The 214,171-nt window shown below is 30.7% G+C and overlaps 2 protein-coding genes across 10 annotated transcripts; one reads left to right on the plus strand and one right to left on the minus strand.

Moving 5' to 3' along the window:
• Nucleotides 1–34,564: 34,564 nt before the first annotated feature.
• On the minus strand, nt 34,565–165,542 carry Usp20-33 (Ubiquitin specific protease 20/33). Of its 9 annotated transcripts, none has more exons than XM_075371851.1 (20): nt 165,405–165,531; nt 156,513–156,783; nt 132,527–132,691; nt 125,241–125,342; nt 114,636–114,755; nt 110,139–110,352; nt 101,555–101,820; nt 97,155–97,278; nt 94,784–95,003; nt 92,719–92,801; nt 92,236–92,351; nt 88,536–88,789; nt 88,150–88,328; nt 82,237–82,432; nt 71,308–71,562; nt 60,959–61,091; nt 49,412–49,571; nt 47,077–47,239; nt 44,023–44,171; nt 34,570–35,728 (listed from the first exon to the last, which is right to left on the minus strand). In XM_075371851.1, exons 4-20 carry the CDS (start codon nt 125,331–125,333, stop codon nt 35,571–35,573), a joined length of 2,883 nt encoding a protein of 960 aa, XP_075227966.1. In that variant the 5' UTR covers nt 125,334–125,342; nt 132,527–132,691; nt 156,513–156,783; nt 165,405–165,531; the 3' UTR covers nt 34,570–35,570. The 9 variants fall into 9 exon arrangements, with proteins under 9 accessions (XP_075228008.1, XP_075227999.1, XP_075228015.1 ...); XM_075371869.1 differs by lacking the exon at nt 156,513–156,783 and adding an exon at nt 139,248–139,371 and having other exon boundaries at nt 165,405–165,527; XM_075371884.1 differs by lacking the exon at nt 156,513–156,783 and having other exon boundaries at nt 34,568–35,725; nt 165,405–165,542.
• Nucleotides 165,543–165,918: 376 nt separating this feature from the next.
• On the plus strand, nt 165,919–200,544 carry LOC142328255 (death-associated protein 1). Its single transcript, XM_075371922.1, has 3 exons — nt 165,919–166,078; nt 180,802–180,910; nt 194,321–200,544. The coding sequence occupies exons 1-3, from the start codon at nt 166,027–166,029 to the stop codon at nt 194,481–194,483; spliced, it is 324 nt and encodes a 107-aa protein (XP_075228037.1). The 5' UTR covers nt 165,919–166,026; the 3' UTR covers nt 194,484–200,544.
• Nucleotides 200,545–214,171: the final 13,627 nt, after the last annotated feature.

Here is a 214,171-nt window from a genome sequence, read left to right on the forward strand (position 1 = left end):
CCCTAACCAAGACATTTAATTCACCTTGTGATATAAGATGTGGCTTATCGGAAGATAATTCAAAATCATTGTCTTCTTCAGTATTGTCTGATTCTTCATCGCTGCTTTCGAAACATACATTCACAAGTGGCTCAGGAACTGGAATAATTTCACTATGGTAAGCCTGATTGCGGATTGGAGTGGAGGATATTTTACTGTATGTTTACATTTTTTGGAAATTCCAGACACGCTTGTTAAACAAGAGTAACAATCGGTTACATGATCCTTTGTTTCCCGCCAAACCATAGGTACACCAAATGGCAAAGCCTTCCGTGTGCCTTTCAGCCATCCTCTTAAATATACAGAACAATTAGTGCATACTATACGAGGAGCCCACGTCTTATCCTGATCTCCAATTTTACACTGAAAGTACAAACGGTATGCTTTTTTAATTAAAAGTGTAGTGTTTCTTCTATTTGATTTTACGGTATACTCACCACATACATAACAAAAGGCACCCAGATCATTTACACACTTTCAAGGAATTATGACACTGCACTGTTAAGAAACTGAAGATAGTAATAAGACTGAACAAAATTAATTCATTCCTAAATCCAGCGCTTAATGCAAACAACATAGCTGTGTTTTCAGCTACATGTTTTGACCTGTAAAGGTCAATATATTTACATGATTAATCTTGGTCAAGAAGGCTCACTCTTCAGTATTAGATGTGATGTCATAATATATGACTATGATATGATTTAATTCTTTGTCTAGTATTGTTTATTTGTAGCTTACAAATTATGTTAACAAAGTTAAGCAATAAAAAGTGAGCTAACAAAATACAATATAGGAACTTAAAATGCTCCATACGTTGAAAAATGAAAAAAATCCTTTAATTAAAATTTAAACATTTTTCAAAAACAGTGGGTGATAGAAAGATTCTGAATTCATATTCGATTTCAGCATCAAAAAAAAAAGATTAAAATCATGTATCGCATCTTAGGAAACAAAAATTATGTTTATCAGTGTTATCAGAATGTCATATTATTAAGATAGACCATAAATCCGAATGAGAATTTCATTAACGTAATTTGGACTCCAACACCTAAAGTAGAGTTTATCGATGTTAATAAATTGAAACCAGGTTTACACATCGCTACGGTAATTATTTGGACTGAAAAAGATACTGAACGCGTAGGAAGGCTCAAATCACGCGTTGAGGTACGGTTCAAATCATATCAGAGTGTCGAATACAAAAGAGATTCTCAAAAGGAAAGATAGAAGAATATAACCCTAAATATTCACAATATGGTTTCTAAAAGCAGCTAAAGGTATTCGTTTCGACCGTAATTCTTATTTACAGTAAAGCACAATTTTTGAAATCCAGTTATATCTTTGTCACTTTCTAAATGAGGTAGAAGTGAGAGGTTATCACGGTATAAGTAACTTTATAAAACCCACCTGGTTGGTCTAGTGGTGAACGCGTATTCGCAAATCAGCTGATTTCGAAGTCGAGAGTTCCAACGTTCAAGTCCTAGTAAAGTCAGTTACTTTTATATGAATTTGAATATTAGATCGTGGATACCGGTGTTCTTTGGTGGTCGGGTTTCAATTAACCACATATCACAGAAATGGTCGACCTGAGACTGTACAAGACTACACTTCACTTACACTCGTACATATCATCCTCATTCATCCTCTGAAGTAATACCTGACAGCGTTTCCCGGAGGCTAAACAAGAAAAGAGAAAAAATTAACTTTATGATCCGGAGGTCCCGGGTTCGAATCCCGGTCAGGCATAGCATTTTTATTCGCTATAAAAATTGTCATTCATCTCATCCTCTGAAGCAATACCTAACGGTGATCTCGGAGGTTAAAAAAAAAGTAACTTTATGATGTTTTTAATCCGGAAGAATAGTGGACATAAAATTGACTATTTTTTGTAATAAAAATTTGAAATTCATCGGAAGGAATAAAAGCGCTAGAATTGATTTTGCCATTTAAAAAGCATCAAAACTAGATGTCCTTGAACTGAGGTAAAAATTTAATCCAGAAAATATTCATAAATATAGTAAAAAAGTGTAAAGTAAATATAATACTTAATCGCATGGAAGTAGCTTTCATGCGGTCATCTCAATTTTCTATTTTATTTTAGTCAATGATCATTTACTGTTAAATTTCAATTTGTTACGGTGGACCCCTGTGTTTAATTGTCAATTTCGTCATTGCTATAGATTTTAGCTCGTTCATAATTTTTATTTCTACATATAGTACATAAAGAATAACTCTCGAGAGGATTTGTTAAAACTAAGCTAGATAAATTAATTAAACTGTTTCGTTCGTAAAACTAGGCGTAGTTTAGAATAGCACCGATTATTACGATGTTTTATTTCTTGAATCGGACTAGCTTTGTTAAAAAAAAAAAACTTAACGGAACTCTGAATGATGAAGCACGAAGATAACTCGGTATAAAATGAAAAATGAGTACGTAACCGAACCATATAAGTTGGCAACAACACGAAGTACGACGGTGCTCGGTAATAATAATAGTAAAATGTAAGAGTTGTTCGCCGTTGGTTAGAAGGAGAGGGGTGAGGAGAACGGTAAGAGAAAAGTTCACCGCTGGCAAGTACGGATGGGCGAGAGGTGAGGTGAATCGGCGATGAAATAGGAGATGACGGTCTGCTTGCCGTTTGTAGAGGGGCTTACAACGATGGATGAATACAGACGGTTTTGAACATTGCATGACGCTCATTTAGTAGTAGTACTGTATCGCATTCGATGGGAATTTTCATTCGGTGTGTTGGCAATGATCTGCCATCCCGCCCAACCACACCTCCAACATCAACCAAAATCCGACCGAATATCAACCACGTTCCTGGTACCCTTATCTATTATAACTGCGCTGTTAGAGTTATTAATTCAGATTAGATTACTGCGATGACGAAAAAAAATACTCAAACATTTTATTGCTATTCGTCTCGGATAACGTAATCATATCTCTTTTCCCTTAGATAATTATTAAATTAATAACTCCATAACTTTTATCGAATGAAAATAAATACAGTTTTCAGTCGTAAGATAATTAAACTTCTACTATTATTTATTAACTCGCATTGACGAGTAATAAATTATAACTGAATAATTAAACATTTATATCGATATAATTTTAATAAAATGTTCCACCTTTTAACAAAATTACGTAACTGAAACCTATTTCATTACTTTTATAAAATATTAATAGATCGATGTAAAAAAATTTAGATTTTCTCGTGCAAAACTGTCCAAATAGAAACTAACCAAAATTGTAAAGTTAACTGACCGGGAAAAATTTTTCAAAACTAAAATTTTAAAGTTAACATCGACTTATTTTTTCTAACAGGAAGAAAACTGTAGCCAAAGTATAAATTCAGATTACTAATATGTAAGGATTCAGTCTTTCCTATACTTTTTCTCAGTATTATATGTCACCAGTAATTTTACGATGTAACTGGTAAAGTAAGTACGCATTACCGGTTGGCGACTTTGCACTAAAACCACCAATTTTGTTTACTCAAATCGCCCGCTGTAACAATAATAAATGGTATTTCAAAACAAACGATTATTTCTATTGTCATTTGAAATGATGAAGAAATTGCACCTTCCGAGTTTCAAATTAAGTTTACAGCGCTCGACTAAAATTACTTTTTTAATATTTTATAAACTGATCGATATACACCACAACGAATAATAAACTTCATTTGTTGGACTTCTTTGTAGTACTATCTGTAGGTTAGATACCATGATGGTATCAATGAAGGCGCCTACATGATATCGATTCCTCACTAGAAAAATTGAGGAATGAAGTGGTTTCCTATTGCCTTTTTTTACGCAGATAAACGCACTTTTACTTTTCAGCTAACCAAATCTATTGAAATCCAATCTATTTCAATTTGACCCAAAAATTTGCATTTCAATTTGTTTACCGAGTTTGTATTATTATAATCATTATGCTCAGAGAAAGCAACTTCGACCGAAGCCTCTTGTAGCTCAGATGTTTCAAATGTGCCATAGTAAAAAGAAAGACTGGGGCATATTGTGTAAAGCAACAGATTTATGTACCTCATAAGCAATCAATAAACAATGAGTTATTTATATTACCTCCAATCAATAGAGGGTTTTATTTTTATCTTGATGATCCGCGATGCTGGAAAACAATACAAAACCGTCTTGTTAATAATAGTCAGCGATTCAGACTGATCATTTTCTTTGTATTGAACTAATTTCCAAGTGATCAGTAGGAGATTATTATCAAACTTGAAATTAATTTTCTTGTTTTTTTTAATTAATGTAATCAAAAATACGAGTTCAAAGTTTAAATTTCGCTGTAATTTTATTCCTTTTTTATTTTATTTTTTTAATGATTTATTCTAAATCAAATATGCGATCATTATTTATTTATTTTAGCCGATGAGGTCAGGTATGTTTAAAAAATAATAAATGTTTATCAGGTCTGCAAGTTGAACGACTACGTTAAATCAAATCAATTTTACGGTCGTAACTAAACACGAAAGAAAAAACTTCAGTAATAAATATTGAATTTAATAATAACTTCGAAAGAAAAAACAAATTAATTCGCTTCCCTACTGTAGTCGGAATGTAATTTAAATGACCTCAGTGGGAGTCTAGTGTTGGATGGAGAACATCGTGGAACAAGGAGAACAAGGAACAAAAAGGAACAACGGAATGTGGAACCAGAGGGACAATTACAAATGATAACATGAATCAGTCAGGCGATGCGGTTGTTCAGTTGCCAGAACTGCGTGAGTCGTTCGATAACTGGATACGGCGGATCCGTTGATGATGATAGAGCACATGCGTAACTCCCAAACATTTCCCCCTCCATTATCTAACCTAGATAAAGATTTTTCTGTCCTCAGAATTGTGCAAACGCGAACAAGCGATAAACATCGGAAGAGAAGGAAACAGGTTATACAACCGCAAACAAACAAAGAATTGCGCTCCACAACTGGAACTAGACCGAATGCATTAATTAGCGATATAAATTGAACCGGACTTTCTAGATCTGGTACATCGTTGAATTTGCCTCTTGAATCGTTTCTATTTCATTGCTACACCAGTCTTTCTTTCAGACAAAATTTCCCACTCTAAACAGAATTTCCCTCTGTTCTCGCAATGTTTCTCTGTTACATCGACGGTATACTATATTAATTTTTCCGCCTTCTTGCACGTGATCAATTGATTTAATTACCCAATTAAAGGCGTTAGGAAACCGATGATGTTAGATATCAGCCAATAAATTTTTATATAATACAAATAGTATCGTATTTAGTGTTAAATAACAAAAAACTAAAAAAATTTCATTCTTATCTGTTATCAAACAAATATTTTACAATTTACATTAGAAAAAATATCTGGAAGTAATTGAGATCGAACAGAAACCATACTAAACCTTTCAAAAAACTAAAAATCAGATGCAATGTTAATAAAACATATGCTAATGTAGATACTATCTTACCACATTAAAAAAAAGAAAGAAACTGTGTCAACGACCGATGACAGACGTGATTATTTTCTATATCGGATGGGCCACTCACGCGTAACTAGCCTATCCACTTCAGTAAACAGTACTCGAGTACCTTGTATCGCTGGAAGGCCATCGACTCGCAATTCTCTTATGCTGATTCAGTTCATTCAGAGAATTTTTATCTAATCATCCATTAGACAAACAGACAAAACCTTTTTACGAATCTAGTATTTATAAAATTAGAAAATGCTATAATCTGGTGTAACGATTAACTGCCTAGATGTTTATTATTATATCATAATAAATTATTATATTATATTATTAATACCCATTCCTGGGAGGAAAACATTAAAAATAAGGAATAAAAGGTCAGAAATAACTGCTTAATTTTTCGTTTGATACGGTTCGAACAAAAAATTGAATAGTGACTAAACTCTGAAAAAATATATATATTCATACCTGAGAAAAAATGCAATTCTTGTTTATTACCAATCAAAATAGACTGTCAGTCCATTTATAGTTTCACATTTAGTTTTGTGTAGCATCAGGACAACCACTAAAAGTTCTGTCATCTTAACACCCAAGGTCAAATTATACTATAACATCATCAAAAAAATAAATAAATAAATAAAATTAGAAATAATCGTTAATTGAGCCTTGAATTCAATCCATTCATCCAGATAACATTTATTCAACTAGGTCGAATGATTTAGCAACCAATTCAGAATTTTCTCGTGTTTTCCGGATCGTAACAGATTTACTTCATGGTTTTTGTTATTGCTAGACGTAGGATTTTAATCATAATTTGAAGTTAGGTAAACTAATTGCTACATTAACGAGACGTGAGATTAATTTGAGGTAAACTGTATCTGTTCAACCCACCGGGTTGGTCTAGTGGTGAACGCGTCTTCCCAAATCAGCTGATTTGGAAGTCGAGAGTTCCAGCGTTCAATCCTAGTAAAGCCAGCTATTTTTACACGGACTTGAATACTAGATCGTGGATACCGGTGTTCTTTGGTGGTTGGGTTTAAATTAACCATACATCTCAGGTGTGGTCGAACTGAGAATGTACAAGACTACACTTCATTCACACTCATACATATCATCCTCATTCATCCTCTGAAGTATTATCTAAACGGTAGTTACCAGAGGCTAAACAGAAAAAAGAAACTGTATCTGTTCAATTCGGTGACACTGTCTAAAGATGTGATTGTACCCAAAATCATCAAGGTTTTTCATACAAAATAATAATCATAATTAATAAAAGGAATTGTTTAAAAATGAATTCGTAAATTAAAAATGTTGAATTCCGATTAAATCACGAGTATGAAGATCAACGTATCTATACGCGTCATTATACGTTTCATTTCTGTGGAATAAAACTGCAGATAAAAATAATATAATAATTTATAACTAATATCGGTACTCTCATGTAAAAATTATGATAATTATTTTTAATAAATATAATAACTTATTTCACTCATCATTCTTACACGCTATAATTAACTAATTCCCCGTAATTTTTTTTTTCTAAATACAGTACCAGTTTGTAGTCGAACATTTAATAATTGAACTCCTTATCGGTTACATAATATTTCATAAAATATAAAAAGACCAATAAATAATATATTTATAAAACAAAGCTCCTTTCTTGGGCAAAAACGATTGGAAGTTATAACATTCCTTACAAGGCTTCATTTAATCAAAACTATAAATCTCTTCTAATTGTACAACGTAATAATAAAATAAAATTACTTTAAGGAAACAAGAAATGCAGGCAGAAAGAAACCAGAAGCAGAGCAGAAGTAAAGAACTTGAAAACCGTTAACATAAATAAGTTAAAACAAAAGCTATTAAAATACAAGATGCAAGTTAAAAAAAGCTTTGAACCTAAGTAAAGGGATAAAAATTACACGGTATTAAGAGCTGAGGTAACGATATAATTTACTGACTGACCGCCACTAAAAAGTTAAGGGACAGTAAAAATCTAATGTTGTGTTTGTCTCAATCATGTATGTTTTCTTAATCTTTACCGCACGATAATTTTTTGTTTGATTTCAAAAAGAAACAAAAAATCGTAAAATCTTCCCCATTAAGGTTTGTAGCGTTATTTATAATGCTACAATAATTCTGCAATTAATTTGCAGTGATATGAACACCAGTGAACAAAAAGAAAGTGTTACAATTTTTACAGAAAATTTAGTAAAATAAGATACTAACTTTCGGCGCTACAATCAGTCGACGTTTGATACAGAGTAGTATAGACAAATGTAGACAGAGATGTATATACATCTATTGTTTTACCTTTGATATAGGCCTTCTTAACGCGAAGAGAAAATGTTTAACATTTTATTAAACATAACGTATGATATTACATTACTTGATAAGTAATAGATATGACGCTAACGCGAATAGAAAGTCTGCCTCTGATATTCGATAGACTAAGAAAAATAAGCTAAAAATTTTAAAAGGTCATTCTTTTCTGATAAAATAGATAAAGTGAACTTTTTTAAAATAAATAACTTGTCTTTTTTTCCTCTTCTCATCGATCAATTTATTCGGTTAGTTAGTTATTTTTAGATATACAGATGTAGCGGGCCTCTGTGGCGCGAGTGGTAGCGTCTCGGCCTTTCACCCAGAGGTCCCGGGTTCGAATCCCGGTTAGGCATGGCATTTTCACACACGCTACAAATCATTCATCTCATCCTCTGAAGTAATGCTTAACTGTGGACTCGGAGGTTAAACGAAATAAAAAAAAAAAGAAGATATACAGATGTAAATAAAAAAGTAAAAAATCGTCCGCTATTTAAATGCGTTTCCTTAGGATTAATTGAAAAATTTGCAGAAAGACTGTCGGCCATTTTCCGAACTTTTATAATAACTTATGTTTTATTCGATATTTTTATAGCTGAAATAAGTTGTTAGCTCCCGTTAATATAATTTACAGGAAAGACTCGACTTATCTGGAAATAATAATAATGAATCTTCTGTCGTTTTGTAGCAGGTGCGATCCAGTTTTAACCGACTTTAAAAATAAGCGATTTTCAATTCGACCCTTATTTTTTTTTTTTTTTTGTGTATGTTCAAGCCTTGTTCTTCACCGAAAAGATCGATTTGAAAATTTTTTTTTGAAAGAAGAATTCCTCTGGTGGTTTCGTAGAAAGTTTCTTCGTACAACACTTATAGAAGATTTTTAAAAAAATTACACGGTCGCGCAGACTATTTGAATTTTTTTGTCATTATTTAGTATTAAATTGTTGTAATTGCGTAATTAAACATAACTGAAATTATTCTGATAAGAATATATTCACGTCTAACTTCAGCGGAAAACTTAATTTTAACTAGGTAAAAAACAAATATTCCCAAACTCTAGAGAGCGTTAGCAGACGCTCGACAGCATTTACTTAACGTTGTTTCTGTGTATTCTTTTTCCTACTTTTATGGAGACAGGTTTCTCGTTTTTTGCGTTAACCTACTATTGCGTTCAGTGTTTTTCATACGGTAGCGGTTTTTCTTGGGCTATTCATATTTTAATAAAAATAAAAAGAAACATATTAAAATATATTTAAAATAGAATAGACTTAAAAAATTATAGTAATGCCGTTCAACTTTTTGTTAGATTTCGAATTTTTAAGTCGGTTTAAAATTTATAAGTAGTAAACTAAGTTGCTGGTCATTCTTGTTTTTTATCTGGCATCAATTTTCGATGAAATTTAAAGAAGTTATATTATTTTGATGTTATATTATTATCAATATTATTTTAATATTATTATTATGTTACATTATTTTAATAATTTCCTAAAATCAGTTTTATTTATTTATTTTTATTTCCAATTTTAAAGAAGATCTAACTTTAATAATTACGAGTTTAACAAAATCAGTTCTTTAAGCTTCTGAAAACCAATTTAAAAATAAACAACAGAATTTATTAAAAAAAAAACTTTTTTCTATAAAATTTCTATAAATCCATTCTCACCAGCGAAATACTTTTGCCGAAAAAAGTATGTTTTTCTTTCAAGTCAGACGTTTATTGCATCGATCTGTTAAGTTGGTCCACAGAAACCTTTTTCAGAATAAAAGTAACACTGATATTTATTTTATTACAGAAATTCTTTTTCTAATGGTAAATTAGTTTATTTTTAAAATCTATAAATTAAACAGTATCAAACTGCAAAACAGGAAACAATGGCTGGTTGCATTGCATCTCACTATATGGTATCTATTTATATCCTATAAAATCATCACGTTTATAAAACCACAACACTTATAAAAGTCAAACTGGTACGCTTTCAATAAATACGTATAACGAGAATCGCAGTCTGAGGGAATTTTATGATTCAATACAGTTTACAACATATCTGAAGAGGCAAACGTTGATAAGCAGGCCAAATTCATCAAATTCAGAAAAATTAGTTTTTCAAAACCTACAGCTAAGCTACAAACAAAGCGATAAAAAATTGAACGATCATAGATACTGCTATTACCTATTTGTTTGTAGTAAAATTAAATGCAATTTTCCCCGCAAATCCTTTATCAGTTAACGGGCACATATAACCTACGTGACGTAATTCCCCCATCGACGATTGAATTTAAGTAACACATGTATCAATGAGAAAACGAATAGTGCGTTACCACCCCCACCTTTTAATAATAATAATTAATAATCTCTGAGAACGGATGGAATAAGGCGACGCGTAATCGACCAACAATAGCAGTGCTTTTTCCAACAACAGCAGTGGTTTTTTCTACCGTGCTTCCATCATTTTTGTCCTTTAGCCCTAGCAATGACTGTACTACACCTATCCTTTCCTTTTTCTTCCTTGATGGCTAGGATACAATAACCTCTTACCAGTAGTTTATAATTTTCTCTGCAACACGTTTTTTTTTTTTTTTAATTGTAATAACGTAGATATTATCGCCGATGTTTAAAACGTATAAATCATTTCTAGAGTAAAGAACGATTCTTTAACCTTTAAATCATTTAGAACGATTTAAAGGTTAAAGGTTTAGACAAATTTTTAATTTATTTAAAGGTTACCGCCGTTAAAAAATTACCAAAAAAATAATGTTTCCAAATACTTCTTGAATTTTTCTGACTTCTCTTTAAAAATGGGTAAGTCATTAACAGATTGTAACGATGAAAAATGTTTTAATGAAAAATATGACGTTTAGTTCTGGGTTCCTGTTTAGTTTTTGGCAGAACTATTTAATTTAATTAAAACATCACATTCATTGTGGCCTAAGCACTCCGAGACCACCGTTAGGTATTGCATCAGAGGATGAGATGAAATTATTTTTATCGTGTGAAAATGCCATGCCTGACCGGGATTCGAACCAGAGATGGAAGGCCGGATGAAAGGATGGCTGGATTCCGGATGAAAGGCCGAGATGCTACCACTAGCGCCACGGAGGCCGGCAGCCTAAATACTCTGTAATTATTTACTGTTGTTTTCTGTTATAAGTATTATTTTTATCTTATATGTTACTACTTTCCGTTTTACATAAATCTAATTTTAATCTCTCAACAAACAGATTGTCTAATAGAATTAATTTTGCACATCCAATTGCTGTAGCCGCGATCTCATAGAACGAGGTACTAACAAGAGGAAAACAAACGGATAAACTATTTCCTTGAAGCGACCGCTAGAGAAAGTTATGGTGAAAATGTGGTGATAATTTTGTTGATTTTCCTATACGACTGGATTCTACCGTGAAAAAGAAGATCGGTCCGATCAAGGAAAATACGTAAGTTACAGATTCAGAAGGATGAAAAAGGAAAACTAGAAACAAATTTTTGTCGACAAAGATGCGGACGAGCGATGACAGTTGAAAATTTTCCTTTGAAATTTTATTCGAGAAGGTTCCCCTCTGTAAATATTTTATTACAGTTGGTTATATTTAATAAAGTAAAATAATAAAATTGTTGCACGATAAATATTTATAATTCTGATAAAATATAAAAATCTTTTAGCAACGTTAAGAATAAATGTAAATTATTATGCCGTTTGATTGAACAGATAAACGTGCTAAAACAAACAAAATTTTATAAAATTTTCGTATTTAAAAAAAAAAAGAAGAAGATATTTTCCATTAGTAATGTAATGATGATTAAATAGCTGTAGTCTGTAGTTTACTGAGGGAATACAAAGCCGAAGTGAAAAGCTCAGAAAAAATTGACGTTTTCAAAAGACAGATTAGTTTCGTATACACGATTAAACCAAACTTTAATGCAATGTTTTTATTTTTTACTTGCACAGATTTATTACACTTCTTCTTACATTTACGTACACCAGACTGAATTTTTGGTAATACCGGATTACAAAATAATAATTTAATAATGTAATTTCGCTTATCCGAAAATTAATCAACCCTATTATTTCATGTATCATAGTTTAACTATACATTAAATGACGGCAAGTGTAAACATCACAAACTGAAGACTATTGTTAGGAAAACGCGGCACTTTACTTGCTGTCCCTGCCAAAACGTGGGATAAATTATATTTTCTGTAAGAGAAGATATTTTTAGCAAAGTTTTAGCTTTTAACACAACAAAATAATTCTCCAACAAAATGCTTGCTGATTTACAATCAAGTTAGGGTAAGAGGATCAGAAGTTTACTTGAATAACAATTACGGGCACATGACAGATGAATTTCAGTACCACACTTTTCAAACCGTTCAAAATTTATTTCCTTTAATTAATCTTAAAACTGTACTGCGTCACATTAACCGAAACCCTGGAAAATAATATTTTTTTAAACCGATTACATTATTGGAAAAAATAATTAAATCTAAAGATAAATTAATCATGAAGGAAAACCCTACGACAAAATAATAATAATTTTTAGCTAGAAAATTCACTTTCAAGGTCGTCAGCGAAACAAGTTTTAGTTAGATCAGTTCCATGCAAAAGCAACATAAGAACTTTCAACCGCCGTTAATTTTTCTCTAAAAGGGAAAATTTCCCTGACGTTTGTAACACTGTTGTAAAAAAAAAAACTGTCGAACGGGAACTGAGGAGAAGGGATTTTAACCCGGGTTGCAGGCTTGGCCGTTTTCTATCGTCATTCCTTCTCGATCATCACTTTTATACATCCGATCGGTTCGCTTGTTAGTCATCCTCTCTTTCACTCTCTTCTCTTCTTACTGTCTCCCCTTCTCCCCGCTTATTTTCTCTTCTCGAAACATCTCTATCATTTTCTATCCCTTCGCTCTCTATGCTATTTCACGTACATTCCACCTCTCCGAACTAGGTTTTTGTCACGATCTCTTTAACTCTGCGCGTTCGTAAAAACATAGCACGTTAACTTTTACTTTATAATAAGTAAAAATTTCCTTCTAATTTTAGATTTTATTTGTTGCGAAAACTTCTGTATGACTTCAATTAAAAGCTGTCCGAGCTCTTTTTAAATAGATTAATAAATAAATATTCTGGAACTATGTACCGAATGACAAACTTTTTCTGCTTTAGCAATTGAATTTCTGAGAAAAGACCTTATCCACACAAAGTTGTATCCGATCTAGTAATCTATTCATACGAGTAACTTTATAGAATGACAACAAATATTCACTTTTCAGGAAAAAGGAATCCGTATAAAACTATCGACTAAGGAAGTGAGCACGCCTATTTTAGGGAAAAGAGGTGATCACCCTTGGCGACCACATCATTGGATTTGGTGCTGCCATGATTAGCAAAAAAGCCAATTTTTACATACTAAAAGCAAATTCGTAAACAAATTACCTGTTATACCTATAAGTAAGCCATAAATATTTCTTGATGTAGCGCATCGTCCCCTTTTGACACCCAACTTTCTGGTTAATTATTATCCTTTATTCTATCGCTTTTATTCCTTCCTAAATATTAACGTTAAAAGTAAAAAATTAAAACCTAAATTGAGGTAAAATAGTAAAACCAAGGTAGCAAATTTTAGCGTTACGGAAAAATAATTAAAATTTCAGTTTCTAGTTAATGTAACATTTCATATGACAAGTACTTCAGATTACTCTATAAACACTGGGAGTATTAACAATTCCGAATCCGTCGCACGCGACTGCATCCACATGCTACTTTCTGCGATGTGTGATGTAATTATCATTAACCATTCACACTGTCCGTCACTTATTCGAAAATAACATTCATTCTAGTAACGTTTTTAGTCTATAAAAAAATTAACCTTTTTGTAAAATCTCTACTTTTGCAACAGTTTACAGTTGTAAAAACTGTAACAGCCACCGTCAACTAAATTTATAAGGTTTTGACCTAAGTTTCAGTTTATTTTAACTGCCACGTTATAATGCCGTATCCAGTATAATGCCACGTTAATAATTTTCTACAGATTCAAATTAAAAAAAATTTCTACAAAAACATTTTAATTTCTCTCCAAAATCTATAGGTTATTTCAATTTTGTTAAATTATTGTGCTTGTTTTCAATAGAAATCAGAATTCTCGAGGTTGTACTTGAGCTTTCATTATTTATAAAAAGCAGACTTAATCGGATACCATGCTTGGATCAGAATGAATAATTAACATTTTAATAAATCAAAATACGTACAATAAAAGGTGCGCGCGCGCGCGCGCGCGCGTGTGTGTAGTTTATAGTGACATCTGATATAGTGACAAAAAATGTCTCTCTTGGTTAGTTTGGTTTACTGTTATACATAAATAAATACATTATGTATATAGTTTATAATTATATCGGTTTTAGTAACATATAGGATATTATGACTTATTTTTTTTACTGCAATGCAACATTTTATCGCTTATAATGACGGACAGAAGTGACTCGTCAGTAACGAAGTATATCTACATTGTAGCTATAGAAATATTTTGACGGTTAAAATGAGTCACACCTTTTCCTTTTTACCTGGATATGTACTAGAATATCTACTCGCAAAAAACATTCACGATAGAGGAAAAGGCGCGCATTATCTGACGGTTAGAGAAACTAATAAGGATATTGTCCAAGAATTAGGCGTAGTTCATTCGATAATATCGGTGATATGGAAGAACCGTTAAAAAATGTTGAAACAAATTCTATTAAATCAAAAAACTACGGCCTAGTCAACGTAATGATTTAGATCAAGCGCCGTTAAACTGGTTTAAATACCAGAGGGATAGTGATATACCTATCAGCGGCTCTATATTGCAAACTAAGGCGAACGATTTTTCTGAAAAATTCGGTAAACCACGTGAAAAAACTTCAGGTTGTATATAACGGTTCCGTCAGCGTCACAATATTGAGTCGGGGAGAACAAGCGGCCAGGCCGCAGCAGCTCAAACTGGTGAGTCAGAAAAATGGCTAGAAATAATTTGGCCAAAATTAAAAGAACTATTCGGACGAAAAAATCTATAATGCTGATGAATCCGGTCTTTTTTTTAAACTGACACCAGAAGGAACCCTTCAGTTTAAAGACGAAACGTGTTCGGGGGAAAAATTATCAAAAGAAAGACTAACAGTACTAATTGCTATAAATATGACTGGAACTGGCAAAAAAAAACTTCTGGTTATAGGGAAAAGTGCTAATCCCCGATGTTTTAAAATTTTAAATCGCTTCCTGTTATACGAAAGTAACAAGAAACCTTGGATGACAAGTGATATCTTTACGTCTTGATATCTTTACGAAAATGGGATCGTGAATTAAAGATTGAAAATAACAAAATACTGCTGCTCATTGACTACAAGCTGAAAATATTTCGTGTATAAAGTTAATGTTCTTACCACCGAAAACAACAGCAGTCTTACAGCCCTTAGATTAAGGCGTGATCAAGTCGGTAAAAGTTCACTACAAAAATCGCCTAATTTTACAAATGATACAGGATTTAAATCAAAAAATGGAAACACAAATAACTATTCTGGATGCTATAATTACGTTACAAAGATCATGGAATGAGGTTTTCCGCGGTCTGTAAAAAATTGCTTTCGACATGCATGATTTTCACTACAGTCGGGCGAAGTTACTGATGTCGCATCCGAAGTAGAATCTTTAGCGGAATGGGTCAATAGTCTACAAAACCAACCGTTGTCAAATGCATTGTTTGAATATTATCAAGAGGTTGACAAAGATTTAGAAACGGATGAAATTGTAACAGATGGATGATGATGTACAGTGGCTTCAGTACTAGCAGAAATAGACGGGGACGTAGGTAATTAGTAGCTTGGCGTTTCTCCCGCCACCACCCCATTCGGTCGCCCTAAAACATACAACCAAATGTCTGTGCTACAAACGGCTACTGAGCCTCGAAAAGTTTACCAGTATCCTAAATAGCTCCTACAGCTTACCTAATAGTGTGAACGGACTAAGCGCGGTGCCATACACCACCGGCTTACGTGTCCCAACCGCTCACTTGTCATATATTTGTTAAAATGGGTAGGCACACCCCGCCAACTACTAAAAGCATATATGACATCCATAAATAAAAATTTATTTCGTTTAGACAGCAGTTCGCTACCACGCCTAGGTCGCTGAATGCCAGCAAGTACCTTCCACCACATTAAAGCATTTGGAGCCTTAATTGGCTGGTGGCCAGCCATATAACTCTAGATTAGCTTCCCACAGCAGTGCGGTAGGACTCTTTTCCCTTAGGTAAACTACTGATGTCGATTGAACAAAGCAACCGCATCAAGGAACTATCACACTATCCGTCAATAGCTCATCAGCTGCCAGGCGGAAACGAAACAGACATTGATTTAAATTAACATGGTTGATGAGCACCTGGGCACCCGTTGTCCTTAAAACCGAGCTCGAGGCATACTATCCCCTTAGATCCTGTATAAATTTATACAAGGGTCTTCCGTTAGTCGTGGTGCGCCATTCCAGCTGCCATCCGTCGCGAGGCTCTGCAGTCTCTTCCGCAGGCGGGAGATCGGCAACTAAACGAAATTTGGATCCGGTTAATTGTGATCACCGTTCCGTTCCGGTGATCACCGGGCACCACTACATCGATTGGAAGAGCTTTTCCCATTACAATGGTAGCCTCGTAGGAGGTTGTTTTAAAAACACCAGTGCGTACATTTAGGGCTCTGCGCTGGGCACTCCTTAAATTTTAAAGAAGTGTTCTATTCATATCCAACCTATGCACCCAAACGTGCGCCGTGTAACAGGCCATGCTTTCAAAAACATCTCAGTACACCATGCATATTTGACGACCCGACAACCCATAGTCTCTCCGAGCAATCCGCCTAAGTTTGTGCATCACAGAGACGGCGTCTGTTGCTACTTGCTTTATGTGGTTTCTAAACAGCAACGTCTTAACAAACAAAAAAACTAGGTACTTATGAACTCTCACTCGGCTGATTACACAGCCTTTATACTTAATGTCGGGGTTCCGACTCTACGGTAATTTGTCTGTACCCTTCAGAAGCATATACTTCGTCTTGGACACATAGTTCTTTAAATTTTGCACCAGTCCTCTGCGGTTGACAAAGCCGCCTGCGCTCGATCTTCTAGCTGCCGTCATGAGTTACCACGAACTAATAGAAGACAGTCCTCGGCGAAAGCCTGGGCCGTAATCCCTTCTGGGAATATTAATCCCAGAAATCCGTCAAAGACCAGGTTCCACAGCAAGGGACCGAGAAGGAATCCTGAGAGCTTCACCTGGTGACGGATTTTTCCACAACTAGATGTGCATCTTTAAACAGATCCGTGCGGTTAGACAAGTAGTCACGTACTACGGCCTGTAGGGCTGCGGGAACATTGCGGCGTTCCAACTCATAGTGGAGGGGGGTGGAAAGTCGGCGCTTTCCACCTCGGCAAAAGCATTTAAGATGCAACCCTCGGTGCCAACATCTTTCATGAAGCCATACTAGCCTCGATGTAGAAAACAGTTCATATCGATGTTTTCCCAGAGCCGTTCCACAATCAGCTTTCCAGCAACTTACCGGCAAGAGGCTGATGGGTCGATAACTACTGACCTCACTAGGATCCTTTCCTGATTTTAAGAGCACCCTCACCAAAGCCACCTTCCAACAAGCCGCGAGATGATAGAAAATATCCAGGTCAGATTGGTTAATCTACGGTGCGTTTCTTAGTGCCATTCGAGAAACTACTCGATCTATACCTACCGGATCCACACCCCGCACCCCAGGGAATGATGTTTCACCCGCCGTGACGCCGACTTCTTCTTCGCCCTCCGGAGGATCTGGAAACAGAGTATCCAGTAACGCCTGGTAAGTCGCCAGAGATGTTAAAGTATGATCTTGACCACCAAACCCGCATAGAACACTGGACAGCACGTGCAATGGCTTTGGCCGATAACATGACTTCGCTAGCTGCCTGGGGTTGCGCTGCAACTCGCGCATGATGTCTTGCCAATACTTGAGTTTGGCTTCCTTGATGACATGAACATACTCGTTACGTAGATCCGCAGGCCCTCAGCGTGCACGTCGTCGACGATGATCCCCGTTAGGGGACGACACTGGTATCTATTCCTAGCGGACCTAACTCTTGCGCGCAACACACTAAGGTCAGAGGACCACCACTTTCCCCCGGGTTTCCGCCTTCGTCTAACAGACGGCTCCCCAGAAGCGGCGGTCGTGACGGCTCCAGGCACTCTCTGATCAGCGGACTGGCCACCGGTTAAGGATCCGTCCATTGGCCGAGGCCACCGTAGGACCCTATCGCAGCGAGTCTTGATGGCCCGGCCGAATTGCTCAGCCATCAATTCCACCTCCTCCCTGTGCTCCATGCGCCATTCCAACCCCTGCAAGGCAGCTCCGCACTCGCGCCGTACGGGACGTAGATAATGACAGTGAAGGTAACTATAGCGACAACGATGAAAACATCAACCCGCCAAATCTTCCAGAGGTTTTAGCGGCAATGAAAACCGTTTACCGGTTTCTCAGTTTTACAGAAATTCCTAATTAAGAAACAAATGGTACTATATTAAATTAGTTCCATTAAGCTACCTAAACATCGATTATGATCTAAAATCGTCGGTCCTTGCAGATCACTATAAACGATATTTATATATATATATATATAAAAGCACTTTTTAGTTGTATAGTGTGTGCGTGTGTAGTCACGCACGGTATTTGGGTGGGTGTGTATCTGTGTGTCTCTCGCTCCCTCAACCTCTCTCACTCCCTCGCCCTCTCTCTATCTGTGTGTATGTTTACACACTAACGTACATTGGGCACAAATTGTCTTAAAAAGCCCTGAGGTCTGGTGTGAACCAGCATTTCAATCATTTCTTTTTTCATTATAAGTATGTACATATGCCACAAATTTTCATAAAAGTTTGCATTAGTATTATGTGATTCTTAGCAAAAAGGGTATGTGTATACTTCATTTGAGTGATATTTACATGACAGGGAGCATTTAAGATAAATTATTATCAAGCGTTTTGAATAAACTATCAATATTTAATGAAAAAATAAATCTAATTTACATTAAAATACATTTTTTAAACTTACTTCATAACCTATTCAACCATTTTCAGTGATTAATGTTGCTGTTTTGTTGCCCTGAGTAAAGTTACTGCTAGCAGATTTTTTAATACATATTACTTGAAAATTTTTATCTGATCCACTGATGACAGTAACGTAAGAGATCCATTATTACAGATATTTGATTTAAGTAGGTTTGTTACAAGAGTATGATTTGGGGCTTAGGGCTAAGTCAAACGTTTGTCCATAGCTGAGAAAAGTTAAAGACAACTTCTATAACATAATTTTAGAACAAGCCATATTGAAGCAGTAAAATCAACAAATAAATTCTCTAAAAAATAATAAATGTAAAAGAGTATTATTCATTTTTTTAACTTTAACAAACAATCATTTTATAATTTATTGGGAAGTAAATCGGTTAAAAATTCATCTACTCTCATTTCCATTCAATAAGTATTGTTTTAATTGTATGTAAAAAAGTTGGACTGCAATATTTTATTTTCTTGAATATATTAATGAAATACTCATAGAATATACTTAATAAATAGGTTGATACTTAATCTATAACACAGTTTTCTCAAGTTACACGCCTAGTTAATTGACAATTTGGGTTTCGCCATGTTGTACTCATAAATTGATTTCTATAAAATAACTAACCTCAGTTATGACAAATTCCTGTTCCTTTGCTTCATACACTACTACTATTTTAATAAGTTTGTACTGGTAAATGAAATTGGCTATAAAATTCCAAATAAAACATAGGAAAATCTGCATAAACAAATAAAATACTCTGTTAAAAACATATATTTTCCTGATCTATACAACAGGTTAATCAATATTAACATTTCTTAATTTGAAGAGCAACTGTAAGGAACCTTTTATATAATAGTTCAGTATACTGGCTTCTCATTCAACTGGTCCTAAGTTTAATTACGGTTAGGGTTTGACATACTTTTCATAATATCATTACAAAAAAAAAACCCTGTAATCGAGGGTTACTGCAGAAAATTGCAGGTAACAAACACAGTTTTTCCATTCACAAAAGATAGTAACTAAATCATTAACTTGCACAGGCAGCAACCTGCACTGAAACAATGTACTATATGTTAAGATTACTATTTTAGTATTTTAGTATTTTTAGTATTTTTAGTACCTTACCTTGCATTACGAATTAAGAATATCATCTCATAATTAACTGTTTTAGGTTTTTTACAAAAAAAAAGTTTCATAAGCTGTTTCATTGAAATAAGTTTTATTATAAAAGTGGTACTGATAGTTGTGATAAGAATTTTTTCTGCTTGACTTAGATAAAGGAATATAATTTCTATAAATTCCTTTGCTAGTTAAATTATAAGCATAGAAAAAATATTTTGCTGTAATTTGAAGCTTTGTTCACAATGCTGAAAGACAACTACCAGAGACATATTTTGATAAGATAAATAAAATTCTTGTATAAGGAATGCTTTACATGTTGGATTAGAATGCTACAGATGCAGTGACTAAAATGATAGCAGGTGAACTGGTACAAGACACAGATAAATCCCAAAAATGATATAGTCAGTTTGAAGAACATCCTGCATCAAGCCTACAAAGTAAAGTGAGGAATAAAATAGTTTCTCACCACTTTCTTCATCAATTTAAATATACTGTTGCATATCTGCACAGTAAGGCCATTCAATTGAGTAAATATTTAATATTAATATAAATAAAATCGATTGCTCATCCACTTGATTAAATATTCTTGGCACGAATATCTTTACTCTCAGAGAAAGTAACTTTTTCTTTTGGTACTAGTACCAAAGATACTTACGTGCATATTAGCCACAAATTATACTGGGATAGGTGTTAATAATAGAGCAATAAATAAGCATTTTCAACCTTTCTTGTTGAAAATAATATACTGTTTAGAGAAATACATAGATCTCTATGTATCTTATCTCTGTTAAGTAGTGCAAAACTGAAAAATATTGTAAAAGGGTTTACTTAAACCCTTTGGTTTTAAAGGGTTTGTTAAAGGGTTTACTTAAACCCTTTGGTTTTAAAGGGTTTGTTAAAGGGTTTATTTTGTATTTCTCTTGAAACATTATTATAATTTTTTCCATGAGACACATGATTGGCTTGATTCATGTGAACATTTTCTCTGAACGAGATACATATTGTTGCGTGTTCACGGCTCGATCAGGATACTGAGAGATTGGCAATTGAAAATATTTATATAATTACAATTCATTAGTTTAAGAACATAATAAAATAAAACAAATCAATAATGACAATAAGAATAATAAACAACTTACAATAATAATCAGGATAATGACAATGACAGTGGCAAATACTAATAATAAATGTCAGTAATAGACAAATAATATTCATAGTAATCACAACCACAATAATAATAATAAATGCCAATTATAAGAAAATAATAATCATAACCACAATAATAATAATATAACAATAAACAGTGATTACAAACAAAACAGAATTTAAAGTAATCAGCAGGATTTATTTACAAGAGTTAAATATTGAAAAGCAGAATTCAGTCCCATTGGACAAAAGACATAAGCATGACTGCTAGTATTAACACTTTTAACCTCTAGTCTTGTATTAACAACAATAGTACAATAGATAAGACAAGTATTAAGTCCTTTCTAACTACCCTATCAATTTATGAATGAATTTTAGTACATTATCTCTTTCACTTACAGTCTAACAGTAACTCACCAAATTACTTTGTACACACTAGAAATTCGCTTCTTCATTGTCCTTCTTGCAGACTCACATCTCACAGACTAATTGTCAACTGGTCTTCCCTGGAGTATTTATACTCTTATCTTCTTTACTTGCAGGACCATACCCCCAGTTGAGCGTGAGAACAATCAACCAAGCCCTTCCATTTCCATGCATTCCTAACCTGGATACAGTAACTCTTCTCACAGAACAACATCTGTTGAGGTGTTACCATCCTTTGGATTACTGTCAGTGGGCAGTATTACAAAGATTTATTGTTAAATGAACCTGTTACCTTACTAAAAGGGTTTTTTAGCCCCTTGCTGGATTCCTCCCATTATTATATTTTCTACTACTTTCTTCTTAATTGGTAGGAACACTCAGTTCTGTTATACCAGTCTTGTTACAATATGCTTTATATGCAGTATATTCCAAACGCTCAATAACAAAGTGAAATGTGTATAACCATAAAGAAATAAATTAGAACTCTTAGAGTTCATCATCTAAATTGTTTTTTTAAATTTAAATAATTCCAAATTACATTCAGTACTTTCTGTTAGGGAAAGTGTACATGATCACATTCACTGTATATAAAAAATAATCTATATCAGCAATTGGGGTTAATAAAACTATAAACCAATGAAAATATTAAATAATAAAACTCAAAATAATGAAAAACAAATCCAGGAAAATTCTAATGTAGAATGAATCATTAACGTAAAATTAAATTGATGTAAGCAAAAATATTTGAATCTAAATACAAATCTATGAATAAATGATTGCATCATACTTCATCTCTTTACTTAACACAGGTAAAAATTTGATTTGTTAATAAATAAAAATAAAATAATTTATTTGTGAAAATGACAACCAAAAACACTCATTTGAAAATTATGATAAATTTAATAAACAGCATTTATTACAACTTTATGGAGCAATCCATAAGATATGAGAGCAACATTCTAAAAACTGAATGGTGCAAAGTGCAATTAAAGTGTCAGTCACATTTAATAAACAATGACGGCCACCAAATTGAAAGTATGTGGGTTGTAGTTTCTATAGTTGTTGACATTAAAGCTTGTCAAAGAAAGGTATTTATTCAGATGAGAGTTGATCATTAATTTGTTTATATTGTGGTTTTGAGAGAATCATATAAATGGTGGTTTCCATTTTTCATCAAGTACATAATTACATTATGTCTTAGTCATTATTGTATACAAAAGATAATAATTAATTAATTAATATAATTAAAAATTACAATTTTTACTTCTTATGTAAAATCAATTTATATTCTACATTTTAATTTGTCATTTAGTTGGGTTGATTATTAGAAAACTGTAATCTGTTATTTCATAATAACAACAGTACACATTATATACATATATATATATATAGATAAATATTTTTAATATGTTTCACCTCAATTGGAGCACTTAAGTCATTCCATGTCAATTAAGTTTTCAAAGAACGAGTTACGGAGTTAGTTTGGTGCTGTCGCTTCCGTCCCACATCAATTTCATTTTTTTCAATCTGGCAACCATCATTTTTTCCTGTTGTGATTAAGTTCAGTTGTTTTCTTTTATTGAAGGTGAGTTGTGTTATTTTCTTTTAAGATCTTCTTTTCTTCTCATTTTTTGATCATTTCTTTAATTATAGTTAGCTCTTCATATCAGACTTAATTTTCTGGATCCATTTATTTTAGGTCTTGTTCTTGAGTTGATAGTTTAGGAGCTGTTTAGTAATTCTTGTGTCAGATAGTCTGTAGAGATGGCTGAAAAAGGCGACTCTTTTTCGCATTGTGTGTATTATTGACTTGTTTTCCTTGTAGACTATAGGTTATATACAGAGTGAGCAATATAAAACCAAACCCATAATGTAGCCGCTGCAGAACCAGTAGGTTATGTTGGAATGAAACATAATAATTTAAATGTTGCGTTTATTTACCTTATTGTTACATAATATATTCAAAATGATCATCCTGGTCATCGATGCACTTTTGTGCTCGACTGATCATATTGAGAGTCATCTGACACTGAACATTGTTGTCACCTGCGTAGGTTTCTCATTGAATGTTCACCTTCAGATCATCATCAATGTTATGGGGATTAAATGCATAAACTATCTCCTTTAAGTAGCCCCAAAGAAAAAAATTGCAAGTAGATAACTGTGGCATCCTCTGCTGAGAGCTCGTTCATTTGTATGAACACGATTCAGTGAAATTTTTGATGTGTGGCACATTGTTCTGTATTGTTGGAAGAAGCTGTATTTCTTTTTCATTATCAGTTAATTGCACATAGAATTCTTCGAGAATTGTGAGATAAACTTGTGTACTGACAATCCGGTCAAAAATATTAGTTACACGTTATAAAATTACTGGAAATAGCATACCAAAACCAATTTTCTCATCGTGAAGTGGATACTTGAATGTCTTGTGAGGATTCCTCATCATCCAATACCTGGTGTTCTGCGAATTAACATGGCCGGATAAATGAAAACGTGCCTTGTCTGACATAAAATGTGACATCAGGTCTATCTATCCACCAACAATGTTTTCGAGAAGACAGTTGCAATAATAAAGTTATTTAAGTTTGTCTGTCTCCTTCAGTTGTTGCACAGGTGTAATGTGGTATGGTTTCAAATTTAACTCATGAAGAATTTTTATAAGATGTGTATTTAACAGGAGATTGTTGGGATAACTTGCGTAGTGATATTTTGGACTGGCAGTAATTTTCGTTTTAATATCAGCAATGGTCTGTGGAGTCCTAATGGAAGGTTGCCTATTTCATTTTGCATTTGAAACCGAACATGTTGTACCCCACTTTTTAACTAAATAATCATGTATGCTACTCTTCGCTGTGAAACAGGCATTCGGAAATTTTTCTATGAATACTTGATGTGATTCTTCAAACGATCCAAAACGAATATAGGCCTCAACTATAGCTATCCTCTCCTGGATTGAATAAGGTATTACACAAACATAAGTGCACTCACAATACTGCACTGCAAAAAAACATATACTGCACCGACAAGTAACCAGCTGACAAACGACAAACAATCAGTAGTAACATGGACATCCACTAGTCGTGCATGTTTTTTATCACCAATTTTTTAACCCTGTAGACAAAATTTAATGTATAATGATTGCAAAAAATGTTGTCATTATGTTCAAAAAATTGACAATGAAATATCAGCAGATCCCTTGATCTGCTGATATTTCATTGTCAATTTCATTGTCACCCATGAAGGACCAAGTTGAATGTTTTATTAATCATTTGACTTCAATAGTTTCATTCAACCATACACAAAAATAAAGACTGAAGTAATGTTATAATTTTGTGTGTCATACTGCTTTTTATTATAATCATTAGTATAAAATAAATGAAATTGAAATAAGGCAAGAACATATATTTACATTGTGATAAATATCTGCAGAGGAATTTTTTTATTAAAGAAAAGAAAGAACACAATTTAAGAAGTGGAAAAATGCAAACATAAACAGATAATAAATATTTTTAATTGTTGTTATACTGAATTTACTTTCGCTACAATATTTCTTTTAGAATGTTTAAATATTTTAATGTACAATATGTGCTGTACAAGTCTGAAGTTTATTTTATTCAATCATATAAATTTTTACTTATTGTTAAAATACAGTAAATAATTTTTTATGATGTTAAACTAAATGTAATGCTATGTTAGGATTGCAGACCAGCTCTGTTCAGACAAATTGTAAAAACTTAAAATATATCACAATAAATATCTTAATTTATTGTTATTTAAATGTTTCTTGTATGAATGGTTTTGTGAGCAGTAAGTAATGCTGTGTTTATTCTTATAACATGAGCAGTGGTAGAATTTTCACATCTGAATACAGGCTACTCCTGACTTATTTTGCTAAATTAATGATAAAAATGCAAGTTCTAAATGACTATAAAATTTTTGTTCTAAATACAGCAGATACCCTTCCTATCTCAAGTTCTGGCATATATAAATAAAATAATAAATAATGGGTGACCAATCAACTTTCAGACAGTTTTAAATTGTTTAAATATATTTTTCATGTTGTAGAAATAGCAGGCATTTAGGTTGTCTAATGATTAAGTTCTCACTAAGTCTTACATATCGATAAGAAAGTTTTGTCCCTCAACAAAAATGTTTAAATGCTGTCGAGGGACTTTTTAATATAGGATTATTATTCAGAGCCCCTGCCTGCATTTAAATATTTTTGTTGAAGGAAAAAATTTTCTTATCAATGTAAGACATAGTGAAAACTTAATCATTAGACAACCTTAAATGCCTGCTAGATTTGACATATAAAATATATTTAAACAAATTAAAACTATCTGAGAGTTGACTGGTCGCCCATTATTTTATTTAATTAAATACTGCACAACAATGTTTAGTTCTTTATTTCCATACATTGTTTTCTTTTTTTAGTTTAATTTATTTATTTTTTGGCAGTTGTTTTTTAATTTTTATAATTATTTTTGTTATTTGACATTTTTTAGTGATCATCTAGAAAAAATTCATGAATCAAAAACTAATAGATACAATGTATATAACGTACTAGGCCAAATGAAGGAACTGTAGACTTTTTCAATTTATTTTATTTATTTATTTAATAACCAACTAAACTTAGATTTCTCAAGCAGTTGAGATCCTCAAGAGATTTTTATCATGCAAATCATAGAGCAATTTTTTTTTGGAAAAACAACTAATGGCTAACTCTGCAATTGTCTCATGCGACTCAGTGCTACGTACAGCTGGCCCTTTGCAAAGATATTAGTGCTCAGATCTGCTCTACCTAGTAGAGTAGTTCCTTGTAGTTTATGCACAATCACAGCCCAGCACAATATTATTGGCAACATACACTGTTCTCCTTTGTCCTGTCCCCCGCTAAACCATCAAATTCAACAATACTGAGCTCGATCCTCATTCCAATGCTGACAGCATTACTTCTAATCGTGCTATACTCTACAAAGACCATTTGTGGGAGCTCACTAGGCTCAGGCTTAGGTCTAGTGCAAGCCACTCGATTTTTCTGAGCATATCAGTTAAATTTTGTTCTGGTTTGGTTTCATCATGATTTTGTATTATACTAGCAAATACCCCATTTGAATTTTGAAAAAATCAGAAGATTGTTGCAGAGATATAAGAGCACCCCATTGTACTTCCCAAACAGCGTCCCAGAGGCACCCTGTTTGTTACCAGTTGATGGTGATGACTGGTCTAGCCTTGCATGAGGTGCTTGCATACCCCACCACTCTAGCCTCACAAACAGTTCATACAGGAAGCCCAAAAACAGAAATTTTTTAAATTTATTTAATATTATTACATTTAATTCTATTATTTTTGTAATTTTATTCATTTGATTGATTTGAATCATTCACTTCAAACCCACCTAACACAGTGATAGAAGCTCGCAGTTCACAGTTCATTCAAGTTTGTGCTTCAACCAGCAAATCACTATTGTATACATCTTTTATATATATATACAAATATATATTATTATTATTTTAAAAGCAATTCTTTTAATAACCATACCCTTCATACCAATATAAATAAATTTATTTTAATATAACAACCTTAAGTACAAAATAATTGAAAGAGGATGACTTACCTTGTTTGATCACATAAAAGAAGCACTCTTGTGAATTTGATTTGCATCATCAGCTGTATACATTTATATATATATATATATATATATATACTGCAGACTGGTCTCCATGGTAGCATCTTGGCTTTTCATCCAGAGGTCCCGGGTTCAAATCCCGGACAGGCATGGGATTTTCACATGCTACAAAAAATTGTCATTTAACTCATCGTCTGAAGTAATACCTAACATTGGTCCTGGAGGTAACATCATAAACTTGTAATCCATGATAACATAACACTTATTCGCTTATAATTTTATGTTAAAAATATTTTAAACCAATTAAATTTTATTAAAGATCTTTAAATTAAATTTAACTTATCATACTTTAAAATCTCATTTTTAAAAACTTTTATTCAAATTAATTAAAAAAAAAAATTATAATGAAAACAAGAGATAAAAAACATAGAAAATAAAGTATAAAAAATTGTTTAAAATTATAAAGATTAATCAATTAAGTTAAAATTTAAATATAATTAAAACAAAGATAAAAATTAAAATTAAATCTTTTAAAATAAAAACAAAAACTTAAGTAAAGCAAAATTATATGCCAGCCATTTCACTAAATTTACTAACCATATTAATAGATCAATTACTCACCACTATCATCAAAACAGATAGTGGTACCATCTACTGTAGCCTTTATAATACCATCATCCTCTTATAATGTATGAAGTTTTTATCTCTTGTTTTCATTATAATTTAAACAAATTTTTAATTTAAATACAGGTTTTTAAAAAATTTGTATATAAGATTTTAAAGTACGATAAGTTAAATTTAATTAAAAAATTTTTAATAAAATTTAATTGATTTAAAAATATTTTCAACATAAAATTAGTGAATAAGTGGTATGTTATCATAGATTACAACTTTATGTTTTTTCTAGTATATATGTATGCAGCTAATGATTCAAGTTTGTGAAAGCGCTTTTGTTTGTGTAATGAAATAAGGTAAGTCATCTTATTTCAATTATTCTGTACTTAAGGTTGATCTATTAAATATAAATTAATATATATATATTTACACATACATATATAAATATTTATATATCCTGACACTCATGGAAACATTAAGGATTTCAACACGGGGTCATATATTTAAATCGGTTCAACATAATCACAAAGGCAGAGGTACATTCAGTAATTTGCAGTTCTGGTAAGAATAAGTCCCTGATTTCAATGAAATCACAGATAAGTGCCTTGTCCATTCACTCATAATTTTTTTTGGTAGCTTGACTAGAAATTAGGATGTTCTTTCCTGGCTATTTTCCTATTTGTCAGAAAAACTATGTTCTTAAATTGTTTTTGGAAGATGGTGGAAGTAAGGACCCCACTGTGAGCTCCTCTTACAGGCATGAGAGTGTCGATTCTTCTAGAGTCTGAGTATATCTTAGCTATCTATTTGTAAATATCAGGAGCTTTTAATAATGTGGTCACCATCTGCCCTGTTTCATCTCCAAAAGTGTGATTGTATGCATTATGTGAAATATAGTTATTTCAGAAATTGAGACATGATTTCAAAAGTCGAAAAAACACCAACTAAAGGTTGTCTCAAGACCCCTGTTCTGGCTTGTTAAATTTAATTCTTTTATGTGGTTTAGGCTACCCATCGCTTATGTGAATTATGGGATTTTGCTAGTTAAAGGAAATCTAGTTCAGAGCAGCCCAGGCTTACAAGATACTTCAGTTGTGAAGTTTGCAACATAAGATTGTGTTTAGCCCAGAAAAAAACAATTATGTTGCTCAAAGGCAGACTGATTGTAACAAGACGACCTTGTGTATCAATGACAGGTCTCAAATTAGGTATGTCACACTACATTAGTATCTAGATGTTATCCTTGATTCAAGGAGCACCTTCAATATGTTGCCAAAAAGACTTGTATATTTTCTTCGGTGTTTGGAGAGCAGTTAACCCCGATTGGGACTTAATTTTAGAACCATGCATACTCTATACAAGAATGTATGCAAAGCTACAATGCTGAATGCTGTATCTGTCTGGGCTTATTGAATGGGGTAAATGTTATAGGAATATTTCGTAGAGAACCCAGCATCTCCTATTGTTATCTGTAATGATGCCTATAGGACTATCTTGGAAGAGGTGGTCCTTATTATTTCTGGTATTGAAGCACATTGATATTCTTGTGACTGAGCATCAATTATATTATGATGCCAAGAAGGTACAACAACTTACCACTAGACAAATAAAAGAAATGGATATATATGGCCATATATATATATGGATATAATGGCCATAAAGGTATCTATTTATGGCAGGTCAGGTGGACTGAATTGTCCAATGGCTATTACATGTATAGTATTTTTCCTGATGTGAGAAGTATGCAAGTTATTAGGATTTCCTCCAAATGGCATATTACACCGTTTCTTTCTGGACATGGTGCATTTCAAGATAGATTGGCCAGATCTGGTTTTCAGGCTTGTGTCCAGAGTGTAGGGCCATTGATGATGTGCGGCATGTCTTATGTCTGCTTCAGTACAAAGTTAAACATACCTAAGTAGTTAAGAGAGCTTGCGCAAGGATCAATTCTGGTTTTAATCTGCAAATATTTTGGAAAACTGAAAGAGAATGGATCATAGTTGCTGGCTTCCTGAGATTCTTAGCCCTGCGAAGGATGGTTGAGGGAGTCTGATGTTATGGATGTACAGAGTATAGCAACCTGGGTGCTTACTTCGCCTAAGTATTTGGCATCAAGCCTGGTTAGCTGAGATAATCACTGTTAGGATGAGTGTAGAACTCTGTGATAGGAGCTACAGTGGAAGGGTATAGGCACTGACCTTGCTCCTGAAAGTGGACCAGAGCAGAAGGGTAGGGTGTGTTTTCATTTCTCGATTTTTAAGTAAATCAAGACTGAGTAAATTGAATTGTAGGACAAAATTGCTGTTATGATCAACACTTGTTTTGTTGGTATAAGAATAGTATTTTTGGTGTTAAAGACTAAATTAAGTAATCTAATTAAAATTAGATATGGTAAGAGTCTTTGTGTGAAAACTTCAGTATTAGAAGAAGGCGCAGGATCACATTTCCACGAACCAGTTAATTTGATTGTTGTAAGTTATGGTAGGTGGTCGAGGTTAGAAGAAGCCATACAAAGGTGATAGTAAGTTGTGTAAATACAACTTATACTTATTACTGATGGAAATATCTGCTGAGGTAATTGCATCGGTGGCATTCTAACAAAGACCAAACTAATGACTGTGATGTGTTATCACGTTTTAAGGGTCTAAAAGATGACTTCTGGTAACTATTGTGGCTAGGAAAGGAGGGGGAGGTATGGCAACTAGGATTTTCACAACCTGGGTGTCTTCCCCTTTTAGGAATCAGGATGGTAAGGAAGTCTAGATAAATAACATCCTTTGAATCTAAATGTAGTACACACAATCTTGTTTACTGAAGAAATTAGTTTTCCTTGTCTTAGAACGACTATGTTCTACTTGCTCTTTTCAATCAAAGTAAAATTATTGGCTTATATCTATCTCATCATGTCACATTAGAGAAAAAACAAAAGTGCCTTCTTGCCATTCAAAAACACAAGCTAAATGATGACTACCAAATATCATCTCTTGTGTTCAGTATAATGGAGGTGAAGAATTCATTTTGCTTTCACTCCTTTGTACTGTAATAATTTAAAAACACTATTTTGAAAATTTTGATAGACTATACCCAAATCATGCTTAAAGTTTAATAAAAATTACAGGTTTGATATATATTTTTTTTTAATTTTTTGAATTGATTGAAAAACACTAATTGGCTGGTCTTGTTCACATAGCATAAAAGTGACCAATTGATAAAGTGGGAAAGGCGACATCAAACAAATCTGGTGACCAGACCTTCCACTTCATCAATTTACAAGTTTTTAAATCAGCCTGGATCTCAGATTTGTTACTGCAAGGAAGAGACACAAATTCTTGTTTATATTACTAAATCACCCTCACAGCAAGTAATAAAAATTAATTTCCTACAGTTGCATTTGATTTTCTTTCACAAAACCTTAGAAATATTAAGCAATAAACAAAATGCACATTTCTAGAGACTTTCATGTAGTAGCAAATAATGGAAGCGATAATAAATAGTATCGATTCAGCCAGTCAAGAGATTTTCTGTAGATGGCAAAAACTACAAACTATTACAGCAGAACAAAAAATATTACTTTGTACATTAAACTTAGCTTGAGGAACCAGTGTGGTTACACAAGCTGCGTGTAATGCTACTATTAGGATTGCCAATTATTCACAGCACTTATCATGTTAAGTACTTTAAACCTGAAAAGTATGCACCCCTTTCTAGTGGCCAAAACTCCATTACTCATCAATAAGAATTAGGTTTAGCTGTTGATAAGTATTCCAACTATAAATGGTTTTTGATTCCACTAAATGCAAAGAACTACAATCTCTAAACAATGCAGCCTAATAGTTCACTGGGATTCTGGAATTTTTAGTATAAACTAATTCATCAAGTATTATCACTTTATTAGTACAGTTAATTCTTTCATAACGTACTAAGTACATTTATTCATTTCACATATTTTTTAATTATCTGTAGATAATTTTTGTTGCTATAATGCATGCTTTAAATGTATTTCACGATCTTAAGACAATTTTTCGGTCTGTGGATGTGACAAGTTGTTGCATTCACATACTTCCAAATGCTGAGCATTCCAATTTTTTCATTAAAGTGGACTATGGTAAAATTACTTTTCTGCCGGTCATATGTTACCAATGAAATTCTTTTAATTTTCACATAATTGATACACCACTTATTCTTAATTTTCAATCAAGTATTAGTTAACTGTCTCATTAGTTTTTTAAAATCAAAAAACCATCCTTTTCACACCTTAAAAACTTCTGCATATTTTTTCAAGAAAGATTTCTATATATTAATGCATGATCACAAATCTTACTTTTATAATCTTTGATATTTGTACAGGCTGAAAAGAAAATGCAATAAATAATGCAGTTTTTATCCAAAACAATTAAAAATGAAAACCACTAATTTTTATTAACAAACCAAACTATGTGAATTTTTAGAACTTAAATTGTAATACCTCATGAATCTTCATGACTGGTTACTGAAAAGGCCACAAGAGCGACTGAGAAAATCATAACAAAAACTTAAAATAAATCCGGTTCAGTTTGTTTAAAAATGAATAGTTTTAAGTAATAATTAAATTGTAATTAAACATGTAAATTCAGAAAGTCCATTTCTGTTAAAAAGAAAGGCAATATAATAATTTTAAAAAAACTAGTACGAGTGCCAAGAATTGTTTTTTATAATGACTCATTCGACCAGTTTTCATTTCACTATTCACCATTTCATTTCAGTATGTGATAAAATTTTATCTTAAACATTATTAGATTTTACACCTTGAACTGCCTTCATGCATTTTAATGCGTTTGTCTTCCCATAAAGTTTATATCTTCTATAAATAAATAAACCAGCATGTCTTAATATACAACCTATTGATCTAATTCTTAAAAAGAACAATATCTATCAGAAGCTTCTTTCTTCTCTAATTACTATTAAAACCTCTTTTTTTACTTCACTGACCCACCAAACTTTCAAGATTCCCAGGAGCAATTATTTCAAAAGTCTCATTCTCTTTTCTGGTTTTAAACTGTCATATTTCAAAAAGGAGTGTAGCGCTACCACAGAGTGCACACTTTGTTCTTTTTGGTTTCATCAAAAGAACAATGTCATCATGAAACTTTTTCTTACCTCCATTTCTTTACCTAGCATTGTAACTCTGCTATAAGTTGAAAAATCTGAAGAAATCTTTATCTTACCCCTTTTGGATATGAGTCATTGTATTCTTTCTTTTTTGCCTACTCTTAACCGATCTTGAACAGATTAATTAACTCATTAGTCTGTATATTTCAACCCAATTTTTGATACGTTAGAAGTTTGGTACATTCTACACTTACCATTGAAAATTTAAAGCTGCTACTTCTTTTTCTTCAGTCTGCAATAATTTGAGGTCTTAAATTATATAGTTCCTCTTGAACTTAAAATTTTACTCTGTCAGTAATCTGAAATTTGTCAGGTAAAAAAACACAATTTAACAGGAAATGAAAATGAATGATAAACTAATAATTAGATTACAAATGTTGTTGTCGATTTGCCATAAAGATTAAGGTTTACTATGAAGAAAATTAGTTAGGACTGTCATCCGTCTTATCTATCAACAGGACTACCTACTTCTAAGAGATCATCTCTTAATTATATATGTTTGAAGGAAAAGTATTAGCAAAATTTAATGTGCAGAGGTGTAAAATATTCATATATTATAAAACTATTATAAAACTGTATTTATCTACTTTAGTAAGAAAATATCAAATCAAATCAAATGTTTGGTTACTATTTTTTAATAATACTCTTGAATGAAATTTTGTGTAAAGTGTGATGGAGCTTCAACATGGTGGAGATGGGTCTTAAAACATAATTATGTGCTTAGTAAAGAATTATTGGATGATCTATAGTCTAACGATGAATAGGTGAAACAAAAGCCTCCAAATACTTGTTTGAAATGTAAGTGATACTAAAAATAACAACAACAATAGTTGTTCATCATATGATAAAATACAGGTAGACCACTGATATGTCTAATACCATTTCATCTTTAAAGGTACAGTATCAAGACTAATGTAGCAGTCATTAGAAATAAGGAACTGAACTGGCTTGGGCTTGTTCAGCCAATTAGGGAATCTGATAGTTGCAGTAGGACACAATTCAAGCCTGTAATAATCAGTAAAGGGACTAAGAAATAATTTACTGAAGACAAATAAAAAAAAGGGAAGTTTTTAATGATAGTTATACACATAAAAACTTATATGATCGAGCTACTGCTTCGGGGTAAGGAACTGGTTGTTTTAGCCTGTTTAATACTAAATCTAGTTTTCCTTGTCAATGCTACATAAGCTTTGTAAAACAGCAGTAGCATAACTGTCGGTCAACATACTCTATAACCTAATAACTTGGATATAAAGAAAATACTAATCTGCCGGAAAAGTTAATAAGTTTTTAAATATCATGTAATAAATATGTTTGTTTGATTCAAAATCAATTTACTCTGTAAAAAAAGAATGAAATCTAAGCGTCTGTTATAAAAGAGAAGTTGCTTGTATTTCACCACTCAGAAATTAATAACACTTAAATTATTTCCTTTGCAAATAATAGAACAGTGTAAAAAATTCAAGGATAGGCTCCTAAAACCAGGGCAAAACTCAATAATTATACTCAATCAAAATTTCATTTAATGTATATATCAGTATATATATATATATATATATATATACTTATTTCAAAGGATTATGCTCACTTGCAAGATGATTGACAATATCAGAATACAAAATATACAATCAAATTAACAGACTATTTATGAATATTAAACTAAATACAATATTTATATAAATATATATGATACACAGCAGATACTAAAAGTAATATTTGGTAAGTTTATAACAATATACACACGCACATGACTAACCAACCAAAACAATATATAACAATTTTCAAAAATCTGTATATGCATATATAAAATATAAACATATAATACTTAAAAAATTTTACAAATAATCACAATATCTTATAATGTTACAAGTATATTAATAGTGTACTTATTACATCGAATCATAAACTGCATTCATCTCATTATGATATTCCACTTAACAGAAAAAAATAAAATAAATAAATACATAATAAAACGGAATGGGCTGCATTTAATCTCAAATAATACAATTATAAAAACTATAAATAAAACAATTAAATTTCAAAAACATATATTTTCAAAAAATTAAAGGGAAAACAATCATACAAGGACAATAACACCAGATAAAACTTTAATATTTTATAAGTAATGAAATACACATTTATTAAACAAAATGACTGAATTACAAGAAAAGATTAAAACAATCCATAAAAACTGGATAATAGATGTGGTTCATAAATTAATACAGTATGTAAAAATTTATGAAATGTAAAATACTAATTAATAATTAATTTAATACTAATAACAACACTAATAATAAGGAAAAGGCTAGGAATGAAATGAATCACCATCATCAAGATAATAATACAGTAGTTCAATAATGTTGGTAATAACCATACTTGCAATAACATTAAATGAATCATTACAGTAACAATTTTAACAATAGGAAGTGGGATGAAAGGGTGGTGTTAATGGTACTTTAAGGGTATGCGAGTAATTAAAATATGAAAAGTCATAGTAAGATATGTCCATAAGGTTGTTGAGATGGAACTAAATGGAATATCTGCTGTAACATCTGTCAACAGATCTCTGTAGTACTATGGTTAACATCTGATGATGTTTCTATTCTGACATCGAGCAATGATAATAAATAATCAGAATCAGATTTACACTCAGGTAGAGGAGTGGAATGATCGCCAGCGGACATGAGTGTATGATGGTGAACTTCCATAGCTTCTGAAACAAATAAAAAATTGAAAATCATCAATAATAAATAAATTAGAAAACCAAGCCTAAAAACCTTTCTTCTGTTAAACACTTCCATGGTTAAAATGAATAAAAAAAGAGGAGAAATTAAGAACATAACATTTTCAGCTTTATTTAAACATCAGTAGCAAGTTTTCTGCCAAAACTGATACCAGAATTATCATTTGTTATCAGTTGAAGATGATACATATGTAGTTAAGGAGAAATTTCTCCTTAATCCCATTTTTAATAAAAGTACAACATTCTACGATCATACTAAAGTATCTAAATACTTCTAGACGTGTCAATCTGTAACTGCGTTATTACATAATATTTTACAAATAATGCATAATCATCTTAAAAACTTGTAAAGAAACTATAAGATTTCTTTCAATTTAAGTGATATGATACGCAATCGGTAATCAGTGAAAAGAAGAAAAATTCAAAGCGTAGGCTGTAATAAGGCATCGCAAGATCAATTTAATAGAATAATCAAAAGAAAAGAAGACTTTAAAGATAATAATGATAAATAATGGATATGCCTATTTGAAGTTGTGTTATATAGGTAAAAGAATGTGGAAAAACAAATAAAAATTTTGTTATTAAAAAAATAATAAGTGATCATAAATGGATAAAATCTACTGCATCACATTCAAATTTAAAAACATTTAGCAATGTTTTATAACTTCACAATATTTAGATCGCACAAACCTGGAAACAGCTCACTTTGAAGTAAGGTATATTATAAAATATTATTTTGTGTTATATCATAATTGTGTATTTGTACATGTCATAATAATAGTGAAATGAAAAATTTTCGTTTGGCTTTTTTTCTACAGCCAAACACTCCCAAATAATAACTTAATCCTTTCACTGCTAAATGTCTGGTTTTCCAGACATTTGTGTTTTATTCTTAAAATACTGATATATGGTTTTCAGGATGGTCTGATGTTTATGCACAAAGTGCTAACATCTGGTTTTCAGGACGCCGAGAATATAGATTTTTATGCAACATACGATGCATTTTTCATAACTAGTACCAGAATGTACTTGTCCACTGACCTACGTACATTGTTATACTAATATTTTCTATTAATTTTATGAAATATCAATGACCAAGTGAGTTTGCTGAGGTTCTTGAAATTTGTTTTTTTGCTGATTTCTGTTGTTTATTCATTGTTTTACATTGTAAAATAGACAATGAAGAGAAAGTCACCTATAAGTGAAAATACTGTTAGAAGAGAACTGGAAGAGGATATGTTAGCAATGATTTTTTGTCAGGTGTTGATAGTAGTAGTGACAATTCAAGTGATTATATAGATGACACTGACAACAATCCAAATTATAATCCTGAAGCAGAAATCAATTAACTATCAACATCAGGTAATTTCATAATTTATAAGTAAGTTTTCTTTACTGAAATTACCTGATGTTGATAGTTAATTGATTTCTGCTTCAGGATTATAATTTGGATTGTTGTCAGTGTCATCTATATAATCACTTGAATTGTCACTACTACTATCAACACCTGACAAAAAATCATTGCTAACTTATGATTCTGACTCTGATGATAATATTTCATTAACTCTTCCAGAACCACCTAGACCCAACGGTTGGCCACGTAAACAGCAGCTGATCGGGAACAATTCATCCAGTTAATCAGCAGATGAAACTGGATAGACAGAAGTTAATGAAGATAATGATCCAAGTTACAAACATAATCTTCAATTTAACAAACTCCCAGAGGTTAGACATTGCCATTACCCCAACTCAAAACCTGTTGAATACGTCTGATTATTTTTTACTGCTACCCTATTGGAAACCTTTGTCAAATATACAAATATTTATGCTGAAAATTTTATTAATGAAAATGTGCATCTTTTAATACACAGTAATAGGTCCAAAAGATGGAAACCAGTTACCCTACTTGAAATTGAAGCATTATTTTAGTTTTGATAAACTTGGGGATCAGCTGAAAGCCTGCAATACACCGTTACTAGTGGAAATATGACATTCAGTACATACCTTGGTTTGGATGGATGTTTAGTCATGACAGATTCCAAACTATTTCAAAATTTGCTCATATTGTAGATAAAAAAACTTGCCTAAACCACAAGAAATCAATTATGGTGCTTGAGCGTGGTTTCAACTATTGTCTGATCATACGAATCGAATGGGTAGATTTCATTATACACCAAACAGTAACCTGTCTGTTAATGAGAGCATGGTAAGCACAAAGGCACTTAGTCATTGCAATACTTACAAAAAGAACCATCACAGATGGGACGTAAAACTGTGGATGTTTTTTGATGCTGTCACACATTATTGTTTGAATTTTTTTGTGCACAGAAGTGCTAAAGGAGGAGAAAAAAGAAGTAAAAGAAAATGGATTGTGTTTTACCCTTGTAAATAAATTATTACAAACAGGAGGCTACTTATATAAGAGATATCATATATTCATTAATAATTTTTTTTATTTCAATCAAGTTAGTGAAGTATTTATATTCAAAATGCACATTTGTTACTGCAACTTTACATATGCAATGAAAAGGCATTCCACAAGATATGAAGTCAAGATTTCATGAAGGTAAAACTTTGTATAAAAGAAAAGGCAGCAGTATGCTAATGGTAGGGTTTAGACAAAAAAATCACAGAAAAAATAAGTTTTATATCAACTAGTTTTACAGCTGCAAATAAGAAAAGGGAAATTAGGGGTAGTAGAGTGGTTATCACAGACAAACCAAAAATGATAAGAGACTAAAAAAATTATATGGGGAGAGTGGATGTATCTGACCAGATGCTGTATGCATATTTATGTCAGGAAAACAATCATATTCTGGAAAAAAGTTATATTTAGTTTTTTTTGGCTGAATGATGTTTGACTCTTATATGTTGTATAAATACAACAATAAAAAAACCAATGGTGCCAAATTACTTTCATATCTAGATTTTACTATATTGTCATAGATGATGTATCAAAAGAATGGCTACAGCACAGGGAGGTGGGCCAAATTTGGTCATTTCTGCTTGTGCCAACCTACAGCAACAGCCTGGGCAAGTGGTGATGCGAATACAAGAATTATATTTGAAAAATTCTTGAAGAAAGACTGAAAAATTGCTGCTGTGTTTGCAGTGCATACAGCTGGTAAAAAAGGGGGAAAAATCAACGTACATGTCTATAAGGTGTTGTTCTACTCATCTTGGTTAGATCATGCAACAATAAATTTTCAAGTTTTTTATTTTATTTCAGTATTTTGTTTGACTTAAATATAATTTTGTGATTAAGTGGAAACAGTGAGAATGACTTGTTAAAAAAAAATCTTTGGGAAATTTTTTGTTTTAATCTACTGACTTTTAAAAACTTATATAAATGTATAAAACTATCGTGACTTTCACATAATATGTATTATAAGCTATATATTTTTCTAACTTATTTAAAATGACTTCAAACTGTAAAATTTCTGAAAGAAAATTTAGGTAATGAAACATTTTATTTGTAGTATAATATTTTTTGTTGTTCAATAAAAGAACATTTAGTATCAAAGAAAAAAAATCATTAAATTCAGTTAAAAAAATAAAGATTTATAAATTTTTTTCTTAAGTACAGAATAAAAAATATTTTTTAATATTTTTTATTAAAAAAAAAAATAAAAAATTTATCAAATAAAAAATATTTTTCAACATTTTTTATTTGCAAAGTAAATGTTATATTTAACTATTCTCCTTATTTTCTTCATTCAAGTATTCCTATTTTTCATTCATGTATTAGACCTATAATTAGAATTGTAATTGTAATTGTTGAAGAAATTAATCATTCATCTATATTTATTATTTTTGTAGAAAATATAGGTATAATTATTGAGATTTTGATGTCGAAGATTAGAAGATGGTTGCAATTAAGAAGTGTGTAGAGAAAGATTTTCGTGTTGATATTTTAGAGAATCCACATTCAAATGGTGAGTTTTTATCTCGTCTTATTTTATTTCTTTTTTAAATTACTATTGTGATTATTATTATTGTAATAATAATTGAACTTAGGGATATTATTGTTAGAGTAATTTTGATTATCTTTTTAATTTTTTTAATCTATTAGTTGGAGGCTAATTATACTTTTTGTACTAAAAAGATTTAAGTTTTATTTTCCTCATCAGTAAATTGATAGATAAAGGAATAATCAGATTACATCTATGAAATGTCAGTATCAAATTGCTGCTTCTAATCCAAGATGATGAGTAGCTGAAAAGTGTATTTTTATACATCGTATTACTGAGATTGCGAGGAATGTTGTTCCTACAATTACGTGTGGAATTCTGTTGTTAAAAAGAATGATGATCCATAAACTGAATCTGCTATTGTAAAGGTTGACTGATGATATTCTCATTTTTGTAAAATTATTAAGTATAGTCCTAGCGAGATTGTCAATATTAGTGATTTGTTTGATGTTGATAGTTTGTTTGATAAGATTCTGTGGTGTGCTCATGTTACTGTAATTCTTGATGAGATTAGGATAATTGTGTTTAAAAGTGGGATTTCTATCGGATTAAATGATTTGATAGATTTTGGTGGTCAATTTATTCCAATTTCAATTGATGGGGCTAATCTTGAGTGGAAAAATATACAAAAGAATGATAGGAAGAATATTATTTCTGAAATAATGAATATGATTATTCCTATTTTTATTAATGATTTTACTTTATTTGTATGATTTCCTTGGAATGTTGCTTCTCGAGTAACATCTCGTCACCATAATATTATGGACATTGTTGATAAAGTTATATCTATTATTATTATTATTATGTCATATTCCATATTTGGGTTCATTTAACAGTTCCTGTTAATATTGTTATTACATTTATTGATAAAATAATTGGTCATGGTCTTCTTGAAACTATGTGAAATGAGTGATTTTTTTTCATATGGTACTTCTCTAGAATAAAGTGTTACAAGTGTTGCAAATACATATGCTTGAATTATTGAGATTGCTGTTTCAAATGCTGTTAAGATTATTTGGATTGGCATAGTAATTACTAACATTTTTACTGACGATGTATTTCCTAATAGTGTTATTAGTAAGTGTCCTGCAATTATATTTGCGGTTAGTCGAACAACCAGTGAAATTGGTCGGATAATATTTCCTGTAGTTTCGATTAAAATTATTATTGGTGAAATAGCGGAAGGTGTTCCTTTTGGTAATATGTGTTTAAATATTTCATTTGTGAAGTTTTTTCATCTATATGTTGTAATTATAATTCATCTTGGTAATGCAATTAATATTGATACTACTAAGTGTCTTGTTGATGTAAATACATATGGGATTAATCCCATTACGTTTCTAGTTATAATAAATATAAAAATTGATATTACTATGATTAGGATTTCTTTTTGGTGAGTTATTGATTTAAATTCGTTTATTAGTTTTTTTCTATTATTTTTATGAGTATAGTTATTTGAGATTTTTTTGTTCAATATCATTTTGGTAAAATTATTGTTGTTATTAAAATAATTATTCAGTTTCTTTGTAATAATTTAGATGTTGGATCAAATGTTGAGAAAAGTCTAGTTATCATTTTCAGTTAATATTATTTGTTTTGCTTTTTTTTTATTTGATTTAAAAAATTTTTTTTTTATGTTTGTTATGAAGAATAGTTTTGTTATATTTATTATGATTGTAATTGTTGTTAATAAAATTAGGTTTCATACTATTGGAGACATTTGTGGAATCAAAATGCACATTTTATGCATTTTTTATTTGACAATTAAATGTTTTTTTTTTTAAACTAGCGTCTTTCATTAAGAGTATTCGATGTTTACTATATTTTGGTTTAAGAGACCATTACTTTCTTTCAGTCACTTAATGTTTAATTTTTTTTATGGTTTTATTCATTTAATAAATGATTTTGTCAATTCTTTCTATAGCGATTGGTATAAATCTGTGGTTTATTCCACAGATCTCTGAACATTGTCCAAAAAATACTCCAGGTGTTTTTGTCATTAATCTAATTTGATTTAGTCATCCTGGAATTGCATCTATTTTTACTCCTATTGATGGGATTGTTCAAGAGTGGATTACGTCGGATGATGTTACAATTATTCGAATTTGTGTTAAAAATGCTCGTGTGCCAATGTCTATTCCTACAGTAAATATGTGATGTGCTCATACAATAAATCCTAAAATTCCGATTGCTAGTATGGCATAGATTATTCCCAGGTGTCCAAATGTTATTATTTTTCCTCTTTCATTTGTAATAATATGTGAAATTAATCCAAATCCTGGAAGAATTAAAATATATACTTCTGGGTGTCCAAAGAATCAAAATAAATGTTGATATAGAATGGGGTCTTCCTCCAGTAGGATCAAAGAATGAAGTATTAAAGTTTCGGTCTGTTAATAGTATTGTAATTGCTCCTGCTAGTACGGGAAGAGAAATAAGTAACAGGATTGCTGTGATTAGGACTGATCAACAGAATAGCGGTATTTTTTCTATAGTTATTCCTTTAGGTCGTATATTCATTGTTGTAGAGATAAAGTTAATGCTCCTATAATAGATCTTAGTCCTGTAATGTGAAGAGAAAAAATGGTTAGATCTGCTGATGGTCCTGAGTGTGCGATTTGGGCTGAAAGGGGCGGGTAAATTGTTCATCCTGTTCCTGATCCTGATCCTACAACTGAGCTTGAAATTAGTAATGTAATTTATGGGGGTAATAGTCAGAATCTTATATTATTTATTCGTGGGAATGCTATCTCTGGTGCTCCGATTATTATTGGTACTAATCAGTTTCCAAATCCTCCAATTATGATTGATATAACTATAAAAAAAATTATAATAAATGCGTGTGATGTTACGATGGTGTTGTAAATTTGATCATTTTTAATTATTGATTGCGGTTGTATTAATTCTATTCGGATAATTGTTCTTCTTATTGTACCTAGTATTCTGGCTCAAAGTCCGAAGATGAAGTATAGGGTTCCAAATGTCTTTGTGGTTTGTTGAAAATATTCATTTATTTATTAAAAATGGGATGGCCGAGTTAGGTGATAAATTGTAAATTTATTTAAGGTTAATAACCTCTCAATATTTATTTGGTTTATATTCAATTATGACTCTATATTGCAAACATAGTGGTGCATTTATTTGCTAAGGCTTATTTATAATGATAATTTTAACTTTGAAGGTTAATAGTTTTTTTAACTTAATTTTTTTAAAAATTAAACTAAACATAAGAAGGATTTAATTTAAAAATTATTATAATTGGAATTCCTATAAGGTTTAGTACAATTGAAATAACTGACTCTTTTTTTACTATTTTTTTTACTTTTTATTTATTTTATTTAGTTATTGTTGGAATTATTATGTTTAGATACATATATGTTGCCATAATTGATGATATCAATATTATTATTGGCATTAGTGGGGCTGTTCAAATTGTTGATTTTATGATTATTCATTTTATTAAAAATCCTGTAGTTGGAGGTATACCTCTTATTGATAATGATGAAATTATTAAAGATGTTTTAGTTATATTTGTTTGTGTATTAATTTGGTTTATAAAGTTAATGTTATTTTCTTAAGTGTGTTTATCATGGTGATGTTGATTATTGAGTATATAATGAATAGTAAAATAAATTGTTGCTTAGAAATTGTTAACGAAAAAATTATTACTGGTGAGTTCTACTGTCTGTTCTACTGGCTACTGCAAATGACTATCAGTTAAAAGATTTATATTATTAAATGGTTAAAACCTATTTAAATGAAACTTATTGCTTAAAAAATAAAAATAATGGTAGTATTATGAAGATTTAATTTTACACTACATCTGAAAATATTTAGTTTCATTTACATCCAAAGCTTCAAACATGATGAGTGATTTAATGCAATAAAAATATTAACAAGAGTGGTAAATGTTCCAACAAAAATTTTGAAATAAGATTTTTTGTGAACTATTTAAAAGTATTTTTATATGAAGAATACAACAAAAGTTTTAAAATAATGATATGCAGCAATCATTTGTATATCACGACTGTATCTGTAATCAGAATCATGTTTGTGGAAGTAAGTGGAAGTAAAAGAATGAACCTGCAGCAACCAACTGATAAACATCATTCAATTAAAATACATTATTTTGATATTATATATAAACAATTCCTGTTTACAACTATTAAAAATGTTACAACGCTACTAAGAATAATAGTAATAATAATAATAATAATAATAATAATAATAATAATAATAATACTGCCATTTTGCTATTTATTGATTAAGAGTAAAGAAAATAGTACCAGTTACCTGGTGTACAATTAGAACAATCACCAATCTGAGCTGATTTAGCTTTCATCGTAGGAGAACCATTATTACTCCAGTGTCCACTAGACAAAGAATCACCAGCCTGTTCACTATTTGATCCTGACTGCTGATCACAACACGACTCTGCTGACCTATATAAGATTATCATAACTGATTTCATCGAAGTAGTTTATAAGAAAGTATTAAACTAAAAAATTTAAATATGCTGATAAACACACACGCATACAACACACATCAGCATATTTAAAAAATAATAAGAAAAAATAAATATAGCTCTTTCCATGTTGACTAATTTCTATGAATTGAAGAAAATTAAATAATTAGTTAAGTTAAATTAAAAGTAAAGAAAAATATCAAATAAGAGAGAGTTTGAAGATTCAACGACCATGGGTACTGACCATCTACATAGAAAAACTGCAAGAGAATTTTATTTGCAAGTAATGTAGTATTTGTGGGAGGCAGTAAAAACAGGCTTGAAGTGTGCACAAACAAAACATGGACTCCTTGCTCTGTTTTACATTACATTGCATTTTGTTTTTTTACATTTGGTACTTCTTATGTGATATGATTCACCAAACTTCTCCAGTCTACCTGATTTCACACCTGCAGATTTCTTTCTGTTTCCAAGAAATGACTACCTTAAAATGATGTTGTTTCAATATTATAAAAGATATTAAAGAAAATTCACTCTGGTACCTGTAGGCTCTATTCAGGAAAAATGCTAGGAATGTTATATACAGTAGCTGACACTATTCAAAGTGAATCTATCTAATTTATTTATATAACCTGTTAAATTAAATAATTTTAAAGAGGCTTGGTTTCTTTTTGGTTAGACTTTAAACTTCATTAGCTCAAAACTTTCTTAGTTGCTTATTAACTGTTTTAAATGTAATAAGCAGAAGAATCAGAATCAGTTTGGTAAAGTAAATTCCTGTTTAATGATGAACGAATGACTTTTAATGGATATTTGAAGCAAAATAAACTTCAAACTTAAATTGAAGCTTATTTTGAAGATCAATTAATCTTAATTGAATTAATTAAGATGAAATTAATTCATATTAATTAATTCAATTAAGATGAATTAATTTTGTTATAAGAAACATATATAAAGCCTGATTCACTATTGAATATTTTTCTGTGACTAATATCAATATAAACCAGAACTTGAGTTGAAGCTTTAGCTTTTTCAAAGGCATACTACATATTCTTGTTACTTACTACTGTTAAAATAAACTTCAGTAAAAGATAAAAAATAAATTAAAAATGAAATAAATTCATTACTTACCCAAATTAATAGATGGTCGACTGCTTAATTGAATTAAAAAAAAAATCATCCACAGGAAGCTACTTTAGCACATATGTTAATCGAAACATACTGTAATATTAACTAAACTACTACTTTCACATAATTAGACAATTAAATGATTTGATTATTAGAGTAGATTAGTTCATAGACATTAATAGAGTAGTTGAATATACCTGTTACCTGAGTTTAGTTCTCTTCACAAGTCACAGTGATTACTTTTCAAACAATGTCATAACATATTCTCTGATTATAATTCTCTCTTTTATAATTTCAGTGTGCTTCTTAAAAATAATGTTACATTATTGATAGAATTTTATGTGATGTTATATAATGTGATAGAATTTTTATGTTATAAAATTCTTAAATTTACAAACACAGTAATTCTTAAATTTATAAAAACAAAGTATTAAATTCTTCAAAAATTGTATGGTTCACTTCTGTATTGACTGTCCAGTCAAAAAATACTGGTCCCACTATATGATTACCCAAAACAGTACATCACACACTGATATAAACATCATATATTGTTTTCTCATCGGGAAATGGATGCTCAATCATCTGATGAGGGTGTTCAGTCATCCAGTACCTGGTGTTGCCCAAATTAATTTGTACAGAAATGACTTGTCTGTCACAAAATAAATCATTGGGTCTATCTGCCCACTGACAATGTTTTGAGAAGCCATTCATAAATATTAAAAAGTCTCAGTTTACCTGTTCCCTTAAATTGTTACATATTTATTGTACACTGTGGTTTCAAATTAAATCATGAATAATCTTATAGCAAGATGTGTATTTTTCCCCACTTTGGTGTGATAACTTGCATAATAAATTTTTTGGAATGGCAGAAATTTGTCTTTGAATATCAGCAATGGTCTAACCAGGATATTGGATAAATTCCTAACAAAAAGTAGCTTATTTTCATTTGCATTTTGAACAGACTCTGCTGTAAGCCATTTTTAACCAATCACTTATGCTACTCTCTGTTGGGAAACTAGCGTTCAAAGATTTTTCCTTAAATGTTTGACATGTTTCTTGAAAGGATCCAGACTCCACATAAGCTTCCATTGTAGCAACCTTTTCTTCAATTGAATAAGACATTTTGGAAAACACAACTGCAAAAGAATATAACTATACTGCACTGAAGCATAAACAGTTTACAGCAGACAACAACTGTCAAGCGTAAAACACAATCAATGGCACTAGCAGTGACAAGATGACATTCAAATAACTGCAGTTCCAGCCCGCTCAGTTCTGTTTTAATTTACTCGTCCAGTATAACATGATGAAATTTAACCAATTTTTATGATAAACAATCCTGATTTCTTTTGTTTAACTTTGAGTTCAGTAATTATTTGTACTTCCTGTCTTTGGTATGTGATCTTCTGCTTCAATGAAAGATTGTTCTTTATATTGATGTACGTCCATATGGGAAATATTCATAATGAATGACATTATTCCAGTAGTGTAACTCATTAGGATGCTTAATTGAAAATGATACCAATTATAACATGCACATGAATCATACTTTTTTCCTGTCAGATTCTTACAATATGTCTCTATTTCTTTAAATGTATTGCCTGTAAAAAAAATTCTATTTTCTTTATATCAACAATCGCAAAAAGCATAAAACATAAACTCACACTCTTGTAACTTGAAATGAAAGAATGACTAACAAAACATTATTTGTAAGACCTACAATAGTTAAAAAATAAATAAATAAAATAACTCACCTGTTTGTATATGTGGTTTTATTGTTGGGAATAGGCTGTGAAGGAGTAGAAACAATAAGTAATGGCTGACCATTTAGCAGACGAAACTGAACTTCAGGTCCACCACCGTAAATCCTATGAAAGAATTCCCATTGATCCTTTGATACCTGCCTGTAATCTTTAACTGCAATAACAACACAGAAATATTTTATGAGTTACAGAAAAAAAAAATATTAAGACAAAATATATTATGGCTTCATTGTCTTTATACAAAATTCTAGGTTGTTGTAGTAAGTCAACTAATTTATAAAACAAGAAAACAAAAAATCTTCTACATCTTTTTACTCTTTCAAATGAATTTGTAGCATTTTCAAAAATAAACGTCTTAATTTTTTTTTTTCATTAAAAATATTCTAGTCCTAATTTCTTAAATTATATTTTAATAAAGTTATATTTGTCCAAGAAGTCAAAACTCTTGATATCTTACTTCAGCACTATTTATTTATCTGACTAAGAGTCAGTAACAACATCAAACAAGAATCACATTGAATCGTTAAATAGATTTCATTAACACAAATTCAAGGAAATGTTATAATTTTTAATTTACCAAATGTCAGTCCAAGAGAATTGTAGTTACTGATACCAAAGATCCAAGAACTCTTTTTTTGCATCCTGAAAACTTGTCCTGACCTAATGAAGTAGCTGCTGGTAGATACAATTTACTCTAGATTATAGTAAAACAGGGATAATAAAGGTTTAATTATGAAAAGCTTAACGATTAAGATATCTCACAATGAAAGTGTACGGTTTGAGGTTGTAATTAATTAAATCAATATGATCATTCAATGAAAATTTATCACTTGGAATAAATAAAGTATCGAATCACATTAAAGATGAACTATTTAATGCAATGAGGGTCAGTGTATTGTTTTACTGTTAGAAATATCAGTAAAGAATTTATTAGATTGTTTTGTTTCAAAAATATAAGCATGCAGGAGGGTCTTTCTGAAATTTTCCTGAGGTTTACTGGTTTTACTGGGAATTCTGCTTTACCTCTAATAAATCACCGATTTAAGATAAATGATCAATTATGACTCTATCTGCATTATGAACAAACAACTATTTGAATAAGTTCTTTATTATATTTCAAAAACAGTCTCATAATCGGTGGATTGATGAGACATACATCTCTTGTCATCATGAAGTCCAAATCTCAACATGATATTTTTTTCTGCGGCTATAGAAAGAAAATTACATATCCTGTGAAAGTTTGTGATTTAGACTATTTGTGTGAAAGGAAATAGAAACTATTGGTTTCATCATGCCAAAATTGATCCCCAAATGTAGATGGGGGTTACAAAAACATTTTTGTGTCTGCCATCCTACAAATGGTTCCTCTATAGAAATTCATTAAAACAGATAACGTTACTTATGTTTCTTAGTTCAAGAGTAAAAATTACTAAAGCACTAAACTTTTTTCTTTCCTAGAAACCTTATATTACCAGAAATTGAAATGATAGTATAAAGTGCCAACTTGGAATCAAGGCCTACTTATTCTCATTTTTAACTTTAACTCTTGAACAATTTATACTAAATGACATGTTTAGTTGAAACTGTTGTTAAAATGGAGACTACTAAGTATATTATTCTTTTAAAAAAAATTGCAATTAAAGTCAGCCATGGGAAAAGAAAATGAAATGTTTACATATGATATTGCATATTGTTTAACATAATCACGTATTACATCATTCTTTTTAATACATACATATTTATAAATCAGTTGATGGATGTTGACAATTAATTGTGATCAATCGACTGATTGTAATGTTCTGATTTATACAGAAATCTGTTCTTTTAATTTAAACCTTCTTAACTGATATTTTTATACTAGTTATTATTATTTCTTTGTGTGCTAATGCAATATAAATGTGTGAAAAAATATTCAGTATCTTGAATTAATATAGCCACCCAGGTTTTTTTTTTTGAAACTTAATTAAATCTAAATGAAAAAAGAATCAGATAAGTCTGCACTTAGTGAAACCTTATGTTGCTATTACTCATGTTTGTAAAAATTATTTGGCAATATTTTGACAAAACTGAAATTTTTTAACCTGATTATTGCCATTTTTTATGCGTTACAAAAAATATGTTGAAATTATATCAATATCTTAGGCGGTGGCGTTATGAACTGCCAATAACAGAATGGAATGTTTTTATTTATAAACTCCCGTAAGAAAGTCACGGGTGTATGCTACTCAGCAGTCTCCATTATACATGTCAAGTATAAAAATGTACAGTAGGGTTTTTTTAAATAAAATACATTATTGTAATCGAGTAATTATATTGGTCAACATACCTTGCATTACACTTCCATCACTACTGCATGTTGCTAGATGTGAGTTGTCTATTGGACCAGGAGGATCGTTTGACCAGCCTTTAACATAACTGTTCCAAGATATGAACCACTGCAATGAAACAGCATTCATTTGCACCTGCTGACCATTACTGGACATTATCTGAAATATTTTTTTATTTTTGCTACTGAGTAACATGTCTACAGAAATTTTAAACTGCAACTGTAAGATTTTTCTTAAAATTTTAAAATTATTTATAATGATGTAATAATTAAAGTGAAATACGGGTTATGCAGCAAATTCTTTATTTCAGCAGCACAATATTTTAGAGTTACATTCTCTAAATTGTAATAAAAAACCACACAATTACCCTCAAAATATTTACATTTTTATCAAAATAAATAAATAAAATCTACAAAAAGATTACAAAGTAACAAATATATTAAAACAAATTTTTTACTTAAGTTTGAGCTGTTATAATTTTACTTTGATGATGGTCATGGTGGTAGTGATGATGATAATAGTAATATACATGTGTGTGTTCAGTTTCTGATTATTTTATTTAAAGACTTGTTTAAACTTGTACTTGAAAAACATTTATATTCAAAGAAAATTGAGGGAAAACAGTTTTCTCACCCTGTTATTTGGGAAAAGCAATTGCTTAAAATTTGAACAATTCTGTAAAATATGCAGTTAAAATATTTATTTGTAGTCAAAATCTTTGATAAGGATAAAGCCCTTTTAAATACATTTCACACTGCTTCAATAATTATATCATTGACAGTGATAGTTAAAAAACTGTTAACTCCAGCTACAGCAATCGATTGAAATCACTTTTTTATCAGTAGTAAAGAGATCTAAAAATAAATTAAAAAATATAAGTATAAATAGGGGTGGTTAAAAAGAAAATGAAATTATAAATGAATTTTAATACATTCATATAGTTTAATACAACTACAGCTAATGAGCATAGCCTATTCACAGAGAAAGTAGACATCACTTCTCAGAGATAAAAATATTAGTAACTGATTATTATGCTCACTGGTCTATTACATAAATGAATTCCTTTGAAATTAATAATTTTTTCTATTAAATTTTATTTTTTTGTAGAATATGCAGTTGAGTGAGCGAGTGTGTGAGGTATGCATATACAGAAGAACATTTTAATAACATTGAGACTGATCATATCTCACAAAATTTGGACATGCCTTTTTTATCAATTAAAACTGCATTTGAAAGTAAAAATATTTTAAAAGTTACTAATACACTGATTCTATGGTTAGTACATCCATAAATCAAAAAGTGTCATTCCAGATTCTACAATGAGGGCATCCACTGTTGTTATCAGTCACCTGACTTTTGTGATATCATTTGATTTCATCATTTTACTTCAAAATGCTTATCTTTTATAACTATTCTAAAGTGACAAAGTTAAGGTAAAAAAACTGCCAGATCCTTAAATTTGTTTCCTTACAAAAACATCCTGATGTTTGAAAAATAATTCAAATTATTTGGTACATTATAGGATTGTAGATAAAACAACATGTAAAATTACAAAATAATATTTTTGTACTAGCTAGGATCAATTTATACTTGTTTAAATCTGATTTTTCAAGAAATGTGGTTGACAACTGTTATTTCCTTTATAAGCTAATAAAAATCTACAAGGACACACAAATGTGATTTTAATTTTAATCAGAACATGCTGATTATTTTACTATCAATATATTTTTATAATCCAGTAATATGGTTAGTAGAACTGATGTTGGAAGTGTGATCAATGGTTAAATTGTGCTCTGAATTTTGTAAACATTTTTTAAGATCAAATTTATTTTGCTATACTGAAATAAAAAACTGAATCATTATGTCAAGAAATACAGGTTAAAATAAATTTTTATGAGCAATTCACACTAAAAACACATCCAATTGTAAACCAGAGGTTGAAGTAGTGGATAATTGTGAATTCTGCACAATAAAGATAACATCAATTTATATTTAGACTTTAACTGTTGCCAACAATTTAACCTAACTGCATTGTTTTTATTTTTCTTATGACTAAATAGATTGTAGATAATTAATTGTGTAATCTAAAAAGAAATAATTTATCAGTTTTTATTAGCTCTTAATGATGTGTTAGGTTTACCAATTAAATATTATTACATTCATAATATTTAATCTTGTATATTCTTCTTAAGTCCTTTCTATTATTTTTATTAATGTTATTCCTTAAATATTTTGTAATTTGGCTTATATACTTTTGCTACATTTATTTTTATCATATACATTAGTAATTTTTCCTATTATTCTACTGTGCAATTGTGTTTAAGGTAAGAACTATTACTAATATCTGTGTTATTTTTCTGCAATTGTATTTTTGTAGAATAATCATGGTACTTTTTATTCTGTGTTTTTTTATAGATTTTTTCTACAATTTTATCATCAAAACCATTAAATACCATTATATTCGTTTTATGTCATCTATTTCTTTAATTTATTTTTACTGCTTTTTGTATAATGAATAGCTCTAAAGAATTCCAGAAAATTGGAAAAATTCTTTTTTAATATATCCCCTTCACAAAAAGGTAATAAAACAAACATCATCCACTACAAAGGAATTTCACTGTTGTCAGTCCCATACAAAGTTTTATCTACCTAGAACACCACCAACAAAAAATACAATCATCTCATGAAGAACACACATATATATATATATATATAAAAGGAGTTGGTTTCCTTGAAATGCAAGATTAAGGACCCCATAGGTAAACAAAGACATCTAATTCAGCAAAAAGTTCCTATTTATTGCAAGGGTGGTTTTTATGTTTATCTTTTTTTTATGTGTGACTGCTCTTGTGGCAGTATGAAGAAACCACACATTTCTATTGCACAAATCCAGCTATACAACTTCTTTTCTGAAATAGCCAAAAGATTTGTTTTTTAATAATTTATCGACATCATGGCAAATAAAAAACATATGTTGTCAATCATTATTTAAAGTTATTGGTTATCAAAGATTTAAAAATTTCTGTTTTTTTAAATAACTTTTAAATCTACACCCAATATTAAGGCTGTTAATTGTGAAAATTTACTGTGCAAGTGCTACTGAATACAGATTTAAAAAAAAAATTGAAGAATGTTCTCATTGAAAATGTCTATTGAGATGCGCTTTTGGTTCCATTAGTTGTATATCGATACTAAAATAAGTAGCAAAGCATACATTGTGGAGCTGTAGATAAAAAATCATTACAGTAAGTTCATTGCAGTGAAATGCTAATAAAATATTAAAACATTTTATCAAAGAATATTTTGTGATCATTTATAATAAAAAAAAAAAATAATATCAGATAACAATATCAGTAAAATGTATTAATAACACTTTTTTTTATAAATACATTGAAAATTGTGATGGCTGGCTGTGAAACCGAGCTGAGCAGCTTCATGGAGCGATAAATACAGAGCCTAAGTTCGATAAATGAAGCTGAAATAAAAAATCACAATAATAAGTTCATCGCAGTTAAATGCTAATATTTATTTTCTTAAAATCGCTCAGTATAATACTTAATATTCTCACAAACATGAAGATATGAACATGTCGAGGGTCTAGGAGGCAGAGCCCCCTGGCTAGACAGTCTAGTTTACAATAAAAAAATCACTGTCATATAACTCTGAACTGGGTACTATAAAACTGTAATCCTACCAGAAGCACTATATGGGGCAGAATGCCAGCACTTTTTTCAGAACAAGAAATAGCAAAAGTAGAAAAAATAATTTTAACAAAAATTTTCGGACCAAAATGTGAAGATAGAATTTAAAAATCTAAAAGTGAAAAGAAATTTACAAATACACAAAAAAAATAGGGGAACATAATCTTTCTTTCTTTTTCCTGTGTAGCCTCCGGTAACTACCGTTTAGATAATACTTCAGAAGATGAATGAGGATGATATGTATGAGTGTGAATGAAGTGTAGTCTTGTACATTCTCAGTTCGACCATACCTGAGATGTGTGGTTAATTGAAACCCAACCACCAAAGAACACCGGTATCCACGATCTAGTATTCAAGTCCGTGTAAAAATAGCTGGCTTTACTAGGACTTGAACGCTGTAACTCTCGACTTCCAAATCAGCTGATTTGGGAAGACGAGTTAACCACTAGACCAACCCGGTGGGTTAGGAGAACATAATCTGAAAAGGATTAAGGTTTTATAGACCAGTATACAGAAAGAACAACCAAAGAGTGATAAAATAAATATTTAATTTCTACATAAATAGAGCCACAAAGACCAATTGGTTTAAAGAAATAGAAGCAGATCTAAAAACATTAAACTTTTCTAAGGATCTGTGTAAAGACGAAGATGAATTTAGAAAAGTGATTTGATTTGAGAATCTAATCGCTTATCTGGGGGTTGCGGTGATATGAAAAGGGTCACAAAATTAGCCTACAACTTTACACATAAAAAATGAAATTATTTAATGAGAAAAAATAATTTATTATGAACATTTTACTTACAATTATACACATGTAAAGAAAATAAATTAAAGAGATGGTTGTGTTTGTTTTTCATTTAAAAATTTCTCCATATGTGGATCTATCAAGGACATTCAATAATTAATGAGACAAATTGATGTAGAGAAAAAACAGTTCATTCAATGACAATGAAACGTTTTTAGGGTCAAGTTGGTAACCTCGTGAACACATTTAATCAGCTGCTTGATCATAATTAATATTATATATCATTTTATGAACATTTTACCAAATTCCAATTTGATTTCCTTGAGTGCTTTTGGATATTCTGCCATCTTCAGGAGGGGTATAATTATGATTAAATTAAAACTTACATAATTAAATTATATATATAAAACAATTGATCGTCATTTTGTTAGATAACAATTCTTTGACTATTACAATATGAGTCATTTTAGTCATTTTACAATAGGAGTCAATTTGGCTTAAAACTTTAACTTTTGATGAACTTTAACAAAATGACAATCAATTGTTATATGTGTAATTTAATCATGTAAGTTTTATAATTTTAAATATTTCAATCATAATTACACTCCTCCTGAAGATGGCAGAATAGCTGAACGTGCTCAAGGAGATCAAATTGGAATTTGGTAAGCTGTTCTTTAAGTTATATATAATAGTTATTATACCAAACAGTGTGTTAAAAAAAAACTGAAAAAAAAGAAAAAAGAAATTAATATAAGCATAACCTCTTTTGTTGACTTCAGAATGTCAGCACCATTTGAGATGTGTACATCAGAAGAGCAACATTCAGTGATAAGATTTTTGTTATCAGATGTGGAACCAGTGGAAATTTACTCAAGAATGTTGAAACAGTATGGTGAAAAATTTATAAACCGCAGTAATGTGTATAAGTGGGTGGAAACAGTTTAATTTGGGTATAACAAGTGTGACTGATCTCCATCACTCTGGAAGATCAGTTGAAGTTTTGACTACCATGATGCAAAATTACATAAATATAAATGTTCTTATTCGTGAAGACAGGTGAGTCAAAATTTCCCAAATTGCTAGTTTGTGTAATATTACTGTTGGAACTGCACATTCAATCATTCAGGACAGGTTGAATTATCGCAAAATGTGTTCAAGATGGGTTCCAAGACAGTTAAATCAAGTCTGTAAAGACACCTGCATTCACATTTGTTCTGATCTCAAAGAATGGTTTGAAGCTAGAATTTTCTACATCATATAATAACCTGTGATGAAACATGGATACACCATTTTCAGCCCAAATCCAAACAGCAAAGTCCTGAGTGGAAAATCTGGATTCGTCCACCAAAAAAAAAGTTTAAAACTCATACATCAGCTAGTAAAGTGATATTGACAACCTTCTGGGACTTGTAAAGTCCAATTTTTAGTGACTATTTAGAACAATGTACCGTGAACTGTGAGCACTATTCTAACATGTTCCAACAGAAAGTGAGCCAGTGACAAGGCAAAAACATCAGGGTGCTCTCTCAAAAGGTGTGATTTTCTTGCATGACAATGTGCACCTCCACAGTGCTCACAGAACAGGAAAAAAGGCTCAAGAAGTTGGGTTGGGAAGTATTGCCATATCTTCCTTACAGTCCAGATCTCATCCTATCCAATTTTCATTAGTTCGGCCTGCTCAAAGACTTTTTAAGAGACAAGAAGTTCGACAACAAAGCGTTCAAGCAGTACACAAATGGTTAAGCAAGATAAAAACTTCTATGCTGTGGGATTCAGAAAGCTCATGGAATGGTGGGAAAAGTGTCAATTGTTGTAGGAGACTATATTGAAAAGTAGTGTAAGTTTCATTGTCATTGAATAAATCAGTTTTTCTCTAAGTCAATTTGTCTTGTTAATTATTGAATGCCCCATATATATTAGAAACACACAAAAGCTAACTGTTTTCAAGTGATAAAAGATGATTCCTATATTTAGTTTTTAGCGTAGCCATAGATGAAAACAGCTTTTTACATAGGTAAGACATGGTGAACGGAATTAATATTTTCAATGCTTCTTTGATTAAATTTCTCTATTTATTCCTATGAGCAAGTCAAAACGTATCTAAATCTTCAGATGTGAATTGTAATTGCACAGTTTTATTAACTGTCATTTCGATGAGCTGGTTGTGGACCTCAACTGGTAACTTAGTAACTACATTTTCACTAAATGGATTTAGTACTACCAATCTCCTTGGGAAATCATTTTTATCTTCTGGGAAATACTTTGTCAGCTAAATTTTTAGCTCGTGCAAATGTGTCTTCATGCTATCCACACTGTGGTGAATAATAGTATTTTCTTCATCCAAATTTTTCTCAGTATAATCGGAGGTGAGTGAAAACAAACCAAAATTTTTGCTTTGAAGGCGAATAATCCAGATAAGAAGTTTCTTAATGAAAGTATGAACTTTGTCATTGATAAAATGTTTTTATTACGTCCTTGTAAATTCACAATCAAGTTGTATAAATGTGAAAAACCATCAGCTGAGTAAGCCAACAGCAACATATATTCATTATTCTGTAAAGACATTAAGAATAGCGTTTGTTTATCCTGGACAAATATTATTATTAATTCATCTCACAATCCCAATAACTATTTTAACACTTTCCCCTGTGATAACCATCTGATTTTTGTATGGAAAAGATGAGGTTTTTATTTTTTTTCATTTCATCACATAGTTAGAAAACAGCCTATTCTGTAATGGTAGACTTTTATTAAAATTAAACATTTTTACAACTTCACAAAGAATTTTTTTGAGATGTTCCAGCATATTTTTGGTGGCAAGAGTGTGTCTGTGAAGGAAGCCATGCATCCATTCCACCCTTGGTATAAGACAATTGTTTTTCGTTCTTTCTTGTTATTGCCTTTGCACCATCAGTGTATAATGCAGTACAATATGTTCAATCTATGTTATAGCTTTTAGTAGCCTCATAGAATAACTTCAAAAAGACATTGTCCTGTTGCATAACAAAGTATTGATTTGAAAAACAACATATTATGTCCCTATCGCATTCACATCTCACAAAACATAAGAAGTGAGTAAAATGTATGCCTCATCTGTTGATTCATCAAACTAAGTACTAAAAAATTCACTTGAACTCGTTGCTGAATTATCTGATCGCGAACATTGACAGCCATGTCATAGATCTGCTGCCTTGATACTGTGCTGTTAGAGCAGAATTTTTAAAAATATTTTTGTTTTTCTATGCCTATTAAACACTTGACATTCAATTGCAGTAGGATATGAGGTTTTCTGCTATTATATGGGGTTTAGACATCTTGGTTACTCTTAATGCTATGAGATAAGATGCTTCAAGTGTACCTTTATCAGTACGGCTTGATTTACAAATAGACCCTAGCTGATTTCTCAAAGTACGTAATTTTCTTCTGAAAATTCCAAGGGTTTGCTTTTATGATCCAGATGTTTAATTTTCAGGTGTTGATTTCATGATTTCATCTGAGAGAACTTGAAAGTAAACAACGTACTGTGGCTTTCCAGCCAATCAGGTAAAACCATAATTTAAATAACTGTCATTGTACAATAAAAATATGCATGGTATTTTTGCTGATGTGAGAAGTATGCAGGTAGTTAAGTGAATTTCATCCAATTGCCATATTACATAGTTTCTTTCTGGATTTAGGTATGTTGGCCAGATTTGGTTTAATTAAGGCTTGTATCCGGAGTAAAGGGCCATTGATGATGTGCACCACGTCTTGTATGTCTGGCCCAAGTACGAAGCTGAATGCACGAAAGTAGTTACAAACCTTGCGAAGATCAATTCTGGTTTTGATCTGCAAGTTAATTGGAAAACCAAAAGGGAATGGAACATAGTTGCTGGTTTCCTTAGATTCCTAGCCCTGCAGAGGATGGCTGAGGAGGTCTGATGCTGTTACAGATAGAATAGCAACCCGGGTGGCTAGGAACCCTCTGGGTGCTTACTTCACCAAGGTAGGCATTTGACAGTGAGCTCAGATTAGCCGAGATGTTTGCAGTTAGGATGAGAATGCATTGGTGAAAAACTCTGTTATGGAACTGTGGTATAGGAGGGGGTATAGGCATTGACCTCACTCCCAAAAGCAGATCAGAGCAGAGAGAAGTAGGGTAATATTTTCATTAGAGGCTTATTAAATTTGTGAATCTAGTTATTGATTTTTAAGTATATTAAGAGGACTTTGAGTAAATTAAATTGTTAAGACAAAATTGTCATTGTGATCAAAACTTTGTTTTGTTGGTATGAAGATAGTATTTTTGGTGTTTAAAGATTCAATCAAGTAATGATGATATAAGTGCATAGTCTAATTGAAGTTAGATATAGGAAGAGTTTTTGTGTGAAACTTATGATGTTAGAGGAAGGCGTGGGGATCTTGCTGCTGCAAATTGGTTAATTTGATAGTTGAGGGTTTAAGTTATGGTAGGTGGTCATGGTTGGAAGAGGCCATATGAAGGCGATAGTAGGTTGTGTAAATACACTGATGGAAACATCTGCCAAGACATTTGTGATCGGTGGTATTTTGACAGAAGCCAAACTGATGACTGTGTTACAAAGTTTAGAGGGTCTAAAAGATGACCTCTGGTAAAGCCCAACAGGTCTAGGAACGGAGGGGGTGATGTGGTGACTGGGATCATCACAAGGTGGGTGTGTCTTCCCCTACGGGTGTCAGTATGTTATTGTACAATCTTTTCTTTATACCAATCAGTTAACTGAATGTAGATTGTTCACTTCGTTTTTTCACAAATTTATCCATTTTTCATAAGAATCTAATTGAAAAAGAAAAAAAAAAAAATGTTACACCATTTAACCACACACTAAAAAACTGAAACCTCAATTATTATTATTTTCAATGAAACTATGTTTTTAAATATTTAAATACAAAGCTGCAAATTGCTCTTCTTTGTACACTTCATACATACATGTTTATACCTATTGCTATTAACACAGCTAATAGTTTTAACTAGGTTTCATTGGGTTACGGTACAGGGTGGTTGGGAAATATTCATTTATTATTATTTTTTATTTTTTACTTTTTGGGGAGTCTTGGAACTAAAATGATTGAGAATCACTGGTCTACATTGTTGAAGTTCAAACTAAATGTGAGGCTCAGCTGATAAATTTTGCACATGTATATATGGCATGGGAATGAAATAAGAAATGAATAAAAATACAATACCTTACCTATAAAATGCACTACTTATTTTTCAATATAATCCCTGTTTACACTGATATACTTTTCCCAACAAGTGACAAGTTTTTGCATTCCATCACCGAAACATTCTTCTGGCGGTCTTTCTCAAATCCAAGTGGCCACAGCTTCCTTCACCTCATCGTCGGTGGTGTAATGATTACCTTCGACATCCCTCTTGAGATGAGGGAAAAAGTTAAGTTGCACAACAAATCCAGTGAGTATGGTGGATGCAGAATAGTCTCAAACTTCAGTTTGCGAAGTACCCATAGTGCACAGATTTTTCAGTAATCCAACTGCTCGATAATCTGGCCTACTCGTTCTTTAGATATGCCTAACTGAATAGCGATGCATTGCTGGGCGATTCACCAGTCACTTTGAAGCAAACTGTCCCCCTCCTTTTGCTGTTTCTCATCAGTCACAGAAACTGGTCATTCACTGCGGGGTGCATCCTCAATTATTGCTTTTACCAACTTCACATTCGTGAAATTTCAACACCCACCTATTCATAGTACTTCTGTCAACAGTTTAACTACCATACACCGCTTTTAAATGATGAAAATTATCGTAGGATTCACATTTTCTGCTGTTAAAAATCTGATCACTGCGCGTTGTTTTAACCATGTTGAAAAATTGGCCGTACTCACTCCATTTTAACTGCTATTAAAAACAAAACCGGTAAATGGATTTCAATGCATTATCGCAGGTTTGTAGAGGGGGATTTTAGCTATCATGTGCTGCCATGTCCAACTCAATAGTACTTTTTGTCTCCGTGTAGCACGCTAATGTGCAAAATTTATCAGCCGAGTCTTGTAGTATACTGCACTTTATGCAGTTTTTTTCTTGTTTAACCTCCAGGAACACCATTAGGTATTGCTTCAGAGGATGAGAAGAATGACAATTTTTGTAGCATATGAAAATGCCATGCCTGACCTAGATTCAAACCCAGGGCTTCCGGATGAAAGGCTGAGACGCTACCACTCATGCCACAGAGGCCGGCAACTGCACTTTGTGTAGTTGAGTGTACTTAACTTCACTAGTTTATAAAAAGAATCCAAATAAAAATTTCAAAGCTACTTTTTAGAATTTCACTATAAATATAATTCTAATTCTATACAAAACCATGTTTTCAAATTTCTGTAACAAAATTGTTTATACTATTAAGAAGTAATTTAAATTAAAAATAATTATAGGAGCTGGAGATATTTTATCCACTGAAATAATTAAAAAAATTACTTGAAAGAAAGGTAAAAATAAAATCCATACTTTAAAGTTTAGATGTGAAACATTTTTTTGTTGAAATGATTGATTCAAGAGAAGGAAAGAAAGTTGTGTTTTTCACAATCTTCATTATATTTCTTGTTTTTAAGTTTTAGAAACTTATAACAGCTCAAACTGACACACAGCTTGATCAGACTACATAAGATCATTGGATTAAACAAATTAAAAAGAAAAAATATAATTTCTCTCAAAAAATAGTACTGAGATAAATGAATAAATTAAAAATACTTTTTTATTTTTCTTATTTTTTGTAATTATTACAGAAAATTGAATTAAACTGAATAATTAACTTTTATAATTGGTATTTTAAAATATGTATTTGTTATAAGATTATTTATACCTCACATTAATCTGTATGTAAATATTCTTTTTATTTCAAATACATTCTCAAACTATTGGGTTGAGATCTTTATCCATCAAGGTTTGAAATTTTCAGTTTTCAATATTACAACTAAAGTATGTATTTGAACAACTAAACATGATTTTGTTACGCTTCATTTAACATACATTTTATTACTGATTTTATCAAATAAGTAATACAATGAAATCTATTTATGTGTTATGATAGAAATAGAAAATAAACAAGTAAATTAATACTAACCTCTTGTTCCAACCTTGAGAACTCTCTCATTTCAGATTCTTGCCTTGATATTGGATTTGATTCGGTCATATTATTACTACACAAGTCACACAATTGCAATTTATCTAATGAACAAACCGGCCCTCCTCCAAACCTGGAAACAGAAGGAATACAGAGTTAATGAAATGCATTTTTTAATTCATTTCTTTAATTTTAATTAAGATTACAGTAAAAAAGTGAATTTCAAGAATAATATTAGCCATAAGAACCAACATATCCAGGAACAGAATTCTTTTTCAAGAGATGTGAAAGATATTGAGAACAGCAATTAACAGTAGCAGGAAGCACACAAAAGTAGAAATTAACAAAAAATCCATGAAGAAAAATAGCATTCAAATTTTTATATCCCACTTAAACTAAATTCTAAAATTATGACATTTTACAACTAATCTTTAATTTGTGAATTAAAATTCACTTAACATAATAAATAAATATCCTTACATTGAAATATCAGTAAACTTATACTTATTTAAAAACTTACAACATTTTGCCACTTAAGATTAAACAGAAATTAATAATAACAAAGATTTGTTAATAAAAATTGATAACATCTAAACTAAAGCACAAATGACAAACCAAAAGAAAAACTAAAGATCTAAAAATATTGAACTATAAAATTAATTTGATTTTATTAACATTTTATTAAGTGACTACACATTTGTAAAGCTAATATTTGTTGTTTTGAGTTATTTGTTCATGTCATAACTAATTCATGAATAAAGAAAATTATGTAAATGAAGAGTATTTATTTAATTTTGCTTATAATTAAATAAATTATTCATTAATATTTAAAAACAAGCTTTGTATTACAAGCTTGGTACAAATTGACTTAACTGACTCTTATATAGTCAACAAATCCTATAAGCTATATAGTTACACCACAAATCCCAACAATGCAATAACTATTTATTAAATTCATATACCCTCCCACACATTTGGATCCAAAAAAAATCCAAATAAAAATTTCAAAGCTACTTTTTAGAATTTCACTATAAATATAATTCTAATTCTATAGAAAACCATGTTTTCAAATTTCTTTAACAAAATTGTTTATACTGTTAAGAAGTAATTTAAATTAAAAGTAATTACAGGAGCTGGAGATACTCTGGTTTCATGCTTCATTTACTAACATTATATGCGATTAAAAAGTATTCAGTACCATCAAACAAAAAAAAGAAGCATCATGTGATTTAAAAACAAATGTAACAATATCACCAAAAACTTGTGTAGGAAACTACTAATCAGAGTAAAACAATTTTAATAAAAACTAAAAATTCTTTTACAAAAACGTAGTCACTACTATCAAAGCTGTTTTCTTGAAATCCATGCCAGCTAATCTTGTATGGCATTCCTAGTTTTATAATAATCGTTAGTTTTTATTTAGCATAAAGTTTTACAGGTAGTACAATTGTCAGTTACTTGCATTATACAGTAGAACAATTGCACCATCCAATAGCAAGGTTAACAACTATTAGTTTTGAATAAAATGAAAAAACTAATTTAAATTTATTATTTAATTTACTGTACTTCGTAAACAATTCCTAAGGAACCATACCCTTGGATAATTAAAATAATACTAGAATCAATAAAATATTGAATAAAATCAGAATATTATTGATTTAAACTTTCCTAACTCATCCATTTTCTTAGTATACTGAAAAAGAATTCTACAAAATCAGTCCGATTAGAGAATAACCATCTGATTGTCATCAAGTTTAGGGTACAGCAGTTAATAATCACTGATCTTTAATTGATTAATAAAAATGAACAAAATTTTATCAAAATTCACTACTGAAATTAAAATGAATGCACACATAAATTTGTTCACTGGGATTAATTTTAAAGATTTTTAATCTTACCTGTTGATAGGATGGTTGTTTACATGGACTCTAGGTTGCTGGTTCAATACCACTGCGAGTGGGTTATTTTATGCAAAAGATTGTTCACAAATTTCCCACAGAAAATGAAACATTATTTTTTAAGTACTATAAACTTACAGAAATCTTTAACTTATTAATTTGATGTCCATATTTTCTTTTGAATTACAATTAATGAGCAATGTAATACTTCCTATATTAAGTTTATAAATTACAATCGTTACTAGTCTGAATTGGAACCAATTATGTTAGTAAAGAAAGTCTGAAGTATAAAAATATGTTCTTTGTCATAGATTTTTTTCTACTTTACTAAACTTCCAAATTTCAGGCGACTAAATAAAATGTTATAAAATTCTTTTTTAATGAGACATATAACCTAAAAATGCCCTTATCTGTAGATGAAGGCAATGAATTTCATTTCATATTTATTTTGAATAAAACTAAAAATAAACTGGATAATGTACTTATCATTACAGTTTGATTGCTGTGGACATACAATAACTGCATAAAAAATCTCTTTATGTCATTTAAATGCATCAATAAAACTGATAAACACAGTATTTGGTACACAGTTTATGAGTTTCTAATGTAACATTTTATCCTGAATTCAAAAATGCTCTCAACATTTTTCTATCATACACAGTTTTTGACAATTAACAGTTTTTATTTATTGATTTTTAACAATTTCAGGTGTTTCTTTTTTGATAGTTTATGTATGTAAAACAATAAATACAATAAATACATAAATACATAAATACAATAAATAAGTAAAACAATAAATTTAAATGATCTCAAACAGAATGTGGAGCACAAATTTATTCTACAATAACTTCTATATATATAGAAGTCATATATATATATAGAAGTCATATAGAAGTCTGCTTAGTCATACAGTGTCACTTCATAAACATACCAGTATCACTCAAACATTCTTTATGTATGCACCTGGTATGATTTAATTTTGCTTTTTCTAGCAATTTACAGCTATTATATAAAGTGAATTGTATTGAGAGAAATTAAATATACCTGAAAATATACAAATCAGGTAACTTCTGTTATGTGTGGGGATTTAACATTTGAAGAACAGTAACAAACCTTGATTCCACTATTTAATAAAGCTGGTAAAATATTGTATGAGTTTGTCAGTTAAACTGGTTAAGTAATGATTACCAAAATAAGATTTACGCATCAAAATACCTACAATTAGAGTAAATTCTTTTTTTATTTTAGAGGCTTCCCAACTCTGAGAAAGATTTAGGAAAAATTTCTTTATAAAAAATGTGATCCCTAACATAAAAATAAATTAAAAAATTTTTTTTTAAATATTGAAAAATTAGAGTAAAACTTTTAAGTAATGAAAAAAATTGTTTCTCATTTTGGGTTTGAAATATAATATAGTGCCAAACCTACTTTAATTTTTATAGCCCTCTAGGTAATGAAGAAAAATACAAAAATATATTTTTTGGAGGTGGAAAATAGATTTTAAGAAAAACTTTCATTTTTAGATTAAACTTAACAAATTTGCTTTAGTAAAGTTTTCTCTAAATCTAACACCCCTCATAATACCCCTAAAAGTGTAAAAAAGAAAAAGGAAATTTTCAAAAAACCTTTCTGCATTTTAGACCCAGAGTGTATAATTAAAAAAAAAAAAAAAAATTAAAAATCCTGTTTGAAAATATATCCTGTCCTGAAAATATTCAGTATGGAAAATATATTATACGTAGCAATTTAAAAATCACTACATTAATGTTTTTAGATTAACTGAATTAAATTTTATAGTTTTTTTGAGTGAGTAGAGCTTCAGGAAGAAGAAAAATCAAATCATCAAGAAAAAATTATAAAATCGTGAACCACTTACATCTGAGAGAAAAATGTTGTACATCCCTCACTAGCTGACTGACATAATTCTTCAACCTACACTTCATATAAAATTAGGACTTTTCAAAAACTCGTTAAAGCAATGATAAAAATATTAATGTACTGGTCCTGCAGGTAAAGAGAACAGGAGTATAAATACTCCAAGCAAGAAGAGTTGAAATCAGTTCTGCGAGATGTGAGTCAGACTCTCTCGTTTTACAGGTAGTACAATTATCAGTTACTTGCATTATACAGTATAACAATTGCACCATCCAATAGCAAGGTTAACAACTATTACAGTTTTGAATAAAATGAAAAAACTAATTTCAATTTATTATTTAATTTATTGTACTTCGTAAACATTTCCTAAGGAACCATAACCTTGCATAATTAAAAAAATACTAGAATCAATAAATATTGAATAAAATCAGAATATTATTGATTTAAACTTTCCTTCTTAGTATACTGAAGACAGACAGAAGAGTCTGAGAGTACACTGTGAGGTCAGCAACGGAGCGAAATTCTACTGTGAACATGTTCAATGCGATTAAAGTGACATCACAAATAATTCCAGTGTGGACAGTACATGAAAATAAGAAGTGGTTCAGTGAGTTACTGTTAGACTATAAGTGAAAGAGATAATGTATTAAATTTCATTCATAAATTGTTAGAGTAGTTTTATTTGTAATCAGTAAAGGTATTTGCAGTAAAAGAACTTTATACTTGTCTTCTCTATTGTACTATTGTTATTAATACAAGGCTAGTGGTTAAAAGTGTTAAGATTAGCAGTCGTGTTAATTTCCATTTTGTATGTAATCAGTTTATTATTTTTATTTTGTAGTTGTGATTACTATTGTTATTATACATTAAATTTTGTCCACAGGGTTAAAAAATTGGTGCTGTCATAATGACACATTATCAGCTGCATTTCAGTTAATAATGTTAAAACTTTATTGCCATATTATTTTTACATCACGATAATATATATAAAATGCAGAGTCTACAAGCAAAACGAGTCGATAATAGACACAATGCGAAAAAGGAGTTGCCTTTTTCAGCCACCTTTTATAGACTATCTGACACAAGACTTAATAAACAGCTCCTAAACTATCAACTCAAGAACAAGACTCAAAATAAATGGATCCAGGAAATTAAATCTGATATGAAGAGCTTAACTGTAACTGAAGAAAAAAAATAAAAAACCAAGAAGAAAAGAACATCTTAAAAGAAAATAGCACAACTCACCCTCAATAAAAGAAAACAACTGAACATAATCACAACAAAAAAAATGAGAGTTGCCAGATCGAAAAATATGAAACTGATGTGATAATGGAAGGGACAACAGGAAGTTAACTCCATAACTTGTTCTTTGAAGACTTAATGGACATGGAATGACTTAAGTGCTCCAATTGGGGTGAAAAATATTAAAAAAAATATATATATACATATACTTTTTAAAGTACACATTATATATATATTATTTCATAATAACTGTTATTATGAAATAACAGATATTACAGTTTTCTAATTATCAACCCAACTAAATGAAAAAATAAAATGTTATAGTATATAAATTGATTTTACATAAGAAGTAAAAATTTTTATTTTGAGTTATGTTAATTAATTATTATAATTATTATCATTTGTATAGAATAATGACTAAGACGTAATATAATCATGAACTTGATATAAAATGGGTACCACCATTTATACGATTCTCTGAAAACAAATTAATGATCAACTCTCATCTGAATAAATACCTTTCTTTGACAAGCTTTAATGTCAACAACTACAGAAACTACAACCCACATACTTTCAATTTGGCGCCGTCATTGTTTATTAAATGTGACTGACACTTTAATTGCACTTTGCACCATTCAGTTTTTAGAATGTTGCTCTCATATCTTATGGATTGCTCCATAAAGTTGTAATAAATGCTGTTTATTAAATTTATCATAATTTTCAAATGAGTGTTTTTGGTTGTCATTTTCACAAATAAATTATTTTATTTTTATTTATTAACAAATCAAATTTTTACCTGTGTTAAGTAAAGAGATGAAGTATGATGCAATCATTTATTCATAGATTTGTATTTAGATTCAAATATTTTTGCTTACATCAATTTAATTTTACGTTAATGATTCATTCTACATTAGAATTTTCCTGGATTTGTTTTTCATTATTTTGAGTTTTATTATTTAATATTTTCATTGGTTTATAGTTTTATTAACCCCAATTGCTGAAATAGATTTTTTTTTATATACAGTGAATGTGATCTTGTACACTTTCCCTAACAGAAAGTACTGAATGTAATTTGGAATTATTTAAATTAATAAAAACAATTTAGAAGATGAACTCTAAGAGTTCTAATTTATTTCTTTATGGTTATACACATTTCACTTTGTTATTGAGCGTTTGGAATATACTGCATACAAAGAATATTGTAACAAGACTGGTATAACAGAACTGAGTGTTCCTACCAATTAAGAAGAAAGTAGTAGAAAATATAATAATGGAAGGAATCCAGCAAGGGGCTAAAAAAAAACCTTTTAGTAAGATAACAGGTTCATTTAACAATAAATCTTTGTAATACTGCCCACTGACAGTAATCTAAAGGATGGTAACACCTCAACAGATGTTGTTCTGTGAGAAGAGTTACTGTATCCAGGTTAGGAATGCATGGAAACGGAAGGGCTTGGTTGATTGTTCTCACGCTCAACTGGGGGTATGGTCCTGCAAGTAAAGAAGATCTGGTCTGCGAGAAGGACAATGAAGAAGCGAATTTCTAGTGTGTACAAAGTGATTTGGTGAGTTACTGTTAAGTGAACAAGATAATGTACTAAATTTCATTCATAAATTGTCAGGGTAGTTAGAAAGAACTTTATACTTGTCTTATCTTTTGTACTATTGTTGTTAATACAAGACTAGTGATTAAAAGTGTTAAGACTGGTGGTCATATTAATGTCTTTTGTCCAATGGGACTGAATTCTGCTTTTCAATATTTAACTACCTGTAAATAAATCCTGATAATTACATTAAAATCTGTTTTGTATGTAATCACTGTTTATTATAATTATTGTTGTGGTTGTGATTAATATGATTAATATCTGTTTATTGTTATTATTATTACTATTGTCATTATTGTTATTATTGTGAGTTGATTATTATTGTCATTTATCATTCTTACTGTCATCGTTATTATTCATTTTTCCTATTTTATTTATGTTTTTAAACTATTAAACTGTAATAATATAATTTTAAATTGTTCAACTCTCAATATCCTGATCGAGCCGAGAACACATGACAATATCATTAGGTTGGCAGCAGAAAATGTACAGAAATGAATTGAAATGTGCATTGATATCAATGGTGGAATTTTTGAACATTTATTTTAAATTAATGTAGTATAAAGTAGTGTATTTTTTTTTTTTAGAGACTTGCATTGGTTTTTCCAGAATTAAGGGTGTAGGAAACCTTTAAAATGATAATATTTACATTTTTTATTATTTTTATTTTCTACGTAGATTCTATTTTTCCATTTAAAATTTAATGTCACATGTCAGAGTGGTGAGGTATTTTGCTGATTGCAAGTAATAATTTATTCATATTGCATAAAGAGGACAACAAAATGGTGGACAGTTAATGTCAACTAAGCTCACCTTCCAATCTTTGTAAATGAAACTATGAAGATATTGTTAGTGAAAGAAGTATAATTATGTTAGCTGCAGTCTGTGAACTAAGATCTTGTATTTTAATTTTGTGTGTAACTAGTATAATTTCGGCGTTGCTGAGTTACAAACAATTATCTTTTAGTTTTATTATTAATTTACAAAGCCAAGAATCAGAAATGTTGGACAGAATTTTTGATGGCAACAAAAAGAAACAAAATGCTGATGCCAGTGTTTCTAATGTGCCTGTGGATGAAGTTTTTGCCTAGTACATCTGGTACTAGTACAAGAAAAAAAATTAGTTGCTGTAGGTAATAGTATCATAAATTTAGAACTATTACAGGAAGCTTTTGCCAGTATATTCATTTGTAACTATTGCCTGAAAGGAAAACTGTGTCCCCTCCATGAGAACTGTTGTGATGGACTTGCAGTTTCTTATTCTGTATATTATGTGATTACTGCATCAAAAAAAGTCAATTTGAAACAGTAGTAGGGTGGTGTCTGTATCAAACTGTTTTGAAATAAATGTTAAATTACTGTATGGTCTACGACTGATTGGCCGTGGGCCTGCTGCTAGTTGTATGCAGTCTTTTGCACTTTATCTACCTGCACCACCCAAAATATTTGAAAGATATGGTATAATTTTATTTCCAGTTGAATTTGTGGCTGACTTTTCAATGAAACAAGCAGTTATTGAAGCCATAAATGAATACAACAACAATAATGGAAAATAAGTGACCTTTGACAGAATTGGCAAAAGTGAGGGCACACTTTGCTTCACAGTGTTATGTCAGCCACTAGTACTGACAATGGAATAGAATATAAATACGTCTCATGTTTGTCAGGTTAATTACAAAGGAACTAGTACAAAGGAATTGGCTGGTACTGTAAATATAATCAGACATTCTGAATAAAAGAGAGGTGTAAAGTACACTAAATATCTTGGAGATGGGGATCAAAGGCTTTTAAAACTGTAGTAAAAATAGGCCATATGGTGAGACTGAGGTAGTTAAGACTTGATTGTGTTGGAACACACCCAGAAGCGAATGGGTTCCCATCTTGGACGATTGTGCAAAAACTTGAAAGGTAAAGTACTTGAAGATGAAAAATGATTGGAGATAAGGGTTGTCTTACTGATACTAGCATTGATAAAATCCAAAATTACTATGGCATGGAAGTGAAGAGAAATTTAGATGGTGTTGAAAATATGTTTAAAGACAAGGAATATTTTTTTCCCATGAACTGGCAACAGATGATAAACTAATACATGGCCTTTGTCAGAAGGAGTATCCAGTTGGTGTAAGTAAAATTGCAGTCTTATTACTGGCAAACAATATATACATGTAAATTCTATAAGAGTGGCAGTACTGAGAGAAATAAAGCCCATATTTAGAGACTTAGCTGATAAAGAACTATTGAAAAAATGTATGCACAGTCGAACCCAGAATCCAAATGAAAGTTTGAACAGCTGCATTTGGGGATGCCTACAAAAAAAAGTTCATAGGGTGCAGTACACTGAAGATGGGAGTTTAAATGCAGTTAATGATGGGAATCTACCTAAATCTAAAGTACTAGCAAAACTGGGATGAAAAAATACAGCTACTACTGCATTGACTATATTAGAGTTTACAAAGCAGGCAGTATTATAAAAAAAATAACTGAAGAAGCCAACATTAAGAAAAAACAACTAAACAGGAAGACTTTTGACGAAAACACTTCAGAAGATTCTGATGATCCAGAGTATTGAGCTGGTTTTCATTAAAGGTGAATGTAAGTCAATTCTATATAAAAGCAGTTGTTTTATTAGTTTATTTTTCACAAAAACATTTTTTCAGTTATGGACCATTTACTCGTACGTATTCAAGATATCAGTCTCAAATTTCCAGGATATTATAATTAAAATATGCCCTACAAAGAAGAGCAACTAGTCTTGGTAAAAGTTAATAGCAATAAAAGACAGTGATAAAAAACAACAAAATTGAAATTATTTTATAATTTTTTAAAAAAAAGTATTTTTTTTAAAAAAGAAATTAATTTCACCAAAAAAACTTCAGGTAAAAAATGTCTCCCTTATAAAGGAAAATCTGACAAAAATGTAGATTTTGTTTATGTTTGTATAAATTTTTTTCCTTATTACAAGCTCTAGAATCAGTTCCCAAAACTTACTTTTTCCCCTGAATTACCTCTATATAAGGAAAAAAATACCTGGTGTTATTAATGCTGAAATCAAGGAAAACCTTTTATGGCCTATAAATAAGAACTTTGATTAAGAAGTAAGATTTGAATATATGTTAAGCCAGGTTGAAAAATCAGCATAGGGATCAGTCAAAATGTTGCAAAAAAGTTTTAAGGAAATTGTAAAACACTGAAATACTGTGAAATTGTGGATGAATTATTACAGTTATACAAGGTGTAAAAGTATAATGTCACTCAACATTCATTTTTTTAACTCCCATGTGGACTTTTTCCCAGAAAATCATAATGCCTACCAGTAACAAATCACCACCAATGAAGGAATGCTTCCACCAAGATATCATTACCACAGAAAAAAGGTATCAGTTACAAAGGAGTGCAAAAATGCTTGTTTATTACTACTGGATGCGAAGAGGGATGTTTCAAATATCGAATAAAGAAGGAAAACAACTATCACATTTTAGGTAAGGCAAGGATTGTTATATATGTATTTAAATACAACATTCTTTCATGTTTAACCAAATGATACAAAAAAAATACCAGATGGTAGAGAAAAAAATACTAACATATTTGAATTCAAGATGAAAATTTCTATTACGATCAGATATTTTCATTTTGTGATAAAAAAAAGTTTTAATTTTATTCCTAGTACAATTTTAAAAATGATTAATTACAATTAAAAATAACCAATCTTTATAATTTTTAATAAACTTACTTTTCATACAAATAATCCCATACTGGAGCTGGTAGTGTTGTAGTTAAATGGTGTAAAGTTGATTCTCTACCAGGTAGTATTTGATTATGATGACAGAGGAAATCAGTATTGTTTATAGGTCCTGGCTCAGCAAATGTGTTGAATCTATTTACCCACTGTTTAGAAACAATATAGCGTGGGCCTGGAACATCACCAGTTAGTTCCACTAAGTGCAATGCCCGGTGCCTTAGTTGGTTAACTGCTGAACCATTTTTCCTTTAAAGTAAAAAAATTATGAAAATTTACTCATTGCAAACACAAACACATCACACTCTATGTGTATAAAATGCAACAGGGAGATAAAAAGCAACTTTAAACAGAAAAAATAAAAACACTATTAACTTTCAATGTTGATGTATGCCTAGATTCCCAAAAAAAAAAAATAATAAAAATAAATTCCTACTTACTCGCTGTACAGAATACAGAGCTGTTAATATATTATGTGTTGTCAGCAAGATATCGATAATTTACTTTTCAAAGCAAATTAATTATCATGTAAGTTGCTACAACATGCTATAAAAATTTCAGTCTAGTTACAGGTTTCAGAACTACCTAACTAAAGTTCTTGATGGTAAAAAAATAACCACAAACAGTTAATTTTAAGTGCCATTTGATTTAGGTTTACATGATTTGATTTTGAAGGTAGTGTAATCTTATAATTTCTCTAAATAAGTTTGTGAATGATATAGCTCAATTTTATGTGGAGAGAAAACAATGTGTCAAAGCTTCTTTGGGTAAAATTATGTCTTGGACATATGCTTGCAAATGAACACTACAAAGCACCCTCGATTCTTTTGTTTTCATCATTAACTGACTACTGGAAACATAATTATAAATGCTATGTAAATGTCACTGCTATGAATTAATTGATTACATAAGAATTTTGAATGATAAACTTCATTCAAATTTTTGAATAGTGTACTAATATGAATAATTGCTTGAATAATAATAAATCCTAATCTGATAAGTGACACACTTTTAAACATAACAAAGATTGGTATTAAGACCACATTTGGGTTTTATATAACTTTTACATCGGAACAAGTAATACATGTGAGAAACACAAAAGTATTCTCTAGCCTTGATGTTCAATTTAAGAAAAATTAATAAAATGAGTTATTATTTTATTTCATTGATAATACTTTAGGATCATGTATAAAAACAACTTGTCATACATCAACTGTTATATACAGAGTGAGTAAAAAAAACTTGAGGGCCATGAGTGGCCCTCAACAACTTTAAAACAATTCCAGATAGAATACTGTAACTTTCAGGATAAGGTTAACTACTTTACAACTACTACTAATTTACCTTTATCAACTATTTTACTTTTGATGAGAAACAGAATTTCAGACCTTTGTTGGGGATGGCCCACAGGTTGTAATTCAAATATTTTAAATGGAAACACCTTTTGTGGAATACATCATTTTAATAAGTTAAGAAAAATGGAATAAATAAAGAGTTGGTTTGATGATATCTATACCCAAAACAGCAACAACATAGTTTGGATTTTGAAAAAAAAAAACGTTGATAATTTAAGGACAAAATAAATAAATTTGTATTTATTAATCAAATAATAAATTTTTGATTAAATGTATATTATTGAATTTATTAAAAAAAAAAAAAATTATTAGCGTAACATTTGTTTAATTACTTGCACTTCCTTTTTATTTTAATAAATGTTTGAAATTTCCTCCCCTTCTGTTTGACAGCATACCACTCAGTTGTAAAAGGATAATACTGCGTTATTCAATGACTCCCTAGTGACATTTTGTGCTGATTCTTGAATTCTATTTTGTAAATCATTGATATCTTGGGGCTTATTATGATAAACTATACTTTTAAAGTGGCCCCTATGAAGTAATCCAATGGTGACAAGTCGGGTGATCTTAGTGGTCATTCTAACTGACCCATTCAGCCAATCCATTTTCCAGGAAAAAATGCATTTAAAATTTCACGACCTGAAGACTGAAATGAGGTGGGGCACTATCTTGTTGAAACCAAATGTTATGGAAGTAGGAGCCAATAATGTTTTGAATGGTTGGAATGATATGGTTGAGAAACAAAGCCTCATATTCCACTGCGTTTAAATTTCCATCAATAAATGAAAATCCTATCAATCGTCCACCAAAAATACCTGCCCATACATTTACTTGATGGATACTGTGTATGTGGCTAACAATAACAAAGTGAATTAATATCAGTCTAGTATCGACAATTACAGCAATTTACATTGCCATTAAAAAATAATGTGACCTCATTACTAAAAACTATGTTGTTGATTAATTAGGATCTACACAAATATTATTCTTCATAATTTTGCAGAACTCAAGTCTTCAATCATATCGTCTTCATTCAGTTGTTGCACCAGACAAATTTTGAAGAGTTTGAAATTTTCACTTTTTATTGTTCGAATTACTAAACTTTGGCTAATGTTGTATTCTCATACTGCTAGTTAAATCGAGGAATGAGGATTCTCAATAAATTCTTGCATCATCTCTAACGCTTTGTTATTATTTTCTGCCGATTTAGGTCTCGCTAGTTTTTTCCTATTATTAATGCTCCCTGTTTCTTCAAATCATTTGTTGGTTTTTGACACTGTATCTTTTAAAATAAGGTTATGATTATTAAATGTTGCATTGAATAATACACAAAGTTCAATGCACAACCTAACTCTATAATCAAAGCCTCTCATTATTAAAAGTGTGACCCTCTCCTGTTCACTACTGATCTATTGATAGCAATGTTAGCAGGTAGCACAGAAAAAAATTATTTCATCCTGATCCCCTAGGGGAAGACACCCTCCAACCACCCCCTCCGTACCTAGGCCTGTACTGGAGGTCATCTTTAAACCTTGGCATACGAGGTGCGACAATAAAGTAATGAGACTGATTTTTCTTTGCAAGATGTGGCAACCCTGCAGCTTGCGTAGGCACACCATAAGCTACTTCTAGTCCAGGCGGCACATTGATGCAACTGCTCAGTCGTGAGCTGTGCTGTAATAAGTGAACACGTGTTTGTGTCCCTCGTCACAGCTTTTGAAAATGGTGTCCCTTGACCACCATTTTGACTCTTGGAAATAGAAAAAAGTCGCACGGAGCATTATCTGGTGAATAAGGTGACTGTGGTAGTACTGAAATTTGTTTTGAGGTTAAAAATCGCTGTACTGACAGAGCAGTATGGGATGGCAGATTATCGTGATGCAGAATGCAATTATCAGCAATGTTGGCACGGACACGAAGAACTCGTTTACGAAGTCTTTCTAAAATTTCTTTGTAGAAATATTGGTTAACTGTTTGTCCAGGAGGCACCCACTCATTATGAACAATTCCCTTGGAATCGAAGAAGCACACAAGCATGCATTTCACTTTTGACTTTGACATGCAAGCTTTTTTGGTCTGGGTGATCCCTTTAAGCACCATTGCGAACTTTGGCGTTTTGTTTCTGGATCGTATTGAAAAAACCAACCTCCTTCATCACCACTGATAACACGGCTCAACAAATCTGGATTGATTTCCGTTTGCTCTAACAGATCGGCTGCTACATTTTTCTGTGTTTCTCGCTGTTGTTGTATGAGATTTTTGGGGACCATTTTTGCACAAATCTTTCTCATACCAAGATCTTCAGTTAATATTAGACGAACCGTTTCTCGATTGATGTTAAGTTCTTCTGCAATCATTTTCACGGATAATCTTTAATCAGATCATATGATTTCACGCACCCTGGTCAAGTTGACATCTGTCCGTGAGGTTGATGGTCGTCCACTGCGGTCTTCATTTTCAACATTCGTTCTGCCTCCACTAAAAATTTTATGCCACCGAAAAACTTGAGCTCTTGACATAACCTCCTCTCCAAAAGCCTTCTGAGGCTTACTATAAGTTGTCGTCGCGTTTTCACCCGATTTAACACAAAAAGAAATGGCATACCGTTGTGCAATATTTTGCGGTTTCATTTCTGTGACGAGAGACACAAACACGTGATCACTTATTACAGCACAACTCACGACTGAGCAGTTGCATCAATGTGCTGCTTGGACTAGAAGTAGCTTATAGACCAAGGTCAAAGATGGTGTACCTACACATGCTGCAGGGTTGCCACATCTTGCAAAGAAAAATCAGTCTCATTACTTTATTGTAGCACCTCGTATGATATCTGTCAGTTGCCTGGGCCCAGGACGCCACCAATAGCCACAAGCTATATTCCGATCAGTGTAACTATTACTAAAAATAATAAAACACATCTCTAAAGCAAGCCAAAACCTACAGTTGTCGAAGGAACTGAATCACCCATCCAGCTGAAAGGTAAAGTGAGTTTTTTCACATGTATAGATTCCCTCTGCAATCTGTTCCCTAGTCAAATAGTGCAGAATTTCTGAAACCACAACCATTCAGCCTCATCCTTCCAGTATTGAGTGATGTCAAATGTTACTGTGACGGTATCCAATTGACAAATTATTGAGGTGCTCTCCAGATCGTATTTGGCCTACTCATACAACATATGGAAGGCACTGTCCTGCATCCCACACTACGGACACAGACCTGAATCCACCAGGCCAAACCCAGCCAGTCTACCCCTGAAGGCCCCATGACTGTAAGAAACTGAGTTACATACGTGTTAGGGGACCATGAGGCGCCCGACAAGCTTCTAATGTCTAAGATTCTTCCCAGACATCGTGCATATATCACCCATCAATAGTTTCATCCCATCTAGCCTGCCATGTATCATAACTATGTAGCTCAATTTCCTGAAACATTTTGGAAGTCAACGGTTTACAACTACCTCTGGTAACTACCTTAGACCCTTAGACAGGGTCTTCCCTACTTCATGGCTGCCCTCACGGAGCAACACATCCTAATGATTAAAATAACTTTTCAACACCTGCAGTGCATTTTTAGTGCCTCTTCACCTCTGTAATTGGAAAATGGCAGAGGGCCACCACAGATTGTTAAACGCTCTGGAAATATCTAGGAAGATCCCAAAATCATATACCACCTCACTGGTCAACACCACACTCTTCATAAGAAGTATGGCATCCTCGGTCCCTGTTCTAGGGCAAAACCTGTGGGTTCTCCATCAGCAACCCACGTGAGGCCACCTCTCATTTATATGCAGATACATCAACTTCTCAAAGACCTTGCCGATAAGTGGTAGCAACATCAGGGACCAATATGATGAACTAACAGCCAGATCCTTGTCGCCTCTCTTAAACAACAATGTTACAATCCCTTTCTTCCAGCACACTGGGAAGAACCAGCCAAACAATAATTTATTAAATATGCATGTGATAATTCTCACATTAACTTTAACCGAGCGAACAAGGAGCTCAGCCATCAGTCCATCAAAGCCAGGTGCCTTACCTCAACCAAGACTACAGATGGCCCAATGCACCTCAGCCTCAGTAATCTCCACAGATAATGCATCCCCACAAAACAGAGCAACCTTACACTGTACCTGAAGATGATATGTGACTCTCCAGCTTTACTATCACCAGGGAGAAAATCATTCAGTAGCCTCTGTAATATTCCAGAAATATCAGAAACCACGACCTGCTGGGTCGAGAGAGCGGACAGAAGAATGTCCTTTCTAAGTTTATGTCCGAGAAGCCTATACACGATGCCCCAGGATCCTTGTTTCCCTGGTCTTCCACAAAGGAACATCACGAGTCCCTCTTGGCCGTTTGGTCTTTATGAAAGTAGTTGGATCTTCGCTCCCTGTATTCATCAATAAGAATTGCACACCACTCATGATCACCCTCATGTTGAGAGGCCCTCCGTAAATGACAGACAGCTTTTTCTTCATATTAGATAAATTCATTCTCTACCAAGGAGTCAATCTCTCTGGACCAGAACTACAGGGAATTGAGTATTTAGTGGCATCCATAAAAGCCACTGTTAACCGCTCCACCATGTCCTCTAGGCCATCCCAACCCCGTAGGGGAAGACACCCCCTTGCAATGATTCTGATCGCCACACTCCCCCTTTTCCTAGCCCTGATAGGCTTTAACAGGTCCTCTAGGCCAATTGTATCCAGGCCCTGATCTAAAACGCAAAGTCCGACTAACAAAAAATCGACAAACCTTTCAATCCGCATGCAGAAGCCGACCCTGCTCAACCGAAACAGACCATAAATGATCAGCTGATTAGCATGATCAGGTGACAATATTTTTATTTATTTATTCATTAAACTGGAACAAAAACAATTTTTTGTGTTAAAAAATAATTTTTTTAAAGTTTTTAAAATAAGTTTTGATTAAATTTTAATTGAATTAACTTTAATTTCTTTTTATGTTATTTTATTATTTTAACTTACTAAATCTAGTAATTTTCAAGATCCAAACTTTATCCCACCACCATTTTGGGTACAGACTTCATATCAATTTATAGTTTTACAATTTTTCTTGTCTTAAAAAGACCTTTAAAATGATAACACAAATGTTGATACCATTTAAAATATTTACTTACAACCCCTAGGTCACCCTGTAAGAAGAGGTTGAAATTCTATTTCTCATCAAAAGATAAAGTACGAGGTGTGATAAAAAAATACGGTGAATGAATTTTTATAGCGGCAACTGCCGACGCTACATCCATATGCTGTAATTTGTCCAATAGTGTGATCAACTGAGACAGGCAGGGACAAGTTGTAACACGTTCAAGTTTGCCAGTCAGCTGCCAGAGTGAGGCAGCTAGACTCACTCGCTAGAGTGAGGTTGTGTTTATCGTGTCTGTCGCGCAACATGGATTTTGAATAACGCATTAACATTAAGGTTTGTTTTAAGTTGCAAAAGAGTGCCAAAGAAGCTCACAAAATGTTAGAATCGGTGTACGGTGATAATGTGGTAACTTTGAAAACTGTGTACAAGTGGTATGACCGATTTAAAAACGGAAATGAGTCTGTTGAAGACGAGCAGCGTGCGGGACGTCCAGTAACCTCAAAAACAGTTGAAAATGTGCAAAAAGTGGAAATCATGGTTCATTCAAACAGGCGAATGACTATTCGAGAGCTATCGGAAGACCTTAACATCTCTTACGGATCCGTTTAAAGCATTTTAACTAATGAATTGCAAATGAGACGAGCGAGTGCAACATTTAGGTTCCCAGACTTTTGAGTGATGAACAGAAGGAAAATCGTGTGTCAATTTGCACGGAGTTGAAGGGTTGTCTTCATGCAGATCCAGACTTCATGGCCAGAATTGTAACTGGAGATGAAATTTGGGTCTATGGCTATGACCCTGAGACCAAAATGCAGAGTTCCCAATGGAAAACCAGTTCATCTCCTCACCCTAAAAAGGCACATCAGTCAAAATCCAACATCAAGGTCATACTCATTGTTTTTTCGATGGTGAGGGCATAGTGCGATCAGAGTTCGTTCCAAGGGGAACAACTGTAAATTCTGAATTTTATAAGGGTGTACTGCAACGTTTGCGAAACGACGTACGAATAAAGCGACCAGAAAAATGGACCAATGGCTTCCTTCTTCACCACGACAATGCGCGTGTCACACCTCGCTTCTCATTTGCGAGTTTTTGGCCGAAAAAAGTGTTCCTGTCTGCCCACATCCGCCATACTCACCGGATTTAGCACCATGCGACTTCTGGCTCTTCCCAAAAATTAAAACTGTGCTTAAAGGAAAACGTTTTGACACCATTGCTGACATTGAGAGGGCCACGACCGAGTAGCTGAAAGCCCTTCCGAAAGACGCCTTCCAGAACTGCCTCCAGTCATGGAGTCAACGCTAGGATAAGTGCATTGCTGGCCAAAGACAGTACTTTGAAGGAGATTAAATCGAATTCTATGTAACCTTATTACTTTTTTTAATAAAAAATTATTCACCATATTTTTTTATCACACCTCGTAGTTGACTAAATTCTGAAAGTCACAGTATTCTATTTGGAATGGTTTTAAACCATTCCAAATGTTGAGGGTTTCCACACTTTTGACTCACTAGGTATGTAGTGAAAAAGGTAAAGAAAGCTTGCATCAGTTCACTTATAATTTACCAATTGATTAAAATATCTACAAATATAATTGATTAAATATAAATATAGTAAATTATAATTAAATATTATATAAATATAACTGAATAAAAATCCACATATTTTCTTAATATTCTGGAAATATTATTTTTAAACTATCTCTTAAAAACAACTAGGTCTATTTTTTTTACAAGGTTGGATATTTTTTCCTGTTTTTCCATTTCTTGATTAAACCTCAATAATTCAATATAAATAGAAAATTGACACAAATATAAATGCACCTTATACTTACATTTTTATATTTATTACTTTTATTAATTTGATAATTTTATATTTTTGTAAATAAATACCTTTTCAAAGACAAGTAGATAATCTTCAGTTTCATTTTTAAGATTGGAATTTTCTTTAATTTTTTTTCTAAAATAACATATCTAAAATGTTTATTGATTTATTTACTTTTATGTATACTTTTGTTATCTTAATATAAATACACATACACATATATACAGAGTGATTCAAGAGGAAAGGAAAATAATTTTAGAACTGATTCTAGAGCTTGAAATAAGGAAACGTTCACAAAAACGTATGTCTGAAAATGCTTTGTTGTCAAGTTGTGGCTACTGAAAAATTTCACCCGGATTTCAGTTCCCCTGATAAAATGAAGCCATACTGTAATTTTTAAGGTTATGTAAGGAATAAACCTATGATTTCTTTTGTTCTTTCACCAAAAAAATTGAATAAAACAGGTCCGGAACTGTATCTGCCATGTAATTTTCATGATATTCAACATTAACATAAAAATTTGGTGTCAGAAAATACAGTGTTTTTGGGTTTGAAGTACTGTAAAGTAATTTTGGTAAAAATGACTAATAAATGAGAAAATTTTATTATAAAACTCGTAGGAAATTTAATTGAGAAAACTGATGTAATAGTCTATAAAGAAAAAAAAGTTTTATTATTAAAAACAAGAGAATAAAACTTAATAGAAATATGTTATGAATTTGTAAAAATTAAAAACAGCTGTTATTAGTACAATAAATTTAAACCTACAAAAAATTAAAACACTTTTTTAAATTTCCTTTTTAAAATAACACTTGCTGTGGTTTATACTGTAAAAATTAATATTGATATTGATGCACTTTTCAACTTGTTTTCTTACATTTTTTATCATCAATCTAATGATATCTTCGTATTCCTTGATGAGGGGCAGCAGCATTAAGAATGTAAGCGATCAGTTCATCACGTGTGCTTAATTTATGCTTGCTTACCTTGCTTTTTCATCAATCCACATAAAAGTAATCTAAGGAGTAAGATTGGGTGATGTAGGTGGTCAATTGACTCTCTAAATCCAATCCATTTGCCAGTAAATTTTTCATGATATAAGACAATTTGTTAATGGAACACCAACACATGAAATGTGTTGGTGTTCCATTAAATTGGTAGTACATTTCAATTCGCCAGTGAAACATTTTCAAGCACTGTAAGAAATTCATTGTTTTAAGATTCCAGATAATTTCTCCTCGTGACACATTGTTCTAGCAGAAAAGGACCTATTAATTGGTTGTCGATCATGCATTTACCCTAAATCGTTGCTGGAAATTTGATTAAACTACAGCATGTGGGTTTTCCTTTTGTTTATGCCACTGCAGGTAAAAGTAGCTTTGTACAAAAATAGTATAAACAGAACTAAGTGGTGATTATTGCTAACCCATTGACAAAACTGCAGTCTGTGAGTATGTAATGTCCTCCTGCATACAATATTTAGTGAAATGTTGAGTAGTATAGAAATTCTTTGTGTGCTCGTCGGATTGAGCTGTGACAACTGAAGAATGTTTTCCTTTTCATTATCATGCAACGGGTGATGTTCAGATGAAACATGAATGCTGGGAGGTGCACCTTTCTCACAAAAATTATTAAAAATTCAAGCTAATTTTTCAACAGTCTAAATTTACTGTACTAAAAACAGCTGTTTTTAATTTTTTAAATTCATAACATTACTCTGTTAATTTTTTTTTTTAATAATAAAAGTTGATTGTTTTTTGTTTTTCATACACTTTATTACATCAATTTTTTCAAAATTAAATTCTCTAGCAGTTTTGATAATAAAATGTATAATTAGTTTATTAAAAAAATTACTGTACTTCAAACCAAAACAACTGTTTTTTTTTTTTTCACCGAATTTTTCTGTTTTACATTGGATATCATACAAAATTCAGGAGATACAGTTCTGGGTCTTGTTTTATTTGATTTTTCAGTATTGTAGTTCAGTGGTATGTTTTTTTTAAAAACACAAGACACCATCAAGTTTAGCTGCTATATAATTCCCTAAAAATTTCAGTATGACCTCATTTAACGAGTGAACTGAAATTCAGGCAAAACTTTCTACTAACTGTAACTTGATAATAAAGAATTTTCAAATATGTGTTTGTATGAACTTTTTTCTGTATTTCAAGCTTTAAAATCAGTTCCCAAATTATTTTCCATTCCTCCTGAATCATTCTGTATATAAAACTTATTTTTGTCAGTTACTTGGAAAACAATCAATTTCCTTTCTCTTTTCAAACAATTATAAACAAGAAACAATCATAAGTTTTTGAAATATTCAAAAGAGTTTTTAAACTAATTATTGCAAATATTCAGTTTTATTTTAATTAATTTATATCCTTTTCTTACATGCTTATTCTAATTAACCCATGAATGAATTTAAAATTGTAATAATAAAACTAGAATTCTACAAGCAGTTCTGTAGGAAACAAACAGTTATTTGTTTGAAAATTATACTAATAATTAAAAATGTTAGATTTACTTTTATTTGTGATTATAAAACTATATACTCTAAAAAATGAATATATATATATATATATATATATGTGTGTGTGTGTGTGTGTGTGCGCATACAGAAAGGAGAAATACATTACCGGTAGAAAAGCACGTATGCTTCACAAGTACGTACAATATCAGGACTAACTCTGGTAACACACTGATCATCAAATTCATACCACTGCTCTGACTGTGCATTTAATGAATAACATGTATAATGACCTCCACTGCCTGCTGCACCATGGTGACAAATAACAGACACCAAATCATAACTGGTCACTTGTGATACACAATCTGACAGACAAATCCATTAAATCATAACTATTAATACAAGAATTCAAAAAATCCATTTTAAAGAAAATAATAACAGTAAAACCCACAACCTTCATATACAAATCTGAATATTTAGATATGTTTATAAGTCCCAATGTTCACTTAAACCTTAAGAATCAATGCACTGGTCTGGATGATTCTATTACTACTTTTTAGTTCAAAATACGGTTTTCTTTTGCAATACAAAAAATTATTTGTAATAAATAAATTTAAAGCTTGTGCATTTGCTGTGCTTATGTATTTTAACTGGTAAATGATTTCATCATTTATTATTTTAATTTTTAACAACTGTTAAGTAATTTTAATGATGAATTTATCTATATACATAAATTTCCATGAAAAATCTAAATTATTCCTGAGTAAGAATTGATTAAACAACATCAAGCTGCCTTTATTTTTACAGCCCTATAATGCAGTAAAACCTACAAAATTTTTTAGAAGTTTCTGCTTGTGAATGTTTATTAATTTTGTTAAATTAATTTGCTAAGTATTTCATTTTCTGGCAACTGATAAAAAATAAAAAAGATAATAACATTTTTTATGGCAATCCACAATACTGTTTGTGGAAGTTGTGTAAATGACAATTTTATACCCACACACTATCCATTCCACGATACTTTAATAAATCCTGTTTGGAGTAATCCCCTGATTTGTAATGCATTAATTAATATTAGATATATTATCATCACTTAATATGATTCATCATATTTATCATAGCAGAAGAAAAAGGTGATTAACATGGAAACAAGTATTGCTAAAATCAATCTGTATATTGTTCAACCATTCTTCTGGAAACTTGAAAAGAATTACTGTCACTTTTCTCAGTATCTTTATTCATCTTCAGAAAAGCTTACAAATACAACAAAATTTCATGTAGCACATCTTTCTTCCATAATATTCACTTTATTATAGAAGCATAATGTGTATACACCACTTTATGGCACAAATAAACAGAAATAACAATTATTTTCAAAAACTTCTTAAATTTCTAAACTACTTCCACAATAGGACTGAAACTTTGCCATTTATTTATTGATAAATGAATAAATAAATAATCATGTCAAAAAATTTGAAAAAAATATTTGTTCTAAAGGTATATTTACCTTTTTTCAGCAAGTGCACAGTCTCAAAAGTCTTCATACATGAAAAATACCAGGCGATTCAAAAAGGACTTTACAATTTTAAAAGCATATAAAAATGTATTAGATAACTTACAGATTTGGTTGAGGTCTCACTTCATAGAAAAATACATCAAGTTTGTCACCCAACATTCAATTTGATTCAAAATGGCTTCCATTTGTATTTGATATATTGCACATACATCTCACCTGAAGTCAATTTCATTCTAGACTAGGCAGCAAGTCAGGTATTACCTCTGCAGCTGTGGTGTTCATTTGAAGTCTTAGCTCAACAAGATCAGCAGGCAAAAGTAGTACCATAAACCCAATCTTTAATGAAACACCACAAAAAAAAATCTGGCAAGGTCGTCTGGGAAGCTAAGTGGCCATTTGGACCTTCATGACCAATCCACCATCCTTGTAGTGAGGTGGTGTCCCTTGTCATGCTATTAGTAATGGTATTCATCTTGGTCATCATCATCTAACTGAGGAATTAGAAACTTTTGAAGCTTGTCTAAATAAATGACACCAATTACAGTTGCCTCCTGGAAGAAGAGCAGGTCGTACAGTATTTGCTTAGGACACAAAAAAGATTGGCCTTAGGGCCTACTATGAACATCTGCAAAGTTTCATGAAGGTTTTCGCTACCCCATATTCAGCAGTTACAGGTGTTCTACTTGCCACTGATATTAAATCTTGACTCATCACTAAAAATTACATTGTCTAAAAATGTATTGTTGTATGCAATTCTATCATCATTTTCACAAAAAACAGCAGCTGAGTAATTTGTCGTCATCTGTAAGGTGTTGGACCATGGTTAGTTTGTACGGCTTTAAGTGCAATCGTTTATGTATACACACCAAACAATCAATGCCAGTCTCACATGACACGCTAAGTTGATTTCTTCAGACTACATGCAAAGCTTTCTCAGAGTTGTTCAACAGCAGCTTCAGGAGTGCATGGGCATCCTGGTGATTTTGTATACTTAACAGAACAACCTATCTCAATGAAGGTTTGGTGCCAAGAGTAAACTGTGACTCACGCCAAAGGAAAGGTGACTCATGCAAAATAAAATACAAGATGTTTATTTTTAGTTTATATGACTTTTTATTCAAAATAGGTTCCTTGTGAGTCAATACACAACTGGAAGCATTGGAAAAATTGTTCAAAAACAATCCTGATGCTCAACCTTTGAAATTGCCTGCAGTACCAAGTAGTAGCCCTCTGGATATCTGAAATCGTGTCGAAACAATGAAAACACTCATGTTTCATCACCTATTATGATACAAGATGTGAAGACTGGAGGGTCCCCTAGCAACCGATCTTTTCTCTGTAGTGTTCCACTCTGCAATCTTTTTGATTATCAATGAGCAAGTAGGACACAAAGCAACAACAGATCTTCTTTCTGCTCAAATTTTCAGTTAGAATGTGATGCACAGTTGTTTTAGGAATTCCAATGATATCCTCAATTAAACTGGTAAGATGTGCAACGATCATTTCGAAGAATTTCAGCCACTTTTTGAACATTTTCTTCTACTCGAACTGTCGATGATGCTCCTGGACATGGATCATCTTCAATGCTCTCTCTACCATTACGAAACTTTGCATACCACTTAAAAATGTTTTTAAGACTCATTGCTTCACTACCATAAACAGTTTGTATCATTTTAAAAGTGTCTGAGACACTTTTACCCAATTTAAAAGAAAACCTAATGTTTACACATTGCTCCATTAATCCTTTTACGACTGAAGTTCAAAACATACTGTTAAAGTTTTGGTTATTACAAGCAGTCTGTGGTGCCAGCACTTTTAAATTTACAACAGAAGGTAGTCGGAATACCACGCTAGTTAATTCATGCATCCATTCACAGATTGCATTAGTAGTTACGCGAATATAAAATCAGTCACTTTTTCTGTGGGACGGACTGCATATGCCTACTAGGAGGCTCCCTACCATACTCTCTACAAAAATTAGTTGAATTGCAGTTGCTGACTGCAAATCGTGAAATGAAATCACACAACGAGCATATACTGCACCAGTAAATGTATGCATTTTTAACAACATTGGTGATGGCACTGATGGTTGAATTCGTTACTGATGAACTATGTGGGTCAAAACTTAATGTTCTGCTATGAAATGAAACCTCAACTGAATCTGTAAGTTATCTAAACAAACTTTTATATGGTTTTAAAGTTGTTAAGTTCTTTTTGAATCACCGGGTACACATAAAAATTTTTTTCTTTATTAATAACTAAAAAGTGAGCTGATCATTTTAACTGAGAGATACTACCCATTAATTTAATTAAGAAAAGAACAAGCTTTAATATAGACCATGAATCCAATTTTTGTTTACTTCAGAATATTTGATTTTAAAGTCAGGCTTTATGAAAATGTTCTAGGCTATTATGAAATCAATTGGATTCTTTTTATTTTAATTATCTGATCAAAGTTTATAAACATTAATTCATAAACCCACTTTCTTTATGAAATTTACATCTGAACTGTAATTAAAAGCTTTTATTTAACTTGCTTTAGAAATAATCAAATCTTGCACTGCTATATCTTTTGATCTATCATATGAAAATCAATGAAATTTGGTACACGTATGTAACTTTGATGACAATACAGCACTACGGTGTTGGAATCTGATATGACCCAACCCCACGCGCTACCCCTATGCTAAATTCATGCATTTAGTTGAAAATTTTCATTTCTCATGAACTATCATATGAAAATGATTGAAATTTGGTACAAGTATGTAACTTCGATGTGTAAAAATAAATATTTTTATTTTTTTTAGTCTTAAAAAAAAAAAAAAAAAATTACAAAAATATATTTGATTACATATAAAAAATTATTTTTTAAAAATCCTTTTTACTTAACTAATATTAATATTAACATTAATAAAAAAGAAAAACAAATTAGAAAACCCCTCTAAAAAGTAAAAAATATGAATTAAATCAAATTGAGAATTTTAAACAAAAAATATAATATATTAACAAATATAAAAATGCACTGAAAGTAAAAAAATAAATTATATAAATATCTAATAAATAAAAAATAAATGTAATAATTATTAAATTTTAAAATTAAAAGTAATGAAAATATTTATAGACATTTGCTGTATTTTAAAATATATTTTTTGTTTAATGAGGTTGTTTAGTATATGTATACACTTTATTTACCTGTAATAAAACAACTCAAGTTTTAATTCTTTGATAGTTCAAATTTGCACCGAGATGACCTTTAAGGATTAATAAGATTAAAAATAAAAATTAAATTTAGAAATCTTGCACAAAATTATTACATTTTGACAGTAATCTGAAAAATTATTAATTATTATTATTATTATAACTGTAATCGTAATTATGAATTCATTAAATAAAAATTCATAATTAATTAAAATGAAACTTTTAGCGGAAAGAGTGCATTCAATTTGGCTTAGGTTACAAGCAGAATTCGAAGATCAATTTCACTATGTGAGAACACATACAAAGAAAGCGGAGTGGGTGCATTTTCCCAGATTGTTACTTGTAGCTAGTCAGTCTCAACTGGAGAGGTTCCAGCAGACCTTTCCACCTCCTGGCGTCGTTATTGAAAATGAAAATTAATTGTTGTAAAAATAAATGTTCTGTTGTTTTAAATAAATTATAAAAACTGCACCACACTTTTATTTAACTAAATATTTTCATTACTTTTAATTTTAAAATTTAATGATTATTACATTTATTTATTGGTTATTTATTAGATATTTATATAATTTATTTTTTACTTTTCTGTGCATTTTTATATTTGTTAATATATAATATTTTTTTGTTTAAAATTCTCAATTTGATTTAATTCTTATTTTTTACTTTTTAGAGGAGTTTTCTAATTTGTTTCCTTTTTTAATAATATTAGTTAAATAAAAGCTTTTTTAAAAATTAATTTTTTACATGTAATCAAATATATTTTTGTATTTTTTCATGCTGACTTAGAAGTTATATTAAATAAGATTATTAGACTTCATCATTTGGTGATAATGGTCCTAAAGTTAGATTGATTTATCTAAATGAAATTCATGACAACATGTTTAGTGTGGCACTAACAAAGATACTAGCATTATTTAATTGGTATAGATAATAATCCTGTAGCTAATATTAGTCAAACAAATAACTATATAACTTCTGTACTTATGCGAGATATAAACTCAACTAATTTTTATACTAATTTTCATTGTTTCTGAAATTAAATATTATATTTTAACGATTCCATGTTGCTTGAATAGTCTTAAAAATAAAGTCCTTTACCAGTACAGACAGAAAAATTCTAGCTACTTATAATTATGTTTTTCACATATAAAAACTATTGAAGTGAAATAATCATGTTTCATTTAAATAGCCAGTCAGTTGTTAAAAATGAATAGTATTAAGAGAGTTGTTCATTAGCATTAAAGAGAACAAGGATAGTTTTATCAAAGTATTTCAATGCCATATAATTTTACAACTATATAAAAATAAATGAATACCTAATATGATAAAAATAATAAACAATTTTTTTTTTAATAGTAGAAAGCTTACCTTTATGCAAATAGGGTTTTAATTCCAATCCTTCCAGTGGAAATGTAACATGACTATTTATTTTTGAAGAAAACATCAATTCATGACGAAACCTTTTCAAATGAATACAAAGCACTTCTGGTAATTCCAAAACTTTTGAGTACTTGACTCCATTCCTTAATTTATTACACTTTTCACAACTGGAAAACATATGAAATAAACACAGAATGATATATTCAATTTTTAACAGTTATTTTTCTAACATGCTTTTAATTAATCACATGTTCATAAAAGAACTAAGCAACAAGTGCCAAGATTTAAAAAGCCTTTAATATGTTCTTCTTCCTTACACTAAATCTGATTCAGTTACAACTTAATTCATAAATTATTATGAAAATAATTATTACCTATACATATTATCACCCTTAAGTTCGTCAGCACTGAAGAATGCAGCAAGACAATCGTGCAAGCTGACTGTTGGGCCCCAAAACCAACTACAAAGCCACTCCCACAACCAGTTTAACCATCCTTGATCAGTAGAATACAGTTCTGTACATTTAGCCAATGTTGAATTGACAGAACCTTGGTGTAACATGTTCAAATGGTCCCTACTAGGAATTGGAAGTGATAAATCCTGGAACGTTTCAACCCTTGTTGATATCTGAAATTATAAAATTAAAGATCGCAATAATGATATATCTACTTTTAACAACTTTGCAAAACTAACACATTTAGATTTTAGTTACACCTTGGTAATAAGCCACCCTAATTCAATTAACATTTCTCAGACATTAGATAATTAATTTTCAACATTCTACCCAACAATGAGAGCTAATGTTTTTATTCACTTGCCTAATTTTGGTACGGAAATCTTTTTTAAGTAGGATGTAGACCAGTAATTTTTTTCATTACTTAACAATTAAATCTATTATACCAATTTGTTGTATTAAGTCTATTTGTTAAATAAATTTGTTTTTCATTCTTTCTAAATAATAATTTCAAAATTAATATCTAGCTACAGTTTAATCAACTGCTACTCTATCTATAGAGTATTTTAAATGTTTATTTTTGAATACTTTTTACTGTATATATACACATTCGTTTATGAAATTCACACACTTTCACCTCCTTAAGAATTTTATTTACAACTAATAACATGCATGTTAATCATTTTCCTGTCTTGTGTGTGTGTGTGTGAGTGTGTGTGTGTATGTATGTATATGTATGTGTGTGTGAATGTGTTTATGAGTAAAGGTGGTTTTGAGTTGATAATCCAGCATTAGCTGGACCAAAAATCTACAAATTTACCATGGTGACTTCATAATGCATGGACATTAGTGATATTAAGTTGGTGTCTCAAAGTGGTGAGGTACTAAAGGAGGGTCAGGTGACAAATATCAGTTCACTTGCTAAAATATAGCAACACAGTTGTTAGTTTTAATGCACTGATTCCTAAATTTTTAGGTATAAATATTTAACCCTCAATAAATTGAGACAAACTCTAATTTCTTATTCAATCAGTTGTGAACTCATAATTCTCTGAAAATGAAATAAGATTCTATTAACATATGTTATTAAAAAAATTTTTTTTTATAAAAAAAATTAAAGGAGGATGTAAATTTAACAATATCTTATAAAACAAATAAAAGGTATATTACAACGAAGAAAACAGGGTTAAAAGAAATTAGAGAAACAACCAATTATAATTTTTTTTTTTTTTAACCAGAAAGTAAAAGTATTTTACAGGTTTTTCAATTCTTTTAATTTTTTTACATTTTTCAAGTCAGCATGAAATTTAAACGTGTAACCTTTAATTGCAGACTTGCTTCCAAAATTAAATTTTAAATTTTATATATTTGTTTAAAGCTCACTTCCTGGGCAAGTCTGAAGTAGCTTTATTATTAATTTTTTCTTAAACTATAAAGGTTAGAGAAAGTTACAATCCCTTTCATAACAATGTAGCCTTCAAAAACGTTCAATTAAATTACAGGGCATTCATACATTTATAAAATTTTCCTGAATATTTTAATTTAAGAAGAAAACTAGTATCTTTCAATCATTCGTTTTTCATCATTATTATTTATGTAGAGGTTAAATTAATTTTTTATTTATTAATGTATTAGAGGGTATTTCTCAATTAGTTATACAAAACTAATCTTTAATATTGAAAAAAGTAAATAACTTACATAATTGTTTGATACATACTGAATGCAGTATATCTATATCTTCACATTGCATTCCGCCTAACACTGCTACTTCCTGAAATTCTAACTAGGTGGCAAATGCAAATGAAATATCCCATCAGTCATCACGGAGTTGTATGTTGGTGCACAGCATGGTCAGCGTTGTTTATTGTTTCATGAATTCAAATCGGCTACTACCATTCAAAGACAATTCATGACTAAATATCGCAAGCAACCACCTCAAAGACAGTCTATTATTGCATAGTGCAATTGTTTTAATGAAATAGGTTGTATATCATCCCACAGGACATCAGGTCAGGGTAGATCTTAACTTTTTGAAGGGGCAATCAAACAAATGTAGCAGACAATAGAGACACAAGGTTTTTTCACCACAACAACAGCTCCAGTGCACTGCTCCAAATTTTGCTCTGAGTATTTGGCCACCAACACTAGAATAAAATTGTTACCAGAACCCTTCCTACAGTCCTGACCATGCTCTCTGCATGACTTCGCACTGTTCACAGACCGAAAGGGAGGCATTTTACAAGCAATGATGACCTTCTAAATGCATGGGGCAATGAGAATGCCAAAATCTGACAAAACATGGCATAGTTACTTTGAAGACTAATTTTGAAGGATGGATAACTTTAAAATGTGTGGTGGAAATTATTTTGAAAAATTATATAAAAGATAAGACGTAATGCAAAACTTTCCTAGTGCCCTTTGTACTTACAGTGTTTATGGTTAACAAGAAACAAAATAACATCATATAAGGAGATAATTATAAATATCTGTTGTATATTTATATACATGATTATTTTTTGATAAAAAAAAAATATAAAAATATTCTGGGGCAAGAGATTACATAATTTTATTTGCTGCACACCATGACTCTCCTAAGGGGTATATGTATTTCTTGTATAGTTTTGCAGTATGCAACACATTAAAAATACCATAGTTTACACGAAGAAAAAATTAACAAGAAACTAGTGACTTCATAAAAATAAGGAAAGGGATGCAGAAGCACAGTGTAAAGAGACTGGTAGCATTCATGAATTAAGAGATTTGAAATATGATAATGTTTATTCATTTTTTACAAGTTTTCAAAATAATTTTTGTCATTTTATTTTTTATATGAAAATACTTCAAATATCAAAACATTAAGCTATATAATATCAGTGTAACAATCTATTACTAATCAATGTTAACAAAAATGTAAATATTTGCTTAAAAACTTTCATTCAAGCTGTCTGGCAAAACTTCCAACACAACCGTGGCAAGAAGAGTTTTCTCCATAAAATAAAAAAAAATAAACAAACTCAGTCCCACTTGCTGAAGATAAAACTTACAAAAAAAATTTAAGGGTTAATTTGCAAATATCTTTTTATTTTACGCCAGTTAAAAATACATGTGCAACATTGCACATGTTTTGTAAAACATTGAGGAACAGTGTTGATAATCATCAACAGTGTATTAAAACTGTCGTTTCAATGATATTTCATCAGGCCATTGTAGAAAGAAATAATCCAGCTACTGTACAATTACAATTAAGTTATTTACAGTATATGTGTTGTCAACTTAGGAAAGTTAAGAATTCTAACATTTTTCGGTTAGGCAGTTTCATTAATTTATTATTGTATTCTTGTAAATGTATACATGAATTGAAAATGTCCCAACATTATTATCTTTAGAATTCTAAAATATCTTAAATTAAGACAGAGGATACAAAATAGAATGTCTCCTAGATGTTAGTTAAAAAGAAATTAACATAGTGTCGATTTTTAACTACTGTAAAAATTTACTATTTCAGGATCTGAATCAACATCTTTATCTATTTTTCTTTTTACAGAATAATTTTCAAGTCACACAATCTAAATTTTAAAAATTCTAAAACAAAACAACTGAAGAAAAAATGTCAACTTACTCTGTTACAAGTTAGGCACTGAACACTACTCAATAGTTTTCCATCAAAAACATCAGAAATAATACTGCGAAACTTGACCTGTTTCCGACTTCGATGTGATCCTCTTGGAGAAGAACCTATAGAGCATAATGCAAAGATTTACCAATATAGTTTTTGTAAGTACAATTACTTCTCAAATACTCTAAATCTAAACATAACTTTTTAAATGAAAGGAAGTAACACTCATTAAAACAGATGCCTATCTGTAAATTCTGCAGCTGCAGCAAGAATGAATATATAATTATATAATAAAAGTATGACAGCATAAAAAATATGATAATGATACACAGAATAGTTAATATTTCTATGTTAGCACACACAGAAAGCACACTACTATGTGCACGTTACTGTGTTTATCAAAAATAATATAAAAATAAAAACTTCACTGAAATATATTTAATAAAACTTAAGCACAAAGCACTAAATCTTCAAAAATTTACTCACCATGGTGCTGACCTTTTGTTGTACTAGTTAATTTTGACCTCAATCGTTCAGGAGGAGGTGAAGGTGATCTCGATAAAGAACGACTGTAAAAACAATAATCATTATTAATCTAACAAAAGTAATAACCAAAATCCAAAAAGAAATAACCAATTTAGAATTTCAAATCTGATTTGTTTATAATAAAATTGTTCATTAATGAAATTATTTGTCAATTATTACTCAAAGCTACAAAATCTAACAATGAACCTTAGAAAATCAACTGAGCAAACCCAAATTGTGTTTAAAAAATAAACTCTACAATCAGCAGAATTCTTTTTATAGCAAAGTCTTTTGTTATCAGAGCTAAATTCAGTGTTGCGCAGCAAGATATTATTACAAATAATAGAAACTAAGGATGTTATAAATTACAACACAGTGGAAACCGCTTACATCAAACATTTCTACATTACTCCTTTTCTTCTTTGTTTATCTGTTTCCAAGTCAGGAAATCAAAACATCAGGATTTTTTCAGTGTTCTTTACTGCATGCAGTCTCACTAGGTGCTGATCTCACTAAGATTAAACCCATCTCACATTGGTATCATAACTGACATCTAATACCTAAAAGTAATACATCCATTCTGTTCTCTCCTTTTCCTTACTTTTTTCTAGCAATTGTATTTTTTAAACCATACTATACTTTTAACAACCTCTAATTTCTTTCTAATTATAATACACATATTCTAGGTCATAAATTCTAAATAAAATTATTTTTAATGTTCCCAAAAATGTCCACAAGATCTTATTTCACATTTTCCTTTGCTTTCTTCCTATACACCAACTATTACAGATTCTCCTTACAAAATAAAATCAAAAAATCAAATACTCTGAGCCTGCAGATCCCAGGTTAGATTCTAGTTCCAATTAAGTTAAAAAAATGTTAGTATCTTTTGATTATATATATATATTTAAAGGTATAAAAATAAAATTTTCAGTTAAAATAAATTAAAATTTGACAGCTGCTACTTCCAGTGGTGATGTTACAATCATAATACAACATTTGAGGACATAAGTTCAGTATGTTTTAATTACTGTATATAATCAAACATTATACTGTTAGGATTGTAACACCAACAAATCTCTACTATATCTTACTAATCATAAAATTCATTAATTTTTTCAAACAGCATGTCATCCACTTCTGTTAAACAATTAAAAATCTCATTAAATTTCAAATCTCAGAGAACAACAAATTTATAGATCATAAGATGTCAATAATATATAACAAGTTTTCTATTTGAGACAACAGAAGAGAAGGGCAACAATTTTGATCAACATATTACCCAAAAATAAAGATTATTAAAAATCTGATAAGAATTAGGTGAAAGCGGCTTGTAAACAATCTTTTGACTAATGAAAGAATAAATTCTTTCTGTCACCTACAGGCAGTCAGTTTTACAGACAGGCAGCAAGAAGACATGATTAGTTTTAATATTTAATATTTTAAACAATGCCAACTGAGTACATTTTTTTACAGTAATCCAGTATGATGAAGAAATAAAAAAAAATAGGCAAAGAATGGACAGATAAATAAATAGAAATTAATATAAGCTGCAGAACTGAATATAATTCTGAATGCTGTCCAGAACTATAACAAAATATTAACTACTAGAAAAAACAACCAGACAATTCTAAATGAATGCTCATCTCTTTATTCTTTTTCAACGCTGATCGCTAGTGTTCCTGCATTTGTCCATTAAATGAAGCAATCATGCTTATCTAAACTACATTCTGTAGTTTTCTTACAGTACACAAATGATTATTCAGCTTAAAATAAATAATATAAAAAATAATCCTTCTGTATACAAAAAACTCAATTCATATTTATCTAGAGACATTGCTACAATTCACATTAACAGGCTCTATTAATAGCCAAGCCAAATTAAATAAAGAATAGACAAAACAATCAATAAACTGGTATTTAGTAAATGAGTTAATTTTGAACTTTTTAAATAAATTAAACACCAGAAAAATGACAATACAAAATCACTTTTATCACATGAAATGATTTTATCCAAACCACTTACTTTCGTTTGGTACTACCCTTTGTACTGCTGCCCTCCTCACTTAATGAGCTTCTTTCACTAACCCCAGAATCACATGTCTCATACTCATCACCTTCTGACTGACTGGATGCCCCTCCACCAACCTCACCCTCACCACCCATCACTACAACACTACTTCCTGTATTCTGTTCTCCTTCCATTTCTCCATCTGACAAATCTTCATCAAGACCAGACATTCTTTCTGTAAAGAAAATATACAAAAATGAATATATATATATATATATATATATAGAATATTCCATTTTCAGCACAAAAAATAAGATTGTAATAAAACAAAAAGTTTGTACAATATCAACCAAATTTTTTTTATTATTTTGAATCTTCTAACAAGTTATGTTTGAAAAACAATATCATTCATATGGCTTTCACAGCTTTGCTTAACATAACCAAGCTAACAAAATTTCACTTGATTTGTTTGCATAAATCAGCTTGAATTCGACTAATAACACGTTGAATATTTGCTTTCATTAATTGTTAGTAGTTTGTTGCTATAGACTTGTGACTTAATATAACCACAGAAAAAAAGTCTACAGGAGTCAAATCACACAATCTTGATAGCCAACTGATATTACCATTTCATGAAATTATTGAATTACAAAAGCTTTTGATGCAATAACTGAATTGTTTCAGCAGCTGTGTGACATGTGGCACCATTCTGCTGAAATCACATCTCAATCAAAAATTTCCCAAATTTGCAAACAAAAAATCATGAATCCTAGCTCAACAGCATTCACCATTTATTGTAACACTATTTCCCTGTTCATTTTCAAAAAAAATAAAAATGGCTCAATTAACCAGCTCATAATCTACATCAAAAAGTGATTATTTGTTGTTGAACAACTTGCGGATAGAATCATTCCAATATGGCAATTCTGCTTGTTTACAGTCATCAAGCCAAAAATGAGCCTAATCTGAAAAGATGTTGTTTGGAGCCACTTTGAGCTGCTCTAGAGTCCAATCAGCAAACTGTCTATGCAAAGAATGGTCCTGTGGCTTTTATTCTTGAGTTAGTTGGATCTTATAAGGGTGGGAACCAAGATCTTGATGTACAATTCACCATGATGTTGTTGAAGAAAGGCACAATTCTTTTGAATGATGTGAAACTGATAAACTTTGATTTTCATGCACACTTCCTTCTTAGCAGCAATATTCTCCTGATTCCTTCCATTTTTTTTGAGAATTGGTGATTTAACATAAAAGTAGAGAAAATTCTCTTTGAATTTTTTTAAGTAAATGATGAATTATGCTTTTGTTTTTCTGATTGTACACACCATAAATATTGCAAAGTGCATGATACATAGCTGTAGCAGATTCCATATTTTGATAATCAATTTTTACAATTTGTAAATATTGTTAAGGCATGTAGCATTTTATGATGATTTTTCATAAACTTTTGAAAAAACATATGACGCTTGAAAAACTAAGTAAAAATTCATTAACAAAAATGCTGATTAACTTGATACTACAGGAATATTCAGGGGAATGCCGCCTTACCTGCTGCTTATAGAGGTTAACTTATCATAAAATTGTTTTTCCTTCTATCACATCCTTAACTTAAAAGTAGTTTTAAGTATGGTGTAAGTAAAACCGTATTATTTGTTTTATTTGTATTTTTAAGCTCTGGCTAGTTAATATAGGGGTTAGTGTACCAGTTTTCAGCTGGGCTCAGGTATGATTTCTCTATTGAGCTGCTGGGACTTTTTTACCTATAATTTCACCCATCTCATCTTCCTCTTTAATATAAATGTAGAAGCAAGTTTAAAGTATTAATAATAATAATAATGTAAATATATATATTAAACATATTTATTTTTTATTTAATAACTGGCCAGATCTCTGGTACTGGTTGATTAACCACACAGAAAGGCAATGCCAACTATATGACCTATAAGCCTCCTTGAGAAAAGAGCATTCAACTAAACATATTTATAATGTAAAATATTTCATAAAAATTAACAAATTATTTTTATTCAATCAAATCTATTAATAAATATTTAATTATATAGCAGAAATAAATTATATATATATATATATCCTGAAAATAGCACGACTATTCTCAAGATTAATCAGCATCCCAAACCAGATTGAATAGTCTTAGTAGAAAGGCAGAAGTGAATAATTACCTGTTGCTTTCTTCAGATGATGAAAAGATATTTCTACACATCAACATTTTAGCATTTAAACCCCACCAAAATATAGTTCTACCTTACCTAAGTAATATCTTTAGCATAATTACCACAGGGACAAGCTGTTAACGAACAGCAGAATGTAAAAAAGATGCAACAGTTATGCAACAGAAGATAAAAAATATATTTTTAATAAAAAGGTTTACCATGTTTAGGTAGTGTGGGAGGATCAACTAAAGGTACTTTAAGTTCTTCGTGCAGTAAATCCATAAAACACCTTAGAAACTCTTGCGTATCATGCTGATGATATCCCCTGAACATAGGATGAGCCTGTAAAAATACATTTAAAAAAAAATCAACAATAAAAAACATAAGTTTTAAATTCTAAAAATGATTATGTGAACTTTCTACCATCATAATTAGTTCTCCTAACTGAAAAAAAACAAAAAAAATTGACTACTTGTTCCAGCAGTAAGTACTCATAATAATATGATATAATCTAAGAGTAAAATTTGTTTAAAAAAACACAGAATTAGTCTGAGATCCACCTTTTTTGTAGCCCACTTGGTGAATGAAACTTCTACTACATAAAACAAAAAAATCAATGAAAAAACACTCGCTTCATACTCACAAGAAAGAAACCGCAACACGAACTTTTCAACACCAGAAAGAGCACAGAGCTCAGAATGAATGATAAAGGACTGGAAAGACTGCCAGGTTTGAACAATCTCTTTGAAGGGACTTGGACTATGGACTAACTAAAGTGATTCCTGATCCCTATGTGGTCATAAAAGATGGAAAAAATAAATTAAAAAGTATAAGGAACATTAAAGTAACTGATAAAGCCACTTTATGTTGTGTACTATTTAATACATAATTTAATGATGTGAACTCTCTTGAGAAAAAACACATACGAGATCTGTAAATAAAGTAATGAGACTAGTTTTTTTTTTTTGGCAGCCAAAGTGGCAACACTGTAAAGTAACTACTAAACATATGGTTATATGAACAGCTGATTTATATTAGTTATTAATATTTTTAGTCTATTGTGCCATTTGAGATGTAAACAGACTTTTTGTGAAATGAGTTTTTGTTGTGCATTACAAAAACAAGTGACACTAATTATGAGCAACATTGTGCAATCAAGTTTTGTGTTAAACTCTGTGAGAATGTTACTGAAACTTTTTCAAAATTGAAAGGGACGTATGGAGATGATGCTCTGTCACAAGACCAAGTTTTTAGGTGGTTTAAAGCATTTTCAGATGGCTGGGAATCAGTTTTGGAAGACTGTTAACATCAAAAAGTGACGACAATGTTGAGCGAATCAGAGACTTGATTCAGTACGACCGGCAATTAACTGTCAGAATGACTGCAGAACAATTGAATTTAAACTGTATCATAGTCCATCAAATTTTGACAAACAAATTGTGCATGAAAAAAAGTGTGCAAAATTGGTCCCAAAAAACCTCACTGTTGAACAGAAAAACAACAGGGTGGAAGTGTTCCATGATCTTCTAAGGCAAATTGAAACTGATCCTGATTTTCTAAAAAAAAATGTTATTACTAGTGATGAATCTTGGATCTTGAATACGACCCAGAAACAAAACACCAGAGCAAGGAGTGGCAAACTTCAAACTCACTACGTCCCAAAAAAGTAAAAATGAGCAATCAAAAAGCAAATCCATGCTAATTTGTTTCTTCGATAGTAATGGCATTGTCCATAAGGAGTTTTTGCCTACAGGACAGACTGTAAATCAATATGTTTACTGAGAAATTCTTGAAAGACTGCAGAAAAAAATTGCCCACGTGAGACCAGCCATCAAAGACAACTAGGTGCATCATGATAATGCACCTTGTCACACTGCAACTTTCAAAGTTTTTGGCAAAGAAAAACATTCCTATAGTTCTTCAACCACCTTAATCAAGTGACTTGAGTCCCTGCAACATTTTTCTGTTCCCAACTTTAAAAACCACTTCAAAGGACACCATTTTGCAACAGTAGAAAATATTTAAAAAATGTAACTGACCATCTGAAGGATATTCCGGTTTCTGAGTTCCAACACTGCTATGAAGGGTGGGAAAACCTTTTGAAGCGTTGCATGACTTCCCAAGGAAACTATTTTGAAGGTGATAGGAGTCCATGTATAATTGGATTGTAAATAAAAAGGTTTTTCTGAACCAGTCTCATTACTTTATTTACAGGCCTCATATGATTTGCTAGCTGCATAAGGTAGTTTGTTAGTTATAAGATTATTTTCAGTTTTTAGTAGGAACAGTTAGAATTAAATGATACAAAAAAATGTCTTCCAACAAGTTACTAATTTATTAAATTGTTAATCTTATTTTTAATTTCATTTATCTCTTCTGTTATTATAGAATTTTTTTTTACATTTACTTTATCTTTAACTTTTCTTTCATTTTACTAATACGAGGGCTGTTTTTTTTTACACCTCCAAAAGGCTAAAAAAAAGACACATTGACATAAAATGATTTTATTACTAAAAGATGAGTAGCATCTAACTTATTTTTCTACATAATTGCCAAAACGATTGAGACATTTGTCGTATTTGACACCAACTTTCTGATGCCCTCTTCAAAGTTTGCTACTGGTGAGGTTACGGTACATCTTGACAGTCTCCTGAAGTTCTTCATTGGTGGTGAAGTGTTGTCCACCCAACCATGCCTTCAATTCTTTAAAGAGGTGAAAACCACTAGGTGCTAGGTCTAGACTACATAGTGGATGGTTGAAAACGTTCCACTTGAATTGTTTCAGAAGGTTCATCATGTTAGCAAATGAGGTTGTGGATCAAAACCACACTGGATGAGAACATGCCTCGTTTCTTCTGGATTGCTCTGTGGAGGTGATGTAAAGGTTCACAATAAACTTCCTTTGTTATTGTCATCTACTCCATAAAGTCCACCAACACACCTTTATGGTCCCAAAAAACTGTAGCCATTGTTTTCCTGTTGCTCAGTGTCTGTTTGAATTTTTTTGGCTGGTTTGGAGAAGTGCACATCTGCACAGCCACTGCTTAGACTGTTCTTTGATTTTTGGATTGTCATACTGGATCAAAGTCTCATCACCAGTAATGATAGACTTTAAAAACCTTTCCCCCTCATTATTGTAATACGTGAGACACATTAAGGCTGACGCCATTCTGTACATTTTTTGATCATCACTCAACATTTTTGAGACCCAATGTGCACACAGTTTCTGGAATCCTAGGTCTTTAGTCACAATCTTGTATAGAGAAGACCTTGAAATATCTGGGATGTCTGCAGAAAGTTCACTTACTGAAAACCTCCTTTTAAAGCGGGCAAAGTCATCAACATGCTCAACCAGGCATACCAGACAGTAGTAACTGTAACTTGCCCACCTTTGTCATGGATGTCCGTTCTGCCTTCTTTAAATTTCATACACCATTCCCATACACTACCATCACAATCATAGTTTTCACTATATATTAGGCTTATTCTGCGATGTATTTCAGCAGCACTGTACCTTCTGCTTGCAGAAAATGTATCACACTTCGCAGGAGCATCGATTGTAGCGGCCATGTTGAATTGCTTGTGGCTCAGCTCACACAATGCAATGGAGAAATTGTGGTGAGAGGGGTGACACAATCGTACGATGTGCAGACCTGGCTTCCGCCTATCTCTTGCTTACTTAGATGCACGATCAGTGGTTGAAAAAAAATAGCCCTTGTAATATTTTTATTTATATTAACTGTCTTACATTTTTCATTTTAACATTTTATTATTCAAATCATTAATGTAAAAAATACAAAAATATTATACTTAATACAACAATAACTAATTTTCTGATAAGTATAAATGTAAAGTAGTGTGAAATCATAACACAATATGCAGTAGAATCTGCTTGAAATACTAGAAATGCTGCTAGTAAATGTTAAAGACAGAAAGTTTGAACCAAATAAACTAAATAATTAAGTTAGATAAAATTTATTATCACCAAAATCAAAGGCAAAAATAAGTTGTTTTATTATTGTTTGTTATTTATCATGATTAAAATTTAAAAAAAATTAATAAAAAAAAAGTTTATATATTTTAGAAGCTTAAAATAAGGATATTCTGGTATACATAAATAACATTTCTGGTTTTTTTTTTAATAGAAAGATATAACAGTTTCTAACCACAACTTCTGATATCACTTTTAAATATCCAGAAGTTAGGTAGCAAAGAAAAGTACGTAGCCTGACATAAGAAGTCATAAAGTTATGAGAATGAAGAAAGATGTACGGCAAGTAAAATAAAAATTAAAGGTTGCAACAGCAAAGGTGATAAAAAAAAAAAAACAGGAAGTTAATGAAGAAGTGGAAATTATACAACCTATAAAAAAAAATTAAAAAATGAAGAATATTCAATTGTAAGGAATAATTGAAGTGTTTAATAGTTGGAAATTAGAAAGGTGCATCTTTTCTTTAAAGACATCGGTAATTACATTGATCCCAAATAAAAAAGGATGTAATAAATAAATCATTTTCAAACCTTACAAGAAAAATTATTTAATTCCTAAATCAGCTATTCTAGTTCTGTTTGTAAAGTTACTTAATATCACTAAAAAAATTATCAAGTAAAATATTACATTTCTAATTCCATATAATATTCCAGTAGGAGCAACATAGCCTCTTCTTTTACGATCCCACAGTTCCTGCATAAGCCGATGATATGATTTACTCAATGTTAGAGGTTTCTTATTTCCATCACCAGTCCCTGATCCAGAAGTTGTCGATGAAATAGCCGATATGCCACAACCAAGAAAAAATTCTGTTAACGGTGGAGTATTTGAAAGAGCTTGTAATGCTGCATTCATGTAACACGTATTGCCAATGTTCTGAAGGCCAGTTAACCCTGCACAAATTAGGTAAAAAACCATTTACAAACCTTAATACATTAATTCAAATACAAAATTATTCACAGTTCTGGAAAACAAACAGAATATTTATAGAAACAACCCATGGTTATAGTTAACTGTTATCAAAAAATCGTTACAACACCCCTGAAACATTAAAAAAGCTCATGAGTTACAATTTGCCATCTACAGAAATTTTTTACATTAATAACGTTGTAATTTTTAGTCAAAGCTCAATAGTGTTAGCCAATATTCCTGAGCATTTTTATGAATATTTTGATCAAATTTCTGAAAATCAATTCAGCTGTTTACTTTATAGAAGGAAACGTTCAATTGTGTTATCAACTGAGATTTAAAAAAAAAAAAAACTAATGATTTTAGCTTAAAATTAAATGTTAAATGTTACACCCTTCTACAATCTAAACAGATGAACTGAGTTATAAAATTTGATCAAAATATCTATGAATGTATATAAAATTTATTATCATTATTATATTGATATCTCAGCCATTTTGAGAAAATGGCTTTTACTTCATTTTTCAAATAATTTTTTTTATTGCCTGATCAATCAGCCAAGACATCTAATAAGAAGGCTGGATGATCTACAAGTGGTACACGATGGTTGTGTAAAAAAGTACTCTTTTATTCTGCAATATGCAATTAATGTTTAGGAAACATTTATTTAAGAATTTTTTAATTAAACTCCTACTTTTTTTAACAAATCTGCTATATCGGCCAAGGTAAAAAGGTCTGTCCTTTTGAAATACAGTTCTTATTTTGGGTTCTGAACCAAATAAATTTTGGAAAGTTAACTAAAAATTCAAGCCTGAGACAACAGTGTTGTACAAGAAAAAAAATTCACCAATCATTCTATCAAAAGAAATATGTTATTTGATATAATTCACATAGTCAAGAAGATTCTGATTTGGAGGATCTTTACCTGAAGTTATTGATGACAGGGGTAAATACCTCTACAGAAAGCAAGGGTAAGCAAGGTTCATTGAAAAAATCTAACTAATCTTCAAACAAATCTTCATTATATAATACAATGCGGAAAAAAATAAAATTTGGTGTTATACTAAAGTGTTAGGAAAAACTAATATTCAAATTATTTTCAACCAGTGTAAATTTAAACAGTGTTATAATATAGGGTTGGCAGTGATGTTCATAGAATGGAACTTTAGTGGGTCAAAAGCTGTAGGAATGGTTGTGTAAAATTCACCTCTGGTGTTATCTTACTACTCATAGAACAAAATATCAAAACTTTTGTCAATAAACCATTTTTTTTTTTTACAGTAGTTTTTTGACTGTGCAAACTCAATAAAAGTTTCTTGTTCAATTCAATGTCACCATCCAGTATAGTTTGAAAGGAATACAACAATAGTGAGAAAAATTTTAAAATACTAGATCAAATATTTAGAGAAAAGCTTGTGGAAGGAAAACAACTGTATATACATTTGAAAAAAATTAAGGAGTACTAAGATGTTTGGGAATAACCTTCTCTATTCAATGTTGACATTTTCAATCACTCTGTGGTTATCAAACCGAGAATTTTACATTTAGATCAGAATGTTTGTCCTTACAAATTCATGTGTGATTGTGCAAGCGAGAATTTTACATTTAGATCAGAATGTTTGTCCTTACAAATTCATGTGTGATTGTGCAAGCGTTACACCAATGCAATCTGAAATTCAAAAAATTTATGCCAAGAAAATAATAGAGATGTTAACAGACAGTGTTGTTATAACAAGTGACAAGTTTTGTCTAACAAGTCACAATGTCTAACAAAATTTCCAAACATGTAGTAAAATATGATGAAACACAATGTCCATAACATTACAAACATTTATTAACAAAAAAAATTAAGATAAAATTTCTAAATAAAAATAAAAGGTTTTTGCTACTGGTTACAAGCAGTCGACAACTGTACAAGTACTCCTAGCACTGTAATGTGTAACTATGAAATATGGATTGGCAAATTCTACCATAAATAACCTGGACCACAAAAAAATTTGTTTTTTTGTTTGTTACAAGAATGTTAATAACTGAATTTTATAGTATTTTTGATGCTGATTTCAAATATCTAAGTGGTTTCTTTCTACAAGGCATAGTGTTTTTATAAGAAAAAAGCAAGTTGACGTTTGTATGACAATATTATACATGCAATCTCTACATGCCTAAAATCTACTTCTTTTGGATTTTCTGGTGTAGTTTGCTGTAGGCACAGAAGTCTTGAGATTCCAAGAGTAGTCAGCTAGCATTTTTGAGTTCCAATTTTCATTGGTAGCATGTTTCTGTGATGAATATTTCCTAGTGAAAGTTTCACAATTTTCATCATTTACACCTCCGAGATTGGCAGAGAAAAAATTCAGATGAGAATCTAAGAATCTGATCTTTGGTGATACATTACATCAAAGTGATTTATACTTTTTAAGAAGCTCAGTTATAAGTTCTTTGTAGTTATCTGCCATATGATTTTTAAGGAAGTTGTTTACAACATTTTAAAAATATTTCCATGCAACAACCTCAGAGTCAACTAAGTTGTAAACCAAGTAACACTGCTATCACTTTCAGGACTCCTTAAAATGCCACAAATGTTTCTCACACTGAATTACATCCAACACAAGTTTCATATTTTCATATGACTACATGTGAACTGCATGAGCTAAAGGGATTTATGGGATATTATTTCTACCATAAAAGAGAATTGCTTTCAAACTATGCTTTGAGGAGTCAATAAAAAGATACCACTCATCAGGATGGTGCATAAAGCTTCTAGTAAAGATTTCACATCATTACAGTAAATTAAGTCTCATACTGGAAGAAGAAACATTCAAATTCACACTCCTGTCATGGAAAGCATTTAATTTAATATTATACTGTAAAAGATTCCCATCTTTTCAGTTATGATGTGAGAATTTCTGCTTGATTCTTGGATAAATTTAGATCACAGATAGGATCATTTAATTCTGTCTGATTAATTGTGTTCCAGTATTTGTATTTTCTAGAAATACCGGGTTGTCTCTCCTTTGTTCATCATCCGATAAACCTGCACAACCTTTACACATCAACAGCTGCATCTTCGTCCAATTCCCATGTTTCTATAGTATTGGAATTGTAAACAGTGGACTATGAGACAGTAGTCTTATAGCAGAGGGAATATCAACATTTCTAAGCTGTTAATAACAGGGGATAACAGTATTCTTAGCTATTATCCCTGATATTTTCATTATACAAAAATAGCAGTCAATGAAGTGATCCTTCGATTCTCTTCAAACTATTGGAATTGCAAATGTAATTACAATGGTTTCCATTGGAAACGGATCTCATTCCAATGAGATCCATTCAACTAACCATCAACAGTGTTACTCATGAATTGCAGAAAATATGAGGAGCCTAGGACCTGTCCCGATCAACTACTTACATCCAAAATATTGATCATATGATTTTCTTATGCAGAGTTATATTTCTCCTCTGTGACTGATGTATCCTCTCCACAAATGTAGCAGAAACTGCATAGAATTTTGACTAAAAAGTTCACTGCAATACATTCACAAAATGCATTGCAAAACTTTAAACACTTTAAAGTATATAACACATTACTAGACACTTTAATGTAGTATATACACTGACTTTACAGGGAAAAATAAAATCACCAATTGGTAGGAAAAGTAGCTAAATGTTACATACATGAGAACTCACACTTGATTGATGTAGTTCAAATTTTTTCTTAACCATAACCATACATTATTTATTGTTTACAGTATTACATCCAGGACTGGGTCACCAAAAGAAAAATTCATATAAGCTCTGACTAATATGAGACATAATTACAATTAGAAAAAAAAATGATATGAATAATGAGCATCATTTTAATTAAAGTGTAAATAATAATACTTATTTTTCATGGCTATTTATAAACTCAGATAAATTACAGTTAATTTATCAACTGCTACAATAAATAATTAAATAATATATAGTACTTACAATGTTTATGCACATGTACTTACTGGACAATTGGAATAATATTACAAAAGTCCTGAGGCCGATAGGGAAATTCTGACTTCATATTCAGAATCAGTGTCCAAAAATGAATAAGATTCAGAAAATATTAAATACCACTGTCGACCAGTATATGTCTTTCTTTGCAGAAAGTATAAATTTTGTACAGATTACTTTAGACAATGCTCACATATGACTGATACATGTCATCACAGACTTTTTATTACCTGCTAAGTGATAGTGATTTCAGTAAGATAAAGCACCTATCCATAAATTAATAGATGTAATCTGGCAAATGTTTTCTAAGTATATACCAGTCCTAGCTTGTTCAATAAATCGATCACAAAATATTCAAGAACCAAAATCGCAAGTATGAGTACAGTAAGTACTAAACACAACTTTGCTATGCTAAAGAAATGCAGATGTAAGAGCAGATATCAATTAAATGACATGATTTTTCAGCAAAGTAGACACTTCTACTGGAAAAAAAAAATCTCTTATCAGTGTATAAATATGCACACTATTTTTAGTGCACTTCTTTGCAGGGTGATTTATTATTCATGTCTTGTTTACATGTCTTATCAGAAATTCCTAAATATAGAGCAAAAAATTAAAAACTGTCACAGTAAGTGCATCAGGGCAAATTTCTGGTTTTAGTAATCTCAAAAAACATACCCAAAAACTCAATTTTTTGCCTCTAACTTCAATTCCTGTGAACTTATTTGCCTGAAAATCAATAGACTCTACTCCCAACAGGTTATATCATCCCACCAAGTTTTGTCAAAATCTGTTAAGATTTGCATCTGGTGGAACAAATGAAAAATATATTCATACTTATATATAAAAACATGACCAAGCATGGTAGTAATCTCCAAATTCTTTGGAAATCTGCTAAAAACTGTAATCAAGATAGCTGCAGTCTCTAAGTATTTGGTTGTGTCAATCATGATATTGTATTAGTAAAGTTGAAAATATTAAGAATATTTGGGATATTGGATTAAAAATTATGTAAATCCAACAGTACAATCAGAATTTAATATGCCAACATTGAATTAATCAGCTCCTAATAAATGTTTTGTCATACTATATTGTTAAATGACGTTTCCTATATTAATAATAGTAAGATTTTTACATTTTGACAATACGAGGTGCTACCCAAAAGTTTGGGGAATTTTACCATAACTTACATACTGCCTCCTTCAAACTAATCCCATTGGGCATTGATACAGTGATCCCAGCGTTTTTCCCATGATTCCATGCATCCCTGGAAGTCTGCAGGTGTAAGTGTTCAAAGCACATTCTGCGTTTCTTCCTGAATCTCCTCAATTGTGTTAAAACGACTGCCTTTCAATTGAAATTTTATTTTCAGAAAGAGAAAAAAGTCGCACGGAACAAGGTCAGGTGAATAGGGTGGGTGGGGAACCACTACCGTCTTTTTGGAAGCCAAGAAATTCCAAACGGCTAGTGATGTGTGTGCGGGCGCATTGTCATGGTGCAGAACCCAGCTGTTGTTACCCCACAGATCTGAACGTTTGCGGCTAATGCTTTCATGTAACCGCTTCAAAATTTCACAATAGAACATCCCATTGACAGTTTGACCAAGAGGAACAAATTACTTATGGATAATGCCTTTCATGTCGAAAAAAACAATCATCATGGACTTCACATTGCTGCAAACTTGGCATGCTTTTTTTGGCCGCGGTGAACTTGGCAACTTCCACTGTGACAACTGCTGCTTAGTTTCAGGGTCATACCCGTACACCCATGTCTCATCACCGGTTATGATGTTTGAGATCAAGTTAAGTCATCTCTTGCTGAATTTTTCAATTCACTACAGACAGCTACGCGATTTTGTTTCTGGTCGCTGTTCAACAGTCTCAGTATGAATTTTGCAGCAATGCGTCTCATGTTCAAATTACCAGACAAGATGCATTGCACGGACCCATATGACATTTGTACGATTGCATAAACATCATGGATTGTTTGTCTACGATCTACAACTATAGCCTCTCGCATTATTGCGATGTTTTCTGGTGTTGCGCTTGTTCACGGTCTTCCTGAACGCTCATCGTCATCTACTATCATTCGTCCATCTTTGAATCGTTTTTACCACAAAAAAGTTTTACTTTTGCTCATAGCATTATCACCAAATGCTTCCACAAGCATGCGATGGATTTCTGCACCAGTTTTTTTAAGCATAAAGCAAAATTTGATACAGGTTCTTTGCTCTTTAAAACTTTTGCCATTTAGAACTTCGCCGAAGCAGTAAAACAACATTACACAACCGCACAAAAGTCAACAATGCAGTCTCTCACCGTCACAGCTGTTAGAACACTGATTCACAAAGAGTACTGTTAGCCACATCTAGTGGCAGCAGGTCGTAACAGCAATGGTTCGCGCACAAAATTCAAATTCCCCGAACTTTTGGTAGCACCTCGTATATCTTCATTAAAAAAAAACCCTATTGCAGTGTAATTAGGTATTCTCTGTAAAGATGTTCTTGATAGTTTTGTGAACCAGTCTATTTAGATAATAATAATTTCAGCATTATGAGAAATCAGCACTGCTCAATTTTGCTGATTCAATCAAGATGAATATGAACAAATACACTTAATTTTTTATGAAACTAAATAAAATTTCATCCCCAATAATAAAATATGAAAATATGATGTGGAATCATAACATATATTAGCATAATGTACAATTACTATGTATTATTAATATATAAGTACAAATTTAATAATAAAAAATTAATATAAATAAAAGTCTAAAGTATGATCAACTGAAACAAATTATACACCAAAAATAGAATATAGTTTATGCATATACTACCTACTACTTCAAAAAATAATTAAAAATTGCTAACATAGTTAAAACATGTAATTTTGATCTTGAATAAACTTTAAATATCTTAATATATATTATCCAAATAATATATTATATATATATATATATATATATATATATATATATATATAATATATATTATATTAATATACATATATTATCCAAGGATGGATTTTAGTATATCTCATTATGTTACATGATAACACAGTTCATAACTTTACAACAGCAAACATATTCAATGAAAACACTGGGTGATTCAAAAAGGACTTCACAACTTTAAAAACATATAAAAATTTATTAAGTAACTTACAGATTCAGTTGAGGTCTCAGTTCATAGCAAAACGCATCAAGTTTTGACTCACATAGTTCATTAATACTGAATTCGGCCAACAGTGCTGTTACCAGTGTTGTTAAAAATAATAACATTTACTGATTCGGAATGTGCTCACTGTGTGTTTTGGTTTCAAGGTTTGAAGTCAGGAACTGCAGTTCCAACATAATTTTCATATAGTATGTTAGGGAGCCTCCTAGTAGGCATGCAATTTACTCTTAACACCAAACCTTCTTGAGACTGGTTTTTGTGCCTTAAGCAAACAAAAACTGTATGGCACGTTCTTCTTCCAAGAGGCAACCATACATGGTATCATCTAGGTGGAATTTTCTAATTCCTAAGACAATGATAACTAAGTTGAATGCAAGGTGGACTTGCTGATTATCATCAGCAAGTATCACTTCACTTCTGCCGAGATTTTCTTGATACTCAATTCCCAGGTCACTGGACTGGTCGTGAAGGTCCTACTGCCATGGCCAACTTGGTTCCCAGATTTGACCCTGGTAGATTTTTTCTTGTGGAGTTTCATTAAAAATCGGGTTGTATGCACCACCTTCACCTGCTGATCTGGTTGAGCTAAGACTTTGAATTAATGCACAGCTGCACAGGTAATGCCAGACTAGCTGGCTACAGTCTGGAATGAAATAGACTTCAGGTAGAATTATATCGCATTACAAATGGAAACCATATCGAACCTAAGTGGGTGTTGGGTGACAAACTTGATGTATTTTTCCATGAAATGAGACCTCAACTGAATCTATGAGTTATCTCAATAAATTTTTATATACTTTTACATTTGTGAAGTCACCCAGTATACTAATTTATTATGGCTCATTTAATAAAATTTTATCTCACTACAACAAAATACGAATTCATCGAGTCACAACACTATACAATACAAAACCTTTTTAAAACAACTATTAATGACAAAATAGCCAATAAGAAATTTTCTCCTAATCCACACATTTGTACAAGTTTGTACACAGATATATTTGACACAAACACCAGCTATGAAATTTAACTAATGCAGATTATTTTAAGATCACATAATTAAAACTGAATATAACAAGCTACCCGAGAAGTAACAAAAATGATATGTAATACTTTCAGACTACATTAATTATATAATATAATTACCAGTTGGCTTTGTGTTATCATCCATAATTGTTGATCGGCTATCATCGGAATCATCATTATCAATGTAATCAAGGTGTCGTAACCTGCATGTCATTGTTGGTTGATGTAAATCAACATGCTGGGCAGGAGGTATCAAAATCATTTCACCCTTACACTGGTAGCACCAAATACGTAATGATATAACACTTATATACACATAGTGATCTGTGTACTCCTTAAAACAGAAACATTTCAATTAATAATTACAATAATGAGAAAAATTGAATATACCATGATTAAATTCACTATACTTAACAATAATGAATTCTTGATTTTAAAACATAAATTTGGGGAATTATAAGCATGTATCTACCAAAAGAGACTATTTAGAAGGAAATTTATTGCAAATTTTTTTAATAATTCTATATACAGTTACTTTTAATAAAATCTTTTTATACATACTTGTGAAATAACTTAATTCAAGAAACATTTAGAAACCACCTGAGACATAACTAAAAGCACAACAAATTTTTTTACAAAAGATGTGAATCACTACAGCTTCATTGTGATCAAAGAACAGTTCTTCCTGCTTGAAAATAAGATCCTTAACTTTCTGCATCATTCAAGAAGTTCTCAATTCTGACATAATGAATAATCTTTTAATGATAATTCATTTATGAATTGCTGTTCACTTTTTGCATCTTACGCTCCAGAAATTAGTGTTTCTTAAAATATCCATCCATAATAATTAAAATTCTATTTATTTCTACATGAACTTAGTTGAAATCTCAAAGTAATTCTTGAGTAGTAAGCATTTTAAAATAAAAATAAAAAAACCTTTAAAGCATTACAATCACCTTACATGTAACTTATGTAATTCTATAAAAAATTTGAGTAATGAAATAACATATTTTCAAAAAATCATACATTATCTTAATTAAATAATTCTCTTGATCACTACAAAAAAAAAATTGCTTCTCTTTTTTTTATTATATAAGTTTGTATACTAATAGTCTTAATAATAATAAGAATGTGTTCAATTTTTAAAAATAACTTTTATAATTTTATATTATTTAAAAAGTAATGCACCTATATTTCAAAGTTTTAATTGTTAAAAATAACTTAAAAATCAATCTTGGTTTCATAACAATGTAAATTACAATAGATTTCAAGCGAATATTTATTCATATTTAATAAATAAACAGTATAAACTATAACAAAAAGATCTGAAAATCAAAAGAATTTGATTTATTAAGCATAATTTGATATTAAGCATACAGAAAAAGATAATTGTATTTAAAGAACCTATAAATGAGATAAGCGTAAACTAATTCTTTTTTTTTCTTCAAATTTATCATTGTGAGCACAGTTAATTGAATGGTATGAAGAATTTTCTAGTTTAAATTTATATTGTTTACTGGTTTTTCATCTACATGGGAAAATGAGGAATGAAGTCGTAAATTAAAAGTGTATTAAACTAAAAATGATATAATATAATTTTATGATGGATATATGATGATGGGGTGCCTCAAATTGAAGGGGGCAATCTAGTAATACCATTCAACAACTACAAACAGTGTTGTCATGATCAGCAGTGCCTCACTCACAACTGTGCCCAAGCAACACTTCGTTATATACACTGTGTTGTGAAAAGGCACCTTAAAACTGTTGTCTTGCGAGTATTCAGCACATTAAAACTGGACCTTTCAGCTGGGTAGTAAACCTTGACAGAAAAACCTCATGAAAGGCAATGAAGAACCACCACTAGTATTTTTTCCAAGAAAACCCATCACGATCTTGCACGCAGCTAAATGTTCTGGAGTTTCAAGTCCTCCCCAATCGGATCTCTGAGGAGGGACAACTGGAAGTGGAATCTCAGCTAATAAAAATGGAAAAGTACACACAATTACAAGCTGGAACAATAAGAGGCCTAATGAAAATTGGAAAGCTTGCAGTTGTCGAGAAAGAATGTCAAAGAATCCAGATTACAATACTGGGACTAGCGAAGCCATACTGGAGAAACAACCACTTCTGTACATCAGAAGGAAATGAGATATATTTCTAAGGAAAATTAGTAAAATCAAGCAGTGGTGTTGCACTTATAATATAGAGGGAATGAAAAAATTCCATAAATGAATATAGAACAATTAAGATAGAATCCTATTAATTTAATTCTGTTGAGATTAAACACAGCCAGTGAAGATCAATATATTTTAGATAGACACTCCGACATCAACAGCTGATTATGAAGAAATAGAAGAGTATTATAATCAACTTGCCTTATGCTATGTCAAAAGAAACTACAATTGTGCAAGGTAATTTAATGCAAAAGTAGATAGTGAAAAACCTGCAATAACAGTGTACAGTGGCTAAGATCTTGGTGAAAGAAACAACTGTGGTGAACAATTACTCCAATGTTGTCAAGAGAAAAGAGACTTCAAATAACCAATATACACTTTCATGGCTCTAACACTGGCAATAATATTATTAGGAAGTATTGTGATCATGAAAAATTTCAGTTTTCAGATTTCAATGGAAATATCAATTTTGACTAGTTTTGGTGTGACGTCTGTACATACAAGGTGTGTGAGAAAAGTAATGAGATTGGTAACACTGCGAGCAACATGGTAACACTGTGTCTACTAGTCTGTGCTAGACTGGTTTGTTCATCCCTTCCACATGCTAAGTACTAGTTTCAACTCTGTTCAGCCAACACATTATTTTTGATGGCGCCATCAATAAAGTTGTGTTTTTGTTGTACGTTATGAAAATGGAGCATTGGAATTTTGAGTGACATTGTGAAATCAAGTTTTATGTTAAACTTGGAGAATTCACGAGTGTGACCTTAGAAATGTTGAAACAGGCCTATGGGGAACATTGCATATAAAGAGCACAAGTTTTCCGCTGGCACAAATCATTTTTGGAAGGCCGAGAACACGTTGAAGATCAACCTCGCTCAGGGAGACCTTAAACTTCAAAATCTGATGAAAATGTTGAGCATGTGAAGATTCTTGTGAGATCAGACCGTCTTTTAACAATAAGGATGCTGAGTGAACAGTTAAATTTAAACACTTTCACCGTACATCAAATTTTGACAGACGATTTGGACATGCGAAAGGTTTGTGCAAAATTGGTGCCGAAAAACCTCACAACAGAACAGAAGGACAATTGAAGATACGTGTGCGTTGATCTTCTTGAGAGGATTGACAATGACCAAGAATCTTCAATTGTGTGATCACAGGTGATGAATCCTGAATATTTGAGTACGATCCTGAAACAAAGCATCAAAGCAAAGAGTGGCACACTCCGTCATCTCGACCGAAAAAATGCTGAATGAGCAAATCAAAGATCAAAACCATACTGATTTGCTTTCTTGACAGTAGGGGTATTGTGCATAAAAAATTTGTTCTTCCAGGACAAACTGTCAACCAAGTGTTTTACATAGGTGTCCTTGAAAGGCTTACAAAAAGAGGGATTCGCGTGAGACCAGACATTGCAGACAAGTGGATGCTTCATCATGACAATGCCCCGTCTCATATGGCCATTTCCGAAATTGAAACATGTCTTAAAAGGACGTCATTTTGGAACTCTGGAGAACATTCAAAAGACTGGACCGACCAGTTAAAAGCCCTACCAGTTGAAGCCTTCTAGCGCTGCTACCAGAAGTGGGAACAACTCCGCCGGTTTATAGCAGCCCAAGGGAACTACTTTGAAGGGGATAATATTGTTGCTTGAGAAAAATAAAAACTTTGGTAAGTAATAAGTCAGTCTCATTACTTTTCTAACACACTCGTACATATGTATCTCGCATAACTCAAAAACAATTAGCTATAGAATGTTGAAATTTTGGATTTAGGACAGTTGTAAAATCTAGTTGTGCATCTCCCCGTTTGAATGCAATTGACTGAACCAAAAGTGTCCAAAAAAGCTCAAAATTCAAAAAAGTTGGAATTTGGACAACTATTGTTAAAAGTTGATGAGTATTATGTGTTGTATGTATGCATTTGAAAATTCCTTTATAAGTACTGTTCTGAGTTTTATTTTAATATATACATCCTAACATGTACAACAAAAATTAAACTAGATTCTTCCTGTTACAGTAATGGGACTGCAGATTTCTGCCATTGCTTATTACTAAATCGTTTTGAGGGCAACAAATTTCAACAAACAACCTACTTCATATGCTCATTACGTCAATTTAAATATTTATATCACTTATTGCAAGCCCATCAATTTGTTTTTCAAAATTAATTGCAATTCTCATAAAAATACTGAGCATATAAAACTTAATTGAGAGATATAATGAATATGGTAGGTTTTATATTCAACTCATGCTATAGGCTTGATGATTTTTTCTTTCATTTTACTTATTCTTGAAAAACTTTCTTAAAACTGATTTTTTTTATGATTAGCTTAACTCTGTTACCCTTGACATAAAGTAATACTTTTATTATATTCAGTTATCTCTAACATTGGTGTATTGAACAATAATTAATTATATCTTATGCATAACCTTACCTGGTAATGTAACAATCTGTGGTCATTTATGAAGTCTTTACAGACACTAGTCAGACAATCCTTATTTAGACACAACCACACATCTCCTTTCACATCCTCACAGTAATAGCACTCAGCACTCTGTTAAAAGAGACAATCAATACTTAAATACTTAGATATACTGATACTACAATAAAAATCAACACATACATAGAACAACTAAATGCATACATTTAATTAAATTACATCTGAAGGAAAATAAACTTATTGTAAATTAAAATTTTTTAAAGGGTTGGAGTACATACATTAAGTGATTTTAAGAATAGACATACTAAAAAACAAAAATAGAAAATTAAGAAGTATTAGAGGAATAGTAGAAATTATTAAGGGGTTATGTATTTATGCAAATTAAAAGGTTGTAGTGAAAGTCTGAGCTTGTTACTTATATCTCATTTTACTGAATACAAGATGAACAAGACATGTATGATGTAATTAAATTAATTCACCATCAGACATTCTCTGGACTGTTAATAAACTTTCACACCTTAAGCATGCATAAGAAGTCCATTTCTTAAAAAACAAATTTCAATCATTTCAGATAGAAGTTGAGTTAAAAGATATAAGGAATTGATCAATGATAATTTTACTGAATATGTTTCATTTCACATTAGAAAACTGAGGAAATTTTTTTGGGGAGGAAGGGAAGATCATCAGTCATGATCAGATGGGTTTAAATCCATTCTCCATTCCTCTCTTACTACAATCTAGATCATCTGTTGTCTGTTCTAGGCATGCCAATCTTAGTCATCATCTAAAATTTTTACATCTACATAACTCTTGGTATACATTAATTAAACCTTGATATGTTCACTTCTTAGATCCTATTTCACAGGCAAATGTGTTCACCCTACTCTTTATTTTATTACTTGTTTTATTTTAACTCACAATGTTTTTTCAATTTTCAATTTTTGTTTTCATGTTTGTCCTCAAATTTTGCATCCTTAATTTAACATTCTTCCTGACATTGCTGCCTATTGATGAAATTTTGCACAGTTATAAGGTCAGGTGACAATACAATATTCTACCATTGCAAACATCCCCCCATACAGGGGTAAATTAAGGGAAGAAAGTAGGGGTGGAAATTGAGGGTGAAGGTGTAAAAAATTGCAAAATCTGCAAAACGGCTATGCAAGGTTTTAAATCCAAATTAACCTTCTAATTAAACTCATGCAATGTATGATAATAATTTGATTAATGTATGATTAAAAAGTACAAAGCAAGTTTCTAAAAATCTTTAAAAAGTTTTGTAATATTATGAATTTAAATCACCAAAGGAACAACTTAATAGCTACCACATTCATATAATTTGACACCTCACAATTTTTCATTCTTGTTAAACAAAAAAGATATGGTATTTCCTTTAGATGCAGATGACCTGAAACCACCTCGAGCTGTTAAATATTTGGCCTGATTTTATAAATCACGACGAAACATTAAAAAAAAAATGTACTTCATCGGTTAAATGCTGCATGAATGCGTAAGATCATAATGACAACACTTTTTAACACTTTGAATGCTAGACTGTGAATACCGGTGTTCTTTGGTGGTTGGATTTTAATTAACCACTTGTCTCAGGAGTGCGTCGGCCAGAGTCTATCCAAGCCAACACATTTACATGCCAGACTGCGCACAGATGCCTTGGCATCTCTGCAGAGTACTGACGGCATCATGTCGTCAGTACTCTGACGACATGATGTCAGAGTAACGCGCTGTTACTCTGTAACCTGGTATACATAAACAAACATAATATTAGTCCACCTTGTGTAAGATACCCAGCTCAGAATTGTTTCATACTAACAAGACATTATTTACATGCATAACACATTTTACCCCGGTTTCTATGTTGCTTGCATGTGCTGCCTGAAATTTCATGTAAAAAATGTTACATCACATTGAATATTATATTCAGCACATTCCTGATGCTGAGTATATATACAAAATTTGGGGAAAAACATCATTGAATGACCAAAAACCATATTTCTGAAAACAATCCTTAGATTTAACACAAAATTTATACATTTCCAGTATTTCCTTAATTTAATGAATACTACTGACATTGATTGTAACTGCCATTTTGTTTCATAAGATATCCTGATCACTGACATTTCCGATATGAATATTCTTACCACATTATTTTCTTTTAGTTAATGGGTATATATATATATATATATATATATAATATTTGAAGTAATAATGTACAGCTAATATGATTATGCATTCTTATTAATGATTAGGTTCCATATGGGGATAGCAGTTGTAGACGACCTCTCCACCGGGTTGGTCTAGTGGTTAATGCGTCTTCCCAAATCAGCTGATTTGGAAGTCAAGAGTTACAGCGTTCAAGTCCTAGTAAAGCCAGTTATTTTTACACGGATTTGAATACTAGATCGTGGATACCGGTGTTCTTTGGTGGTTGGGTTTCAATTAACCACACATCTCAGGAATGGTCGAACTGAGAATGTACAAGACTACACTTCATTTACACTCATACATATCATCCTCATTCATCCTCTGAAGAATTACCTAAACGGTAGTTACCGGAGGCTAAACAGGAAAAAGAGTTGTAGACGACCTGACATTAGTCACAACTTACTTCTAAAAATGGCAGGCCATCATAAAGAATAACAAGCATCCCATGTCAGATTTACTAAGACATATGAGGACTGAAATGTTTCCTACTGTCTTCTTCACAGAGTCAAACATATAAGCATGCCAAGTCCATTGAAAAAAATAACTAATATTGGCTGATAATGGACTTTCCAGTATGATCAATTCAGAGATTGGCTGAATAGTTAAAATTGCTGTTTTCGAAGAAGTACTCTGTATTCTTACGCCTAGATGAGATCTTGTCTCTCATTCGAGAGCAAAACATCGACTTGGACAAGGTTTTGTTGAAGGACCAGTGTAGATTGGTCTTCAAGACTGGCACGTGTGATACCCCACAGTATCATGTCTTCGAGTTAGGGGCTGGTCTCCACCAGAAGTTTGTGTTGGAGGGACGAATCTTCTTGGACTTTGCATCCTGTCGCATTAAGGAGTACCTTGACGTACAGCAGTGCTTCAAGTGTTGTAGGTTTGGCCACGGGGCCAAGTTCTGTGAGTATGCATCGGTCTGCGTGCATTGTGGCAAGGAAGGTCACAAGCATGACGACTGTCAGCAGAAAAAGGAGGCTCTGTCTTGCGTTAAATATAAAAGGTTGTGCAAAAGTCATAGGAACTTGGTAAATAGTAAAGAGTGTGGTTGCTACTTGAGAGCAGTTGAACTGTATTTTAACTATCTTGATGATTAGGTTCAGTCAACTTAATGCCCAGGGAGCCTATGGAGTCCAAGTTGAGTTAAGTGAGGTTGTTGAGAAATGGAGCCTCGATGTTCTTCTTCTACAGCACCCGCACATGGTTAAGGGTGATCTACCAGGTTTTTCAGGCTGGAAAAAGTTTTACATTAATGATAGTAAATCCGCCTTGCTGTACAGGAAGTCCATAGATAGTGTCTTCATACAGCAAACCTCTGACATGCATCATGTCATTGTTAAAAGTTTGCCATAAATGGTTTGGACCTTGTCGTTGTTAGTTCGTACTTTCAGTACAGAGATCCCACTGAACAGCATTTGGAAAGATGGGATAGAATTGTTAGGTTGGTAGTGGGTCGTCCTATTCTTATAGAAGCTGATGTGAACGCCAAATCGCTTCTTTGGCACAGTGGGATCACGGACGCCGGCGGTCAATTAATCGAAGGTTTCATCACGCAGCATCGGTTTGATGTTTTCAATGTAGCCGGCGAGTTGACTACTTTCGCCGGTGCAGTTTGTTTGCAGAGGGCCTTCCATGGTACCAACATTGATCTTACCATTGGTAAGGATATCTCTGGTAGGATTCTGAATTGGTCGGTAGTCGATGATTGCGAAAGCGATCACCGACTAATAGTTTTTGATTGGGTACGTGGACTGCGCGATGTCTTTAGGGCGGACGTTCCTGTTCATCAGGGGCGCTTCCTGCACAAGCGGGCGGAATGATCCAAGTTTTCTAACATTCTTGCGGCTAGGCTCTAAGTTTTTACTCGAAGTCTGGACGAGGTCCCATCAGACGACCTGGCAGAGAATTTCTCTTCTCCGGTAGTAGAAGCCGCTGAACACTCTATCCCCAGACGTACGGGTCGAGAGAGTAGTTGAATGGTGTTCTCGGGAATTGACTACGATGAAGCGAAAAGTGGGCTGCTTCAGGAGGGCTGCACAGCGTGCGGATGATCCTGATCGGCGTGCTCTTTGATAGGGGATTATCGTCGGAAGGGACCGAGTATTTTCACAAGATTAGGTCTTCTAAACGTGATTCCTGGCGCTCTTTTGTACAAGAGCAAGGGAATAAGGACCCAAGGGGTGTTGTCTATCGAGTTCTTGGTCATAAGCGGAAAAAAGACATTCTTCTGTCGGCCCTCTCGACCCAGGATGGTGTTGTTATAGATAAAGATCGTGTCCTCTCTCATCTGATGGACGATCTACTTCTAGATGATCTTCGAGGTTGGTAAGATCTCGTATCACTGACGTGTCCGAAGGGAAGTTGTAGGTTTTTGCTCTGAGATTATGTCTTCAGAAATTACTGAGGCGAGAGTCCGTCAAGTAATTTGTACTCTGGCTAGGAATAAAGGCCCCGGATATGATGGTATCAAGGTAAAGCTCCTTGTTCGCACGTTGCCTGTCATTGTTGGTCCTCTGACTAGGGTTTTCAATAGGTTGCCTTTTGCTACGCACTTCCCAGCATGCTGGTAACGTGGTGTGTTGAAATTGCTCCTCAAAGGTGGCGACAAGGATCCCACTGTAAGTTCCTTTTACTGTCCTCTGACGCTCTTGCCTGTAATAAGTAAGGTCTTCCAGAAGGTCTTGTACCTCCGTGTTAACAGTAGGTTAACTTCTAATCATATGTTGATGGACGGAAACCATACTGGTTTCCGTCCCGGTAAGGGCACAGAGGATGCGCTTCTTAGATTCATGGATTTGGCTTCCGCCAGCGAGTGTATGTATGTACTCGGTGTCTTTTGGACATATCCGAGGCCTTCAACAACTTGTAGTGGCCTTCTGCCTTGTTCAAATTGCAGCAGCGTGGTTGCACGCTAAATGAGATTAGAATTCTCTCAAGCTACTTCAGCGACAGAACTGTCGTACTTCGTGACGGCAGTTCGGAGGTAAGAAAGACCCTGTCTAAAAGGTTGCCCACAGGGCAGTGTACTAGGTCCACTCGTTTGAGTCGTTGAGTTCGACTCTCTCATGCGACTGCGGATACCCAGTGGCTGTCGCATCGTGGATTATGCTGACGATGGGCTGCTGCTGGTCGAGGGCAATTCGCGTGCCGAAATAGGTCTCAGAGCAACACAGGCATGCAAGGTATTAAGGTGTTGGAGTCTTCAACATAAGATGGTTTTCAGTGTGGAGAAAATCACTATGATATTATTGAAGGGCCGCCAACCTGTCACCCGCGAGTTGTGATGGACGGCCTTCCAATTAGGTATGTTACGGTTCAGAAGTATCTGGGTGTCATCTTTGATGAGAGGCTTCTCTTCCAGGAGCACCTCCAGTTTGTAGCGAAGAAGGTCATTGATGCTTTCTTTGGAATCCGTAGAGTCATCCATCTCGATTTGGGGTTGAATTACTATACCATGCATATTCTTTACAAAGGTGTCTGTGAGGCCATAATGTTGTACACTGCGCCCGTCTGGGCTCACCATTTACAATTCCAATGCTATAGGAACATTCTTTTGCGAGCCCAGCATCTTCTATTTTTAGCTGTTGTTGGTTGCTACAGGAATGTCTAGCGAGAGGCAGTCACTGTAATTGTCTGCATAAAACCCCTACATATTTTGGTTACGGAGCGTAGCCAGCGGTATATTTCTAAGAAGGGTGGCCTTCTAATGTCAGGGCGTATGCGAGATATTGAAGAACAAGGTTTTGACTCTTGGCAAGCTAGGCGGAACGATTCTTCTACTGATTGATATACACATGGTATTTTTCCAAATGTTGGGAGTTCCCCAATCGGCATTTTACTCAATTTCTTTCGGGACATGGTGCTTTTAGGGATAGTTTGGCTAGGTTTAGGTTGGTTGACTCCGTCTTGTGTCCGGACTGTAGGGTTGACCATGTCCTGTATGTCTGTCCACGGTACGAAGCTGAGCGTACCAGAGTTATTAGGAAACTTGAGAGAGTAAACTCCTTCTTTGATCTGCGAGTCAACTGGAGGACTCGTAGACTGAACAATTGTGGCTGGCTTCCTTCAACTCCTCGCCCAACGTAGAACGGCCGAAGGGTTTTAGTAGAGTAGGAACCTGGGCGGCTAGGGTCTGCCTGGACAGTCTGATTGACCGAAGGTAGGCACTTTGCAGCGAGCCACGGTTAGTTAGAAAGAGGTGACTATTATTGCTGAAACTGTCGGCGGAACGGCGACTGCACTGCCAATGGGCATGAGATGCCATGCAGCCGCGAGCTGTAGCAGCGTCTCGACGATAGTTTATGAGGTGAATGTCACGCGGGACTCTGCGATGGAGCCGAGTGGGAATAGGAGGTCTTTCCACCTCTCCCTAGTGGACCAGACCGAGTCCATAATTTAACCTATGTTTGGGGTTTGATTAAAGTTTTGAGTTCACTAAGGAAATTAGGACTAAATTTTCATTGTTGCGATCAACATGTTTGGTGGTATGTTGTTTTCAATTTGCTTCGAATTACGAGACATTCTCGAAACTGGCTCATAATAAATAGAACTAGGCGCGGGGTTCGTGCTTCCCCGCTCGGGTTAGCTAGTTCAGAGGGATATGATGTAAGACATTCAAGATGTCCAGACGACATTCAAGATGTCAAGAGGGCGATAGATGACTCCCGTTAAAGCCCAACAGGGCAAGGAACGTGGGGGAGGGGGTGGCGACCGGAACGTCAATAGGCGGGTGTCTTCCCCTACGGGGTTGGGATGTTCTTACGCCTTATCTTACATGCATTACAGTTGTACGAGGGTTAATTTTTTTCAATGTCCGATCGGTCGTGAAATAAAAAACCGAGCAAAAACCTAATGAAACTTTGCGCATATGTGTTGCGCAGCGTCTCTAGTATGGCCTTCAATCACGCCGCGTCACTTCGATTAGTTCTGAACACGCCGCTAGCACGTAAACACGTCTACAACTATAGCATCTCCCGCCAAGTGTGAAGTGCGTGCGGTAATTCAATTTCTTCAGGATGATGGGTGTAATGCAGCTGAAATTCATCGACGAATAAGTAATGTGTACGGTGAAACTTCAACGAGTGACAGCAAAGTGTGAAAATGGTGCAGGAACTTTAAAGCAGGACGTACAGATGTTCATGATGCAGGCTGTCAAAGAAGGAAGCGAGTGTCAACCGATGATCTCGTTGAGCGAGTGGATGAGGCAATTCGAGAAAATCGTCGGTTCACAATTTCTGTATCGAGTGATTCGTTTTCTGAAATTTCATGGTCAGCTCTCTACACCATTGTGAGTGAGAGACTTCAGTACCGCAAACTGTGTGCGAGATGGGTTCTCCCAAGATGCTGTCCGACCATCACAAAACAATGAGAATGGACGCCTCCCTAACGTTTCTCCAGCGCTACCACAATGAAGAAGAAGATTTTTTGAACAAAATTGTCACAGGGGACGAGACATGGGTCCATTTCGAAACTGAAGAAACAAAAGAACAATCCAAACAGTGGATGCATTCTCATTCTCCCAGTAAACCAAAGAAGTTCAAGCGAACCTTCTCAGAAGGTGTATGGCTACTGTGTTCTGGGACCGGAATGGAGTTCTCTTGGTGAAATTCATGGAACGTAGCACGACCGTCACTGCAGCCTCATACTGCGTGACTCTTCAACGTCTACGAGGGGCAATTCAGAATAAGCAGAGAGGAATGTTGTCATCACGCATTGTCTTTCTCCATGACAATGCTCGGCCGCACACTGCAGCTATAACAAAGAAGCTCCTGCAGCGTTTTCGTTAGAAAGTGTTTGATCACCCACCATACAGCCCGGACTTGGCTCCATCCGATTTTCACCTCTTTGCTCACATGAAACACTGGCTAGGGGGACAACATTTTGACGCAGACATCGAGCTGCAGACCAGCGTAGAAGCATGGCTGAAAACACAGGCGGCTCCGTTATATGACGAGAGTATTGGAATGTTGGTACCACGCTACGACAAATGTCTAAATCGGAGTGGCGACTATGTAGAGAAATAGCGTAAAAAAATTTTTATTTTCACTGTGGTTTTAATTTCGTGACCGATCGGACCTTGAAAAAAAATAATCCTCGTAAAAAGCCACTGGGACATTTAGCGTAACGCTACATGTAAATGTGTCCAATTCTACTTTGAAACAGTGGATTATATTGCAGTGCTTCATCTCAATAGGGAATATTCATGTGCTCACATATTGCATAATATTAGAATTTTTTTTATTTCATAAGAAATTTAACAAAGCAACAAAATTACAATTTTTCTTTAACAATGTTTAACGTAACAAAGTAACAAACATCATATTATTTTAAAATTCACTTCTATTTGAATATCTGCTAGGAGTACTTCAATTAAACTTTGCTTAAGAACTAAACACTTATACAAGTTCAGCCTATCAAAACCTACAAGTTAGCAAATTACATAAAAAAAGAAAAGAGCTTTTGTAATTAAATAAAGAAAACTAAAGCCACATAAAAGGAAAAGACCTACGTAAACAATTTAAATATCTAAGTTTAGTTTACACCTGGACAAGACCAAGAAGAAGAAGATGGAAGAAGGCAAAAGTTCCTTGGCCACCTCAACGTGGGATCTCCTGGTGGATGTCAACATTACCGCTGGAGCAGCAGACCTGCTGAGGGAGCTGCTGGATGCAGATGCTACCTTCCCGCTCCAGCTCAGCTTGCCGGGCCCGCAATTGCCCTGGCCAGTAGATTCAGCAGCAGAAGCCGGCCCAGCATAGGATTGCTCAAGGAGAACCACCTTGGCTGCACTGGCAAAGGACGGCCGACGCTGACACAACACTGCAGGGCTCTGGGGGCCACCACTGCCACGCTGTAGTGGGGGACCCAACTGCCACTGAGGGAAAGCCCGGTCAGACTTCAACGGATAAGCCGCAACTCCCCAACATTGCCGGAGGGCAATGTTGGGGAGTTGTGGCTTCCGAATCCAACAGCTCTTTCCAGAGCTAACGCAAAAAATGGCCAACACAGGGTTATGAAATACGAGCCGTCAAAGCCATTTGATGACAACAGCCCTTCTCAGGACTACCAAAAGGTTAGTAATTACAACGAGCTGTCAAAGCCAATCAACGACAAAAACGGCCCTTTTCAGGGCTACCATAAGGTTAGTAAGTGCCACGTGTCATCAGAGCCATTCAGCAACAATACCATACCTACCTTTCAAGTAATAAAAATATTCTTTACTTCGCTAACTTCTTCACTTTAAAACTATTTTTCTTATGAACATTCTCAACTAATTTTATTTCTGAAACGTACACAATTTCTTGTCTCCAACATATTTTATGCATTTTAATAATTATATCTATCCATCAATTATAATGTATGATTTTCTATCAATTTTTATCTTTTTACCTAAACCTTCTTCTGCCCTAATTATTTATTTTAAATTTATCCAGTACTTTTAAACAGTGTCTATCTTTGACATGTCTATCTTTATTTCCCATGATTATTAGTCACAGAAATTACCAACACGTGAAGTAATCATTAATAATATCAATAGTGAAAGGTCAAACCACTTTCATTCATAGAATGGCATTTTATCCTACTTCATACCTTTCAGTCTTTCTAAGATGAACTTTCCTAAAGACATAACATGTACTGCAAAATAATCAGCTGTAAGAGAAGTAAGAGAATGCAATTTAGTGTCTTAGCTGGAAATCACCCTCTGTTAATATAGGTAAGTAATAATTATCCAGTAATTGGATTGGACTAAGGCCATTTCAAGATTAGTAATATCTATATTGAGAGATATTTTACTAAAAAAAAAACCACCTTTAAAACATATAAGGTTTTTTTTAATAAACTTTCAATTCTTTATGTGCATGTAATCCCATTCCAACTTCTGTTTTATTTCTTAGAGAATGACCGATTTCACATAAATTTATTATATATTTTCTATCAAAGTAAAAAAGTATCAATTTTAAAGATCATAATATGGTAATACGTACAGGGATAAGATGAAATGATTCATACGACCACTCAAACTTGCAAGCAGCACATCTATACACAATGAACAAATATTCAGTGTTTTAAGCATTAATAATTGCACAATGCCTTTTTAGTTAAGTAGATTACCAATTATCTTTTTAGACATTCTGAACCCTGTAGAGAAGAAACCCAACTTGTGATGATCCCAATTACCATACAACCCTCTCATTCCTAACACAGTCATCAGTTTGGCTTCTGTCTGGATGCCAGTGCCTTGGCAGACATTTCCATCAGTGTATTTACACAATCTACTATCACCTTCATACGGCCGGCCTCTTTCATCCACAACCACCTCAATCGTTTTAAACAACCAGATAAAAGAGAAAAGAGTAAAAAGATAATACTTACTTCTCTAGCTGAATCAAGATCATTCTGTGAAATAAGCGATGTCGAGGCTGTTATATGAGGACAATGGACAGCCCTTCCAGGACTGGCAGCCATAATTATATCCTGAAAAAGAATGTTTTTTTTTTTTATTATTTATTTTTTAAAATTTGAAGTGTTGCCAACTGCTAGACATTACCACTACTGTACATCTTAGGTATATCCATATCATTTAACTTAATTGATCTACAAAAAACTGGTTTACAAACAATAGCTTTTTTGGCCATTGACTTGTTTTCTTAATCCAGCATTGGTGTTGCCCTACTTTACATACCTTTGTTTTTCAGTAACTACTATCTGAGATATTAAGCAGCACAGTAAAAGAGGTATATAGTATCTGTTGTTCCGTTATACTACAAAATATAAAACAGTAGGATTATGAAATAAAAGAATGTGAGATAAATATAAAAAAGCCAAGCTCAAACATCACAGAATTGTTTCCTTCAAATGGATGATCACAAGCTTTCAAGGTAGTATCCAAAGAATATAGTAATGTTTCTTGCATTAGACCAGTATTTAATCGCTTTTAAAAAACAATAAAAAAAATAAAACAAAGGCAACTACAAATAATATTTTGATAAAAATTAGATTGTTTGATTAAATTACATTGTTAATACTTAGCAGTCATTATATTATACCCAAGGGACAACAATACAGGTATAATAACTATACAGGTAAGAAATACTGAGCTTGGTCAACTGGACATAATTTTATTTTGTCATGAATATTGCCAGCATTTATCTGAATTTAGCATTTATACTAATTTTTATTGGTACATTATAGTTCTTTATTTCAAGATTTGTTGCTTTCAAAGAGTTTTATTACATCTATACAATACAGCATGTCATTATATAGTTTTTTAATGATTTATGACTTTATTTTCACATTTAAAAGCTTTAGCAGATAGGAAGTTTAAAGCACCCTTTTACAGAAAAACATAATTTGGAAAAAGGATATTTGTGATGCCAAAATTCAGAATATTATTGCTGAATCAGTGTTAGGATTTGAGTCTACACTTAATAAACATTAAGTGTCTTCAATAGTGACACTTTCAAATTATAATAGTGATCTTTCAAACTATACCAGGCAGATTATTTTTTAATAGCAGTAGACATTATTTAATGCCTGTTGATGACTTCTAATAAATCACTAATAAGTCCATTGATAAAGAGTTTAAAAAGAAATAATAATGTGTAATAAGATTAGTTCTCAAAATATTGTTTATAAAACAAAGAAAAGATGTATTTTTTCTTACAAATTCTGTAATACATTGAGTTTAATGCAATTACATCATAAAAATAGAAGTATTATATATATTTAATATCAATACATCATCATACACACCAGAATAAACCAGTCACTCTACCACTTCGCTAGCTAAAAATAAAAAAGGTAAATACAGTTAAATTTGCAAGTGAATAGCCGGTGCAATTGTAATTTAAGAATGTAAGTGTATTGACTGCTTGTGTGCAGGAATATGTTTACAAAATATACTATAAGATAGCATAGCATTTGTAATATCACAGAAACTGTGCTTGAAAGTAGATAGCACAAGCGTAAATAACATTCGTTGATTCTTTAGAGCCGATTGAAAAACAAAATTAAGTGGTAAAGTCCAACCTGATAATAAAGAGATAAGCCAAACACATTACCACTCGTAAAAATTGCACATCAACCTCCGTCCCATTTATATACAATACACTAATAAAAACTTCCGAAAAAAAGGCAAAATGAAAGATATTCAAGAGAAGAAATGATGTAGTTACTATTATACCTGATCGCCCTTTGCTCATGTACGTACATGAGCAAAGGGTGTATATATATTTATGACCAAAGTGTATGTATATATATTTATTTATTTTTATTTTTAAACAAATTCTTTAATGAATCATACTCCTCTTTACCAATACAAATGAATTTATATTTCAACCCAAGTGTACAGAATAATTGAAATAGGATTACTTCATTACATAAGCAGAAGCGCTTTCGTGAACTTAATTCACATCAACAACTGCATTATATTTATATATATATATATATATATATATTTCAAAAAACATCATAAATCCACAATAAACAATATTATCATATCACTTATTCATTTATATTTTATGTAAAACATTTTTTACACTAATTAAATTTTATTAACATCTTTTAAATTAAATTTAAATTTACTTTTATATACTTTAAAAGTTTATACAAAATTTAATAATTTTTATGTTTTACTAATGTTTTACATTAGTAAAACATAAAAATTGTTTAAAAATTATAAAGATTAATTAATTAAAACTGATATTACAATTAAGTTAAAAAATTAAAATGTAAAAAATTTTTACATGTGTGAACAATGTGACAATATAAATAAATAAATTAAAAATAAAAAATTTCTTAAGTAAAATCAAAAAATTTAAGTAAAGTAAAATTTTAAATGCTAGCCGTTTTACATTATTTACTTCACTAACCAGGTTAGAAATCAATTACTCAACATTATTATCAAAACACAACAGTGGTGCTATCTACTACAGCCTTTATAATACCATCGTCTTCATATTCTGTCTCAAGGGTATCATATTAAATTTATTCTTATGTTTATACACGAGGTCTGTAAATAAAGAAATGAAACTAGTTGTTTTTTGGCAGCCAAAGTGGCAACACTGTAAAGTTACTAGTAAACACATGGTTATATAAGAACAGCTGATTTATATTAGGTATTAATATTTTTAGTCTATTACTGCTATGTGAGACATAAACAAAATTTTCATGAAACGAGTTTTTTCTTTGCTCTGCATCACAAAAATGAGTGATACTAATTATGAGCAACGTTACACAATCAAGTTTTGTTTTAAACTCTGTGAAAATGTCACTGGAACTTTTTCAAAATTGAAAAGGACGTATGGAGATGATGCTCTGTCACAAGACCAAGTTTTTACGTGGTTTAAAAGCATTTTCAGATGGCTAGGAATCAGTTGCGGATGATCCACACGCTCTGAAAGACTGTTAATGTCAAAATGATGACAAAGTTGAGCAAATCAGAGACTTGATACGGTACAACCAGCGAATGATTGTCAGAATGATTGCACAATTGAATTTTAACTGTCCATCAAACTTTGACAAATAAATTGGACATGAAAAAAGTTTGTGCAAAATTGGTTCCAAAAAACCACACTGTTGAACAGAAAACAACAGGATGGAACTGTGCTGTGATTTTCTAGGGCGAATTGAAACTGATCCTGATTTTCTAAAAAAAATGATTACTATTGATGAATCTTTGATTTTGAGTACGACCCAGAAACAAAACACCAGGGCAAGGAGTGCACACTTAGAACTTATCACATCCCAAAAAAGTAAAAATGAGCAAGTCAAAAATCAAAACCACACTAATTTGTTTCTTTGATAGTAATGGCATTGTCCATGCAGAGTCTTTGCCTACAGGACAGACAGTTAATCAATATGTTTACCGACAAATTCTTGAAAGACTGCAGAAAAGTGACCACCTCAAAGATCACCATTTTGGAACAGTAGAAAACAAAAAAAATGTAACCGACCATCTAAAGGATATTCTGGTTTCTCAGTTCCAACACTGCTATGAAGAGTACGAAAACCATCTGAAGTGTTGAATGACTTCCCAAGGGAACTATTTCGAAGGTGATAGAGTTCATGTATAATTGAATTATAAATAAAACGTTTTTCTGAACCAGTCTCATTACTTTATTTACAGACCTCGTATATAATATCTTTCTAAAATATCAAAAGCCTTATTATTCATATTGCATCTTTTAATTTCTAGTATTTTTAAGTTTGTCTGAATATCTGATACTGTGTACTTACTTTTAATCAAATGATCTGATACATTCGAAAAACCCAGGTTACCTTTTTGATAACTTCAATGTTACATGAATCTGATTTTAAAGGATCTAGTGAGTGGTCTTACCAATATAAATATGGTCACAATCATTACATTAAATTTTATAAATACCACTCAAATTGTATACATAAGGAATTATGTTTGTTACTTATTAGGTGTTTTATTACGTGTTTATTTGTCTGGTATGTGGGTTTAAACTTTTTATTACCATACCTTTGTAATGTGTTTGACTATGTTATCAGTATATACATATTTTAAATATACATTGTCAATTTTTTGTGAGTTGTTTATTGGTATTAAATGTGTGTTATTTTTAATTTTTACCATTTATTTATTATAAATATTATCTACCAATCTACTATCATAACCATATATATTATGTATAGTAATGTATATAACCAATATATATAATATATAGCAATCTGTTTTATAATATTTAATTCTTTGTTTAATTTAATTATGTTTTGTAATTGCTCTATTTACAATATTTGTATAAGTACTAATTTTATGTGACCATGGGTGATTTGAAGTATTATGCATAGTGGTTTTGTTAGATGGGAGTTTCGTATATACTGAGGTTATACGTTGAATATTATGTAGTTATTATGTAACTTGTTTGATTTATAATTTTTAATTTAAATAAAAGTTTTTAAATTTTGTATAAGCTTTTAAAGTATGAAAAAGTAAATTTAAATTTAATTTAAAAGATGTTAATAAAATTTAATTAGTTTATGTAGTTATTATGTAACTTGTTTGATTTATAATTTTTAATTTAAATAAAAGTTTTTAAATTTTGTATAAGCTTTTAAAGTATGAAAAAGTAAATTTAAATTTAATTTAAAAGATGTTAATAAAATTTAATTAGTTTAAAAAATTTTTAACATAAAATATAAATTAATAAATGATATATTATATATTGCGAGTTTATGATGTTTTTATAAATATATACATAAACGTAACGCAGCTGATGATGCAAATTAAGTTCACGAAATCACTTCTGGTTATGCAATGATGAACAATACCATATATTATTCATTACACAACTGTTGAGTAAACAGGAGTCAATATGAATTTAAAGAAATTGTAACAAAAAAAGTTGTTACATAAAACATTTATCAGACTTGATTAAAACTGCTTCTTTGAAATCAATGTTCTCTCCATATGCTAGAACTGGACCTTGCAACAGATACAAGTCAGTAACAGAGGTATTTGATTCTCATCTTTTATGAGTGTTGATAAAGGAATTACAATGGCTTCACTTAATCTGCAGAAAAGGAATAAGAACTATAGATATTAACCTGTAATAAATGGCTTAATGTAGAATTATATAAATGAACAGCAATAGTTGTTTCCAGAGTGAACGTCACAAAAGCATTACTGTTACTGTAATTTTTTTAAATAAATGGAATGCTAAGTATGCTACGAATAAAAAAGGGTACAAGTAGTTCTACAGATGATTTAACATAACTGACCATGGTTCTGTAAATACTCAAATGTTTGACAAACATCAAACACCTCCTTATAATTATAATAATCATTCCATCATGTGACTAATTCTTAATTGTTAAAAAAAGATAATTTATCAACATTAGCACTAGTATTAAATAAGAAAATTAAATTCCCTCAAAATAAATTTATTTAATTTCACCAGCTATCACACGAGATGCAACAACTGGGATATTTGTAACCTACAGCTGCAGCATTTGAGTTTTGACTTGAGAGCTAACCATGTCACAGCAAATAATTTGTACATATAAAGTAAATACTTTCTGAGCCATACCATTTTCTAAAAATCAAAAGATAATGAGGAATTTCATGAATCAGATTCAATGTTAGGACTTCACTATGAAAACAATTAATTTTTCTTTCTTTGGACACAAAGAAGAAGCTATGCTAAACAGTTAAATAAAATTGTAATCAAAAAAACATTCAAAAACCACTTACAAAAAGAATATCAATAAACCAGATACCCATTTTGTTTGTTTAACAATTATAATCAATTAGTAAAGTAAAATAATAATATAAATGCAAAATCTAAAACTCGTGGTATAAAAGAATATATAACAAATAATGGTACCTTTTACATTAAACAAAATTTTAGGTTGTCAATATTATCTCTGTCCTTCTCAAGCTAAATTTTTATTTTATCCTACCTTATGCAATAGGTATGAATTAGGAAGAGATCTTCTTTCCATTTTCTACTTGAATTGTTGAAAACAATCTTGTAAGATATTTTAGGTACTTTATAACAGATAAAGAAGTACTTTTTCATCGGCATTTCTGATGTTCTAAAATGAATTATGATAAATCTGTTGAAATATGTATATATATATATATATATATATACATACATACATACATACATACATACATACATACATACATACATACATACATATATATATATGTATATATATAGGTTTGTTGACCTAATGAATTGCATTAGAAAATTTTCTATTATTTAGTTTTTTTATATTTGTCTAACCAAAGAATAGAGTTTAGTTATTATTTTATATATATAATACATGCTGATGTTGTGCAGAATACAACATTTGTCCACAAAAATATTATGAATCATTGCAAAAATAAATTCAGTTACCCAGGTTCAGAACAATGCAAGCATAAGAACACATCAATATGGAAAAGCACAGGACACTTACAAGGTTCTATCAATAGAGAACACTGTTGAATGAGTTATAAACGTGGGTAATGATAGCATCAGTGAATATAGTTACTTAGAAAATGAAATCAATGATAAATGGAAAAAATGTTTAGGCAATGATTGAACTGTTAAGAGATTGACATGGATGAACTGTAATTATTAAGTCTAATTAAAAAAAAAAAACAGTAATCATTTATTAGATTTTTTTTAATATTACGCTAAAAGACACTGACATTACTAAAAATAAAGTATTTTATAATAAGTTAATAGAAATTATTATTAATAACATTTCAATCATTCAGTGATTTTTTTTTTTTTTACTTTATTAAATACTAAAAAATAGCATTCTGTCCAAGACTTCTTTTAAGCTTTCTAGCAGTAGTAATGTAGCTCATTTCTTTCTCTTCATCTGAAAATTTTCTCTGATATCACCCAATTGATAGGAGTTCAGGGAACCCCAAAAAGGAGTGTTATGAAGCCAGAACAGGCATAATAAATAATCCATAAATGGTTGAAGAAAAAAGTAAATGTAAAAAAAAAATTGTTAATTATGTTGAATAATTAAAATGCAGTACAATATATTACTATCAGATAGATGAACTTTACTTTGTTAATTTGTTCTGTATGCTGTAGTAAATGGATAGAAAAAGAATGTATATGAATTAATCAGCTACACTAAAGTTTTTTCATCATATATCTTTTAACCTACTGAAAGACAGTTACATTTTTTGATTAAGGAAGATCGTAGCACCACTCTGTTGATTAATTTTAATTGTTCTTGGTTATGATGCAGCTGACGATTACTACTACATGATAATGACTGTACATATTATAAAATGAGAGTACAGTAATTAGTAAAGGGGTCAGGAACTAATCTTAACTTCGAATCTGAAAAAAAAAATGAAAACATTTGCAATGGTTTGTATATTTTTTTTTGTTCATTTAAATTAAATATAAATTATTACAGATTACAGGATAAAATAAATATTACAAATTTTCTTGACTTTTTGGAAAATTTGTTTAGTTAATAACTAACTGTAAGCATGTTTTTGGGGAAAAAACTATTTCTTTATTGAGAAAATGTACCATGATAAATATACCAATTAGCTTATGGTTTTCATATAATTTCTTTATACCATTTTTGCAAATAAATTAATCCACACCCACCAGAAAGGAATATAAAATGTCAAAGCTAAATAATAATTTTGTAAAAGAAAAATACATTTGCACCAAACACAAAAATTTCCATTCAACTAATAAGCGTCTGCTTATTAATTTTATAACTCATTTTTCACGTAAGATGTAAAATTTATTGCCATGAATACAAAACAAAAAAACGTATTATCATTCTCATTAACAGACAGAATACAAGGTACGTATTAGAAAAAAAATAATAACATCAATGAACATTGAAAAGAATTGACATTGCAATGACTAGACTACAAATTTATGTTAAAAAATGACCTTCATTATAATTAATGCATCCAGAAAAATTATTAAATAGTAAAAAAAGGTTTCTTTAATAGGACCTACACTACACAAAAAATCTGTTTAGATGTGATTAAAAAGTTAATCACATCTACACAAACATACTGAATTTTAATCTACCATTATAATCATTTCAAAAATAAACTATAATTATATAAAATCATCATTTAAGATTTTCTATGACAGTTTTTCTGTAATGCTGCTGGCTCCAGGTTCAATGCTAGTAAAACGTTCAGTAATGTGCTAAGTACTAAGTCAAAGGCCAATAGACTTCAATATCCATGTTTTCAGTACACTCTGGTTTTTGTAGTCCAGTTACAGGAATCCAATAATAAACTTGTAACTTAAAGTTAATGTGATTTAGCTAGCTGCTTTTGAAAATTAAACATCTTGAAATAGAAACTATAAACCAAATTAAATATTAATATACGCTATATACACAATAATTATAATAATATTCAGCATAACAACATTATTGTGATATCAATCTCCCCCTAAAATAACAACAAAATTGAAGCACACCGGTAGCAAATACAATATGATGTATCATCCTCAGTACGATTTTAGATCATAATTGCTACTGTTCTGTTTATGGAATATTCTTCCTGAAAAATAAGAACAAAATAAGCAAATAAATTAAAACAAAGAAAAGAAAGATAGTCTCTTCCTTGAAAATGTATGACTTGAAAGAAGCTGGCCAATAAATACATCACAAAAATATCAGGTTACTGTGAAAACTATTAGTTCAAGACTGGGATGTAATGATGAGTCTGGACTTCTTCCTTTTAAACCCTGTAAGTGACTAATATTATGAATGTCTCAACTAAAATAAAATGGTGGCGGAAAGCAATTATAAAGGTAAACTTAGTGTTAGTGTGCTAGCGGATTATTGCCACTTTCATTTGATATATACCTTAGCCTGGTACAAAAGGCCAGCATCATCAGCTAAAAGGTTTTTATGCACACACTAATATGTATATCATATAACATTAAATTATATTAACTTTAAAGATCTTTAATCTACATTCTTTCCAAGAGTATTAGAAAAATTTTATTTACTTTTTTTTTATAATCAATGCAACAGAAAAATATAGATTGAAAAATTTTCATTTCACTGAAATAAAATATTAATAAGAGTTCAACAGCTTAAGAAATTCAGAAGGGTAATTCCTTTCCAGTTTCTTTTTAATGTATAGTTAAACTTGGAATTTTTAAATTTGCAAACATCATTTTTTTCATGTTTTATGGTTGTGGTAATATATATGTAAAGGAAGGAAAATAATGTGCTGACTAATGTGACAACACTAGTTGTTGAGATTAATAATACATACTTCATTTAAGCAAATGAATTACCATTTTGTAAGATTTTATGTGTGAAGTACACACGCAAAAGCATACAGAAATTATTTCAGATTTTTCTTTGGGAGGGAACCAAAAAAAAAGATAAAAATCTTAATTCAATGAGTATCTATTCTGTAACTATACATACAGTACATAAATATCTGATACATAAACAGAAAAACAAGTACACAAGTAATAGAAAGCCACGCAAAAGAAAAAAGGAAAGACACATCAATCAGCAAGTTTTGTCGATTCCTCACTGGATAAATGATCATGAAATTTATACCATAATAGGGCATTTAAAATAATTTTTTTTTGTAAGGAGATTAAATATTAAAATCAAGCATAAGAGAAAAGTTAGTCAAAAATAATTAATGTAATGTAACTTATGTTTATGAACCATACAAAAAATAAACTGTTTTTTTTTTTTTTTTAGAAATGTACCCCATTTCTTGCCTGTTTTCTGAGTGAAACTTCAATGTTCCATAACTTATTTATGATTTCATTAAAAATTAAGTGTCAAACTACATTTGAAAACAAAGCTTTATTTATCATAAGAATTTAAAAAGAAAAATCAAGTTAATTTCAGTACAGTATAGTTTTTTAAAATTGCTATCTCTTAATGGAATTATTTTACTTTAAATAGTAGCTTTAACACCTATATTACAATACATAGTTTCATAATGTCAACTAAAAACAGGATGTTAAGGTAAGAAGAATTTCAATCAAAGCATGTGGAAATTTTTACTAATTATGGTCACCTCATATAGCTACAAAATGCTATACAAACCTTGTACTTGTTAAAAGTGATACATATAATTAAGATTATTAGATAATTATTATGCATTTGGATAATTTATGCAATTATTTAGATACATTTTGCATTTCTTACAGGAATTTAGAATTGCTATTCATCATGAAACATAATATACATACTTTTTCAATTGCAAGTAAACTGTAAAGCAAACTATTATACACTGTTTATTTTGCAAAATTTAACCTAAATAATAGTTTTCAGCTAAATAATCTTTCACTATTTAATCATAAGCAATTGAAGATTCCTCTAATCCTCCATTAAAGAGAGACTAAGAATATTAACTGAAAAGTGCAGGGATAATATGCACCCTTTTCTTCACTTATCTTTCAAATTTTACACTATCTGACATCTGATATCTAATCTCAAGCTTAAACATCCTAACAAGTTCTTAATCCTAACATCCTGAAGTTCTTAAACATCCTAACAATCAAGAATGATTTTCTGAAGTATTTTAACTAAATACTCATAACTAATCCTACCAAAATATATTTTCTCAAAAGAAAATATATTGGAATCTTTCCCAATTTACTTTTTAATAAAACGTAAAATCTAGAAACAGAAGAGACTGGTTTCTGATATCTATTTTTATTTCTTTAAATTAATGAATTTTTAATCTTAAATACAGAAAAATTAAGTAATACATTTCAAACTTTTACAAAAAAATTGAATTTTTTTCATTCATCAGTTACAAAGTACATATAAAATTATTTAATTTTGAATTACACTTGTGTAAATTTAAACACAGTTATTGACAACTGTATTGAATTGTTTATTTCTAGACCTATGAATTACACACAAATGCAGGTGAACTTTCTTTCTATGAAAGGAGCACTTACTTAAGTACTCATAAAAAGACCATAACTAAAGCAAATATTACAATATCACAAATGTGTTATAAATAATATTTTGAAATACAGTAAAAAATAATTGATTGATATGGTAGAAATTGTCTCACAATTTACTTTTTTCCATAATCAAAAAGCTAGTTGGTATGGTTTCCAAAATAAGTGAATTATTTTTCTGCCATGTTTTGGTGTATTATTTTAAATAAAAGTTAAATCTGTTAAACTTTCATTAATTTTCAATTGATTTCATTAACATTCATTCTCTACAATTTGTGCTACAAAGTATTACCTGTTTATTGGCAATTTAACAATGAAAATTTACAACAAACCTAAAAAAAAATCTATTTTTTACTCCAATTCTTTGGGTCTTTAAAATAATTTCTTGGAAACTACTCAAGATACAGTTCTAGGAGTTATTTTTTTTTAATTTTCAGGTTCTTAACAAAACCACCAATTTTGTTCCATAATCTGTGTTAAAAGAATTAGCCTAGAAGTATGGCCTAATTTTTTACTTAGAGCAAACATCAAAACAAATAAATGTTTTATTAGATAATTAAAAATACAAATTTCTGAATCTTTACAAAATTCTTTATTTTCACTAATAAATCTGGCAGTATTTTACTTAATTTCCAACTGACACACACCTTTATAATAAATTTAAAAAAAATTAATAATATTAAAAAACTGCTGGTAATAATGCACTTTAATACTATATTTATAATTCTAAATTCATAGCAGTTAACTCAGTGTATTTACATTTTAACAGAGATTGTATCACAATGCAATCAGATCTTCAAAAAAACATTAAGTAAAATCAAGTGTAAAAAACTACTCTAAAAAGTAATACATACATATACATACTTTTTTCATTTTTCTGTGACTTTTAAAATTGGTGTCATAAAAATAACTAGATGAGAGACCTGTATCTTGATAAAAAATAAGAAAAGAAATGCAGAGAAATGATTAGAGTTTCTAAAAATCATGAAATAATGCTTACTGAAGTGAAGAAATGTTGAAATATAAATTTTTCCAAATAATTAAAATGAATTTTTGCATGAAAATATCAAAATGACACTGACTACATAATTATAATTATTCAATGCTAAGTAATGATAACGACAAAATATGAAAATTATCTTTAGATTGCCTGTATAGATAACATAGTTTTCGTTAAAAAATCTTTCATTAAGTTATCTTTTTTTTTCTTTTTCTGGTTAGCCTTCGGAATCACTGCCAAGATTACTTCAAAGGATGAATGAGAATGAGAATGATAATGTACAAGTGTAAATGAAGTGTAGTCTTTTACAAGTCTGGTCGACCATTTCTGAAATGTGTGGTTAATTGAAACCCAACCACCAAAGAACACCGTTATCCACGATCTAGTATTCAAATCCATATAAAATTAACTGCCTTTAATAGGATTTGAACCTTAGAACTTTCGACTTTGAAATGAGCACTAGACTAACCTGGTGGGTTTACATTAAGTTATCTAGAAGTTATTAACTTCACTATCTGAAGACAAAGATCCACCTAAAACACCACAATAAATAATTTTAAAATTTTACTCACTACAGTTAATGAACTTGATAATTGTTATTACCACAATATGACATTCTGATACTGATCTCTGAAAATTGCTCAATTTTTAATTAAAAAAAAGTTTTGGAAAGGCAAAAATGTAATTATTAAAAAAATAATTATTATCAAATAGTTTATTACTAACCAATTATAAAAAACCATACTGATCCTGTAGTATGAACAACAGATAACAATGAAAAACTTACTTGAAAATGGTGAATTGCTGACAAACCAAACAAAAAATTTTACAAGTCCTTTAAATAAATCAACTTTCAAAATTATTAATAACAACATAGTAAGCAAAAGCAACTTACAAATGATAAAAAAGGTTGTATTTAAAGATGGCTGCTTCACAATAACTAGAACTAATATCAATGTAAAGTTTTAACCATACACTCAAAATTCAAACACAGCTAAAAAATATGAAGTAGCTGTTTGCTAGCAGTAGTAAAATAATGGTGCATTATGTTTTATTAATGACAATATTTCTTACATTCTAATAAATATTTGTTTTGGTTGTTTACTTATCTCAAGACTACTGATATTAACAAAATACTTATTTGCAAAAGAATAACATTACATCAGAATATTAAATAAAAAAACTCAGCAAAATTGGAAAATCTTAAGTAATTAGCTTTCATTGCAACCAATTAAAGTAGTTAATTGTACAACACGCACAACAAGAAGGTCCAGTTTTGATAATACTAGAATAAAATGTTTCACAGAATGTCATTACAAACATGTGATCTTTTCTTATAATAAAGCAACTTCTTTAAAAAATGTTTACTTAACTAAATTAAAATGTTTCACAAGTACAATAATTATCTTAACGACCAACCAATAGTATTAATAACGAAACGCTCAATAAAAAACTATATAAGAACAAAAAAAAAAAATACAAATTTAACAAATACGAAATAAACTAACTGACTACCAAGAGACAGAGAATTCAATTTAATATAATTTTATGAGTATCTTTAAACTGCTCATTATTGATAACTATAATCTGAGAAATCATCTCAATAAAAATGTACTAATAACATTCAACAATAAAGTTTCTAATAAACCTAGAGATAAATTCAATAGATAATATTTACTTATTTAACACTCATACAGCAATAAAAATAAACAGAATTTACAACTTAACACATTCATATTTGTTTTGTTTTTACAATATCGCTTTTACAGCAATAAATTACATGGTTCTAAAATGTAATGTGATAAAAACATATTAGTAAATAGCAAAATTCTGGGCTATGAAAACATAATATAGTTACGCCAAGGTTAATAAAACACAAGAAAGCTACACAATTTTTATTTGGAAATTTTTCATTTCATTTCATTTCTTAATATTTTTAAATGTGTTATTGCTTACCAAAATTAGACTGAATCATGATTTCACTGTGACATTCTTCTTTTGGTTATTATGATAATCAGATCATTTATTAATTTTATGTTGAGAGTAGGAATTATTCATTTGAACTGGCCCAGTTAAATGACTGCAATCAATATCTTCATCAGAAATATCAGAATAATAAGATCATGGAAGGACTGCTTCATAAATTTAATCTGAATAATTATGCTAAGTTGAAATTACTTAAATCAAAAAATTCAACAATGTTATCAACCCTTTTATCATTTACATTTTTTTAAATTAAAAATTACACTGGTTCTGAAAAGTTTATGGGTGCATAAACTCAATGCAGTGCTAATAGTTTTTTACTTTAAAATGTTTCTTAAAAAAATTCTCAATTATTTATTAATGAAAAATACAACACTTCGACATTTACTTGTACAAATGTAGATTTTTATAATAATCCATTTTGATCCATTAATTTACTGTGAGTCATTTACAGAAAGTAATATCTTTTCCACAGAAGATAATTTTTATGCTGTATGAAATAATAATTTTCATAATGATCCTTAATATTAAATATTTTAACTAAAAGGGTTAAATTGGAAAAAAATTAATAAAATCATTATCCCAGAATTCATCAAACCGAATTAAATCCATTATTATAATTATAATTATTAAAGTATATCTTATATCTATATAAGTATATTATCATATTATTATAATTATATCTTTCAATTGTGTTGGTTTTTGGGGCATAATTTCTGTGTTTTCAAATGAAATTTTGAGGCCAATTTTATTTACAAATGTTTTGAAGTTCTAATATTGTGATTTAGTTTTGTCAATGTCATTTACTAACAATGCCAAATCCTCTGTGAACCAAGTCAGTTTATTTTGATTTTTCAACCTATTTTTATTTTTAGGAGCAATTTTGTTGAGCCATTCCCTCCCATTTCTAAAGTGCAGTTGAATAATGCCAGTGAGAGCCCATCACCTTGATGTATTCCTGTTTTGATCTCAAAAGGTTCTGAGAGTTCGCTTCTGAATTTTACCTTTGGCTTAGTGTTTTTGAGGGTCAGTTTTATATCATATTTATTAATTTGACATGTAGTCTGAGGTGTCTTAGAATTTTTAGAAGGGATTCTCTGTGGATGCAGTCATAAGCTTTCTTGAAATCTATAAATGTTATCACAATGTGTCTGCTTCTTTTCCTGTTGTAATCTATTATTACCTTGAGACTAAATTGTGAAGAACCGACAGAATTCCTAAACAACAACACCACAGTCTGAATCACACCCTAAATCTATTTAACTACAACAAGAAAAAATTCCTTAATTTTTCAGCTTTCTAGGTTCTATAATTTTTTAGTTAAATGATGTAAAAAATGTAGTGATGTAGCGCTGTAGTGATGTACCACTAACATTTTGTTATAAATTATAAAATTAAGCAACATTAATTACTTTTAAAAGTAGGGACATAAATATTACAAACTTATTCTTAGAAATGTACAGTCTGAAATTTAATACAAAATTCTTCATTACACATGGCCATGTTCACATTTATTGGTTATAAAACTTTATGCTTATTTAAAATTTTAAATAAAATTATGCTTTTTTAAATCTTTAAGCTATTTAGACAGGTCACTGTTTTAAGTATTTATTGATCACAGCTTTTGTCAATATCCAATGTAGAATAACTTTAAAACTGGATAACAGCAAGAGATTTGTAGATTCTAACTCGAAAGCATTAAATATACATTGTCTTAAAAAACTGTCTCCTTACAGACTAACTTTCTAGAGGATGTAACATCATACAACAATATAGAAATCAAGAAGTTGTATGAATGGACTGGCAAGAATTGCTATTAGAGATTTCCGCCATATAAAAATTCACAATAATGACATTTATTTAAATAAGTGCAACAAATACTGTCATCATGATAATAATGAAAATTTTATAAACAATCTTTCCAAACAAAATACTACTTTACATAGACTGACAAGTACAGTTGAGATTGACGTAAGATTATTCTATACAAACCAAGTGTTCATATCTGAATAGAAATGTATGAATCTGAAAGATCTAACTGAATTATTAGTCAAGAGCTTGATCACTTACCTATTATACAATCTGTTACAGTAAACCCAGGGATAAAAGTCAAAATCTATTTTGAAAAACTGCAGATAATTACGGCACAAAAAAAAAATTAATGGAAATTGAATTAATTCCATTTCCTCGCTTTTACTTATCTTATTTTGAATGATATATTTTTCATAAGTGGTTTTAAAACATAAAATACAATTATTCTTTTTTAGTTTATAAAAAAATGTAAATAGTAAAATATAAAACTAGATACATTGTAAATAAGTGTTATTAAATAAAATTTTATTCAAACAACAAAAACTGCATTTATTTTAATAATAGTTACAAATATATTTTGTTATTCAAATGTGGGAAAAAATTACAACTTTTATAAAGTTATGTGTCTAAGTTAAAATTAATCAATGTAAATAGTGGTTTCCAGAAGGTAATTTAGATATACTGAAAGATTTCTTTCTAATAAAAAAAAAAAAAATTAAAATATATAAATACAATTCATCTTTTTACTTAAATAAGTAAAAAATTATTTTAACACATCTGATTAATAATTTTACTTATATGTTTTTTTTTAATATTATGAAATACAATTCTTTCGTACAAACACTATACTTATCATGATGCTACTTAAAGGAGATCCCCATATGAAACCTTGAAAACAGAAGTTAATATCGTAAATTTAAAATAACTTTATAATACATTTTAAATAAAATGATGTGCTTAATTTAAATATAATTTATTATTATTATTCCTAATATGTATATTGCAATCTGTTCAAATAGTAAATAATAAGCAACCCTCTGAAGACAAATTAGATGGGGATGATATGTAAATAAGGTATGGTCTTATACAGATACAGGCTGACCATTCCTGAGATGTGTGATTAGCTGAACCCCAACCATCAAAGTACACCATCAAAGTAGATTTGAATATTAGACAGTGAATACCCCAGTATTCACTGTCTAATATTCAAATCCACATAAAAGTTTAAAACTTTTACTAGAACCTCAGAACCTTCAACTTTGAAAATCAGCAGTTAAACAAGTGATCTGTGATGATGAGATTATCAGTAGGTGGGCATACGTATGATGCATAGAATTTTATATAATTTCCAGTAAAATATAAGAGATATATTCAAAACAGAAAACTGTAAGATGAATTTTTTAATGTTAAAATTTTCTAGTTAAAAAATATGAGAATAAACTAAAACTGGGAATTCACTGAAAATTTATATTAACCACAATCAATAAAAAATCATTTCATCAGATTTATAAAAAATGTGCAACATACAATAGCACGGACAAAAGAATGTTAAAATATGCTGATAATAATAAAGATCTTAATATAATAAAATATACTGTGATTTTATGGACATAAAATAAATACACTATTAGTAAATTAATTAATAAAATGAAATTTATACATAAACATTATGTACAATATAAAAGGCAAGACAACATTCTAATTATAAAATTGCATTCAAAACAGATAAAATATTGAATATAATGAAAATAAAATAAATTTGATTAAAATAATACTTATAATAAGCTATTGCAAATAAAATAGAATTCTATGCAAAAAAAAACATTTTTTATTAATTAAGTAATTTATATAAAAAAAGGCAATTTTATATCAGAGCATATCTTTCTGATGAATGAAATCAGTAATCCATTTTTTTTATAGACATAAACTTCTCAGATCAAAAAAATAATAAAACATTTTCAAATACAAGCAACATATTAATATTAAAAATAAGCAACAAATAACAAATTTAGAATCAAAACTCTTGAAAAATTACATACATAAAAAAAGTTAATAAATTAACAAATAAAAATTGAAAGATCAAATAAAGAAACAAAACATTTACTATAATTTAAAATTGAAAATTTCTGTAATTACTACTTCCATAATCAGTTGCATTAAAAGTTTTAGTTTAGTTTATTTTTATTTCTTTATTATTATTATTATTGTTATGCCCACTGATGAACACATTAATCAATCCATTATTTCAAAATCCTTGAAGAACATGTTTGAGAATCAACAACCTCTCTCTTTTTCCTGTTTAGCCTCCGGTAACTATCGTTTAGATAATTCTTCAGAGGATGAATGAGGATGTATGTATGAGTGTAAATGAAGTGTAGTCTTGTACATTCTCAGTTCGACCAATCCTGAGATGTGTGGTTAATTGAAACCCAACCACCAAAGAACACCGGTATCCACGATCTAGTATTCAAATCCATGTAAAAATAACTGGCTTTACTAGGACTTGAACGCTGTTAACTCTCGACTTCCAAATCAGCTGATTTGGGAAGATGCGTTAACCACTAGACCAACCCGGTGGGTTAGAGAATGAACAACCTGCTTTTTATTTTGCTCACAATATTTTTTCATACAGTTTTTCATTCACAGAGATCTGGCTGCCCTTATTTTATTCTGTGTAATTATTTTGTACACTACTCTTTTTTGGGGGAAGTCTGTTAATTTTTTCTTTAGGATTCTTTTGTCTTTTCTTCCCAGAATCATTTCTTTTGTGATCTTAAGTTTTTCTAGATCTTTGATCTCTTTAAACCAATTGTAATTGTTCTTCACTTTGTAATTCTTGGTTTTATTGAAGATCTGTTTCATCACTGTGGTCTCTAGCATCCATAATATGTGTCCATTAATGTGCTAGTCTTTGTTTTCTCAAGGTATCGATGACAGATTCTCTGACACGGTGTAGAGAATCTTGTTGGGAATTACCTACCATTTTCCTTAGACATGATGTTTATTATTTATAATGGTTGAGAGGACTCTTCTTTCAATTATTTGTTGTTCATCGGTAATGGATTCTGAGTTTACATTTAACAGGGTTTCACAGGCGTATGGGACTTCATAATTTATAACTGTATTATAATGTCTAATTTAAGTGTTTATTGATACTGATTTTTTTTTTTGTTGTATGTGCACAATCTTTTTAAACAGCTAAAGATCTTCTAGCTATGATCATAACATTTTTACAGAAAAATGTTATAAAAATAAAATTTTTTAATTTTTACATTTTGTATTCATAAATTTTTTTATAATTAATTCTCTAATGACATAATATGTTGAAAAACACTTAAGATAAATATTTGATAATCACACCATTCACACTTTCTGCCTTGGTGGTTTACTATTCATAATACATAGACATATTTATATGTAGTTGTAACACAAAAACTAAACTTATTTTATCAATGAATAGTGATAAGTTTTAAACAAGTACACAGAGAAAATGTTTTCAATAGGCAGGCATTGCATGTTTAGAGTAATTTTATTTTGAATACAGTTTGTAGATACATACTTTGACCAAATTGTGTTATCATACTATCAAAGATAATTAAATAATTCCCAAACTTTACAAATACTATGGCTATGGAAAAAACAACCATGTTCATTCAGAAGAATATATAAAACAGAAAAGAAATATCCATACTAATAACAATTAAAAAGAATAAATACAACTTCATTTATAACACAAAAATTAATAAATTCCGAAAACTTTGCAGGACTATTTTAAAAAAATTGTGAGGCAATTCAAAAATCCTCTTCATATTGTCTATCATTAACAGATAACAGATGTATTACTTATACCATAACAGTATAAGTTACATATAATGCTACATTTCTTAAAATACAGTAATAATAATAATTATAAGTAAATAACACAATGTACTCCATCTACTTATATTAAATCAATTCAAATTAATGACTAGAAGCTATTTTATGTGGACGTCCTACAAATAAGAAATACAGACACAATAACATACGATATGAATTAATTATGCACAAGGACATTATCCTTTCTTTCTCTTTTTCTGTTTAGCCTCCAGAACCACCATAAGGTATTTCTTCAGAGGATGAAATGTATGAATGTAAATGAAATGTAGTCTTGTACAGTCTCAGGTCGACCATTCCTGAGATGTGTGGTTAACTGAAACCCAACCACCAAAGAACACTGGTATCCACGATCTAGTATTCAAATCTGTATAAAAGTAACTGCCTTTGGTTACTTAAGTAACTGACGTCAACCTACAAAAAATAAAACCCATAGACACTTAATAAATTAGACAATAATACTAGGGAACTTGGGCAAACTAATTAAAAATTTTACTTATACACCTAATAAAGGTTAAACTGCTGCAATAAAAAAGAAAATAACTTTTAACATTACAGTAATATTTCAAAGTGATAAAAATAATTAAATACCAAAAAAGTATATTACATTAAAGCAGTTTTATGTTCAACACTGCAAAAGCTAAAAAATAAAATTTTTGATCATAATTCTGAATAAAACTACAAACTAAACCGTAAAATTTACCTAATATACTGTACGCAAAGATAAAACCACATTGAAGACCATAACTGGCTAAGCTGAAAGTTTCCTAATCCACCATAAGTAACAAAAGATCCAACAGTTAATTTGTTTCAACAATAATAAAACAAAAAGTGAAATAAAAAGGACAAAAAAACATTTTACAGCAAAAATTTACAATTCACTGGGTAACCTTCCTACTAACTCAGCTATAATATTTTTAATTAGTTTTAATCACATACAAAATAACATATACCGATAGAGCACTGTATTATTTCTCGAGTTACCAGTAATACAAAAACTTTATTCCATACGACAGGTTCTATGCTCTCAACCTTCAGTTACACTCAGCATATACATAAGCTCTCCATTAGTCGACAGATTTAACTGTAGGCTGATAGTTATCACATCTAAATTATCGTCCTAGTTATCGGTATCATTACCTGTATTAACAGGCATATTTTCAAATTACTATCTCAAAACAATTCCTTGAACAGCAGCATTTCACTAGTCTTCTTTTTCTAAACTTTCTAATGTTGTCAAATAATTAGAACTGGATTAAAATAGTTTTTTTACAAGAATTACAGAACCGACAATAATAGAAACACTAATTTTAGACAAACTTCTAGATTAAGATTCAAGTTGGGATTTGTTTAGAATCAAATAATCAAGAAAGATATCTTATGTGATATTTTCTAATGGAATCCTAATTCAGTAAGGAAATGCATTAGTATCCTACAAAATGCAAATTAATTTAAAGACAGGGAATTTTCTGTTTATTTCTATGTTGTGATTACACTCTGTTTCACCCACCCACTCTCTAAATTGTCTGTGTAATGTGAGGTTACTGTTCTATGGTTATTTAGTAATTTTCATGTTATAAATAATGTTTTGTCAAAATTTATTTAATTTTTTATTACATAATTGATTTTCTTATTTTTTGTTCTATCTTAACTATATATAATAATGGACATAATTATTTAAAAGAAGTTAAGTTAAGTAAATTAGTTAAAAGAAGAGACAGACTTATAGGCCACATACTAAGGCATCCTGGAATAGTCGCTTTAATATTGGAAGGACAGGTAGAAGGGAAAAATTGTGTAGGCAGGCCACTTTTGGAATATGTAAAACAAATTGTTAGGGATGTAGGATGTAGAAGGTATTCTGAAATGAAACGAATACACTAGATAGGGAATCTTGGAGAGCTGCATCAAACCAGTCAAATGACTGAAGACAAAAAAAAAATGGACATAACTCCAAGAATCCATTCGACAACTGTTTTCTTTTTGAGCAAACCAGTATGACACTCGTTTGTGATAATCATGTCACAGTGTGCAACACTCATGTTTCATACTGCTGTTTAGGTATGTTTGGTGGAGTTCAAGTATGGTGTTGGACTAGGGATAGTGTTGGTATTCACTAGGGATAGTGAATGTGACTTTAAAATAATTTAAAGAAAGTGTTTCCTTTACACCTCAAAGGAGAGGCAAATGTTGCCATAAAATAATACCTACTTTAACACAGGATCAGTTATTAGTGAGAAAAAACAAACAATCCAAAATTATCTGCTGTGGAGTTGAATCAAGAATTAGCAGCCACTGGAACACATTTAGATTTGACACCTGTTAGACAGTGACTTCTTGCAGTTGAACAGAAAGCTTGTCGGCCAGCTAAAAAGCAACTTTTAACACCAGCAATATGCATAAAAAAAAAGCTCTTTGGGCCAAAGTACATGTTCATTACTTTGAAAAGCAGATGATACGTTGAAAAGTGATGGATTTATCAACATTCGGCAGGAAAGGGTTGTGATGTAGCTTCAAAACAAATTCTCACAAGGCAACAGCAGAGTGTTTCAACTTGATTTTATCCCATGCCATACTGTCAAAAAAGTGGACAAATTTTTCAAAGAACAAAACATTAAAGTGCTCCTGTGGCTAGGTAACTCTCCAGACTTTAAACTGAATTGAAAATCTTTGGGCAATAGTCAAAAACAACTCTCAACAATAAATTTTACTACAAAATTGATCTCATCAAAGCAATAACATTGATATGGTTTAATGATGAAGGAATAAAAAAAATGTGTTGTATACTTGCTGAATTGATGCTATATCATGTGCGTGAAGTGATTAAGAATAAAGGAGGGCATAATAATTACTAGATATTTGCAAATTGTAGATATAATATTTTTTCTAAATAACTTTTATGTTAGTTTTAGATGTTGCTTTTTACTAAATATCATCTGTATTTGCACTGTAATTTAGATAGTGTAAATGTAGTTTTTTATTGGTTTGTATAGGAATAATGATCACTCGAAGTACATTTTCTAAAAGAATTAAATGTAATCTTATCTAAAGTAATGCTAAAAAATAAATACATTGTTTTTGTAATTGTTTTGACAAGAAAGTAGAAATAATCCAGATGAAAACAATTTTGCATTGCAAAATTCCTATACCAATACTTACATAAGTCATTTAATAAAGTATTAATTTTAATGAACCTGGAAAGAACCATATATGTATGTAACTTGTACAAAATTAATTTATACAATTCAAATCCCTGCAAATGGAGTAAAAATGCTTTTTTTTATTATATCTATGACACCTGGTAATTCACAACAAATCAAAATTTTTCAGATATTAACTTTTTTTTAAATATCCCCCAAAAATAAAATGACAACTTAAGTAGGAAGCAAGTTTATTTTATTAACTCACTAATGAACTTATGATCAGCATTTCATTCTCTAATATTAAGACTTTTTAAAAGTTCTCAGACTTTTTTTATTTTCATACAACTATAACATTAGTACTGTCCAAAACAATTGCTCAGCAATGAGAATCATACTATTTAATTATTTAGTGATAAAACAAATCAATGACACTCCTCAGAATCGCAACAAAATATTGTTATTGTTATAAGATAAAAATATTTTTAAGTTTTTAAATAAAATTAACAATTACAGTTCATACACTACATCACTAGATTAATTAAATTAATCTAAAACATTAGATGAAACCTGATATTTCTTTAACTGTGTCGTAATATTTTAAAAAATAATAATAAAGGTCTTTTAAAATGTTTAATAAAAATCCAGATAAAATGTTAAATTAAAAATCTCTGTAGGATTATTTATTCTGTTTCACAAGTATTTATAAAACACACTTATTAACAATATTATAAATCAAACTATACAAACTACAAATATTTAATTTAAAGAACCTATAGAATCTTTAGCAAATCTTTTAAAGAATGATAAATCAGGCTGTACTCATTATCTTAATTAAAATTAAAAAAGTTTGGTCAGTGTGTTTCAATGTACATAATACCAGAGAAGTGATTGCATTAATGAGCTAACAAGGTATGAGGTAGATTATTTTTAACACAATATAGGAAAATCCTATACAAAAAGCTCATCCTAATGACCGACACATTTTTCAATAGAAAAAAAGTTTCTTTACAGTTTTCTATTAACCGAAAACAAGAATGATGGACGCATAAATAGAATTTCAAACAGAATTTTGAATTATTGGAATACAATATGTTGAGACTTGTTTTATCTACTCATTGGAGGTAGTATTTATTTTGTTGTTTTATTACTTAATACAAATTATTATTCAATTATTACTACATACAGATTAATTAATTATTATATTTATTTATTAACCCAACAACAAATTTTATAGACAATTTAAAAATAAATAAAAACATTAAACTTCATATCTCTGTGTTCAGGGACCAAGAACTTCTAACAAACTGAAAACAAATTCAGAAATTGTGTTATTCCCTTCATGAATGAGCTAGGAACAAGATCTTTTAATCCGTCTACCATGTGTCAAGATATCTTTGTCATATTAACAGTCATGTCTTTAAGTGATTATACAAATATAAAATTATTTCAGTTTCCTTAACAGCAGTACTTTCCACGTCATACAAAATAAAACATATCAGCAGTTATTTAAAATATATTAAAAACTTCATTTGTTGGTTTATAAAATGACACAGACAAGGAAAAGTACAGCACTGTAAACATTATTAATGGTAAAGTATATAACACTGGAGACACTATACTTACAACAATGAAAGGTGAGATATGAGTTATTTGAAATATATTTTATCATAAAAATAAATGATAGCTCTAATATTGAAAACTTATTTCAATACATTTGTTTTGTGACTGGTATAGCCAGGCAGTAGTGCCAATACAAAGGAAGTAGTGAAATCTAATCACTATTGTTATTACTGAAACAAATAATGTGTCATAAAATAAATAAAAAATTTGTTGTGAGCTTAGCATAGTAGGCTAAAATTTAAAATCATAAATGTCAGAAAAAGAATGTTACAAGTATGATTTACCTGAGAATAGCAAAGAATTCACTTTTATAAAATTGATAAATACTTATAAATAAGTTTTATAGACAAACATGAAAATTTAGCTCTCAAGAGTTCAAATTGCTGAATAGGCAAAAATCACACAAAAATTATCTGAAAGAAACAAAACATTAAAGGAATGAACACAAATATTTTAACCATAATAACTCAATATTCATATATTCTTTTGAGGATCCGTAGACTTCAGCTAATGATTTGAACAAAATTTATCTTACCATTATTAAGAGGCAGAACTGTCAATGGCTTTAAACATTTCCTTCTTGTATGGACCCTAAAACCAGTTTTTTTAACACAAATATATATCAGCACAGTGTCTCTTCCACTGATTTAATGAACAATCAGTACTGTAGAATGATCTCCATAAATCTGGCAGGATTCTTAGAAGTAGTACTTTAAACTAAATATTTGCAAAAATGATTGATTTTTAGCCACAGCTTGCTTTATGTTACCACTATATTTTTGGAGTCTGGGAATAACCTAAAGGTATTTTTAATAAATCGGATTATTGGCTGTAAATGAATAAAATGATACAAAAATATTTATACGTAGTCAACCCAAAAAAAATCTCTTTAATGAACATTAGTCATGCTTTAAGTAATGACATTTAAAATAATGGAAATATTTTATACAAGAACTACACACTTCAGAATTCTAGAGAAAACTTTTCCTAAAAAATAATAAGAATACTGCACAGTTTTGCTATTAATATTTTCTAGTAAACAACCATATGTACCAACATTTACATGACTTGCTGAATAATTATGGTTCAATAATCAATTTTAGGAAACTAACAGCCAAAGCACAGTATGTTCTTATGAATCACTCAGAGACATCAAATTATAATGTACAATAAAAATTTTTATTATTTAGAAAAACATACAGCACATAGGCGGGTGCTAGCCATGATAAATTCCTGCTTTCTTTTACTGAGGACATTTTTCACTTATACGTAGAGAACGATGAAGTTTTTGAAAAAATAGCATCATTAAAATTTGAGATTTGTAGGTATGTGCTAGCCACAATGCGTTCCTGCTTCCTTTTGCTGAGCAGAGTTTTCGCTTTTATCTAGAGAACAATGAATTTTTTTTTAAATCACAAGGAGATACTTTTTTCCTGTTTTAAGGAACACTATCATTAAAATTTTAAAATAGTGTAATTTTTAAATCTTGTTTCCCAAAGTAGCACCCCTCCCCCTTTATGGTTAAAACAATTTAAGATAGACTATGTTACTTCCAGACTGAAGACCTGTTGCTAAGCTAAAACTGGTTGTAATTGGTTGGATCTGTGAAGCTACAGAAAAGAAGAGACATACATAATAGTTAAATACATTACCACTTCTTGTAAGCGCACTCAGGTAAAAGACTTGAAAACAAACCATTTCAATCCTATACTTATATGAACTTTTTTCATTATTTTCACCAGTAGAAAGTGTCTTGCAAGTATCTCCGTTTCTTCCTGGGACATTCTGTATACATTATTTATATATTTTTATTCTTTGTACGAAGTAAAGGAAGTATTGTGATCGCAAAAAATTTCAGTTTCAGATTTCAACAGAAATATCCATTTTGACTAGTTTAGACGTGATGTCTGTATGTACATATGTATGTATGTATGTATGTATGTATGTATGTAAACCATTAGCCGTAGTACGTTGGAATTTTGGATTTAAAACTGTTATAACATCTAGTTCCGCACCTCCCATTTTGATTGCAATCGACAGAATTGTGTCCAAAAAAGCCAAAAATCCAAATTATTTTGGATTTTGGACGTTTTCTAAACTGCTTTAATAAGCCCTCATTGAGAGCTATTCAATGATATATAATAAGTGGTACTTATTTTTATTGGTTCTGAGTTATAACCGAATTAAATTTTAGTTAATGAAACATTTGGATCTTACACGGGGAAGGCACATTGGTTCGAATCAGACTTCATCACCTTTTCTTTTTTTAAATTTAAATATATTGATTTATTTATTAACCTGTGATTGTAAAAAAAAATTACAATAAATAATTATTCAATAATAACATTAAAAAAAGTATGAAAAAAATCAGAAGTTATTCATGAAAACTTTATGTACTTTTAAAAATGTGTATATGTAATTTAATAGGGATTATTAAATACGAGGTCTGTAAATAAAGTAATGAGATTGGTTCAGAAAATCTTTTTATTTACAACCCAATTACACATAGACTCTATCACCTTCAAAATAGTTCCCTTGGGAAGCCATGCTATGCTTCAAATGGTTTTCCCACTCTTCATAGCAGAAACCAGAATATCCTTCAGATGGCTGGTTACATTTTTTATGTTTTCTGCTGTTCGAAAATGGTGTCCTCTGAGGTGATTTTTTAAAGTCAGGAACAGGAAAGAGTTGCAAGGCCTCAAGTCAGGTGAATAAGGTGGTTGAGCAACTATAGGAATGTTTTTCTTTAACAAAAACTCATTAACTGAGTGCAGTATGACAATGAGCATTGTCATGATGCAGCATTTGTCTTTGATGACTAGTCTTCTTGCGCAGGCAACTCTTTTCTGCAGTCTTTCAAGAATTTCTCAATAAACTTATTGATTTACACTCTGTCCTGCAGACAAAAACTAACAAAGTCTCTGATTCGCTAACATTGTTGTCACTTTTTGATGTTAATGGTCTTCCAGAGCGTGTCGTCCACAACTGATTCCCAGCCATTTGAAAATGCTTTAAACCACCTAAAAACCTGGGCTCGTGACAGAGAGTCATCTCCTTATGCCCTTTTCAATTTTTAAAAAGTTTCAGAAGCATTCTCACCAAGTTTAACACAAAACTTGATTGCACAACATTGCTCATAATTAGTATCACTCATTTTTGTAATGAACAAAAACTCATTTCACGAAAAGTTTGTTTACGTCTCAGTGGCAACAATAGACTAAAAATATTAATACCTATAATAAATCAGCTGTTTATATAACCATATGTTTACTAGTAACTTTACAGTATTGCCACTTTGGCTGTCAAAAAAAAAAACCAGTCTCATTACTTTATTTACAAACCTCGTAATAGATTTGGTCTGATTATTTAATATTAATTGAAAATTATAATTTAGAATTGTATGTTTTTAAATTTTCTAGTTTAATTTCTGTTTAATTTTATCTAATTATTCTGGAATTTCTGTTTAATTTTAAGTTAACTATAGAGTCATCATGCCCAATCTTTAATAAATTGTAAGAAATTCTTATCTTTTAGTTCATTACTCCCTTGATATTATCTGACAATATTCTCCCTTAGTCGAAGTTGATCATCATTTTGTTTAATTGTTTTTTGTTGCCAATCATTTAATCATTCTTTGGTTTGATATAATTCTTTTAATCTTAATTTGTGTACACGTTCTAAAATTTTTTCTGTCTTTATATTCATCATCCTCTTAAATCTTTTTATTCTTTCCTTGGTCTTTCAACATTTTCTTCCTCTTTATATTTATCGTCATCTCTTAATGTTTTTATTCTTTCTTTGTTTGCAACATTTTCTTCCTTTTTATTCTTTCTTTGTTTTTAACATTTTCTTCCTCGTTATACTTATCTTCTCTTAATTTTTTTATTCTTCCCTTGTTCTTAACATTTTCTTCCTCTTCATATTCATCTTCTTTTCTTTTTTTAGATACATTTCTTCATGTTATCTTTCTTTTTCCTGTATGATTGTTTCTTTCTCATGTTTGATTATTCACCAAATAATTCAATAATAAAAACTGAATATTTTACACCATAAGGTCGAAATTAAAATTTGTAACCAGTACACAGGAATTCACTACAGGAAATAGTTTAATTATCATTAACTTTTATTTATACTTTTCAACGATATATTATAAGTGGTACTTATGTTTATTGGTTCCACAGTTATAGCCAAATAAAATTTTAATTAATGAAATATTTGGATCTTAGGGGAAGGCACATCAGTTCGAATCAGACTTCATCTCCTTTTTTTTTAAATTTAAATATATTGATTTATTACTCTCATTGTAAACATTTTTTATGTTGAATAATCCAATAAAAAAAAAAAATTAGAAGTTTTAAATGAAATAAAATTTTTATGTACTTTTCATTTTAAAAAAATGTGTAAATGTAATTTAATAGGCATACAAAGAAGTCATGTGTTGTCCATATCAAATTTTTTATATATGTTTAATATTGCCTATTTATTTTAAATACTTCTAAGTTTCATATGTTTATATATTTTCATTTTTTCATTTTGCACATACTGATAAATGATTGAATTTAGTACTCATTATGGTAAAAAACTAAAACACATAAAAAAAGATCAATAAAGAATCCACAAAGTACTTTTAGCTTAATTACCAAATTTAAAAATGCTGATGCTCTTGTGTAAATAAAATGCATTTTATCCATCCGTTGGACTGATGTTTTCTTCTTTTCACTCAATTCAAGTATAGGTTATGTTCAAACTAATGAATAAAACTAAGGGTTGGATAAGATTGTCTGCCAAAACTATATATATATATCAAAGATTAAAATATAAAAACAGTTTACCACCAAGAGTACAGAATTCAATATTGCCTCTTACCTTAAGCTTATTTTTTTCATAATAGTGCTTTCAAGGGTGTCCCTCATAATCAATTACTTTTATTTTAAAAAATCACACATTAAATTCAAAACATTAAAATTATAAACTTATAAAAATATGTAGTCATAAATATTAAAAAATTGTAAAATTAAAAAAGTTTTTGTTAGGTGGCTAGTACTGTACTGAAATTATTTGAATTTATTTAAATTATATAAATGTGCTGCTATCTAAGGCGGTTTTGATAAAAAAGTTATCATCAAATTCTGTCTGTCATTAATGAAATTAACTTTTGCCTATTCCTGTATATATATAATACTTGTCAAAAATATTTAATTATTATTATTATTACATCCTTTTACAATTTCTACTATATGTAAATTTGTATCCAAATCGGTGATTGAATGTTTAATGATTATTATTAAATGGTGTGCAAGAATGGAGAAACCTAACTAGTTTTTATAAGATCTAAAATGTTCTGCAAACCTTGCCCTAAATGATCTACTAGTTTTCCCAATATAAATTTTGTTACAATCATTGCATCTTATTTTATAGATACCACACAAATTATTAGGTTCATTATCATTATGAATTTTTAAATGTTTTATTATATGATTGTATGGTCTATAAGCTATTTTATATTTTTTATCATTGTAAACATTAACCACATTTTCAGTAATGATATTAGCATAGGAATATTTTATATCATTTCATGAACACTTTTATTATTTATAGGTATCAATATTGTTTCATATTAGATTTTAATTTCTGTTTTTTTATAAATATTATCAATTAATGTTGTGCTATATCCATTTTTACTGCAATATATTATCTATTTCTAAATCCAGTTTTTCTTTATTATTATGTGTGTAATGTATTGCTCTATTTTAAAATATTTGTAAATGTATTAATTTTGTGTGCCCAAGGATGATTCGAACTTCTGTTAATAGTTATTTTGTTAAGTTGGTTTCCTATACAGAGATGTTATAATTTTGTTACTTTTACTAATTTCTATGTAAATATCTAAAAAATGTATTTTTCTATATTTGTCAATTTCGAAGGTTAATTTAAAATTATTATGATAAGAATTAAGTTTTTTTTTTTAAATTATTAAGTGTTCATTATTTATAACAGGTTCATAGAGACTACCAAAATATCATCAACGTATCGAACCCATAACTGAATTTTATGAATGTGGGTATACTATTCTATTCTCAAATTCCTGTACATAGATTTCTGCCATAATGGCAATCCCATTGGTAAAGTATTATATTGTGTGTAAAATTTATTGTTAAACTCAAAATAATTTTGTTGACATATATTTCTGATGATAATTATAATATTATCTATAAATTTCAGGACTTTATTACTAATTTTTAATTTATTCATTATAATACACGTATTTTGTTCTACAGGGATACTAGAAGACATGTTTTAATTCAAATAACTTCAGTACAATACTGTATATGTAGCTTGTTAGACACGAACAAAAATTTCTTTTATTTTTTAATTTTTACATATTTTTTTACATGTTTATAATTTTAATGTAAGATTTTTTAAAATAAAAAGTTTAACTGATGATGAGGAAACCCTCAAAAGCGCTATTACAAAAAAAAACAATAATAATAAGGTAATAAAACAATAACAATAATAAGGTAAGAAGTATTATTGAATTCTGTACTCTTGGTGGTAAACTGATTTTATACTTTTATCTTTGGCATAATTAGTACAGAGGGGATATGGACAAATACAATAAAAAAAGAATAGGTTTGACTAAGTTAATATATATATATATATCAAAGATAAGACATATATATATATATATATATATATATATCAAAGATAAGACATATATATATATATATATATATATCTTATCCAAGATAAGATATATATTACGTTATGGGTTCGATTTTATGTTGCTCACCCTATATATCCTGTGTGTGTATATATATACACAAAACCTTATAAAGCATCTTTTTTGTGTATATATAAATACAGTGTAACAAATCAAAATGTATCTGCAGGTTCATTTTCAGCTTCTACTTATCAACATTAATAAAAAAATTGTTTTATGTAAAAATTATTGCTTTCCTCCTTTTTCCCCTTCTTCATACCATTTAGTTTTTAAATAAAAATTTATATCTCATGATTGGATAGAGAATAATATTTAGTATACATGTTTACATCAACTTGTGCTAAGAGAAAAAAAAATTAAAATGTAATTTTTAAAAATAATCATTAATTTCAAAAGTAGCAGCCATGTCAATGTGTAATCCAATAATTCTGTAATGTGTTAATCTATTCATTTTAAACAAAATGACTTCTCATTTTTGGTCAATCAAAAAAAGATGAGTTATTGCAGAAAATTGGTGACATAATTTTTAGTAGTGAATATGAAATCAGATTTCATATTCACTACTAATAGAAAATTGAGCTGCTCGGGGGAACAGAATGGTAAGTGCCAAAAGGAATGTTTTAAAATAGAGAACAAATAAATTTCTCATTAGGCTACAAATCTGAATAATTTTATTTTCACCTCAAAAATACATTTGAACACCATATAATTCAGTGGTACCGATACAAAAGAAGTCACAAATAAAGAACCTGACTGGAATAATAAAATTATTGATTACTGACATGGAGATACCATTATGTTATTCATAACTAATATTTGACTAAACACTTGGTACAATTATAATGACATATGAAATTTCTAATACCTTCAAGTACAGTTAACAGTCCTGATTGTCAGATTGTGTATTATTCAAACCTGTAGGCTTAAGAGAGAAGAAAAACGTGTGGTGTATGTAGGCAGAATAAACTGCAGGAGGAATAAAACATCACTATCTTTGTTCTTATCTACAGGCAGAGATTCATGATATTTCAGTTGAAGTTCTTGAAGACTACTAGGTCTCCCATGCTTCCTCAGGCTGACCTCCTCCCACACATCATTGCAGGAAGTCCATGAAACGAATACTGGAAGGGTTATCAGCTTCTATTTTCAAACAACACACATCCCTTAAATTGACTGCTTGTCCTGCAACTGTCTTGTTTCAAAGAACAAATGATTCTTTTGGATTACTGACTTCATAAAAATCATGTCTTGACATTTCAAATACGTGAAATGGATTTTTACCACATTTTTTTATTGCATCAGCCATCAGCCCACAGTCCTGGACTGAAGACTTCTGGTACTTATCAACGAGTATAATTTTCAATTGTGGCAAAGTCTCCATCGGAAGGCAACATTGTATGGCCACTGACTGGAAAATGGTGCTCAACAACTTTAAATCTGCTGGTTAATATTAAATGTTCCCAAAATAACACCATGTTCCAGTTTTTATTCTGACCACAACAGTTGTCTGAATCGCAACAAGTGTGTTTCCCCTAATATAATATTTCTCAAAGTAATCCAAATGACAGCTGGCAATTTCCTCCGAACCTCTTACTGTGATGGTCTCATTCCACAAAAAACAATAGGGGTATTCCATTTTAATTCAACAAATGATCAGCGCATCACAATTTTTTATTTTGATGATATTTGATATATGATAACTACCCACCTTGTAGTGGCCAAAAATTTTTTTTTTTATATAACAAAAATATTTTTCTTGAGCGACAGATTATTTCCTAACCTGCCAACAGGTAAAAACAGCCATTTTTTTCACTTTTTCCATGAGTTATAGCATTCTTACTTTACAGCACACAGAGATCAAAAAGGGCTTTTTGGAAAGGGTAAATATGCAACTTCATCTTAGTATACTCAAAATTCATTTTGTTATATAACCAAATCTTATAATGTTAACTGAAGTTATGTTTGCAAATTGTTTTTTCAAATTTTGGGCCCAAAATAAATAATGAAGAGCTTGGGATAACAGGCCTATTTTTTATCTTTTAACTCTTAGGTACTAGTAGTACTTATAAAAAAAAACTGACTGTTACAGTGCATCACTATTTTTTATTTTGATGATATTTGATATAACTACCCACCTTGTAGTGGCCAAAAAAATTTTTTTTATATATCAAAAATATTTTTCTTGAGCGACAGATTATTTTCTAACCTGCCAACAGGTAAAAACAGCCATTTTTTTCACTTTTTCCATGAGTTATAGCATTCTTACTTTACAGCACACAGAGATCAAAAAGGGCTTTTTGGAAAGAGTAAATATGCAACTTCATCTTAGTATACTCAAAATTCATTTTGTTATATAACCAAATCTTATAATGTTAACTGAAGTTATGTTTGCAAATTGTTTTTTTCAAATTTTGGGCCCAAAATAAATAATGAAGAGCTTGGGGTAACAGGCCTATTTTTTATCTTTTAACTCTTAGGTACTAGTAGTACTTATAAAAAAAACTGACTGTTACAGTGTCCATTAAAAAAATGGTCGCAAAATTGTACGATTTTGAAAGTATCTCAATTTTGGGGCCCAAAAACCACAGGTGGCAAAAATCTGAAATGTTTACAGCAATAGTACTTTTTATGTACTGTAAAACCATATAAAATTTATCTTTTTACTCAAAGGGGTTGACAAGTAATGAAGCCAACAAACCGCTACAAACACTGTTCCTTCTAATCATAAACATTTCCAAAAATACTGATATGTATTTTTTTCAGATTATAAAAATTACGACTGAACTCATTAGAATGAATAAATTGATAATTAATTAATAGTCAATTACAAAATGATTAACAATTCAAATACATTTAACAAATTGTTCAATTAACTTTTACTTTATATTCCTGTTAATGAAGTTATGAATAAATTAGCACTTTTTGATAACAAACATAACTAATATAACTTAGTACTCCTGTAATTTTTTTTAACTGATACATCTTCATTCATCCTTAGTAATGAATTCTGTTCCAGCAGCTGATAGAAAAAGCTCTGAAGGTGTGAGAATCTTTAAAATATTTTCTAGTTGAACCCATGTTTGATTATCCCTCAATGATTTCTTGAACGAAGTACCAGGACCTGGCAGATGGAAAAAGTGTATTCGATATTCCTCTTCAATTTCATGTATTGTGACTTCACCTAACCACCACTTGCCATCGTGTATGCAGCAGACATAATTTTTACATTTTGGCTTTGGTAAACCTAAATAAAACAATCAGAAACTAATATCCTTGTGTACAGATACTAACATAAATGTTTCTGATTCAGAGGTGACCAGGGCTTTCAGAATACAATTTTGACTTGTTGGAACACAACTGTGAAAGATTCTTATTTGTGGGACTGTTGTGACCTGATAACGAGAACCGAGATATTCTTCAGTCTCTTGAACATCTTTATTAGAGCAGGAAATAAGTGTTACATTTTTAATTTTGTCTTTGCAATAATTGTACATTACAGGTGTAACAATTTGATTGTTGACTGTCCTTTGAAGATTTGCTTTAGTCACAGTCCTTTTTACAGTTCCACCAATATCATCGCATGGTCCTTTTCCATGGTATGAGGCAAAAAAATGCATTCATTTGCAATTTCAAAATTTTCTTGATGGTAGCATAAATTTATAAATTTTTTTTGTCTATACTGGGCTGATGAGCCATCAGAAAAATAAAAAAATTGTTTAACTTATGACAACAGTGTTTTTACTTTATTTATAACTTGCTTTTGGAAGCACAGGAACAATGTTAATATTCTACTTAAGTACTCACTAATCACACACTAGCTTTCGCTTTGTCATTTTCCTTCTTTTTTTAAATATATGAGAAATGGATGTACTGTGGCATAAGTTTTTGACCAATGATATGACAACTTGATCCTGCATCAAAAAAAGGAAAATTTTGAGATAAGTCTCCCATTACAATACATTCACCCTGCAACAAGTTTTCCTTTTTAATGTTGAGGAAATTAGCTCTTTGCAACAAAATGATGCCTTTTTAGATTATTTAAATTTTCAGTAAGTTTATCTAAGTACTCTTGAAATGGAAATATTTGAGTAATTAGTACACAACGGTTAACAGAAACCCACTACTTGAAAATAATTTCAGAATTAAAATCATCCCAGCTCTCATGCAGTTATCTGAGCACTTTATTAGTGCCTGGACATTTTTCACTCTGTGACAATATGCACATTTCATTATCTACGTCACATACCATGGTTGAAAGGAGAATTTATAATCAAATTTCATTTTGAGAGCCGATAAAATGAGTTTTACATTTTGGTGGGTGACATATAAACAGAGTGAGTACTGGACAAACCAGCCAGAACATAAAATTTAGGTTTTAAATCAGCAAATTTTTAAAAACCAATTTTTAGATTATGTTTTTCTTTGAAGGTTGTGTACAATTCTTTTAAGTTACATAATTTAAGTCTTTTTTGAATATTAATTTTCTTCAGTACTTACGTATTAACGCCACCGCAGCTACAGCTTTATTTAAAAACAAAGTAGTCAATCGGATTTCGGTGGAAAATGAATAGTCTCTTTATTAATTTTAATAAATGCTTATTTATATTTATTTATTTTATAAATATAATTTAACCAAACTTAACCTACACTCACTAACCTTGACTAATTAGCAGAAGTGTTTTGATTATTTAAATAATAACTAATTGCAATAATTACTGAATTTATTAAATAAATACTCAAAAAATTACGGTGTTAATTAGTCAAGGTTAGCGAGCGAAGCAAGCATAGGTTAAGTTTGGTTAAATTATATTTATAAAATAAATAAATATAAATAAGCATTTATTAAAATTAATAAAGAGACTGTTCATTTTCCACCGAAATCCGATTGACTACTTTGTTTTTAAATAAAGCTGTAGCTGCGGTGGCATTAATACGTAAGTACCTTTTCTTCCAATCAGCTTGTCTTACAGACAGAATCCTTCTTGAGTGGCATCATTCATTCAGCTGTGCTCATCATTCTGGTAAAAAGATATATTTAAATCAAAGGAATCTTTTAATTTACTGGTAACTAACTTGGCTATTTTTGTAACTTTTTTTTTAAAAATTGATTCCTTTTATAAGTGATTTGAACCTTAACAAGGGAAATGCGAAGTGCTGAACAAACTATATTCATCGACTCAACTATAACACATTGAGGTTCAAATATATTTTGACATTCCAGTTTGCTTTCTGTCATCTTATGGTTTTTTTTATTTTAAGTATTTTGTACACAGTGCTCTGCCTGGAATTAGATATTCCTCAAAGATATTTCTTAACTGGTTTAGTGTGGTTTCACACTAAACCAAAATGGGTTAGAGCAACTTTTCCCAATAATATGAAAATATTTATCTAAATATTCAGTTTTATGAAAAGTATGGATATTTTTTTGTTTGAGTACATCTACTTCTTAAAGATATCAATGTTATTTGCTGTTCAGTAAACTCTAAAATATCATGTAACACTGAAGATCTATTGTAAAGTCAATTTGTGACACTGTTTCAGTGTGAATGCCAACTGAACAATCCGTAATCTATTTTTATAAAATGCTAGGATTCTTACAATAATAATAGTTAGTATAAATTATAAAACTACCAACTGCACCTCACTCTGTCTTATCCCAGTTTCTCTACAGCTAAAATAAAAATTTCTCTAATTAATAAAATTAAAATTAAAGATATCACATAAAAGAGAAGTTCTCTGCTAATACAATTACTTTATGAACAAGTGTATATAACCTAACCACAGTATTAACACTAGCAACAATACAACATTTCACATGAAATCAAAACAGTAACTGAGCCTTCTGTAATGTTTACATTTAGGATTATGCAAACATTCATGTCCATGCATTTCTATTCACTTTCGTGTTTAAACATGAGTTTGTGTGTATGAGTCTTCTTTAAGTAACAAACTACCTAGAATATAAGCTATCTCATGATAGATATATCAAAATATTTTGTATAGTAGGCCTAAATTATTATCTGAAAAAATACAAGCTGTTAATTTTTTGGATACATTGTTCACGGTCAGAAGGAACAGTGTTTTTAGCGTTTTTGATGGCTTCATTACTTGTCAACCCCTTTGAGTAAGAAAATAAATTTTATGTGGTTAACTAAATTTATATGGTTAACCATAAATTTAAATTATATTTACATTTAAATTATATGGTTATATATGGTTTTATAAAAAGTACTTACTGCTGTTAAACATTTCAGATTTTTTCCACCTGTCCCACAAGTAGTTTTTGGGCCCCAAAAATGAGACATTTTCAAGATCTTACAATTTGGTGAACATTTTTTTTAATGAAGGACAATTTGTAACAGTCCAATTTTTAAGTACTACTAATACCTAAGAGTTAAAAGGTAAAAAACAGGGCTAAGCCCTTCATTATTTATTTTGGGCCCAAAATTTGAAAAAAACAACAATTTGTAAACGTAACTTCAGTTAATATTACAAGATTTAGTTATGCAACACAATGAATTTTGAATACACTAAGATGAGGTTCCTTATTTACTCTTTCCAAAAAGCTCTTTTTGACCTCTGTATGATGTAATGTAAGAATGCTACAGCTCATGGAAGTGACGAAAATGGTTGTTTTTACCCCTTGGAAAGTTAGAAAATAGTCATTACTCAAGAAACTTAAAAAAAAATATATATATATATTTTTTGCCCACTACAAGGTGAGTAGTCATCATATACCAAATATGATAAAAATCAAAAATAGTGATGCAATAACATTTTTGAAAATTTGTTGAATTAAAATGGAATACTCCAATGGCCCTTGTTCTTTCCACAATCATGTACATTAAAATTGTACACCTATACTTTTGTTTTGTAGAATGCAGGTCCACATGTTAATTTTGGCACAGGAAGTATATATTGTAAATCAAAAGTTATTACATGATAATTGCAGTACAAATATATAGGCTGTTCTACAGGAGAGGGCACCATTTCAGAAGGTGATACTAGAGCAAAAAGTCTGTTATTACAGGTTCGTGTTAAAAAATGCAATTTTAACAATTTTAAAGCTACAATAGAATATAAATTTTTCCCCAGGAAATAGTAATATCCCAATCAAGAAATATAAAAGCGAAAATAATCTCTTTCTTTAACTTTTTTATATTCAAAACAATTTAGCAATTATTAATATAATAAATATAAGTTAATATCCTACATCTATCTTCTATTTTTCTTCTAAAAATAACCCAAATATTTTTATATTTTATATTTTTTTCTTCTAAATAATACTACTAATATTCTTTAATGAAACATACATGTCACTTTAGCAAAAATTCACCCTTTACTTCTTATCAAATGCAATTTCTTATAACTTGTAATAAGACCAGAATGTTACCAATTTCAACAGATTAAAACCAAAATATATGTAATATATGTAAAAACTAAAATTTTTGTAAATGTATGTATATAAAATTCATAAACAATAAAAATGTAAAACTAGTATTATAAGACAGAATAAAAAATTATATATAATACTTTAGTTAATTGATTTTAGTTGAGAAAGATAACTTTCATTTTTAACTTCTGTATTCTGTACAGAATATTACCTGTAAGACATTTATAAATGCACTATAAATTTTACAAATTGTCTGAAGAAAACTGCAAGATATCTTCATCAAAACTATCTGAATTTATTGCTTCAGATAATATCCCAAATGGTCAATGACCCTTTCTGTTACACAAACAAAGTTAGGACAAAAATATGATGGAGTTTTTCTCTTGATAAAAAGTGTATATTAAATTACTTATAAATCAGTAAATTAACTTAAATGCACTATTCGTAAGAAAACAGTAGAGATATTCATTTTTACATCAACATGCTTTAACATTCACATTTTTGAAAAGGATGAGATGAAAAAAATTATCAGGTGGAAAGTGGAAAACAAATAGTACTTGGTAAAAATACTATAATACTACACTATCAGCTGTAACTGAACTTTTGAAATATTACACAATAAGTAGACCAAAAAATAATTTGTAAACAATTGATGATCAGTAGAACAATACACAAATAATACCTCCTACTAATAACACAAAAAAATAGAACTGTAATTAGAATTAAGTCTTTATTTTCTAAAATCTTTATTAGAAAATGAACAATTTATTTAATAACATTGGAGACCCATTTCCACCAATTTTATTTAAATACAAGCTCTATCTAGTGAGAGAAAAATATTAAAATTAATTACAGGTTAAATAGATCTCTATTCTTAAAATAATGTTACCGTAAGATTTCTATTCAAATAGAATAAATAAATTCCTTTAAAGTTTCATTACAATAAATACTGTAATAAAAATATTAAAAAATGTCTGTTATATTCTCTGATATAAATATACACACACACACACATATATATATATATATATATATATATATATATATATATATATATATATATATATATATATATATATATATATATATATATATATATATATAAAAGAAACAAGAGTCAAAAAGATAAAAATAAGAAGGAAATTAAAAAAACTGAAAACAACATTTAATAAAAGTTATATACATTTATATATAAAATAGAAATCAAAATGAGATAATTAAATTATAATGAATTCAGTGACATAATCATTAATATTATTAACCTTAACAGTAATATTAATCAGGGAACTGCATGAATCATGAAAAACAAAACTTTTATTAGTCTTTTTTTTTTTCAGTATAATTTTACACCCACTCTCCGCAATACACCTAACATTAGGCAACGGTGAAAATAAGTTGTTCTACTCTTATACCTCTATTATCAGTTACAAGAAAATAAAAACGAATATAATTACATACAAAACGATTGAAATTTACTTGCACAAGTATATTCCAATCGTCTGATAACAATCGAAATTAAATAATCACGAGTAACTCATTAAGAATATAGTAAAAATATTCGTACTTACATTTATAATTAAATTCTCCAACAACCCAGCACTAACTGAATAAAATCCCTTCAAATTATCCTTAGACTTTCATAACACCTAGGTTCACAAGCACAATCAGCCATTTGCAGATGACTGCGATACCTAACGGAGATTAACAGAAATTTTGCATTGCCACTGTAAACTGTAGGTAAAATAAAAAAATGAAACTCTTGTCAAGAAATGCATTTTCATTCAAATTTTCTCCTATTTTTATTCTGTAGAAGACAATTTATTATTTTTTTAAAATCATCACCTAATTTGACTCCTCTACTCTCAAAATATCCCCAATTTATTACTATAAATTAAATAAATATTTTAAGTGATTGGTAATTATTCTAGAAGCTATTTCACCATTTTCGTCTTAACATACCACAATTTAATTTTTTTTGCATTAACAAGTATTAAACTTGTTTACTGAACTCAAGTCTATGTATTAAAGCCCAGCTTGCATTGCTGTGAATGAATTGACGTTTACGAAACAGCTGGTCTTATAAACAGCTGATTAAATTTTGCCTGTAGGAGCGAGCGTATTTCGCAATTTTAACAACGTGTCTTGAAACGGTTCTCGTCTGAATAATTTCATTGGATTGTGTCTTCAGAAATGTCTTCACCTAAAAAAGATTCAGAACTTAAAGCTGGTCACCCACCTGCAGGTAATATTAAAATACTAAAATGTAATGTTATTTTGCCGTGAATATGTAGCATATGTTTACAGTATCGCCTTTTTAAAATTATAAAATTAATAATCCAATAAGGACTTTCCACTTTTCTTGCAGTTTTTTTCACACTATAATTTTTTTTTATCCGTGAATTATTTGTTCATATTAATACCCATACGCTTATGGAATGTTACAATAAAAATGCAGTTTTAGCTACAGTGAAATATTAGTGATAGTTAATACTGTAAAATGTAAAAGTACAATAAATTTTTTGAATGTAAAATACTATTTTATGTGAATTTGTGTTAACGCCCTAATTCATTTGATTTATTAAACTGAATTACATCAATGAATATTAATCAGCATAAGCAGACCAGCTGTCCTGTTATTTAAAAATGAGCTAACCATTTAAATATGTAACATTTACTGAAGTACTAAAAGTATGTAACGTGTATTATCAGTTTGCTTATCACAATGTTAAGCAGCCCTTTTTGTTAACACTGGATAGAGAGAGGTGTACAACTAGAGTGCCCAAACATTTACAGTGGTCTTGTGTTTGCTTAGAGTGAGATAATTCCATAAACTGTTGTCAGGTTGGGGTGGGAGTTTGAGCAAGGTTCTATGACTAAAACTGTAGTTTTAACTAGATAGTAGTTCTCTTTTGCTATAGATTAATAATAAATGAAAGTAAGTGATGTCACCTCAATTGTTTGGTTGTTGGAGACCTTAAAGAGAAAGTCTGTAGTACAAGGTATATCATTCCTTTTATGATAAATGCAATGCCAAAATTTATTCTGCATTCATACCACCTTATAATGTAGTTGTTTAATATGGTTTGCAAACTGTAGCCACAAATTCCAGCAGACTATAAAGAAGTGCCTTATATAAAATCAAAACAGTATTCTTTACATAAAACTGAACATATTCTTAATATGAAATGCTTATTAAAATGTCAATGAGGTCAGAAAAGCTGTAGGTTACATATGACACTTGCCAAATTAGTGGAACCTTTTTTTTAGCCTCTGCGACCACAGTTTGGTATTGCTGCAGAGAATGACATGAAATGGAAACTTTGCAGTGTGTGAAAATGCAACGTCTGACCAGGATCAGTCATTTAAAATTTTACCACATTAACTTTAATTCATGTTTGTATTATGATAAGTGTATCAGTATTACTCTTAAATCATATAAAAGTTTCTTAAGATAACATTTTTTAAATGATTTTTATATTTTTTGTAGTCACATGAGAGTGCTTAATAGAATCAGGCAGATCATTCAAAAACAAAAGTAGCAAAGAGTTAATGTGTGGATGTTGGATGTGGGACATCTGAGCTACTCACTTAATAAGATGAGTAGAGTTACTTTGGCCAGTTATATATGAAATTAAGATCCTTCATTTTATTCTTAACATCCTTAACTCTTTGAGCATATTATATTACAAACCGTCAAAGATTTTAAACAAGGGTTTGTAAACAGCATCTATCCAACCCATCCTCAATACTTTGTGAAGTATCAGTCAAAGTCAACAGGTTGATAAACATGGACCATCTTGATAGAAAGCTGAGCTGAACATCTGAGATAAATATTTGCCTAGATGTAATACCTGTTCTATTTAAATTTATGATAAACCAGTAATTAACTGAATTCCTATTACCCAACTTAAAATTACTTGTGTGGATGGAAGGAAATTAAGATTTTTTTTTAAATTCCAAATCTGAAAAAGTTATCCTTCACCTTATACCAAACTTTATGTTTTCATTTTGTCAGTTTCAAGTGGCATTGACTGTTACTGAATATCACTGAAAAGCATTTCAAAGTTAATGTTATCATGTGAAAATTGTATCAAACATTAGTCCAACTTGATTTGTTACACCAAACTGATATGCGACAATGTTTATTTATTAATTTATCATCTATTATATTTTCTACTTAAAAGAATTTTAAACATTTTTAAAGGTATCTTTGGATCAATCCATTTGAAATGTCCCAAAAAACATATTCAAAAAAAATTGAAACTACCCTCTTGTTTCCTACATGTTTCAGGACTTAAAAACTATTTTACTTTAATTTTTTATTTAAGCAGTTTTCCTGTAACGGCCATTTTTTTATGGTGCACACATCTATTTTTGTGATGTAAGACTTTGCGGAAAAAATCATAACTAAAATCTATTGATCCTGGAAGGATGAGACAAAAAGCAACTTAATCATATTTTCTCAAGGTAAAAGATTGGTCCAGTGGTTTACTTACTTATCTCTCTTTTTTCCATGAGAAGATTACCAATAAAGTTGAACATAAAAAACTGTGAAATTTCACTTTTGGTAATTTTTTTCAAGAGGCAGGGATGGCATACACAGTTTGGATTGTTTTAGGTAGATTTCATTAGAATGCTACCTATTGTAATGGGTGCTATGATTTGAATTCTGAAAATTTTGACATGTCTTCACGTTTCACATCCCCCAGACCTCAAAACCACAGTCAATTCAAAATTTTATATGTACATTTATAAATATATATATATATATATATATTTATAAATGTACACTTTCTTGTGGGCACTATAGCTTTCATAATTTTGCAACAATCACTTTCAAATTGATACATAAAATATAACGACCCAAAATCTCGGTTGAGTTCATTAATGGGTAGAATCAGACCATGGGAATGGAAATGGGGGGCCTTTTTGAAACAAGCAAAATATCGCTATAACTTTCTTATTAAGTAAAATATCAAATTCTTTAAAGTTCCTACTATTCTTTGACTAAGGGCCTAAACCTTATCTAAGTAAAGTTTTTTGATATCGCCACCCATTAGCCCAGAGGTGAAAAAAATATGGTTTCAAAGACAAAAAACAGTACTTACGTATTAACGCCACCACAGCTTTATTTAAAAACAAAGTAGTCAATCTGATTTCGTTGGAAAATGGGCCGATATAGAGTTTAACATAGATTCAAAACAGTCTCTTTTATTAATTTTAATAAATGGTTAAAATTTATTTATTTTATAAATATATAAAAAAACTTAACCTTGCTCGTTTCGCTCGTTAACGTTGACTAATTAACAGGAGTATTTTGATTATTTAAATAATAAATAATTACTGAATTTATTAAATAAATACTCAAAAAATTACGGTGTTAATTAGTCAAGGTTAGCGAGCATAGGTTAAGTTTGGTTAAATTATATTTATAAAATAAATAAATATAAATAACCATTTATTATAATTAATAAAGAGACTTCATTTTCCACCGAAATCCGATTGACTACTTTGTTTTTAAATAAAGCTGTAGCTTTACATTACCTAAACCTTTTGTCTGAAACAATTTTGATATGACCAACCCTTATGGCAAGGGATGACCAAAATGTTGCTGGAATTGTAAGAAGATGGGGTTTGTCACGTGCTAAATATGTGAAAATTTTTTTACATGCAACCATTGTATTACTGAGTAAATTTGAAGTTTTTCTTAACTTTAAGGTGGAAATCTCTTTTTATCTTCTACTTAGCACTGGTGAAATCTACCTCCATCTTCTGGTGTGCCAAAAAGGATTTGTTTGTGTAAAAAAGATTTTTTTATATGTTAGTAGTTTTGCCATAAATAATATTTATTAATATTATAATATTATTAATATATTAACTTTTTTTTTTTTTACAACTTAATATTCCTATTTATAGATAAGTTAACATAAACAAAAACATAATATTGGTACAATCATAATAAAGTACATAATGTATAAATACATTACTTATATAATTATAAGTATTGTCGCCAAATGGCTTCAACAGCACGTTGCATTTAATAACCTTGTGGTAGCCCTGAAAAGTGCTGTTTTTGTTGTCGATCGGCTTCAATGGCTCATAATTTATAACTTTAATATTGAACTGCACGGCAGGAGTGATGCTTATACCAGTATATACGTATACTGTGCTTCAGCTGACATCTGAGCTGCTACCATTGTTGTCCGCCAATATTAAATTGGGCATATATGTGGTAACAGTATATAACGTATAAAGTAAATGTATAAAGAATGAGTGCAATAAAGTATACAATATATTTAAGTAATAAAGAAATTTAAGACTGCAAATCAACTTAAGTAAACTAATACATTTAAGACATATTTAAGAAGCCAAGCAAAAGAAACTGAGAAAACATTAGAAAGTAATCAATTTACTTACCAAATATTTTTATTTATGATTTGAGAACAAAATTCTCTCATATTCTCATCTTCAAGCCACAATTTCAAATGTTTTTTGAAGACATAATATTTAGAACAAGATTTTAGAAAGGCAGGAAGAACTGTGATGAATTTGCTGAAGATATAGTAAGCATGTTACTGACCAATTCTGAAGAAACTGATGATGAAACAGGATTCTTTTTATAAAAGAAAGTTAAACTATTATAAATATAAAACTGTCTACAGTCCAAAACTTTCGAATCACTAAGGTGTGTAGAATATGTGTTTAGTATAACCTTTAGAGCATACGTTTGGCCTATTTGAATTTGACTAAGGTGACTATCAAAAATTCCACCTATCTCACAATACCATAACATATTAATGACTGAGTTACGTTATTAAAAACGCTAAGTGCATCTTTTGTTGGTAAAATAATTCTTAATCTATGATATACGTAAAAACATGTTCATAATTTATTAGCAAGATTACATGCATGGGGATCCCAAGATAAGTTTTCATCAACAATAACGCCCAGATATTTAGTACTGTTAACTTTTTTTTATTTTTGCATTACAACATGGAGTATATTGACATGGGTTTAATTGTTCATGCAGACAAATGTGAAGATCAGGAGGAGGTTGAGAGCGGGAATTAGATGAAAGAGCTATGTAAAGAGTTTTGGTTATGTTTAAAGTTAGAACATTGTAGTTAGGCAAAGAACACAGACCAGACCTTTGCAAAACCTTCATTTGCAATTTGAAAGTTTCAATCCATGACTTACCGTTGAATTTTGAATTGCTAAGTAAGTATTCCATGGAAGTTTCTTGTCTTCTTTGCATTTAACATTTTCTTTGATATATTTTTACTTCCATTACAAAGTAAAGTAAGTATTGTGTGCGAAACATTTCAGTTTTCATATCAACGAAAATATCCATTATTACCATCCCTGAATCCATTTTGACTAATTTCAGCGTGACATCTGTACATATGTATGTATGTGCGTATGTATCTCGCATAATTCAAAAATGATTAGCCGTAGATGTTGAAATTCTGGATTTAGCACTGTTGTAACGTCTAGTTGTACACCTTCCTTTTTGATTGTAATTGAAATTCAAATTTTAATTAATGAAATATTTGGATCTTAAAAGGAATGCACATCGGTTCGAATCAGACTTCATCTCCTTTTGTTTTAAAAAAATTTTTTTTTTAATTTATTTTTTTAACTTTTCTTTTTCTTAATTTAAATATATTGATTTAATAATTATTAAACTGTGATTTTAAAAAAAATTTACATAAAATAATAATTCAATGATAATCAAAAAAAAATGAAAAAAATTATTTGTGAATTAAAATTTTATATAAAATTTTAAAAATGTGTAAATGTAATTTAATAGGCATATGTGTGTGTGTAATAGATTTGGTGAAACATCAGATTATTTAATATTAATTTAAAAATATAATTTAGTCATTATTTTTGGATTTTCTAGTTTAATTTCTGTTTAATTTTATCTAATTATTCTGGAATTTCCGTTTAATTTTATCTACATTAAAGTTAAATACAGAGTGACTGAAAAATAGACCCTCACAAGAACAACATATACCTGAGGAATACATGCTCGATCTTTAATAAATTGCAATAAATTCTTATCTTACAATTTATTACTCCTCTGATATTGTCGGATAATATTCTCCCTGAGTTAGAGTTGATCATCATTTCATTTATTTGTTTTTTGTTGCCAGTCATTTAATCGCTCTTTGGTCTGACATAATTCTTCTGATCTTAATTTTTGTACACGTTCTCTAGTTTACAAATTTTCTCTCTCTTTGTAGTCATCATCCTCTCTTATTCTTTTATTCTTTCCTTGGTCTTAATGTTTTCTTCCTCTTTATATTTATCATCTTCTCTTAATATTTTTATTGTTTCTTTGGTTTTAACATTTTCTTCCTCTTTCTATTTATCATCTTCTCTTAAGATTTTTATTCATCCCTTGTTTGTAAAATTTTCTTCCCCTTCATATTCATCTTCTTATTGTTTTCAGAGATATATTTCTTCATGTTATCTCTCTTTTTCCTGTGTGATTGTTGCTTTTTCGCTTTTGATATTATTCACAAAATAACCCAATAATAAAAATAGAATATTTTACACCGTTAGGTTGAAATTAACATTTGCAACCAGTATACAGGAGTTCACTAAACGGAATTGTTTAATAACTATTAACTTTTGTGTATACAACACACCAAAAATCTAAAATTTCTGTTAATCAGCAACTCATGAAGATATGAATAATACTGATCTATAATAGGAATAATAAAAGGACTTTTACTCTTTCCTAATATTTCATGTAAGATTGTTGAATTAATAATTTTATAGATATTTGATGTTAATAAAAACTAATATTTCAGCAATTGTGTATCAGTCCACTGATACACAGGGGCTAAATTTATATTTAGCCCCCATATTGTTGAAGTTTACTTCAACATTGTATTGTTGATTTTCAATATTTAAAAATTTTTTTTTTTTTAAATTAATTATGATAGGTCTTAATTTAATGATTTAACCAGTACAAAATATAATTTTGATTCAAAAATGCTTGTAAAACTTACCCAAACTTAGATTTCAATGAGTAGCCAACATCATTTTTCAAGAATTCATTTTTATTTGTGTATTGGTTTATTTTTGTAAACACTATTGAAGAATAAATAAATCATAGCAAAATTTTAATTACTCTTCAATGAAATAGCCTGTTTTTTTAGCAATGAAAGTTTATTATTTAGTGTGGTTAACCAACAGCTGTGTTATCTCTTCTGATCATTCTCTTGAAATTGTGTGAGAACATCCTGTCACTATAGTTAGTTCAAGTTAATGTCAACTTTCTCAGGACTTTACAGTTCAGAACCCACACTTTGTCGTGTTGAGACTTTTGAAATGATATAGTGATCCAGCTGGATGGAAAAAATGAACCTGCACATTGTCATTTTCGAGTCTAATATCGACCACTTCTCCTATCCACCACTGATTATCATACACACAAGCAATATTCTTTTTCCTCAAGGGAAAGTGATACAAAACTTGACACAGGATGGTCTTCATAGTCCTTGGAGTCTGAAGTAACATCTTAGAATGCCTTCTGACACAGGAACATACTTGTGATAGCTTCTAGTACCTTAATTTTTAATTATTTTTGATTGAGGTGATACTCCCAAAATGCTACAAGCAGCAGCCAATTGTTCATATTGTGATTTGGGGCAATGTATTGCTCTTGGTCTTCACATTCATATATTTCTTTGTTCTGCTAAGAAAAAATACTTTTGAAACTGTTAACACAAAGAGACTTTCCAGGAACTAAATTTAAATTTGGAAAATATATTCTTTAAGAGCTTGCTCTAATGTTATTTGTCTTAAGTTTTTCTTATCTGTTTTTTTATGAGTTCTCAAAGGATCACAACAGAACTGTCCGTACAGGTGACTGAATTTTTTGACAAAAATTTGTTTTCATGATATATACAAACACTACTGACAGCTAAACTAACGCATAAAAAAATAAGTTATTGGTTTTCATCACTAAATTCACAAACTTTAATGAGTTTTATTGGCACTGTACCATATTTTTATGACGCTCTTCATTCACATAGATTCTTATGGTACATTGTTCTTCCATTGTTTTATGTGTTCCATTGTTCTCTTGGTAATCTTCTCATATAAATAAGAGAAATAAGTAAATCAACCACTGGACCAATCTTTAACTTGAGAAAATATGAATAAATTGCTTTTTGTTTCACCCTTCCAAGACCAATAGTTTTTTAGTTATGATTTTTTCAGTAAACCCTTACAGTCACAAAAATAGGTGTGCACCCTGTAACAAAAATGGCCCCCACAGGTAAATGCTTAAATGTAGGAAACAAGTGGGTTAAAAAAATTAAAATTAAAAATTTATTAACTTACTTTTTAGTTTATAAATATTACTTATGATTTCGATAACGTATGATTTAAATTAAGTTTTCCTTTGGTAGTTTAAAATGGTGACATAGCAAAAGCCTGATAAAATTGTACTTTAAAAAATCCTATTTGATAAAGGTATATATTATCACAATTTTATTAACAATGTATGTGCATGATTATATAATATATAGCCATAAAACATGAAAAAATATTAAGGTCTGTAAATGACATAGATTCAAAATAATTGTTATTGTAATATCAAATATTGCAATCTTAATGCAAAAAGTTTTATTTTAATATCAGTAATGTGATGTACAAATTTTTTGGATATACAATTTAAAATACAATTTTATTATGGGAAATTTATGCCAGATACTTATGAACGATTTCATTCATACTTTGGCGCAAATTGATAATGCTGCTCAAATTTCATGATCTAAATTAAACTAAATTATCTAAGCTTTTTTTGATATTAATGAAAAATATTTTTAAAGAAAACTCTGGTGTGTACATCAGAAAATTACATATACACATTATTAAATTACATACACATATTTTTTGCTGCACTTCATTTAAATTTATTTGTGTGCACGATGCAATTTTGTAATTGCATTGTGGTGTACACCACATTGCATCACAGTTTATTGTGGTGTCCATTTCAGCATTTTATATTAGTTTATATATTAATTTTGTTTCACGTTATGTGGTTTTTGTTATGCGGTGTAAGTGAGAACATGTCAGATCTGTAACCACGCACACATCTGTTCGAATCCAACTTCAGATATATATATTTTTTTAACTTTTTTTTATTATTTATTTAAATATATTGATTTATTAGCCTGTGTAAAACATTTTGGATTAAAATGAAAACTACATAAAATTTTATTTCACTAATAACTTTTTAAGTTTCACTAATCAGTTTGACTTTCACTAATAAGTTTCTAATAACTAATTTTTTTCAAGGTTAATAAATTTCAAGGTTATTAATAAATCAATATTTAAATTTAAAAAAAGGAAATAAAGTTGATTCGAACCATGTGCCTTCCCCTTGTAAGATCCAATATGTCAATAATTAAAATTTTACTTGGCTATAACTCTGGAACCAATGAAAATAAGTTCCACTTATGATGTATCGTTGAAAAGTTCTTAATGAGGGCTTATTACTGCAGTTAAGAGAAAGTCCAAAATCAATTTTACTTTTGGATTTTGGGCGTTCCTGGACACTTTTGGTCCAGTTGATTGCAATCAAAAGAGGAGGTGCACAACTTGATGTTACAACAGTCCTAAATCCAAAATTTCAACATCCTGCAAGTAATCGTTTTTGAGTTATGTGAGATACAGACATCACACCAAAACCAGACAAAATGGATTCAGGGAGGGTCAAATGGATATTTCTGTTGAAATCTGAAAACCAAAATTTTTCACAAATACAATACTTCCTTTGTACAAGGAAGTAAAAATTCAAATAAATCTATTGATTCTTCTGAATTTCTTAATTTTAAATGTCCATTACAATTAATTGAAATAAATTCTTTCATAGTTCGTTCAGAAACTGATGTTGCTCTATTATAAATGGATTTTATATCGTCAAATTTTTCTGTTCATAAATTTGGGAACTACTGTACAGTTTTTGCTTCAATTATATTAAATGGTTAATGACCAAGTATTGAAATTTTTTATCACAGTGATTTCAAATCACTCTGACAAAAAATATATGTAAATTAAGATATATTGTATATGTTGATATATAAGATATAACAACATATCCAAATTCTTTTTTGTTTTTTCTTCTAGAGAATAATCTTTCTTTAAACCCCCCCCCCCCCCCTCCAACAAAAAGTTATTTGTGGAGCATAAGATATATTTTTTTGGTCCCTTCTTATGTGAATTTATTCCATTTAAAATAATAAATATATCTGGTAATTACATTAGCTTAACAGACGAAATGTCATCCTCCAGCAGTTCCAACATTTTTAATTTATTTCTCAGTTCAAGCAAGTGATGTAAAACTTTACTTCTTAACAGTTATCTTACTTCTGTGTGTAACAATAAAGATTCAGATTTTGACTTTATAGCCTGGTGTAATTGACTAAATAAACAACTTTTTAAAGTCTATATTTTATGTAAATAATTGTTTTTAACAATTAAAAGATAGCAAAACTTTTGTAGAAAGTGCTTTATGTTGCAAAAAGTAATAGGTAAATAATATATTTTGATTCTGTTCCTTTACATATTTTATAAATCCATTCACAGATCCAATTATAGCAGGAGCACTGTCTGTGCAAGTGCTATACATGAGTCACAAAATTTTAATTTCATGGAAATATGAGTTTATTTCGTAAAAAAAAATGTTGGCCTTTTATTAAATCAGAATATTCTTCACAACATAAATACTGGTTAATTATATCATTTCCATATATGAACCAAACAAACACTATTAAGTACGCTTTTCATGTAACATTTGTTGTCTCATAAGTTTGCAGAGCAAAATTTGAATTTGTAAGGGTATTGGCAGCATTTTCTTCAATTTTATTTGACATCTCTAAAATCGAAGCATCAGAAATTGGTATTTTAGAAATATAAATTTCTGCTGCATAACCAGACATTCTTTTAACTATTTTATGAAAAGAGGTAAGATAATTTCCTCAGATAAATTTTTTTTAAAGTTTCATTTTGAGTGAAATTAATTAAGCTACTTTGTGAGAAGTTATCTGGGCCTTTTTATGAAATGCTTAATTGTTCTTCAAAAATTTTTGCCTGTTTAGATTATGCTGATAATAATTTTTAAAAATAGGTTTTATTCTTTGATAAAAGAAAAGTGTGATTATTACATACATTATCATAGTTGTTTATACTTCTTACCTTACTTGGGCAATATACAGAGTGATTTTTTAGTCCTGTTAACCAATTTTAAATGTAATCTAAGAAGGAAATTTAGGTGGAATAAAAAATGTATTTATTACTTACAAAAGAGATTCAATAAAAAGCTATTACTTACATAATTGTTAAAGAATATGCTCAAAGTGCCCACCCCTTGGACTCTTTTCAGCATATTAGCAAAAACCATTTTAAGAGTTGCATTGGAAATATTCGTGATTAAGTCTGTAATATTGAATTTAAGTTCATCAATAGGGTGAGGATTGTTTTTGAAGGCCTCAGACTTAATATAGCCCCACAAAAAGTAGTCAGGAGATGTGAGGTCTGGGGACCTTGGAGGTCCTTGCTTATTATTCAATCATCAAAGAACTCTTGCAGAAAATCCATGGTTTCTCGAGACGTGTGGCATGTAGCACCGTCTTGCTGAAACCAGCAATACCGTTCTTGAGGTTCCAGGAGGGACACAAATTGGCGCACAATTTACTTGGTACTTCACCATTTACTGTCTGTTTGAAGAATATAGCTCCGACTATACGATGATGAGAAATCACACACCACACACCAATTTTTTCAGGATGCAAAGATTTGTCTTGTAAAGCGTTAGGATTTTCAACCACCCAAATTCAACAGTTTTGACTGTTCACATAACCATCGAGATTGATCCAAGCTTCATCACTAAAGAACACTGTGTTTAAAAATTTGATTCCATTATCATTTACCAGAGACCTAAACCAACGGCAATATTGCAATCGATGTTTAAATCTGGAGGCTGAAGCTCTTGGACTAATCGTACACAATATGGATACAATTTCAATTTTTTAGCAGCTTATTGAACACTCGAATATGCAAACCAACTTGCGTGGAAAGTTTTTGTAAACTTTTCCGTGCAGAATTGAACAATCTTGTTTTCACGTTCTCTAAAATGTCATCTGTCAAGTGAATTGGTCGACCACTACGTTTTCTGTCGCGAACACTACCTGTCTCCCGAAATTGGTTTGCTAGTCTAGAAATTGACATTTTTTCCGGAGGAGGAATACCAACAAATTTAATTTGAAATGATTCTTTTACACTCGCATACGATTTCGTAGTAAAATATTGTTCAAGAATGAAAACTTGTTCTACGGTAAAAGACATTCTTTTCGTAACATGACCGGAAACAGCACAAAAGTTTACACAGCTCAAGGAGAATCAACGCACACAGCCGTATCTATACCAGTTGAGTAGCGCTACAAACTTCGTGTTACAAAACAAAATTTCCCTTTCTTAGAAAAAAATTACCAGACATTAACACTTGGGTAACACGACTAAAAAATCACCCTTTACTTAAATTTTTCATTTCCTTATGATATATTTGTCCATTTTAGAGTTCTTTTAAAATTAAAATAATACTGCAAAATTATTATCTAATTCTAATAACTAGAAAATGTATATATTTACCTTCAATTTTCAATGAAGTACAGTTGTCGCCAAGTAATGCACGCATGGAATTACAACGATTATTACCCAACATATCATGCATCATGTTTATGCTATAAAAGATGACTAATAATGGTGTGCCAATGTTTCAGAGAACAGTAGTATAGTAGTGCAAACTGATCATCCAAGCTTGCTGTCTCATGGCGGCCACTGTATATGAAATGAAATGCATTAATGTGCGTACAATATACCACGCTTATCGACAGCGAGTGACTAATAAGATGACTGTAGTTTGTTATCATACAATTAAACTTCAAATGTGAGAATGTTGCATGGTATTTTTACATTTATTTGGTGACACACAAAAACATGTTGTCACACAGTGGTTGTGAATCACTGATTTAAAATAACTAAGCTATTTCAAACAGTAATTAATTGTTTAATTTAAATAGCATTTAAGTTTAAATAGCATTAAATCAGTTGATCAGAAATTGCTTTAAAACAGTGATAAAAGGGACACCTACATAGGGTTTTTAAATGAATTTTACAGAAAAAAAGAAATTACTTAAATAAATATGGTTATATTATGATTATAATATTGTAATGTTTGAAAATATTTGGTAGCAATATGTAAGAAATATTTCTGTTATTAATAACATTTATATAACAGTATTTTCTGATCTTCTAAAATAACTCTTCTGTACTTTAAACAGTGAGTAGCTGTACCTGTACATTTGTATCTGTTAAGGTTGACTGTTTATAAATCCATCCCAACCCCATAGGGGAAGAACTGCCTTGTGATGCTTCCAGTCGCCACACCAACCACCTCGTTCCTAACCCTGATGGGCTTTAATGGGAGTCGTCTTTTGCCCTCTAACGTTTTAAATCTCATAGTAATAAGCCAGGCCTCGTTGGAATGCCACTGATGTAAATGCCTCACTAGACATTTGCATCGTGTTTTATAAAAAAACTCAGCTTTTGGTTTCGCTGCAGGCCTCATCTGGACATCTTGAATGTCCTACATCATTACCTTCTGAACTGGCTAACCGAGTTCGCGGAAGCACGAACCCCATGCCTAGTTCTACGTTTTATAGAGCCAATTCGGTGTAAGGGCTCATAAAATTCAAGGCAAATGAATAATAACATACCACCAACAACAACATTTATTCCTAGTTCCCTTAGTGAACTCAACTTCAGTTCATACCCCTGACTTTGTTTCATTATGGACTCCATTATCGTCTGGTCTACTAGGGAGAGTTGGACAGACCTCCTACTCCCACTTAGCTCCATCGCAGTCCTACATGATATTTACTTTCTCTTACAACCATCATTGAGATGCCGTTACACCTCAAGACTGCATGAGAATCCATACCCTCAGCAGTGCAGTCACCATCCTGCCGACAGTGATGCTTGCTCATTCAAAAACTGCCCTCGTCAAAATGACACTACACCTCATGGCTGCCATGGCTAACCATGTATGGTTACCCATACCCTCAGCAGTGCAGTCATTGTTCCGTCGACAGCTAACATTAACAACAATCTTCATTACTTCTACCAACTAACTGTGGCTCGATGCCAACACCTGGCCAATCAACTGCCCAGGTGGTTCCTAGCCACCCAGGGTGCTACTCTGCTATATCCCTTCAGCCGTTCTGCTCAGGGTGAGGAAACAGGAAGCCAGATGATAATCCATTCTCTGTGAGTCTTCCAGTTGACTCGCAGATCAAGAAAGGAATTCACTCTCTCGAGCTCCCTAACAACTCTGGCACATTCAGCCTTATACCAGGGACAAACATAAAGGACATGGCTGCAATATCATCAACCCAAAAGTTCGGGCATAAGCCCAAATCAGCCAAACTATTCCTGAATGCACCATGACCTGAAAGGAATTGAGTTTGTGCAGATTAGGGGAAACCAACCTAATTGCTCACAGCTCCCTAACATTTGGAAATATATCATGCATGTATCGACCAATAAAAGAATCATTCCACCTAACTTGCCAAGAGTCAAAACCTTAGTCTTTGATTTCTTACCTACACCCAGAAGTAAGAAGATGTTCCTTCTTAGAAACATACCGTTTGCTGCATTTTGTTGTTTATAAATCCAGTGAATATTAGAAAGAAAAATACTGGGACAGATCCCTGTACTTTTATTCGTACTAATCTTGTTATGAGAAGGGAATTTGTTAGCAGCCTATAAAAATAAACATTATATTCAAACTTTGTGATCTTTATACTGATTACTTAATTACTTATGTTGATTAATAGAAAGGAAAAGAAGTGGCTGGATAAACTGCTTATTACTTTTTTCTTTTAGTTAAAGCTGGTGGGATGAGAATTACTCAACATAAATCACCAAAATCTGATGATAAGCATCTTCTTGATGATTCGGATATAAACAATGCTGGACTGAAAGTATCTACAAGGTAGGATCAATACTTCTGTAACACTATATCTGGGTATTATGTGTTTTCTAATACATGATTATTTATTAAGAAATATTTATACTAAAATGTAGTATCATGAACATTTAGTTCATGATATTAATGTTAATTTGCGTGAACACTGACACTAGTATCACCAAGTTTTAATATTAGTTAATATATCAAAACTTTTCCTAAAAAGTGGCAAAAGTTGTATGTTAATGTAAGTGTATATGTGAAAACTTATATACCCAGTGTAAACGATATTCTGATGTAAAATCTACTTAATTGTATCTGTTAATATATGAAATGAATTTATTTTAAAATATTTTTGCCTATAAGAGATTTTCTGGGGGTTTCATGTTTTCTCTCCCTTTCCTTTCCATGTAACAATGGTTTTCTTTAGCCCAGAATTTTTTTCTAAATTTTATTTAAGTGTAATTTGCATTTTCATTTCAAGAGAGATTCTAAACAATCATAACACCTAAGAACTTCTGTAATAATGACTGTTCATTAGCGCATATTTTGGTATGCTGTATAATAATATATGTTATATATTAATATTATTGCTTTTTTTGTGCTATATTTAGTTTATTTTCATTTGGATTTATTTTCATTAATTAGATTAAATTACTTTGAACAAGATTTAATTACTGAACTATAAAATTAACAGATGTGTCATTTCCATAAAATACTGCATGATCCTTTTTAATCATTGATGATAGCTCATTGATATACTGTGTGTTATGTACGCTGAGTTTAGTAGTGAGTTCTGTGATACTCCATCTATCCAAGTGGTATACTTCAAAGTTGAATAAATTCTTACCGTTCCTATCTTTCGCCTTAAATCTGTTTATCATTTTCTACCTATAAACAAGTTCTAAACCGTAAAAGTCTTCCTCTGTTACAATTTCATACATTAGAATTGGGTATGTTACTTTTATCAAGAATGTTTTCTATTTATTTGGTTTAGGTATTAACTAAAATTCAGCAAAGATTGAACTTGATTAATTTATTATCACTCATTCACTTACTTTCTCATCTTTAGGTCTTTTGTTATAAAAAACCATGACAACTTCTTTCATCTTTATTCATTTCACTTACTACTCATCACTAGTACTCTCGTTACGCAATTGTATCTTCAGTTTAATTTTTGTATGACTGTTAAACTGCTTGATCCCCATATTATGATTGGATTTGTACGTATTTCAGAACTCATTAATTATATTTGAAGATAAATTTTCATATTCTTTAAGATTAGGCTGAAACAGATTCATTGGGATTAAAGAAACTGCAATATAAAATACAGGAAAATAAAATTGATGAGGATGTTTGAATTCAATTTCAAAAACACAATTTTGAAAATAACAGCCATATAAATATATTTAATGCATGTAAGAATTTATAAAAATATTAAATTTGTAAAATTGTTGTTATTAAGATAATAATTACTACGATCTTTTCTCTTAAGAACATTGTAGTTTCTATGTTGAGTACTATATGAGTAGTTTTATGTTGAGTAACCTTTCTTACCTTCTTCTTTCATCACTTGTTAACACTTACAGAACCACCCCATTGTCAAAACTTATTGTACTAGTACTTTTAAATTTCTATTAATCTTTATACAGCATTTAGTCAACACCCCTCCCTACATTTTACATCATGCCTTGTCTGACCTTCTTGTTTACTTGTTATATTAATGGTTATACTTATCTTATAATTTTATTTATCTATTTCCTGTTTTCAATAAATTGAGATTTTTGAAAAGGACATCTTGATTGTTGATTTGTTCATTTATGATCATTTTATTGTTACTTTTTAATTTAAAGATTTCTAGATTTTCTGAAATATTCATTCTTCTTCCTTTAACACATTTGTGAATCAATTAATCAATTGAAAATGGAATTATCAATTTCATTGATAATTCCATTTTATTGGGGTATGCCCTTTTATTAAATGCATTGCATAATTAGAATCTTGTTTTTTATTTTAAAAGATCTTATGTGTTCATTAAAACAATCAAAAACAAGATTCTAATTATGCAATGCATTTAATAAAAGAACATACTCCTATAAAAATGGGAGAATCATGAAATTAATTCACATATGTGTTAAAGGAAGAAAAATGAACATTTTACAAAATCTAGAAATTTTGTAAATTAAAAAGTAACAATAAAATAATTAAATGAACAGAACAATCAAGCAGATGTCCTTTTCAAGAATTTCAATTTATTGAAAACAGGAAATAATTAAAAAATTTGTATAACTATTAATCTAATATGTTTACTATTATATAAAGAGGAAGAGGGTTTTTTGTTCGGGATAAGTAAAAAACTATTTGATTTTTACCCATGTTTCTTGGCATAACTGAGGAGGTTTTTGGATATATTTCATATCAAAAAAAAAAGAAGAAATATATATATATATGTAGTAGTGGAGGTTTGCTGATTGCAACAAAAATTTTTAAAAATTGAAGTAATGAACTCTGAATATGGTTTGAACTGAATGATTCAAAACAATCAAATGAATAATAATATTACATAATGAATTAAATTTAAATAAAATAACCTTTCCATACTATTATATAAAAATAAATAGGGATTTTTGTTTGGAATAAAAAAAACTACCCGATCTATCTTTACTACTAAATTTTTACCCATGTTTCTTGGCATAACTGAGAAGGTTTTTAATATATTTATACAACAAAAAAAATATATATATATATAATTTGTGGAGATTTGCCAGTTGAAGCAAAAACCTAATGAACTGTGAACAGTATTTGAACTTAATGATTCAAAACGGTTGAATATACAAGGGACATTCAATAATTAGAGACAAATTGGTATAGAAAAAACTGTGCATTTTTACATAATGAGACTTTTACTACTTCTCAACATAATCCCCACCAATATTAATACACTTGTCCCAACAATGAACTAGATTTTTTTATGCCTGATGGAAAGAAGTCTTTGTCATGTTGTTTGAGCCACTTTCCCATAAATTCTTGTTGCTGAACTTTTTCCGTGTAATGCCTCCTTGAGTGGACCAAACAAATGAAAATCTGAGAAAGTCAAATCTGGACTGTTGGAAGAATGTGGTAGTATCTTCCAACCAATTTTTCCAATGGTTTCTTGGATCAGCTGGGTGGTGTGAGGGTGAGCATTGTCATGTAGCAATATCACGCCTTTTCTTTGAGATCTGCGATGTTTTTCTCTCATTGGTGGCATTACTTTTTCCATCAGCATGTCTGAGAAGTAGACACTGTTTATTGTACATTAATATTCTAAATAATCACAAAAGACGACACCTTGAGCATCCTAAAAGATGGTCAACATAACTTTTGCCGCTGATGCTTGCATTCTGAATTTCTTTCAGGTAGGTGAGCTGGTGTGCTTCCATTCGATGCTTTGCCTTCTGGACTTTGGTTCAAAATGGTAAACCCAAGTTTCATCACACGTTAAAATCTTGTTTAGAAAAGGGTCACCCTCCCGTTCATAGCGTTCTTTCAATCTGTACACACTTAAATCTTGTTTCCTTTTGTTAATGCATTAACTCTTTTGGGACCCACCTTGCACTATTTTGCTGCACTTGAGCTTGTTACTGATAATGTTATGAACTGTGCCAACACTTACTACAACTGTTTTTGCTGTATGTTCAACTGTAATATGTCAGCCTTCACGAATAATGTCGTCAATGCGAGTTTCAAGCAAAGAAGGGACGTTGCTCGTCCCATCACTGAGGTTCGGCAGTTTTTGAACTGTTCTACCCACTTATAAAAATTTCTGTGGTTCATATAACTTTCACCATACTGTAAAATCTTCTGAGAAAAATTTTAGCTGGTTTTTCACCTTCAGAAAGCAAAAACCGGATCACCAAGCATTGTTCAACTAATGTGGAAACTTCAAGCAGCACGCTATTGTTAAATGCAATATTGAGGTTATAAACAAATCAATTTTTATCAATCAGCTGTTCTCAGCTTATCCCAGTGATACCAACCTAAAGTCATGAAAGTACAAAACTCCTCCTATAAACTGGTTCATATCTACATCAATTTGTCTCTTTAATAATTTTTTCACAATAATAGATCTAATAATTACAAAAATAAAACGCTTGAGCTTGAGCCACTGATTAATTTTTTACTTATTAGGTCTATTATTGTAAAAAAAATTATTACTTTGATAATTACTTTGGTAACAATACTAGAATTAACAATAAATAAAAACAATTAATATTTAATTGAATTGAACGTAAAGTGAAGGACATGAAAAGACACAAAATTACATCATCAATTATTCTGCCATAACTCTGCTATTTGTTAACCGATTTAAAAAAATAAAATGTCTTTTTTTTCAAATGAAAGGCTTAATATTTTAGCAAATAACATAAATTTTGATAAAACTAATATTTACGGAGATATAACGGATTAAAAAATAAACATGGCTGCTATTTTGTAATTTAAGAAGGTAAATAATTTCTGATTTTTTTCTAATTTTAAAGCTTTATTACCAAGACGCTTACCAAATATTAATGTGATTGGTCTATCTGAACTTGAGATATACATTTTTATATAAAAATAACAAAATTCAGGGAGAGAACGAATATTTTTTGTTTAGTTTTACAAGTAGAATCTGAAAAATTCTCTGTATATATATATATATATATTTCACTTTCTTGTGGACACAATAACTGCTGTAATTTTGCACCAATCACTTTCAAATTGATACTTAAAATATAACAACCCAAAATCTCATTTCAATGGGGGGGGGGGGGTTTGAGATAAACAAAATATTGCTATAACGTTGTTATTAACTAGAATATTTAATTCATTTAAAGTTCCTTCTATTTTTTTTGGATAAGGGCCTAAACCTTATCGAAGTAAAGTTTTTTGATATCACCAATCATTGGGGTGTAAAAAATGGGGTTTCGAAGACAAAAAACTCATACCTCCCTGAATAGGCACAGTATGAAATTGGTTTAAAGTGGTTGTTAGTCCTCTAAACATTACCTAAAACTTCTGACTGAAACAATTTTTGATATGACACCAACCCTTATGGCAAGGGTTGACCAAAATGTTTCCGAAATTGTAAGAAGATGGGGGCTTGTCATATGCTAAACATGTGAAACTTTTTTCACATGCAACAATTGTCGTATTGAGTAAATTTGAAATTTTTCTTAACTTGAAGGTGGAAATCTTTTGTATTCCCTACTTAGCACCGGTGAAATCTAACTCCGCCTTCTGGCATGTCAAAAGGGATTTTTTTAATCATCTCTCTGCTAACCTATGGCTTATTTATTCTTCATCCCGTAATGAAGCCAGTTGTTTGTTTTACAGAAGGTTTTACAACATCTCTCATATTCTGCTAAAATTTGTTTGCATTGTTGCATTTCTTCTCTTAAGTACTTGAATTAACTTCTCTCCTTATTACCTCTCTTTCAGGTATTATTTTTCCAAATTCAATTTAAATATTTTCTTTCCTGGTTTAACTTTCTTCAATACTAACTTTTTCTACTAACAGAAATATATTGCTATCAAAGTTGGCTTCTGACAATCTTGTCCCCTTTGTGTCATGTTTCTTAAGCTTTCTTCTGCAGATATATAATCAATTTTATATCTCTTTTCATCTCTTGGTGACTTCCATTTTGTAGAATGGTTTTTTTTTTCAATTTTAAACCAAGTATCATTCATAAGTACACCACAATTTCAGAAAAACTTGTAATAATTACTCAATTTTAAACATCTTTATAAATAAGTTGTCTTCAGTCCTAGATGATTAACAAAAGATAATTGAGCGTTTTGTGTCCTATACAAGATTAGGTTTTGATTATGTTGACCATCTAATCTAATGTGTAAAATCCTAATTTTGTCATTAATTGATATTTTGTGATTTACAATTTTCTTAACAACTGTTAATGCACCGAAATGTTTCACTTCCTGCATGACTCGTCACAGAGAACCTGTAGAGTAAGAATGGATTCAGTAGTACTCGCATGGAAGAACATTAATTGTGAAGTACTATAGGATCTCTTGTTATGCCTTCATTATTTCTGACTTACATTTACAATTTCTCACAAGTTGTAGGTGCTGATGTTTTTTATTCTTTGCTAATGACATTAGTTCTGATTAAAGATTTGACAGCTGCAGAACCGAATAAGCCTTGTTGTTGAGTATTAAATTATAGTTTGCCAATATAGCATTTTGGTAATGGTTATTAAAGACTAAATTAATCCATTTTAAGTTGACTGATGCAGTCCATCATTTCATGTTAGTGGTTTCTGTGATTTTACCATCTCACATAATTCTCTGGATCTAAAGATTGACAAAAGCTTGAATTGGACCATCCACAGTGTATATTTAATGAAGTAAATTATTTATTTGTGTTTTGCTTCCTCCATTATTTCTGAATGCACTGCACTGCATATAAGAATGTTTTTTTTTTTATATATTCATTTAATTTTATTGTATGGTATCCTGTAGATTTTATTTTATAGAATTTCTCCTGCTGGAAAGTCTTTGAGAGGTATTTTGCTGGCCTTGAAAAATATTATTTATAAAACTTGTAAAAAACCTAGAATTTCAAGTCAATTCCTATTTTTCTCACTGTGAGTGCCTCCTCTGTGTATATTTTAGAAATAATGATATACATGCATAATTCAAAGATAAGAAACACATTTGTAGAAGCAGAAGATGCAGTTTACAATGTTCTCAACATTGTTTACAAACTTTTGAGGACAGTAAATTATATATGACATTGACAATAAATTTTATTATAAATTTCATGAGAATTAAATTCATAGTGAATGTTCACTATGATTAAATTTCAATCAAATGTTCATGAAATTCTTGTAATAAATTATTCCACAGATGAGTTTTTTGATGTTTCAATCTAGTCAATGTGTTAATCAAAAAATAAAAGAACCACCAAAAATACAAAAGAAGTACATTGAAAAAGGGTAAAAATTTATTCTGTATATTGTGCATTTTACTTATATTTTACATAAAATATTAAATAAGTTGTTAGATTCATAACATTGTATTTGATATATATAAATATATGTATTATTTTTTTATACGATAAATATCACTGATCAGCAATGATTTTGTTAAATGTGAGTGAATAACTGATTCTTACAGTATTTTCATGCTGATTTCAAATATGAAATCAGAATTCTTCTATTAGGCTTAGTTTTTTTGTAACTGTCAGTCTTATTTTCAGGTAGTATCATGCATGAACTCCATAAGCATAGCATTTTGTGAACGTATTTTATTATATTATTTATCTACTAAATAGCTTTTGTTTATTTATTATAGTCCCTTAATTGTTGTCACATTGATTTGTTAGAGATTAGTCATCATGTTTGTTATTTGTACACTAAATGAACAAGAATGTGATTTATTCTTCCTATTTTCATGTTACTATAAACATATAATCCACTCATTAGTTATTTCTGTCGTTATTATATTTGTTTATAAACTATCATGCAGAATAGAGAAATTAATGTAGTTGCATTAATCATCCAAACAATTTCTGCTATGTATGTGGTGAGGTAACTTTGAAGTTTCAGAAAAGAGATACAACTCCATTGATAAAACTTTTGTATGAACTAATTTTAGATGTAAATTAGCTGATCAGGACAAATCAGGCCTTCTCATATTTGCTCTACTTCTTCTATAACATTGTTGATTGGTTGGCCAAATGAATCTTGTCACATGCCATTTGCAATTGCAGTGGTTTGGAAAGAACCGAAGGATCACACAACATTTATTTTTGTATAATAAAGATATCTGGAATAACTAGACGCACTAGGTTAAATATTCTGATAATCCCCCCACCATGCAGCCAGTGCCACATAACCAAGAGCTTCCAATTCCAGTACCACCAGAAACACAGAACCTAGATGAAGATGAAAATGTCAAATCTTGTGCTGACTTATCAAGAAAGAGATCCAAACTTTTTGGAAGTTAGATATACTCAACCCCATTTGATTAACCAGTCAGAATTAAATGTTCTGCTTTGTGATCTAAATCCAACAAAGAATCAAGCAGAAATACTGGCATCAGGACTGAAAGGATGGCATCTTTTACAACCAAACACTGAAGTAAGTGCTTTCTGTGACAGACAGTCAGAATTTTAACATTTCTTCTCTCAGTACAAAAACTTAGTACACTGAAATGATGTGGCCTCTTTACTGGAAACTTTGAGACATATGCACCATCCTGACTAATGGGTACTTTTTATTGACTCATCAAAGCTTAGTCTGAAGCTGTTCTACTTCACATTGGAAACAAATACCCATCAGTACCATTAGCTTACGCTGTTCACATGAAGGAGTCTTATGAAAATATGAAACTTGTATTGAGCTGGATTCAGTATAAGAAATATTTATGGAGATCTGAAAGTAAAAGCGATTTTATTTGGACTGCAACTTGGATACACTAAGTTCTGTTGTTTTATAGTACAGCAGGGATTGGAAAAACCATTACATAAAAGAGAAGTAGTCAGACAGAGAGGTACTGACTGTAGGAGAGAAGAATGTTGTTAGTCAGGCATTAGTAAAACCAGAAAAGGTTTTTCTTCTACCACTACACATTAAGCTAAGTTTATTCAAAAATTTTGTTAAACCAATGGATCATAATGCTGCAGGGTTTCAGTTTAAAAAAATAAATTTTCTAATATAAGCGGTGCTAAAATTAAGGAAGGTATATTTGTTGGACGACAAATAAGAAAATAAATGAGTGATCCGGTGTTTGAATAATCTTTGAATGATTAGCAGGTTTCTGTATGGAAATCATTTCAAAATGTGGTAAACAACTTCAGAAACCAGGCCAGTAGGCCAAGAAACAAGACCAAGGCCAGTAGTAACTACAGAGAACTTGTGAGTGAACTCCTTTAAAACTGCAAAGAACATTGTTATAATTTGTCACTTAAAATCCATTTCTTACATTCATATTTGGATTTTTTCCCTAACAATCGCAGCGGTATCAGTGATGAACATGGAGAATGTTTTCACCAGGAAATATTTACAATGGAAACATAATACCAGGGAAAATAGAACCCAAAAATGTTAGCTGACTACTGTTGGAATCTAAAGAGGGATCTACCTGCTGTAACTTGCTGCAACAGCAAGTTACAGCAGAAAATCCAAAAGAAATAGAGTTTAGGCGATTACAAAGTGCATGTAATATGTTATCATATTACGTTCACTATACATATTTGTTTCAAAAGAAATTTCAGTTACAAAAAACTGAGCCTGGTAGAAAAAATCTATTAACATATGAAATCAGCATAAAAAATACTCACTCTCATTTAACAAACAAAAAATTAAATTTTGTTGACTAGTGTATTCTATGTATATTTTTTTAATCATTCATTACATTTATGGTTTGCTGTTTTGAATCATATATATTATTTATTTATTTTTTAGTGTGTATGTATTATATTTGTTTTGTATATGAGCAATTTAATAAAATCCTGCGTGCTACATAGCATAAATCCTACTATCCTTATTTGTATTGTTCTCTATTTATTGTGATGTGCAAGATAAATTTAAATAGAAAATCACAAAAAATATTAAATAATAAATATAAAAATTTGGTTAACTTACCAAAAAAGCAATACTTATTTAAAAAAAGAACATTTGTAAGAAACCTGTGTTAAAAATAATAAAAGGAATTCCAAGAAACAATGTAAAGTAATCCTTACTAAATGTGAGCTACAGCTATCTAAAATGCAGGGATAAACTATTTTTTTTTTTTTTACCTCAAGCTTTTCATCTGATTTTCTTGGAGTTTTCATATGAATATAGTTTGAATATCAGAATTACTTCATACCACATGTCAATATTTTATGACAATATTTATATACCACATGTCAATATTTTATGAGTAATAATGATATCAAAGTAAATAAAAGATTTCTCAATTAAAATAATTAACACATTGACTTCTGTAGTGGTTCCTAAAGCCTGTACTGGTACTTTAATGGTGCTGGATATCTCAAGCTGAACTCTCCCTTGGTACAGCATGTATTTTAAGGATTTAAATATATCTATAATATAATATAAAAAGGGGAGAGGGGTTTTGTTTGTTCAGGATAAACAAAAATACTACTCGATCAATCGCAACCAAATTTTTACTCATGTTTCTTGGCATAACTGAGAAGTGTTTAGATATATTTCATCACAAAAAAAATATATGTATATATAGTAGTGGAGATTTGCTGGTTGAAGCACAAACTTTAATGAATTGAATTAATGAACTGTGAGAGCTGGGTTTGAACTGAATGATTTGAATCAATAGAATTAATAATATTATAAAAATAATAGAATTAATTCTGTGTTAAATAAAATAAAAAAATGTCTGTTTAACAATAATTGGCTTCCTGTGGACACTGCATGTGAGGCTAAACAAATCATCACTATTAACTGGTAACAAACAGGTGCCCCTGAGTGGTGTTTTGGGAGGTGAAATGAGTAAAATATGTAAAAAATTGTCTGATTTTCAAAATTCAAACAGGGTATTTCTTGGTAAGTTGAAGGAAACATTTGCATGCATCAGGTACACTCTCAATCTAACAGATCATGGTAATTTGGAAATGTATATATACAAAGGTGAACCAAATTTAAACGGTAACTTTGCTATTCTATGCAGCAAGCATTTCCAAACTGGATGGCAGAGTGGGAGGTTAATGTTCAATGTTTTTAATCAAAGTTTTTAACTAATGAAGTAGTTAAACTCATGGAAATTTTAACTTGCTTAAAGGTACAGTTTGGGGATACGCACTGTTCTAGAAGAGAGTTTATATGTGGGCCAAACAATTTAAGGGCAGGTGAAAAAGTATAGAAAACAAAAGTCATGATCGATGCTCAAGGTCAAGTCTCACAGCTGACAACATCCATGTCGTTCAAGACCTTATCGAAGGTGATCGCCAGTTCACTGTTGAAGAAATCACATCAGCTGTGAGAGAATAGTGCTCAATGGATTCCGAAAATCCATTGACCAAAAATCAATAACAGTTCAAGGTTGGAGATCTGTGAGAGACTTCTGAATTGATTTCAACAAGAAGGGGATGATTTTTTGAGGCGTATTGTCACATGTGACATGGGTCTATCATTACAGTTTGGAAGTCAAAAATGGCAACCAAGAAGTGTCAAAGGAAGGATGAGGGCTGCCCAGTGAAGACCAAAAGGCCAAAACCTGTCGGTCAGCCGGAAAAGTTTTTGCACTGATTTTTTTGGCCCAAGGGGGGCATTTAATAATTGATTTTCTCCACAATCAATGAACGGTGAATGCAGTTTACTATTGCCAGCTGCTACAGTCAACAAAAGAGAGGGTATGCCCTTCAGAAATGTAATCCTTCTCCATGACAACACCAGGTCACACACTGCTATTTTGACAAGGGATAAATTGGAAGAAATGCCCTGGTAAACCCTCAATCACTCTCCCTACAGTCCAGATTAGTCCCCGTGTGACTATTTTTTGTTTGCACCCTTGAAAGAATCGCTTGGAGGGGAACGATCTGAAAACAATGAAGATGTGGAGGAGCATGTGCGCAATTGGTTGACAACTCGTCCTCAAATGTTTTATAAGCAAGGAGTATGTAAGCTTCCAAATTGTTGCCAGAAGTGTGTAGATGTGCAGGAGACTATATAGGTAAATGATGAAGGTATAAATTGTGTTCATTATTAATCATTAATTTTATTTTTTTTTAAATTACAGTTTCTATTTGATTCACCGTCTTATGTAAAGTTTGTTTGTTTGTTTGTTATCGCATCACGCAAGAACCAACTGACCAATTACCTTCAAATTTGCAAGATATGTTTATGCTATCACAGGGAAAGTTTTAAGACATTGACTGAGCCCCTAGCTCCCTTGAAGGTTAAAATATTAAAAATATTCATTATTTCTTTGCTACCAAGGAGGGTGAAGTTGTGAATGAAAGATGTTTATTAAGGAAAAACAAATTAATCCTTTTACTTCATTATTACATTTCTGCAACCATAGCAAAGAAATAAGGTATGAGTTTTTCGTCATCAAAGATGTGTGTGCTTTAGTTACCATTGTTACTATTATTTTATCTTTTCTAATTTAGTTTCTTTTTTAGGTTTCTATAAAGCATGAATATTTTTATTATTAGTTATCAGTATTATTCACATAACCATGGGGATGACATAAATTGGTGGTGGTTTAGGAGATGGACCCCTTTGAGTAGATAGGAATGGCGAGCAAAGCAAGCTCTGGGGCCATGGAGTAGGTCCTGAGGACCCCCAAGGGTCCAGGTTCTGGATAGATGGGCTAGTTCTGTAATATACTTATTGTCATTTCAGATGTAATTATCTTGGAAGCGTGTAACATATCCTAGGTGTCCTGTGTTGTGTGGTACATACTTCAGATCTCAATATTTTGGTGATCCTGAAGCATGTACGGACTGCTCAGTTTTGTAACACATTATATAACTAGCCAGATGTTTACACATAAATGCACATTGTAATTATAGTACCAGTAATAATAAATTATATGTAAAAAATTCTACTACGTTATAAAATGAAATATAAAGCTACTGTTGGATAGATCTTTTATTACATAATATTATAAATGTGTTAATATTAATTTTTTGTATGATATCTTTTTTATTCCATGCTGTACGAGTATTAAAAAAATTACCATTTTGCCTTTTTTGTCTTTTATGGTTATAAATTTTAAAATATTTTTAAAAAAATATGTGTATTATTTTTATTGAACATTATAGTAGAAGTAAAAATGTGTAAAATATCATTGAATATTTGAATATCAGTATTGGCTGTTTTGCAAAGAATTATTCATAAAAATAATATATGAAAACATTTTTCCCTTTTTTCTGTTGTTACCATCATTAGTAGCCTGTAAAATAGTCTTTTAAAATAAATAATGGTAATATGAGTTTGTAGTACAACATTGGGGGGCTATACTGTTTAAATGTAACAATGCTGTATGTAGACCTGAGTGTAACAATTAAAAAATGACTACCTCTGTTCACAAAAAGCTTCTCATTTTATTTATATGTAAAGTTTATTTATATGTCCTGTAAGTCTCGTACCACATTATAAAGATCTCATGGGACTTGGCAAATTCAGTCAGAAGTCTGACATAGTCAGCGTGTTTAAAAGGAAGAAAAGAAAAGTCGATTGTTAATAATGGCAGTAGTTTTTAATAATTTGTTTTTGTTTCTAGTAGCTACTAAATTGCTTTATTTTTTGGATTTTTTTTATACATTGTGGTAATTTTTTAGTCTTGTTCCGCTCTTTGAGTTATGTTGGTTTGTGAAAATTTAAAGCAGTTATATCTGACTTTCTGGCATGTGTTTTATAGTGTGTTATATTTCTTAAGTTTAGTATTTCACTAAAAATTTATTTTGTCTTTATTTTTCCTTTTTTTCAGCCCTCCAAAAAATTTAACAATTTCTGGTGCTCCTCCACGTGGTAATGCAGATTTCCCAGCAGAAGCAGTACAGAGCTTTCATGACAAACCACTTCCAGCTCATGATCCACGACCTGCTCATGGTAACAGGCCAAACATTATCCATCAACCCAGAAAGCAGTAGGTAACATTGGATGGCCTTCAGTACCAGGGTTACTGTCATCTTTTGTAAAACCATGATTTCTTCAGTACATTATTGTTGCCTAATTTCAAAATTCTAATTACAGTTTACCATTTTACCACATTTATTATACTTTTATATATCTTTGTTATATAAGTATGGAAATTTACAGATTTTTACATATGCATAGATATGGGTTACATAAAAATACACACACACTTAATAATTTGCTGTAATGTTGATCTTGATGAAGTCAGTGAGGCATATGAAGCATAATCTTTTCATTTCAATAAAATTTCATTTCTGAGCAGTTTATGAAAGATTATCTTTTCTTTTCGCTCAAGTTTATGCCATTTTACAGTTACTTCCTAAAACCGGTAATTGTTTACTTATGCAATTACGAAATTTGCTCAGTCTGCCATGCTAGATGCCTTCTTAATTTTATATTTTTATGAAATGTATACACTTATACACAATTATAAATGATGATTTATATTAAATATATACTGGTCGTGCTGTTTAATTAGTGTTTTGAGGATTTAGAAAATATTGTCATAAAAATTGGTTTTTCTTTTAGAGAGAGTATCATAAAATGAAGAAAAAATATATTTTTGCAGTTTTTTCTCTTTTAATTTAATGAAGATTAGCAGAAAAAGTAGTTAAATTCCTCTTTGTTTATTTATGTTTTAAATTATTTTATCATTCTTCAATAGGTTACATAAGTAGTTATGATCTTTCTATTATGTGTAAAAATAACATTCCTGATTTGATTATGTAAATGTTAAAATGCTATATTTCATTTAACTGATAATGTGGGGTAGCAGCTTATCATTTTTGTGCCTTATTTTATAATAAAGCATCATTTTATTTTTCAGTTAGGATAGTTTAAAACAATTGAGAACTTATTTACATTGTCTGTTTATGTATTTTTTTACAGTTTATTTACAAAAATATTATTCTAAGTAGTGGTTCTTTCAATATAAACTGATGGATAATTCATGATAAATATTTAATGCATTAATTATTATACTTATTTAATATATGGCAGCATCTCTCTTTATATAAGTATTGGTTATTTTTTTTTAGGTTAGTATCTGTACCATATATTAAGTGTTCTTCATTACTAAGAAATTAATACTGGTTTGATTGCTCTGATTTATTGCTTTAGTTTGGTTGCTTCATTGTAAAGTGAAAAGAGATTATTATTATAACATTTTTTTATCATTTTTTAATAGCATATTTTTACAACATACATTTTTCATGATGTGCATTAGTTTGGATAATCAAAAGTGGTCAGGATAATTCAGATTATTGAAAACTCAAATAATGGAAACATATTGCATAATATCCTTCATCTTAGATTGAAGAATCAATCTATTAACTAATTAATTATAAATCACAAATATTACAATGAGAAATAAATTTTGATTTCATTTACCCCAAGACACAATTCATTTTGAAAAAAGTTTTAGAATTATAATTTTTAGTGGCAAATATTCAACTTAAATTATAAATATTTAATCAAACAGTGATTGTTAAAGTTGAACATGTACTTTAATTTTTTTCTGAAATTTGATTAACTGGCTATCTTATTAACATATTCAGATTAATTAGAATTAAATATTTATAAAAGCAGCTCATCAGAAAAAGCTTTGTGGTCACTACTTATGCTTTGAATATCATATCAGTTTTACTGTGTCACACATCTAATAAAACATTTGTTTTCAATCTCCAAATACCTGCCAAAATCAATGAACGATTATACAAATGTACATAATCCTTAGCATTATATTATATAATATGTAATATATAACATATAAGAACAATATACATACTAGTGGTTGTGTTGTTGTTTGTTCAAAAAAAAAAGTTAAAGTAATTTTTTTTAAGAAAAGTACAGCAGTGTAGCATATTCATAATTTTTTTATTTAGATCTTATTTTAATAATTCATGTATTTATGTAGCCATTTCTGGAAATTGTTGCTATTGTTATATTTTCCCAACACTTGCCACATATCAGAGTTGTGAATTTCCATGAAAGTTATTCTTCAGCTATAATTTTTTTTTAAAGAAACATTATTATTTTTATCAGTAAAGATATTTAGGATCTCGTTGAAATCTTTATTTGTGAAAATTAAAACTTATTCACTGTATTTAACATTGTAGTACTCTGGCTCTGGTGATTTTCAACAAAATTAGTGGTGTGAGGATATTCAGTAAGCTGGTGTGATAGCCGGCCTCCATGGTCTTGACTGGTAGCATCTCGGCTTTTCATCCGGAGGTCCCGGGATCAAATCCCGATCAGGCATGGCATTCTTACTTGCTAAATTATCTGAAGCAATACTTAACGATAGTCTCAGAGGTTAAAAAAAAAGTGATAATTTTTTTTTCTATGTTTTACATTTTGTTGCTTTATGTTTAATTAATTTAAAAGAATTTGTGTATTTAGTAATAATTTAGTTACTATTGTTTTTTAATATTTTGCAAAATATATTAATAAAAATGTAGCAGGTTTGGCTCCAACTTCATTTACCTGATTTTCTTTATTCTTTTTGGTAAGAAATTACAGAAATCTTATCATGATCCTTTGATTTGATTGTTGATTTTTTGATAACTTTTTCCTTAATATTCAAATGATCAGTTTTACTTAGTAACAGGTTTTCTGTATGTAAAGGATCTGTTTTAATTTCTTTCTTTCAGTTAATTTTAATTTACCTAGTACATTTTATCCACTATTGGTGATGTTTAATTAAGAATATCATAAGTGTGTTAGAGACAATGTACTGTTCATCTGTCATACTTAAATTGTTTGCTACGACTCCAGACTGCAAAATCCCAACTATCAGCAAGCAATTTCAGGATTGCCTGCAGAAAATTTCACTATTATTTTGATTTTAAATGTTTAGTAATAGGAGACTGGTGCTTTTTTCTAGTTCAAAGATTGCGATTTTTAATCCTGATCATACGACTTAGCTGTATTAATGTAATATACAACCTATTCTAGTGCATCTCCCAGTACTTATCTTTTACTACAGATTAGAAAGTAGAAGTGGTCTTTACTCTTCTCACATTGTATAACTTGAAGTATTGGTTTTGAAGTTATAAATTTTGATGTATATCTAATTTTTTCATATGTTAATAGCTATAAATAGTTTTTATTTTAACACACCTCAGTAGTTAATTGTAAAAATATCTTATTGATGTTAATGATAAATAATTTGTTTTGGAAAGTTTTTGATGTTTTACCACTGTTGTTCAAATGGTACTTACATTGATTTATTTTTCTCGACTGATTATGTTGTACCACAGTCAAATTAATAATTTAGTAATTATTAATTATTACATTTGTTGTTACATTGCACTTCTTTAAAGAATATTACATATTTTCTAATCTCAGTGAATGTATTGTCATTTCATTATGTTTACCATTATATTCAATTATATTTATGGTAAGACTAGATTATTCTTTTATAAAAAAAATTCAATGATTTGTTATCTTTATTATTGAAAATAAATATTAACATTAAGAATGTATCTGTTAATATGTGGTGTTATGAAATATAAAGGTTTAATTTTTTATTCTTTCTGTGAGATTGTTATAAGACTGATATTTTTTAAACTTTTCTTTTATGCATGTCTTTAATCTTATTGTACATGTATGGGTTTCATTAATTTGATGACACCAATTTAAGTTGGTTTAATCATACATAATTTACATTCTATGAAATGCATTTTTGTGGTGGTAGCTTTCAATTTAAAAAATGAAAATATGAGTTATCGCTGCCAAAATAAAAGTATAATGTTTAAATTTACAGAATTAATTTTTCATAACACTTAACTAGAACCTGATTAACAAAGTTTATAAACTCTTAAACATTTATACTTTGATAGTCTATTAATAAAATTGAGTCTGTCATTGATCTGAATAAATTTTGTTTATGTACACTTTATCCTTGCTGTAACAATCTTAATTATTTCTTGTATAATGGCTGTAAATCCAGCCTAGACTGTCGCACAGCCATTTTTTGCTAGAAGAATCTCATTCAGTGACGTTTTCAGATGAAACTCAGTTACATGATAGTTTACGTTAATCAAAAAATCTATGTGTATTACTGTAGATTTTATAAAAATAAGGTTATTCAGCCTCAATACCCAGTACACTTTTTTCTTTTTGGTTATAGACATACACGTCTAGTAAAGACCTATTTGAACATCAAATGAGCTGCGTACTCACTTTCCTTTATTATTTTAGCTGAACGTGTTACAGTAATCTTCAGTGACAAAAGATCAATAAAAAAATTACTTTTGCTGGTACTAAAGGATTCTCCGGTTTTACTTCATTGTTGCTTTTACAGAAGTAGTTGCTTGGTTATAGACATACAAGCTGATTTCATTGGGGAGATAATCTGTTCTATTAAAATGTTTGCCTGCTTTTTCAAAATGCAACTTTCACAAGTTCTTCAACATCACTCAATTCTTTCAAATTTGTTTTTTACTTTTCATTATAATATTGCTTACAGAAATTGCTGTGAATACAGCTAATATGTTTCATTGTTTCAAAATATTGTTTTTCTTCTAGTTTCCCTTCTAAAATTTTGTCATCATTGGATTTTTTAAGAATTTATTGATTTCCTTTATTATATTTCAAACCCTTACATACCTATAAAGTTAAATTAATTATGATAATTTTTCCAGAATTGATTCCATGAAATTTAAATGAATATAAAATAATAACACCTATATAACAATAGGAAACTGAAGAGATTTTTAACAAAAATGTTTCTGAGAGACATTGTAAAAAAAGGTTCATTAATCTGGTTATTAACCAGGTCAGACATCATAAGAAAACTGATTTTTTGTAAATCTTAAACTCCTCATAGAAAATTACGTTTATGCTAGAGAAAAAGTATTAAATTGAAGTGTAAAATACACTTAAATGGGAATGGTTAAAATAAAATTGGAAAGGAAGTACATTGCAGAAATTTCAGTCTTTGGTATGTAATATAATTTATTTTTAATAAGTGTAAAGTTGGATATTGTTACTTAACACCTGTTAGAAAAGATCACATCACTAATCAGTAGCCATAACCTTAAGAGTACACTGGGTAAAACAAAACTTGAAACTGTAAGTAAACTATCGCACTGGATAAAGAGTTTAGGGGGTCATTAATACCAAACAATTAAGATTTGGAGCCTATCATAATAGTCAGCAACAATTAATTTCATGTTTTAATATCTAATCATAATTTCATTTCATTTTAAATAGTTACATTATTAAATTTTTTATGTTAAATTATTTCTAATATTGTTACATTCCATTTTTTTCTTTATATTTAGCTTTTCATAAATTTTTTTCAGTTTCTTGTTCACTCAATTTTTTATGACAGTGTGGTTATTTTTATAATATATTTTATAGCTATGAATGTAGTATATTCATATCTTGATAACGTTTTTTTGAATAATGAACTTATGTTTAAGATATTTGTTTAAAGTTTTGTTGGTGTCAGTTATTTTTACATATCCCTAGGTATACATTATTGTTATTTTTGCTGTGGGTTAATTATTTTATTTTTTCTTTCTATTTCATTTATTATCATGTATGCTTTGTAATTTTTATCTTCATATCTTGTTATTTTACTGTAGATTGATATATTCCATTTAAAATATTTATATTTTCTAGTTTTAAGAAAAATTAGAACTTCTTGTTATTGATTTGATTTTTTCACTTCTTATAAGTACTGTTTGGGTTATAATGTATTTTTTTTACTTATGCTGGGTATGTATTTTATATTTAGGAAACTTATTGCATTATGTATCACATGTTACTTTTTTCATTCAGAAATATGGATTTTTGTCATGTACTTGTGTATACAGAAATAAATAATATGTGGGACGTATGCTGCATATATAAGTACATATAATAATTTTAGTGTAATATTAGGTATGTTTTAATGCTAAAATTATACCAAACTCTTTGTAGTAATGTTAAAGAATATATGTTTGCTATTAATTTTTATCATATAGTATATAATTGTGTAATCTAATAAATTTTATTATGATTTTACTTATTTATTTTAATTTTATTAATTACCCTATATACTTTGTGTGTATGTTTTACACACAGACTGACTGTTATGTATATCATTATTTTCAACCATGTTAGATGAATAGATAATTAGATTTTGATCAGATTTGTCAGCTGAACAATTAGGACTTATTTAATTATGAGTGGTTATTTATTTTGTTTGAAAATTATGAAGCAAAGAATTCACATTAAATTTTGTGTTAAAAACTGTTGAAGATGTTAGAGAAGGCTTTTTGTTAGGATGTTATGACACCAAGGATTTATGAGTGGTATAAATGGTTTCAAAAAGGTCATGAAGATATTAAAGACAATAAACAAGTTGGACATACTTGCACATCAGCAACCAATGAAAATGTTGATGAACAATAGGACACTGGGATCAGTAATTGTCAGGTAAGTATTAGAGAAGATGCTTAAGAGGTGACTTACAGTTTATATGAAACAATCTTGACTGACACTTTGGGTGTGAAATGAGTAACAGCAAAATTTATTTCAAAACCACTGAACTTTCAAGAAAAGCATTACAGAGCAATTGTTAGCTGACACCAATGAAGACAGAATTATTCTAACATGTGATCTAACATGGGTGTATGGTTATAATATTGTAATAAAGGTCCAGTCATCCTAATGGAAGTTCGTGAAACACAAAAACCAAAAAGCATATCAAGTTTGATTAAATTTTAATATTCTTACCGTTTCTTTTTCCATTTACAATGGCATTACATTTACAAACCGTATTACTTAGCAGTTATGCCATTTACTTAAAGTAACTCAAAGAAGATGATCACAAATGTGAGCAAACAATTTTTATATTTTGCACCATGACAACACCATCTCACATTTTATTATAAATTCATGATAAATAGTTAAGTATGTGATCATGCCTTGATTTTCTCTATTTGCCAGTGATATTGTATTTTCATAACCTGGGTGTTGCCTAAGTAAGTTATCTGGATTTGTAGCCATATGTAAGAGTTGCCAAAAAAATATTATGCAACCAACTTTTTCAGTTTCCCTTTTACCAATGTTAGCAATTTTAATCAGAAAATTTTATTTAGTTACCAAGTGAGTCACGATAATAAAGAAAACAAGATGGCCGCTGTAAGGTTTAGGCCTACTTTTTGCAATAACTCTGTTTGTCGTCGGATTTTTATGACTAAGGTGTCATTTTGTTCACAAAAAAGTGCTTCATAATTTTTATAATACAACACAATTTGATAAATGTAATATCCCTAAGATATTTAAGATTGAAAAATTAAAAACTGCCATTTTGAAATTGTCAAAGAGTATAGTTTTTCTATTAAAAAATTTTCATTTAAAATAATACAAAATTTTATTGCGTTATCTCCAATCGTTCTTGAAAAATAATTTTTTCTTAAAAAACACAAAATGGGGGACAGACAGAAAAATATGTGTTTTTGGATCTATGTTCACTGGACATTTTTTCTTTAGTATGTTAAGTAGAATCACTGCCTAGAATTTAGCCTCACCTTTAAAGGACACACTGTATATCTCTTATGTATCCCTTTCTCTTCCTCCCTGCCCCTGCTTATTTTATAGATTTCCCAAAGGACTTATTTCTCCTTCACTTTTTTTTTATGCTGTCCATTATTGTTTTTTTTTTTTTTTTTTATAAAACAGTTTTGAATATCGCGTTCAAAGCGCACTTCACACACTGACTGCTTTTTCTAGAACATTCCTGAATAATGGTAATTCGTTTTCTAAATTTTGATCTTGCTACCCTTTATTTTTCTGAAACAATCAGTCCATTTGCTACAACATTCTTCTTGGACCTGTTGCTCTTAAAAATTTGTAATTTTAATTACTTATGACAGGTAAACTTCAAGAACTGCTCATTATATACTCTTCTCATCTTCACATGTCATTTGGTACAATGTCTTTCCAAACATCTGTACCACAATAGACCCCACCCACAATCCACAACATTATTCCTTCCTTAACTCCATAATATAATCAAAATTAACTTTTTAACTGAAAGAAGTTCCGCTCTTGTCTACTTGTGAATATTTTTATGTAGAAAACCTGTATTGTTATCAGGCTTTTAGCCAAGTGAAAATCAGTAATTCCTTCCCTATTATCATTCTACATTGATTTTTCCCATGACTGCTTTCGAGTAATTGTTGACACTTGCATCATTATCTTCAAAAACAAATAGCTTTCCCCCTTCTCATTTTCTTAATCTTTGTCAGGCTAGGAATATGTTGGGTCATTCTTTCAAACTTCCTAATTTGAAATAAAATAGATTATTTTCAGATAAGATTAGCTGCCTAGCCAATTTTATCCCTTCTCCACCAAAACCTCATAGTGTTCAACATTCTAATTCTGATTATAAATGTTTGCATCCACTATTTATGCCTCTATTCACTTATTTTTCATACCTGTAGGATATGGGTTCTCATTGCTGTTAAGACAAGTGGTGGGGCTGCCTCCTTAGGCCATTAGACTGCCTTAACCCTTATTGTGCGGCGTACTGTATACGCCATACGAACTTTATGATTGGAATGGTGACAACCCTGCTATACTGTGTGCTGTCCATCCTGTAACCTTTCTTTAGTATGTTTTCAACCTGTTTGTGTGCATGGAAGTAGCATGGATTTGTTGAATTTTGTTATTGTAGAAAAATTTTATTGTGCCTACACCTTTGGCATACTCGACACACCATGCAACAATTACGTAAGTACAATAAAATTATTCAAACCAATAATATAACATAATTTATTTTCAAATAGATCTGTAGTTCCCAAAAAATCATCAAATGTGATTGTTGATTATACAAATAGAAATATAAAAAATATATGTGATTCTGGAGTTTACGCAAGGAAAAGGGATACCAACAACAGTAACAAGGAAGAAATTATGCTTTTATTGGACTGATACACCTATTAGTTTCAAAGAAAGCAAATTTAGAAAAAATTTGGACTTCTGATCGTACTGGCATAGAAAATTTCTGTGGTGTAATGTCATTGAAACTATTTCTTTTCTTGCTTACAGCCATCAGATTTGACGATAAAAGTACTTGATCGAAAAGGAAGAAAGCTGATAAATTGACTCCATTGAGAACATTCTTGGATCACAACCAGTTGTAAAAATTCCTATTCACCTGGGGATTTTATAACAATTAGAAATTGTTCAATTAAAAATTAGAACCATTTCGAGGAGGTGCAGTTTTATACAGTACTTGCCCAAGAAACCCGCCAAATGTGGATCAAAGATTTTTGCTTTAGTAGATTCAAAAACATTTTATACGATTAATATTGAAGTTTATTGCAGATACAGCCAGAAGGGCAATATAAAGTACACAATACTACGTGTGGCATTGTGCATAGATTATTAGACCATCTTAAACATTCATCTAGTAATCTGATATGTGACAACTGGTATTCCAATTATACATCTGCAAAGTCATTACTGTTGTAACAACTCTTATGCGCAACAAACAAGCAATTCCAACAGAATTTCTACCGACTAAGGATCGTGAAATCGGAACATCCTTATTCGTATTTCAAGGAAACATAACTTTAGTGTCATACGTTCCCAAAAAAAGTTAGGCAGTTATTTTCATTTCAACAATGTACAATAACACAGCCATAAATGAAGCAACTGGTAAACCAGACATTATATACGACTACAACGTGACGAAAGGCAGTGTAAATAATATGTATCCTACTCAACAATTCATAGAACACGAAGATGGCCACTCGCCTTGTTCTTTGCATTACTAAATATTGTAGAATATTACTTAATGCAGCAAAACCGGATGAAATCACTGTACGGAGAATTTTCTTGAAGAATCTAGCTCTTGGTTTAGCAAAATCCCATATCCAACGAAAACAAAACATTGCTGTTACACATCAAATCTATCATGGAAAGCATAGTAGGGACATGAGCCGTTCAACGCGAGGAACCCAATGAGGGCCCTAAGCGCAAAGGTCGGTATGTGATTTGTAGACGATCAAAAAATAATTACACCACGATTCTTTGCACAAGTTGCAATCTGTTTACTTGTAAAAAAACCACATCGCAGTAACTAATTACACTTGCAAGACTTAGCAGATTCAAATGACTCTGAATACAGTTTTCATTACAAATACTTATACTTTTATTGGAGTAGAACTAAGGAAGAATAACTCAAATACTTACAATTATCACGGAACATAAAATATTAGGTCTTATATTTTTAATGTAACTGAAATAGTAATGTATACCCCCAAGTAATTCAGAAATCATAGTAATATTTTGTATTGTTTATTTAGTAATATCAGTTGTAAAATATGTAAATATATATTGTAAAAATAAGAAATAAAAGTTTATCCTTATTGTAAAATATAGAAATAAAAAAGTAATATTACGATGTTCTATTATGATAAAAAAAAGAATTGTACTCATACAATGAAAAACAAATTTAATCAACAAAATACTTAAAACATTACAACAAAAAATAATGTAAAAAAAACATAACCGTTAAAAAATATGAAATACACACTTGTTAAAAGTGAAAAATGTAGACCGTGGTTTGTTAGCGTACAACATACGCCACACGACCAGTTACGTAACTAAACGTAGCTCGATTACTTAACGGTTAAGTTACTAGTGGCGGGATAAACGATTCTTTTTCAGGAATCGATTCTCAGAAAGGATTCGTAAAAAGAATCGTTCGTCCGATTCAATAATTCTTTTCCTTCCCGCCACTACCAGAGCTGTAAACTCTAATGCGCGTGCTCTCTTTCTCTTCTTCAGCCAAGTTTAGCAGTTCATCTCTTCGTACTGCTGTTCGATTCAACTGATGCATACATACTAAATGTCTTCTCTTATTCGACTCCTAGTAAACATCTTATTCTTTTTCAGTTCAATACGATGTTTAGTAATATAAACTTAGAAGCCTATCACTTCTAATACGCATGCTCTATTCCCTTCCATCTACCCAACGATTCTCCTTATTTCATCTCTTATTGGATTCCTTTACGAAAACAAGTTTATATCAACAAACCTCATCGTTAAACTGAGAAGGGAACATTTAAACTGTTACGCACACATTCTATATGACATCATTATTCTTTTTTCTTTTAATTTCATTCGGGCGGGAAGCTATGTTGCACAATATTAATTACTGTCGTTCTTTTGTGCATACTGTCATGCTCAAGATATATTTTACAATTATTCTTAGTACACGGATAAAATACGACAGTCGATTCTGTTTTCATGCTGAAAAAAATTTGCGCATTCTATTTAGAGTTGTGGTTTTAGTTTGTTTATATTTTTTTTTTTTATTTGGGTCTACTCAATTTCGTAAGATTTTTTACGTTACATAATCAGAAGACGATTTTATAATCAGAAGACGGTCTAAATGTTTATCGGTATTATTTTTTTAAATCATTAGTTTTTACGTACGTAGATATTTTATAAGCACTTTTAAAAAAGAATATTTTGTTTTTAAATTTATAAACATGAGCTGCAGAAAAAGAAGTCACATCTGGACTTGCTTTTCCGAAGCAAGCCCTGAAAAAGCTTTGTGTAATTTTTGCCGTAGTTCAGTATCCTATGCCGGTGGGACGACTAGTAATCTATCTCATTATATTAAAACACCCAGGAGTTGATATTTCAAGACAAAAAAATCCTTGTCCTGATTATGTTTCAGAAATGCATTATAACTTAAATCCTACTACGTCTACTGCGACTGAACCAAATGAATCGCAGCAATTAGCCCTTAAATTAACAAACCTTGTTGATTCGCCTAATCCTTCTTCTGTGCTTCCAATAACATCTTTGTCCTCAAAAAAAACCACAACAGTTGTGTCTTACTTCCTTTGTTACAAAACCTGTCCCTCAAGGTAAAAGCCGAGCGTTAGATATTCAATTAATTAGGTTAATAACTAAAGAATATCAACCTATTTCACTCGTTGAGGATGAAGAATTCAAGAAGTTTGTTCATATGTTAAACCCTGGGTATTCGCTTCCTTGTCGGAAAACAATTACAACTAGTTTAATTCTACAATAATATGATAGGATTGCTTGTGAGATTCGTAAGTCATTATATAATATAGAAGCATGCGCAATAACCACTGACAGTTGGACATCAGTTTCAAATAATAATTATATGGCCATAACTATCCATTTCATTGACCATGACTGCAATTTAAAAACCCAATTACTTACTTGTATGGAAATCTGCAGTCAACATACGGCTGAAAACATTGCCATTGAATTAAAAGGTAAATTCAATGAATGGGTTATTACTGACAAAATAGCAGCGGTTGTTAGTGACAATGCATCAAATTTAAAAGCTGCTATTCGCAATTGTCAGCTACGCCATATTCCTTGCTTAGCGCATACAATTAATTTAATTGTCCAAGCAGCAGTGTCTGAAGTAAAAACACTTGTGGTAAAATCGAAGGCAATTGTCGAATTTTTTAAACGAAGTTCTCATGCTGCCTCCAAACTGCAAAACATGCAGCGACAAATGAATTTTAAAGAATTAAAATTAAAGCAGGAAGTGCCTACCCGATGGAACTCACTCCTGCACATGTTTAATAGATTATTAGAAACAAAAGAACCACTAATTTCGACTATCGCTTTGGTGAATCCTATTCTAAATAATATTTCATTTGATGAGTGGACAGTTATAGCTGAAATGTACAAATTATTGAAAATGTTTGAAGAGATAACAATTGAAATAAGTTTTCAAAAAACTGTCACTATTTCAAAAATCTGTTTATTGGCGCGAGCGATGACAAGACATGTACTTAACATTAAATCTTCTACTCAGAATTCTGATATCGTTAAAGTATGTAACAAGATGTTAGACCAACTGCAACATAGATTTAAGGATGTTGAAAATAATAATATTTTGCTTGAAAGCATGCTATTAGATCCTCGCTTTAAAAAACAAGGCTTTAAATATGAAGCATCTTACCAAAATGCTTACACAAGACGATAGGGTTGAAACTGAACAAGAAATTAAACTACCGGGCGATGATAACGCCCAAGCGTTTTTCGCCCACAAACAACAAAAAAAAAAAGAAAAAAGTTATTGAACCCTCCATTTCAACTGCATGGGAATATTTTGATAAAAAAGTAACACCAATTTTGGATGGAAATTTAGCTGTGAAAATGTAGGCGATTTGTCTTCACAAAATCTGACTTCTGAAGATGATATGGAATCCAAGTAAGAAATATTTACATGGAATTCAAACAAGTAAGAAATTTATTCCTTCTCCAAAATTCGGGAAAATTTTTGGCTGGATTGGTTGCTTCTATTCTTCTGCCGGGCAGCAGTGCAAGTGGCGGTTATACCAATATTCAAATGCATTGCAGTGTTGCCTGCTTTTTTTAAAACGGCAGTCAAGACATTCTCCCCGTCTTCGCGATAAACTCGTAGCATGTTAACAACAGTTTAAATGTGCACATCATTGAAGTGCATTTGCTACAGGTTCTAGGATAGCGTAATACTTAGCAATTAATGCTACTGATACAATAAATGAAGATCTGAACGCCGCTGCATGCATTTGATAAGCATTTTTTCTTGTTGCATTTCTCTCTTCAGCTTTTTTTTTTTTTGTCTTCAGTTATTTGACTGGTTTGATGCTGCTGTCCAAGATTCCCTATCTAGTGCTAGTCGTTTCATTTCAGTATACATCCTACATCCCTAACAATTTGTTTTACATATTCCAAACGTGGCCAGCCTACAAAATTATTTCCTTCTACCTGTCCTTCCAATATTAAAGCGACTATTGCAGGATGCTTTAGTATGTGGCCTATAAGTCTGTCTCTTCTTTTAACTACATTTTTCCAAATGCTTCTTTCTTCATCTATTTGCCGCAATACCTCGTCATTTGTCACTTTATCCACCCATCTGATTTTTAACATTCTCCTATAGCACCACATTTCAAAAGCTTCTAATCTTTTCTTCTCAGATACTCCGATTGTCCAAGTTTCACTTCCATATAAAGCGACACTCCAAACATATACTTTCAAAAATCTTTTCCTGACATTTAAATTAATTTTTGATGTAAACAAATTATATTTCTTACTGAAGGCTCGTTTCGCTTGTGCTATTCGGCATTTTATAACGCTCCTGCTTCATCCATCTTTAGTAATTCTACTTCCCAAATAACAAAATTCTTCTACCTCCATAATCTTTTCTCCTCCTATTTTCACATTCAGTGGTCCATCTTTGTTATTTCTACTACATTTCATTACTTTTGTTTTGTTCTTGTTTATTTTCATGCGATAGTTCTTGCGTAGGACTTCATCTATGCCGTTCATTGTTTCTTCTAAATCCTTTGTACTCTCGGCTAGAATTACTATATCATCAGCAAATCGTAGCATCTTTATCTTTTCACCTTGTACTGTTACTCCGAATCATGTTACTCCATTACTTTTTAATCTTTCCATGTAAAGATTAAAAAGTAACGGTGATAGGGAACATCCTTGTCAGACTCCCTTTCTTATTACGGCTTCTTTCTTATGTTCTTCAATTGTTACTGTTCCTGTTTGGTTCCTGTACATGTTAGCAATCGTTCTTCTATCTCTGTATTTGAACCCTAATTTTTTTAAAATGCTGAACATTTTATTCCAGTCTACGTTATCGAATGCCTTTTCTAGGTCTATAAATGCCAAGTATGTTGGTTTGTTTTTCTTTAATCTTCCTTCTACTATTAATCTGAGGTCTAAAATTGCTTCCCTTGTCCCTATACTTTTCCTGAAACCAAATTGGTCTTCTCCTAACACTTCTTCCACTCTCCTCTCAATTCTTCTGTATAGAATTCTAGTTAAGATTTTTGATGCATGACTAGTTAAACTAATTGTTCTGTATTCTTCACATTTATCTGCCCCTGCTTTCTTTGGTATCATGACTATAACACTTTTTTTGAAGTCTGACGGAAATTCCCCTTTTTCATAAATATTACACACCAGTTTTTATAATCTATCAATCGCTTCCTCACCTGCACTGCGCAGTAATTCTACAGGTATTCCGTCTATTCCAGGAGCCTTTCTGCCATTTAAATCTTTTAATGCTCTCTTAAATTCAGATCTCAGTATTGTTTCTCCCATTTCATCCTCCTCAACTTCCTCTTCTTTCTCTATAACACCATTTTCTAATTTATTTCCTCCGTAAAACTCTACAATATATTCCACCCATCTATCGACTTTACCTTTCTTATTATATATTGGTGTACCATCTTTGTTTAACACATTATTCGATTTTAATTTATGTACCCCAAAATTTTCCTTGACTTTCTTGTATGCTCTGTCTATTTTACCAATGTTCATTTCTCTTTCCACTTCTGAACACTTTTCTTTAATCCACTCTTCTTTAGCCAGTTTGCACTTCCTGTTTATAGCATTTCTTAATTGCCGATAGTTCCTTTTACTTTCTTCATCACTAGCATTCTTATATTTTCTACGTTCATCCGTCAGCTGCAATATATCGTCTGAAACCCAAGGTTTTCTACCAGTTCTCTTTATTCCGCCTAAGTTTGCTTCTGCTGATTTAAGAATATCCTTTTTAACATTCTCCCATTCTTCTTCTACATTTTCTACTTAACTTTTTTACTCAGACCTCTTGCGATGTCCTCCTCAAAAATCTTCTTTATCTCCTTTCCTCAAGCTTCTCTAAATTCCACCGATTCATCTGACACCTTTTCTTCAGGTTTTTAAACTCCAATCTACATTTCATTATCACCAAATTATGGTCGCTATCAATGTCTGTTCCAGGGTAAGTTTTGCAGTCATCGAGTTGATTTCTAAATCTTTGCTTAACCATGATATAATCTATCTGATACCTTGCAGTATCGCCTGGATTTTTCCAAGTGTATATTCTTTTATTATGTTTTTTTAATTGGGTGTTGGCAATTACTAAATTATACTTCGTGCAAAACTCTATAAGTCGGTCCCCTCTTTCATTCCTTTTGCCCGCCCGTATTCACCCACTATATTTCCTTTCTTGCCTTTTCCAATGCTTGCATTCCAATCTCCAACTATTATTAAATTTTCATCTCCTTTTACGTGTTTAATTGCTTCATCAATCTCTTCGTATACACACTCTACCTCATCATCATCATGGGCGCTTGTAGGCATATAGACGTTAACAATCGTCGGTTTAGGTTTTGATTTTATCCTTATTACAATGATTCTATCGCTATGCGTTTTGAAATACTCTACTCTGTTTCCTATCTTCTTGTTCATTATGAAACCTACTCCTGCCTGCCCATTATTTGAAGCTGAGTTAATTATTCTAAAATCACCTGACCAAAAGTCGCCTTCCTCTTCCCACCGAACCTCACTAATTCCTACTACGTCCACATTTATCCTATCCATTTCCCTTTTTAGATTTTCTAGCCTACCCACCTTTTTTAAACTTCTAACATTCCACGCTCCGACTCGTAGAATGTTATTTTTTAATTTTCTGGTGACCCTCTTCAGCTAAGGTCTCTAATGCATTAGCAGTGTCAACGAAGTGATCCTTAAAATGGTCTTGTATTTCTCTGACCGTCTAGTCTCAAAAATTTATGAATGTTAGCAGTAAGCTCGCATCGTAAAACGGACTCGCGAAAAAATGTGATTATCTTATTGATAGTTCCAATGCAATTTCGAATTTCTGGAGTAATGTTTTGAGTCGTTCACGAAAAGGTTGAGCTTGTGAGAAGAACAATGGAAATAGAAGGATTTTTTTTACTTTAGGCTCAAGATCGCCTACACACCTCCTTCTTTCTCAGACATGGTGGAATATCATCAAAGCCTAACCTCAAATGTTTATTAGGGACTAGATTTATCAAGGTTAGATTTTTTTATGAAGGTTTTCACAAAATCTTCAATGGCTTTGACAGTACTCACGGCATTAAGTTCTTCAAGCTCTGCAAAGCCTAAATATTCTTCGATTTCATTGGCCCTTTTCATCCAAGAAACTTAACCCAATAGACAGCTGTTCTTTGCTAGAAATATCCGTGGAAATATAAACGCAAGCTTTTATAACCCTTGTGACGATGTGTTCCCTGATTGTAGTGCCACATAGATCAGTTATTTCATTTTGTATGATAGGTGATCGGTATGACGCGTTTTTCGTTACTTGCACAATAATATGGTCTTTTAGTTGTGAATCACCAGCTTTAATGCGTAAAATTGCATAAATCAATAATTACGTCTTCATCCAGATTTTTGCCTTTGAGAAGTAAATCAAATAAGCCGGAAAAAATGACGCAGGAAACAATTGAGGACAGTAATTTTTTTGTTTTTCTATTAATTTTCGTGAAGATTTGTTGAAGTTGGATTTCCACTGGAACGCCCACCATGAGCGATTTTTCAGATTCCACTGCACTCTGATGTCCCCAAGACTGTACATGTGCTTTGCAATAATCATACACGTCCTTGTACAAAGAGAAAGGTGTGATGGAAAAAGAACCCCAACCACTTCTCATTATTCTAGCTGACGGCGGAAACAACACACAATATCTACAGAAAGCACCTCTGAGTTGCCTTGAGTAAGGTAGCCATGGTGAATATGTGTCCAGCCACTGGTGATTGAATTTATTCGTGAGGTGTTTTAGTATTTGCCGCAAAATCGTAGTTCTTCGAAGATACCCAGACATTTTCCAAGAGTATTTTTTCATATCAACTGGCATAGTCTCGCCAAGCCGAAATTTCCAGTATTATCTTCATGACTACCGTCGTCTTCAATTTTACTTTCTCTGTGCTGCACATTGGTTTGAACCGTAGAAAAACGTCCCGCAGTCGCAGTGTTTGTACGAGGGGAAGGTTGTATTTTCTTGTTCTCATCCTTATCTCTGCGCTGGTATTTTTTTCGTTTTAGATTCGCTGCAAAAAAAAAATTAATTTAATCAGAGCAAACGTTGATATGGACGCTGACGGTGCATCTTGCTGCATTGGTTTGATGAGTAAGTTTCTAACTGACATTTTTGTCAGAATTGAGTCTTATACAGTTTATGATTGTACTAGTTGAGTTTAATTAAAAAATATGGCTCTTTTATTATTATAACATTAAAAAGGTATGGAGGAATTATCAATAGAAAGTTTAACAGACATCAACATTCTTAAAAACCACTTTTTTGGACTTAGGGACTCCAAAATGTATATTTTCATATCATAATCATAAATTTGTCAAAGGTAGTTAAATATTTTTCTTTCTTTATTGATGAATTCCCGATAAACTAGAAACGAGCCAATTTTACTGATATAAAAACCAAGCAATTGCAAAAAGCAATATTGGTAATTAGGCCATGTTTTGAATTATTTTTGATTGTTCATCAAAAGTATTGATTATTTAGAACTTAACAAAAATTATAAATTTAAAAACAAAACTCTATTTATGTTGAAAATCCAAAAGAATTCCTAGTGGTATAACCTTACAAGCATAGAAAGAACCAAAAACTGAAGAATAAAAAATTTTAAATTATGTGCTTTTAAAGCAAGATTACATTTACGGTACATACATTACAAACTATAAATAAAAGGATGTAATAAACGTCACAGTAGGCTACTTACAAAAAAATGTTCTACTATCCATTCATTATAATAAAGTGGATGGTGTTTTATTTATTTTTTTCCATCTTGGAAGAAGGTAGCTGCCCCCCTTCCCACTTATGGATAAGTCCATGAATCATGACTACTTTTCTTATGAATTTCAGTTTTTAGATCTGATGGATATTACCAATTTAGGTTGTTCATGTGGGGGTGGTGTCTTTGTAGCTTTTAGGAACTTCTTCTCTTGTTCCAGAACGTCTGACCTTGAAGTAAGTCTCTGAATGTGTTTGGGTCGAAATTCATTTATTATATAGAAGAAATGTGTTCGTCTCATGCCACTATTTTCCACCTTTGACTTCCCTGCAGAGATGGAGGACAACATCAGGAGACTTAGGCCTGATAAGCAAAGCTTCTTATGTCGACTGCCCAGTCCATCATCCTGTACAGAGCAGAGATATTGGGAAATGCAATGGACATCAGAAAGAAAGAAAAAGAATAAGTTCAAAGAACAGGAGCATTAAGGGTTTCCTGTGCATACTGCACAGTCTCAGAAACAGCAATACTTGTGATAGTTGGGGCAATCCCAGTCGACCTCCTAGTGAAAGAAAGAAGGCTAAAGCATCTCACCAAGCAGGAACTAGGAGGGAATGAGGCCAAAGCGGAAGCCCGGAAAATAACCTGGGTACGCTGGCAACAGAGATGGGAAGAGAACGGAAAAGGCAGATGGACCACGCGACTGATAAAGAAAGTCAAGCAATGGATTGAATGAAAGCGCAGAAAGGTGGACTTCTACCCCATCCAATTTCTGTCAAACCACGGCTAATTCCGTGCCTATCTACACAAGATGGGAGAAACTTGATCGTCGCGCTGCAAATACTGCGGAACAAGAAAGATGATGCAGACCATTCATTGGTAGGATGAAAGACAAGATCTTGAAAACACAATAGGGAATTTCAGTCCTGATAAAGTAATCAAAAAAATATTACATAACAGAGAAAATTGGACTGCAGTTGAAGCTACACACTGTTCTTTGAATGAAGAAGGAGGATGGATGCTCGGAAGACTGATGGGAACAAGGTCAATTCCCCATAATACACATGATGTAGAA

The sequence above is a fragment of the Lycorma delicatula genome, chromosome 1, assembly GCF_047948215.1.
Source record: "Lycorma delicatula isolate Av1 chromosome 1, ASM4794821v1, whole genome shotgun sequence".
NCBI classification, from domain to species: Eukaryota; Metazoa; Arthropoda; class Insecta; order Hemiptera; family Fulgoridae; genus Lycorma; species Lycorma delicatula.

Excerpts from the sequence above, each read along its gene's own strand:
- Usp20-33 (XM_075371900.1), bottom strand. The coding sequence starts at position 125,333 with ATGGCTGCCAGTCCTGGAAGGGCTGTCCATTGTCCTCATATAACAGCC. Across the intron at positions 110,353-114,635 it reads ACAGATTGTTACATTACCAG|GAGTACACAGATCACTATGT; the intron begins GTAAGGTTATGC and ends TTCTGTTTTAAG. Across the intron at positions 49,572-60,958 it reads TCTCAAGGTTGGAACAAGAG|ATAATGTCCAGTAATGGTCA; the intron begins GTTAGTATTAAT and ends AAAATATTTCAG.
- LOC142328255 (XM_075371922.1), top strand. The coding sequence starts at position 166,027 with ATGTCTTCACCTAAAAAAGATTCAGAACTTAAAGCTGGTCACCCACCT. Across the intron at positions 166,079-180,801 it reads AGCTGGTCACCCACCTGCAG|TTAAAGCTGGTGGGATGAGA; the intron begins GTAATATTAAAA and ends TTTTTCTTTTAG. Across the intron at positions 180,911-194,320 it reads GGACTGAAAGTATCTACAAG|CCCTCCAAAAAATTTAACAA; the intron begins GTAGGATCAATA and ends CCTTTTTTTCAG.